This window comes from Bos mutus, chromosome 26, assembly GCF_027580195.1.
Source record: "Bos mutus isolate GX-2022 chromosome 26, NWIPB_WYAK_1.1, whole genome shotgun sequence".
In the NCBI taxonomy this organism is placed as follows: Eukaryota; Metazoa; Chordata; class Mammalia; order Artiodactyla; family Bovidae; genus Bos; species Bos mutus.
This window is the reverse complement of record NC_091642.1, coordinates 48,376,470-48,664,827: the sequence shown is the minus strand read 5'-3', so window position 1 is coordinate 48,664,827 and position 288,358 is coordinate 48,376,470. Positions and strand designations below refer to the sequence as shown.

Below are 288,358 nucleotides of genomic sequence, written 5' to 3'. Positions count from 1 at the left end.
AGGAATAGAAGGAACATACCTCAACATAATAAAAGCTATATATGACAAACCCACAGCAAACATTATCCTCAATGGTGAAAAATTGAAAGCATTTCCTCTAAAGTCAGGAACAAGACAAGGGTGCCCACTTTCACCATTACTATTCAACATAGTTTTGGAAGTTTTGGCCACAGCAATCAGAGCAGAAAAAGAAATAAAAGGAATCAAATTGGAAAAGAAGAAGTAAAACTCTCACTATTTGCAGATGACATGATCCTCTACATAGAAAACCCTAAAGACTCCACCAGAAAATTACTAGAACTAATCAATGATTATAGTAAAGTTGCAGGATATAAAATCAACACACAGAAATCCCTTGCATTCCTATACACTAATAATGAGAAAACAGAAAGAGAAATTAAGGAAACAATTCCATTCACCATTGCAACGAAAAGAATAAAATACTTAGGAATATATCTACCTAAAGAAACTAAAGACCTATATATAGAAAACTATAAAACACTGGTGAAAGAAATCAAAGAGGACACTAATAGATGGAGAAATATACCATGTTCATGGATTGGAAGAATCAATATAGTGAAAATGAGTATACTACCCAAAGCAATTTATAGATTCAATGCAATCCCTATCAAGCTACCAACAGTATTCTTCGCAGAGCTAGAACAAATAATTTCACAATTTGTATGGAAATACAAAAAACCTCGAATAGCCAAAGCGATCTTGAGAAAGAAAAATGGAACTGGAGGAATCAACCTACCTGACTTCAGGCTCTACTACAAAGCCACAGTTATCAAGACAGTATGGTACTGGCACAAAGACAGAAATATAGATCAATGGAACAAAATAGAAAGCCCAGAGATAAATCCACGCACATATGGACACCTTATCTTTGACAAAGGAGGCAAGAATATACAATGGATTAAAGACAATCTCTTTAACAAGTGGTGCTGGGAAATCTGGTCAACCACTTGTAAATCTTCTTAAAAGCCTCTTACCAGTTTTACAACTGAGGAATGTCTTATGCAAGGAGCTGGGAGTCATCCTTTTGAATTGTAATCATCAAGGGAGATAGAGCTCCTATTTCTAAGTCTCTCTGGATGGGTAGAAGCCTAACTGGAGGTTAACTTGCACCAAGTTGTGAAACTATCTGCTCTCTTGAAGACAGGAGAAAGTTTATTTTTTCTTTGTGTGCATGCTTGGTCACTCAGTTGTGTCCACCGTGTTGCAACTTCGTGGACTGTTGTCCACCAGGCTTCTCTGTCCATGGAATTTTCCAGGCAAGAATACTGTAGCTGGTTGACATTTCCTACTCCAGAAGATCTTCCTGACCCAGGGATTGAACTGAGGTCCCTTGTGGTCTCCTGCATTGGCAGGCAGACTCTTTACCACTGAGCCACCGGGGAAGCTCATTTTGTTTTTTCTTTAGACAGGCCAATTAACAAGTACAAATGACTTGTCATCCTCCCCAGCTTCGGCATTTAAAGGATCTTTTACCCTTTGTTTCAACAAATTTGAATTCAAAATGAGTTCTTGTCTCTCTCCTTTATTTGTAAGAAACTTGTATAGTCTTCTTTGCCTTTGACAACAGATATCTTTAAAAATATATTGAAATACTGCAACATACACTTTTTATAAATCAGAAAATTGGAAAATTTGAGTTTTATATCAGAGAGTGGCTTAGCAATAATTGCACAGCATTTCTTACCTTTAAGACGGATTACTCCATAGCAGATTAGAGACATACCAGAAATTAGGACCTCACCCAAAGAACCAGAAAGGCTTTTAAAGAGAATGTGTATCTCAATAGGCACATAAGGATCAGCCTTTCAGAATGAAAACAGAGCCAGCCACAGTGTCTCAACAAATTCTGGGGAACATAGATTGTGAACTTTTTGATTAAAATTTCACCAAACATCTACTGAGATTATTACAGGGTGCCAACTATTTGTCTGTTTCAAATTATTCTCATCCATGCCTACAGTAGTCATTATCTTTACAATTAGAGTGTACAAATGTTTAGACTGAAACATTCCATTGCTACAATACCAAGGTTGAATTGCAATATTGCCTTTCATTTACATAAGTCACAAAGTTATCAATAAGCTTCAGTATCTCTGATTTTTCTTTATGACTTGCTCTATGCATATCAATGAATTTAATGGCATATTTAGCTGAAAATGTAAATACTCTCTATTTCTGTAGCCTAAAATTACCTGATAGTTTTGCCATGTCCAATGATTGCTCTGAAAGTGATCATGGATTGTTCTTAAACTTGAGACAATAACAGATGTCCTGAGAACATAATCAGGTTATAGACTTCCTTCCCCACCAAACTACACATCCAATAAATATTAGGAGATTCAGATCTCTCCTACCACAGCAACTTTTACCACAGGAAAAGATTTGTTAATATACCCCCCTTGAATTGAAATCTATCACAGGACTGAACAAAATCAAATAAGTCTCAGAATTAAGACTCGGAGTCTGGCTCCTAATCCCTAAAATGTGCACTTTCTAATACCAACACCATCAACAATAAGTTTAAATATCAACTTTCTTACTTTAAATTTCTCACAGAGCCACAAAACTGACATAATTTAACTTATATTTGATGACTTCAAGCCTTGGAGTGAAACTATTTCTCAGAATTTTTTTCGTTTTGTTCAAATTCCTAACTCTCCATGGCCTCTCCTTAGAGAATGCTTCCTCCATTTTATTGATCATTTTGGTTTTTCTACTTTAACCACCATATTTTCATTTTCCTGAGTTAATGTGAGATCTGGGTTTGGTCCAATAATGCACAAGCCGAAGGATACAGTGAAAACTATTTTCAACAATCTGCATTATATATTTAGAAACATGTAATTTAAAAGGAAAAAATGAGAAGAATTGAACTGAGGGTAGCAGTGCTAAAAAAGACTTCATGATTTACTTAGATTGCAATATTTAAAAATGTGTCTCGATGTCTTTAAAATATGAGTTCTTTGGAAGTTATTTTTAAATGCAAAAGACTTGATGCTTTTGAACTGTGGTGTTGGAGAAAACTCTAGAGAGTCCCTTGGACTGCAAGGAGATCCAACCAGTCCATTCTGAAGGAGATCAGCCCTGGGATTTCTTGGGCAGGAATGATGCTAAAGCTAAAATTCCAGTACTTTGGCCACCTCATGTGAAGAGTTGACTCATTGGAAAAGACTCTGATGCTGGGAGGGATTGGGGGCAGGAGGAGAAGGGGACGACAGAGGATGAGATGGCTAGATGGCATCACTGACTCAATGGACGCGAGTCTGGGTGAACTCTGGGAGTTGGTGATGGACAGGGAGGCCTGGCGTGCTGCAATTCATAGGGTCACAAAGAGTTGGACACGACTGAGAGACTAAACTGAACTGAATTGATAGCAAATTTGGTTTCCTCTACTTTTCCAAGAGACAAATTCTACTCTGACTTTTTAAAAAATTGTTTCAAAGCATTAGCATTTCCCCTCCAACTTTAAATTTCAGTTCTTCAAATATTTTATTTGATTTGCTCAATAAAAGAATTTAAAAGAAATGAAAAATATATATTCTTCATCAATGTATATTTTCAGTTTTCCCTTTTGAAATACAGATCTTCACGATCCAGATAATCATGATGGTGTGATCACTGACCTAGAGCCAGAGATCCTGGAATGTGAAGTCAAGTGGGCCTTAGAAAGCATCACTACGAACAAAGCTAGTGGAGGTGATGGAATTCAAGTTGAGCTATTTCAAATCCTGAAAGATGATGCTGTGAAAGTGCTGCACTCAATATGCCAGCAAATTTGGAAAACTCAGCAGTGGCCACAGGACTGGAAAAGGTCAGTTTTCATTCCAATCCCAAAGAAAGGCAATTCCAAAGAATGCTCATACTACTGCACAATTGCACTCATCTCACACGCTAGTAAAGTAATGCTCAAAATTCTCCAAGCCAGGCTTCAGCAATACATGAACCATGAACTTCCTGGTTCAAGCTGGTTTTAGAAAAGGCAGAGGAACCAGAGATCAAATTGCCAACATCCGCTGGATCATGGAAAAATCAAGAGAGTTTCAGAAAAACATCTATTTCTGCTTTATTGACTCTGCCAAAGCCACTGACTGTGTGGATCACAATAAACTGTGGGAAATTCTGAAAAAGATGGGAATACCAGACCACCTGATCTGCCTCTTGAGAAATTTGTATGCAGATCAGGAAGCAACAGTTAGAAGTGGACATGGAACAACAGACTGGTTCCAAATAGGAAAAGGAGTTCGTCAAGGCTGTATATTGTCACCCTGTTTATTTAACTTATATGCAGAGTACATGAGAAACACTGGGCTGGAAGAAGCACCAGCTGGAATCAAGATTGCAGGGAGAAATATCAATAACCTCAGATATGCAGATGACACCACCTTTATGGCAGAAAGTGAAAAGGAACTAAAAAGCCTCTAGATGAAAGTGGAAGTGGAGAGTGAAAAAGTTGGCTTAAAGCTCAACATTCAGAAAATGAAGATCATGGCATCCAGTCCCATTACTTTATGGGAAATAGATGGGGAAACAGTGGAAACAGTGTCAGACTGTATTTTTTTTGGTCTCCAAAATCACTGAAGATGATGACTGCAGCCATGAAATTAAAAGACGCTTACTCCTTGGAAGGCAAGTTATAACCAACTTAGATAGCATATTAAAAAGCAGAGATATTACTTTGGCAACAAAGGTCCATTTAGTCAAGGTTATGGTATTTCCTGTGGTCATGTATGGATGTGAGAGTTGGACTGTGAAGAAGGCTGAGAGCAGAAGAATTGATGCTTTTGAACTGTGGTGTTGGAGAAGACTCTTGAGAGTCCCTTGGACTGCAAGGAGACTCAACCAGTCCATTCTGAAGGAGATCAGCCCTGGGATTTCTTTGGAAGGAACAATGCTGAAGCTGAAACTCCAGTACTTTGGCCACCTCATACGAAGAGTTGACTCACTGGAAAAGTCTCTGATGCTGGGAGGGATTGGGGGCAGGAGGAGAAGGTGACGGCAGAGGATGAGATGGCTGGATGACATCACTGACTCGATGGACCTGAGTCTGGGTGAACTCCGAGAGTTGGTGATGGACAGGGAGGCCTGGCGTGCTGCGATTCATGGGGTCGCCAAGAGTCAGACACAATTGAGTGACTGAACTGAACTGAACTGACTGAATATCCAGAGAAGAGTCATACATGAAATGGCTCTAAGACTCTGCACTTGACACTTAACACAATCAATTTTGAATTGCTGAAGCCGATAGGTAAGAACCATAGAATAAAAGTTTCAAGTATCTGAATTAGTTTTGTTTTGATTTTTACTCTTTGATCCAGGATTATAAGATATTATATTTGCATTGAATTTCAAATAACTTTCAATATTAATAGATATTATAAACAACTCAAATAGTACATTTGTATATTAGAAATGATAGTTCCTGATGAATTCAAGTTTTACCAAAGCAAGAAAATTTCATATGTATCAGTAAATTAAAACAGAAGCATTTGAAAAAAAAAATAGTTTGGGATCTTTGATTAAACATTTGAATTAGAACTCTAAATTGAGGAGGCTGAACTTATTTTTTGGAAAATCAATGACCATATAAGTAAACATTTTAAACACTAGATGTTATTCCAGTTACTACGGCTATGTGTCAAATCACTCCCAGTGTTAGTAATAGGAAACACTAATTATTTAATTTGCTAATGAACCTCTGATTTGGGTAGTACTTGGCATGGGCATCTTGCCTTTATTCTGCATAGTGGCTCAAAAGCAGAGGATAAAGTCATCTGAATATTCACTCACCGCATGTCTGACAGTTAATGTTGGGATGACACAAATAGTTAGAGACTGGAAAAGACTGGGGCTTTTGGACAGCCCAATCTTTATGTGGTCTCCCCGTGTGATATCTTCAGCACAGAAACTTCAGGGAACCAGACGTTTTATGTGTTGGCCCAGGGATCCAGTGGTGCTTGTTCTGTGAGAAAGAACCACACAGAACTATGATGACTGCTTAGAATTAGTCTTGGGAGTCAGGTAGCATTGGTTCTGCTGTACTGTATTGGTCAACACAGTTACAAAGTTTACCTGAGGGGAGAAAATTTAGATCTCTATCTCTCAATCTGAAGAAAGTTAGTGTCACGTTTCAAGAATATTTAACATGGGATATATACTGGTACGGGGCTTCCCAGGTAGCTCTAGTGGTAAGGAACCCACCTGCCAATGCAGGAGACTTAAAAAATGCAGGTGTGATCCCTGGATCGGGAAGATCCCCTAGAGGAGGGCATGGCAAGCAACTTCAGTATTCTTTCCTGGATAATCCTGTGGACAAAGCAGCTATGGCCCATTCGGTCGCAAAGAGTTGGACGTGACTGAAGCGACTTAGCATGCATGCATTCATGTACTGGAAGAGCAATATTTTGGAAAATACAATTTTTCTGTAAATGATTAAGCCTACTTCTTGAGATTCATTTAACTTATTTGACAACTAGGTTTAATATTATGATGTTCTGGTTTGAAGAATTCATGGGAATTCAGAAAAGTTACTGATCCCTTAGCACAGCATCTTGTGTTAAATATGTGAAGCACAGCACCTTATGTTATTCTCTCAATAACTTTATGAGACACTTTCTAAAGTTTTTCTCATTTTGTAGATTAGAAAACAAAGATTAAGTAAGGTAAATAATTTTCCATAGGTATATGATGGATTTACACTTCGAATTCATATTTGAGTTCCATTCATAGTCTTACCAGCTCTGTTACACTATCTTGATCCTTTCAGTTCAGTTTAGTTGCTCAGTCATGTCCAACTCTTTGTGACCCCGTGAACTGCAGCACGCCAGGCCTCCCTGTACATCACCGACTTCCGGAGTCCACCCAAACCCATGTCCATTGAGTCATCCAGCCATCTCATCCTCTGTTGTCCCCTTCTCCTGCCCTCAATCTTTCCCAGCATCAGGGTCTTTCAAATGAGTCAGCTCTTCACATCAGGTGGCCAAAGTTTTGGAGTTGCAGCTTCAAAATCAGTCCTACCAATGAATACCCAGGACTGGTCTCTTTCAGGATTGACTACTTTAATCTCTTTGCTGTCCCAGGGACTCTCAAAAGTCTTCTCCAACACCACATTTCAAAAGCATCAGTTCTTCAGTGCTCAGCTTTCTTTATAGTCCAACTCTGACATCCATACATGACCACTGGAAAAACCATAGCCTTGACTAGATGGACCTTTGTTGACAAAGTAATGTCGCTGCTTTTTAATATGCTATCTAGGTTGGTCATAACTTTACTTTCAAGTAGTAAGCTGCAATCACCATCTGCAGTGATTTCATGGCTGCAATCACCATCTGCAGTGATTTTGGAGCCCAAAAAAATAAAGTCAGCCACTGTTTCCCCATCTATTTACCATGAAGTGATGGGACTGGATGCCATGATCTTAGTTTTCTGAATGTTGAGCTTTAAGCCAACTTTTTCACTCTCCTCTTTCACTTTCATCAAGAGTCTCTTTAGTTCGTCACTTTCTGCCAAAAGGGTGGTGTCATCTGCATGTCTGAGGTTATTGATATTTTTCCCAGCAATCTTGATTCCAGCTTGTGCTTCCTCCAGCCCAGTGTTTCTTATGATGTACTCTGCATATAAGTTAAACAAGCAGGGTGACAATATACAGCCTTGACATACTCCTTTTCCAATTTGGAACCAGTCTGTTGTTCCATGTACAGTTGCCTCCTGACCTGCATACAGGTTTCTCACGAGGTAGGTCAGGTGGTCTGGTATTCCCATCTCTTTCAGAATTTTCCACAGTTTATTGTGATCCACACAGTCAAAGGCTTTGGCATAGTCAATAAAGAAGAAATAGATGTTTTACTGGAACTCTCTTGCTCTTTTAATGACCCAGTGGATGTTGGCAACTTGATCTCTGGTTCCTCTGCCTTTTCTAAAACCAGCTTGAACATCTGGAAGTTCACGGTTCATGTACTGCTGAAGCTTAGCTTGGAGAATTTTGAGCATTACTTTACTAGCATGTGAGATGAATGCAATTGTGCGGTAGTTTGAGCATTCTTTGGCATTGCCTTTCTTTGGGATTGGAATGAAAACTGACCTTTTCCAGTCCTGTGGCCACTGCTGAGTTTTCCAAATTTGCTGGCATATGGAGTGCAGCATTTTCACAGCATCATCATTTAAGATTTGAAATAGCTCAACTGGAATTCCATCACCTCCACTAGGTTTGTTCATAGTGATGCTTCCTAAGGCCCACTTGATTTCACATTCCAGGATGTCTGGCTCTAGGTGAGTGATCACACCATCGTGATTATCTGGGTCATGAAGATCTTTTTTTGTATAGCTCTTCTGTGTATTCTTGCCACCTCATCTTAATATCTTCTGCTTCTGTTAGGTCCATACCATTTCTGTCCTTTATCGAGCCCATCTTTCCATGAAATGTTCCCTTGGTATCTCTAATTTTCTTGAAGAGATCTCTAGTCTTTCCCATTCTTTTGTTTTCCTCTAATTTTTTCCACTAATCATGAGGAATGCTTTCTTATCTCTCCTTGCTACTCTTTGGAACTCTGCTTTCAAATGGGTATATCTTTCCTTTTATCCTTTGCTTTTCATTTACCTTCTTTTCACAGCTATTTGTAAGGCCTCCTCAGACAGCCATTTTGCTTTTCTGAATTTCTTTTCTTGGGGATGGTCTTGATTCCTATCTCCTGTACAATGTCACAAACCTCTATCCATAGTTCATCAGGCACTCTGTCTGTCAGATCTAGTCCCTTAAATCTATTCCTCACTTCCACTGTTTAGTCATAAGGGATTTGATTTGAGTCATACATGAATGGTCTAGTGGTTTTCTTAAATTTCTTCAATTTCAGTCTGAATTTGTCAATAAGGAGTTCATGATCTGAGCCACAGTCAGCTCCCAGTCTTATTTTTGCTGACTGTATACAGCTTCTCCATGTTTGACTGCAAAGAATATAATCAATCTGCCAAGAGAACGCACTGATCATAGCAAACACCCTCTTACAACAACACAAGAGAAGACTCTACACATGGACATCACCAGATGGTCAACAGCGAAATCAGATTGGTTATATTCATGATCCCTTATTATAAGGAAAAATTTAAGAACAGCTCCATGCATACTGACCTGAGACTAGTGTCTTAAGATTCATGAATCACCATCTACACCAACCTTTTTCTAATGAGTAAAGCAGACTCAAGAAACACTCACAGTTTACTTGCAAGGAATTTTTGGAAGGTAATATAATATTTTAAACACATCAGTGTTTCCAGAGTTTACTCTGGATAATGTGCTGGGCAGACTGCCAGATTCTCAATGATCAATTCTCTTGATGGAAATGCTTGCAAAATCGCTCTTATTACAGATTCATAGAATCTATGCCAATTTGTGCTAATGCATCCTCGTTACCTCCAGGTGGTGCCCTCAGCCTTCAAAAAGTCAGCTGACTCACCACCCGTGCCATTAAATAAAAATTCAATGGTAGGTATGCTTTTGACCACTTTCACCCTTTGATTTTTTTTTTTTTTTCTCACTACAGCTCTTACAATGCCTTTGTAGTTCTTATATGAAAATTTTACTTCAATAAAGTTTAACTATATACACATTCATTATAACACATAAGTTTTGAAACAGTTTTTTGCAATGATTAATCCATTAATGACAGAGGAAAGCTTTAAACTTGAGATGCTTGAACTAAAAATAAACTATTGTTTTCACTCCTTTTGTGTAAAATAAATATGTCTTGATTTCCCTGGGATAGTTCTGACCATTGCTGTCCTGTTGTCCTTATTACTAGTGGGTTCTTAAACTATCAAGTGTCTCTGTTTGAATGATAAAGTCATCTTACTTAGAGCCTCTGGCAAACCAAGTATAAACCCTCATGTCTCTCTGCTACATTCCCCATGATGTATTGATTTGAAATCTCTGATTTAGTGTAACATTTCTCTTTCTATAAAGGAAATTCAGATACTGTGTCAGTACATATACATGCACATTTTCCTTTTTTAAGGGCTTGTGAATATTTCCATGATCTCAGTATACAAAGAGGTAGAGAGACATTTTGAGCACCCCCTGCTGCTGCTACTGCTGCTAAGTCGCTTCAGTCGTGTCCGACTCTGTGTGATCCCAGAGACGGCAGCCCACCAGGCTCTGCCATCCCTGGGATTCTCCAGGCAAGAACACTGGAGTGGGTTGCCATTGTCTTCTCCAATGCATGAACGTGAAAAGTGAAAGGGAAGTCGTTCAGTCGTGTCTGACTCTTAGTGACCCCATGGACTGCAGCCCACCAGACTTCTCCATCCATGGGATTTTCCAGGCAAGAGTACTGGAGTTGGGGTGCCATTGCCTTATCCTAGACCCAGTCTAACCCCTAAAACCTCTTCATGCTGTCTTGATTTTAATCTTAAAGCACCAGGCCCATCTGTTTTAGGTAAAATTTGTATCATTTCAAGTCACAAAATCTTGACTAAACTTCACTTAAAGCAACAAAGTAATTAAACTAATCACATAATTGAGATCACCACCTTTGGATCCAGAGCCTCAACAAAGTCATTAGCATGTATTCTAGCATGCATTCTCTCCATTTCCCCCTGCAACTTCCTCTTTCTCTCTTAGTTGCCTGCTGTTTTCTGTATGGCCTTCATTTTTCTCAAGTAGTCTCATTTACCGTGATGACAAATAAGTCACAAGAAGCTCTAGGCTTACATTAAACTAGTGAACCTCTCTTTGCCAGTAGTACTAGCGAAAGGTGGAAGGCTGATTCTTATTGAGATAACTTGAGTCACATGCTTATTTACCAATTGCCATGGTCAGAAATAGAGGAAATTCTAGTTTGCCAGCCTCACAGTCAATTGTTCATCCTTGGATTTACAAAGTGATATTGCTAAGCCAAAGATAGATAGAGAGCTGGAGGCTAGTGCTTTCCTGAAGGAAATAAGGATGATTAAGGGGAAATGGGTGCTGGAAAATTAAACACCCAGCTGTGCACTATTTCGCTTTTCTGTTCAAGTTATAAATTATTTTCTACATGCATTAAGTGGGGGTGGAATTTTTGTAATTAGAAAAATGTTATTTTTCTACAAATGAAACAAATTATATCCAGTATAGTTATATTCAGGGCTTCCTCAGTGGCTCAGTGGTAAAGAATTCACCTGTAATGTAGGAGCCGCAGGAGATGCAGGTTTGATCCCTGGGTCAGAAAGATCCCCTGGAAGAGGAAATGGCAACCCACTCCAGTATTCTTGCCTGAAGAATCCCATGGACAGAGCAGCCTTGTGAGCAACAGTCCATGGGTCACAAAGAGTCGAACATGACTGACGCAACTTGGCATGCACACATGGATAGTTATAGTCTAGAAAAAAACTTGTGCTTCTTCAGAGTAATAGCTATACTTTACCTATCCCACATGAAAGGTGTTAAATATCTTTGGACACACTTGATTTTATTTTTTGGACTAATTATATCATCATCTCTGCCTCTAAGCACTGAAGCTATGGTTAAGAAACATTACTTTTATGCTTTGTTTTATAGGATATATCTAGATAGGCCTTATCTGTTTATATAGGGCACTAATAATGATGGCAAATTCAAGATTGCATGTTTACTAAAAGCTGGGCCTTTTCTCCTTTTCTGGCCCTGAACCTTGCTCTATCAGCTTCCTGAAAAGTGCATCACCAATTATAGGAAAATAGTGACTAGCTTGTTGAACAGTACATATCTATTCTTTGATTTTAATATGTTCTCTTTATAAAACAAGTGATTGAAAAGAAGATGCATTATCTTAGTTACAGGGTTGCATTTTACATAAGAAATAAATCATGGCACAAGGAATTCAGATTTTTTTTCCTGTTTCTCAAGTTAATAAAGAACAACAAATGAGCTTGATTTATGATTTGTTTATGATATAAAAACTTACTGAGTTCCTCCATTGCACCAGACCCATATTCTCTAGAGTTAATTGCAGAGGCCCTAGTCTTAGAGCACTTGCTAAGGCACACTGACAGGTAAAACTAATTTATGCAGAGCAGATGTTTTTAAGCAGGGATGAATATCAGCATTAAGGAACTTTATCCAATGCACATACCTGTGTGTGCTTTCCCAAGGTTGAGAAGTCCTGGAATAAGAATTGAGTAGTACAGACCATTAAGTTATTCTTATGTGATTTTTGGAAGACATGCCTGATTAAATCTGGATATTATATTCAAAAGTGTTCCAGACAGATTGAGTCCAAGATTCCTTGTGCCTTTTCCAATCTCATAATTTCAAGTAAATAGTGAAATATTCTGCTGAAACATACATTCCTTGAGTAATGTTGCAAACAGAAGTTAAAATATACCAGTAAACATTCCATTCCATTTCATACCCATTGTCAACAGGGTGGTAGAAATTGTCAGAGATTCTCCAGGATTTATAGAATATTGGCTTTGTGGGAATAAATACATACACTTGGGCAGATAGATAAGACTGGTAATTAATTCTTCTATTTTGTTACATTGAGAGTTAATTCATGGAGTTCATTTTTGTTGCAGTTTTAAATTTGAATCTATTTCCCAAGTTTTATTATTGTTATGACCTACTGGATGTTAGGCAAGAAGCTATTGTGAAAAGTCATTAAAATATCACTATTGTCCAAGGAAGTTACAAGCATCTGTAATTGGAATTAAGATCTCCTCCTTATCCTTTTTCTACTCATTATTTAAAAGGTGAAGAAGTCCAATTGAGACAAACTGGGGACTTATTAATTCATGTAACTCAGAACAACTGGGATTAAAGGAAACAAATAATACTCTGTTTCCACAACTCTATTCCTTAGCTCTATATGGAATGGGAGGAGGGGATAAAATGGCCACAGTAAACTTCAAGTTTTTATTATTACAATTTAGCAATCTCAGAGTAAAGAAACTCTTCTTTTTCCGATTTAGGATACATAAACACGAGAATGGGGATCTGATCAGGCTAGTTTGTGTCATAAGCTCAGTCACTGTGACCATTCACAATGGCCAATTCCTATAACACTATGATTAGAAGATCTATCAGAATGTCATGGAACGTAATGAGGAGAAGCAATTTTTCTAAAGAAATGTATGCGTGTGTGTGTGTGTGTGTGTTGGGGAAGAGTTGATACTGGAGTTGCTAAAATAGAAGAAAGGAGAAATAGATGTTGACTACAGGAAATCCACAGGTGCCTACTGCACATACTTTTAGTATTTATTGTCCAAAAAAAGAGAGATGTTTTTGCTCTAAACTTGGACCCAGAATTTAGGATTCCTCAGCAAAACACTTTTGTTCTCTGGGGTGGTATATTAAAGCCTACTAAATTCACAGGAAAATATTGGTTTAATGCTACTTTTAAGAAAATATCTTATGGACAATAAAATAAAATACAGAAATCTAATATTTCATTTCATTTAGTTGTATTAAGAAGCTCGCCAAGGGGTTTGTTTTTATTTCAGTTTTCCATTTCTTACCAACATAGCCCCAAATGATGTTAATGTTACTGTTGCTTGTTTTTGATCGGAAATATATGGTATAATGTCCTTATCATGCTGCCCAGTTGTTATAAGAATCAATTAACTGAATGGAAAACCCCTAGTTATGTGAAGCTTCCTTTTCCTTCTCTCTTTTTTCCCTTCAGGTTTCATTGAGATATAATTGACATGCAGCACTATATAAGTTTAAGGTGTACTATGATAATATGACTTACATACTTCATGAAATTTTAGTGAACATCCATCATCTCATATAGATAGGAAAAAAAAAAAAACAAAACTTTTTTTTTTTTCCTGTGATGAGAACTCAGGATCTACTCTTAACAGCTTTCATATATAACTTGTAGCAGTGTTAATTATATGAATCATATTATCGTTTACATCCCTAGTACTAATTTATCTTACAACTGAAAGTTTGTACATTTTGACCACCTTTATTTGACCACCTCATGCGAAGAGTTGACTCATTGGAAAAGACCCTGATGCTGGGAGGGATTGGGGGCGAGAGGAGAAGGGGACCACAGAGGATGAGATGGCTGGATGGACGTGAGTCTGAGTGAACTCCGGCAGTTGGTGATGGACAGGGAGGCCTGGCGTGCTGTGATTCATGGGGTCGCAAAGAGTCGGACACGACTGAGTGACTGATGTGATCTGATCTGATCCAATCCTCCACCCCAGCTCCTGCCCCCTTACCACCTCTCACCTTTGGTGATGACAAATCTGATCTTTTTTCTATGAGTTTGCTTATTTGTTTTTGAAGTGTATTATCAGAGTAATATGAAATTAACATGCATTGGATAAAAAGAACTGTACAAATACATCATATTTGAAAATAGGGACAGATTGCCCAGATTTAATTTCTCATTCTGCTTCTCATGAACTGTCTTCTTGGGGCAAATTATTTTGACTCTGTACTTCAGGTTTCTCATATGTAAAATAATAATAATTTTGTAAATATGTAAAATAATTATGTTTCAGAATTGTTGTGAGAATTAAATTATTAATGAATTGCATTAGTGCATTGAGGGCAGGAGGAGAAGGGAGCGACAGAAGATGAAATGGTTGGAAGGCGTCACCAACTCAATGGACATAAATTTGAGCAAAGTCCAGGAGATAGTGAAGGACAGGGAAGCCTGACATGCTGCAATCCATGAGGTCACAAGGAGTAGGACATGACTGAGCCTCTGAACAACAAGTGCTTAGAATACTGCCTGATGTGTAAAAAGTATTATATGTTTTGTTCTTATTGTAATGATCATCATTCTCATTATTGCTAGGCTGTTGTTAAAATTCTTATTTATGTTAAATACTTTCAGTGTGCATAGAACCCATTTATATAACTACAGAAGAAGTAGCTTCTCAATCTCAGAGAGATTTAGATGGACTATTTAACCCATTTTATTGCAAAATATGTAACCTAGAGTGGATATGATCAAGCATTGTATAAAAGGATACATATTTTATTTTAAATTTAAAATAATACAACTCAAAAGTACCTAAGTCTGATATTAGGAAAAATGACATTTGCTAACTGACATTATTATACTATCTTCAGCAGTAAGAACCTTAACATGGGAATAATTATACATTGAATTTTTAAGAGGCCTACAAAATGACACCTGGTTTAACCACCAATTGTATAATTAACCATCAGTGTATTGATACAAAACATGAGGTTTTTCTCCTGCATATTAAAGTGAGTTTGGAATGTGCTGAAACCACAACAGTAACAGAACTTGATTATTCACTGAAAGTTGATTGGATTTCCCACTTTTGAGACCTACTTGATATGACGATTTGAAGTCATGTAGTTACTAAAAACGTGAATCTAGTAGTAATGTGAAATGATGCAAATACAGTATTTTTTTTTTGAGAAGAAGAGTAATTATTTGAAAGATAACAATAAGTCTAAGGGAAATTATTTTAAATATAAGACCACTAAAATCACTTTGACTTGACATAATAATAAGATTATTTCTCTTAGAAAGTGAAAGCACTTATGTATTGATCCTTTAGAGGATCTACAGATCCTTCATTCTGTGGAATATTTTTAAGCTTTGCTTTTGTCATTGTAAAGTGTTGATTTTTTCTGCTATACTCAATGCAAGATTCTAATTACAAAAATGTAATTACAAAAATGTTTGAATTCTGGTTATCAAAATCATACTAAATAATAGCACAATTTTCATTGGCAGGAGAAAACTAGTGCACATTTCTGTAACTCAAGGACTGAAAAAATACATTATAATTATATATGTCTTCATGTGGGTTTTTATCCAAAATATACACTCATAGAAAAATTGAAAATGCTTTTGTGTGTCTTAATATCTAGCAGTGTTGTATGATATAAGTTTAGGAAGAACAAAGGGAAACATCCATCATATGTAACACGGAACAAAGAGAGCTGACAGGATTTAAAGTATAGTGAAGTAGGGAGAATCAAATTTTGCTGAAAGATGATTCCACAAAGAGCACTGCTTATCAGTTTTGCCATATTTGGACACTAGACTCCATGGTGTCATGATCCTGTCATCTATGTATGATAGTACTTGAAATAGTTCCTTAATGTGCATTTGAGAATATGTGAAAATAACTTATGGAGAGCATGGTGATAATATATTATTTAAAACATGACCTTTTTTATACTGACTCATCAAGGAGATGTAGTAAATTCTGGCATCAGTCTTCAGTTCACCCTCACCAACAATTTCATGATCAACTTTAACCTATATGACAGAAAATAGTACTGATCTGAACTGGGTTGGTTATCTTTCTCTCATGGACTGTATTTTCTCATTGCTGTATTCAATACCATCTTACCTTAGACATCAGATTTTTTTTTCAAGGTTGTAATTAGAGGCAGACTGTAGCTGTTGCGTTGCAGAATATAACTGGGTACATGCAGACATTGAGCATTTGTCATAATTCAGAGGACAAATACAAGAATTTTAATACAGAGCCTTTTAAAATTGATTTCCAAGGAATAATGATTTTCCTTTCAATAGATATTTCAAACTACTGTTCTCTGCTTCCATACTGATCTCAAGAATGTTTGCATGAAGCTTAATTCTTTGTCCATGAGCCATCTCTCTGTGCTGTTGGCATATGGTTTTGTCTGTCTTGATCTCAGCATCCTCCACACATTGGAGCCATGAAACTCCTGTTTAAAAACATTTTGGTGAAAAAAGTCCCTTTTGCTTGAAGACAACATTGATTGACAGGGTTTGGTCAGAAATACCATAATTTATCCATTCAAGTCCATACTGTAGACTGTGCATTTACTAAAGTCTATAAAAGTTTCATTTATGAAACATTTACTTCAACACTTGACTGCAAAGGTCGTTGTAGAGCATAAGTTAAGATAACCAAATAAGGAATTTAGAATTTTCATATCTTTATCCACATCAGGGAGTTTATTGGGGAATGTACAAGTTTGGTGACTTCAACTTTAACTCAACAAAATCGAACTAGAAACTAAGAAAGAAAATGGGCTTATTTAACCTAGAGAGAGCAGTAGGGGACCAGCAGATCATTTGAAATTCTATCAGCATAGTAAGACTGTGATTATATTTGCATGTGAAGTATAACTGAGGGCATCCATAGTTTTATGAATATTTTAAAGGGTTCTGTTACTAAGGAATGTTTAAGAACCATTCTGGTAATTCTGCGTGTCCAGTAAAATAGAGAAAGAATGTACACAGAAATAGTCATTCTGAAAATACATGTAGGTTGTATAATGAAACCAAAATACAGTTTATGTACATTATAAAGGAAATTCATATGCTTACATGTATACAAACAAATATCCAGCATCTGTTAAATATCGCACTGACTTTTAAAATTCCAATTAACAGACACTAAATTTTCACCAGGTCAGTAAAAAGTGTACTTTTAGTTACAATAGCTGAAAAAGAATCCTGTACTTTTTTGATTCCCTGAAATCCCTTTATATTCTGGTTATAATATCTCAAGGTTTAGGAAAGTCAATCATTCTAAGCCTCATTTTACATTTCTGTTAAAAGGAAAAAAAATAAATAATAAGTAGCTATATAATATAGTTAGAAGGATTATATGAATAAATGCATGTAAAGCTGTATTTAGAACTTGCTAAATTCACTATAAATATTAGCTGTTATTATTATAAATGAACAAATTACACCATTCTCTGGAAATCTTCAGAAAACAGAAAGATTATTTCTGTAATCTATAATACTTAAATCTATGGTGTAACTGCTGCATTATTTTTGACTGGGGAGAAGGCAATGGCACCCCACTCCAGTACTTTTGCCTAGAAAATCCCATGGATGGAGGAGCCTGGTAGGCTGCAGTCCATGGGGTCACTAAGAGTCGGGCAGGACTGAGCGACTTCACTTTCACTTTTCACTTTCATGCACTGGAGAAGGAAATGGCAACCCACTCCAGCGTTCTTGCCGGGAGAATCCCAGGGACGGGGAAGCCTGGTGGGCTGCCGTCTATAGGGTCGCACAGAGTCGGACAGGACTGAAGCGACTTAGCAGCAGCAGCTGTAGATCTTGATAATTTGTCATACTTCAGAACATAGCATTTCAGAACTTTTAGTCTAATATAGAATTTCAGTGCCTCAAAGGAAGTTCCTTGACAACACTAGGAAAGACCATGGGAAGAAGATGAAAAGACAAACTTCAGACTTGGGAAATATGTAAGACCAATATATCCACATAGGGTTAGTACCTAGAATATATAAAGAACTCTCAAGACTCATCAGTTTTAAAAAATTTCAATGAGCACATGAGTGAAAGGCATGAACATATCTTTTACTTAGAAGGATATACAGATAGCAAAGAAGCAAGTTAAAGGATTTTCAGCATCATTAGCTATCAAGAAAATGCAACCACAGGGATGTCACTGTACACTTACCAGAATAACAAAAATGAAAAAAATTGTGGGAACACCAAACTATAGTAAGAATGTAGAGAAATGGAATTACTTATACATTACTGGTGGGAATATAAAAATGGTACAGTCACCCAGGAAAAGAGTTAGGGGACTTATATGTGCAACTACAATATGAAGCATAAATTGCTCTCTTGGATATTTATTCCAGAGGAGTAAAAATGTATGTTTACATAAAACTTGCACACAAATGTCCACAGCAACTTTACTCAAAATAACCTTAAACATAGAAGCAACCCAGATGTTCTTCAAAGAATAAATGGTTAATTAATCTAAATACTTCTTGGCAACAACAACAACAAAAAAAACACTGATACATGCAACAACTTGAATGAAACTCCAGGGAATTATGCTGAACAGAAGAAAAGAGGCAAACCCAATAGGTTACTTCATGCATGATTCTATTTATATAACATTTCTGAAATGTCTCTATTATGGGCTGAATTGTTTTCCCTCAAATTCATATGTTGAAGCCCTAACCCCGATTACCTCAGAATGTGACTGTATTTGTAGATAAGTCCTTAAAGAAGTATTACGTTAACAGAAAGTCATTAGGGCAGGCCCTAATCAAATCTTAACTGGTGTCCTTCTAAGAAGAAATGAGGTCATACAGAGACACCAGGCACACACAGACTAAAAGACAAGATTATATGGAGGCAGAGTGAGCCAAGGAGAGAGGCCTCAGAAAAAGTCAAACCTGACAATTCCTTGATCTGGAAGTTCCAGCCTCCTTTGGCTTTACCACCTACTTGTGATTATGGGGATGTTCTATATTTTGACTGTGTGATAATAGATATACGAACCTGTGTTCACATGTGATAGAAGTTTATAGAGTTAAATACACAAACATATACACAAGAAAAACTGGGTAAATCTGAATTTTGGTATTATACTATAGTCTTACAAGAAATTACATTTGGAAGAAAAAGGCACAAAGGATCTTCCCTATGTTATTTAATAGTATATGAATTTAAAATTTAATAAAATATTTATGAAAATATTTTTTGGGGCCCTAGATCTTCTCTGTTAAAATTAACTAAGGCTACTTTATAATTTGTGTTAATTTTTATTGTCAGAATTTTCCCCATTTATTTTGACAGATAATTATTCAAAGGTAGACAAAGACAAAATGTCCGTATTTGAAAGAAGTAAAGATAATTCAAATCACCAAATTATCAATATATCAATAGTTTATTCTATTTCCAAATTATGGGAGAAAAAAAGCATTATTTTATCATTGTAGTTTGACTTTCAGCTAAAAAATTCTAGTACCCATATGAAATGGAACTTGCCTACGAACACTTGTTTATTCCTTTGTTTGTTTGAAATTATTGTGAATTATATTTTGAGATCAAGTTCTCCCTCACTGTAGGAATTTAATCTGAATCACCTTGCTGCTGCTAAGTCTCTTCAGTCGTGTCCGACTCTGTGCAACCCCAGAGATGGCAGCCCACCTGGCTCTGCCGTCCCTGGGATTCTCCAGGCAAGAACACTGGAGTAGGTTGCCATTTCCTTCTCCATTGAGTCACCTTAATTCTCAACGATTTCCTAAAGATGAAGGATGGGATATTTGAGAAGTTTATGTGTTTAAAGTGTCTGTGAGGTAGAAGTACTAGCTAGTCTTTGCTATCTAAACACACTGGATCCTTTGAGATATGCATTTTAACACTTTGTGCTCAGTCTTTTATCAAATTAACTGACAGGTAACTCATCCCCTTTTACCTTCTCCAAGACCTCTAAAGTATCAGCTTTCTCTTACTGGTATGACAGTAAATATCATACCACTGTCAAAGGTACAGATATATTTGGTTGCTTCTATTACTCTTATGTCCTTCTGGGTCTAAATTAAACTTTCAATTCAGTCAGTTCAGTTCAGTTGCTCAGTCATGTCTGACTCTTTGCAACCCCATGAATCGCAGCACGCCAGGCCTCCCTGTCCATCACCAACTCCCAGAGTTCACTCAGACTCACGTCTATCAAGTCAGTGATGCCATCCAGCCATCTCATCCTCTGTCATCCCATTCTCCTCCTGTCCCCAATCCCTCCCAGCATCAGAGTCTTTTCCAATGAGTCAACTCTTCACATGAGGTGGCCAAAGTACTGGAGTTTCAGCTTTAGCATCATTCCTTCCAAAGAACACCCAGGGCTGATCTCCTTCAGAATGGACTGGGTTGAATCTCCAGCTTTTAAAGACGGTACTAGTCACCGATAAAAATACAGTATTTTAATATATTTGCATTGAGGTGACAACCAATTTGAAATCTATCTGTAGAAATGCTTCACATAATGATATCTATATGAATTTTCTATTGCTTTGTGAAAAAAAAATCATATTGAAATTTAGTGGATTAAAACCACAGACATATATTATCATATCACCATGGGATCAGGAATCCAGGCTTAGCTCTTTCTCTGGTTTAGAGCTTCTCACAAGGCTGCAAGCAAGATAATGTCTAAGGCTGCAGATATCTTAAACCATCTCACATGACTGTTGGCAGTACTCAAGTCCTCACTTACTGTAGACCAGAGGCCAGTTCCTTTTCTTCTGGGTTCCTCCATAGGACCCCTCATAACATGGCAACTTTTTCCTCTAAAGTGAGTTCACCAAAAAGAAAAAAGCTGGAAAGATGAAAGCCATAGTCTCAGGAATGCTATATTTAACTTAATAGAAGAAAATGTCTAGGTCCAGCCCACACTTAAGGTGATAGAATAGCACAGGGCCTGACAGTCAATGCTTCAGATATCTGGAGGCCATGTCAGAGGTTGCCTACTACACTAAACTACTGCCCATAACCTGTGCAATTGCTTTCCCTCAAAAAAGGCAGAGAGTTGCTTTTCCAGGGAAGACATAGATCTCCTCTGCTTTGGAATGTCCTGCTGCCCTTTAACCTCATCATATAAAAACTGACCCAAGGATGGGGTCAAGTAAGAATATAGAGACATAATTTTGTGTTTTCCTCCCAAGTTTATGATTTCCTTTTTTCCAAAGAATTTTTATTTGACCTGGAAATGAGACAGCTTGCCTCTTCATCTACTTTATTTCCAAATCTATTGTTTATGTCCTGAATCCTTCAGAGATTGAGCTTTTGAAACTCAACAGCATAGTATTGACTTTGTTGATTTCTATATTTTGCTGTGTCCTCCTTTTATAAAGAAGGTAAGCATAGAACAATCTAGATCTTCCTTAAATAAAAGAAGTATCATGGAGTAATGTAAAGAGTTAGGGGGAAATTAGCATATCAAAATGCATTAACTTTGCATCTCATCATATAATTTTATAACATAATACTAATTGATTCCAAATAACCATTGTTAAAATTAAAAGACTCTAAATAATAACTTTCAAGAGAATAAACACGTTTATTAAAATATGATAAGACTTTTCATAGAAAATTCTAAACAAGTTCCATTTAATTATGACTTACTAGACCATTCCCCTTTGAAGTAGAAAGAAGACTGTGATGTTAGAGAAGACTCTTGAGAGTCCTTTGGACTGCAAGGAGATCCAACCAGTCCATTCTGAAGATCAGCCCTGGGATTTCTTTGGAAGGAATGATGCTAAAGCTGAAACTCCACTACTTTGGCCACCTCATGTGAAGAGTTGACTCATTGGAAAAGACTCTGATGCTGAGAGGGGTTGGGGGCAGGAGGAGAAGGGGATGACAGAGGATGAGATGGCTGGATGGCATCACTGACTCAATGGATGTGAATCTGAGTGAACTCCGGGAGTTGGTGATGGACAGGGAGGCCTGGTGTGCTGCTATTCATGGGGTCGCAAAGAGTTGGACATGACTGAGCGACTGAACTGAACTGAACTGAAGACCATTCCCCTTTGAAGTAAAAAGAAGACTTAGGTGATAAAATTGTTTACACAGTAGCACTATTTTCAATAATCAATGCATGGAAACAACCTAAATGTCCATCGACAGATGAGTAGATAAAGAAGATGTTGTATATATATAAACAATGGAATATTATTCAACCATTAAAAATAATGAAATAATGCCATTTGTGGCAACACAGATGGAGATTATCATCAGACTAAGTAAGTTATTAAAAAAAAAAAAAAGTACCATATGCTATCACTTCCATGTGCAATATAAAATACAACACAAATGAACATAAAACACACTCACAGATATAGAGAAAAGACTTATGGTTGCCAAGTGAGGGTGAGGGAGGGAATTGATGCAAGCTATTATATATATGATGGATAAAAAACAAGGTCCTACTGTATAGTATAGGGAACTATATTTGATACCCTGTGATGAACCATAACGGAAGAGGAAATGAAAAACAAGATATTTTTATTTTTGTTAATTGAGTCACTTTGCTGTAAGCAGAAATTAAACAACTTGTAAATCATTTATACTTCGATAAAATTTATAAAATTGTTTAGAAGGCTCTAGCTACACTTGATCTTAGCCAAAAGGCCAAGAAGCAACAGAAGGCTCTAGCTAATGCAATAGCAAGAATATATAAACTGGGGAAAGAGCAATCAAATATATTTTTAGTTGTAGATGATATGACTGTGAAGAACACATGAAAATTTGATAAGACAATAAAGATATTTGTATAGACATGTATGCTTAAAAAACATTTTTACATATGTATGTAGGATTTAAGAGTACCATACATCCCTAGAGACCATTCCAAGTTAGTTGATAGCTTGAATATATTTGCATATAAGTATACTCATATGGAATCAAGATTGCAATCAAAATTGTGGGTAGAAATATTAATAACCTCAGATATGCAGATGACACCACTCTTATGGCAGAAAGCGAAGAGGAACTAATGAGACTGTTGATGAAAGTGAAGGAGGAGAGTGAAAATGCTGGCTTAAAACTTAACATTCAAAAAACGAAGATCTTGGGATCATCCAGTCCCATCACTTCATGGCAAGTAGATGGGGAAATAATAGAAACAGTGACAGATTTTATTTTCCTGGGCTCCAAAATCACTGCAGATGGTGACTGAAGCCTTGGAATTAAGACACTTGCTCCTTGGAAGAAAAGCTATGACAAATCTAAAGTGAAGTCACTCAGTCGTGTTTGACTCTTTTTTTTTTTTTAATTATTTTTATTTTTTTTTAATTTATTTATTTTTTTCGTGTTCGACTCTTTGCAGCCCCATGGACTGTAGCTTACCAGGGTCCTCCATCCATGGAATTTTCCAGGTAAGAGTACTGGAATGGATTGCCATTTCCTTCTCCAGGGGATCTTTCTGACCCAGGGATTGAACCCAGGTCTCCTGTATTGCAGACAGATGCTTTATCATCTGAGCCATCAGCCATTTGGATATGACAAACCTAGATAGCATATTAAAAAGCAGAGACATTACTTGGCGGACAAAGGTCCATCCAGTCAAAGCTATGGTTTTTCCACTAGTCATGTATGGATGTGAGAGTTGGACCATAAAGAAAGCTGAGCACTGAAGAACTGATGCTTTTGAACTGTGGTGTTGGAGAAGACTCTTGAAAGTCCCTTGGGCTGAAAAGAGATCCAACCAGTCCATCCTAAAGGAAATCAGTCCTGGATATTCACTGGAAGGACTAATGCTGAAGCTGAAACTCCAATACTTTGACCACTTGATGCAAATAACTGACTCATTGGCAAAGACTCTGATGCTGGGAAAGATTGAAGACAGGAGGAAAAGGGGATGACAAAGGATGAGATTGTTGGATGGCATTACCGACTCAAAGGACATGAGTTTCAGCAAGCTCAGGGAGTAGGTGTTAGATTAGGACATGACTGAGCAACTGAACTGATTATTCATAATCCATTATATTGTAAAACCCTTTAGTGCATCAATAGAATTCAATTTAAAGTAAAACAGAAACCAACAAATGAAAATGACTTTGCCTTTTAAATACAAATAATTATGGTTAGATCCTTGTTGAATTCCTGTATCTATAGACTCTCTTATGTCTGTTTTTCTTCTATTTCATTTTTTTTTTCCTTCTCTTATTTTATTTCTGGTCTTATACTCAGTCTCTTCCTATACACAGGGATTCTCTAAGTATCTTGCCTTGTCTTTTTTTTTTTTTAATCTTTCTTAACATTGCTTCAATGAAGATCACTTTCAATCCCACTCAGTATCATACTCATGACTTCAGAGCTTCCTTTCCTATGAATAATATTCACATTTTCAATAAGACTTCTCCTGAGAATTCTAATCTCACCACACACTATGGCCCAGGGATGTCCTCAATGCTCAATATGATATACAATTCAAACTATATGTTTGCAATACACAGCACACATCATCATTCCTCTGGGGGGGGGGGATTAAACAACTCAGTTTATTGTCATGACTTCACTATCTCTGATAAGATCATTACCCATGTACCAATCCCATAGGTGTGTATGGTCAAAATCATTCTCAAATTTATATCTATTTCTTTGATATTGTTATAATCACTATTTATTTTGCCTTTCCATCACCATTTTCTTATTTCACGTCCTGTTTAACTCTCACATAAATTATTAAAGTTTTTTGTTGTTGTTGTTTATGTCTTTCTGTCACTACTCATGTGCCCCAATCCATTCTGAACTCCATTAACCATATTTGTCTTCCTTTTGCAGACATTTAATTCCATTAGACATACTAAAAACAAACAACAAAGTTCAATTAAATCCATCTTTCCTATACTTTAATAACTGAGCACCCTAACCTGGCAATTCATGCCTTTTTAAAAATCTTATATCTTCCAACTCTTACTTTTGCCACCTAAGTTCTAATAGGACTTAACTACTGGACTGTGCAGCAGAAGTACGCCGCTGCAATGGACCCAGCGCAGAAGTGTGGCCAAGAGGAGCTACCCCTCGCTCAAGGTCAGGGGTAGTGCCCAGAGGTGCTACCCCACGTCCGAGGTCAGAGGCAGCACACGAGAGGAGCTATCCCATGCCTGAGGTCAGGGGCAGAGGCCGGGAGGAGCTACCCCTCGGCCAATATCAGGGCTGTTACCGAGAAGAGCAATCCCACGTTTAAGGCCCCACATCCAAGGAGTGGTGGCTGTGCAGATGCAGGAGGGCCGAGAGGAACTACTCCAAGTTCAAGGTCAGGAGGGGAGGCTGTGAGGAGATATCCCTCTTCCAAGGTAAAGAGCAGAGGCTGTGCTTTGCTGGAGCAGCCGTGAAGTGATACCACACGTCCAAGGTAAGAGAAACCCAAGGAAGACTGTAGGTGTTTCGAGAGGCATCAGAGGACAGACACACTGAAACCATAATCACAGTAAACTAGTCAATCTAATCGCATGGACCAAAGCCTTGTCTAACAATGAAACTAAGCCATGCCGTGTGGGGCCACCCAATAGGGGAGGGTCATGGTGGAGAGGTCTGACAGAATGTGGTCCACTGGAGAAGGGAATAGCAAACCACTTTGGTATTCTTGCCTTGAGAACTCCATGAACAGTATGAAAAGACAAAATGATAGGATACTGAAAGAGTAACTCCCCAGGTCAGTAGATGCCCAATATCCTACTGGAGATCAGTGGAATAATAACTCCAGAAAGAATGAAGGGATGGAGCCAAAGCAAAAACAGTACCCAGCTGTGGATGTGACAGCTGATAACAGCAAGGTCCAATGCGGTAAAGAGCAATATTGCATAGGAATCTGGAATGTTAGGTCCATGAATCAAGGCAAATTGGAAGTAGACAAACAGGACATGGCAAGAGTGAACGTTGACATTCTAGGAATCAGTGAACTAAAATGGACTGGAATGGGTGAATTTAACTCAGATGACCATTATATCTACTACTGTGGGCAGGAATCCTTTAGAAGAAATGGAGTAGCCATCATGGTCAACAAAAGAGTCCGAAATGCAGTACTTGGATGCAGTCTCAAAAATGACAGAATGATCTCTGTTTGTTTCCAAGGCAAACCATTCAATATCACAGTAATGCAACTCTATGCCCCAATCAATAATGCTGAAGAAGCTGAAGTTGAACAGTTCTATGAAGACCTCCAAGACCCTTTAGAACTAACACCCAAAAAAGATGTCCTTTTCATTATAGGGGACTGGAATGCAAAAGTAGGAAGTCAAGAAACACCGGGGGGTAACAGTCAAATTTGCCCTGGGAATATGGAATGAAGCAGGGCAAAGGCTAATAGCTTTGCCAAGAGAATGCACTGGTCATAGAAAACACCCTCTTCCAACAACACAAGAGAGGACTCTACACATGGACATCACCAGATGGTCAACACCGAAATCAGACTGATTATATTCTTTGCAGCCAAAGATGGAGAAGCTCTATACAGTCAGCAAAAACAAGACTGGGACCTGACTGTGGCTCAGATCATGAACTACTTATTGCCAAATTCAGACTTAAATTGAAGAAAGTAGGGAAAACCACTAGACCATTCAGGTATGACCTAAATCAAATCCTTTATGATTATACAGTAGAAGTAAGAAATAGATTTAAGGGACTGGATCTGATAGAGTGCCTGCTGAACTATGGACCGAGGTTTGTGACATTGTACAGGAGACTGGGATCAAGACCATCCGCATGGAAGAGAAATGCAAAAAAAGCAAAATGGCTGTCTGGGGAGGCCTTACAAATAGCTGTGAAAAGAAGAAAAGTGAAAAGAAAAGGAGAAAAGGAAAGATATAAGCATCTCAATGCAGAGTTCCAAAGAATAGCAAGGAGAGATAAGAAAGCCTTCCTCGGTGATCAATGCAAAGAAATAGAGGAAAACAACAGTATGGGAAAAACTAGAGATCTAAAGATGGGCTTGATAAAGGACAGAAATGGTATGGACCTAACAGAAGCAGAAGATATTAAGAAGAGGTGGCAAAAATACACAGAAGAACCGTACAAAAAAAGATCTTCATGACCCAGATAATCACGATGGTGTGATCACTGGCCTAGAGCCAGACATCCTGAAATGTGAATTCAAGTGGGCCTTAGAAAGCATCACTATGAACAAAGCTAGTGGAAGTGACAGAATTGCAGTTAAACTCTTTCAAATCCTGGAAAATGGTGCTGTGAAAGTGCTACACTCAATATGCCAGCACATTTGGAAAACTCAGCAGTGGCCACAGGACTGGAAAAGGTCAGTTTTCATTCCAACACCAAAGAAAGGCAATGCCAAAGAATGCTCAGACTACCACATGATTGCACTCATCTCAGACGCTAGACAAGTAATGCTCAAAATTCTCCAAGTCAGGATTGAGCAATACGTGAACTGTGAACATCCAGATGTTCAAGCTTGTTTTAGAAAAGGCAGAGGAACCAGACAGGAAATTGCCAACATCTGCTGGATCATGGAAAACGCAAGAGAGTTTCAGAAAAAACATCTATTTCTGCTTTATTGACTATGCTAAAGCCTTTGGCTGTGTGGATCACAATAAACTGTGGAAAATTCTGAAAGAGATGGGCATACCAGACCACCTGACCTGCCTCTTGAGAAACCTATATGCAGGTCAGGAAGCAACAGTTAGAAGTGGACATGGAACAACAGACTGGTTCCAAATAGGAACAGGAGTACGTCAAGGCTGTATATTGTCATCCTGCTTATTTAACTTATATGCAGAGTCCATCTTGAGAAACGCTGGACTGGAAGAAGCACAAGCTGGAATCAAGATTGCAGGGAGAAATATCAATAACCTCAGATATGCAGATGACACCACCCTTATGACACAAAGTGAAGAGGAACTCAAAAGCCTCTTGATGAAAGTGAAATAGGAGAGTAAAAAAGTTGGCTTAAAGCTCAACATTCAGAAAACTAAGATCATGGCATCTGTTCCCATCACTTCATGCCAAATAGATGGGGAAACAGTGGAAATAGTGTCAGATTTTATTTTGGGGGACCTCCAAAATCACTGCAGATGGTGTTTGCAGCCATGAAATTAAAAGACACTTACTCCTTGGAAGGAAAGTTATGACCAACCTAGATAGCATATTCAAAAGCAGAGATATTACTTTGCCAACAAAGGTCCATCTAGTCAAGGCTATGGTTTTTCCAGTGGTCATGTATGGATGTGAGATTTGGACTGTGATGAAAGCTGAGTGCCGAAGAATTTATGCTTTTGAACTGTGGTGTTGGAGAAGACTCTTGAGACTTCCTTGGACTGCAAGGAGATCCAACCAGTCCATTCTGAAGGAGATCAGCCCTGGGTGTTCTTTGGAAAGACTGATGCTAAAATTGAAACTCCAATACTTTGGCCACCTCATGCGAAGTGTTGACTCACTGGAACAGACTCTGATACTGGGAGGGATTGGGGGCAGGAGAAGGGGACGACAGAGGATGATATGCCTGGATGGCATCTCCGACTCAATGGACATGAGTTTGTGTGAACTCCGAGAGTTGGTGATGGACAGGGAGGCCTGGCGTGCTGCAATTCATGGGATCGCAAAGAATCAGATATGACTGAGCGACTGAACTGAAGTGAACTGAACTGATCATCTCCCGTCTCTGAGAAATGACTTATAAGCCCTCTCCATTTGCAATCCCCTTCAACATCATCACATGCTATAATTTACCTATTCCTTACAATAAGCAGCATAAATACTCTCTTTTTAATGAAATTTCTTTAGCCAGAGTAAAATCATCTTTCTCTGAGCTCCGCTAGCATTTAACTGCACCATTTTATAGTATTTATCTGCTCTGTGTTATATCAGAGTTATATTGGAGACTTGTTAGACACTGAAGAAGACCCAATTGATCTGTGCTCAGACTCAAGCCCACAGAATTTGAGATAATAAATGGTTTTTGTTTTTGTTTTTGTTTTTTTCTTAGGTGTTAGGTTTAAGTAATTGTGTAAAAGATAAAATGAAGCAAAATTTTTGATGTCTGGAAGTGGGTGTTCTTGTCAAATACCTAAAAATGTGAGAGCAGCTTTGAAATCAGTCAGTAGAGGTCGACATAATTTTGAGGAGCATGTTATAGAAAGCCTAAATTACCTTAAACAACTGTTATTAAAAATATGGACTTGAAATACATTGCTGGCAAGGGCTCAAAAGAAAAGGAAAAAATTTTTTCACAAATTGGAGGAAGGGAAGTCCTTGTTACAGAGTGACAGAAAATGTGGTAAAATTGTCTCCTGTAGTCATATGAAATGAACTTAAATATTGAACTTGTTATATATAGCTAAGGAAATTTCTGAGCAAAAATATTTAAAATGTCACCGTGATTACTTATTGCTGCTTACAATAAACAGAGATTATTTGAAGGAAGAACTAGTAAATAAAATGAAACCAAGGCTTGACGGTTTAGAAAATCCTGTCTCTACCCAGGCAAAAACCATTAAAATTAAGAAATTGCTTCTAAAAATGTGGACAAGAGAAAAAGTGGGGTACCTATAAAACCTTTTACTTAAACCATAGAAAGATCTAAAGTTCACTATATACAGTCACCCTGAAGCCCTTTTAGAAGATTAACTTGTGCCTCACATATCCTCTCAAACCAGAAGGTCTTTGGGAATCTTAAGGGCATTGCCCCCTCAATCATTTGAAAAGGAGCCAAAGATAGAGAAGGGATTGTAATGAAAAAAAAAGAAAGAAAGAAAGAAAAGAAAAAACGTGGATGTGGTCTTTGCACAACAAAGTGAAAGTTAAAATATATTGCAGACCCCCAAAGATCTTAAGAAAACTGTCTGAGCAGAGGCACTACTACAAGGAATTGAAATTGACAGAGAAAACAAAAGGGCAGGACCCTGTTGGACTTTGAAAATACTACTGGCTCAAAGCAAGCTGATAAAACTATTCAGCTGCAAACACATACAAACTATGTATTACAGGTGTTGCATTGTGGACTTTGAGTGAGGTGGGAGCATCTATTCAGAATGTTTATTTTGCAAAGGCTTAAGAAAATGAAGTGTAATTTTTTTTTTTTTTTCCCACAGACACAATACACAAGGACCATGTAATCTGACACTGGACTGTGTCATTTATCTTCTTGTTTGCAAAGATTTTTTTTTTTTTTTTCCTGATATGTTCAAGAATGTTAGTATTTTCCAAGAGGGATGATTCCATGGTTTCCCTTGAATTAGCAGGAGAGAATACAAGTGAAGGAAACAACAACCAAGTAGACTGTTGTGACTGATCGTTATTATGAAAAGGTTTACTGAAAAGGTTGGTTATACATGTTTACTAATAGTATGCTTTTTTGCACAAATCTCCCGAGGGCAAGAGATCAGTGAGAGAGAGCCCAACAGCAATACAATTTACATATGTAGTTGGTAAGTCAGAGCCAGAAAGCTTTCTGAGACAAGAGTGGACCAATTATCACAGCTATTATTGAAACCTTGATGTCCAGGTTAGGATCCGTACCTCTGACCACAATCAGTAGTATTTTTGAAGTTTTGACACATTTTATTAGATTTCTATTGATTTGGATGATTCACTAAATAATTTATTATTTAATGAGTTCTATGAATTAATGCTTTTGAACTGTGGCATTGGAGAAGACTCTTGAGAGTCCCTTGCACTGCAAGGAGATCCTACCAGCCCATTCTAAAGGAGATCAGCCCTGGGATTTCTTTGGAAGGAATGATGCTAAAGCTGAAACTCCAGTACTTTGGCCACCTCATGCGAAGAGCTGACTCATTGGAAAAGACCCTGATGCTGGGAGAGATTGGGAGCAGGAGGAGAAGGGGACGACAGAGGATGAGATGGCTGGATGGCATCACCAACTCAATGGACATGAGTTTGGGTGGACTTCAGGAGTCGGTGATGGACAAGGAGGCCTGGCATGCTGCAATTCATGGGGTCAAAAAGAGTTGGACATGATTGAACGACTGAACTGAACTGAACTGAACTGATGTAACAGTATAATTAACCAACATAAATTAAACCATACTTATGCAAACATTGTCAATCACCTCATCACATTCAACTTTACATACTTAAAAATCCATAAGATTTTACACAATATAATGACTGCCTATATTGCTATTTTTGTGGTGTTTCAGCTTCACACTTTATCTTATTTAATTTTTTGCTTTCTCCAAATGATTGAATTCTGCCATCAGGATTTTTAAGCAGTCCAATTCCTCTGGCTAAAATATTCTGATTTTTCCTCCTTCCTGAAACACACACAAACCTTTTATGATATTTTAAAAAGAAATTTCTACTCAATATTTAAGAAAATTCTTTAACTCTCAATCTAAGTTTGGTCAATCTCTTAAAATTTGTTATAATGAATAGTACTGTTCCTTCACTGCACCCCATATTTCACCATTATTTACTTTAGCATTCTTTGTTATACATTCATCAATTCTATTAGACTATAATTTCCATGAATATAAGGATTGTGTCTGTTTTATAATGGTTATTGTGTGTAGAGTACAGTAAATATTCAATCAATATTTGAGGATGAATTAAACATCAAATTGCCAATAGATATTTTGTAAAAGTATATATATATATATATATGTATATATTTACATTTAATATAATACCTCCATTTGTACTCTTCTTTCCCCTTTTTTAGGGGAACTAATATATTTTTAATTTACTAGAAACTTAAAATTTCTGTTTATGTGATTATATTTTGCCCATTCCCAGTTAACCATTTCCTCTTTCCCAGCTCCCTTACATAGGAAGCCTCAATATCCTGGTCAAAGAGAGGAATAATGCAGCAAAAGAGGCATATTCCTTAAAGAGAAAGCACTAAGCCTTGCATTACGTTTCCTGGCAAAATATATGCAATACTATCAGCCTCTAGTGGAAGTGATAGAATTCCAGTTGAGCTATTCCAAATCCTGAAAGATGATGCTGTGAAAGTGCTGCACTCAATATGCCAGCAAATTTGGAAAACTCAGCAGTGGCCACAGGACTGGAAAAGGTCAGTTTTCATTCCAATCCCAAAGAAAGGCAATGCCAAAGAATGCTCAAACTACGGCACAATTGCACTCATCTCACATGCTAGTAAAGTAATGCTGAAAATTCTCCAAGCCAGGCTTCAGCAATATGGGAACCGTGAACTTCCTGATGTTCAAGCTGGTTTTAGAAAAGGCAGAGGAACCAGAGAGAAAATTGCCAACATCTGCTGGATCATGGAAAAAGCAACACAGTTCCAGAAAAACATCTATTTCTGCTTTATTGACTATGCTAAAGCCTTTGACTGTGTGGATCACAATAAACTGTGGAAAATTCTGAAAGATGGGAATACCAGACCACCTGATCTGCCTCTTGAGAAATCTGTATGCAGGTCAGAAAGCAACAGTTAGAAGTGGACATGGAACAACAGACTGATTCCAAATAGGAAAAGAAGTTCGTCAAGAATGTATATTGTCACCCTGCTTATTTAATTTATATGCAGAGTACATCGTGAGAAACGCTGGACTGGAAGAAGCACAAGCTGGAATCAAGATTGCTGGGAGAAATGTCAATAACCTCAGATATGCAGATGAGACCACCCTTATGGCAGAAAGTTAAGGGGAACTAAAAAGCCTCTTGATGAAGGTGAAAGTGGAGAGTGAAAAAGTTGGCTTAAAGCTCAACATTCAGAAAACAAAGATCATGTCATCCGGTCCCATCACTTCATGGGAAATAGATGGGGAAACAGTGGAAACAGTGTCAGACTTTATTTTTAAGGGCTCCAAAATCACTGCAGATGGTGACAGCAGCGATGAAATTAAAAGACGCTTACTCCTTGGAAGGAAAATTATGACCAACCTAGATAGCATATTCAAAAGCACAGACATTACTTTGCCAAAAAAGGTTCGTCTAGTCAAGGCTATGGTTTTTCCTGTGGTCATGTATGGATGTGAGAGTTGGACTGTGAAGAAGGCTGAGCGCCAAAGAATTGATGCTTTTGAACTGTGGTGTTGGAGAAGACTCTTGAGAGTCCCTAGGACTGCAAGGAGATCCAACCAATCCCTTCTAAAGGAGATCAGCCCTGGGATTTCTTTGGAAGGAATGATGCCAAAGCTGAAACTCTAGTACTTTGGCCACCTCATGCGAAGAGTTGATTCATTGGAAAAGACCCTGATGCTGGGAGGGATTGGGGGCAAGAGGAGAAGGGAACAACAGAGGATGAGATGGCTGATTGGCATCACTGACTCGATGGACATTGGTTGAGTGAACTCGGGGAGTTGGTGATGGACAGGGAGGCCTGGCGTGTTGCGATTTATGGGGTCGCGAAGAGTCGGATAAGACTGAGCAACTGATCTGATCTAATCTGGTCTGTTCTGATCAGCCTCTACTTTTCTGGTTCTGTTTTTGTTTTTTGAAGCTATATAAATATAAAAATATTTACGAGCCTAAAGAGGGAGAAGCCAATAAAGAAGGGTTCTGGATTCCTTCAACATGCTAATTAGTTAAATCAAAAATTCCCTCTCTTTTTCCCAAGTTTCCATGTTCTGATCTGTGAAATGAATAAAATACACAAAGGCCACATAACTAGACCAGGCCATGTCTAATGTAGTCTCTAAGTTCTAGCGTCTCCCATCCTAGTCTAGTAAAAAGAGAATATTGGAAATAAAAGCAAAAATAAACAAATGGGACCTAATTGAACTTAAAAGCTTCTGCACAACAAAGGAAACTATTAGCAAGGTGAAAAGACAGCCTTCAGAATGGGAGAAAATAATAGCAAATGAAGCAACTCACAAACAACTAATCTCAAAAATATACAAGCAACTCCTACAGCTCAATTCCAGAAAAATAAATGACCCAATCAGAAAATGGGCCAAAGAACTAAATAGACATTTCTCCAAAGAAGACATACAGATGGCTAACAAACACATGAAAAGATGCTCAACATCACTCATTATCAGAGAAATGCAAATCAAAACCACTATGAGGTACCATTTCACACCAGTCAGAATGGCTGTGATCCAAAAGTCTACAAATAATAAATGCTGGAGAGGGTGTGGAGAAAAGGGAACCCTCTTACACTGTTGGTGGGAATGCAACCTAGTACAGCCACTATGGAGAACAGTGTGGAGATTCCTTAAAAAACTGGAAATAGAACTGCCTTATGATCCAGCAATCCCACTGCTGGGCATACACACTGAGGAAACCACAATTGAAAGAGACACGTGTACCCCAATGTTCATTGCAGCACTGTTTATAATAGCCAGGACATGGAAGCAACCTAGATGTCCATCAGCAGATGAATGGATAAGAAAGCAGTGGTACATATACACAATGGAGTATTACTCAGCCATTAAAAAGAAAACATTTGAATCAGTTCTAATGAGGTGGATGAAACTGGAGCCTATTATACAGAGTGAAGTAAGCCAGAAGGGAAAACACCAATACAGTATAATAACGCATATATATGCAATTTAGAAAGATAGTAACAATAACCCTGTGTACGAGACAGCAAAAGAGACACTGATGTATAGAACAGTGTTATGGACTCTGTGGGAGAGGGAGAGGGTGGGAAGATTTGGCAGAATGGCATTGAAACATGTAAAATATCATGTATGAAACTAGGTGCCAGTCCAGGTTCGATGCACGATACTGGATGCTTGGGGCTAGTGCACTGGGACAACCCAGAGGGATGGTATGGGGAGGGAGAAGGGAGGAGGGTTCAGGATGGGGAACACATGTATACCTGTGGCGGATTCATTTTGATATTTGGCAAAACTAATACAATTATGTAAAGTTTAAAAATTAAATACAATTAAAAAAAAGACAATACATCAAATGGAGCTATTGCTTAAATCATAGAGCACAAGTCTTGTCTACTTTTGCTACTGCTAACTCACCTCAGTCGTGTCTGACTCTATGCGTCCCCATAGATGGCAGCCCAAGAGGCTCCCCCGTCCCTGGGATTCTCCAGGCAAGAACACTGCAGTGGGTTGCCATTTCCTTCTCCAATGCATGAAAGTGAAAAGTGAAAGTGAAGTAGCTCAGTCATATCCGACTCTTTGCGACCCCATGGACTGCAGCCTACCAGGCTCCTCCGTCCATGGCATTTTCCAGGCAAGAGTACTGGAGTGGGATGCCATTGCCTTCTCTGTGTCTACTTTTAGGACCAATTAAATTAAGGTCAAATTGATACTACAAAACAGAAATTCTCTTTGTTAAAAGAAATTTATATTAAAAGTCACTATGAACATCTTCTCTTCACAGAACTAGAGCAAATAAATCTAAAATTTTTGTAGATCCACATAAGACCCTGAAGATGTCCTGAGAAAGAAGAACAATGCTGAAGTGCCACACTCTCAAATTCAAACTACCACAAAACTACAGAATAAAATCCCTATGGTACTGGCACAAAAACAAATACATAGATCAGTGGAACAGAATAGAAAGTCCAGAAATAAATCCATGCTAAAATGGTCAACTAGGAGGCAAGACTATACGATGGGGAAGATAGCTTCTTCAGCAAAGGGTATTAGACAAACTGGACAGCTATATGTAAAAGAACGAAGCTAGAACATTTTCTCAAACTGTATACAAAAATAAACTTAAAATGGATTAAAGACTTAAATATGAGACCTGAAACCATAAAACTCCTAAAAGGAGTTCACTGTTTGACATCAGCTTTAGCAATATATTTTTGGATCTGTCCCCTCAGACAGAGGCAACAAAACAACTAATGGGACCTAACCAAAAAGCTTTCATACAAAGAAGGAAACTATCACAGAAACAAAAAGGCAACATAATGAATGAGAGAATATATTTGTAAACAATATGCCCATTAAGGGGTTAATACGTAAAATATACTAAGAGTTCATTCAATTCAGTATCAAAAAAATGAGATCAAAAAATATGTGATGGGGTTTTTCAGTGGTAAAGAATTTGTCTGTTAATGCAGGAGTGGCAGGAGATATGGGTTTGATCCCTAGGTCAGAAAGATCCCCTGAAGTAGGAAATGGCAACTGGCTCCAGTATTCTTGCCTGGAAAATTCCATGAATAGAGGAGCCTGGCAGGTTTCAGTCCATGGGATCACAAAGAGTCAGACGCGACTGAACACACACACACTCACAGTCATTTGGTGATATGAAAAAAATACTTTGAATCAGAAGACTATCTCAGAACAAAAATGGGCAAAATGCAATAAGATGTAAGAGTTAGTTCAAATCAAGAAACAACGAACCAAAACAAACAAACAAAACTTGAATAAACATTTTTCCAAAGAGGACATACATATGGCCAAGAAGCACATGTAAAGATGCTCAACATTGCTAATCATCAGGGAAACATGAAGCAAAACTACCATGAGATATCATCTACCATGTATCAGAGTGGCTTTCATCAAAAAGACAAGCAACAACAAGTGTTGTTAAGGATGTAGAGGAAAAAGGAACCCTTCTCATATAATGTTGGTTGGAAGTAAATTGGTGCAGACACTACGGAAAACAGAATTGGGGATTCCTCAAAAATTTTTAAATAGAACTACCACATGATAAAGAAATTCTTCTTAAAATTTTTATTTTATCTTTCCTTTAGGTTGTTGGTTCATTATGTTTATGCTGCTCTCTTCAATAGTGGTTACAAATTAAAAATATAAATTAAAAAAAATTAAATGACATTTAATTACTCATTCTTTCAATTAACTTTTTTCAAAGTATCTATTATCATGCATAAATAATACATCAAAAACAAGTGAATTTTCAATTATTTTACACTTTACTTTTAAAAAGACTTCAATCTCTGAAATAACAGGTCTCTCAAGCAAGAGAGAAAAAAAAAAAAATCAGTCTTTTCAGTTCTGAGTAAATTGATATGACACAAGTAGGCAGTAATTCTAGAAATTGTCTTTGTCTGAAGGTTGCTGCTGCTGCTGCTGCTAAGTCGCTTCAGTCGTGTCCGACTCTGTGCGACCCCATAGACGGCAGCCCACCAGGCTCCCCTACCCCTGGGATTCTTCAGGCAAGAACACTGGAGTGGGTTGCCATTTCCTTCTCCAATGCATGAAAGTGAAAAGTGAAAGTCAAGTCACTCAGTCATGTCTGACTCTTCACTACCCCAGGGACTGTAGCCTACCAGGCTCCTCCATCCATGGGATTCTCCAGGCAAGAGTACTGGAGTGGGTTGCCATTTGCTTCTCCGTCTGAAGGCTAGTGGCTGCTTAAAATGCTGTATTAGTCGATGACTTTATCCATCCTACAATAGGAATTAGATGTAGATGGCAGCAAGAAAGAAGCCAAATTTTAGGGGACTTATAAGACATCATGAGCACTGAGATCTTTGGATTTCACAGCAGAGTACTGGAAGGCCAGAAAAGGGTTGGAAGTCAGGATACCAGGTTTCCTGTTCTTATTGTATCACAAGCTGTGCATATGGGGTCTTATTTTATATCTTTTAAAAAATAAGATATTTTGAAGGGATAATATCTAAAGCACATGCCAAAATGCTGTTCAATGACTGGGGCATTCAGCAACTGTCTTTCTACTGAGACTTGACTTCTCATAATCTAGTTGAGTCCCAGACTCTCTATGAGAGAGAAACCCCTATGAGGTTATGTTAAATTGTTAGCTGCCAGCATCCTTTACTAAAACTTGGTCTGTGGTGGGGCCTTTGAATCATTTTTTTTAAATTTCTTCAGAGTCAAATATAGATAAAACCTCACTAAATTTGGCAGAGATCTGAAACACCTGGTCTAATCTTATGGCTCAAAGACCTTTTTGATTCCCATTTTAAATTTTAAAATTAATATGTAAATTATAGAAAACTTGAAAGACATAATAAGGGAAAAACTCTAAGTCATTCATAACATCAAATAATAATATAAATACTGTTACATTTTAATTAACTTTAAAATTTTGTTACTATATCATTACAATAAGAATATATTATACATTTATAGAGTTGTGAAATAGGTTTATACACTATGCCATTTTTTAAATTTTATTTTTAAACTTTACAATATTGTACTGGTTCTGCCATATATCAAAATGAATCCGCCATAGGCATAGATGTGTTCCCTATCCTGAACCCTCCTCCCTCCTCCCTCCTCCCTCCCCATACCAGCCCTCTGGGTCGTCCCAGTGCACCAGCCCCAAGCATCCAGTACCATGCATCAAACCTGGACTGGTGACTCATTTCATATATGATATTATACATATTTCAATGCCACTCTCTGAAATCTTCCCACCCACTCCCTCTCCCACAGAGTCCAAAAGACTGTTCTATACATCAGTGTCTCTTTTGCTGTCTAGTATACAGGGCATACTGTATTTGTTACCATCTTTCTAAATTCCATATACATGTGTTAGTATGCTGTATTGGTGTTTTTCTTTCTGGCTTACTTCACTCTGTATAATACGCTCCAGTTTCATCCACCTCATTAGAACTGATTCAAATGTTTTCTTTTTAATGGCTGAGTAACACTCCATTGTGTATATGTACCACTGCTTTCTTATCCATTCATCTGCTGATGGACATCTAGGTTGCTTCCATGTCCTGGCTATTATAAACAGTGCTGCAATGAACATTGGGGTACACGTGTCTCTTTCAATTGTGGTTTCCTCAGTGTGTATGCCCAGCAGTGGGATCGCTGGATCATAAGGCAGTTCTATTTCCAGTTTTTTAAGGAATCTCCACACTGTTCTCCATAGTGGCTGTACTAGGTTGCATTCCCACCAACAGTGTAAGAGGGTTCCCTTTTCTCCACACCCTCTCCAGCATTTATTATTTGTAGACTTTTGGATTGCAGCCATTCTGACTGGTGTGAAATGGTACCTCATAGTGGTTTTGATTTGCATTTCTCTGATAATGAGTGATGTTGAGCATCTTTTCATGTGTTTGTTAGCCATCTGTATGTCTTCTTTGGAGAAATGTCTATTTAGTTCTTTGGCCCATTTTCTGATTGGGTCATTTATTTTTCTGGAATTGAGCTGTAGGAGTTGCTTGTATATTTTTGAGATTAGTTGTTTGTGAGTTGCTTCATTTGCTATTATTTTCTCCCATTCTAAAGGCTGTCTTTTCACCTTGCTAATAGTTTCCTTTGTTGTGCAGAAGCTTTTAAGTTCAATTAGGTCCCATTTGTTTATTTTTGCTTTTATTTCCAATATTCTGGGAGGTGGGTCATAGAGGATCCTCCTGTGATGTATGTCAGAGAGTGTTTTGCCTATGTTCCCCTCTAGGAGTTTTATAGTTTCTGGTCTTACGTTTAGATCTTTAATCTATTTTGAGTTTATTTTTCTATATGGTGTTAGAAAGTGCTCTAGTTTCATTCTTTTACAAGTGGTTGACCAGTTATCCCAGCACCACTTGTTAAAGAGATTGTCTTTAATCCATTGTATATTCTTGCCTCCTTTGTCAAAGATAAGGTATCCATATGTGCGTGGATTTATCTCTGGGCTTTCTATTTTGTTCCAGTGATCTATATTTCTGTCTTTGTGCCAGTACCATACTGTCTTGATGACTGTGGCTTTGTAGTAGAGCCTGAAGTCAGGTAGGTTGATTCCTCCAGTTCCATTCTTCTTTCTCAAGATTGCTTTGGCTATTCGAGGTTTTTTGTATTTCCATACAAATTGTGAAATTATTTGTTCTAGCTCTGCGAAGAATACCGTTGGTAGCTTGATAGGGATTGCATTGAATCTATAAATTGCTTTGGGTAGTATACTCATTTTCACTATATTGATTCTTCCAATCCATGAACATGGTATATTTCTCCATCTATAGGTGTCCTCTTTGATTTCTTTCACCAGTGTTTTATAGTTTTCTGTATATAGGTCTTTAGTTTCTTTAGGTAGATATATTCCTAAGTATTTTATTCTTTTCTTTGCAATGGTGAATGGAATTGTTTCCTTAATTTCTCTTTCTGTTTTCTCATTATTAGTGTATAGGAATGCGAAGGATTTCTGTGTGTTGATTTTATATCCTGCAACTTTACTATAATCATTGATTAGTTCTGGTAATTTTCTGGTGGAGTCTTTAGGGTTTTCTATGTAGAGGATCATGTCATCTGCAAATAGTGAGAGTTTTACTTCTTCTTTTCCAATTTGGATTCCTTTTATTTCTTTTTCTGCTCTGATTGCTGTGGCCAAAACTTCCAAAACTATGTTGAATAGTAGTAGTGAAAGTGGGCACCCTTGTCTTGTTCCTGACTTTAGAGGAAATGCTTTCAAATTTTCACCATTGAGGATAATGTTTGCTGTGGGTTTGTCATATATAGCTTTTATTATGTTGAGGTATGTTCCTTCTATTCCTGCTTTCTGGAGAGTTTTTATCATAATTGGATGTTGAATTTTGTCAAAGGTTTTCTCTGCATCTATTGAGATAATCATATGGTTTTTATTTTTGAATTTGTTATTGTGGTGTATTACATTGATTGATTTGTGAATATTGAAGAATCCCTGCATCCCTGGGATAAAGCCCACTTGGTCATTGTGTATGACCTTTTTAAAGTGTTGTTGGATTCTGATTGCTAGAATTTTGTTAAGGATTTTTGCATCTATGTTCATCAGTGATATTGGCCTGTAGTTTTCTTTTTTTTGTGTGGGATCTTTGTCATGTTTTGGTATTAGGGTGATGGTGGCCTCATAGAATGAGTTTGGAAGTTTACCTTCCTCTGCAATTTTCTGGAAGATTTTGAGTAGGATAGGTGTTAGCTCTTCTCTAAATTTTTGGTAGAATTCATCTGTGAAGCCGTCTGAACCTGGGCTTTTGTTTGCTGGAAGATTTCTGATTACAGTTTCAATTTCCGTGCTTGTGATGCATCTGTTACGGTTTTCTATTTCTTCCTGGTTCAGTTTTGGAAAGTTGTACTTTTCTAAGAATTTGTCCATTTCTTCCACGTTGTCCATTTTATTGGCATATAATTGCTGATAGTAGTCTCTTTTGATTCTTTGTATTTCTGTGTTGTCTGTTGTGATCTCTCCATTTTCATTTCTAATTTTATTGATTTGATTTTTCTCCCTTTGTTTCTTGATGAGTCTGGCTAATGGTTTGTCAATCTTATTTATTCTTTCAAAGAACCAGCTTTTGGCTTTGTTTATTTTTGCTATATTCTCTTTTGTTTCTTTTGCATTTATTTCTGCCCTAATTTTTAAGATTTCTTTCCTTCTACTAACCCTGGGGTTCTTCATTTCTTCCTTTTCTAGTTGCTTTAGGTGTAGAGTTAGGTTATTTATTTGACTTTTTTCTTGTTTCTTGATGTATGCCTGTATTGCTATGAACTTTCCCCTGAGGACTGCTTTTACAGTGTCCCACAGGTTTTGGGTTGTTGTGTTTTCATTTTCATTCGTTTCTATGCAAATTTTGATTTCTTTTTTTATTTCTTCTGTGATTTGTTGGTTATTCAGCAGCGTGTTGTTCAGCCTCCATATGTTGGCATTTTTAATAGTTTTTCTCCTGTTATTGAGATCTAATCTTACTGCATTGTGGTCAGAAAAGATGCTTGGAATGTTTCAGTCTTTTTTGAATTTACCAAGGCTAGGTTTATGACCCAGAATGTGATCTATCCTGGAGAAGGTTTCATGTGCACTTGAGAAAAAGGTGAAATTCATTGTTTTGGGGTGAAATGTCCTATAGATATCGATTAGGTCTAACTGGTCTATTGTATTGTTTAAAGTTTGTGTTTCCTTGTTAATTTTCTGTTTAGTTGATCTATCCATAGGTGTGAGTGGGGTATTAAAGTCTCCCACTATTATTGTGCTATTTTTAATTTCTCCTTTCATACTTGTTAGCATTTCTTTTACATATTGCATTGCTCCCGTGTTGGGTGCATATGTATTTATAATTGTTATGTCTTCTTCTTGGATTGATCCTTTGATCATTATATAGTCACCGTCTTGGTCTCTTTTCACAGCCTTTGTTTTAAAGTCTATTTTGTCTAATGTGAGTATTGCTACTCCTGCTTTCTTTTGGTCCCTATTTGCATGGAAAACCTTTTTCCAGCCCTTCACTTTCAGTCTGTATGTGTCCCCTGTTTTGAGGTGGGTCTCTTGTAGATAGCGTATGCAGGGGTCTTGTTTTTGTATCCTTTCAGCCAGTCTTTGTCTTTTGGTTGGGGCATTCAACGCATTTACATTTAAGGTAATTATTGATAAGTATGATCCCGTTGCCATTTACTTTATTGTTTTGGGTTCAAATTTATACACCCTTTTTGTGTTTCCTGTCTAGAGAATATCCTTTAGTATTTGTTGGAGAGCTGATTTGGTGGTGCTGAATTCTCTCAGCTTTTGCTTTTCTGTAAAGCTTTTGATTTCTCCTTCATATTTGAATGAGATCCTTGCTGGGTACAATCATCTGGGCTGTAAGTTATTTTTTTTCATCGCTTTAAGTATGTCTTGCCATTCCCTCCTGGCTTGGAGAGTTTCTATTGAAAGATCAGCTGTTATCCTTATGGGAATTCCCTTGTGTGTTATTTGTTGTTTTTCCCTTGCTGCTTTTAATATTTGTTCTTTGTGTTTGATCTTTGTTAATTTGATTAATATGTGTCTTGGGGTGTTTCGCCTTGGGTTTATCCTGTTTGGGACTCTCTGCGTTTCTTGGACTTGAGTGATGATTTCCTTCCCCAATTTAGGGAAGTTTTCAACTATTATCTCCTCAAGTATTTTCTCATGGTCTTTCTTTTTGTCTTCTTCTTCTGGGACCCCTATGATTCGAATGTTGTAGCGTTTAATACTGTCCTGGAGGTCTCTGAGATTGTCCTCATTTCTTTTCATTTGTTTTTCTTTTTTACTCTCAGATTCATTTATTTCTACCATTCTATCTTCTAATTCACTAATCCTATCTTCTGCCTCTGTTACTCTACTATTTGTTGCCTCCAGAGTGTTTTTTATTTCATTAATTGCATTATTCATTATATATTGACTCTTTTTTATTTCTTCTAGGTCCTTGTTAAACCTTTCTTGCATCTTCTCAATCCTTGTCTCCAGGCTATTAATCTGTGATTCTATTTTGATTTCAAGATTTTGGATCAGTTTCACTATCATTATTTGGAATTCTTTATCAGGCAGATTCCCTATCTCTTCCTCTTTTGTTTGGTTTGGTAGGCATTTATCCTGTTCCTTTACTTGCTTGGTATTCCTCTGTCTCTTCATCTTGTTTAAATTGCTGAGTTTGGGGTGTCCTTTCTGTATTCTGGCAGTTTGTGGAGTTCTCTTTATTGTGGCATTTCCTCGGTGTGTCTGGGTTTGTACAGGTGTCTTGTCAAGGTTTCTTGGTTAGGGAAGCTTGTATCGGTGTTCTGGTGGGTGGAGCTGTATTTCTTCTCTCTGGAGTGCAATGAAGTGTCCAGTACTGAGTTATGAGATATCTATGGTTTTGGGGTGACTTTGGGCAGCCTGTATCTTGGAGCTCAGGGCTGTGTTCCTGTGTTGCTGGAGAATTTGCTTGGTGTGTCTTGCCCTGGAACTTGTTGGCCCTTGTGTGGTGCTTGGTTTCAGTGTAGGTATGGAGGCATTTGATGAGCTTCTGTCAATTAATGTTCCCTGAAGTCAGGAGTTCCCTGGAGTTAGGGTTTGGACTTAAGCCTCCTGCTTCCAGTTATCGGTCTTATTTTTACAGTAGTTTCAAAACTTCTCCTTCTATACAGCACCATTGATAAAACATCTAGGTTAAAGATGAAAAGTTTCTCCACAGTGAGGGCCACCCAGAGAGGTTCACAGCGTTACATGGAGAAGAGAAGAAGGAGGAGGCAGTTAGAGGTGACCCGAATGAGATGAGGTGGAATCAATAGAGGAGGGAGAAGGCTAGCCAGTAATCCCTTCCTTATGTGCACTCCACAATTGGACCGCTCATAGATGTTCACGGAATTATACAGAGAAGAAAAGAAGGAGGAAGGAGACAGAGGTGGCCAGGAGGATAAAAGGGGGAATGAAAAAGAGGGAGACAGATCCAGCCAGTAATCAGTTCCCTAAGTGTTCTCCACCATCTGGAACACACAGAAATTCACAGAGTTGCGTAGAGTAGAAAGGGGTTAGGGAGGAGACACAGGTGACCTGGTAGAGAAAAAGGAGAGTCCAAAGAGTGAGAGAGCAGTCAAGCCAGTAACCTCGCTCCCTAGTGAAAAATGGGTACTGAAGATTGGGTTCTTAAAGGTACAAAATTGGTAACAAATACATAAAAGCAAAAATTAAAAATCTAGAGTTTGGAATTTCAAAAATACAATGTTAAAGAAAAGAAGAAGGCAAAGAAAGAGAGAGGAAAAAAAAAGTCACAAAAATTATAAAGAAAATATAGGTACAAAATTGATAGCAAATACCAAAAAGCATAAATTAAAAATCTAGAGTAGAGTTTGGAATTTCAAAACTACAATGTTGAAGAAAAGAAAAAAAAAAAACAAGGTCACAAAATTATAAAAAATATATATATATATATGAAGTTTGCTTTTAAAAAAAAAAAAGGTCTTTTTTTTTGCAAAGTAATAGTAGGTTATAAAAGTGAAAATTAAAGGAATAATAGAGGACTTAAAATTTTTTAAAAAAATTAAAAAAAAAAAAAAAAGAATGATCATAAAAATAGTAAAAATATATCTAGGACTTTCCTGGTTTTGTTTTGGGTATTGTGGGGTCAGTTCATTTTCGGCTAGTTCCTTGGTCCGACTTATATTTCTCAAGATCTATAGGCCCCTTCCTATGTATTCAGTTCTAACCACAGGGTTTTAATCTATTGCCTGTAGCTTCCAAGGCGGTTTCCTCTGTTATAGCTTCTTCTGTTTGCTGGTCTCTTCAGTGTCTGGTTTCTGCCCTGACACAAAGGGGACTGTGGTGGACACTTTGGAACGCTGCAAACAAATAACACTGGCGTGTGCTCGCAGTGCCTCAGCCACACTGGGTCTGCCCCTGCTCACGGTGCGTGTAGCCTCCCTGCCCACACTGCTCAGGCTCTAGGCTGCCCCGCTGGGAACCATCTGTGGCCGGCCCTGTGCTGCTTGCACCTCCCAGGTCTAAGCTGCTCAGGTTCAGGCACTCAGGTAGTCCTCAGAGGCGCAGACTCAGTTGGGCCTGTGTTTTGTGCCCTTCCCAGGTCTGAGCAGCTCAGGTGATGAGGTGTTTGGCCAGCGTGATTGCTGCGACGTATCGCCTCCCTGCCACTCGGTTATCTAGGTGTACAACTGGCACACCTTCTCAGGTGGATGTTGACCATCCAGCCCCCAAGAAGTTTTAGTTAGCAAAGAAGCCTGCTTACAGTTTTGTAGATAACATCTCTCTGGGGCTGCGATCGCCCCCTTCTGGCTCTGGCTGCCTGTCACCAGAGGGGGACGGTCTGTAGCCGGCTATCTCTGTACAGTCCTTTGTTCCATGCACGGGCCTGGCAGTGTCTTAGGTTAGGGCTGGCTTTTCGCATGAAAGATATCCCACAGTCTGGTTTGCTAGCCCAAAGTATTTCGCTCAGATAATGCTCGGGTATTCAGGCCAGATCCTTATTCTAAATGATGTAGCCCGCGCCGCGCCTCCCTGCCCAGCCCCTGCTTGCTAATGGCGGATGCAGGCGTCTGTGCTGCTTCTCCGCTGGGGGAGTTACCGTAGGGCTCGTAATCTGTGGGTTTTAATTGTTTATTTATTTTTCCTCCCTGTTATGTTGCCCTCTGTGCTTCCAAGGCTCGGCACAGATTTGGCAATGAGAAGGTTTCCTGGTGTTTGGAAACTTCTCTCTTTTTAAGACTCCCTTCCCGGGACGGAGCTCCATCCCTCCCTCTTTTGTCTCTTTCTTTGTCTTATATATTTTTTCCTACTTCCTTTCAAAGACATAGGTTGCTTTTCTGGGTGCCTGATGTCCTCTGCCAGCATTCAGAAGTTGTTTTGTGGAATTTACTCGGCGTTTAAATGTTCTTTTGATGAATTTGTGGGGGAGAAAGTGTTCTCCCTGTCCGACTCCTCCGCCATCTTAGCTCCTCCACTATGCCATTATTTTAAGACATATTGAACATTTTCTCACACCATTAACAATTCTTTTTTAAAATTTATTTATTTATTTTCATTGGAGGCTAATTACTTTACAATACTGTAGTGGTTTTTTGCCATACATTGACATGAATCAGCTCTGAGTATACATGTTTCCCCCATCCTGAATCCCCTTCCCACTTCCCTCCCCACCCCCTCATTCAGGGTCATCCCAGTGCACTGGCCCTGAGTGCCCTGTTTCATGCATTGAACCTGGACTGGCAATCTATTTCACATATGATAATACACATGTTTCAGTGCTATTCTCTCAAACCATCCCACCTTCTCCTTCTCCCACAGAGTCCAAAAGTCTGTTCTTTATATCTGTGTCAATTTTTCTCCTGACATATAGGGTAATCATTACCATCTTTCTAAATTCCATATATATATATGTATTAATATACTGTATTGGTGTTTTTCTTTTTGACTTACTGCACTCTGTATAATAGGCACCAGTTTCACCCACCTCATTAGAACTGATTCAAATGCACTCTTTTTAAATAGCTGAGTAATATTCCATTGTATATATGTACCACACCTGTCTTATCCATTCAGCTGCAAAAGAACATCTACGTTGTTTCCATGTCCTACCTACTGTAAACAGTGCTGCAATGAACATTAGGGTACAAAAGTCTCTTTCAATTCTGTCTTCCTCAGTGTGTATACACAGCAGTGGGATTGCTGGTTCATATGGCAGTTCTGTGAGTATGGTTTCAGTGTGTCTGCCCTCTGATGCCCTCTTGCAATACCTATCGTCTTACTTCGGTTTCTCTTACCTTGGACGTGGGGTATGTCTTCACAGCTGCTCCAGCAAAGTGCAGCCACTGCTCCTTACCTTGGACGGTACGTATTGCAAGAGGGCATCAGAGGGCAGACACACTGAAACCAGAATCACAGAAAACTAGTCAATCTAATCACACTAGGATATCATAGCCTTGTCTAACTTAGTGAAACTAAGCCATGCCTGTGGGGCCACCCAAGACGGGCGGGTCATGGTGGAGAGGTCTGACAGAACGTGGTCCAGTGGAGAAGGGAATGGCAAACCACTTCAGTATTCTTGCCTTAAGAACCCCATGAACAGTATGAAAAGACAAAATGATAGGATACTGAAAGAGGAACTCCACGCAGGTCAGTAGGTGCCCAATATGCTACTGGAGATCAGTGGAGAAATAACTCCAGAAAGAATGAAGGGATGGAGCCAAAGCAAAAACAATACCCAGTTGTGGATGTGACTGGTGATAGAAGCAAGGTCTGATGCTGTAAAGAGCAATATTGCATAGGAACCTGGAATGTCAGGTCCGTGAATCAAGGCAAATTGGAAGTGATCAAACAGGAAATGGCAAGAGTGAATGTCAGCATTCTAGGAATCAGCGAACAAAATGGACTGGAATGGGTGAATTTAACTCAAATGACCATTATATCTACTATTGCAGGCAGGAATCCCTCAGAAGAAATGGAGTAGCCATCATGGTCAACAAAAGAATTCAAAATGCAGTACTTGGATGAAATCTCAAAAATGACAGAATGATCTCTGTTCGTTTCCAAGGCAAACCATTCAATATCACAGTAATCCAAGTCTATCCCCCAGCCAGTAATTCTGAGAAGCTGATGTTGAATGGTTTTATGAAGACCTACAAGACTTTTTAGAACTGACACCCAAAAAAGATGTCCTTTTCATTATAGGGGACTGGAATGCAAAAGTAGGAGGTCAAGAAACACCTGGAGTAACAGGCAAATTTGGCCTTGGAATACGGAATGAAGCAGGGCAAAGATTAATAGAGTTTTGCCAAGAAAATGCACTGGTCATAGCAAACACCCTCTTCCAACAACACAAGAGAAGACTCTACACATGGACATCAGCAGATGGTCAACACTGAAATCAGATTGATTATATTCTTTGCAGCCAAAGATGGAGAAGCTCTATACAGTCAACAAAAACAAGACCAGGAGCTGACTGTGGCTCAGATCATGAACTCCTTATTGCCAAATTCAGAATTCAATTGAAGAAAGTAGGGAAAACCACTAGACTATTCAGGTATGACCTAAATCAAATCCCTTATGATTATACAGTGGAAGTAAGAAATAGATTTAAGGGACTAGATCTGATAGATAGAGTGCCTGATGAACTATGGACTGAGGTCCATGACATTGTACAGGAGACCGGGATCAAGACCATCTACATGGAAGAGAAATGCAAAAAAGCAATATGGCTTTCTGGGGAGGCCTTACAAATAGCTGTGAAAAGAAGAGATGTGAAATGCAAAGGAGAAAAGGAAAGATATAAGCATCTGTATGCAGAGTTCCAAAGAATAGCAAGAAGAGATAAGAAAGCCTTCTTCAGCAATCAATGCAAAGAAATAGAGGAAAACAACAGAATGGGAAAGACCAGAGATCTCTTCAAGAAAACTAGAGATACCAAGGGAACATTTCATGCAAAGATGGGCTTGATAAAGGACAGAAATGGTATGGACCTAACAAAAGCAGAAGATATTAAGAAGAGGTGGCAAGAATACACAGAAGAACTGTACAAAAAAGATCTTCATGACCCAGATAATCACGATGGTGTGATCACTGACCTAGAGCCAGACATCCTGGAATGTGAAATCAAGTGGGCCTTAGAAAGCATCACTACAAACAAAGCTAGTGGAGGTGATGGAATTCCTCTTTCAAATCCTGAAAGATGATGCTGTGAAAGTGCTGCACTCAATATGCCAGCACATTTGGAAAACTCAGCAGTGGCCACAGGACTGGAAAAGGTCAGTTTTCATTCCAATCCCAAAGAAAGGCAACGCCAAAGAATGCTCAAAGTACCACACAATTGCACTCATCTTACACACTAGTCAAGTAACGCTCAAAATTCTCCAAGTCAGGCTTCAGCAATACATGAACTGTGAACTTCCAGTTGTTCAGGCTTGTTTTAGAAAAGGCAGAGAAACCAGATATAAAATTGCCAACATCCACTGGATCATTGGAAAAGCAAGAGAGTTCCAGAAAAACATTTCTTCTTTATTGACTATGCCAAAGCCTTTGACTGTGTTTATCACAATAAACTGTGGAAAACTGTTCAAGACATGGAGATACCAGACCACCTGACCTGCCTCTTGAGAAACCTATATGCAGCTCAGAAAGCAACAGTTAGAACTGGACATGGAAGAACAGACTGGTTCCAAATAGGAAAAGGAGTCCGTCAAGGCTGTATATTGTCACCCTGTTTATTTAACTTATATGCAGAGTACATCATGAGAAACGCTGGGTTCGAAGAAGCACAAGCTAGAATCAAGATTGCCAGGAGAAATATCAATAACCTCACATATGCAGATGACACCACCCTTATGGCAGAAAGTGAAGAGGATCTAAAAAGCCTCTTGATAAAGATGAAAGAGGAGAGTGAAAAAGTTGGCTTAAAGCTCAACATTCAGTAAGTGAAGATCATGGCATCTGGTTCTATCACTTCATGACAAATAGATGGGGAAACAGTGGAAACAGTGTCAGACTTTATTTTTCTGGGCTCCAAAATCACTGCAAATGGTGACTGCAGCCATGAAATTAAAAGACGCTTACTTCTTGGAAGAAAAGTTATGACCAACCTAGATTGCATATTGAAAAGAAGAGACATTACTTTGGCAACAAAGGTCCGTCTAGTCAAGGCTATGGTTTTTCCTGTGGTCATGTATGGATGTGAGAGTTGGACTGTGAAGAAGCCTGAGTGCTGAAGAATTGATGCTTTTGAACTGTGGTGTTGGAGAAGACTCTTGAGAGTCCCTTGGACTGCAAGGAGATCCAACCACTCCATTCTAAAGGAGATCAGCCCTGGGATATCTTTGGAAAGAATGATGCTAAAGCTGAAACTCCAGTACTTTGGCCACCTCATGCGAAGCTTTGTCTCATGGGAAAAAACTCTGATGTTGGGAGGAATTGGGGGCAGGAGGAAAAGGGGACAACAGAGGATGAGATGGCTGGATGGTATCACTGACTCGATGGACGTGAGTCTGAGTGAACTCCAGGAGTTTGTGATGGACAGGGAGGCCTGGTGTGCTGCTATTTTTGGGGTCGCAAATAGTCGGACACGACTGAATGACTGAACTGAACTGAACTAATGGCAGTTCTATTTCCAGTTTTTTAAGGAATCTCCACACTATTCTCCATAGTGACTATACTATTTGGCATTCCCACCAACAGCCTAAGAGTGTTTCCTTTTCTCTGCACCCTCTTCAGCATTTGTTGTTTATAGAATTTTTGATAGCAGCCATTCTGACTGGCATGAGATGGTACCTCATCATGGTTTTGATTTTCATTTCTCTGATAATGAGTGATGTCGAGCATCTTTTCATGTGTTTGTTATACATCTGTATGTCTTCTTTGGAGAAATGTCTCTTTAGTTCTTTGGCCCATTTTTTGATTGGGTCACTTATTTTTCTGGAATTGAGCTGCAGGAGCTGCTTGTACATTTTTGAGATTAATTCTTTGTCAGTTGCTTCATTTGCTATTATTTTCTCCCATTCTGAAGGCTGTCTTTTCACCTTGCTTATAGTTTCCTTCATTGTCCAAGATCTTTTAAATTTAATTAGGTCCCGTTTGGTTATTTTTGTTTCTATTACTTTGGGAGGTGGGTCATAGAGGATCCTCCTGTGATTTATGTCAGAGAGTGTTTTGCCTATGTTTTCCTCTAAGAGTTTTATAGTTTCTGGTCTTACGTTTAGATCTTTAATCCATTTTGAGCTTATTTTTGTGTATGGTGTTAAAAAGTGTTCTAGTTTCATTCTTTTACAAGCAGTTGACCAGCTTTCCCAGCACCACTTGTTGAAGAGATTGTGTTTTCTCCATTGTATATTCTTGCCTCCTTTGTCAAAGATAAGGTGTTCATAGGTATGTGCATTTATCTCGGGGCTTTCTATTTTTTTTCCATTGATCTGTACTTCTGTCTTTGTGCCAGTAGCATACAATCTTGATGACTTTAACTTTTTAAAATAGTCTGAATTCAGGCAGGTTGTTTCCTCTAGTTCCATTCTTCTTTCTCAAGATTTCTTTGGCTATTTGAGTTTTTTTGTATTTCCATACAAATTGTGAAATTATTTGTTCTAGTTCTGTCAAAAATACTGTTGGTAGCTTGATAGGGATTGCATTGAATCTATAGATTTCTTTGGTTAGTATACTCATTTTCACTATATTCATTCTTCTGATCCATGAACATAGTATATTTCTCCATCTATCTGTGACATCTTTGATTACTTTCATCGGTGTTTTATAGTTTTCTATATATAGGTCTTTTGTTTCTTTAGGTAGATATATTCCTAAGTATTTTATTCTTTTCATTGCAATGGTGAATGGAATTGTTTCCTAAATTTCTCTTTCTGTTTTGTCCTTGTTAGTGTATAGGAATGCAAGGGATTTCTGTGTGTTATTTTTATATCCTACAACTTTACTATATTCATTGATTAGCTCTAGTAATTTTCTGGTGGAGTCTTTAGGATTTTCTATGTAGAGGATCATGTCATCTGCAAACAGTGAGTTTCACATCTTCCTTTCCAACCTGTATTCCTTTTATTCCTTTTTCTTCTCTGATTGCTGTGGCTAAAACTTCCAAAGCTATGTTGAATAGTAGTGGTGAGAGTGGGCACCCTTGTCTTGTTCCTGACTTTAGGGGAAATGCTTTCCATTTTTCACCATTGAGGATAATGTTTGCTGTGGGTTTATAATTTATGGCTTTAATTATGTTTAGATATGTTCCTTCTATGTCTTCTTTCTGGAGAGTTTTTACCATAAATCGATGTTCAATTTTGTCAAAGGCTTTCTCTGCATCTATTGAGATAATCATATGGTTTTTATCTTTCAACTTGTTAATGTGCTGTATAACATTGATTGATTTACGAATATTGAAGAATCCTTGCATCCCTGGGATAAAGCCCACTTGGTCATGATGTATGGTCTTTTTAATATGTTATTGGATTCTGTTTGCTAGAATTTTGTTAAGGATTTTTGCATCTATTTTCATCAGTAATATTGGCCTGCAGTTCTCTTTTTTTGTGGCATCTTTTGGCATCTGGTTTTTGTATTATGGTGATGGTGGCCTCATAGAATGAGTTTGGAAGTTTACCTTCCTCTGCAATTTTCTGGAAGAGTTTGAGTAGGATAGATGTTAGCTCTTCTCTAAATATTTGGCAGAATTCACCTTTGAAGCCATCTGGTCCTGGGCTTTTGTTTATTGGAAGATTTTTTTTTTATTACAGTCTCGATTTCCATGCTTGTGATGGGTCTATTATAATTTTCTATTTCTTCCTGGTTCAGTTTTGGAAGGTTATACTTTTCTAAGAATTTGTCCATTTCTTCCAAGTTGTCCATTTTATTGGCATATAATTGCTGATAGTAGTCTCTTTTGATCCTTTGTATTTCTGTGTTGTCTGTTGTGATCTCTCCATTTTCATTTCTAATTTTGTTGATTTGATTCTTCTCCCTTTTTTTCTTGATGAGTTTGGCTAATGGTTTGGCTATTTTGTTTATCTTCTCAAAGAACCAGCTTTTAGTTTTGTCCATTTTTGGTATGGTCTCCTTTATTTCTTTTTCATTTATTTCTGCCCTAATTTTTATGATTTCTTTCCTTCTACTAACACTGGGTTTCTTTATTTCTTCTTTTTCTAGTTGCTTTAGGTGTAGAGTTAGGTTATTTATTTGATTTTTCTCCTGTTTCTTGAGGTAGGCTTGTATTGCTATGAACTGTCCCCTTAGCATTGCTTTTACTGAATCCCATAGGTTTTGGGTTCCTGTGTTTTCATTTTCATTCGTTTCTATGCATATTTTGATTTCTTTTTTTTTTTTTTATTTCTTCTGTGACTTATTGGTTATTAAGAAGTGTGTTGTTTAGCCTCCATGTTTGTATTTTTAACAGTTTTTTTTTTTTTTCCTGTAATTGACATTTAATCTTACAGCATTGTGACCAAAAAAAGATGCTTGAGATGATTTCAATTTTTTTGGAATTTCCCAAGATTAGATTTATGGCCCAGGATGTAATCTATCCTGGAGAAGGTTCCATGTGCACTTGAGAAAAAGGTGAAATTCATTGTTTTGTGGTGAAATCTCCTTTAGATATCAATTAGGTCTAATTGGTTTTGTATCATTTAAAGTTTGTGTTTCCTTGATAATTTTCTGTTTAATTTATCTGTCCATAGGTGTGAGTGGGGTATTAAAGTCTCCCACTATTATTGTGTTACTGTTAATTTCTCGTTACATACTTGTTAGCATTTGCTTTACATATTGTGGTGCTCCTATATTGGGTGTATATAGATTTATAATTGTTATATGTTCTTCTTGGATTGATCCTTTGATCATTATGTAGTGCCCTTCTTTGCCTCTTTGTATGGCCTTTATTTCAAAGTCTATTTTATCTTATATGAGTATTGCTACTCCTGCTTTATTTTAGTCTCCATTTACATGAAATAACTTTTTCTAGTCCTTCACTTTCAGTCTGTATGTGTCCCTTGCTTTGATGTGGGTCTCTTGTAGACAGCATATACAGGGGTCTTGTTTTTGTATCCATTCAGCCAGTCTTTGTCTTTTGGTTGGAGCATTCAACCCATTTACATTTAAGGAAATTATTGATAAATATGATCCCATTGCCATTTACTTTATTGTTGAGTTTATAAACCTTTTCTGTGTTTCCTGTGTAGAGAAGATCCTTTAGCATTTGTTGATGAGCCGGTTTGGTGGTGCTGAATTCTCTCAGGTTTTGCTTGTTTGTAAAGCTTTTGATTTCTCCTTCATATTTGAATGAGATCCTTGATGGTTATACTAATCTTGGTTGTAGGTTTTTCTCTTTCATTGGTTTAAGTATGTCCTGCCATCCCCTTCTGACCTGAAGAGTTTCTATTGAAAGATCAGCCGTTATCCTTATGGGAATCCTCTTGTGAGTTATTTGTTGCTTTTCCCTTTCTGCTTTTAATATTTGCTTCTTGTGTTAAATCTTCGTATGTTTGAATAATATGTGTCTTGGGGTGTTTTGCCTTGGGTTTATCCTGTTTGGGACTTTCTGGGTTTCTTGGACTTGGGTGGCTATTTCCTTCCCCATTTTAGGGAAATTTTCAACTATTATCTCCTCAAGTATTTTCTCATGGCCTTTCTTCCAGGACTCCTATGATTCAAATATTGGAGCATTTAACATTGTCCCACAGGTCTCTGAGGTTGTCCTAATTTCTTTTAATTATTTTTTTCTTTTTTCCTCTCTGCTTCATTTATTTCCACCATTCTATTTTCTACCTCATTTATCCTATCTTCTGCCTCAGTTATTCTACTGTTGGTTCCCTCCAGAGTGTTTTTGATCTCAGTTACTGCATTATTTATTATTGATTGACTCTTTTTTACTTCTAGGTCCTTGTGAAACATTTACATCTTCTCAGTCCTTGTCTCTAGTCTATTTATCTGTAACCCCGTTTTGTTTTCAAGATTTTGGATCATCTTTACTATCATTATTCTGAATTGTTTTTCAGATAGACTCCTTATCTCCTCCTCTTTTGTTTGGTTTGGTGGGCATTTATCATGTTCCTTTAGTGGCTGAATATTTCTCTGCCTTTTCATTTTTTTTAGATTTCTCTGTTTGGGTGTCCTTTCTGTATGCTGAAAGTTTGTGGTTCCTCTTTATAGTGGAGGTTGCTCCCTGTGGGTGGGGTTGGACGAGTGGCTTGTCAAGGTTTTCTGGCTAGGAAAGCTTTTGTCTGTGTTCCAGTAGGTGGAACTGGATCTCATCTCTGTGGAGTGCAATGAAGTGCCCAGTAGTGAGATTTGAAGTGTCTATGGGTTTGTTTTGACTTTGGGCAGCCTGTCTTTTAATGCTCAGGGCTATGTTCCTGCATTGCTGGAGAATCAGCATGGTATGTCTTGCTCTGGAACTTGTTGGCTCTTGGGTATAGATTGGTTTCAATGTAGGTATGCAGGCTTTTGCATGAGCTCTTGTCAATTAATGTTCCCTGGAGTCAGGAGTTTTCTGGTGTTCTCAAGTTTTGGATTTAAGCCTCCTAACTCTGGCTTTCAGTCTTATTCTTACAGTAGCTTCAAGACTTCTCCATCCATACAGCACAGATGATACAACATATAGGTTAATGGTAAAAAGATTCTCTACATTGAGGCATGCCCAGAGAGGTTCACAGAGCTACATGGAGAAGAGAAGAGGGGTGAGGGAAATAGAGGTGACCAGGAGGAGAAGAGGTGGAGTCAAAAGGGGAGAGGCCAATCTAGCCAGTAATTAGTTTCCTAAGTGTTGGACTGTGAAGAAGGCTGAGCGCTGAAGAATTGATGCTTTTGAACTCTGGTGCTGGAGAAGACTCTTACGAGTCCCTTGGACTGCAAGCAGATCCAACAAGTCCATCCTAAAGGAGACCCGTCCTAGCTGTTTATTGGAGGGAATGGTGCTGAGGCTGAAACTCCAATACTTTGGCCACCTCATGCGAAGAGTTGACTCATTGGAAAAGACCCTGATGCTGGGAGGGGTTGGGGGCAGGAGGAGAAGGGGACAACAGAGGACGAGATGGCTGGATGGCATCACCAACTCGATGGACATGAGTTTGAGTAAACTCCAGGGGTTGATGATGGACAGGGAAGCCTGATGTGCTACAAATCATGGGGTCGCAGAGTCGGGCATGGCTGAGCGACTGAACTGAACTGAACTGAAGTGTTCTCCACAGCCCAGAACACTCAGAGAAATTCACAGAGTTAAGTAGAGAAGAGAGGATGAGGGAGGAGATAGAGGTGACCTGGGAAAGAAAAGGGAGAGTCAAAAGGGGAGAGAGCAATCAAGCCAGTAATCACACCCTGAAGCAAAAATGGGTCCTGAAGATTAGATTCTTAAAGGTACAAAATTGATAACAAATACCAAAAAGCAAAGATTAAAAATCTAGAGTAGAGGTTAGCCTCTGAAAAATAAAATATTAAAAATACAAAACAAAATCAATCACAAAAATTATAAAAAATATGTATATGATATTTGCTTTAAAAATAGGGTCTTATTTTCAAGGTAATAGTAGGTTATGAAAATGAAAAAGGATTAATAAAGAACTTTAAAATTAAAAAAATGATAATAGTAAAATATTTCTAAGAATTTCTCTGAACCTGTTGAAGGCAGTGTGGGGCCAGTTCAGTTTCAGTTCTTCTGAGGGTCTATAGTCCCCTTCCAGTGTACTCAGTGCTAACTACATGTTTTAATCTGTTGCACCTGTCACTTCCAAAGCAGTTCCCTCTGTTTATTTTGGCTTCCCCTGTTTGCAAGTCTCTTCAGTGTCTAATTTCTGCCCTGACACAAGGGGGAGAAGGTGGTCACTTATTTAGGCTCACTTGTTCAGTTGTGCTGTGGGGAGGGAGGAACACTGCAAACAAATATTGCTGGCATGTGTGGGGAGTGCTTTGCAGTGTACGAACCGCACTGGGTTTGCCCCAGCTCACGGTGGGTGTGCTTTCCTGGTCTACACTGCTCAGGCTCCAGGTAGCTCTGCAGGGGAACTATCCAAAGTGGGCCCTGGGTTTTGTGCACTTTCCAGGTCTAAGCTGCTCAGGTTCAGGTTCTCAGGTACTCCACAAAGGCACAGACCTGGTTGGGTGTGTGTTTCGTGCCCTTCCCAGGTCTGAGGAGCTCAGGCGATCAGGTGCTTGGCGAGTGCACTGTCCCAGATGGGCTGTGCATCTTAATCACCTCCGTGGTCCCAGCCACACAGTGGGCCAAACCAGCGCCGTCTCAGGTGTGCCGTGTACTTCCTCTGGGGAGCTGATCTCTGGCTGCAACCCTCCTGGCAGACGTCAACCGTCCAGGATCCCAGGAAGACTTGGTTAGCAACTGGGAGCCTGCTCACAGTTTGGAGGAAGATGCCATCTATGGACCAAGATTGCACCTTGCCTTCCAGCTCTGGCTGTCGCCTCCCTGCCTCTCTGCCTCCAGTGGGGGGATGGGCCAGTCTGCAGCTGGCTAGCTCTCCTTTGGTATTCGCTCAATTCTTTGTTCTGTGAGTGGTCCAGGCTGCTTCTTGGGTTACAGCTTTTCGCAAGAAAGTTATCTCTCTCTCTCTCTTTATTTCTCTGTCCAGCTATCCCACAGTTTGGGTTGCTGTCTCACGTTAGCTCCCTCAGATTGTCCTCAGGGCATTCAGGCCTGGTCCTTACCCTAAACATGCAACCGGCGCCTCCCTGCTCAGCCCCGCTTGCTGGTGGCAGACTCGAGCATCTGGGCTACTTCTCCATTGGGAGTTGTGTTTAGGCACATATTCTGTTGGTGTTTTTTTGTTTGTTTTTTTTCCCCCTCCCGGTTATGTTGCCCTCTGAGATTACAAAACTCCCCACAGACCTGACGGTGACACGGTTTCCTGATATTTGGAAACTTCTCCTCCTTCATAATTCCCTCCCTGGGATGGGTCTCCATTCCTAACTCTTTTGTCCCTCTTTTTGTCTTTTATATTTTGTCCTACCTCCTTTCAAAGAGAATGGGCTGCTTTTCTGTGTGCCTAGTGTCCTCTGCCAGCATTCAGAAGTTGTTGTGTGGGAATTGCTCAGCATTCATCTTTTGATGAATTTGCTAGGGACAAAGTGGTCTTCCTGTCCTATTCCTCCACCATGTTACATGTGTCTTGGCATATTCTTTAAAAATAAAATGCAATGATTAAATTTCTTCCATAATATATGATTTATATAATGAGTACTATTTTTCATCTAGTTTAAAATTCTTATAATTATAAAAAGATTATGATAAATATTTTTGTTAACATTAGCCTATACTTTTACTATTTCCTTAGAGCAGAAGGTCAGTTACACTATATTGGAGAAGCTATGTGGAACATTGCCAAAGTCTACACTAAATTTGACATTGCTCAGAGAATGTGAAAGGTAAGAAACAAATGGGCAAGATTGTGTAGGAAGATATTTAAGTACAACTAATAGAATCTTGCATGCATACATGCTCAGTTGGTCAGTTATGTCAGATTTCAGCCCCAAGGACTGCAGCCTGCCAGGTTCCACTGTCCATGGGATTTCCAAGGCAAGAATACTGGATTGGTTTGCCATTTCCTTCTCCAAACAGAATCTAAGATTTCTCCATTACGGAGAACTACAGAGATATGGATCTTCAGCAACTCTGTATCTCATAAGAAAAAAAAAAAAGTTATGGATGTGTAAAGAGAAATTGCATATAACCTGTCTTGCTTGCTGTTTTTCCACTTCTGGTCTTTTGTCACATCTATACACATTTTCAAAAATTTGTTGAAAGGTATATCAAGGATGTTGTTCAGTCACTCAGTCATGTTCAACTCTTATCAACCTCATGGACGGCAGCACGCCAGGTTTCCCTTTCTTTCACCATCTCCTGGAGTTTCCTCAAACTCATGTCCATTGAGTGAATCCTGACACCCAACCATCTTATCCTCTGTTGCCTCCTTCTCCTCCTGCCTTCAAACTTTCCCAGCATCAGGGTCTTTTCCAGTGAGCTGGCTCTTCACATCAGGTGGCCAAAGTATTTGAGCTTCAGCTTTGGCATCAGTCCTTTCAATGAATATTCAGGGTTGATTTCCTTTAGGATAGACTGGTTGGATCTCCTTGCAGTCCAAGGGACTCTCAAGAGTCTTCTCCAACATCACAATTTGAAAGCATCAATTCTTCAGCACTTAGCCTGCTTTATGGTCCAACTCTCACATCCATGCATGACTATTGAAAAAACCATAGCTTTCACTATACAGACCTTTGTTGGCAAAGTGATATCTCTGATTTTTGATCCACTGTCTAGGTTTGTCATAGCTTTTCTTCCAAGGAGAAAATGTCCTTTAATTTCATGGCTGCAGTCACTGTCTGCCCAAGAAAATAAATTCTGTCACTGTTTCCATTTTTTCCTCCACTTATTTGCCATGGAGTGACAGGCCCAGATATAGGGTGGTGTCTTCTGCATATCTGAGGTTATTGATATTTCACTTGGCAATATTGATTCTAGCTTGTGATTTATCCAGCCCAGCATTTTGCATGATATACTCTGCACATAAGTTAAATGAACAAGGTGACAATATACAGCCTTGGCATAGTCCTTTCCCAATTTGGAAGCAGTGTGCTGTTCCATGTCTGGTTCTAACTATTGCTTCTTGAGCTGCATATAGGTTTATCAGGAGGTAGGGTAAGGTGGTCTAGTAATCCCATCTCTTTAAGAATTTTCCACAGTTTTTTTGATCCACACAGTCCAAGGCTTTAGCATAGTCAATAAAGCAGAAGTAGAATTTTTTTTTCTGGAATTATCTTGCTTTTTCTATGATCCAATGGAATTTTGGCAATTTGATCTCTGGTTCCACTATCTTTTCTAAATCTAGCTTGTACATCTGGAATTTCCTGGTTCATGTACTGTTGAAACCTAGCTTGAAGGATTTTGAGCATTACCTTGCTCGCATGTGAAATGAGGACAATTGTGCTGTAGTTGGAACATTCTTCGGCACTGCCCTTTGTTATTGGAATGAAAACTGACCTTTTCTAGTCCTGTGGCCACTGCTGAGTTTTCCAAATTTGGCAAATGCCACTTTGAAGTGTCTTTGATTATGTTTTCTGAGATGGATTACTTCAATAACTTCAGTAGTATTTTTGAGAAACCCAGTGTAAGACTGAAAATAATATATATTGTTTTGTATGTAGAAATGAACACAATTTTTATTATCTTATAGAAGACACTGAGTTAATGCTTCTCATGTAAGCTATGAAGATCAGCTGTTTACCTTGACCAGAAATAATGTGAAATAACTTTTTATGGCATATTTTTCTACTTCTTTTCAATATTGTTTTTATTTAATCTCTCAGTGGTTTATTCTGAAGGCCTTTTCTGTATCAAGTGGTTCTCCTAATAAGATTTACAATTAAATTGTGACTCTCCACAATGAGAGAAAGGTAGTCCTTCCTTTCCACCATGAGCCCTCATGTCCTAAAATAGACTAAAAATTAAATAATTCACTCTAGAAGAATCCATTTTAGTGATCAGTTTTTAATTAGAGAGTCTAGGCAATAAAGCTGTTTTGACTTGAAAATAGAACCAGCAGAGTGTGAAAGGAGTGAAAATCAAGTAGAAATAAGTATTACTAGCATATTTCTATTGTGAAAGATAGGCTGACAAACTGAGGATGATCTCACTCCATATCCTGTGAAGGGCTGGCTTCTGGTTCCAGCTGAGCCTGAGCCTTTGCCTACACTCCATGTGCTTGGCTCATATAAGCAGTGTAAGATGTACATCAGGATAGAATAGGCCACAAATTTGAAGGCTTTTTGAATTACAAATATGAGTTGGGCTCAAATGATGAAATGCTGAAATCACCAGTTTTTTGGTGATGAGAAAAAAATTTGAAACCAGAAAGACTTCATCAATCTTCAGCTAAGACTTGTCATGTAATACTGTACTCACCAAGGCAGTTTGTTGCTCCAAAATGTGTGGTTTTCTCATTTGTTCTTCCTCAATCTACTTAATAGAGGAAGGGTGTCAACCAACATGTATTGTAAAGAGAGTAGTCTGAGATTGCAACTAATTCCTTATACAACATACACAATTATACTTATACAATGTACACAAGCAAATACAATTTGCAATCAGGTTTTTTAATCATACACTTGAAAATTTACAAGAAACTTCTTCATTTCATGATTAAGAAAATTCCAGAGAACAAGATGGCAGAGGAGTAGGTGAATTTGGAGTACATCTGTCTCCACGGATACATCAGGAATACACCTTCAGACACAGAAGTGCATGAAGAACACCAGCTGAGAGCAGACAGGAGTACCTGACCAGAGGAAAAGAATATATAGGCCCACACAAAACTTGCTAGGATGAAAGGACTAGTTGGAAAAACAGGAGTGTTAATAGGACTAGACTGCCCTCAGCAGGTGGGGGAACTGAAGCAAAGGTCCAATCCCCACATCATGGCAATTGTCTGAGTCAGAGGAGAAACATTAAAGGCTGAGAGTGAAACAGCTGATCTGTGGCAGCCTAAATGGAATGAGTCCTTGCCACAGCCACACATACCCCAATAGGGACAAGGGTCCCCTGGAAGGTGCAGTGGCTGGGAGCTGGAGTTTGGGGAGTGTGGAGCAATCCCAGGGCAAGGGCTGCTGTTGACTGTGGAGAGAGAGATCCAGGAAAGGTGGGGGAGGAGATTGTGATGGGAAATGCCTGTGAAGGAACGTCCAGCAGCCATGGAAGCAAGGCAATATTGCTCAGTCACGTGTAGGGGGTGGTGCCATCACCATAGCCTCTCTCTCCCCACATGCCAGCATCAGCAGCTGAACAATAGAGAGGCTGGCCCATCAAAGGCCTGAGGCACCAACTACAGAGCAGGACCCCACTCAGGGTGCCCCTTTAAGTGCCTAATGTGCCAATCTACAGAGTAGGATCCTATCCAGGGGGTCCTATGTACCTGACGCATGGAGCAACAGAGAAGGACCCCAGGCAAGGGAACCCTCTAAGTTCCTGAATGGGTGAAGCTATAGGGAAAGACTGGCCTAAGAGGCCTTCTGATCGCCAGCTACAAGAGGCTCAACAAAAAGAGTGTGATAAAGCCATACCTCCTACAGCGGAGGCAGTCCATGTCCCAGCACACTTGACACCACTAGGTTCCCCTCAAGCCAAGTGGTTGCAGCACCTTCACTCTTAACTCTCACTGGGGCAGGGTTGCCACAAGCAAAAATAATCTTGTGTCTATGTGCACATGGTCGCTTCATTAGTGTCCAACTCTTTGCGACCCTGTAGACTGTGGCCTGCTAGGCTTCTCTGTCAGGGAAGGGGTTCTCCAGGCAAAAATACTGGAGTGTAGTGGCCAATACTGGTTGCCATACACTTCTAGAGCACTATATTTCCTGCTGCCCTGGCTGTCAACTCCCCTGAGTACCTGGTGCTTCCAGAAACCCTGCGACCCAAGCAGCTGCACTACCTCCACACATGACCCTCACAAGGGCAAACCCAAGTCCTCCAGGACAGCCTCAGGAACAAACCTCAGTGGACGACCACAGGGAGAGGTGGAAATAAAACCACAATTGAAACCCAGAGGCAGTGAGCCTATGGAACAAGTCCCCAAACCTTCCCACCAGCTGTACAAGCTGCAGATTAAATCCACATGATCAACCAGGTAGACTCTGTGTCTATGGAATATATAAAAGGTCACTGAGAGCTCCCACAAAAGAAAGCACACTAGTTCTGACAGCTGTGGACATTAGAGGCAAGAACACATAGAAGTAGGATCAGATTAGAATCTGAGCTGCTCTTAGAACAGGTCCAGAGATCAGCACAGTGTTGGAGGGCATCCTAGGGAGGTGAGGTAAACTGTGACTCCCAGCAAGGGGAACGACTCTAACAGCAATTACTCAAGAAAAACATTTATTATTCTTATGCTTTGACGTGCTCTGTAGACTCTTTTGGATTCCCCCCCCCCCTCGCCCCCCTCTGATGTAGTTGATCTTATTGGCACTATGAAATCTAACTAAGCATTTAAGTTTTATTTTCTTTTTCAAGCATATTTTTTATTGCTGTTATAAACCTCTGCATCTATGTTGGGCTTTTGCAGTTCTGTGGAGTTTTCCTTTACTTTTTTCTTTTCATTTTTTCTAACTTTAACCTAAACCAAATCCCTTACAATGATACAATGGAAGTGAGAAATAGATTTAAAGGACTAGATCTGATAAACAGAGTGCCTGATGAACTATGGACGGAGGTTTGTGACATTGTACAGGAGATAGGAATCAAGACCATCCCCAGAAAAGAAATGTATAAAAGCAAAATGGCTGCCTGAGGAGGCCTTACAAATAGCTGTGAAAATAAGGGAAGTGAAAAGCAAAGGAGAAAAGGAAAGATATACGCATTTGAAAGCAGAGTTCCAAAGAATAGCAAGGAAAGAGAAGAAAGCCTTCCTCAATAATCAATGGAAAGAAATAGAGGGAAAAATAGAATGGGAAAGACTAGAGATCTCTTCAAGAAAATTAGAGATACCAAGGGAATATTTCATGCAAACATGGGCTTAATGAGGGACAGAAATGGTAGGGACCTAACAGAAGCAGAAGATACTAAGAAGAGGTGGCAAGAATACACACAAGAACTACACAAAAAAATCTTCACAACCCAGATAATCATGATGGTGTGATCACTCACCTAGAGCCAGACATCTTGGAATGTGAAGTCAAATAGGCCTTAGGAAGCATCACTACAAACAAAGCTAGTGGAGGTGAAGGAATTCCAGTTGAGTTATATCAAATCTTAAATGATGATGCTGTGAAAGTGCTGCATTCAATATGCCAGCAAATTTGGAAAACTCAGCAGTGGCCACAGGACTGGAAAAGGTCAGTTTTCATCCCAATCCCAAAGAAAGGCAATGCCAAAGAATGCTCAAACTACCACACAATTGCACTCATCTCACACACTAGTCAAGTAATGCTCAAAATTCTCCAAGCCAGGCTTCAGCAATATGTGAACAGTGAACTTCCAGATGTTCAAGCTTGTTTTAGAAAAGGCAGAGGAACCAGAGATCAAGTTTCCAACATCTGCTGGATCATCAAGAGGGCAAGAGAGTGAAAAACATCTATTTCTGCTTTATTGACTATGCCAAGCCTTTGACGGTGTGGATCACAATAAACTGTGGAAAATTCTGAAAGAGATGGGCATACCAGACCACCTGATCTGCCTCTTGAGAAACCTATATGCAGGTCAGGAAGCAACAGTTAGAAGTGGACATGGAACAACAGACCGGTTCCAAATAGGAAAAGGAGTACGTCAAGTCTGTATATTGTCATCCTGCTTATTTAACTTATATGCAGAGTCCTTCATGAGAAACGCTGGGCTGGAAGAAGCACAAGCTGGAATCAACATTGCCGGGAGAAATATCAATAACCTCATATATGCAGATGACACCACCCTTATGGCAGAAATTGAAGAAGAACTAAAGAGCGTCTTGATGAGAGTGAAAGAGGAGAGTGAAACAGTTGGCTTTAAAACTCAACATTCAGAAAACTAAGATCATGGCATCTGTTCCCATCACTTCATGCCAAATAGATGGGGAAAGAGTGGAAACAGTGTCAGACTTTATTTTTGGGGGGCTCCAAAGTCACTGCAGATGGTGATTGCAGCCATGAAATTAAAAGATGCTTACTCCTTGAAAGGAAAATTATGACCAATCTAGATAGCACATTAAAAAGCAGAGACATTACTTTGCCAACAAGGGTCCATCTAGTCAAGGCTATGGTTTTTCCAGTGGTCATGTATGGATGTGAGAGTTGGACTGTGAAGAAAGCTGAACGCCGAAGAATTGATGCTTTTGAACTGTGGTGTTGGAGAAGTCTCTTGAGAGTCCCTTGGACTGTGAAGAGATCCAACCAGTTCATTCTAAGGGAGATCAGTCCTGGGTGTTCATTGGAAGGACTGATGCTAAAGCTGAAACTCCAATACTTTGGCCATCTCATGTGAAGAGTTGACTCATGGAAAATACCTTGATGCTGGTAGGGATTTGGGGCAGGAGGAGAAGGGGACAACAGAAGATGAAATGGCTGGATGGCACAACTGACTCAATGGACATGAGTTTGAGTAAACTCCGGGAGTTGGTGATGGACAGGGAGTCCTGGCGTGCTGTGATTCATGGGATCTCAAAGAGTTGGACATGACTGAGTGACTGAACTGAACTGAACTGAATGGAGAAACAGACACAGAGAATAGAGTTATGGACATGGGGAGAGAGGAGGATAGGGTGAGATGTATAGAAAGAGTAACATGGAAAGTTACATTACCATATGTAAAATAGATATAGCCAATGGGAATTTGCTGTATTGCTCAGGAAACTAAAAAAGGGACTCTATCAATCTAGAGGGGTGGGATGGGGTGGGAGACAGGGAGAGGTTCAAAAGGGAGGGGATATATGTATACCTATGGCTGATTTATGTTCAGGTTTTACAGAAAACAGTATTCTGTAAAGCAATTATCCTTCAATAAAAAAGTAATTAAAAATATATATTTTTAAAAAGTCCAGTAAATCCATGAGAAAGTAAAGATACTCCATCGTGTCTGACTCTTCATGATCCTATGGACCGTTGCCCTCCACGCTTCTCTGTCTATGGGATTTTCCAGGCAAGAATACTGGAGTGGGTTACCATTTTCTTCTCCAGTGGATCTTCCTGACCCAGGGTTCGAATTCAGGTCTCACACATGGTGGGCAGACTCTTTACCCTCTGAGCCACAAGAGTATCCCGTAAGCCCATGTAGCCTACCTAAATCCAGGCAACTTATCTGTGGCAGAACTGGCACTGGAATTCCTCTCCTTACCCCAGGTCCATTGTATTTCATCAAACGATACAGCCACCTGCTTAGAGTATTTGATGAAAAGTGTATGCCAGATGTTTAAGCAATGCACAAGTTCTAGAATAACCCTAATGCCATTCAGTGCCTGTTGACCTGTGTGAATTCAACCCAGTGATCCTGTGCTATTAAGTCAAAGAATATGATACCAAATGCTTTCCAAAAATACTAAGTAGTAGCAGTCCACACCTCACAAACTTATCACCAAGATATTTTATATTTCATTTTGAATATATATGCAAAAATGTTTTTATTATTTATTATATTTTAAGGATTTTTCAATATAAGATATTTCAACCTTGCTTTCTTTATGTATCTTTTATCACCAAACAAGGATGCAGGCCAGCTCCTCATGCCCCTTCTCATATATGTGATTTAGCTTCCTGCAATTGTTTGCTTTCACACTGAAGACTAAGGCAGTGTTTTGTTTTTATTTTTGTTTTTAATATTCTAATATGTCAAATCACTTGGAGCATCATTCTTATATTCCTGGATCTATATCTAGTTTTCATCAATAGTTCTTATTTAGCAGGAAACCATTATTTCCTTATTTTTCAAAGTATTGAAGAAACAAGCAGTTATGTCACATAAGTTTTAGAGCTTACACTCAGAGTGAGAGTTTAGCATTTTCTCACCATTATAATTAATTCAAGTTTTCAATCTAGTGCAAACTTCTTAGTGTACTCTGTGTTTATTAAATATAGTGCAAAGGATATTTTATGATATATAGCTTTAAGGGCTTTGCATTATGTCTTTATTAATGCAGCTAATCTTCAGATATATATATTTTGCAAGTACTCTGAATACACCAATCATATGATATTAAGTTAGAGAGTCTCTTATTACGAGGCCCAGAATCTCTTTCATAATCAATTAAGTGCTAGAAAAATACACTAACCAAATCCAGGCTTATAAAGTTACTTGAGAAACCTGTACGCAGGTCAGGAAGCAACAGTTAGAACTAGACATGGAACAACAGACTGGTTCCAAATAGGAAAAAGAGTACATCAAGGCTGTATACTGTCACCATGCTTATTTAACTATATGCAGAGTACATCATGAGAAATGCTGGGCTGGATGAAGCACAAGCTGGAATCAAGACTGCCAGGAGAAATATCAATAACCTCAGATATGCAGATGACACGACCCTTATGGCAGAAAGTGAAGAACTAAAGGGCCTCTTGATAAAAGTTATAAAGGAGAGGGAAAAGTTGGCTTAAAACTCAACATTCAGAAAACTAAGTTCATGGCATCTGGTCCCATCACTTCATGCCAAATAGGTGGGGAATCAGTGTCAGACTTTATTTTTCTGGGCTCCAAAATCACTGCAGATGGTGATTGCAGCCATGAAATTAAAAGCCAATTACTCCTTGGAAGGAAAGTTATGACCAACCTAGATATATATTCAAAATCAGAGACATTACTTTGTCAACAAAGGTACATCTAGTCAAGGCTATCGATTTTCCAGTGGTCATGTATGGATGTGAGAGTTGGACTATAAAGAAAGCTTAACGCTGACGAATTGATGCTTTTGAACTGTGGTGTTGGAGAAGATTCTTGAGAGTCCTTTGGACTGCAAGGAGATCCAACCAGTCCATCCTAAAGGAGATCAGTCCTGAGTGTTCATTGGTAGGAATGATGTTGAGGCTGAAATTCCAATACTTTGGCCACCTGATGCGTAGTGATGACTCATTTGAAAAGACCCTGATGCTGGGAAAGATTGTGAGCAGGAGGAGAAGGGGACGACAGAGGATGGCTGGATGGCATCACCAACTCAATGGAAATGGTTTTGGGTGGACTCCGGGAGTTGGGGTGGACAGGGAGGCCTGGCATGCTTCGGTTCATGGGCTCGCAAAGAGTTGGACACAACTGAGCGACTGAACTGAACTGAAAGTTACTTTTAATTTAGTAATACATTTTTTTATTTTTCTTGTTTTATAAAAAGAAAAATGCCTAAATATATTTCTTAGTAAAAAATATCTTTCACAGAATAAATTAAACATGGAGGATAATAAAGATTATTATCATGCTTTCTAACATAACAGTTATTATGTCAAGAAATAATCACAAAAATTTGAATAATTATATCCAAATAATGTGTATTAGTATAGCTAATCATACTAAATTACTTCTGAGTGATACTGAAGCATGCCCATTTTCTGACAATCTGTTTTTCTTCAAACTCTATCAGTGGTTTGAATCCCTCCCATATCACCTTGTCTTTCTCCATCCATTATTCAGCTACCTTTTACTCATACCTTGCTGCTGCTGCTGCTAAGTCACTTCAGTCGTGTCTGACTCTGTGTGACCCCATAGACGGCAGCCCACCAGGCTCCCCCATCCCTGGGATTCTCCAGGCAAGAACATTGGAGTGGGTTGCCATTACCTTCTCCAATGCATGAAAGTGAAAAGTGAAAGTGAAGTCGCTTAGTTGTGTCCAACTCTTAGCGACCCCATGGATTGCAGCCTACCAGGCTCCTCCATCCATGGGATTTTCCAGGCAAGAGTACTGGAGTGGGGTGCCATTGTCTTCTCCGACTCATACCTTTTGGCTTCTCAATAATTCATTTCTTCTAGGAGGCTATGATAATCCCTGATTAAATAACTAGAATAATTCTACCAAAAGAGGTGTCAGGTAATTATTATAAAACATCACTTAAAGTTTGGATAACACTAAATAAATGGAGGGTAAATATAATATTTAAGAATCAGAACTTTTAGTATCACAAAAAGATTTTTCTTTCCCCAAATTTGATCTGTTAATGAAATGCAATTCTAAAAGAAAAAAAAAAATCCTGTTTATTCCCTCTCTTTTTTTTTTTTAGAAAAATTGAAAAGCTAGTTCTTAGATTTATATAAAATTATGGAAACAACAGTCAAGATAATTTTAAAGAATATAGACAGTTGTAGCCCGGTTCAGTTCAGTAGCTCAGTCGTGTCCGACTCTTTTCGACCCCATGAATCGCAGCACTCCAGGGCTCCCTGTCCACCAACAACCCCTGGAGTTCACTCAGACTCACGTCCATCCAGTCAGTGATGCCATCCAGGCATCTCATCCTCTGTCGTCCCCTTCTCCTCCTGCCCCCAATCCCTCCCAGCATCAGAGTCTTTTCCAATGAGTCAACTCTTCGCATGAGGTGGCCAAGTACTGGAGTTTCCGCTTTAGCATCATTCCTTCCAAAGAAATCCCAGGGCTGATCTCCTTCAGAATGGACTGGTTGGATCTCCTTGCAGTCCAAGGGACTCTCAAGAGTCTTCTCCAGCACCACAGTTCAAAAGCATCAATTCTTCTGCTCTCAGCCTTCTTCACAGTCCAACTCTCACATCCATACATGACCACAGGAAATACCATAGCCTTGACTAGATGGACCTTTGTTGGCAAAGTAATGTCTCTGCTTTTGAAATATGCTATCTAGGTTGGTCATAACTTTCCTTCCAAGGAGTAAGCATCTTTTAATTTCATGGCTGCAATCACCAGCTGCAGTGATTTTGGAGCCCAAAAAAACAAAGTCTGACACTGTTTCCACTGTTTCCCCATCTATTTCCCATGAAGTGATGGGACCAGATGCCATGATCTTTATTTTCTGAATGTTGAGCTTTAAGCCAACTTTTTCACTCTCCACTTTCACTTTCATCAAGAGGCTCTTTAGTTCTTCTTCACTTTCTGCCATAAGGGTGGTGTCATCTGCATATCTGAGGATATTGATATTCCTCCCGGAAATCTTGATTCCCGCTTGTGCTTCTTCCAGTCCAGTGTTTCTCATGATGTACTCTGCATATAAGTTAAATAAGCAGGGTGACAATATACAGCCTTGACATACTCCTTTTCCTATTTGGAACCAGTCTTTTGTTCCATGTCCAGTTCTAACTGTTGCTTCCTGACCTGCATACAGATTTCTCAAGCACAAACTACCCAATATAAGGTTTTATTTTAAACATATGATAACAAATAACCTCAGATATACAGAAGACATCACCCTTATGGCAGAAAGCAAAGGGGAACTATAAAGCCTCTTGAGGAAGGTTTAAGAGGAGAGTGAAATAGCTGGCTTAAAATTCAACATTCAAAAAACTAAGATCATAGCATCCGGTCCCATCAGTTCTTGGCAAAGAGATGGGAAAATAATGCAAACAGTAACAGACTTTATTTTCTTGGGCTGCAAAATCACTGCAGATGGTGGCTGCAGCCATGACATAAAGATGCTTGCTCCTTGGAAAAAAAGCTATGACAACCTAGACAGCGTACTAAAAAGCAGAGACATTACTTTGCCAACAAAGATTTTCCCTGTAGTCATGTATGGATGTGAGAGCTAGACAATAAAGAAGGCTGAACACCAAAGAATTGATGCTTTTGAATTGTGGTGTTGGAGAAGAATCTAGAGTCCACTGGACATCAAGGAGATCAAATCAGTTGATCTAAAGGTAAACAACCCTGAATATTCATTGGAAGGACTGAAGCTGAATCTGTAATACTTGGGCCACCTGATGCAAAGAGCCAACTCACTGGAAAAGACCCAGATTCTGGGAAAGATTGAAATCAGGAGGATAAGGGGAAAACAGAGGACGAGATGGTTGGATGGCATCACTGACTCAATGGACAAGGATTTGAAAAGCTCTGGGTGATGGTGAAGGACAAAGCATCCTGGCATGCTGCAGTCCATGGGGTCACAAAAAGTTAGACATGACTGAGTGACTGGACAACAATAACAGAAACACAGACTAATGAAACAAAATAAGGAGTTCAGAAATAATTTCGTATATACATCAGCATTCATGTTCTTGTGATGATAGCCTCACAGAGCAGTCAGAAAAGGAAAGTCTAATTAATATGGATAAAATACTAATATTGGCTCCTTCTTCATATCATAAACCAAATTAATTCAATATGGGTTTTAAAGTTAATTTTTTTTAATTTAAAAGATGTTCATGACCTTGTGATATGCCAAGGTTCCGAAACAGCATATGAAATTTAATAACTATAAATAAAATCATTAAATAAAAAATAAATTAGGAACATTATTCGTCATAAGACAGGATTTAGAGAATGAAAAGGCAATACACAGAGTTAGAAAGGATATTTTTAATAGTGAATATAATTCACAAATAACTTGTATGAAGACTATGAGTAAGACTTGTATGAATCAGTAAAGAGAAGACAGGCATCCTATTAGACAATGGGCAGGAGACAAAAATTAGCACATCATAGGAAAAACTATCCAAATTACCAATAAATGTACAAAAGGGTGCTCAACTTCATTAATACCAGGGAAGCAGAAATTCAAGTCAAAATTCTATACCTGTACACATCCATCAGAATGGGTATTATTAGAGATATTAACAACACTAACTTTTGGGAAGGATGTATAGAAGTAGAACTATCATATGCAGCTTATGAACATGTAAAAAGTATATCAACTTAATAAAATTACTGTGCCTCCATAATAAAGCTAAAAACATGGCTCAGCATTTCTCCTACTAAGTACATATCCACAGAAATGCAGAGGTCAAAATTATTGGCATAAAATTGTTCACAATTTTTCATTATCATTATTTAATGTCTAAAGGATCTGCCCTGATGACCTCTCTTTGATTCCTGATAGTCTTCTCTCTCTCTCCCGTCCTCTGTCTCTCTCCCCCTTTCTCTTTCTCCCTCTGACTTCTCTCTCTGCTTTTGAATCTTTTGCAGGCAACCACTCTGCTCTACTGTAAGTTTCTCCAGAGTCCCTTATCTCTATCCTCTCTGGCTTGGCTCTTTATTATATAGATCCATGTAGTCTCTGCCTTTTTCAATATTTATTTTTCCCTCATTCCCAGGTACCAGAGAACGTAAAACTTTTGGGGTCTTAACCTTCAAGCAAGAAGACTCCTCCTTAGAAATCAGAGAATTACAAACATTCACAATCAAATATATTTTTATTTGTCTCATATTTAGATTAAAATTCCAAATGCTCCTAATAAAATTTCCTCATGGAAAGGATAACAGCTAAAAACACCACTAGCCATCAATACACTGTGACAGATTTTCAGACATATTTGGGAAGTACAAACTACAGGAAGAGGGGGAAAAAAGACAGATCATAAAAGTTTTAATGGAAAGAGTGTCATTTTTTTCGTGGGAGGTGGGCAGAGTGCAAGACTCCAATATAAGGAAAAATAAATGCCCTTGTATTTGATAATGGAGAAAAGGACCAGATAAGGAAAAGGGAAACATTTTACTCTCCAGTTTTGCTGTGTGCTGAATTATCTATTCCTTACCTTTAGATTTATAAAAAGAAAAGCTATAAATATCTTCAAGGAGACAGGGACGACAGAAGAAGAGATGGTTGGATGGCATCACCGACTCAATGGACATGAGTTTGAGTAAATTCTGGGAGTTGGGGATGGACAGGGAAGCCTGGCGTGCTCAAGTCCATGGAGTCACAGAGTCAGATATGACTGAGTGACTTAACTGAACTGAACTTTGTTAGCAGCCTGATCACTAAGAATGAAGAACAAGAAATTAAGTGACCAGTATATCAAGCATAACCATTAAGTCAACGAAGTAAAATTTTGGAGCATAGACTATATAAAAAGTCTATGTATGTAAGAGTTCTCACTGTATAATTTTCTCTTGTTATACTGAAAAGTATACTGGTTTTGCTAATGTAATATTATTTAAGAAAAGTGTTTTGATTTTCTTTCTCTTTTATTATATCCCTTATTTTCACATAACTTAGAAATATACAGGATTCCTAAATCAAGAAGCTCCTCATCACACAACAGTAATTGCTGTTCATCAATACTCAGTCTTAATGGTTTGCAACATCTATTCAGAGTGCTTTCAATATGTATCCATTCATTCATGACTCATTAAATCAGTTCAAGCATATGAATATAAAACCCACTGAAATGAAGCCATAGTAGAAACTCAGTATTTTTACTATGTAATAATTTTCTCCAGAAATGGGAACAGACAAATAGAAAATGGGCTTTATGTTACAAGCCTAGGAGGAGGTGTACATTGGTGAGGAGAGAAGAGAATTAAAATATGCACTCAAAGTAATGATCCCAGCATGCTAACATGACACCTGATATACCACAGGGAGGAAAAAAAAACAAAAACAAAACATTAAATTCCTTCATAATACTACAGTGCACATGATTAACAACTTTGTTTGTAAGTGTTCTTCAAGTTAAGTAATTCAACTCTAGAGTAATTTCAGAAGATCTCAATGGCAAGCTTTGGCAGAGTCCCAAGACTGCTTTATATTACACTGAATGGTAAAGGACTTCATAGAAAACTCTAATATTCTCAAGGTTTGAACTGAAGAATTTTTATATTTAGAACTTTAAAAACAAAAAGAATGTGTACATAGACATTCTAAGGTAAATAACCTCTTCTAAAACTTAAATATCAATTCTATTAGCATTGGATATTGCATCTATTAGCATAATAAACATTTGGATTCATTTTTACAATATGATATATGAGGTCACTTATTCATTATAAAAGCAGTTGGTGTATAGCTAGTAGCTATACAAGTTTTTTTTTTTTTTTTTTTATCTGAAGGAGTGAATATAAAAACTCATTAAGTTCATTTTATGCTGTCAGCTCACTGTCCATTCTATTTGTTTAAAATTTTGTAATCAACAGAGCTGCTTATTCATATTTCAGACAAATAGTAGGATAGAACTTCTAACTCTAGCAGTTGGGCATGGACATGTGCCTTGCTCACACTAATGACATGTAAGTTGAAGCGTCTTGTATTATGTCTATGTGATGACTGTTCCTTTACTTTTCACATGGTAATAGATGTAGTTCCAAATGTGGATACTTCATCAACCTGGGCCCCTGATTAAAAACAATGTCAAGCTGCGCCTCTGCCCCACAAGATGGCTATGAAATCTGAACAAGAAATAAATTAATATTTGCTGCTTTAAGCTCTGGGTTTTGTTGTTGTTGTTATAGCATAATTGATACTATTTTTTCTCTTTTAATCCTAGTTATTTGCATCTCAAAGATCCTCTTTTCTCTTCTAGGTTGTCCTATCCATAAGCTTTTCTGTATTCTGGATTCCTAGCTACCAAGCAGCATGAGGTGGAGAAAGAAAAGTAGGCTATTCCTGATGAAGAGGGACTGGGGTTATGTAAACAGTTGCTCACCTGGGGAGAGTTTGGAGCTACAGGGGAAACTGAACATGGAAACAAGGCATGAAGTAAATAGATGTCAAAGAGAGTCTGAATCAGCAAGAAAATAGAGGACAGAGAAGGGACTGAAAAAGTACTATGACTGTGGGAGAGATTCAGAACTCCAACTGGATGAAGAATAAGGAAGTAGATTCAGAGGAAATGAGGAGAAGCCTGCTGTAAATTTTACACAATAGTATTATTAGTAGCAAATATCAGCTAACATTTATTGAGCATTTACTATGTTCTAGGTATTTTGCTAAGTACTTTTCACATTTCACCTTATTTGGCCCTTATAATAACCTTAAAAAGGTAGATACTATTATTTCTGCTACTTTAAAAATGAGTAAGCCAAGATCTGAACATTTCAATAATTTTCTTAAAACCAGAGAGCTATTAGGAGAAGCTGGGATTCAAATATTTTCAGTCTCTCTTTAGTCAGTATTCCTACATAACTGCAGACTGCAAGAAGATCAGACCAGTCAATCCTAAAGGAAATCAGTCCTGAATATTCATTGGAAAGACTGATGCTAAAGCTAAAGCTCCAATACTTTAGCCACCTGATGCGAAGAACCGACTTACTGGAAAATACCCTGATGCTAGGAAAGATTGAAGGCAAGAGAAGGGGATGACAGAGGACAAGATAGTTGATAGCATCATTGACTTAATGTACATGAGTTTGAGCAAGCTCTGGGAGATGCTGAAGGGAAGGGAAGATTGGTGTGCTGCAGTCCATTGGGTCACAAAAAGTTGGACATGACTGAGCAATTGTGCAACAACAACAACAACTCTACTGGTACTTGAGTAAAATAAAGCATTCAAAGATGCAGAATTTTTCATTAGGAATTGTTGACTCATACCTACTCAACCCGAACATCCAACTCTTGATGTTGATAAAGTCAGAGAGAATCATATTATGGGGGCTTTTATAAGAAAAGGGAAAACACTGTTTAAAAGGCTGAACTTAATCTTTGAAGGAGAAGTATGCACATTTTACCTCTTTATTCATGAATAATAATTTTTTAGTTTAGAATTTCTGGTATTTGTTCCTACTTTTGTAGGAAAAATCAGGCTTATTATTATTATTATTCCTTAGCTAGTTTAGCAGAAGTAATAGTTTGAATGCTTGCCTAGTGGTTTCTGAAAGCCTGTTTCGCATCAGACATTTATTACAAAGCCTTAAACTTTAAACGGAGAAGGCAATGGCACCCCACTCCAGTACTCTTGCCTGGAAAATCCCATGGATGGAGGAGCCTGGTAGACTGCAGTCCATGGGGTCGCAAAGAGTCAGACATGACTGAGCGACCTCACTTTCACTTTTCACTTTCATGCATTGGAGAAGGAAATGGCAACCCACTCCAGTGTTCTTGCCTGGAGAATCCCAGGGATAGGGGAGCCTGGTGGACTGCCGTCTATGGGATTGCACAGAGTCAGACACGACTGAAGTGACTTAGCAGCAGCAAACTTTAAAAATTTATTTTTTTTAAACATTTATCATTTATTTATTATTATGATTTTACTTTACAATGTTGTATCAGTTTTGCTATACATCAACATGAATCCGCCACAGGTGTACACATATTCCCCATCCTGAACCCCCCTCCCACCTCCCTCCCCGTACCATCCCTCTGGGTCATCCCAGTGCACCACCCCAAGCATCCTGTGTCCTGCATCAAACCTGGACTGGTGATTCCTTTCTTATATGATATTATACATGTTTCAATGCCATTCTCCCAAATCATCCCACCCTCTCCCTCTCCCACAGAGCTCAAAAGACTGTTCTATACATCTGTGTCTCTTTTGCTCTCTCGCATACAGGGTTATCATTACCATCTTTCTAAATTCCATATATATGTGTTAGTATTCTGTATTAGTGTTTTTCTTTCTGGCTTACTTCACTCTGTATAATAGGTTCCAGTTTCATTCATCTCATTAGAACTGATTCAATGTATTCTTTTTAATGGCTGAGTAATACTCCATTGTATATATGTACCATAGCTTTCTTATCCATTCATCTGCTGATGGACATCTAGGTTGCTTCCATGTCTTGGCTATTATAAACTGTGCTGCAATGAACATTGGGGTACATGTGTCTCTTTCAATTCTGGTTTCCTCAGTGTGTATACCCAGCAGTGGGATTGCTGGGTCATAAGGCAGTTCTATTTCCAGTTTTTTAAGGAATCTCCACACTGTTCTCCAGTTCTAGTGGCTGTACTAGTTTGCATGCCCACCAACAGTGTTTTTAATATTGATTATTTTAAAAATTGATTTCTCCAGAACATACTACTTCTCAAATACCCTCCCAGCTCCCAGCAGCACACTGGATATCTAGTCATTAAATGCTTTCAGTATGTGGAATATCCATGCTTTGCAAAATGTTTTCTGCAACTACCTAAATTCCCTTTTTAGTTTATTTGTTGACTATGCAATTCAGCAGTAGAAAAATTTCTTACTTTGGTATAAAGGAAAGAATTGCTGAGTTGACATGAAAAGCTATTGATTCTATGTTACTCCTATATTTCCCTGATAATATGTGTTCTATCCTATGATTTAATGGCTGAAAGTTTTGCTTTGTAATTACGTCAGGCCAATTATATGTTTGGGACTTTTATATATGGCTTATAGCCAGGACAGCAAATAGGATTCTTTAACTGAGCTACTATTAGATATTTGAGGGTGACTCAAACTACCAGGTTCAAGAGAAAATGAGTGGAAAAAATGTATTATTATGTTTACTGTGGTTGTAGGCAGAGGAGGAAAGAAAACCTGAATATACTATTATTTCTCAGATTTTCCAAATATGAGAATATTAACTTAAAAAGATATTCCATTTGTCTTAATATTTGTTGTACATCTCACTTTTATATTAACAGAACTTCAAAGTTATATATTATATATGCTTATTTTGAAACATAGTTTGAAATTCAAGTTTCACAATAAAACAAGCAAAATTAAAAAAAAAAAATCTGTACACATCTAGGAAAAATTGAAATCAATGAAATGTTGGGTCATGTGTCTGCATCAGTCTCTGGTCATGCGCACTGCATGAATGTCAAAGACAGAGAGTGTCAAAGACAATTATCACCTTAGTGAAGGAGGCTGATTCCTGTCTCATTTGTCAACCGCAGCAGAGTATGACAAACAAAATCCCCTGGCTTCTCCAAGTTCAAAGAAAGAAAAAAAAAAAAAAGTCCACTTGATGGGCACAGAAAAATCATCACCAATAACAAGAGTGGCAACAGGGTGGGGATGTGGTAGCTATCCGCCTTCTCTAACTGTTGACTTACCTCCTGATCTCAAATAAATCATCTTAACTCTCTTTTAAGGAGTAATCTTTTCATTTTTTCCTAAACTTTCTCATTAGCACTGATGTTGTGAAATTACGTATATTATGTCTCATAGGTTTTTCAGTATGTGATAGGCAGTATGTTAGTGTTAGTTGCTCAATCGTGTCCAATTCTTTGTAGCCCCATGGACTCTAGCCCACCCAGCTTTTCTGTCAATGGAATTCTCCAGGCAAAAATACTGAAGTGGGTAGCCATTTCCTTCTCCAGGAGATCTTCCCAACCCAGGGATCAAACCTGGCTCTCCTGCATTGTCAACAGATTCTTTACCATCTGAACCATCTGAGCCACAAGGGAAAGGAAGTATAAGTCCATGCAAAGGCAATACAGTCTGTTGTAGGCTCTTAGATGGAAATAATTAAATTAACATTAAATATGTTCAAAAATACATTATATTTGTTATGCATGTCTTTTAATTATTGTTTTCTTTTGGAATAAAAGCAAATCAATGCTGACTAATTCTTTTATTTCATGAATGCTATTCTCAATGAACTCATAAATGAGTACCTGGATATTTCAAATGATAAGTGTACAATGATCTTAGCAAGAAGCAAACAACTGCTTAGTATTGGAAACATCACAAAGGAATATTTTATTGGGTCTGTGATTGAGAATAATTTTTAGCAAAGCAGGGTGACTATACACTTTTCTGGGAGATCATTTACTTTGAAAGTATTTCATTTAATGTATGCTTCATATACCTTTAGCCATCAGTATGATCAAAATGGGATTTGAATATTATTTATATGACTTAGAGCTGTCCCTTAACATTTCTGAGTTTCAGTTTTTAAATTAGTCACTATGTATTTTACAAGGTTACTGTGAGACTCAAAAGAATGCATGAATATAAAATAATGTGATGTATATAGCTTGGTGGTTGAAGCATTCATGTGTCCCTGCATTCAGGTAAGTCCAGATTTGATGTGGGGCTTCCTGATTTGCCAACTGTACACCATGAGCATGTCATGTACTTAAAGCTTTGAAACTTTAGTTTCTTTACTTGTAAAGTGAGGATAGTGATGGTACTTACCGTACAAGATACAGTAGGATGTTTTGAGATAATGCATGTAAAATACTTAGCACAGTGCTGCATTCATGGTCTCTCAATCAATGCTGGCTATTAATACTTCTGTTGTAGAAATCAAAAAATGAAAGGTGTTATACTATTTTTAATTCATCTTTTAATTCTTCCATCCTTTGGCAGCCTTGGGGATGATAGGCCTGATCCCAAGATGTCTTTCTTACAGTAATTTCTGCACACTGATCTTTCAGAGCTCTACTTCCTTTTTGTGAAGTTGTTTTGTTTTGTTTTCCAGGATTTTTGGTGACCTCCCTATACTCTCATCTCCCTATGCCTAACATATTATGTTTAAGCTGTTGGAGGCAGAGTTATATATTGTTTCAGTGGCCTTGGAACCATTCTGTGTTCAAATAATAACTACATCAAGAATTAGCAAAGGAAAAATAATGTTAATGTTAATAATCCTTTACACTCTGAATAAGATAGTAAGGCTCTTAACATCGTATTTGGTACATAGTAAGTATTTGGTAAAAGCTAGCTAATTTTATTCTTATTGATAATCAGCTTTATTTTTAGAAAATGTCTCCTTAAATGTTGGTTGCAGGTTGCCTGTCACTTACACCTACTCTTTGGTTTTCAAAATTTCCTATGGAATATCATTGAATTTTAAATGCTTTTTTAGGTTGGACAATTCTTCAAAAAGTGTTTCCTAATAAAAATTTTCAAGCTTCATCATATATTTTGCTCTATGAACAAAATACTATTTACATTAGTTAAAATAGTTTCGTCTCCAATGATCTATGATATTTTCAAAAGATACACATTTATCTTCCAGTCAAGAATAGAGATTCTGATCAGCAATAATCTGAAGAGAAATACTGATGGAAAACTGTAGGAGACTTTGTGAACTCTGCTTTGTTCTTGTTGTTATTTAGTCGCTAAGTCATATCTGACTCTCTGTGACTCCATGGACTCCATGGACGATAGCCCACCAGGCTCTTTTGTCCATGGGATTTCTCAGGCAAGAATACTGGAATGCGTTGTCTTTTCCTTCTCCAAGGGATCTTCCCAACACAGGGATCAAACCCATGTCTTCTGCATTGGCAAATGGATTCTCTGCTGCTGAGCCACCAGGGAAGCTGTGAATTCTGCTTAGAGGAGGAATATTGTTCCTATATGTGTTACTTCTGCATTTTAACATCTTTCAAAGACAGTTATATTTAGAACTCTTATAGGAAAAGTGGAGGAAATTTTTAAAAATAAGTTGCAAGCAGCTTACAATAACTGCATATATTCTGCAGATCAGGGGTCCTCAATCTCTGGGATCTAATGCTCAATAATCTGAGGTGAAGCTGATATAATAATAATAGAAATAAAATGTACAATAAATGTGATGTGCTTGAATAATCCTGAAACCATTACCCCTCCACTCCTGGTCCATGGAAAAATCATCTTCTATGAAACTGGTTCCTGGTGCTAATAAGATTGGGGACTGCTACCCTAGATCATGGGGTCCTCAGCTGGAAATAATTGATCTATTTTTGAATAATTTTTCAATTTCTGCAAATTTCTAAACTACAATTGTGACTATCATCTGCTGAAAATGACAATTAAAATGAAGAGGAAACAGAGGGACTTATGATTATTCATAAAAATTTACTTTCTGTGTGCTTAATCGCTAATTCATATAATTCCTTTCTCGGAGAAGGCAATGGCAATCCACTCTAGTATTCTTGCCTAGGAAATCCTGTGGACAGAGTCTGGAGCGTGGTGGGCTACAGTCCATGGGATCACAAAGAGTTGGACATGACTTAACAACTGAGCACATGTTCTCTTAGAGAACAGTTGCTGCTGCTAAGTCACTTCAGTCATGTCTGACTCTGTACGACCCCATAGACGGCAGCCCACCAGGCATTCTCCAAGCAAGAACACTGGAGTGGGTTGCCATTTCCTTCTTCAATGCATGAAAGTAAAAAGTGAAAGTGAAGTTGCTCAGTTGTGTCTGACTCTTAGTGACCCCATGGACTTCAGCCTACCAGGCTCCTCTATCCATGGGATTTTCCAGGCAAGATTACAGCAGGGATATTCTTATAATTCTCAGTCTCCTGGAGGTTCATTGTGTGTTTTCTTTGCATTTCATTTCAAAACACCAAGAGTAGAGTAAGGCAAGTGAAGTACCTAGGATGCTAAATTTAAAGAGAAATGGCCCTCTTCTGGGCTTATGGAGTTATAATTGATTTAGTGTGTATGGTCATTGGTGAAATCTATCTGCCCCCTATCGGTCTCTCCTCTGGGGACAGTTAATTTATCAGATATAAATCTGTATTTCCGTCAAGCTTTAGTTAAATTTATGTTACCAAATGTAAGAACAAGTTGCCCTGAAAATGCCATCTCCCCAACCCTCAACTTTGTATATCTATCAGGAAAAATATGTAGCAGCTAATGTACATTAACTAGTCAGTCTTCAAAATTATATGTGTATTTTAACTCATTTAAAATTCACAACAACCCTAGGAGTTAAGCACACTTATCATCTCCTTTTTGAGATGAGGTGCATGGGGTAAGTTATTTCCCAAAGTTATGTGGTTCATAAAAAGCAAAGTTAGGATGTAAATCTATGCAGGCTCATTCTGGCATCCATTCTCTATTGCCTCTTAAAATACACTTTTAGACAATATGTTGGGGTTTTATACTAGGCATTAATGTTGATCTCCGGAGAAGGCAATGGCACCCCACCCCAGTACTCTTGCCTGGAAAATCCCATGGATGGAGAAGCCTGGTAGGCTGAAGTCCATGGGGTCGCTAAGAGTCAGATAGACTGAGCGACTTCACTTTCACTTCCATGCATTGGAGAAGGAAATGGCAACCCACTCCAGTGTTCTTGCCTGGAGAATCCCAGGGACAGGGGAGCCTGGTGGGCTGCCGTCTATGGGGTTGCACAGAGTCGGACACGACTGAAGTGACTTAGCAAATGTTGATCTCAGTATTTTTAGCTGTGTGTTTATTTTATAAATTGAGTTTTGTGAATATTGCTGTTGCTTTTCTATTTCTTCTCCTCCCACTCTTTTCCTTTTGAGTGTTTATTTCACTCTTGCTTGGATCTCATCTGAAGACTTTTTTAATTGTGTTGAAGTTCAAATTTTCTCCTGGAATATTTTTTCTAAGTTTTTTATTACTTGAAACTTCAAAAGTGATCCAAAGCAAGCACTTCCTAGAAATCACTCATACATAAAAAGCCAGACAATAGAGTTTTTGCAAAGACTTGCACTATGAAAATTTTAGGTACATCTGGACCAGGGAAATATACCAAGCCATTTCCTTTTTGGACATTTTCCTTTGATTCCATTTATTTGGGAACTACAACAAAAATAGTCTTAGGGTTAGTTCAGAATCTTTCCAAATTTTATTAAAAGCAGGGGAAAAGTATTAGCAGCACATTATTATAACTTATAAAATGTGCTCCTATATATTATTCATTAATTTAGCCAACACTTATCTATATAAACAAGTAAGAGTTTGAATTTTGGCTCATCACTCAGTATATGTGTGATCTTGGACAAATTGCTTAATTATTTGTTTCTATAAAACAAAAATACAAATAGTACCTCTCTTCAAAAAGCTTACCTAGGTCATTTAATGAGGAAATGCATACAGTGCACACAGCAGGAGGCTCAGTATAAAGTAAGTTCCTAAAATTGGTCCTCTCACCTCTTACATCTTTCTGCTCTAATCCGCTCAGATTTTAGTGCCATATAAATAATATTATGTCACAGAGTCCATCCATAATTACAGGAGTATCTATTGCTACATAACTAATAGTTCCCAAACTTGCAGCTTTCACTGCAACAAAAATTTATAATTCACACATCTTCTAAAAGGCAGGAATCTGTGAGGATTCTTGCTCCATGGTTATATTCAGGGTCATTCATGTGGTTGCAGTCAAGCTGTTGAGTTGGGCTATATCTAAAGATTTGACTGTGACTGGAAGTTCTCATTCTAAGCTTACTCATGCAATTAACGGCAGGAAGCATCCACCCTTCATCATTTCTATAGAGCTACTCCTGACATGGCTTCCCCAAGAATGAATAAGAAAGGGAGACAAAGAAAGAGAGAAAGAATGAATAAGATGGAAGCCACAGTATGTTTTATAACAATCCGAAGTGGGGTACATCTATCTGACTTATTCATTTGGTCACTCAGACAATCTGGAAGGGTACTACAAAATATGGAAGGGTACTACAAAAGTGTGTTACCAGTAATTGTCGTCACTCTGGGCTATTCTCAGAGATTGGTTATTATAGCCAGTTTCCTATTAACAAAAATTTAAAGGCTCCCTTGATCTTCTGAGTTGTTGAAATTTTTTATTCTTGTTTTCCATCACTTAGACAAAGCTCTTGATATCACTTCACCTGTCTTCCTACATGTCTACCTGTATTACATGACTCTCTTCTATAGGGTGCATGTTTGTTCTTAAGCAAACCACCCATACCACACAGCTTAATGATTTTGCTTACTACATGTTTTTCTGCTAAATTTCACTATACCCTCTTTCCCAGAAATTTAAATTATTTCTACTGTTCAAAGTCCATTCTAAATCTCTCCATGAAAATTTTATTATTTTTACAGTGGATGGTTTCTTTCTTTTAGAATTCTGAATGCTCTCCCTGTAAACTTGTATAGCAAGCTTATAATGGCTAGTATTCTGATATTTATATTCTACTCTAATCCTCATAAATTTATGAAGTGATATCATGAGACCCACTCATCTGTTTGAATCCTCTTCAGTCCCTGGCACAGAGTATAGTAGATATAATGTACACATCAAATATTTGCTCTAGTTAAAGAATCACTTAGTGCATGCTGGTGTCTAAAGAGTAATAAAAGAAGGGCAGTGGCATGATTCAGAGAAGGCAATGGCACCGCACTCCAGTACTCTTGTCTGGAAAATCCTATGGATGGAGGAGCCTGGTGGGCTGCAGTCCATGGGGTCACACAGAGTCAGACACGACTGAAGCAACTTAGCAGCAGCAGCAGCAGCATGATTTTCAGTGTGATTGAATTTTTCTAACTGTTGTCAATTCCCTTTATTTTTGCCAACAGATGGACAGGTAGCAGACTCATTAGGTTAATTTTGAAGATGTGGATTTGGTTATAATTTTAAATGGACATCAGCACTTTTTATTGTGAATAATTATGTTAAAATGTCATTTAATGGAATGCACTTATGCCGAGAAATGTTCATTGAATGCAGTGAAGAGAAGATAATGGCATTAATTCTCTTCTTTTTATTCTACTAGCATATTTTCTAAGTGTAGCTGTTGATAGGAAACCTAATATATTGAAAAAGGTTCCCTGTTTTGGATTGTCTTTTAGAAGGAGACTCAAGCTCAAGTAAAATATTATTTAAAGTTTAGGTCCATAGTCTTGTTAGTTTTCTTTTCTGTTTGTTTTTACAAAAAAAGGAAAACATAAAAGCAAAAGCAGGTACAAGATTTGAGAACTGCTGAATTTTAATGAACCCATAATATTGTAAGCGTGCCAGAGTAAGGCGCATTCTCATTTTCCACTTTCTGATTTTAGTGAATTTATAATTGAGTAAGCATATAATAGGGGCTTCTACGTGGCTCAGAGGTAAAGAATCTACCTGCAATGCAAGAGCCGCAGGAGATACAGGTTTGATACTTGGGTGGGGAAGATCCCCTGGAGGAGGGCATGGCAACCCACTCCAGTATTACCTGAGGAATCCCATGGACAGAAGAGCCTGGGGTGGGGGGGGGGGGCTATAATTCATTGGTTCTCAAAAAGTTGTACATGACTGAAGTGACTTAGCATGAGTACAAGCATAAAATAGACTATGAAATGTCATTTTATACTTATCTCTGAGGAAAACAATAGTAATACACAGCATTAGGCAAATACCTCATTTCACTTACAGTCTTAAGCTTAGAGAATTTGGTGTCTAGTTTCAGGGAAATTTTAATAAAGCTATTATTAATTGAGAGATGCACTCATCTCACATGCTAGTAAAGTAATGCTCAAAATTTTCCAAGCCAGGCTTCAGCAGTATGTGAACCGTGAACTTCCCGATGTTCAAGCTGGTTTTAGAAAAGGCAGAGGAACCAGAGATCAAATTGCCAATATCCGCTGGCTCATGGAAAAAGCAAGAGAGTTCCAGAAAAACATCTATTTCTGCTTTATTGACTATGCCAAAGCCTTTGACTGTGTGGATCACAATAAACTGGAAAATTCTGAAAGAGATGGGAATACCAGACCACCTGACCTGCCTCTTGAGAAATCTGTATGCAGGTCAGGAAACAACAGTTAGAACTGAACATGGAACAACAGACTGGTTCCAAATAGGAAAAGGAGTACGTCAAGACTATATATTGTCACCCTGCTTATTTAACTTATATGCAGAGTACATCACAAGAAACGCTGGGGTGGAAGAAACACAAGCTGGAATCAAGATTGCTGGGAGAAATATCAATAACCTCAGATATGCAGATGACACCACCCTTATGGCAGAAAGTAAAGAGGAACTCAAAAGCCTCTTGATGAAAGTGAAAGTGGAGAGTGAAAAAGTTGGCTTAAAGCTCAACATTCAGAAAACGAAGATCATGGCATCTGGTCCCATCACTTCATGGGAAATATATAGGGAAACAGTGTCAGACTTTATTTTTAAGGGCTCCAAAATCACTACAGATGGTGACTGCAGCTATGAAATTAAAAGACGCCTACTCCTTGGAAGGAAAGTTATGTCCAACCTAGATAGCATATTCAAAAGCAAAGACATTACTTTGGCAACAAAGGTCCGTCTAGTCAAGGCTATGGTTTTTCCTGTGGTCATGTATGGATGTGAGAGTTGGACTGTGAAGAAGGCTGAGCGCCGAAGATTGATGCTTTTGAACTGTGTTGTTGGAGAAGACTCTTGAGAGTCCCTTGGACTGCAAGGAGACCCATCCAGTCCATTCTGAAGGAGATCAGCCCTGGGTGTTCTTTGGAAGGAATGATGCTAAAGCTGAAACTCCAGTACTTTGGCCACCTCATGCGAAGAGTTGACTCATTGGAAAAGACTCTGATGCTGGGAGGGATTGGGGGCAGGAGGAGAAGGGGATGACAGAGGATGAGATGGCTGGATGGCATCACTGACTTGATGGACATGAGTCTGAGTGAACTCCGGGTGTTGGTGATGGGCAGGGAGGCCTGGCGTGCTGCGATTCATGCGGTCACAAAGAGTTGGACACGACTGAGTGACTGAACTGACTGAACTGATAGCTTAGATATTACAAAATATAATGTAGGATATGTTTGTTACTAATGTATCACTAAATCACTAAAATGAAAAGGATAAAATAATTTTCATATCTAGTGGATCTTATTTATTTCTATAGATGTTTAGAAGATAGTGTGCATTTTGCATTATAGCATGAATTCCAAAATCTAGGATCTTCTTTCTCTACCCAATGCAAAGACTTGGCAATTTTTCCAAGAATGTTTTATATATGACTGTTTTACTCCTCTGATTTCTGAGTCATACTGAAATGGATGCTTCAAGTGATCCTTTAGTGGCATTCATCCTCAGTGAATGCTAAAGTCTGTCTTTATCCATTCTCTAGTAATAGGAGCTTCTTCTCTAATCTAGACATTCTGCATATATTGTCTCATTTAATTGTGTTACCATAATACCTGCAAGGACAAGTATAATTACATACACATATAAGATAACAAAATTGAGTATTATATCAGGTTATCAAAATTAAAAACAATACCCCCATGTGGACAAAGGAACCAACATGATAGATACTAATGAAGAAGTGAAGAAAAGCAGCTCTTTCCTTAACAATATTTAACATAAATTGGTTGGGGACGTTTTTTGTTTTTGTTTTTTCATTAAAATTGAAACCTTTCTTGGAAATTAAAAAAAAAAATCATTAGACAATAGTATTCGGGGATTATAAATGGTTGGATATTATTAATCTACTATTGTAAACAACAAACATTAAAACACCTTTTTATTGTCATATTATAGACAATGAAACAGTAATTTAGAGCAATCAAGCATTCCAGCCCAGGGCATGTAATTAACATTTGGCAGACAAAATTAAGTTCAATGTTCATGTGACCTTCAGCTTTGTTCTCTTTTTTAACTAAAATCTACTTCATTCTTCTCATTATGATAATATATTTTCCTTAACACAATGCTTTCAACTTTTAAAATATAGTCCCAGCAGCCTTATAACTAAAACTTTAATTTCAACTATAACTTTAGTAATATTCAAATATACAAGTAGGAAAATAAAAATTACTTATAGATTTTCTCTTATTTAAATAAACATGTACTTTCAGATGTATAAACATTTTTATTTATATAAAATTGAATTTATTTTAATGAATACAATTTTAATCCTACCTTTTCCCTCATTAATTTTATTGTCATTTATTGTCATTGATCATTTTCCTGTGACATGCTTTGATTTTAGCCAATATTTAAAAAAAAAAAATTATCTGAAGAGGTTAGAGAGAACTAGCATACCTACCTTAGAATAAGGAACTAAAGCATATTGTTTGATAAATAACTAAACTCACACAGCTTACTATTGGCAGAACCTCAGCTGGAACCCAGCTCTCTTGAATGCTAATGTTAATTTCTTTCCAGTAGGCTACTCAGCTTTAATGTAACTCTTTATCAGCTATATTTAGCTTAAACTGCCACCTCTGAATTTAGTACTGTTTGATTTAAAGATATTCTATTAAAAATGCCACTAGAGAAGGAAATCGAGATGGCAGAATAGGAAGACCCCAATAAAACAATCAATTCAAAAATAAGAATATTCTATACACGCAAATATATATGAACCAACATAGAAACACTAAAACACATATAGCAAATTTTAAAAGATGTAAAGAGAGAAATAGCTAGTACTACAATTATTGTAAAGCAATTTAAGACCCCATTTTATCAATGGACAAATCATCCAGACAGAAATCCAATAAGAAAATATTGACCAGATGGAATAAATTTGATCAGATGGAATAAATATCTCCAGAATCAGTTCAGTTCAGTCACTCAGTCATGTCCGACTCTTTGCAACCCCGTGAATCGCAGCATGCCAGGCTTTCCTGTCCATCACCAATTCCTGGAGTTCACCCAAACTCACGTGCATTGAGTCGGTCATGCCATCCAGCCATTTCATCCTCTGTTGTCCCCTTCTCCTCCTGCCCCAAATCCCCCCAGCATCTGTGTCTTTTCCAATGAGTCAACTCTTCACATGAGGTAGCCAAAGTATTGGAGTTTCAGCCTCAGCATCAGTCCTTCCAATGAACACCCAGGACTGGTCTCTTTTAGGATGGACTGGTTGGATTTCCTTGCAGTCCAAGGGACTCTCAAGAGTCTTCTCCAACACCACAATTCAAAAGCATCAATTCTCCAGTGCTCAGCTTTCTTCACAGTCCAACTCTCACATCCATACATGACCACTGGAAAAACCATAACCTTGACTAGACAGACCTTTGTTGGCAAAGTAATATCTCGGCTTTTGAGTATGCCATCTAGGTTGGTTATAACTTTCCTTCCAAGGAGTAGGCGTCTTTTAATTTCATGGCTGTAATCACCATCTGCAGTCATTTTGGAGCCCCCCCCCCCAAATAAAGTCTGACACTGTTTCCACTGTTTCCCTATTTCCCATGAAGTGATGAGACTGGATGCCATGATCTTCATTTTCTGAATGTTGAGCTTTAAGCCAACATTTTCACTCTCCTCTTTCACTTTCATCAAGAGGGTTTTTAGTTCTTCTTCACTTTCTGCCATAAGGGTGGTGTCATCTGCATATCTGAGGTTATTGATATTTCTCCCAGCAATCTTGATTCCAGCTTGTGCTTCCTCCAGCCCAGGGTTTCTCATGATGTACTCTGCATATAAATTAAATAAGCAGAGTGACAATATACAGCCTAGATGTACTCCTTTTCCTATTTGGAACCAGTCTATTGTTCCATATCCAGTTCTAACTGTTGCTTCCTGACCTGCATACAGATTTCTCAAGAGGCAGGTCAGGTGGTCTGGTATTCCCATCTCTTTCAGTATTTTCCACAGTTTTTTGTGATCCACACAGTCAAAGGCTTTGGCATAGTCAATAAAGCAGAAATAAATGTTTTTCTGGAACTCTCTTGCCTTTTCAATGATCCAGCAGATGTTGGCAATTTGATCTCTGGTTCCTCTGCCTTTTCTAAAACTAGCTTGAACATCTGGAAGTTCATGGTTTATGTATTGCTGAAGCCTGGCTTGTAGAATTTTGAGCATTACTTTACTAGCATGTGAGATATCTTCTGAATATTGCATCCCAAAACAGCAGAATACATAATTTTTAAGGTCAATATGGAATATTCTCTTGGACAAATCATATGCTAGTCCATGAAACAAATTTAAGACTGAAATTTAAATAAAATGGAGAAGACTGAAGTCATATCAAGCATCTTTTTCAACCACAACAATATGAGACTAGAAATTAACAAGAATCTTAAAAAAAAAATACTATAAACACGTGGAGTCTAAGCAATATGATACTAAGCAACTAGTGGGTCAATGAAAATGTCAGAGGAAATTTTAAAAATTGCTTTCAGATATACAACAATGAAAATATAACATTCCAAAATCTATGAGATCCAACAAAAACAATTCTAAGGAAGTTTATAGCAACAAAAGTCAACCTCAGGAAATAAGAAAAATCTCAAATAGACCTTAAACAAAACAAAAGCAAAAATAAACAAATGGGACTACATCAAACTAAAAAGGTTTTGCACAGTGAAGGAAACAATCAGCAAAACAAAAAGGTTACCTACTGAATGGGAGAAGATATTTACAAATGATATATCAGATGTTGGGTAAATATTCCAAATATATCAATACAATGAACTCATACAATTTAATAAAAAAACAATTAAAATATGGGACATTTTTCCAAATGAGATATACAGATGGCCAGCAGGCACATGAAATGATGCTCAGCATCACTAATCATCAGGTAAATCAATCCAAAACCAAAATGATATATCACATCACACCAATCAGAATGGATATTAACAAAACAACAACAAATAACAAGTGTTGCTGGGGGTGTGGAGAAATAGGAAACTCTCATACACTGTTGTGAATATAAATTGATGTAGGCACTACGAAAACCATATGGAGAGATCTCACAAAAATAAAAATACTACAATAGGATCCAGCTATTTCACTCCTGTATATTTTTATCCAAAGAAAACAAAAACACTCGTTTAAAAAGGTACATGCACACTTTTGTTCATTGCAGCATTAGTTACAATAGCCAAGCTATGGAAGCAAACTAAGTGCCCACTAATAGATGAATGGGTGAAGAAAATGAGGTACACACATATAAATAATATTTAACTTTACAAAAGAATGAAATCTTGCCGTTTGAAACAGCATTATTGACCTAGAGGGTATTATGCTAAGTGAAGTCATACAGAGAAAGACAAATACTATATGATTTCATTTACTTGAGGAACCTAAAAACAAAATAAATAAACAAACATAACAAAGCAGAAAAAGAGTTCTAGATACAGAAAACAAACAGGTGATTTCAGATGGAAGGGAATAAGACAGAAAAGGAAAGTTTTTAAAAAATAAAAATTAAAAAGAATACAGAAAATAAGAGCATATTAGCGAGACACACTCAGAGTATACATAAAAATTACAATTATATTTCAAAACATATCACAGATATTTTAAAAATAATAAAAGCATAAGCATGTCACATAATACCTTCAGAGAAATACAGGAAAGAAGTAAATCGAAGTTATAATGAAATGAAGGAAAATAATTTTTTTTAAGTTTGGAAGAAATTGATAAGACCTAAAGATTAGAAAATGACATCCAACAATACTGATAATAGCAGTCTCTGAAGAAGAAAAACAACTCCATAAAACAGAACAAATTAGAACTAAAGCAAAAACTATTGGGGGTTTTCTTTAAAAAATTCTACATATAGAATGATCACATCATGTAGTTGACAATAGTAACAAAAAAATCAATACTAACTATAATTCAAACTATTGGAATGTAAAATAAAAATTTTAGATCATTAGCTGAAATAAGTAGTTATTTATAAGGAAAACAATCAAATTATCATTAGTATATTTCAGAAGCAATAGTATAAATCAGATTAAAATCAACTGAATCTTTAATGCACTCAAGAGAAGGAAATGTAATAAAGCCAGTCTAAGGTCAAGTGGTAAAAATGTTGGAAAGAGAGGTCACAGAGTTTTTCTGTTGCACAAACATAGGCACACACATGTATGTGCACAATGGACACATAAAAACACATGAACATAAACACATACACATACATCACACTAAAAAGAGTGAAAAGGGTGTTTTACTGCTAAAATGAAACTGCTAATTGGGCACAGGATAACTTGGTCCTTCAAAAACACCCAAATTCAGGACTTCCCAGATGATCCAGTGGCTAAGACTCCACACTCCCAGTGCAGGGGGCCTGGGTCAGATACCTGGTCAGTGAACCAGATCCCACATGCTAAAACTAAGACCCAGTGCAGTCAAATAAATAAATAACAATAAACATTTTTTTTTAAACCCAAATGCCAATTTTATCCCTTCTGTGTATTAAGCATGTATCAATTCTCAAAACAGAATTTATCATAAAGGAAGAAACTACTGACAAAATTAGAACAATTTAGCCTTTAAAAAGGATGATGATTTCAATGTTTTGAAACTCATTAAATAGGATTAAATGCATAAATTCATATTAAAACTAATTTTAAAGATTATTAATGATTAATTATTTATCTTGAAAATTGGTAAATAAATGAGAGACAAGCATTTATTTTCCCTTTTCTATATGAACTCCTTACCACTGGGTAATCAAATAGTAGATCAGAATTGTCTCTTTACATTTGCTAGTAAGTGAGAAAGAGTTAGAATACCACCCTCTAGAAAAACCCAAATGAAAAATGAAACTAGGCATCACATTTCAATAGTAGCTAGCATCAAAAAAAGGGCAATCAGACATAAGATGCCCCCTAATAAAACACAATAATCTACCAAAAGAAACCAAATGTGAGTCTAGTCAAATTTATGGGTCCAGCTTCCAATCTGTAGAGAACACAGGCTGTTTATCTATGAAATTTTGTAGGTCAAATGCTCTGAATTCTTCAACAGATAAAATTTAAGGGCAAAAAGTGGTTGAATTTAAAAGGTATAAACTAAAAGAGATTTAAAAGATATGATAATAAACTATGAAAAAAAAAAAAAACCCACGGGGTAGTGGTGGTTTAAAAAGTCGTGTAATCACTATTTATGGAAAGAGGGAAGAGTTGGGATGTATCTACTTGGGGTTTCTGTGCTAATGATACAGTTCAGCCATTATCAGATCAGATCAGTCGTTCAGTCATATCCGACTCTTTGCGACCCCATGAATTGCAGCACGCCAGGCTTCCCTGTCCATCACCAAATTCCGGAGTTCACTCAAACTCACGTCCATCGAGTTAGTGATGCCATCCAGGCATCTCATCCTCTGTTGTCCCCTTTTCCTCCTGCCCCCAATCCCTCCCAGCATCAGAGGCTTTTCCAATGAGTCAATTCTTCGCATGAGGTGGCCAAAGTACTGGAGTTTCAGCTTTAGCATCATTCCTTCCAAAGAACACCCAGGGCTAATCTCCTTCAGAATGGACTGGATGAGTCTCCTTGCAGTCCAAGGGACTCTCAAGAGTCTTCTCCAACACCACAGTTTAAAAGCATCAATCTTCGGCGCTCAGCCTTCTTCACAGTCCAACTCTCACATCCATACATGACCACAGGAAAAACCATAGCCTTGACTAGACGAACCTTTGTTGGCAAAGTAATGTCTCTGCTTTTGAATATGCTATCTAGGTTGGTCATAACTTTCCTTCCAAGGAGTAAGCATCTTTTAATTTCATAGCTGCAGTCACCATCTGCAGTAATTTTGGAGCCCACAAAAATAAAGTCTGACACTGTTTCCACTGTTTCCCCATCCATTTCCCATGAAGTGGTGGGACCAGATGCCATGATCTTCGTTTTCTGAATGTTGAGCTTTAAGCCAAATTTTTCACTCTCCACTTTCACTTTCATCAAGAGGCTTTTGAGTTCCTCTTCACTTTCTGCCATAAGGGTGGTGTCATCTGCATATCTGAGGTTGTTGATATTTCTCCCGGCAATCTTGATTCCAGTTTGTGTGTCTTCCAGTCCAGCATTTCTCATGATGTACTCTGCATATAAGTTAAATAAACAGGGTGACAATATACAGCCTTGACAAACACCTTTTCCTATTTGGAACCAGTCTGTTGTTCCATGTCCAGTTCTAACTGTTGCTTCCTGACCTCCATACAAATTTCTCAAGAGGCAGATTAGGTGGTCTGGTATTCCCATCTCTTTCAAAATTTTCCACAGTTTATTGTGATCCACACAGTCAAAGGCTTTGGCATAGTCAATAAAGCAGAAATAGATGTTTTTCTGGAACTCTCTTGATTTTTCCATGATCCAGCGGATGTTGGCAATTTGATCTCTGGTTCCTCTGCCTTTTCTAAAACCAGCTTGAACATCAGGAAGTTCATATATTGCTGAAGCCTGGCTTGGAGAATTTTGAGCATTACTTGACTAGCGTGTGAGATGAATGCAATTGTGCCATAGTTTGAGCATTCTTTGATATTGCCTTTCTTTGGGATTGGAATGAAAACTGACCTTTTCCAGTCCTGTGGCCACTGCTGAGTTTTCCAAATTTGCTGGCATATTGAGTGCAGCACTTTCACAGCATCATCTTTCAGGATTTGGCATAGCTCAACTGGAATTCCATCACCTCCACTAGCTTTGTTCGTAGTGATGCTTTCTAAGGCCCACTTGACTTCACATTCCAGAATGTCTGGCTCTAGGTCAGTGATCACACCATCGTGATTATCTGGGTCATGAAGATCTTTTTTGTACAGTTCTTCTGTGTATTCTTGCCATCTCTTCTTAATATCTTCTACTTCTGTTAGGCCCATACCATTTCTGTCCTTTATCGGGCTCATCTTTGCATGAAATGTTCCTTTGGTATCTCTGATTTTCTTGAAGAGATCCCTAGACTTTCCCATTCTGTTGTTTTCTTCTATTTCTTTGCATTGATCGCTGAAGAAGGCTTTCTTGTCTCTTCTTGCTATTCATTGGAACTCTGCATTCAGATGTTTATATCTTTCCTTTTCTCCTTTTCTTTTTGCTTCTCTTCTTTTCACAGCTATTTTTAAAGCCTCCCCAGACAGCCATTTTGCTTTTTTGCATTTCTTTTCTCTGGGAATGATCTTGATCCCTGTCTCCTGTACAATGTCACGAACCTCTTTCCATAGTTCATCAGGCACTCTATCTATCAGATCTAGGCCCTTAAATCTATTTCTCACTTCCACTGTATAATCATAAGGGATTTGATTTAGGTCATACCTGAATGGTCTAGTGGTTTTCCCTACACTCTTTGATTTAAGTCTGAATTTGGCAATAAGGAGTTCATGGCCTGAGCCACAGTCAGCTCCTGGTCTTTTTTTTGCTGACTGTATAGAGCTTCTCCATCTTTGACTGCAAAGAATATAATCAATCTGATTTCGGTGTTGACCATCAGGTGATGTCCATGTGTAGAGTCTTCTCTTATGTTGTTGGAAGAGGGTGTTTGTTATGACCAGTGCATTTTCTTGGCAAAACTCTATTAGTCTTTGCCCTGCTTCATTCCGTATTCCAAGGCCAAATTTGCCTGTTACTCAAGGTGTTTCTTGACTTCCTACTTTTGCATTCCAGCATTATACTTTTGCGTAATGAAAAGGACATCTTTTTTGGGTGTTAGTTCTAAAAGGTCTTGTAGTCTTCATAGAACCGTTCAACTTCAGCTTCTTCAGCGTTACTGGTTGGGGCATAGACTTGGATTACTCTGATATTGAATGGTTTGCCTTGGAAACGAACAGAGATCATTCTGTCGTTTTTGAGATTGCATCCAAGTACTGCATTTTGGACTCTTTTGTTGACCATGATGGCCACTCCATTTCTTCTGAGGGATTCCTTCCTGCAGTAGTAGATATAATGGTCATCTGTTTTAAATTCACCCTTTCCAGTCCATTTCAGTTCGCTGATTCCTAGAATGTCGACATTCACTCTTGCCATCTCTTGTTTGACCACTTCCAATTTGCCCTGATTCATGGACCTGACATTCCAGGTTCCTATGCAATATTGCTCTTTACAGCATCGGACCTTGCTTCTATCACCAGTCACATCCACAGCGGGGTATTCTTTGTGCTTTGGCTCCATCCCTTCATTCTTTCTGGAGTTATTTCTCCACTGATCTCCAGTAGCCTATTGGGCACCTACTGACCTGGGGAGTTGTTCTTTCAGTATCCTATCATTTTGCCTTTTCATACTGTTCATGGGGTTCTCAAGACAAGAATAATGAAGGGATTTGCTATTCTTTTCTCCAGTGGACCACATTCTGTCAGATCTCTCCATCATGACCCGCCCATCTTCGGTTGTCCCAGGGGCATGGATGGCTTTGTTTCATTGAGTTAGACAAGGCTGTGGTCCTAGTGTGATTAGATTGACTAGTTTTCTTTGAGTATGGTTTCAGTGTGTCTGCCCTCTGATGCCCTCTTGCAACACCTACCGTCTTACTTGTGTTTCTCTTACCTTGGGCGTGGGGTATCTCTTCACAGCTGCTCCAGGAAAGCACAGCCAGTGCTCCTTACCTTGGTTGAGGGGTGTCTCCTCACTGCCGCCCTTCCTGACCTTCAGTGTGGAATAGCTCCTCTAGGCCTTCCTGTGCCCGCGCAGCCATGGATCCTTGGCCGTGGGGTTGGTCTTCCCGGCCACCACCCCTGGCCTCGGTTGTGCCCTTGCTCTTCCCCACCTCTGCCCTTGGCCTCAGGCTTGGGGCATGGTGTATCTCCTCCCGGCCGTTACCCCTGGCCTCAGGCTTAGGGGCGTGGGGTAGCTCCTCCTGGCTGCCTCCCCTGACCTCGGACGCTGGGTATCTCCTCTCAGCCGCCCCGGCTTGACCTCAGACGTGGGATAGCTCCTTTGGGTGGTTCCTGCGCCATCGCAGTCTGGTACTCTAGCCGTTGCCGCTGACCTCGGACGTGGGGTAACTCCTCTTGGCTGCCGCCCTTCGGACATGGAGTCCTATTATAATTATATATAATATATAATATTAAATTTATAATATTATAATATATTATAGTATATATTATAATTTTATATATTATATATAATTATAACTATATAATGTATAATTATAAAAGTATACTACATAATATATAATGTATAATATATAGTTCTATATTATACATAATAAAATATATATAATTATATAATAATAGTATATACTAATATAATATAATATATATAATGTAATATTTTATAGATAATGTATATAATATCTAATCTAACACATAAAAATAGTATCATAGTAATATAATTATATATAATATATTATATATAATTTTATAATAAGTATATATTATAATATAATAATATATAATATAATGCATAATATATAATATATAATATAAAACATAATACATTTTATTATATATATTATATAATACATAATATATATAATATATATAATGCATATAATATATAATTATATATATAACATATATAATACATATAATATGTAATTATATATATAATATATAATACATATAATATATAATATAAAGTATATTATATATAATAATAAAATATATGTGATTTTATAATAATTATATATTATTATATAATAATATATTATAAAATACATAATATAGTACATGATATATAATATATAATACATAATATAATACATAATATATACTATTTATGTAATATATACAATATATAATATTATATATTATATATAAATATACAATATATAAATTTATAAATATATATATAAATATTTTTATATATAAATTATAGTCTTTCAAAGACATTATAAGAATATAATTTTTGTTTTTATTTAAAAAAGTTTTTAACCCAAATCAAAGACATAGAAAATTAAAAATTAAATGTATAGCTTAACAAGTATTGACATCTTTGAGCCCTCTTATTACCACAGAGATTTGACAGAATGTGGTCCACTGTAGAAGGGAATAGCAAATCACTTCATTATTCTTGTCTTGAGAACCCCATGAACAGTATGAAAAGGCAAAATGATAGGATACTGAAAGAGCAACTCCCCAGGTCAGTAGGTGCCCAATAGGCTACTGGAGATCAGTGGAGAAATAACTCCAGAAAGAATGAAGGGATGGAGCCAAAGCACAAAGAATACCCCGCTGTGGATGTGACTGGTGATAGAAGCAAGGTCTGATGCTGTAAAGAGCAATATTGCATAGGAACCTGAAATGTCAGGTCCATGAATCAAGGCAAATTGGAAGTGGTCAAACAAGAGATGGCAAGAGTGAATGTCGACATTCTAGGAATCAGCGAACTGAAATGGACTGGAAAGGGTGAATTTAACTCAGATGACCATTATATCTACTACTGCAGGCAGGAATCCCTCAGAAGAAATGGAGTGGCCATCATGGTCAACAAAAGAGTCCAAAATGCAGTACTTGGATGCAATCTCAAAAACGACAGAATGATCTCTGTTCGTTTCCAAGGCAAACCATTCAATATCAGAGTAATCCAAGTCTATGCCCCAACCAGTAACGCTGAAGAAGCTGAAGTTGAACGGTTCTATGAAGACTACAAGACCTTTTAGAACTAACACCCAAAAAAGATGTCCTTTTCATTATGCAAAAGTATAATGCTGGAATGCAAAAGTAGGAAGTCAAGAAACACCTTGAGTAACAATCAAATTTGGCCTTGGAATACGGAATGAAGCAGGGCAAAGACTAATAGAGTTTTGCCAAAAAAATGCACTGGTCATAACAAACACCCTCTTCCAACAACATAAGAGAAGACTCTACACATGGACATCACCTGATGGTCAACACCGAAATCAGATTGATTATATTCTTTGCAGTCAAAGATGGAGAAGCTCTATACAGTCAGCAAAAAAAAAGACCAGGAGCTGACTGTGGCTCAGGCCATGAACTCCTTATTGCCAAATTCAGACTTAAATCAAAGAGTGTAGGGAAAACCACTAGACCATTCAGGTATGACCTAAATCAAATCCCTTATGATTATACAGTGGAAGTGAGAAATAGATTTAAGGGCCTAGATCTGATAGATAGAGTGCCTGATGAACTATGGAAAGAGGTTCGTGACATTGTACAGGAGACAGGGATCAAGATCATTCCCAGAGAAAAGAAATGCAAAAAAGCAAAATGGCTGTCTGGGGAGGCTTTAAAAATAGCTGTGAAAAGAAGAGAAGCAAAAAGAAAAGGAGAAAAGGAAAGATATAAACATCTGAATGCAGAGTTCCAATGAATAGCAAGAAGAGACAAGAAAGCCTTCTTCAGCGATCAATGCAAAGAAATAGAAGAAAACAACAGAATGGGAAAGTCTAGGGATCTCTTCAAGAAAATCAGAGATACCAAAGGAACATTTCATGCAAAGATGAGCCCGATAAAGGACAGAAATGGTATGGGCCTAACAGAAGTAGAAGATATTAAGAAGAGATGGCAAGAATACACAGAAGAACTGTACAAAAAAGATCTTCATGACCCAGATAATCACGATGGTGTGATCACTGACCTAGAGCCAGACATTCTGGAATGTGAAGTCAAGTGGGCCTTAGAAAGCATCACTACGAACAAAGCTAGTGGAGGTGATGGAATTCCAGTTGAGCTATGCCAAATCCTGAAAGATGATGCTGTGAAAGTGCTGCATTCAATATGCCAGCAAATTTGGAAAACTCAGCAGTGGCCACAGGACTGGAAAAGGTCAGTTTTCATTCCAACACCAAAGAAAGACAATGCCAAAGAATGCTCAAACTACGGCACAATTGCACTCATGTCACATGCTAGTCAAGTAATGCTCAAAATTCTCCAAGCCAGGCTTCAGCAGTATGTGAACTTCCTGATGTTCAAGCTGGTTTTAGAAAAGGCAGAGGAACCAGAGATCAAATTGCCAACATCCGCTGGATCATGGAAAAATCAAGAGAGTTCCAGAAAAACATCTATTTCTGCTTTATTGACTATGCCAAAGCCTTTGACTGTGTGGATCACAATAAACTGTGGAAAATTTTGAAAGAGATGGGAATACCAGACCACCTAATCTGCCTCTTGAGAAATTTGTGTGGAGGTCAGGAAGCAACAGTTAGAACTGGACATGGAACAACAGACTGGTTCCAAATAGGAAAAGGTGTTTGTCAAGGCTGTATATTGTCACCCTGTTTATTTAACTTATATGCAGAGTACATCATGAGAAATGCTGGACTGGAAGACACATAAACTGGAATCAAGATTGCCGGGAGAAATATCAACAACCTCAGATATGCAGATGACACCACCCTTATGGCAGAAAGTGAAGAGGAACTCAAAAGCCTCTTGATGAAAGTGAAAGTGGAGAGAGAAAAAGTTGACTTAAAGCTCAACATTCAGAAAACAAAGATCATGGCATCCGGTCCCTCCACTTCATGGGAAATAGATGGGGAAACAGTGGAAACAGTGTCAGACTTTATTTTTCTCGGCTCCAAAATTACTGCAGATGGTGACTGCAGCCATGAAATTAAAAGATGCTTACTCCTTGGAAGGAAAGTTATGACCAACCTAGATAGCATATTCAAAAGCAGAGACATTACTTTGCCAACAAAGGTTCGTCTAGTCAAGGCTATGGTTTTTCCTGTGGTCATGTATGGATGTGAGAGTTGGACTGTGAAGAAGGCTGAGCGCCGAAGAATTGATGCTTTTGAACTGTGGTTTGGAGAAGACTCTTGAGAGTCCCTTGGACTGCAAGGAGACCCAACCAGTCCATTCTGAAGGAGATCAGCCCTGGGATTTCTTTGGAAGGAATGATGCTAAAGCTGAAACTCCAGTACTTTGGCCACCTCATGTGAAGAGTTGACTCATTGGAAAAGACTCTGATGCTGGGAGGGGTTGGGGGCAGGAGGAGAAGCGGACGACAGAGGATAAGATGGCTGGATGGCATCATTGACTTGATGGATGTGAATCTCATTGAATTCCGGGATTTGGTGCTGGACAGGGAGGCCTGGTGTGCTACAATTCATGGCGTCATAAAAAGTCAGACAGGACTGAGCGACTGATCTGATATAAATAATATATTATAATATTATATAATATATTGAATACATATTATATATGTAAAATATATAAAATATATGTATAATATATTACATATATAAATATATATATATATATGTTTATATATGAAATTAAAAGACGGTTACTCCTTGGAAGGAAAATTATTAGCAACATAGATAGCATGTTCAAAAGCACTGACATTACTTTGCCAACAAAGGTTCGTCTAGTCTAGGATATGGTTTTTCCTGTGGTCATGTATGGATGTGAGAGTTGGACTGTGAAGAAGGCTGAGCACCGAAGAATTGATGCTTCTGAACTGTGATGTTGGAGAAGACTCCTGAGAGTCTCTTGATCTGCAAGGAGATCCAACTAGTCCATTCTGAAGGAGATCAGCCCTGGGATTTCGTGGAAGGAACGATGCTAAAGCTGAAACCTCAGTACTTTTGCCACCTCATGCGAAGAGTTGATTCATTGGGAAAGATTCTGATGCTGGGAGGGATTGGGGGCAAGAGGACAAGGGGACGACAGAGGATGAGAAGGCTGGATGACATCACGGACTCAATAGACGTGAGTCTCAGTGAACTCCAGGAGGTGGTGATGGACAGGGAGGCCTGGTGTGCTGCTATTCATGGGGTCACAAAGAGTCGGACATGACTGACTGATCTGATCTGATATATTATATATTTTATTATATATTTTATAGTATAATATATATAATATACATTATGTACATTATAGTGTATATTATATATATTATATTATATATGTTATATATTACATACATATGATATTATATTTATATAATATGAAATATATATTATATGTTATATATAGTATATAAAATTATATATTATATATAATTATTTAACAATTATGTGTTATGCATATATAATATAATATAATATATATGTAAATTATTTATTAGTATACATATATTATACATATTATACATATTACATTAACATTTATATACTATATAGTATATATTAATTATATAATTTTATATATTATATTATATATTAACATGTATAATGGAATTATAATATATTATATATATTATATAATACATAAAAAGTATTATATATAGTTATATATTATAACTATAAAATATATATAATATATTATGTATTATACTTATATATTATACAATAATATACAATATTATATAATTATATAATATATAATATAGTTATATATTATATATAATATATGTATTAATATATTCTAATATGATTATTATAATAATTAATTAAATATATATTTATAAAATACTATATTAATATATTAATAATATTCATATATTATATATAGTAATAGTATAGTATAATATATAATATAATACACATAAAATATGTATTATATAATGTATATATATTATATATATAATATAATATATGTAACACAATATATATACTATATATATAATATAATATATATATATGATATCATATCATATATAATATATAAATATGATATGTTATATGTACTATATATTATATATTAATATATATATATTAACTGATATAATTTTATTATCAATATATTAATATTAATATATTATATATTTTATATATTATATATATAATGTATCATATATTTTAATTAATATATTAATAATAGATATTAATATATTTTATATACCTAATATAATAGTTAATATTGTTAATATATTAATATTAGTGTATATAGATTATGTACATATAATATTTTATATATAATATATTAGCCTGTATTAATATTTGGTATTACATGAATATGTTAATTTTCATATATTATATTATTGTATATATTATAATATATTAACATATAATAGTTATAATATATCAATATATTAATATTAATGTATAATATAATATATATATTAATATGTAATATATTAGTATAATGAATAATATAATATATAAATATATATTTATTCATAATATGTATATTCATATATAATTGATATATAAATTATGTATATATTATATATACATAATATAAATTATACATATGTATATAACTGTATATATATATTTATAAAAGTATATACGTTATGTGTATAATATATATAAATTATATATTATATTTATTAGTATAATTTTTATATTTATAATTATATATTATATGTATATTATATTATATATAAGTATATATTTATATTAACTAAAGTATTAATTTATGTATATATTTATGTATATATTTATAGCTTTTCTCTGTCATGTTTACAACTGCCTGATTGACATTTTGTAACAGAATAATTGAACTCATGATATAGTTTTAATAACAGTAACCACTATCTTTTATCGGTTATTCTATGTACGTGGTAGAGGTATTCCCCAACTCCCCAACACCCCACTATCAAACCTGCTATATTCCTTCAGACAAGAAGTCTTGTCAATCCTATTTCCTGAAATACTTTCCAGCCACCCCAAAAGCCCCAATTTCCATCCTGTTATTTGTAAAGTTAAAATGACTGTAGCTTTTAGCTTTGAATACAACTGTTTCCACCTCATCTCATTCCACCCATGCCACCCATGCCTTCCATCTAAACTGCCAAGTGTCTCAGGCTAAAAGTTAAACCACAAGTATAAACTGCTATATTTCTCTTATTTAGACTCAAGTCCCCCTCACTTTCTGTCTGCTTTAAGTCTGCAGCTCCTTCAAATAGTTGCTTCCTTTACATTTTCCCAAGATTACATTGTTATCTGCATGATGACAACTATTTCAATAGAGAAGTTACTCTTAGGAAAAGCCAAGAGCTTTTTTTGGTAACTGACTAATTTCTGTTTCTAACCATGAGTTTTGATGTCATTTAAATTCCAGGTGACCTGCACTCTTGTTATTCTGAAGAATAAACGATGTCCTGCCTTTGTTAATATTTCTGTAGAAAAAGAAGATGTTAATGATTCTAATAAAGAGGATGACACATAGGTTCATCCAGAATGTTTGCTTGCTAAGTCATTTCAAATAGACCAATAAATAAATACTTTGATTCACTGGGGAAATTACTGCTAGAAATAATTAAAAGCATTGAACCAGAAGAAGAATTTGTATTACCACTTCTGATACTAAAAATAAGAAGACTTTAAAACATCATGAATCATCCCATTGTAGAGCACGTAATTTATATATTATAGGTGACAATAAGCTGCTTTTGTGCTCACTGTTTCACTTTGTGTTTGCTAAAATTTATCACCTTTTTGATACAATAAATAATTCATTGCTTATGTCCTACTTTGATCAAAAAATACAAAATGGAGTGATATTTTTTACTTTGAACTAACACGTTATTTTAGTATTTCTTCTATAATGTTCAATAAATTGTATTTTTCTCTACATTTAGATGTCACCTAATCCTTAACATAGCAGTCCATTCATATCATGAAAGGTCTAAAAATAAGCTTTTGGTTAGAGTCAGATATATCAGACACTCAAAGGAAAATATGTAGTACAAAATATTAATAAAATAAACAGAATGATTAGAATTTAACTTTCAGCAGGATTTGACAATACATTGTTAGCTCTTCACCCAACTTCATTACATTTTCCTTTTTCTAAGGACACAGAGAGACTATATTTCTTTTATGGCTAAAGTTTAGATTTTATCTGTGTTTTCCAACAAGATATGGATAAAAATCATCTGTCTTCTTTCAAACTTAGCCCTTCATAAAACCCTCGTGATTTTTAAGTTCTTTCTTTACATTTCTCACCAAAATTTAGAGATATATGTCCCTAATGATGGAGTTACTATAAGGTGAAAGAAGCCTTTCAGGTTAGTTATGGATTTGACTATATGGAGAAATTTCCTACCACCCTCCCCCTCAACAAAACAAAAATAACTAGCAGCCATGAAGTAAATACCTGTCATGAACAACACATAGACCTCCTTATATGAAGTCACAAAAACTGATAGTTAATTTGTTTTCACACCTGAGCCAAATATATTCTCATTAATAAAGAAGAAATAACTTGGCAATATGCCAAATCTGGGGGGGGGAACATGCCCTCTGAGGATTAACTTAATGAATTTGTTTGCTTTTAATTATGATTATCTTTTTCTTTTGAAATCCTATATTTAAAAGGTCACAGTTGAGGGACTTAGCACACATTAACTTGGCAGACTGGATTTCCAATTTTGATCTATTTTTATGAATCTGCATTTCCTGGAAGAAACAGAATATCAAAATTTTTTCTGCTTTTAAGTCCTTGTGTGACTAGTTGAGTTCAGTCAAACCCAATACTTCTGGATTTCTTGTCTCTACATACTTAAACTTTTTAATATAAGTTGTTGTATTGAATAACAAACATATCTGCATAAAGTTATCCCAAATTCATTGTGTAAAAGAAAAAATACATTTATTCTTGTCTTCTGTTGGTTAGAAATTTAAAAAGGGCCAAAAGGAAGCACATTTCTTCTACCCCAAGGTTATTCTTCTGAGAAGGATCAAAACTGGAGGTGACTCAATGTCTTGAGGCTAAAGTCATGTAAAGACTATTTTATTTTTATATCTGGCATCACAACTATGAGGACTCAAAGACTAGGACTGCTAACCACAGAAGCTACTATAGTTGGTCTTTCCAAGTGGATTGACTGTCTTACAATATGATGTCCTCGGTTTAGACAAAAGTCTTACATGCTGCTCATAGCTTCAAGCACCAGTGTTTTAGCAAACAAGGTGAAAAATAGATCAATTTATGGATTAGACATGCATTGCCACTCTTGCCACATTTTATTGGTTGCAAGCGAATCACAGCCCACCTAGAATTAAGGAAAAGGGATATTGGGCCCCATCTTGGAAAGGGAGCACTTATGACCACTTATTTAAAAATTGTCATAGTTGGGGAGCCCATGGGCTTCTTAAAGCATAGGAATCTCCTGAAACCATTTGCAAAATGGTCTATGTATGTGTATTTTCATTTTCCAGTGGGTCTAAAATTTTTATCTTAGAAGTTGACATCAGAATAACTATAGTGACGTATTACTTTTTGTGACTGCCTGTGCATTTATGGTATTAACAACATTGGGGGATTTTTCTAACATCCATTTAGTACATAAAACATTTAAAGTAGTTCCCTGAATAGACCTGCAATGGCATGGTGATACAAATGGCTGCAAATTAAAATGCAAATAATTGTAACGGGAAGGGGAAATTCTTCAGAGACTGTACTCATCAGAAACCTAGCCAAAGATACTTATATCCAAGTATGATACATAGGTTAACTTATTTTTTCATGCTGTAGCTAATGCTTTAATGCCATTGACATAACCCAGAGACTATTTTTCTTTGCAAGTCAGGAGCCCATACTTGAACAAAATGTTTTCACCAGACTAAAATAATGGTACCCTTTACATTTCAACAGATGTCACTAACATTTTTGGAGATTAGGTAGTGTTGCTCTTTCTAAATGATTGTTTTTAAGCTACAACAGTACTGGTAGATATCTTATATTTACTGAACCATGGTTGATTTGCTTTTTAAAAAATACTTTTTGACTAAGACACAGAGCAAATTGGCAATAGATACTGAAAAGTTTCCTATAGTTATCATGTTCATAATCTAGTATATTTTATTTCCTCTTGACAGGAAACATGGTTGTACAGAGATAAATAGGATATTGTATATTTAATAAAATGGATTAGTTGTATATTTAATAAAATGGATTTGTTAAGTCATTTACCTGCTACTCACCTCTCAAAGTCTTTTCAAACACACTGACAATTTTGAAGTGCCTGCACTTGGGCTTGATATCAAAATTAGAAAATAAATTTCTAATTAAGTGGTATCATTAGTAATTGTGTGCCCACATCACACTTACAACCTTAGACATGTACATATGTTCGCTTCTGTTTATATTGACTTCCCTGGTGGCTCAGATGGTAAAGCATCTGCCCACATGCCAGAGACCCATGTTTGATCCTTGGGTTGAGAATTGCTTTGGAGAAGGGAATGACAACCCACTCCAGTGTTCTTGCCTGGAGAATTCCATGGACATAGGAGCCTGGCACGATACACTCCATGGGATTGCAAAGAGTCCGACAGGACTGATCGACTAACACTTTCACTTTCATTAGGCTCAGGAGAGGGCTCGTAGAGAATAGTGGTATTGAGCTTACAAAGACAGGTAGTACTAACATCACACAGATAAATATGAGATGGGGAAGATTGCTGCAAGTTGAGTGCAAGGATGAATGAAGGCAAGGAAGCAGTTAAGACAGGCTTGCTTGGGGTATAGAGAACTACAAGCAAGTAGTTGACAACATAAAGATAAGTTGAGATCATAAGAGTTAGGTTCTTGAATGTGGAACCACCGTCTATTTTGGCTTAAGGAATTACATTATTGAAAATGTGTATTAAGAATACTAGCCTTGTAAGAGTTTGCATTAAAGTGAAATGTGGGTGAAACATGAAGCCCAGTAATGACATTGAAAACTATGAAAGCTGATTCCTTTCCAGAGATCTTAGTCAGATACTATGTCTCCAAACCCTGCAAATAGAAAAGTAGATTTGAATTATTTGAGAAAATATGAACAAATAGTGACTTTCATTCTACAGAGGAAAAAACACATCTAATACGTTCTTTGGTAATATATTTTAAAGATTTTTTTATCCTTATTTTATACGCAAAAGTGAGAGTTAGTCATGTCCAACTATGTGTGACCTCATCGACTATAGTCCATGGAATTCTCAAGGCCAGAATACTGGAGTGGGTAGCCATTCCTTTCTCCAGGGGATTTTCCCAAACCAGGGATCAAATCCAAGTTTCCCACATTGCAGGTGTATTCTTTATCAGCTGAGCCACAAGGGAAGCCCTTTTTATATGTATGTATGTATATATTTATTGCATTTTGTTTGCTATGCAAATTGCCAAAGGGAAGAGTTAGAATTCATCTTTCTACATAATCATCTTATGAGCAGTTTACAAAGAAGAGCTGTTGGCTTACAGTGAATACTCACAAAATTCAGAAGGGAAAAGGAAATAAAATATTCACTTCAGTTGAGTTGCTCAGTCATGTCCAAATCTTTGCAAGCCCATAGACTGCAGCACACAAGGCATCCCTATCCATTACCAACTCCTGGAGCTCATTCAAACTCATGTTCATTGAGTTGGTGATGCCACCCAACCATCTCATCCTCTGTCATCCCCTTATCCTACTGTATTCAATATTTCCCAGCATCAAGGTCTTTTCCAGTGCATCAGTTCTTTGCATCTGGTGGCCAAAGTATTAGAGTTTCAGCTTTACCATCAGTCCTTCCAATGAATATTCAGGGTTGATTTCCTTTGGGATTGACTGGTTTGATCTCCTTGCAGTCCAAGGGACTCTCAAGAGTCTTCTCGAACATCACTGTTCAAAAGCATCAAATATTTGGCACTCAGTTCAAGGAAATGGCAACCCACTTCTTGCCTGGAAAATCCCATGGACTGTGGGACCTAATAGGCTACAGTCCATGGGGTCAAAAAGAGTTGGACACAACTGAGAGTGACTTCACTTTCCTCTATAGGCCAACTCTCACATTCACACATGACTAATGGAAAAAAATATAGCTTTGACTAGAAGGACCTTTGTTGGCAGAGTAATGTCTCTGCTTTTTAATATACTGTATAGGCTGGTCATAGCTTCTCTTTCAAAGAGAAAGTGTCTTTTAATTTCATGGCTGCAGTCACCATCCACAGTGATTTTGGAGCCCCCAAAAATAAAGTCAGTCACTTTTTCCATTGTTTCCCCATCTATTTGCCATGAAGTGATGGGACCGAATGCCATGATCTTCGTTTCTGAATGTTGAGTTTTAAGCCAACTTTTTCACTCTCCTCTTTCAATTTCATCAAGAGGCTCTTTAGTTCTTCTTCACTTCTGCCTAAGGGTGATATCATCTGCATAGCTGAGGTTATTGAGATTTCTCCGGGAAATCTTGATTCCAGCTTGTGCTTCATCCGGACTGACATTTCCCATGATGTATTCTCAGTTCAGCTCAGTTCAGTTGCTCAGTAGTGTCCGACTCTTTGAAACCCCATGAATCACAACACACCAGGCCTCCCTGTCCACCACCAACTCCCGAAGTTCACTCAGACTCACGCCCATCGAGTCAGTGATGCCATTCAGCCATCTCATCCTCAGTCGTCCCCTTCTCCTCTTGCCCACAATCCCTCCCAGCATCAGAGTCTTTTCCAATGAGTCAACTCTTCGCATGAGGTAGCCAAAGTACTAGAGTTTCACATTTAGCATCATTCCTTCCAAAGAAATCCCAGGGCTGATCTCCTTCAGAATGGACTGGTTGGATCTCTTTGCAGTCCAAGGGATTCTCAAGAGTTTTCTCCAACACCACAGTTCAAAAGTATCAATTCTTTGGTGCTCAGCTTTCTTCACAGTATAACTCTCACATCCATACATGACCACTAGAAAAACTATAGCCTTGACTAGATGGACCTTTGTTGGCAAAGTAATGTCTCTGCTTTTCAATATGCTATCTAGGTTGGTCATAATTTTTCTTCCAAGGAACAAGTGTCTTTTAATTTCATGGCTGCAGTCACCATCTGCAGTGATTTTGGAGCCCCCAAAAATAAAGTCTGACACCGTTTCCACTGTTTCCCCATCTATTTCCCATGAAGTGATGGGACCAGATGCCATGATCTTCATTTTCTGAATGTTGAGCTTTAAACCAACTTTTTCACTCTCCTCTTTCACTTCCATCAAGAGGCTTTTTAGTTCCTCTTCACTTTCTGCCATACGGGTGGTGTCATCTGCATATCTGAGGTTATTGATATTTCTCCCGGCAATCTTGATTCCAGCTTGTGCTTCTTCCAGCCCAGCGTTTCTCATGATGTACTCTGCATATAAGTTAAATAAGCAGGGTGACAATATATATCTGCATATAAGTTAAATAAGCAGGGTAATAACATACTGCCTTGACATACTCCTTTCTCAATTTGGAACCAGTCTGTTGTTCCATCTCCTGTTCTAACTGTTGCTTCTTGTCCTGCACACAAATTTCTCAGGAGGCAGGTAAGGTGGTCTGGTATTCCTATCTCCATAAGAATTTTCCAAAGTTTGTTGTGATCCACACAGTCAAAGACCTTGGTGTAGTCAATAAAGCAGAAGTCAGTGTTTTTCTGGAACTCTCTTGCTTTTCCTAAGATCCAACAGATGTTGGCAATTTCATCTCTTCTTCCTCTGCTTTTTCTAAATCCAGCTTGAACATCTGGAACTTCATGGTTCACGTAGTATTGAAGCCTGGATTGGAGAATTTTGAGCATTACTTTGCTAGCATGAGAGATGAATGCAATCATGTGATAGTTTGAACATTCTTTGACTTTCCCTTTCTTTGGGATTGGAATGAAAACTAACCTTTTCCAGTCCTGTGGCCATTGCTGAGTTTTCCTAATTTGCTGGCTTATTGAATACAGTACTTTCACAGCATCATTTTTAGGATTTGAAATACCTCAACTGAAATTCCAGCCATGAAATTAAAAGACACTTGCTCCTTAGAAGAAAATCTATGACCAGCCTAGACAGCATATTAAAAAGTAGACATTACTTGACCTAGTCAAAGCTATGGCTTTTCTGGTAGTCATGTATGGATGTGAGTTGGACTATAAAGAAAATGAGCGCCAAAGAATTGATGGTCTGGTGACCTTTTGAACAGCAGTGTTCGAGAAGACTCTTGAGAGTTCCTTGGATGCAAGGATATCAAATCAGTCAATCCCAAAGGAAATCAACCCTAAATATTCATTGGAAGGACTGATGCTGAAGCTGAAACTCCAATACTTTGGCCACCCATGCGAAGAACTGACTCAGTGGAAAAGACCTTAATGCTGGGAAAGATTGAAGACAGGAGGAGAAGGGGACGACAGAAAATGAGATAGTTCAATGGCATCACTGACTCGATGGACATGAGTTTCAGTAAGCTTTAGGAGTTAGTGATGCACAGGAAGGCATGGCATGCTGCAGTCCATGGGGTCACAAAGAGTCAGACACAACTGAGCAAATGAACTGAACTAACTGAATGCTTTTTGGAAGACTCAGTTCAGGCTTTACAGAGGAGGTGACATTTTAGCTAATTATGAAGTGACAATCTGGACAATTACAGAAGGACTTCTAGGTAAAGAGAAAGGAAATGCAGAGATGCAACATTCAAAATTTCTATGCACATATCATAATTTATAAATGCCTAGGGAACAATAGAGTTAGAGAGGAGACTTACAGGAAGTGTAGCTTTGATAGTAGTCAGGAGACCATCCAATTATACAGAAAACAAATTTGCTTTCCCATAGCAACATGTTTTGTTTTTATTTTTGTTTTTGTTTTTTTTCCAGATGGCCTCAAGAGAACCTGCATTAAATTGAGAAAAAAAAATGGTAACCAATAAAAGAAAATGACCTTACAATGTCTAAACTATGTCTGAGGGAGATCTTTGACTTGAATTTTTGAACATGGAAATGATTAAAGCAAAATGACCACTATCTCAACTTAGATTTGAAGAACTTGTATTTATAAATAAAAACAAATCTTGGACACCTCCCCCCACCCCACAATTCTGTGATTTCTCAGTTTCTAAATCAACTCACAAGGCCTCAAATTATGCTAGCAGACAAACCATATACAGAAATTTTACAGCCTACAATAAAGGTCTCCTCAAATTGTATCACATGTGACTATGAAAAACAGAAAAATGGTAATTGCCTGCACAAAAGCTAAAGCCAGATCCACACAGCACTATTGCCAAATTTAACAAATAAAAATGCAGATCACCCAATTTGAAATTCAAATTCAACTGAGCATCCTGTATTTTATCTGGCACCACAGAGATCAATGGAGAAAAGGAGTTTATCTCAGACAGAAAGTTAGCAGCTGCCAGATATATAAATCAAGGTCTATTGCCAAAGCAAAAAATATAATTATTTCTTGCCAAGGAATATTTAATCATTTCTATATACAAATACTCCTATATCATTGCCTTCTTTCCTTTTAGGAATGTGAGTTTTTCTCAGTATTCATGTTATGATTTAATCATTATTTACTAAGCATGAGAATGAAGGATGCAACAAGTCTTCTTATTTCTATATGGTTAATTCATGAAGGGCCATATCCTGATCTAATGAAGCAAATGACACATTTTCCCCAAACCCTAGGCTTTGTATGTATGTATGTTAGTTGCTCAGTCGTGTCCGACTCTTTGCGACCCCATGGACTGTAGCCCACTGGGCTTCTCTGTCCATGCAATTCTCCAGGCAAGAATACTTGAGTGGATTGCCATTCCCTTCTCCAGAGGAACTTCCCAACCCAGGGATCGAACCCTGGTCTCCTGCATTGCAGGCAGATTTTTTACCATTTGAGCCACAGTCTATTTCTATATAGTTAATTCATGAAGGGCCACATACTGACCTAATGAAGCAAATGACACATTGTCCACAAATCCTAGGCTTTGAGTGGTATATAATCATTGATGGAATTTATGATTGTCCATTAGGGATAGTGTGAGTGGTCTGTAGTGAAAGAAAGTGCTTGTGTGCAGTTGATGATCAATGAGGAGCCTCCTTTTTACATATATTTACTCAAAATAAAAATCTTAGTGGGCCTGCAGGCTCTTAGGAAAGGACTTTCTCAGCCTCTTTACAGATAGATGACCCTGAAACTAAGTTGTAACCAGTGGAATATGTTCAGAAGTTATGTGTGTCATATTTAATTTATGTCCCCTAAAGAAAAGAACCATGTTCGTCTTTCCATTTATAGTCTCCTTGTGACTGAAAGGCAGATTTGAAGGTAGAAGTTGAAACAGTCTTATTGGAACACAAAATAAAAGTCAAATATTGATAATGCAAGAGCAAGGAGATAGGAGTCCAAGTCTCTGATGACAATAGAGCTGTCTTCCTCTAAATTTTACATATGAAAAGATAAGTACCTATCTTTTTGAAGCAATTTCTGTTTGGGTATTCTCTAATATAGAAACTAAGACAATAATCTAATATAAGGAAAATATATAATGTATATATACATACATATTTAGGGCTTGAAATGTTAATAAAAAATGTGAGGAATTTGGGATAAACTATCAGATCAGATCAGATCAGATAAACCTTAAGATCATGTATATATTGAATTTGAGATTTCTATAGGAGGTTTGGATAGTGAGATTTTTGTCAATTTGCATATGATCTTAAAGTAATAAAAAAGAGAAGAAGGTAAACATCAGCCCAATAGCATCAGCTTGTACAAACTTAAAATGTAGTATAGCGAACTTGGCTTAAAGGAATAAAAGGAAAAAAAAAAGAACAAAACGTTACAAATATGAAAATATTAATATTCTGATAATAATTGCTGTATATATCAGTAAAAAGAATCTCAACAGGAGAGCCCAGTAGATACATAGTGTAAGGAATATACTATTTTCAAGAGAAGGAAGACAAATATGGGATGGCAAGAATAATAATAGTACTGTAACAATATAAAAATAACAATAAAAATTACTAAAATAACAATCATATTCTGAGATCAAAATATATACCTAAACTTTATTATGCACATTATTTATCAGCATTATGTTATAATCCTAACAACCCTATGAAGTAGATGTGATTATTTTCCACATATATAATACTGAAATTCAAGATCAGAGTGACACATCCAAGATTGGAGTCAATAATATATGATCAAGTCAAACTTCAACCCCACTGTCAGACTCTGCCTGACTTCTGTAGACTCCAGAGCTGATGCTACTTTGCCAATGTTTCCTCACCAAACTCTAAGAAAAAGTGGCTCATTAACAACTGGAAAAATTTGAATTAATGCAATTTATTAGACTTTAACATAAATACTACCAGTAATACATAATGCTGATAAAGGAGTTACAGGACAGCTACCCTAATTATTCATGGCAATTTAAAATTAGTGTCATCAATTTGAGAGAAATTTGCCATAATAAATCTTAAATTATTTTACTGTCAAGTATTTTGAAGAATTATTTAAATGAAATTAAATACAATCTTTAAATATGTTGAGTCAGTGAAATTTATGCATTAAATAAATTAATCACAACGGGCAACTAAAGAGCAGCTGTTTAGTAATTTCTCATGCAGGTAAAACAAGCTCACACCAAATAACAATGACAATAAGTGAAAAGAGAATTCTTATTAACATCAAAAGCTCAGACTGCCAACAATGAATGCTCAGACTGAATGTCAAGAAAGATTGGAGAATAACCTATTATAATTCAGGGAAAGTTAATTGAAAATTTTGTATGTATTTTATTTCCTGTTCATATGTAAAATCAGTGAAAGACATTCTTAGCTGTCAAAGGGCTGAAATTATCTAACACCAATTTTGCACTGATTTTATTTTTTTAAAGTCCCTAAATGGGTACTCCAATTATAAAATATTATGAATGTTTTTCTGTTGAAAAAATGCACAGAAACTTTTTGACAGTCACTTTAAAAGTTTAAAATTAAACTAATAGCAAAAGATAATCCAAATAGCTGGCTTACAAAAACAGTCAGCTCTTTCTAATTTGAAAATTTTTGAAGTAACCAACAGAAGATCTATATATAAATATTGAAGGATGACAGAATATCAGGAAAAAAATATGAGACAAAGAACACATGACAAAATATTGTTTCAGTGAAAATATTTTTTCTCAAATTTCCATTGTTCACACAGCACTTAATGATAGATTCCACTCTTTTAAGTGTATACTAATCTACCCTATCTTCAAATTAAATATTTAATGACTCAAAGAAGAAACAAAAGGTAAAATAGTAGTTGACAGGAAAAGAGGGGACAACAGAAAAATCACGAAACTGAAGAACTATGGGGGGCATTGGTTCTAGGACCCCCTTGGATACCAAAATTTCATATGCTCAAGCCCCTTATATAAAATGGCATAGTATTTGCATGTAACTTACCTAGATCTCCCTATATGTTTTAAATCACCCCTAGATTACCTGCAATACCTACTACAATGTAACTGCTATGTGCCATGCATGCTAAATTGCTTTAGTCATGTCCGACTCTATGCAACCTTATGAACAGTAGCCTATCAGGCTTCTCTATTCATGGGATTCTCCAGGCAAGAATACTGGAGTCGCATGCATTGTCCTACTCCAGGGGATTTCCCAACCCAGGGATTGAACCCAGGTTTCTTGAATTGGCAGGTGTGTTCTTTACCACTAGAGTCACCTGGGAAGCCCCAAATGCTATGCAAATAGCCGTAAATACAATATAAATGTTATAAAAAATAGTTGCCAATGTGTGGCAAACTCGAGTTTTCCTTTCTGGAAATTCTGGAAAGTTTTTTCAGTTGTGGAATCTGCAGATACAGAGGGCCACCTGTACATAGAATGATCACAGAGAAAGACTGCACCTAGTTTGGTGAGAATATAGGAGAATACATAATTTAGATAAAAATGAGCAAAAGGAAATAAAATTTAACAAACATTAAAATTATGATAGAGAAAAATGATACAAATGAGACAAATAAAATTCAATATATAAATGGTAGAGCCCTTCAAAAGCTAAAATATGAAAGAAAACAAATAAAATAAAGATGTAAGCCAAAAAATATACCTCTGAATTAAGAAGAAAAAACACTTAAATGTACACATATAAAAAACAAGTTATTTGCACAGGGTCTCAGTTTTATACAAGGCAACATTAAACACCAGAAAACCATCAAAACAATACTTATGAAATAATAAAGGACAGAATCTAAGGCCAACAAGTTGATACACAGCCAAACTCTTTTTTCAAATAATAAGTCAATAATTTCTAATTACTAATATCATATGCCCTTAAATAATCTTCTGGAAGAGATATACCCAACTGAAAGATTACTAGAAATAGCATAGTTAAAGGAATAAAAGCAAGTCATGAATACATCTGATGCTAGAACTCAGACCAAAACAAATGTGAGAACCATGTAAAAAAAAATAAACTCTTACCATAGAAAAGATATTGACCGTACTTTGCCAACAAACATCCATCTAGTCAAGGTTATGGTTTTTCCAGTGGTCATGTATGGATGTGAGAGTTGGACTATAAAGAAAGCTGAGCACAGAAGAATTGACACTTTTGAACTGTGGTGTTGGAGAAGACTCTTGAGGGTCCCTTGGACTGCAAGGAAATCCAACCAGTGCATCCTAAAGGAGATCAGTCCTTCATTGGAAGGACTTATGTTGAAGCTGAAACCAGTACTTTGGCCACCTGATGCAAAGAGCTGAGTCACTGGAAAAGACCCTGATGCTGGGAAAGATTGAGGGCAGGAGGAGAAGGGGACGACAGAAGATGAGATGGTTGGATGGCATCACTGACTCAATGGACATAGGTTTGAGTGGACTCCCGGAGTTGGTGATGGACAGGGACACCTGGCGTGCTGCGGTTCATGGGGTCGCAGAGAGTCAGACACGACTGAGCGACTGAACAGAACTGAATTTTTAAACAACAAAGGGAAATTAGAAGACTGTGTGGCAAGGCTGATTTTCTCATCTTTAATGGCCAAAAATCAAAAGATGTCATTCATATTTGATAAGTAAGTAGTAAAGTAGTAAATATAGAGAATTACTCTTTGAAATGTAGAGTATTAAGATGATAAAAGTTTCAAAATTATACTTATAAAGTTCTCAGGGTCTCACAAGTTGAAAAACAAGTATTGGCTGGGGCTACAATTTTATCTTGATGAAATTGAAAGAGGAGAGTGAAAAAGCTGGCTTAAAACTCAGCATTCAGAAACTAAGATCATGGCATTTGGTCCCATCACCTCATGGAAAATAGATGGGGAAACAATAGAAAAAGTGACAGCCTTTATTTTCATGGGCTCCAAAATCACTGCAGATGGTGACTGCAGCCATGAAATTAAAAGACGCTTGCTCCTTGCAAGAAAAGCTATGACCAACCTAGACAGCATATTATAAAGCAGAGACATTACTTTGCCAACAAAAGTCTGTCAGCAGTCCATGGGGGTCACAAAGAGTTGGACATGACTGAGTGATTAACCAAAGATATCCTCTGTTTTAGTTAATTCAAAGTCAAATTGATCAGTCATCTTAATTACATCTACAAACTTTATAAACATTCCCTATAATATAAAATGATCATAAAAAAGACATTCAGTCATATTCACATATTCTTCCCACCCTCAAGGGGAGGGTAATATATAGGAAACTAAGTCATATCTAGGTCATTTTCAAATTCCACTCATCACAGAAGTATTCTAATTGAAAAAAATCAAATTTATTTTCTATATTTCTATGTTCATCCATAAAACATTTTTCACAACTCTCCAATAACACTGAAAAAGTATCTTTTTACTATACACTCTTTTACACATGAATGAATAATGTATGTGCTTTATCACTCAGTCATGCCCAACTCTGTGTGACCCCATGGACTGGAGCCCACCAGGCTCCTCTGTCCATGGGATTCTCCAGGCAAGAATACTGGAGTGAGTCACCATGCCCTCCATCTTCCCGACCCAGGGATCAAACCCAGGTCTCCCACATTGCAGGTGCATTCTTTACTGTCTGAGCTACCAGCGAAGCCCAGGAATACTAGAGTGGGTAGCCTATCCTAAAATTAAAGAAAAGTTGTTAAATAAATTTGAAATAGTGATTTCAACCACTGTTTTAGTGCTCCCAGAGAGAAACAGCTTATTATTTGTATTTGTTTTGAGCAAATCATGTAATTTTGTTTTTGAACTTGGTTAACATCATTGGTATTCATGACTTAAATTGTCTCAAGTTAATTCTGAATTTCCTATCTACTCACAAGCCCTAGTTTATGGGAATGATAAACAACAATAGACACAGATTTAATAGAAAACATATGATTCATATAGAGAATGTAAAGATACTTGATGAAGTGAGAGTTGGACCCATATTAAATTGATTTTATACATTAAAGTTGGACTACACATCTGGAATGATTGTTTAGTGCAATTATTAATAAACAACCATTAATTTTGTTACCTATGCACATATTTTCCTGAAGTGTTTGGTAATTTAATTCATCCTGTATGTCTATCTTTTCTTTTCTCCAATTATCCCTATAGGTACAGACACAATATGCACTCTTCAATTCTACTTAATAGTTCTCTACTGATTCATAACTAAAGAAAGATTTGTATCTTTGTTACAAACAGTTTTACAAGGTCCCTTGGCAATATATTTGTATATAAAAAGGGATTTCATTAGAGAGAGAATGTTTAAATAAATGGCATTCTTCGTATCTATCCACATGGTTCAATATCTAATTATTATTTGTTTGTTTATTGCTTTTTTCATAATGGTTAGTATCAAAGACTTTAATGCTTAGAGGGACTTTAACACGGCTTGCCATATGCTATTCTCTAGGGGAAATTTTTCTACAAAGCACTCCTTACCAAACATTATTTAATTTAATTCTGTCAATAATGGATAAACATAATTCTCAGTGCAGGATTTCTATCATTGAACTGCTGCTGCTGCTGCTGCTGCTGCTGCTGCTGCTAAGTCGCTTCAGTCGTGTCCGACTCTGTGAGACCCATAGACGGCAGCCCACCAGGCTCCTCCGTCCCTGGGACTCTCCAGGCAAGAATACTGGAGTGGGTTGCCATTTCCTTCTTCAATGCATGGAAGTGAAAGGTGGAAGTGAAGTCGCTCAGTCGTGTCTGACTCTTAGCAACCCCATGGACTACAACCTACCAGGCTCCTCCATCCATGGGATATTCCAGGCAAGAGTACTGGAGTGGGGTGCCATTGCCTTCTCTGATCATTGAACTACTACCCTTATTAAAAAATCATTTCTCATCTTTTTTTTTTTTTTTAACTTTACAATATTGTATTAGTTTTGCCAAATATCGAAATGAATCCGCCACAGGTATACCCGCGTTCCCCATCCTGAACCCTCCTCCCTCCTCCCTCCCCTACCCTCCCTCTGGGTCGTCGCAGTGTACCAGGCCCAAGCATCCAGTACCATGTATCGAACCTGGACTGGCGACTCGTTTCATACATGATAATATACATGTTTCAATGCTATTCTCCCAAATCTCCCCACCCTCTCCCTCTCCCACAGAGTCCATAAGACTGATCTATACATTGGTGTCTCTTTTGAAGTCTCGTACACAGGGTTATTGTTACCATCTTTCTAAATTCCATATATATGAGTTAGTATACTGTATTGGTGTTTTTCTTTCTGGCTTACTTCACTCTGTATAATAGGTTCCAGTTTCATCCACCTCATTAGAACTGATTCAAATGTATTCTTTTTAATGGCTGAGTAATACTCCATTGTGTATATGTACAACAGCTTTCTTATCCATTCATCTGCTGATGGGCATCTAGGTTGCTTCCATGTCCTGGCTATTATAAACAGTGCTGCAATGAACATTGGGGTACACGTGTCTCTTTCCCTTCTGGTTTCCTCAGTGTGTATGCCCAGCAGTGGGATTGCTGGATCATAAGGCAGTTCTATTTCCAGGTTTTTAAGGAATCTCCACACTGTTCTCCATAGTGGCTGTACTAGTTTGCATTCCCACCAACAGTGTAAGAGAGTTCCCTTTTCTCCACACCCTCTCCAGCATTTATTGCTTGTAGACTTTTGGATCGCAGCCATTCTGACTGGCGTGAAATGGTACCTCATAGTGGTTTTGATTTGCATTTCTCTGATAATGAGTGATGTTGAGCATCTTTTCATGTGTTTGTTAGCCATCTGTATGTCTTCTTTGGAGAAATGTCTATCTAGTTCTTTGGCCCATTTTTGATTGGGTCATTTATTTTTCTGGAGTTGAGCTGTAGGAGTTGCTTGTATATTTTTGAGATTAGTTGTTTGTCAGTTGCTTCATTTGCTATTATTTTCTCCCATTCTGAAGGCTGCCTTTTCACCTTGCTAATAGTTTCCTTTGATGTGCAGAAGCTTTTAAGTTTAATTAGGTCCCATTTGTTTATTTTTGCTTTTATTTCCAATATTCTTGGAGGTGGGTCATAGAGGATCCTACTGTGATGTATGTCAGAGAGTGTTTTGCCTATGTTCTCCTCTAGGAGTTTTATAGTTTCTGGTCTTACGTTTAGATCTTTAATCCATTTTGAGTTTATTTTTCTATATGGTGTTAGAAAGTGTTCTAGTTTCATTTTTTACAAGTGGTTGACCAGTTTTCCCAGCACCACTTGTTAAAGAGATTGTCTTTAATCCATTGTATATTCTTGCCTCCTTTGTCAAAGATAAGGTGTCCATAGGTGCGTGGATTTATCTCTGGGCTTTCTATTTTGTTCCATTGATCAATATTTCTGTCTTTGTGCCAGTACCATACTGTCTTGATAACTGTGGCTTTGTAATAGAGCCTGAAGTCAGGTAGGTTGATTCCTCCAGTTCCATTCTTCTTTCTCAAGATAGCTTTGGCTATTCGAGGTTTTTTGTATTTCCATACAAATTGTGAAATTATTTGTTCTAGCTCTGTGAAGAATACCGTTGGTAGCTTGATAGGGATTGCATTGAATCTATAAATTGCTTTGGGTAGTATACTCATTTTCACTATATTTATTCTTCCAATCCATGAACATGGTATATTTCTCCATCTATTAGTGTCCTCTTTGATTTCTTTCACCAGTGTTTTATAGTTTTCTATATATAGGTCTTTAGTTTCTTTATGTAGATATATTCCTAAGTATTTTATTCTTTCTGTTGCAATGGTGAATGTAATTGTTTCCTTAATTTCTCTTTCAGTTTTCTCATTATTAGTGTATAGGAATGCAAGGGATTTTTGTGTGTTGATTTTATATCCTGCAACTTTACTATAATCATTTCTCATCTTAATTGAAACTTGAACTTTGTATCTGGCTTGACATTCTGGAAGAAGTAAAATGCATATGCTACATTCAATCCACATGTTCAAAAACCATTTTCACCCCTAAGCTCATTTTCTCAGGATTTAATCTTTTTAGTTTTTTCAAATAGTTGCCTCATTCCCTGTGAGTAGGTCCCACTGGCTTTGTCCCAGCAAGGGGCAGGAAAAACAATGAAGCTTCTAGGCTGCCAAATTGATAGCATCAAAGCAAACTCAAAAAGCCATTAAGAGAATGTTCATCCCTATTTCCAAGCAAAGGTTATTTTTATGTGGTGATTCCAATCAGTAGGATATGGGCTCATTGAGTATGTGATTTATTGACAGTGTTCTTAAATGAGAAACATTCTTGAAATGTGCCTAGAAGTTAACTCATAGGCAAGTCCTTCACAGTTCCTTATAGAACTTTCCCTTTTGATCCCTTCTTTCTTTAGTGCACAAGAGGCTCTTAATCATCTCCTAACCTTTTATTTGAGCTGTTTTGAATTGGAACATATTGGCTCACTCATCTGTTGGTAATAGGCAGCCTTGCTCTCTGCATTTTGACAGCTTTTCTCAATACTGTTTGGACTGTGACAAATATTACTTAATATATATGTCACAATATTTTATTATTTTATTTTTTTAATTTTAAATTTATTTATTTTAATTGGAGGCTAATTACTTTACAATATTGTATTGGTTTTGCCATACATCAACATGAATCCACCACAGGTGTACACATGCTCCCCATCCTGGAGAACATAGGCAAAACACTCTCTGACATAAATCACAGTAGGATCCTCTATGACCCACCTCCCAGAATATTGGAAATAAAAGCAAAAATAAACAAATGGGACTTAATTAAAATTAAAAGCTTCTGCACAATGAAGGAAACTATAAGCAATGTGCAAAGACAGCCTTCAGAATGGGAGACAATAATAGCAAATGAAGCAACTGACAAACAACTAACCTCAAAAATATACAAGCAACTCCTACAGTTCAATTCCAGAAAAATAAATGATGCAATCAAAAAATGGGCCAAAGAACTAAATAGACATAATATTTTGTATTAACTAAACATACTGTATTAATATACATAAGCATTTTCCGTACAATATATTTCACTTTATACAATTTGTACATTTAAAATGCTGTGGTGTTGGAGAAAACTCTTGAGAGTCCCTTGGACTGCAAGGAGATCCAGTCCATCCTAATGGAAATCAGTCCTGAATATTCATCGGAAGGACTGATGTTGAAGCTGAAACTCCAATACTTTGGCCACCTGATGGGAAGAACTGATTCATTGGAAAAGACCCTGATGCTGGGAAAGACTGAGGGCAGGAGGAGAAGGGGACGACAGAGGATGAGATGGTTGGATGGCATCACCAACTCAATGGACATGGGTTTGGGTGGACTCCGGGAGTTGGTGATGGACAGGGAGGCCTGGCGTGCTGCAGTTCATCGGGTCGCAGAGAGTCGGACATGACTGAGTGACTGAACTGAACTGAAGAAAAGAAATCATTGAGGAGCTGAGGAAGGCAGATAATGCCATCATATTTATTTCTCAGTAAAACAGCCAGTGAGAATGCAGAAGCTGAGCTGGAAGAGGAAGGCCAAAGAAGGCATGGAAATGAAGAGGCATTTTTGCCTGTTTGGAGAAACATTCTAACAGGCATGGAATTCAAATTGTAAAATAGAAGAGGCCTTGGTATTTGGGCAACAGAGATCTATAGATTATCACAATTGGATTTATAAGTCAAGTCCAGTTGATTCACATTGCTGTACAGCAGAAACTAACACAATGTTGTAAAGCAACTATACTCCAATAAAAATTAATTTAAAAAATGCAACTGAATTGCAAAATAAATAAATATTTATACTATAAATAGATAAAATACTTGTTTTATTTATTAAAATAAATTTCATCTAAACCAGTATTACCAGTTTAATATTAGTTTTGGATTCAAATACTGGTTTCACTGCCATAAGTATGATGGCCATTGAGAAATTAATTCTATAAAATATTGATTAAGAACATGCACCATCTGTGTTAATATGAAGACTAAAGGTTGCCTGAGTAAAAATGTCTGAAATAGCACCTTGATTGAAGCTAAGTATTCAATATATAGCAGTAATCTGCATGTTTTTGTTTGTCATGATATATCCTCCTCTTTTTCCTTTTTCTCCTCTTCCTCTCTTCTTCATCATCTTCTTTTGTTTCTACTTAATATTTTCAGTGTCCAATTTTAAATTATTTTAGTTTTCTTAAACATGAATATAGTTCTTTGATATTTGCTCATTTTGTGCTTGAATTCATTTTGTATTTAAATTAGTGATGTCATATTGAAGTGGTAATTATATTGAACAAAATGTGTATTTTCCATTTTTGAGTGACTCATAGATCTGATATGCATATCTGTTGTGTTTTCATCAAAGTCAGTCATAAAGGTGTTGACTATTCTAGCACTATTGACAGAATGCTATACCTCTCATAGCTAACACCCTTCCTAATGCTACTTAAATGACACTAAATGTCTGTTACATATTGTCCCCAAATATCCTGTTATCATTTTAGCATTACTTATTATTCTGCATTGTACTTGTTGTCTAGTTGACTATTTTCCCCATTTATGGAGTATGACTCTTGAAGTCAAGGAACACTTCTTGTTCACAATTCTATCTCCTTTGTCTAGCTGGCACAAAGTAGGATATCAACATAGTCACTTATTATTCTTATTTTCCTCTTTTCAAATTGATGTTGATCCACTGGAAAACATTTTTCAATTCAGTTCAGTCGCTCAGTCGTGTCCGACTTTGCGATCCCATGAACCACAGCATGCCAGGCTTCCCTGTCCATCACCAACTCCCGGAGTTTACCCAAACTCATGTCCATTGAGTCGGTGATGCCATCTCACCATCTCATCCTCTGTCGTTCACTTCTCTTCCTGCCTTCAATTTTTCCCAACATCAGGGTCTTTTCTAATGAGTCAGCTCTTCACATCAGGTGGCCAAAATACTGGAGTTTCAGCTTCAACATCAATCCCTCTAATGAACATCCAGGACTGATTTCCCTTAGGATGGACTAGTTGGATCTCCTTGCATTCCAAGGGACTCTCAAGAATCTTCTCCAACACCACAGTTCAAAAGCATCAATTCTTCTGCGCTCAGCCGTCTTTATAGTCCAACTTTTAACCACAAAATAATTTCCAATTTGATACCAAAATTATCAGAAGTTAGCACACTTCATTATCTGTTTTGCTTTATGATCAACAAATATCAAAGTGTAAAAAAGGTATTTTACCCATTTGTGTCATTGCTAGACTTCTGGGAATAACCCCACAGCAACTAATACTGATGCTCCTGGCTCCTGCTTGTCTGGTTTTTTTAAGGCAGCTAGGTTACAGCACCTGTTTATTTGACTAGAATAGCATTTGAAATAAAGAGAACTAATAGTTTACAAATAATATAGGAAACAGAAAGGGCTTCCCAGGTGGTGCTAGTGGTAAAGAACTGCATGCCAATGAAGGAGATATGAGACACGGGTTTGATCCCTGGGTCAGGAAGATCCCCTAGAGGAGGGCACTGGAACCCACTCTGGTATTCTTGCCTGGAAAATCCCATGGACAGAGAAGCCTGGTGGGCTACAGCTCACGAGGTTGCAAAGAGTCGCACACAACTGAAGTAACAGCATGCACATGCAGGAAGCAGAAACAAATTTTGGAAAGCATCTTATTTGTGATTTCAAAACAGGCTGAAGAGAAGGGATGATAAGGAACTGAATAAGGAAATAAAAGAATATAAACCATTAACATAATTGAATCAGCCAGTTTCATTAGGAAGAAAATAAGATAATGATCATACAGAAAATAAATCCAAAAGAGTAGAGGATAATTTTAAAAAGCTCTATAATGTTTACTAATAACTTAAGTCACTCAGTCGTATCCAACTCTTTGCAACCCCGTGGACTGTAGCCCACCAGGCTCCACAGTCCATGGGATTTTCCAGGCAAGAGTACTGGAGTGTGTTGCCATTTCCTTCTCCAGGGGATCTTCCCGACCCAGGGAAGCCACCAGGGAAGCTTACCATAATGTTTAATAGGAAATTATAAAGATATACAAGTGAGGAGACTGAAAACCCACGGATACAGACAAAAAAAAAAAAAACAGACTTCATCTCCAGATAAATTCTTCTATATATGAAAATGGAATAAGAGAAATAATCAAAAATGCAAGAAAATAAATTATTCTGACTAGAAGAAAATAAATTCCAAATCAGAGTTCAATCCAAAATTAATTCTACATCATGGAATAACAAATGAATGCTGGAATAGCTTAAAATAAAAAAAAAAAAAGTATAATACTTTTCAGCTTTCTACATGGGAAATACTTTTCTAAGTGTCAATATAAAAGTAGCATAAGAATGTTTTCAAAAACCAGTAGGTAAAGCCAGATATTATGTGAGAGTATTAACATTAGTGGTGACCATTCAATAAATTAATTATAATCAATTGGTGAGCTCAATATAGTCTTTAATCCTCTCATTAATGCCAATTAATTTCAGATACAATTGAGCAACTTTCACTAGAAATACAAACAGAACCATAATTTGGGCTTCCCTTGTGGTACAGCTGGTAGAAGAATCTACCTGCAATGCGATAGACCTGGATTCAATTCCTAGGTTGGGGAGATCCCCTGGAGGAGGGAAAGGTTACCCACTCCAATATTCTGGCTGGAGGATTCCATGGACTATAGTCCATAGGGTCGCAAAGAGCTGGACACGACTGAGTGACTTTCAGGAGAATGCCAATTAAAAATCCTACTGCCTTTTCTTATTTTAAGAACTCTTTAATGTCTGACTGTTCTGAGTGCTTCATATATTTTCTCTAAATTCTACTTAAAATATGAACTTCTGTTCATTAATTTCTCTCTTCTCTCATGCTGTTATAGGAAAAGCAGAATAAACCATATGACATCATCAACATTGTGTTCAAAATAGCTCAGTGAGCAAATTTATGAGGTACTTTTCTACATCACAAGTGACAGTGTCCTCCACTAGTTAATTGGAGTTCTCATTTCTCCTAAATTCAGTAATTTCCCACTTTTCTCAAACCTTTACCAATAGCCTCCATAAGGTCCAATATTCTTCCAGCAATACCTGGTCAAACAATCAACACTACATATTTTAGTTTTTTTGGCAACAAGCTGTCTGCAGACACCAAGATCTGTTCTATTTATTAGTGCCAAAAAATCACCCCAAAGTTCAGTATCATAAATCAATGTTTCTTATTATGTTCAAGGCTTTTGTGGTTCAGGAATTTAGACAGAGCAAAGGGGATGTCTCATCTTTGCTTCATGATATCTGGAGACTTACCTGAAAGGACTCAACCAGTACAGAGCAAGTTGACCAGCTTAAGGCTAGAATTATATGCAAGCTTCTTCACTTATACATAAGGCATCTGTGCTGAAATGAGACACATGTTGGACTCAATTGGTACTTGGCTTAAGCACTTATACAAGTAATCTCTCATCTGTGTGTCCTGGAATTCTATACAGTATGGTTATATCAGGGCAGTGCAACTTCCTTTTGAAGGTTAAAAGCTCTGATAACAAGTGTTCAGTAAACAAGGTGGAAACTCTCTGGCATTTTGTTATCTGTCCTTGGAAAATACGGCATCACTTTTGCCATACTCTATCATGGCAGTCACAAACCAGGCCAGATTGAAGAGCAGGGATATAAATCCCTACCACTGAGAGACAAGGATGTAAAAGAATTTGTAGGCATATTTTAAAACTACCAGATTTGTAAAATTAAATTTTCTGATTATTTATGCAGTAAAATACTTTTCATATGAGCCCTACCATTTGTATTTCTTCTTTTGTAAAATGTCTATTTGTGTCTCACATATTTTTGATCATCTGCCATTTTGTTACTGATTTATTTATTTTAAAATTTAGTCTAACTCCCTACTATCCATTTAGCTCTTACAGTATATGCATATTTTAATTTATTTCTTCAGACTACTTTGATCATTTTTTTTAATTTTTATTTAATTTTTAAACTTTACATAATTGTATTAGTTTTGCCAAATATCAAAATGAATCCACCACAGGTATACATGTGTTCCCCATCCTGAACCCTCCTCCCTCCTCCCTCCCCATACCATCCCTCTGGGTTGTCCCAGTGCACTAGCCCCAAGCATCCAGTATCGTGCATCGAACCTGGACTGGCATCTCATTTCATACATGATATTTTACATGTTTCAATGCCATTCTCTCAAATCTTCCCACCCTCTCCCTCTCCCACAGAGTCCATAAGACTGTTCTATACATCACTGTCTCTTTTGCTGTCTCGTACACAGGGTTATTGTTACCATCTTTCTAAATTCCGTATATATGCATTAGTATACTGTATTGGTGTTTTTCTTTAGAAGTTTGTGCCACGTAAATTTAGTCAATCATTCAAGGCAAGAGTCCTTGCTTTGTTCTTTGTAAGAATTTAGGGTATTCTTTTTTTATATTTAATAGTTTGCAGTTCCATGAATGTTTTGTCATGGAAATTTGATGAGCACATTTATTCTGAACACTCATGCACTTTAGTTTTTATCATTCTCATGTATTTTTGTTTCCTTCTATTTGTTCTGATTTTTAAACAAAACATTTCTTAAGATTATATTGGATATTTCACTGATATTTCTATCTCATGATTTTCAAAAGCTTGTCAAGATCATTTTTCAAAAAATCTAATATTTTTTCACCATTTATTTTTAATTCTGAAGGATTTATTCAATGTTTTCCATTATTTTTTTCATAATACCCAGTTCTTACTTTACAAATTGAACATATAGTTCAACTGAACATACAATTCTACATTTTTTCTTCTTCTTCTTTTCATGGGGTTAAAAAAGGTATCTGACAACTCTCAGTTCAGCATGGCACTTTTCACTGAGTGAGCTTTGCTACTGATGAAGAATACCAAATGCCAAAATTAGAAGCCTTCATACTTCTTACCATTCCCTAAAGGCATGTAGAAATTCTAGAGACTGACTATGTATAAATTCTTTCATATCTATGGTACATCATTAAATTAATCCCAATATTTGCAGTCCCAAGTTTCATTCTTAGGCTATTTAGTATCTGGCTAGTCTGAGCATCAAGACACGGAGTTTTTGCCAAAGCAACTTGCTCTTCCTTGATTATATTCATTCCTCACATACTCTAGGCTAAGCTTTTCTCTGATATACTATACTGTTACCATCATTGTTTATGCATATGGGAATTTTATTGAAATCTTTCTCTATTTGTGCTTGCTCTAATAGATGCTTGTGTTCTACTTGTTCCCTTCTTAATTGAAGATTTATGCAATCTTATGTCTTTATTCTCACTTTAATGGAATCTTGGTAGACAGGAATATATATATATTATTCAGTCTTCACTCTATGCTAGGAACTTAAAAGAATTTTTTGATTGAGGACCCAAGATCCCCTGGGAAAAACTGGAAAAAGGACAATCTCTAGTTTCTGCTTTATGCTGTCCATAAAATATGGACGATAGATGTTAGAAAGTACATGAGTTACATGTTGAATTAGGAATGGTATGTATAAAATTCTGAGAACAGTGCAGAGTGCTATAGCTTCTTTTCTACTAAAATAATTTCATCCTTAGTAATCATATCACATCTCTATCGAGGCAGTTTTGTTATAAAAGTATTGACCTAATCCTAATCACCATTTATAGCTGACATACAATGCAACTTAACAGAAAAGAATTAAGTTTGTACTGGATGTGGTGGTGGTTTAGTTACTCAGTTATGTCGGACTCTTTGCAACCTCATGCACTGTAGCCCAACAGGCTTCTCTGTCCATGGGATTCTCCAGGCAAGAATACTGGAGTGGGCTGCCATTTCCTCCTCCAGGGGATCTTCCCTACCCAGGAATCGAACTCGGGTCTCCTGCACTGTAGGCAAATTCTTTACCATCTGAGCTATAAGGAAAGGCCTTGTACTGAATACATCTTACCTAAATATTTGTGAATTCATTCTGTTAATGGAATCCACACGTGCAACAGAAACTGGACAATAAACACCTCTGAATGCTGTTAGAGCCTATATGCCCATGATTAACTAATGGCTAAAATGAAGATCTAAATCCATTGTATCATATCTTTACCACCAGAAATAAATGATAGATGTAAAGCACTGTATTTTGTCAACTTGTCACTGAGATAATAGAAGAGGGCACTGAGCCTGAATAAGTGTGATGGGGAGGAATTAATTGATTTGGGCTAGTAAGGAGATGTGGTTGTAAGAAAAATTTACACACTTAATTAGTATGCAGGATGGTGTGGAATGCAAGAAAAGACTGAGATAAAATTAATGGCTTAAAAAATTCTGAGAACAGAAAAAGCCATTAACCATTATGCTCAAAAACAAAATAAACACGTGCAGCAACCTTTCTTATCTTGGTGTGAGGAAGCAAATGATGTGCTAAGAATAGCAAAATATAAGAAACCATTTTCTCAACTGATATAGATGAAATATTTTGATTTACTAAATACTCTTAGAACTTACCATAAATAAAATAAATATATTTTCTTCAGATTAGCTCTTGGGACCAAATCAATACAATTTCACATCACTGAATATTTAAACTACATGGCTTTTCTGACATTTGATTTTAATCCTGAATGTATTATTGATTCCTACAATGTGATGTGGCAATAACACAGTTTACAATATACCCTGAAATTTCTACACATTCCAGTAACAGCAAGAATATTTATAGACACATAAATAAATTTCAAGAAATCAGAGGATCAACATAAAATAGTTTTTTTTTTTTTTTAAGTGAAAATTACTAAGTTCTGTCTGACTCTTTGCAACCCCATGGACTATACAGTCCACGGAATTCTCTAGGCCAGAATACTGGAATATGTAGCCTTTCTCTTCTCCAGGAAATCTTCCTAACCCAGGGATCAAACCCAGGTCTCCTGATTGTGGGCAAATTCTTTATCAGCCCAACATAAAATAAATGAATACATATAAAATGTTGATTTCAGAGAAAGAAAGGATTGCTTTTGCTGAGGGAAACTATTAATCAGGACATTTTAGTTTCAGACCATAAAAAAAAAACAAACAAAAAAATCAAATGTTTATAAGTTAAAATGGAAAGCATTGATTCTTATAACTGAAGCACATCAGACTATATTGTGATGTGGATAAGACCACATATTCTCAAATTATGTTATATATTAGCTCTGTTACTTTGGCTAAGACAACTAACTAATCTTTATTTCCTATTGTCTAATATAAAAATTGTATATTAATTTTAATTTATTCATAGAGTCCTTTTGAGTATTATATGCATTATCTGTATTATGAGTCTTATGAAGCACCTAAAATAGTGCCCAGAAAATTATATTTGCTATATGAATGTCATATGCATTATTATTAAAAATAATACATAAGTATTATGATCAGTATTATAATATTATACTGAGTATTATAATATTATTATAATATACTATACTATATAGTATTATATATTATATAATATACTATAATAATGCAGTATTATAATATTATACTTATTATGATCAAAAATTTAGATTTAGAGCTACTTTCAGGCTCAACTATTATTCTAGGTTGTAAGAAATTTCTCCATGTAATTTTGTTCTACTTTCCTTTATTGACTATGCCAAAGCTTTTGACTGTGTGGATCACAATAAACTGTGGGAAATTCTGAAAGAGATGAGAATACCAGACCTGACCTGCCTCTTGAGAAACCTGTATGTAGGTCAGGAAGCAAAAGTTAGAACTGGACATGGAAAAACAGACTGGTTCCAAATAGGAAAAGGAGTATGTCAAGGCTGTATATTGTCACCCTGCTTATTTAACTTATATGCAGAGTACATCATGAGAAACGCTGGGCTGGAGGAAGCACAAGCTGGAATCAAAACTGCTGGGAAAAATATCAATAACCTCAGATATGTAGATGACACCACGCTTATGGCAGAAAGTGAAAAACTAAAGAGCCTCTTGATGAAAGTGAAAGTGGAGAGTGAAAAAGTTGGATTAAAGCTCAACATTCAGAAAACAAAGATCATGGCATCTGGTCCCATCACTTCATGGGAAATAGATGGGGAAACAGTGGAAACAATGTCAGCCTTTATTTTTCTGGGCTCCAAAATCACTGCAGATGGTGACTGCAGCCATGAAATTAAAAGATGCTTACTCCTTGGAAGGAAAGTTATGACCAACCTAGATAGCATATTGAAAAGCAGAGACATTACTTCGCCAACAAAGGTCTGTTTAGCCAAGGCTATGGTTTTTCCAATGGTCATGTATGAATGTGAGAGTTGGACTATAAAGAAAGCTGAGTGCCAAAGAATTGATGCTTTTTAAGTGTGGTGTTGGAGAAGACTCTTGAGAGTCCCTTGGACTGCAAGGAGATCCAACCAGTCCATCCTAAAGGAGATCAGAAAAAAAAATAATAATAATAAAGGAGATCAGTCCTGGGTGTTCACTGGAAGGACTGATGTTGAAGCTGAAACTCCAATACTTTGGCCACCAGATGCGAAGAGCTGACTCATTTGAAAAGACACTGATCCTGGGAATGATTGAGGGCAGGAGGAGAAGAGGACGATAGTGGATGAGATGGTTGGATGGCATCACCAACTCAATGGACAAGGGCTTGGGTAGACTCCAGGAGTTGGTGATAGACAGGGAAGCCTGGCATGCTGCAGTTCATAGGGTCGCAAAGAATTGGACACGGCTGAGCAACTGAATTGAATTGAACTGAATTGAACTGAACTTCCTTCATATCATGTACATTTCTTTCAGGTTTTCTCTTTCTTGTTTTCAGGCATTTCCCATAAATGACCCCAGTGTTACCCCAAGGCAAGATGGACACCAGCACCTATGAGCTTACATCCTAGTAATGTAGCTACTTCTTCAGAAAAAAAAAAAAATGTTTAATCCAAAAATTTCAACAAAATGTCTGGCTAAATTTCTCATTAGATTAACTTGGATTATGAGCACAATACAAAAAACCACGGTTAATGGACTAGTGTCCTCTTTTGGACAGGTCTGAGATACACTCTGAATACTACAAGTGGTATTTGAGTTACCTGTCTTAGAGCATAGAACTAGAAGAGGAAGAGGTAGATCCCCAAAGGACGATTGGAGTGCCCCTACAGACCACCTACAGAAGAAAACAAAAAACATGCTGAGTATTCTAAATATAATCACAGATATCCATGCTACAATAAATCACTGCTGATAAAAAAAATTAGGTGAGATAATTGATTTACTAATAATCATAGAATTTAGCTTTGTTTCTCTGCAACAAATTCACTGTGATGCTGTGATTTGGATCATCAATCTACATTACATTATATGGGCTTCCCTCGTGGCTCAGCTGGTAAAGAATCCACCTGCAATGCAGGAGACCTGGGTTCATTCCCTGGATTGGGATGATACCCTGGAGAAGGTAAAAGCTACCCATTCCAGTGTTCTTGCCTGGAGAATTCTATTGACTGTATAGTCCATGGGATCGCAAAGAGTCGGGCAGGACTGAGCAGCTTTCACTTTCACTTCGGGTGGTATTCAAATTGGGTTCCACTATTGGGAGATCCTAGAGAAACACTGGAAGGAAAGTAAAGACGAGAAGGAACTTCCTTCTTCCTGCTTGCTTGTTCTTGCCAATGTTGCTATAGATGCAGTTGTTTGGAGAATTAATGGATTTCAGCTTAACTGCATTTTTCAGCATCCCCCAAAGCACCCTTCTAACATTTCCTCAGAAGTGGCAGCTGGAACACATCCTTTCCTCAGGGATGTGAGTTCAGCAAGGTTAGTCCTCTGGCTTTACAAATTTTGATAGCCCCAACTTCTCTTTGTCTACTTAAGCCTCTGGGGTAGGATATTTGGGGCAGGGGCAGAACAGAAGGGACAGCTATATGTTATTTTGTTTGCCACACTATTGTTACTTTTATTGTTTATCCCCTAGTTAGCCACTTTCCTGTCCTAATAAGTAGTCTGGTATTAGTAGTATTGTGAAATTAAATGTTTTATGTAATATAGTCATGACCAATAACAGACTTTTCCTACAGATTTGGTAATATATATCTTATCTCAGTGGATTATATTTCACTTCCAATTGTGTTGCCTAAATAAGTCTGTTACTTCTATAAAATCCAATATTGACTTTGTCTCATCATTTTTCCTGATTTTCAAGGTGAATTCTTTGTCATTTACACTTCAAACTGTGAAGTCATATAGGTCTATATAAGACTTCAGTGCCACAATATATTCCCTGAGTGAATCTCTGCATTTTATTAATCTACAGATATGTTTCTTCAGATATAACTCAGAGTTAATAATATTGACCTCCCAGGGTTGTTTAAAGGGTTAAAAGTAATACATTATGAATACCTAGCATAGAGAATTACCCTGGGTGTGCATTTAATAATGTCAGTTTGTTCTTTCATTCAATGGGAAAACTGTGTAGATAAACTGAAAAGTTGGATAACAAAACAAAAATATAAAAAAGAAGAGAAAATACCATCAAAAATCATTATAACATCACAGACATTAAAATGATATAAAGAGTCCAGATGAATTGAGATTTTCTTGAAAATAAAGATTGTGACTTTTTTTTTTTTTTTTTTTTATGTTGTGGTTAATGTAAGAAGCATCAGTAAGGAGAGTTCCATTGCTAGAGAAGAGGATACTGAAACTGAGCAGTACCCTTTGGGGCTTTCCTGGGAACATACCCCAATTCTCCTCCATGTCCCGTGTCTCTTGTTGGTAGAAAAGTTTTGCCTCCTGAGTTTCAAGGAACAAATTTAATCAGAGAAGTGAGAAAATGCAAAAAAAGAAAAACAGTCAAGCAAGACAAAACAATAATAGCTTAGCCATAAAACAAGGGCAAGGATTTTTAGTTCCCCCTCAAGGTCTATAGATAATATAATGAGCCATATCGTTGAGTTTCTTTGCAGATAATACATTCCCCACCAGGTAGAAGTTAACTGCATGCTGACCACCAGCACATAGACCCTAGGATTAAGTGAAGCCAGCAAACTGATAACTGAGATTCCAGAAACATCACCCTGTCACCTCACCATCAGTCAGAGACTTGTGCACAAGTTGATCACACACCCTGCAACTCTTTCCCTAAAACTAACTTAAAAAACCCTTCCCTGAAAGTGATCAAGGAACCTGTTCTTTTGAGTGTGGATTGTTGTTCTCCCACATTGGCACCCTCCAATGCTGTCCTTTCCTCCTCCATAATTGGATGTCAATATATTGACTTTGCTTTGAGTCAGATGAAGGAACCAAAGTTGGGTTAGGAAACATTATTAGTGATGTTTATGTTTGAATCAGTTTGAACCACTTATAAGAACAAGCAGTGCTCATATCATCTCAACCCAAATCTATATTCAACAATGTCATGCTTCTGAAACTGTACATGTTAGAAGTATTCAAGACCTCAGAAATTAGCAAGGTAAAAATGTGACACTTTTTCTTAGAGAACCAGCTGTTGAATATTAATATTTGCTAAAACACTCCTAGAAAATTGCCTTTAAAATGCTCAGTAAATGTAATATTAATTATTAGAGATAGTAACAACTGTTTTCTAGAAAGGATTATTCAAATAGTAGTGCTAACTGAAGAAACAATAATCACTAGGTATCAGTTTAAGTACTTTAAGTCAGACTGATATCAGAATCCTCTAATAATACAGTAAATATCGACTAGTTCAGTTTACTACTTCACTTCAGTTGCTCAGTTATATCCAAATCTTTGCAACCCCATGGACTGCACCACACCAGGCCTCCCTGCTCACCACCAACTCCCAAAGTTTACTCAAACTCATGTCCATTGAGTTGGTGATGCCATCCAACCATTTCACCCTGTCATTCCCTTTTCCTCCTGCCTTAAATCTTTCCCAGCATCAGGAAAGATGCTTGGCATGTATGTTTTATTCTTTTGGATAGAAGAAGCAATACGGACCAGATAATAGAAAAATTTCACAAATTATTACATGATTGGCAGATACACTCATAAATTACTACACTCATAAATTACTAAATGAATAACAAAGTTTTTACCTGAAAAACTCACTTTTGTCCATATTCTGGTAATATTTTATCTATGACTTGATTTGTTCATCTGCCAAACAAATATGAGAATGACACAGAATATGTTGACTAGTTAATAGATTGCATAATAAAATAAAAAACTTAAATAAATGTTAGTGAATTGCAATTACCAATCATGTTTAAGTCAATGAAATGGAATAGGAGAGATATTTAAATATCTTATACTCACACATAATGTACAATTCAAGTATGAGCATGATGTATTTCAAAAGCCAGATATCACTATAACAAGTACCATGTAGCTGCTGCTGCTGCTATGTCACTTCAGTCATGTCCAACTCTGCACGACTCCATACACAGCAGCCCGTCAGGCTCCCCCATCCCTGGGATTCTCCAGACAAGAACACTGGAGTGGGTTGCCATTTCCTTCTCCAATGCATGAAAGTGAAAAGGGAAAGTGAAGTCGCTCAGTCGTGTCCGACTCTTAGCGACCGCATGGACTGCAGCCTACCAGGCTCCTCTGTCCATGGGATTTTCCAGGCAAGAGTACTGGAGTGGGGAGCACATAGCTAGCTAGGCCTTAAATCAAGAGTCAGCAAAATACAGCCTAGACAGCAAATCCAACCCACAGCCACTTTGTAAGTAAAGTTTTATTGATATATGGATATATCCTTTCATTTTTGTATTGTCTACAGGTGCTTTCTCACAGCAATAGCAGAATTAAATAGCTGCAAATGAGACAATCTGACCCAAAAAAACCTAAAATATTTTAGCCCTGACCCTTTATAGTAAATATTTATTAGCCCTGCCTGTGTTAGGTGCATGGATCAAGTTAAATTGCACAGTATGAACATTATGAAACAGTATGAAAAGGCAAAAAGATAGGACATTGAAAGATGAACTCCCCAGGTCGATAGGTGCCCAATACAGTACTGGAGATCAGTGGAGAAATAACTCTAGAAAGACTGAAGAGATGGAGCCAAAGCAAAAACAACACAGAATCGTGGATGTGACTGGTGATGGAAGTAAAGTCCAATGCTATAAAGTGCAATATGCATAGGAACCTGGAATGTTAGGTCGATTTAATTCAGTTCAGTTCAGTCGCTCAGTCGTGTCCAACTCTTTGCGATCCCATGAATCGCAGCATGCCAGGCCTCCCTGTCCATCACCAACTCCCGGAGTTCACTCAAACTTACATCCATCGAGTTGATGATGCCATCCAGCCATCTCATCCTCTGTCGTCCCCTTTTCCTCCTGCCCCTAATCCCTCCCAGCAATGGTTAGGTCCATTAATTAATGCAAGTTGGAAGTGCTCAGACAGGAAATGGCAAAAGTGAATATTAACATTTTAGGAATCAGAGAGCTAAAATGGACTGGAATGGGTGAATTTAACTCAGATGACCATTGTATCTTCTACAATGGGCAAGAATCCCTTAGAAGAAATGGAGTAGCCCTCATAGTCAACAAAAGAATAATTGCAGTACTTGCATGCAATCTCAAAAAGACTGATTGATTTCTGTTCATTTCCAAGGCAAACCATTCAGTACCACAGTACTCCAAGTCTATGCCCCAACCAATAACGCTGAAGAAGCTGATGTTGAATGGCTCTATGGAGACCTACAAGACCTTCTAGAACTAAAAAGATGTCCTTTTCATTATACAGGACTGGAATGTAAAAGTAGGAATTCAAGAAACACCTGGAGTAACCGGCAAATTGGGCCTTGGAGTACAGAATGAAGCAGGGCAAATGCTAATAGAGTTTTGCTAAGGGAACCCACTGGTCATAGCAAACACCCTCTTCCAACAACACAAGAGAAGACTCTACACATGGACATCACCAGATGGTCAACACCGAAATCAGATTGATTATATTCTTTGCAGCCAAAGATGGAGAAGCTCTATACAGTCAGCAAAAACAAGACCGGGAGCTGACCGTGGCTCAGATCATGAACTCCTTATTGCCAAATTCCGACTTAAATCGAAGAGTGTAGGGAAAACTACTAGATCATTCAGGTACGACCTAAATCAAATCCCTTAGGACTGTACAGTTCAGTCCAGTTCAGTTGCTCAGGCATGTCCAACTGTTTGTGACTGCATGGACTTCAGGACACCAGGCTTCCCTGTCTGTCACCAACTCTTGGAGTCAACTTAAACTCATGTCCACTAGGTCAGTGATGCCATACAATCATCTCATCCTCTGTCATCCCCTTCTCCTTCTGCCTTCAATCTTTTCAAGCACCAGGGTCTTTTCCAATGAGTCAGTTCTTCGCATCAAGTGGCCACAGTATTGGACTTTCGGATTCAGCATCAGTCCTCCCAGTGAATATTCAGGACTGATTTCCTTGGGGTTGGACTGGTTGAATCTCAGTGCAGTCTAAGGGACTCTCAAGAGTCTTCTCAAACACCACAGTTCAAAATCATCAGTTCTTTGGCACTCAGCTTTCTTTATACTCCAACTCTCACATCCATACAGGACTACTGTAAAAACCATAGCTTTGACTAGATGGACCTTTGTTAGCAAAGTAATGTCTCTGCTTTTTAATATACTGTCTAGGTTGGACACAGAGCAACCTTTTCTTCCATAGAGCAAGCATCTTTTAATGTTATAGCCGCAGTCACCGTCTGCAGTGATTTTGCAGCCCCCAAAAATAAAGTTTGTCACTGTTTCCCCATCCATTTGCCATGAAGTGATGGGACCAGATGCCATGCAATTAGTTTTCTGAAACTTGGGTTTTAACCCAACCTTCTCATTCTCCTCTTTCACTTTCATCAAGAGGCTCTTTAGTTCTTCACTTTCTGCCATAAGAATGGTGTCATCTGCCTATCTGAGGTTATTGATGTTTTCCCGGTAATCTTGATCCCAGCTTGTGCTACATCCAGCCCAGCTTTTCTCATGATGAACTCTGCATATAAGTTAAATAGGCAGGGTGACAATATACAAACATTACATACTTATTTCCCTATTTGGAACCAGTCTGCTGTTCCATATCCAGTTCTAACTGTTGCCTCCTGACCTGCATACAGATTTCTCAGGATGCAGTTAGGTCATCTGATAATAATTTTCCACAGTTTGTGGTGATCCAAACAGTCAAAGACTTTGGCATAGTCAATAAAGCAGAAATAGATGTTTTCCTGGAACTCTCTTGCTTTTTCCATGATCCAGCAGGAGTTGGCAATTTGATCTCTGGTACCTCCGCCTTTTCTAAATCCAGCTTGAATATCTGGAAGTTCGCAGTTCATGTACTGTTTAAGCCTGGCTTGGAGAATTTTGAGCATTACTTTACTCGTGTGTGAGATGAGTGCAATTGTGTGGTAGTTTGAGCATTCTTTGGCATTGCCTTTCTTTGGGATTGTAATGAAAACTGACCTTTTCCAGTCCTGTGGCCACTGCTGAGTTTTCCATATGTGCTGGCATATTGAGTGCAGCACTTTCACAGCATCATCTTTCAGGATTTGAAATAGCTCGACTGGAATTCCATCACCTCCACTAGCTTTGTTTGTAGTGATGCTTCCTAAGGCCTACTTGACTTCACATTCCAGGATGTCTGGCTCTAGGTGAGTGATCACACCGTCGTGGTTATCTGTGTCATAAAGATTTTTGTATAGGATTTTCCAGGCAAAAGTACTGGAGTGGAGTGCCATTGCCTTCTCCATATTCTTGCCACCTCTTCTTAATATCTTCTGTTAGGTCCATACTGTTTCTGTCCTTTATTGTGCCCATTTTTGCATGGAATGTTCCCTTGATATCTCTGATTTTCTTGAAGAAATCTCTAGTCTTTCCCAGTCTATTGTTTTCTTCTATTTCTTTGCATTGATCACTGAGGAACGCTTTCTGATCTTTCCTTGCTATTCTTTGGAACTCTGCATTCAAATTGGTATATCTTTTTTTTTTCTCCTTTTCCTTTCACTTCTCTTCTTTTCTCAGCTATTTGTAAGGCCTCCTCAAACAACCATGTTGCCTTTTTGCACTTCTTGTTCTTGTGTATGGTCTTGACCCTTGCCTCCTGTATGATGTCATGAATCTCCATCCATAATTCTTCAGATATTTTGTCTATCATATTTAATTCCTTTGAATCTATTTTTTGCTTCCACAGTATAATCATAAGGGGTTAGATCTGATGTGAGAATTGGACTATAAAGAAAGCTGAGCACCAAAGAATTGATGCTTTTGAACTGTGGTGTTGGAGAAGACTCTTGAGAGTCTCTTGGACTGCAAGGAGATCCAACCAATCCATTCTAAAGGAGATCAGCCCCGAATATTCTTTGGAAGGATTGATGCTGAAGCTGAAACTTCAATACTTTGGCCACTTGATGTGAAGAATTGACTCATTGGAGAAGACCCTGATGCTGGGAAAGATTGAAGGAGAGAGGAGAATGGGATGACTGAGTATGAGATGGTTGGATGACATCACTGACTCGATGGACATGAGTTTGAGAAAGCTCCAGAAGTTGGTGATGGACAGGGAAGCCTGGCATGCTGCATTCCATGGTTTCACAAAGAGTTGGACAGGACTGAATGCCTGATAAATGACTGAACTGAGCTGAAACCAAGTTAGCAGAGTGATTTTGTTGTGAGGAAAATGGTGATTTTCTCTTATAAATTTAGTATCTGGATAGGTAGTAAGAGCCCCACTTTTCTCTAGTGAAATCACACTAGAAGCATAGCTTTCATGCATATTTTAGCAGGAAGATACCAGAAGGTGTGCAAATACAAGATAACAGAATGATAAAGAGATTCAAAATAATTTTTCCAAGTGTAGCTAACAAAGCTTGAGGTATTTTTTTTTTTTTTTTCCTAAACAGTAGTGGGGGGAATTGTTAAGTAGGATAATTTTGGCAAATAAATTGCATCAAATTTGGTGGAGTCTATCACCAAATGATAGATTGGTAAATAAATGATTTGTTTCAATCTTATATAACTTAAAGTGTAAAGCCAGAGATTATGAATTTTTATAGTAAGGTATGTTTTGACTTGAATCAGCAAGAATGTTCAAATACTTAGAACTATCTGAAAATGGAAAAGGTTGGTTCTGCAAAAAGTAAGTTTCTTCCCAGAGAAAATCCATGCAGATAGACTACCTGGCAGGTTATAATCAGGAGATTTACAAACATGATAATGATAACATAGCCATATCTGCAGTTGAGTTTTTAGAGGTTCAGATTAAAATAAATATTAATATGTACCATACTGCAAAAACCTTCTAGAAATTGAAAAGAAACTTGGCCTTGGGCTATGCATAGATAAAATTATTCCTAGTTAAATTTTAAACTCCTAGTTAAAATTTTGGAGCTATTATTATTTTTTTAATGACCAAAATAATGATATTCCCTTTTTTGAGAATGTAATTTTAAAGTAGCCTTTTTCCCCTCATTACTTAAAATTTTATTTCAGATTTTTTCAACTTTTAATTTCAACTTGTCATCTCAAATGTGGCTCATCAGATGGATAATCTGCTCATTTGGTACACACAGTAAATGTAAATAAGGAACTTTTAATGAATAGTATGTGTGATGGACAGGGAAGCCTGGCATGCTGCAGTCTATGGGGTTGCAAAGATTTGGACATGACTGAGTGACTGAACTCAACTGAACTGAACTGAGGGAAATGACCACTATATTGACATATGTGTATAAAATAACCTTAATAACTATAAAACATAGCCTTAACAACTGGATATATAACTTGATTTTTTTTGTTTGTCTTTGCTGTGACAGTGCAAATAGCACTCATGCCATTGCTCAGCTTTGTCATGGGCACAAACATAATTAATTTTAAAAAAATCACTTATACAGATGTTATTGATAAGGCCCATGTAAAAACTGAGTGAAAATAGAACACAAAAGCTAAAACACTCTGTAATAAATTTAAATACAATGGAAAATGATAAACTTTACTTTTAAAGTCAGTTTGAGAGAAGGAAAAATATTACATTAAATAAAGTAATATTTACATCTAGAAACAAAACAATTCAGCATTTGGTACAATCACCATCCTAACATAAGTATATTAAATACCATAAGTGGCAACAATTGACTGTGCTGCAGCTTGTTTCTTTTTTTTTTTCCTAAAAATAAAAGAATGCATTGAATTTAAAGCTGAGTTTCTAGGAGTTTTTGAGTATCACTAGGAATAGTATTCGGAGAAGGCAATGGCAACCCACTCCAGTACTCTTGCCTGGAAAATCCCATGGATGGAGGAGCCTGGTGCGCTGCAGTCTGTGGGGTCGCACAGAGTCGGACACAAGTGAAGAGACTTAGCAGCAGCAGCAGTAGGAATAGTATTATGCAAAGGATAACAAGAAGGCTTATTTGAAATGATTTGTTGATCAGAAGGGTTTCCTAGTGGCTTCTCCCAATGCAAGAGACATAGGAGACACAGAGTTCAATCTGTGCATCAGGAAGATACCTTGAAGTAGGAAATGGCAAGCCACTCCACTATATTCTTCCATGGAAAATTCTATGGACAGAGGAGCCTGGTGGGCTATAGTCCATGGCATCACAAAGTGGCAGACACAACTGAATGACTAAGCATGCACACACACAGTTGGTTAATCAGAAAGCCCATTGAGGGAACTCCCCCAAGGTGTGTGTGAGAAATGGTCCATTTGTTTTCCTTTTATTAGTTCAGAAGAGGAAATAGTTTTCTTGCCTATATCTCCAAGGAAGGCACTAAGCCCCACAAAGTAAACACAGGAGAACATAAGAAAAACTTCATGAATCTGTCATTATGTAAAAACACACTGTTTTTGAAAATTTGTAATTCATGGGCTAGATGTTTCTTGATAGGTATATTTTTTCAGTTCAGAGATTTAAAAAAAACTGCCATGAACTTTTTTTTTTTTCATTTTTACTTAAGTCTTTTGGTTTTGTAAAAATGAGCAGTCTCTATTTCTTTCCTGAAAATTTGTCTCCAGTGCTGACATGAGCACAAAGACCTTATATGCTGTCTTAGGAAATATTTTGTGTCTTAAGAATAAAAATTTTCATTAGAGTTAGTCAATGTATCACAGATATTATCCTTCCTGGCAAGAGGAACACAGAAGTACAGATACTTTTGGGCTATTGTTCTCAATGGAAAAATAAAGGTTTTCAAAATGTTAGTCACTGCCATAGTGGATGTTTAAGTCATTTTTACAGTCTGTTTTGATGGATTCTGAGAATCTGTATTATATTATTTATTCCTATGGCTTTTTGTTAAAATCATATTCATAATTTTAACTATCATTCATTGAATACTATGTACCAACGTTATGAACCAGAAAGTAATCTATATTTAACCCTCATAATAATCCTGCAAAGTAGAAATTATTATCCCATATTGTAGATGAAAAACAGACTTAGAAAGGATATAAATTGCCTGTATCACAAAATTAGTAAGTGGTGCAGTCAGAATGCAAACAAGATCTCCCTGGTTGCAAACAAGATCTCCCTGGTTACAAAGTCAGTGATTTTTCTTCTATAACATGCCAAGGTTATAAACCTTTTTGGTTTGGGATAAAATGCACTATGTGCAAGCATGTTAAGTCAGTTCAGTCCAACTCTTTTGGACCTTATGACTGTAGCCTGTCAGGTTCCTCTGTCCTAGGTATTCTCAGGCAAGAATACTGGAATGGGTTGCCATGACTTACTCCAGGGCATCTTTTCAACCCAGGGATTGAACCCTCATCTTTTATGTCTCCTTCATTGGCAAGTGGGTTGTTTACCACTAGTGCCACCTGGGAAGCCCAAAATGCACTAAATTTCACATTAATAAGTATACCTATAAAGTGGACATGACTATTAGTGTGATAATAATTATAAGTGAGTCTGCCTTGAAGACTGTGAAAGCAAGACAGAGCAGTGACCCATGAGAGACAGAATTGCATGTACAAAAGGGACATGTGCCATCTACCTGGGCTCAGCAGGCAGCTTTCAAATGGTTTCTGTGTAACAATCCCTGTGTTACACACATTTGTATTTCTTAAGGTTTTCCTTGATAACTTTTGATCAGCTTCTGATGATGAAGAGTTTATGAAACCTAAGCCTAGAAACAATGTCAGCTTAAAGCAAAATTGTGAGTTTCCAGTTAACAAAATTAGCTAATATTTTAACTAAATGCCATAGAATTAAACTAAATGCCAATCACTGCATTTCACATATATTAATTAATATAAAATACAAAATAATACATATAAAATTCTATGTCATAGATATGATCATTATTCCTATTTTTTAATCAAAACCAAGGCACAAAAAGTTAAATATCTTACCGAAGGTGACATTACTTGTAGGGGAGTCAGAATTCATACCTCAGCTTTCTTGATCTAGAGTCAATATTTAACCACTATTTTTATTTATTTATTTATTTATTTATTTATTTTTGTGCATGCTACACAGCTCATGAGATCTCAGATCCCTGACCAAGAATTGAACCCAGCCCCCAGCAGTGAAAATGTCCAATCCTAACCACTGGACAACCAGGGAGTTCCCTAAACCAGCATTTTAGACTGCTATATATTTATGGCATGTTCAATGCTCTTCCAGTCCTTCTGTTGCTTAGTGATGTCACCATGCACCTTACTTTTCAAGACTCCTCCTCTTAGATACTTTTCCATATTCCAGAACTAATCCTGTTTCCTCTTCTCTTCCTATCACAGAAAAGGTGACGTCGGCACAGAAGCTGAGATAAATGAATCCACACTAATACAACTACATGCTCAACTTGTAAAATATTCTGGACTTACAAAGATAAGTGGAGGGGTTTAATTTCTTCTTTTAAAGAAGCAATGCTGAATTTTAACTTTGTTGTTGCCCTGCCACTATATCATGCTCAGCTCTTTGCAACCCCATGAACTGCAGCATTCCAGGCTTCCCTGTCCTTCACTACATCCCAGTGTTTGCTCAGATTCATATGCATTGGGTTGGTGATGCTATCTAACCATTTCATCCTCTGCTGCACCTTTTGACTTCAATCTTTCACAGCATCAGGGTATTTTCCAATGAGTGAGCTCTTCACAGCAGGTGGCAAAGTATTGGAACTTCAGCTTCAGCATCTGTCCTTCCAATGAATATTTAGGGTTGGTTTCTTTTAGGATTGACTGCTTTAATCTCCTTGCTATCCCAGGGATTCTCAAGAGTCTTCTCCAGCATCACAGTTTGAAAGCATCAATTCTTTGGCACTCTGCCTCCTTCGTGATCCAATTCTCACATCTGTACATGACTACTGGAAAAACCATATATTTGATTACACAGACTTATGTCAACAAAGTGATGTCTCTACTTTTTAATATGCTAAGTTTGTCATACCTTTTCTTCCAAGGAAAGAGCATATTTTAATTTTATGGATTTTGGAGTCCAAGAAAATAAAGTCTGTCACTGTTTCCATTTTTGCCCCATCTATTTGCCATGAAGTGATGAGATGGGATGCCATGATCTTAGTCTTTTTAATGTTGAGTGTTAAGCCAGCTTTTTCACTCTCCTCTTTCACATTTATCAAGAGGCTCTTTTGTTCCCTCTTTGCTTTCTGCCATTAGGATGGTATCATCTGTATATCTGAGGTTGCTGATATTTTCTGGAAATCTTGATTGTGGGTTGTGATTAATCTAGCCTGGCATTTCTCATGATGTACTCTGCATATAAGTTAAATAAGGAGGGTGGCTGTATACAGCCGTGATATACTCCTTTCCCAATTTTGAACCAGTCCTTTGTACCATGTCGGGTTCTAACTGGTGCTTCTTGACCTGCATACAGATTTCTTAGGAGGCAGGTAAGGTAATGATATTTCCATTTCTTTAAGAATTTTCCAGTTTGTTGTGATCCACACAGGCAAAGGCATTAGCATAGTCACTGAAGCAGATTTTTTTTTTTTTTGAAATTCCTTGCTTTTTCTGTGATCCAACAGATGTTTTCAATTTGATCTCTGGTTTCTCTGTCTTCTTAAAATCCAGCTTGCATATCTGCGAGTTCTCCATTCATGTACTGTTGAAGCCTAGCTTGAAGAATTTTGAGCATTGCCTTGCTAACAACATGAAATGAGTACAATTGTACAGTAGTTTGAACATTCTTTAGCATTGGCCTTCTTTGGAAATGGAATGAAAACTGAACTCCAGTCGTATGGCCATTGCTGAGTTTTCAAAATTTTGTGGCATATTGAATGCAGGACTTTAAAAGTATCATATTTTAGGATTTGAAATAGCTCAGCTGGAATTCCATCACCTCCACTAGCTTTTTTTGTTGTAGTGTTTCCTAAGGCCCACTCGACTTCACACTCCAGTATGTCTGGCTCTAGGTGAGTGACAACACCATCATGGTTATCCAGGTCATTAAGACCTTTTTTTGTACAGTTCTGTGTATTCTTGCCACCTCTTTTTAATCTCTTCTTCTTATGTGAGGTTATTACCATTTCTTCCTTTATTGTGCTTGCATTAAATGCTCCCTTGGTATGTCTACTTTCTTGAAGAGACCTCTAGTCTTTTCTATTCTATTGTTTTTCTCTGTTGAGGTCCTTTAATGGACCGGAACCTGGTAGTCCGGAGTTGATGATAAGAAAGTAAAGGAGAGAAAGAGGCTGATATTCCTTGGTTTATGCAGAAAACCAATAAAGTCCCTGACACAGGGCTTGCTCTGTTCACGGAGGCCTCAGGCACCCTCTTAATGGGGTGAAGGCGCAGAACGCTTTCTCGAGAGGGTCTTAGAAGCCCGGGCAGGAAAGTGAACTCAGAGGGCCTCTGCACTCCAAAGAAATAGCCTGAGAGAGAGAGAGAGAGAGAGAGAAAGAAAGAAAGACACGAGGACCAAAGCTCTGATGGAGCAAAGGTGCTTTATTCAACATTGTGTAGGTATTTATACTGTCTTACAAGATAGCTATTTTCAACAGAGATAAAAATAAAAACTTACAAGTTATCAAGGAAACATGAGGTCATCCATATGAAAGAGAGAGGGTTGTAAATAATCACTTTTACCATACGGTTCATAAAAAGGAAGAGGGTACTTATCACCCTATAGAAAAACTAATGAAGGAAATGCCTGGATTCTTCAGCCCCCTGAAAAGGCTTGCCTCTCCTTTTAATTCCTGAATATTCAGGAATTAATAAGGAACAGAGAATTCCTGACAGATCCAAAACAGCACACAGGAAGCCTCCTGTTAAATGCTTCCTGACATTTTCTATTTCTTTTCATTGTTAACTTAAAAAGGCTTTCTTATCTCTCCCTGCTAGTCTATGGATCTCTGCATTTACTTGGGTATATCCTTCCCTTTCTCCTTTGCCTTTCACTTATCTTTTTTCTCAGCTATTTGTAAGACCTCCTCGTTCAATCATTTTGCCTTCTTGTATTTCTTGTTCTTTGGGATGGTTTTGGCCACTGCTTCCTGTACAATGTTACAAACCTCTGACCCTAGTTTTTCAGGCACTCTGTTTACTAGATCTAATCCCTTGAATCTATTTGTCACATTCACTGTATAATCATAAAGGATTTGATTTAGGTCATATCTGAATGTTCTACTGATTTTCTCTACTTTCTTCAATTAAAGTCTGAATTTTGCAATAACAGCCTAATGATCCAAGCCACATTCAGCTCCAGGTCTTGTTTTTGTTGACTGTATAGAGCTTCTCCATCTTCAGTTGCAAATAATACAATTAATCTGATTTCAGAGTTGACCATCTGGTGATGTCCTTATGTAGAGTCGTCTTTTGTGTTGCTGAAAGAGTGTGTTCGCTATGAGCAGTGTGTTCCCTATGAGCCGTGTGTTCTGTTGCAAAACTCTGTTAGACTTTGCCCTGCTTCATTTTGTATTCCAAGGCCAAACTTTCCTTTTACGCCAGGTACTCTTTACTTATTACTTTTGCATTCTAATCCCCTAAGAAGAAAAAGGACATCTTTTCTTGGTGTTAGTTTTAGAAACTCTTATAGGTCTTCATAGTATCATTCAACTACAGTACACCTTAAATACTATTTAAGTGCACATTTCCTTATATTCAGGTAATTTGTAAGGAATCTATATAAACACGCTCAGAGTACCTGTTTAAGATGTGCTGTAGGTCTTCATTGAACCATTCAACTTCAGCTTCTTCAGCGTCAGTGGCTGGGGCATAAACTTGGATTACTGTGATACTGAATGGTTTGCCCTGAAAACAAACTGAGATCATTCTGTCATTTTTGAGGCTGTCCCCAAGTACTGCATTTTGGGCTCTTTGTTAAGTATAATGGGTACTTCATTTCTTCTAAGGGATTCTTGCCCACAGTAGTAGATATAATGGTCATCTGAATTAAATTCACCCATTACAGTCCATTTTAGTTCACTGATTCTTAAAACGTCCATGTTCACTCTTGCTATCTCCTGTTTGACCACATTCAATTTACTTTGATTCATGGAGCTAACATTCTAGGTCCTATGTAGTATTGTTCTTTATAGCATGGGTTTTTGTTCACCACCAGACACATCCACAATTGGACATCATTTCCACTTTGGTTCAACTGCTTCATTCTTCATGGAGCTATTAGTAATTGCCCTTTGCTCTTCCCTAGAAGGATATTGGACACATTCTGACCTGGGGGGCTCACCTCCCGGTGTCATAACTTTTGGCCTTTTCATACTGTTCATAGGATTCTTGAGGCAAGAATACTGGAGAGGGTTGCCAGTACATCCTCCAGTGAACTATATTTTGTCAGAATTCTTCACTATGACCACTCTATCTTGAGTGGCCCTGCAGCGCATGGCTCATAGCTTCATTGAGTTATGCAAGCCACCTTGGCACAACAAGGCTATGATCCATGACACAGATCACAAGCTATGCTTCAAGCTAGGCTTTAGCAGTACGTGAACCAAGAACTTCCAGGGGTACAAATGTGTTTAGAAAAGGCAGCAGAACAAGAGATCAAATTGCCAACATTTATTGAATCTTGGAGAAAGCAAAGGAATTCAGAAAAAAAAAAACATTTACTTATTCTTCATTGACTACATTAAAGCCTTTGACTGTGTGTATTACAACAAACTGTGGAAAATTCTTAAAGAGATGGGAGTAGCAGACCACACTGCCTGTCTCCTTAGAAATCTGTATCAGGTCAAGAAGCAACAGTTAGAACTAGACATGGAGCAACTGACTGGTTCAAAATTGGGAAAGGAGTATGTCAAGGCTGTATCTTGTCACCCTGCTTATTCAACTTATGTGCAGAGTACATTATGCAAAATGTTGGGCTGGATGCATCACAAGCTGGAATCAAGATTACAGGAGAAATAAAAACCTCAGATATGCAGATGATACCACTCTAATGGCAGAAAATAAAGAGAAACTAAAGAGCCTCTTGATAAATGTGAAAGAGGAGAGTCAAAAAGCTGGCTTGAAACTCAACATTTAAAAAACTAAGACCATGGCATCATGTCCCATCACTTCATGGCAAGCAGATGGGGAAAAAAGTGAAAGCAGTGACAGGTTTTATTTTCTTTGGCTCCAAAATCACTCCAGATGATGACTGCAGCCACGAAATTCAGACGCTTGCTCCTTGGAAGGAAAGCTGTGACAAATATGTACAGTGTATTAAAAAGCAGCATCATTTTGCAACAGAGATCCATATAGCCACAGCTATGTTTTTTCCAGTAGTCATATATATATGTGAGAGTTAGACCATAAAGAAGGCTGAGGGCTGAAGACTTGATGCTTTCAAACTGTGGTTCTGGAGAGGACTGTTAAGAATCCCTTGGACAGCAAGGAGATCAAATCAGTCAATCCTAAAGGAAATCAGTCCTGAATATTCATTGGAAGGATTGATCCTGAAGTTGAAACTCCAGTACTTTGGCCACCTGATGCAAAATGCTGACACATTGGAAAAGACCCTGTTGCTGGAAAGACTGAAGTCAGGAGAAGGGGGCAGCAGAACATGAGATCGTTAGATAGCATCACCAACTCAATGAACATTAATTTGAGCAACCTCCAGGAGATAGTGGGGGACAGAGGGGCCTGGCATGCCCATGGGATCACAAAGAGTTGGACAAGACTTAATGACTGAACAACAAGAATAAATTTAACAGATATTTCCAAGGCTAAAAAACAAAATGCTGTTAATATTTTATGGAAATAGTCATAGATCGTTTTTTCAGAAGGACTTCTTTTCCTTGGAGATTATTGCTGCATGAGAGATTCTGCTTTTATGAAGCAAATGTGTAGATTTTTTACTAGTTCTGTGTTATAATATGTGTTCTGCAAAAGAAAAACTTGTTTCTGAACTAAAATAAAATAACAAAATCCTAATTAAACCTTCAAAATTGGCATTTGAGTCAGAGACAACTTTTTATTGTCTCCTAAATGTTTTGTTTTTTGCTGTTATTTAAGAATTCATCCTTTGACCAGGGGACTTAAGACCTTCCAACAACAAATGCAAAATCAAATGAGTTGAGTCCACATGGAGGGTAAGACCTCAGTGAGATATTGAAGTTTTGACCAAATCTTCAAAGATCTTGCAATCTGTGGATTTCCAATTTGGCTTTCCACAGATAGACCCTAATTTACTTACTCTTTACATCATTCATTCATTTTTAATACTTTATTCTTTGGGTGATTAAGTGATTGGTTCTCAGGTCTATTGCCATTTACATATATTTAGTATTGACCCTTGAGCTTTAGGATGATACTTTCTACTTCTTTGCTCAATTACCAAGGTAGCTGTAGAGATTTGTTTTTCTCCTAAAGATAATTACTAAAATCTGGAGATCTTGAGTCAGTTTCTTTACTACTTTAGTAGCACATTCAGATATACTAGCCAAGGCCTGTTGGATTAAACTGTTAGATTTATTGTCTAGATAATATTCCTTTAGAATCAGACAATTCAAAAAGATTGAAATTTTAAAATTATTTCAAAAGATAAATAGTTATAGGTTGGAAATAAACTACAAAAACTAGGAAACTTCAGTAACTGGATCTCCTAGAACACATTTACATCAGATGGTAAAATATCTAATCTTGTTTTTATAAACGAATTTCAAAGATACAGAGCTGCTTTGTAAAGTTTTACTATAACAACCAGCAGCAACCAACCTTTATGGTGGACACAAAATTATCTACTACCATTTACACTTCCTTAAATTAAGCCCATTTCTACTTAAAAATAATCCATCTGTGGTAAAACACAGTTTAATATATGAAAACACATTAATCTAGAAACCACAAGAGATATTTCCTTTGGGAAACTTCATAATACTTTCCTGTGAATTATACTCTTTATGGTTTTCAGTTTATAATATTACCAAATTGTAATAATGTCCTTTTTCAATCCCAAAGCATAAGACTCTAGTTGTTGCTGGAACCCATGCATTGTCTAACTTTGTGTTTGCAGTCTTCCACAGTGACTTTGGAAGCATACATATAAGATCAATGCTGTCAGGTATCTAGAATCAAAACCCAACCTCTCTGCTCACTGGCCACCTAAATACAGATCGATACACTACTCAAATCCTCTGAGGATAGCTGATTCAACTGTAAAATGGATATAGAATTACCACATCAACTATGTGAAATGATTAGCTGATATAACATATGCTGAGAATACTTTCTGACTCATAATAAATTATTTTTGAAGCAATATTTATAAGTATGCAATTTTAAACCAATAATACGAATCCACGTCCTCAGTTCAGTTCAGTTTAGTCGCTTAGTTGTATCCGACTCTTTGGGACCCCATGAATCACAGCACGCCAGGCCTCCCTGTCCATCACCAACTCCTGGAGTTCACTCAAACTCACGTCCATTGAGTCGGTGATGCCATTCAGCCATCTCATCCTCTGTCGTCCCCTTCTCCTCCTGCCCCCAATCCCTCCCAGCATCAGGGCCTTTTAAAATGAGTCAGCTCTTCGCATCAGGTGGCCAAAGTACTGGAGTTTCAGCTTCAACATCAGTCCTTCCAAATAAAACCCAGGACTGATCTCCTTTAGAATGGACTGCTTGGATCTCCTTGCAGTCCAAGGGGACTCTCAAGAGTCTTCTCCAAAAGCACAGTTCAAAAGCATCAATTCTTTGGCACTCAGCTTTCTTCACAGTCCAACTCTCACATCCATACCTGACTACTGGAAAAACCATAGCCTTGACTAGAAGACCTTTGTTGACAAAATGATGTCTCTAATTTTGAATATGCTATCTAGGTTGGTCATAACTTTCCTCCCAAGGAGTAAACATCTTTTAATTTCATAGCTGCAACCATCTACAGTGGTTTTGGAGCCCAAAACAATAAAGTCTGACACTGTTTCCACTGTTTCCCCATCTATTTCCCATGAAGTGGTGGGACCGGATGCTATGATCTTCGTTTTCTGAATGTTGAGTTTTAAGCCAACTTTTTCACTCTCCTCTTTTACTTTCATCAAGAGGCTTTTTAGTTCCTCTTCACTTTCTGCCATAAGGATGGTGTCATCTGCATATCTGAGGTTATTGATATTTCTCCCAGCAATCTTGATTCCAGCTTGTGCTTCATCCAGCCCAGCGTTTCTCATGATGTACTCTGCATATGAGTTAAATAAGCAGGGTGACAATATACAGCCTGGACGTGCTCCTTTTCCTATTTGGAACCAGTCTGTTGTTCCATGTCCACTTTTAACTGTTGCTTCCTGACCTGCATATAGCTTTCTCAAGAAGCAGGTCAGGTGGTCTGGTATTCCCATCTCTTTCAGTATTTTCCACAGTTTATTGTGATCCACACAGTCCAACGTTTTGACATAGTCAATAAAGAAGAAATAGATGTTTTTCTGGAACTCTTTTGTTTTTTTGATGATCCAGTGGATGTTGGCAATTTGATCTCTGGTTCCTCTTCCTTTTCTAAATCCAGCATGAACATCAGGAAGTTCACAGTTCTTGTATTGCTGAAGCCTGGCTTGAAGAATTTGAGTATTACTTGACTAGCATGTGAGATGAGTGCAATTGTGTGGTAGTTTGAGTATTCTTTGGCATTTCCTTTCTTTGGAATTGGGATGAAAACTGATCTTTTCCAGTCCTGTGGCCACTGGTGAGTTTTCCAAATTTGCTGGCATATTGAGTGCAGCACTTTCACAGCATCATCTTTCAGGATTTGAAATAGCTCCACTGGAATTCCATCACCTCCACTAGCTTTGTTCGTAGTGATGCTTTCTAAGGCCCACTTGACTTCACATTCCAGGATGTCTGTCTCTAGGTCAGTGGTCACACCATCGTGATTATCTTGGTTGAAGATTTTTTATGTACAGTTCTTCTGTGTATTCTTGCCACCTCTTCTTAATATCTTCTGCTTCTGTTAGGTCCATACCATTTCTGTCTTTTATTGAGCCCATCTTTGCATGAAATGTTCCCTTGGTATCTCGAATTTTCTTAAAGAGATCTCTAATCTTTCCCATTCTTTTGTTTTCCTGTATTTCTTTGCATTGATTGATGAGGAAGGCTTTCTCATCTCATCTTGCTATTCTTTGAACTCTGCATTGAGATGCTTATATTTTTCCTTTTCTCCTTTGCTTTTCTCTTCTCTTCTTTTCACAGCTATTTGTAAGGCCTCCCCAGACAGCCATTTTGCTTTTCTGCATTTCTTTTCCATGGGAATGGTCTTGATCCCTGTCTCCTGTACAATGTCACGAACCTCAGTCCATAGTTCATCAGGCACTCTATCTATCAGATCTAGCCCCTTAAATCTATTTCTCATTTCCACTGTATAATCATAAGGGATTTGATTTAGGTCATACCTGAATGGTCTAGTGGTTTTCCCTACACTCTGATTTAAGTCTGAATTTGACAATAAGGAGTTCATGATCTGAGCCACAGTCTGCTCCTGGTCTTGTTTTTGCTGACTGTATAGGGCTTCTCCATCTTTGGCTGCAAAGAATATAATCAATCTGATTGTGGTGTTGACCATCTGGTGTTGTCCATGTGTAGCGTCTTCTCTTAAGTTGTTGGAAAAGGATGTTTGCTATGACCAGTGTGTTCTCTTGGCAAAACTCTATTAGCCTTTGCCCTGCTTCATTCCGTATTCCAAGGCTAAATTTGCCTGTTACTCCAGGTGTTTCTTGACTTCCTACTTTTGTATTCCAGTCCCCCATAATGAAAAGGACATCTTTTTTGGGTGTTCATTCTAAAAGGTCTTGTAGGTCTTCATAGAACCATTCATCTTCAGCTTCTTCAGCATTACTGTTTGGCGTATAGACTTGGATTACTGTGATATTGAATGGTTTGCCTTGGAAACGAACAGAGATGATTCTGTCATTTTTGAGATTGCATCCATGTCCTAAGATAATTTAAATGCCAGAATTATTGTCTCATGAAGTCACTTTGTATCAAAATCAACTGAAAAATTAGTCCTATAATAATTCCTTGTATTACTAAGTCACAGCATAAAGAAAGGATCTATTTTTGAATTAACATGTATATTTATTTATACAATTAATAATAAGATCTTTCATTCAGATTTATATATGAATCTCAGGTGTACTGCTTAGCAGCTGTGTGTTCTTGTATAGGTGGCTTAATCTCCCTGTAACTCAGTTTCCTCATCTGTGTTTCAGTTTTATTAGCATCAAATATAAATGTACATATCTCAGAGTAATAAGGTTAATTTTATGGGATATAATACACAAAAAATGCTTAGCATACTTTCTGACAGTCAGCACACATAGCAGTACTCAGAAAATTTTAGTTCTCTTTACATGATTAATATATAAATCCCTAAACTGACTGTAGTCTCTAAAAATGCTTGTCTTTGTACTTCTCATTGCATTTTGTACTATATCATGAATATATTGGGCATTTGTACATATTTCTTAACTACTTTTCCCCTCCCCACTCCAATGAACAGAGTATCATGTTGGAAAACAGCTGAATGCTTGTTTTTGTTTTACTGAATTTATATAGTGCTAAGTTGATATTTCCTCACTTTCCAAATGCTAGCACTCATCTGCTGCCTTTATGTTCTTTGGGATTCTATCCAAGACCCTGTCCTCCACACATGCCCTGCAACGATCTCCCAAACCTAGTCCTAGTCACAGCCTGTACCTTTGGAAAAAACTTTCTGAAATATACCTCTAATTCACTCTACAAATATTTCCCTTCTACTGAAACTCTGACCTCAGCTAACTTAATGGAACAATATAGGATCTGAAGTTAGTTCATATTAAAGTAATGACAAGATTGCTTTGTCATTACTTTAATATGAACTAACTTCAGATCCTATATTGTTCCATTAAGTGATTGCTTTGAATTCTTTGTGGTGGATCTTTTTAAAGTATAAAGCTTTTCTCTATAACAAATAAAATTATATTGTGGAATTTAAAACAGTATGACTAATTAACTATTGATCCTTTTCTAAAAGTAATAATATATAAATTGTTTGGGTGTACAAGAAAGGCATGGAGAAGGGCAGGGCCACCTGCTCCAGTATTCTTGCCTGAAGAATCCCGTTGGTAGGGGTGCCTGTCGACAGAGCTATGGGCCATAAGGTCACAAAGAATTGAACATGACTGAAACAACTTACCACTGCACAGTACATAAGAAAGGCAACTGTCATATCTTTTTTTTTTTTTTTTCTTAATATATATTCCCTTTGAACTTCTGGAATTTAGTATTTTTAATAATAACAGCTGGGAGATTTAAGGCTATAATAACATATTCCTATTTCTAATTTCATTTTCTATTCATAACTCAAAGTAACTTGGTAACATATACTGTGAGTTTTCTCCATGTGTCAGACAGTTTAAAAATATGTTTGGAACAAATCAAAGATATATTTTACTAATAAGTAACTGAGTTGACTTGTGGGCAATAGATCTAATTTTTTTCTTCTTTCATTCAGTGATATTTTTGAATATTCACAGAATATATCAAATTAGAAAATGAAACCACTATTTTTTTTATAGCTTGTTGTTATTGCTTTGTTTCTTCAATTTGCCTCTTAGTTTTTAAGGTAAGTTTAATATATAGATGGTACAATGTTTGCAAGTCAACTTCTAGAAACAAATTGATTGAGGTTAAAAGCCAGAGTCAAGATTCTTGGCTTCCTTTGCATCACTTTTGTCCCTTGTAAAACTGAAATTAAATGGTGAAAAAAACATGGTGCACTTTTTTTAGGGTTGTCATGCTGGCATATAGTTTATAACACAGCTTGAAACTTGGCTGTGCCAAATAATATTAGCTATCATCAATAGGATCATTATTGTCCCCCAAACCTAAGTCATTTGCTGGCAATCAGATTATTCATCATTTCCTTCCAGGTAAAAATAAACATTTAAAACTTGAGAACAAATTTTAAACATTTAGTTTTCAGACCTAATATAAAAAGTCTAAGGGACAGAGGTGGTAACTGAATACAGATAGGCATAGAAAACATGAATATTCTAAATGTGTGAGAACTTGGAACATAATGGGATATAATATTAGTGCTTTAGATTGTGGAATAAAGGTGAAAATTATACTTATTATGCAATAAAATAAAACCACTTAGGTATTCTTACTTTGAGAATCCCATGAACAGTGTGGACGGACTAAAAGATATCATAATGGAAGATGAGCCCCCCAAGTCAGAATGTGTCCAATATGCTTCTGGGGAGGACTGAAGAAATAGCTCCAGAGAGAATGAAGAGGTTGAGCCAAAGTGAAAATGATGCCCAGTATGGATGTGTCTGGTGCTAAACAAAGTCCCATGCTATAAAGAACGATACTACATAGGAACCTGGAATGTTAGGTCCATGAATCAAAGTAAATTGAATGTGATCAAACAGGAAATAGCAAGAGTGAACATGGACTTTTTAAGAATCAGTGAACTAAAATGGACTGTAATGGGTGAATTTAATTCAGATGATCATTATATCTACTACTGTGGGCAGGAATCCCTTAGAAGAAATGAAGTACCCATTATACTTAACAAAGAGCCCAAAATGCAGTACATGGGGACAGCCTCAAAAATGACAGAATGATCTCAGTTTGTTTCCAAGGCAAACCATTCAGTATCACAGTAATCCAAGTTTATGCCCCAACCACTGATGCTGAAGAAGCTGAAGTTGAATGGTTCAATGAAGACCTACAGCACATCTTAAACAGGTACTCTGAACGTGTTTATATAGACTCCTTACAGGTTATCTGAATATAAGGAAATGTGCATTTAATAATGTTTAAGTTGTACTGTAGCATTGTACTACTGCTTTCAGAAACACATGGTTCAACTAAATGCTGTGGCAGTAATTCATGTTCAAAGGAAAATTGGTGCATAGGTTCTGACAAGTTTGAGGGAGGAAAGGAAATAAAATTTTTATTTTGTACTGTAAGTCACTTCTTCTAAATTGTATTTCTTAAAAATCAGCTCCCAAGGTACCATAGTTTTGGCAGGCCTCTACATGAGCCTTAGTTGTCTGTTCTTTTAACTTTATTAATGATTTTATTCCTTCCTCCTTTCCATTGTGTCTGATATCACCACATTTTGAATCTCCCTGCCTCTTCTTTTAATCTCTCCTTTTAATACCCTGATGCAGCCACAGACTGTGTTTATATATGTTTTATTCAAGTTCGCAAGGCAGTAAGAGTTCCAGTTGAGTTCATGTAGTATCTGATATAACAAGGTTAAAATTAAAGAAAGAGCTCAACTATATTCCTTTTAGTTAAGGACAACAGAGATGGATTTTACTATTTCCTTGTAAAATACTGCACATAATAATATCAATTATTAGGATCCAATCCCAAAAGATACCCCCCCGCAAAAAAAAAATCCTAAAGAAAGGTAATGCCAAAGAATGCTCAAACTACCACACAATTGCACTCATCTCACACGCTAGTAAAGTAATGCTCAAAATTCTCCAAGCCAGGCTTCAGCAATACATGAACCATGAACTTTCAGATGCTCAAGCTGGTTTTAGAAAAGGCAGAGGAATCAGATATCAAATTGCCAACATCCATTGGATCATCGAAAAAGCAAGACAGTTCCAGAAAAACATCTATTTCTGCTTTATTAACTATGCCAAAGCCTTGACTGTGTGGATCACAATAAACTGTGGAAAATTCTGAAAGAGATGGGAATACCAGACCACCTGACCTGCCTCTTGAGAAATCTGTATGCAGATCAGGGGGCATAAGTTAGAACTGGACATGGAACAACAGACTGGTTCCAAATAGGAAAAGGAGTATATCAAGGTTGTATATTATCACCTTGCTTATTTAACTCATATGCAGAGTACATCATGAGAAACGCTGGGCTGGATGAAGCACAAGCTGGAATCAAGATTGCTGGGAGAAATATCAATAACCTCAGATATGCAGATGACACCTCCCTTATGGCAAAAAGTTAAGAGGAACTAAAAAGTCTCTTGATGAAAGTGAAAGTGGAGAGTGAAAAAGTTGGCTTAAAGCTCAATATTCAGAAAACTAAGATCTTGGCATCCGGTCCCATCACTTCATGACAAATAGATGGGGAAAGAGTGGAAACAGTGGCTGACTTTATTTTTCTGGGCTCCAAAATCACTGTAGATGGTGATTGCAGTCATGACATTTAGTTCAGTTCAGTTCAGTCGCTCAGTCGTGTCCGACTCTTTGATCCCATGAATCACAGCACGCCAGGCTTCCCTGTCCATCACCAACTCCCGGAGTTCACTCAGACTCACGTCCATCGAGTCAGTGATGCCATCCAGCCATCTCATCCTCTGTCGTCCCCTTGTTCTCCTGTCCCTAATTCCTCCCAACGTCAGAGACTTTTGCAATAAGTCATTTCTTCGCATGAGGTGGCCAAAGTACTGGAGTTTCAGCTTTAGCATCCTTCCTTCCAAAGAAATCCCAGGGCTGATCTCCTTCAGAATGGACTGGTTGGAACTCCTTGCAGTCCAAGGGACTCTCAAGAGTCTTCTCCAACACCACAGTTCAAAAGCATCAATTCTTTGGTGCTCAGCTTTCTTCACAGTCCAACTCTCACATCCATACATGACCACTAGAAAAACCATAGCCTTGACTAGATGGACCTTTGTTGGCAAAGTAATGTCTCTGCTTTTGAATATGCTATCTAGGTTGGTCATAACTTTTCTTGTCTTTTAATTTCATGGCTGCAGTCACCATCTGCCGTGATTTTGGAGCCCAAAAGAGTAAAGTCTGACACTGTTTCCACTGTTTCCCCATCTATTTCACATGAAGTGATGGGACCAGATGCCATGATCTTCGTTTTCTGAATGTTGAGTTTTAAGCCCACCTTTTCAATCACCTCTTCCACCTTCATCAAGAGGAGTTTTCGTTCCTCTTCACTTTCTGCCATAAAGGTGGTGTCATCTGCATATCTGAGGTTATTGATATTTCTCCCGGCAATCTTGATTCCAGCTTGTGCTTCTTCCAGCCCAGCATTTCTCATGATGTACTCTGCATATAAGTTAAATAACCAGGGTGACAATATACAGCCTGGACGTACTCCTTTGCCTATTTGGAACCAGTCTGTTGTTTGGAACCAGTCTGTTTTCCGTGTCCAGTTCTAACTATTGCTTCCTGACCTGCGTACAAATTTCTCAAGAGGCAGGTCAAGTGATCTGGTATTCCCATCTCTTTCAGAATTTTCCACAGTTTATTGTGATCCACACAGTCAAAGGCTTAGGCATAGTCAATAAAGCAGAAATAGATGTTTTTCTGGAACTCTCTTGCTTTTTCAATGATCCATCAGATGTTGGAAATTTGGTCTCTGGTTCCTCTGCCTTTTCTAAAACCAGCTTGAACATCTGGAAGTTCACGTATTGCTAAAGCCTGGCTTGGAGAATTTTGAGCATTATTTTACTCGCGTGTGAGATGAGTGCAATTGTGCAGTAGTTTAAGCATTCTTTGGCATTGCCTTTCTTTGGGATTGGTATATAAACTGACCTTTTCCAGTCCTGTGGCCACTGCTGAGTTTTCTAAATTTGCTGGCATATTGAGTGCAGCACTTTCACAGCATCATCTTTCACGATTTGAAATAGCTTAACTGGAATTCCATCACCTCCACTAGCTTTGTTCGTAGTGATGCTTTGACACTTTAACTCTTTTGAAGGAAAGCTGTGACCAACCTCTACAGCGTATTCAAAAGCAGAGATATTACTTTGCCAACAAAGGTCCATCTAGTCAAGGCTATGGTTTTTCCAGTGGTCGTGTATGGATGTGACAGTTGGACTATAAAGAATGCTGAGTGGTGATGAATTCATGCTTTTGAACTGTGGTATTGGAGAAGACTCTTTAGAGTCCCTTGGACTGCAAGGAGATACAATGAGTCCATCCTACAGGAGATCAGTCCTGGGTGTTCATTGGAAGGACTGATGCTGAAGCTGAAATTCCAATACTTTGGCCACCTGATGCATAGAACTGACTCATTTGAAAAGACCCTGATGCTGGGAAAGATTGGGGGCAGGAGGAGAAGGGGACGACAGAGGATGAGATGGTTGGATGGCATTACTGACTCAATGGACATGGGTTTGGGTGCACTCCAGGAGTTGGTGATGGACAGGGAGGCCTGGCGTGCTGCAGTTCATGCGGTTGCAAAGAGTTGGACGTGGCTGCATGACTGAACTGAACTGAACTAAATAATAGCTAATAGTGAACCATGTCAGATTCGTGATCTCTGAAGAAGATTTAGTTTAGGGACCAGGAACAAGGTTTGATAACTCAAGAGATTTTGTGTAGCAGAGTTTTGTTAAAGTGAAAAAGGGACAGAGAAAGCTTCTGACATAGACATCCGAAGGGGAATGGAGAGTGCCCCCCTCACTAGTCTTTAGCAAGGGAGCTATATACTTTTTAAATTAGTTATTACAATAAATCAAAAGAATGTCTCAACATTGTAAAAATTTTACCAGACCCACTCCTGCAATTTATATTTTAAGATAACAGGATTAAACCTGATCAATTAACAGACTCATTCCAGTAATATAAATTCTAAAATGTCAGGATTCAGTAGAGTTCAGTTCAGTCATTCAGTGGAATCCAACTCTTTGCGACCCCATGGACTGCAGCACGCCAGGCCTCCCTGTCCATCACCAACTCCCAGAGTTTACTCAAACTAGGGTCTATTGAGTTGGTGATGTCATCTAACCATTTCATCTTCTGTCGTCCCCTTCTTCTTCCACTTTCAATCTTTCTCTGCATCAGGGTCTTTTCCAATGAGTCAGTTCATTGTATCCGGTGGCCAAAGTATTGGAATTTCAGCTTCAGGATCAGTCCTTCCAATTAATACTCAGGACTGATTTCCTTTATGATGGAATGGTTGGATCTCCTTGCAGTTCAAGGACTCTCAAGAGTCTTCTCCAACACCACAGTTCAAAAACATCAGTTCTTTGGTGCTCAGCTTTCTTTATAGTCCAACTCTCACATCCATATAGGACTACTGGAAAAACCATAGCTTTGACTATATGAAACTTTGTTGGCAATGTAAGCCCTCTGCTTTGAATATGCTATCTAGGTTGGTCATAACTTTTCTTCCAAGGAGCAAGTGTCTTTTAATTTCATGGCTGCAGTCACCATCTACAGTGACTTTGGAACCTCTCAAAATAAAGTCCGTCACTGTTTCCTCTGTTTCCCCATTAATTTGCCATGAAGTGATAGGACCAGATGCCATGATCTTGGTGTTCTCAATGTGGAGCTTTAAGCCAAATTTTTCACTCTCCTCTTTCACTTTCGTCAAGAGGCCCTGTAGTTCTTCTTCACCTTCTGCCAAAAGGGTGGCGTTATCTACATATCTGAGATTATTGATATTTTTCCCGGCAATCTTGATCCAGCTTGTGCTTCCTCCAGTCCAGCGTTTCTTTTGATGTACTCTGCATGTAAGTTAAAGAAGCAGAGTGATAATATACAAACGTGATATCCTCTTTCCCTATTTGGAACCGGTCTGTTGTTCCATGTCCACTTCTAACTGTTGCTTCCTGACCTGCTTACAGATTTCTCAAGAGGCAGGTCAGGTCGTCTGGCATTCCCATCACTTAAAGAATTTTCCACAGTTTCTTGTGTTCCACACAGTTAAAGGCTTTGCATATTCGATAAAGCAGAAATAGATGTTTTTCTGGAATCCTCTTGATTTTGTGATGATCCAATGGATGTTAGCAATTTGATCTCCTCTGCCTTTTCTAAAACCAGCTTGAACATCTGGAAGTTCATGGTTCATGCACTGTTGAAGCCTGGCTTGGAGAATTTTGAGCATTATTTTACTAGCATGTGAGATGAGTGCATTTGTGCAGTAGTTTGAGCATTCTTTGGCATTGCCTTTCTTTGGGATTGGAATGAAAACTGATCTTTTGCAGTCTTGCAGCCACTGCTGAGTTTTCCAAATTTACTGGCATATTGAGTGCAGCACTTAAACAGCATCATGTTTTAAGATTTGAAATAGCTCCACTGGAATTCCATCACCTCCACTAGCTTTGTTCATCGTGATGCTTTCTAAGGCCCACTTGACTTCACATTCCAGCATGTCTGGCTCCAGGTGAGTGAATCTACCATCCTGGTTACCTGACCCACTCCCATAACATACATTCAATGATATTAGAATTAGAAGATTTTCAAGAAGGAGAAACTGTCCTTATGCAGGATACATTGTTGTTATATAATCCTTAGCACAGAATTTGGAGAAGGCAATGGCACCCCACTCCAGTACTCTTGCCTGGAACATCACATGGACAGAGGAGCTGGTGGGCTGCAATCCATGGGGTCGTTAAGAGTCGGACATGACTGAGCAACTGAACTGAACTGAACCCTTCCCAACATAAAGGAGCTTTTAAATTTAAATGCCCATAGCCTGGTGTTAATCATGTAGATCCACCCCGTAAGTGTGGGGTTTTTCCTTTTAATTTTTTTTTTTTTAATTGAGACTTAGCTCACCACTCCGAGTGAGTTTGAATGACCCTAAGATAAAACTTAAATCTATGGCCAGCATCAGAGCAGGTATTATTAATTGGCCAGGTGAGAGGATCCCATCTAGTAATATCATGAAGATAGAACAGGAGTGAACACTCTTCTAAAATAAATTTCCTAGGGGGTATCCAATCAGAGCCCTAGAGAACAGAAATCCACCAAGGTTACCCAAAAGTACTAGACACAGGTAATCGGCCACAACTAAACAATTGGATTGAGTTTTAAACTAGCATAGAATTGTGTCTATGATAGAAAACATTTGATTGATAGGCATGCTATGCTATGCTAAGTCACTTCAGTCGTGTCCATCTCTGTGCGACACCATAGACGGCAGCCCACCAGGCTCCCCAGTCCCTGGGATTCTCCAGGCAAGAACACTGGAGTGGGTTGCCATTTCCTTCTCCAGCCCGTGAAAGTGAAGTCGCTCAGTCGTGTCCGACTCCTAGCGACCCCATGGACTGCAGCCTACCCGGCTCCTCAGCCCATGGGATTGTCCAGGCAAGAGTACTGGAGTGGGGTGTCATTGCCTTCTCCGATTGATAGGCATAGGTCTATGGAATCAAGAACATAAATGATTATACAAATCAAATCAGCATCTTCGGCAAGATGTCTACTTCTTCTTCTTCTTCTTCTTCTTCTTCTTCTTTTTTTGTTTAATTTTATTTATTTTTTAAATTTACAATATTGTATTGGTTTTGCCATATATTTGTCATCTTCTTCTCATCCTGGTGTAGTTTCCTGTGTTTGAGCATTGTTTTAAGATGAGTTTTAGGTCAGTAGGCCTCTCTGTAGACCAGTCCAGCTTAGGGGCCTTTGGAAGTGTGAGTTAATCCAAGAGTCAATTTACCTTCAATTTCACTAGGCATGAGCTAATTAAGAGTACCTGATAGAAAGGTCCTTCCACCCAGCTTGGAGACAGTTCATTAAATTATATCTTCTTCCAGTCTTGGTTGTGTGTGAGGCATCTGATCCTCAACCAAAGATAGATTACTGAGATAAGTTTCAGAAACAACCCTACAGTGTCCTTTAATGATTAAATTAAATTTTACCATAATATACCCTAACAGCACAGAGAACCCGCTGTTCTCCATGTACTGAGTACTGGCAACCCGCTCCAGTACTCTTGACTGGAAAATCCCATGGATGGAGGAGCCTGGTAGGCTGAAGTCCATGGGGTCGCTAAGAGTCAGACGTGACTGAGGGACTTCACTTTCACTTTTCACTTTCATGCATTAGAGAAGGAAACGTCAACCCACTCCAGTATTCTTGCCTGGAGAATACCAGGGATGGGGGAGCCTGGTGGGCTGCCATCTATGGGCTCACACAGAGTCAGACACGATGGAAGCAACTTAGCAGCAGCAGCAGCAATCCTAACAGCAAAGAACTATTCAGGAAATGAGTGTTAGTAGATACTGACCTCCATTAACAAACAGGGATTTAACATTCATTGAAACATCTCTTTCTCCTTAAAATCACCGTCATTTTTACCAAATATAATCAAATTAAGATCTGCTTGTAATATAGGTCTGTTCTCAATAAACTTGGCCTAATGATTTATATAACCATAATTGATCATAGACATTTTAGCTTTGCTGAGACTTTTATCGAGTCTTCAGACTTGACTTCAGACTGAACTTTTAAAATAAAAACTTTCAGGGCTAGGAAAGTCATGCCAAAGGCTTATCACAGATTTTGCTAACATATCTAAAAAAAAATTCCTCCCTTCTCATTTCATTTCAGTTCACACACTCAGTCATGTCAAACTCTTTGTGACGCCATGAACTGCAGCACAACAGGCCTCCCTGTATATCACCAACTCTCAGAGTTTGCTCAAACTCATGTCCACTGAGTCAGTGATGCCATCCAACAATCTCATCCTCTGTCATCCCCTTCTCCTTCTGCCTTTAATGTTTCCCAGCATCAGAGTCTTTTCAAGTGAGTCAGTTCTTTGCATCAGGTGGCCAAAGTATTGGAGTTTCAGCTTCAGCATCAGTCCTTCCAATGAATATTCAGGACTGATTTCCTTTAGGATGGACTAGTTGGATCTCTTTGCAGTCAAAGGGACTCTCAAGAGTCTTCTCCAGCACCACAGTTCAAAAGTATCAATTCTTCAGTGCTCAGCTTATAGTCCAACTCTCACATACATACATGACTACTGAAAAAACAATAGTTTGACTAGACAGACCTTTGTTGGCCAAATAATGTTTCTGCTTTTTAATATGCTGTCTAGATTGATCGTAACTTTTCTTCCAAGGAGTAAGCATCTTTTAATTTCATGGCTGCAGTCAGCATCTGCTGTTATTTTCGTGCCCCCCAAAATAAAGTATGTCACTGTTTCCACTGTTTCTCCATCTATTTGGCATGAAGTGATGGGACCAGATGTCCATCAAGAAGCTTCCATAAGCCTCTTATCCTTCTCCACCAGAGGGCAGAAAGAATGAAAACTAGAATAACAGAAAACTAACCAATCTGATCACATGGACCACAGCCTTGTTTAACTCAGTGAAAATATGAGACGTGTTGTGTAGGGCCACCCAAGACGGATAGATTGTGGTGGAGAGTTCTAACAAAATGTGGTCCACTGGAGAAGGGAATGGCAAACCACTTCAGCATTCTTGCCTTGAGAACCCCGTGAACAGTATGAAAAGGCAAAAAGATAGGACACAGAAAGATGAACTCCCCAGGTCAGTAGGTGCCCAATATGCTACTGGAGATCAGTGGAGATATAACTCCAGAAAGACTGAAGAGATGGAGCCAAAGCAAAAATAAAACCCAGTTATGGATATGACTGGTGATGGAAGTAAAGTCTGATGCTATAAAGAGCAATACTGCGTAGGAACCTGGAATGTTAGGTCCATCAATCATGGCAAATTGGAAGTGGTCAAACAGAAGATGGCAAGAGTGGATGGAGATCGACATTTTAGGAATCAGAATTAAAATGGACTGGAATGGATGAATTTAACTCAGATAACCCTTATATCTATTACTGTAGGCAAGAATCCCTTAGAAGAAATGGAGTAGCCATCATAGTCAACAAAAGAGTCTGTGCAGTACTTTCATGGAATCTCAAAAAACGACAGAATGGTCTCTGTTAGTTTCCAAGGCAAACCATTCAATATCACAGTAATCCAAGTCTATGTCCTGACCAGTAACGCAGAAGAAGCTGAAGTTGAACGGTTCTATGGAGACCTACAAGACCTTCTAGAACTAACACCCAAAAAGATGTCCTTTTCATTATAGGAGACTGGAATGCAAAAGTAGGAAGTCAAGAAACACCAGGAGTAACAGGCAAATTGGGCCTTGGAGTACAGAATGAAGCAGGGCAAATGCTCATACAGTTTTGCTAAGGGAACCCACTGGTCATAGCAAACACCCTCTTCCAACAACACAAGACTCTATACATGGACATCACCAGATGGTCAATACCAATTTCTCATTGATTATATTCTTTGTAGCCAAAAATGGAGAAGCTCTGTACAGTCAGCAAAAACAAGACAGGGAGCTTACTGTGGCTCAGATCATGAACTCCTTATTGCCAAATTCAGACTTAAATTGAAGAAAGTATGGAAAACCACTAGACCATTCTGGTATGACCTAAATCAAATCCCTTATGATTATACAGTGGAAGTAAAAAATAGATTCAAAGGATTAGATCTGATAGACAGAGTGCCTGAAGAAATATGGACAAAAGTTGTGACATTGTACAGGAGATAGGGATCAAGACCATCACCAAGAAAAAGAAATGCAAAAAAGCAACATGGCTGTCTGAGGAGGCCTTATTAATAGCTGTGAAAAGAAGAGAAGCAAAAAGCAAAGGAGAAAAGGAAAGATATAAACATATGAATGCAGAGTTCCAAGGAATAGCAAGGAGAGATAAGAAAGCCTTCCTCAATGATCAGTGCAAAGAAACAGAGGCAAATAATAGAATGGGAAAGACTAGAGATCTCTTCAAGAAAATTAGAGATACTAAAGAGATGGGAATACCAGGCCACCTTACCTGTCTCCTGAGAAATCCATATGCAGATCAAGAAGCAACAGTTAGAACTGAACATGGAACAAGACTGGTTCCAAATTGGGAAAGGAGTACATCAAGGCTGTATATTGTCATCCTGCTTACTTAACATATGAAGAGTACATCATGCAAAATGCCGGGCTGGATGAAGCACAAGCTGGAATCAAGATTGCCTGGAGAAATATCAAAAACCTCAGATATGCAGATGACACCACCCTTTTGACAGAAAGCGAAGAACTAAAGAGCCTCTTGATGAAAGTGAAAGAGGAGAGTGAAAAAGTTGGCTTAAAACTCAACATTCAGAAAACTAAGATCATGGCATCTGGTCCCATCACTTCCTCGCAAATAGATGGGGAAACAATAGAAACAGTGAGAGACTATTTTCTTGGGCTCCAAAATCACTGCAGATGGTGACTGCAACCATGAAATTAAAAGACACTTGTTCCTTGGAAGAAAAGCTATGACTAACCTAGACAGCATATTAAAAAGCAGAGACATTACTTTGCCAACAAAGGTCCATCTAGTCAAAGCTATGGTTTTTCCAGTAGTCATGTATGGATGTGAGAGTTGGACTATAAAGAAAGCTGAGCACCAAAGAACCGATGCTTTTGAACTATGGTGTTGGAGAAGACTCTTGAGAGTCCCTTGGACTGCAAGGAGATCCAACCAGTCCATCCTAAAGGAAATCAGTCCTGGATATTCACTGAAAGGTCTGATGCTGAAGCTGAAACTCCAATACTTTGGCCACCTGATATGACGAACTGACTCCTTTGAAAAGACCCTGATGCTGGGAAAGATTGAAGGCAGGAGGAGAAGGGGGCAAGAGAGGATGAGATGGTTGGATGGCACCACCGAATTGATGGACATGAGTTTGAGTAAGCTCTGGGAGTTGGCGATAGTCAGGGAAGCCTGGCGTGCTGCAGTCCTTGGGGTTGCAAGGAGTTGGACACTACTGAGCAACTGAACTGAACTGTTGTCATTTCAGTGTTTATCCCATTAGCCTTTTTGGTCTATGTACTATGTTTCATTTTTGACGCTTTTGAACTGTGGTGTTGGAGAACACTCTTGAGAGTCCCTTGAACTGCAAGGAGATCCAACCAGTCCATTTGAAGGAGATCAGCCCAGGGATTTCTTTGGAAGGAATGATGCTAAAGCTGAAACTCCCATACTTTGCCCACCTCATGCGAAGAGTTGACTCATTGGAAAAAACTCTGATGCTGGGAGGGATTGGGGGCAAGAGGAGAAGGGGACAACAGAGGATGAGATGGCAGGATGGCATCACTGACTCGATGGATGTGAGTCTGAGTGAACTCCAGGAGTTTGTGATGGACAGGGAGGCCTGGTGTGCTGTGATTCATGGGGTCACAAAGAGTCAGACACGACTGAGCGACTGATCTGATCTGATCTGAAGGGAATATTTCATGCAAACATGGGCTCAATAAAGGACAGAAATGGTATGGACCTAACAAAAGCAGAAGATATTAAGAAGAGGTCGCAAGAATGAACAGAAGAACTGTACAAAAAAATCTTCACGACCAAGATAATCACAATGGTGTGATCACTCACCTAGAGCCAGACATCCTGGAATGGGAAGTCAAGTGGGCCTTAGGATGCATTGCTATGAACAAAGCTAGTGGAGGTGATGGAATTCCAGTGGAGCTATTTCAAATCCTAAAAGATGACACTTTGAAAGTGCTGCACTCAATATGCCAGCAAATTTGGAAAACTTAGCAGTGGCCATAGGACTGGAAGAGGTCAGTTTTCATTCCAATCCCAAAAAAAGGCAATGCCAAAGAATGCTCAAACTACTGCATAAATGCACTCATCTCACACACTAGTAAAGTAATGCTCAAAATTCTTAAAGTCAGGCTTCAATAGTACATGATCTCTGAACTTCCAGATGTTCAAGCTGGATTTAGAAAAGGCAGAGGAACCAGAGATCAAATTGTCAACAGCCATTAGATCATCAAAAAAGCAAGAGAGTTCCAGGAAAACATCTTACCCAAACATATCAATTTTAGGAACTCCATACAGTTTCTAGGATATCTATATTAGTAACATTTACCATACAATATAACCCGAGACTTATATAAGTTATATTCTCACTTGAGAATATTCCCCATGTAATTCTGTAAACAAAATGAATGTAATTAGTGTAATATCTCTCTTTGGGATCTTTCAGGGGCTCTCTGAAGCATCTCAAAGTTAGCTAGAAATCTTCTTCATTAGAATGATTTAGAAAGCTTTGTCAACAAAATCAAAAATGTTTAGAATACTCAGTCAGATAGGATCATAGGTCATTGTGAAACCATAGCTATTCAGTTAGCCAAAGTAGCAATAAATGATTTCAGAACAGCTCATTTAAGAAAAACTTAATACTCATTTTCACTATATTGATTCTTCCAATCCATGAACATGGTATATTTCTCCATCTATTAGTGTCCTCTTTGATTTCTTTCACCAGTGTTTTATAGTTTTCTATATATAGGTCTTTAGTTGCTTTAGGTAGATATATTCCTAAGTATTTTATTCTTTCCGTTGCAATGGTGAATGGAATTGTTTCCTTAATTTCTCTTTCTGTTTTCTCATTATTAGTGTATAGGAATGCAAGGGATTTCTGTGTGTTGATTTTATATCCTGCAACTTTACTGTAGTCATTGATTATTTCTAGTAATTTTCTGGTGGACTCTTTAGGGTTTTCTATGTAGAGGATCATGTCATCTGCAAATAGTGAGAGTTTTACTTCTTCTTTTTCAATTTGGATTCCTTTTATTTCTTTTTCTGCTCTGATTGCTGTGGCCAAAACTTCCAAAACTATGTTGAATAGTAATGGTGAAAGTGGGCACCCTTGTCTTGTTCCTGACTTTAGAGGAAATGCTTTCAATTTTTCACCATTGAGGATAATGTCTGCAGTGGGTTTGTCATATATAGCTTTTATTATGTTGAGGTATGTTCCTTCTATTCCTGCTTTCTGGAGAGTTTTTATCATAAATGGATGTTGAATTTTGTCAAAGGCTTTCTCTGCATCTATTGAGATAATCATATGGTTTTTATTTTTCAATTTGTTAATGTGGTGTATTACATTGATTGATTTATGGATATTGAAGAATCCTTGCATCCCTGGGATAAAGCCCACTTGATCATGGTGTATGATCTTTTTAATGTGTTGTTGGATTCTGATTGCTAGAATTTTGTTAAGGATTTTTGCATCTATGTTCATCAGTGATATTGGCCTGTAGTTTTCTTTTTGTGGGATCTTTGTCAGGTTTTGGTATTAGGGTGATGGTGGCCTCATAGAATGAGTTTGGAAGTTTACCTTCCTCTGCAATTTTCTGGAAGAGTTTGAGCAGGATAGGTGTTAGCTCTTCTCTAAATTTTTGGTAGAATTCAGCTGTGAAGCCGTCTGGACCGGGGCTTTTGTTTGCTGGAAGATTTTTGATTACAGTTTCAATTTCCATGCTTGTGATGGGTCTGTTAAGATTTTCTATTTCTTCCTGGTCCAGTTTTGGAAAGTTGTACTTTTCTAAGAATTTGTCCATTTCTTCCACGTTGTCCATTTTATTGGCATATACTACCCAAAGCAATTTATAGATTCAATGCAATCCCTATCAAGCTACCAACAGTATTCTTCACAGAGCTAGAACAAATAATTTCACAATTTGTATGGAAATACAAAAAACCTCGAATAGCCAAAGCGATCTTGAGAAAGAAGAATGGAACTGGAGGAATCAACCTACCTGACTTCAGGCTCTACTACAAAGCCACAGTTATCAAGACAGTATGGTACTGGCACAAAGACAGAAATATTGATCAATGGAATAAAATAGAAAGCCCAGAGATAAATCCACGCACATATGGACACCTTATCTTCGACAAAGGAGGCAAGAATATACAATGGATTAAAGACAATCTCTTTAACAAGTGGTGCTGGGAAATCTGGTCAACCACTTGTAAAAGAATGAAACTGGACCACTTTCTAACACCATACACAAAAATAAACTCAAAATGGATTAAAGATCTAAACGTAAGACCAGAAACTATAAAACTCCTAGAGGAGAACATAGGCAAAACACTCTCCGACATACATCACAGCAGGATCCTCTATGACCCACCTCCCAGAATATTGGAAATAAAAGCAAAATAAACAAATGGGACCTAATTAACCTTAAAAGCTTCTGCACATCAAAGGAAACTATTAGCAAGGTGAAAAGACAGCCTTCAGAATGGGAGAAAATAATAGCAAATGAAGCAAACCGACAAACAACTAATCTCAAAAAATATACAAGCAACTCCTACAGCTCAACTCCAGAAAAATAAACGACCCAATCAAAAAATGGGCCAAAGAACTAAATAGACATTTCTCCAAAAAAGACATACAGATGGCTAACAAACACATGAAAAGATGCTCAACATCACTCATTATCAGAGAAATGCAAATCAAAACCACTATGAGGTACCATTTCACACCAGTCAGAATGGCTGCGATCCAAAAGTCTACAAATAATAAATGCTGGAGAGGGTGTGGAGGAAAGGGAACCCTCTTACACTGTTGGTGGGAATGCAAACTAGTACAGCCACTATGGAGAACAGTGTGGAGATTCCTTAAAAAACTGGAAATAGAACTGCCTTATGATCCAGCAATCCCACTGCTGGGTATACACACTGAGGAAACCAGAAGGGAAAGAGACACTTGTACCCCAATGTTCATCGCAGCACTGTTTATAATAGCCAAGACATGGAAGCAACCTAGATGTCCATCAGCAGATGAATGGATAAGAAAGCTGTGGTACATATACACAATGGAGTATTACTCAGCCATTAAAAAGAATACATTTGAATCAGTTCTAATGAGGTGGATGAAACTGGAGCCTATTATACAGAGTGAAGTAAGCCAGAAGGAAAAACATAAATACAGTATACTAGTGCATATATATGGAATTTAGAAAGATGGTAACAATAACCCAGTGTACGAGACAGCAAAAGAGACACTGAAGTATAGAACAGTCTTATGGACTCTGTGGGAGAGGGAGAGGGTGGGAAGATTTGGGAGAATGGCAATGAAACATGTAAAATATCATGTAGGAAACGAGTTGCCAGTCCAGGTTCGATGCATGATGCTGGATGCTTGGGGCTGGTGCACTGGGACGGCCCAGAGGGATGGTATGGGGAGGGAGGAGGGAGGAGGGTTCGGGATGGGGAACACATGTATATCTGTGGCAGATTCATTTTGATATTTGGCAAAACTAATACAATTATGTAAAGTTTAAAAATAAAATAAAATTGGAAGAATAAAAAAAAAAAGAGAGAAACTTAAATCTATTATCAAAGGCATTCAATATTTGAAGAACAGGTGTTCTCTTAGAGAGAAAATCTAAATTCAAGTTTTTGCACCAGCTTACTTTACTTAAAAGGTAAACTTTATTAACTCTATTTTAAACTTGAAAGAAAGTGAAAGTGAAGTCGCTCAGTCGTGTCCAACTCTTTGAGACCCATGGGCTGTAGCCCACCAAGCTCCTCTGTCCATGGGATTCTCCAGACAAGAATACTGGAGTGGGTTGCCATTTCCTTCTCCAGGTGATCTTCCCGACCCAGGGATCGAACCCAGGTGTCCCACATTGCAGGTAGACACTTTAACCTCTGCACCACCTTAGTCCTAATCAAATACAAAACTCTTTCCTCATGGTTCACTTTTCACAAATCTTGTCACTTTCTGTACCCATTACTGTGTTTTCCATCCTAAAAAGCCACCTGTAATTCAGGCTTACTTCCTTTTCCCTTCACAAAATGCAATTCCATTCCTCACACCTTCTTCACTGAAAACACACTTCCTACTTCCCTTAAGCAACCAATAAATGACTTTTATATTAGAACTTTATTACTCCTTGGAAGGAAAGTTATGACCAACCTAGATAGCATATTCAAAAGCAGAGACATTACTTTGCCAACAAAGGTTCGTCTAGTCAAGGCTATGGTTTTTCCTGTGGTCATGTATGGATGTGAGAGTTGGACTGTGAAGAAGGCTGAGTGCTGAAGAATTGATGCTTTTGAACTGCGGTGTTGGAGAAGACTCTTGAGAGTTCCTTGGACTGCAAGGAGATCCAACCAGTCCATTCTGAAGGAGATCAGCCCTGGGATTTCTTTGGAAGGAATGATGCTAAAGCTGAAACTCCACTACTTTGGCCACCTCATGCGAAGAGTTGACTCATTGGAAAAGACTGATGCTGGGAGGGATTGGGGGCAATCAGAGAAGGGGACGACAGAGGATGAGATGGCTAGATGGCATCACTGACTCGATGGATGTGAGTCTGAGTGAACTCTGGGAGTTGGTGATGGACAGGGAGGCCTGGCGTGCTGCGATTCATGGGGTTGCAAAGAGTCAGACACAACTGAAGGACTGATCTGATCTGATCTGATCTGCAAGTATGATCTTCATACTTACTGTACATGAATCTGGCTAGAGTGTTAGTCAGAGGCTGGCTTTCTGACACCCCTTTGTTTCTGTTTTTGAGAGATTCTGTTTCCCATTTTTAAGCGGAATTCGTCAGGGATAAAAATCACTAATGAACTTGTGTAGTGGGCCCATGCGCTGCTTGTGAGCTTAAGTCTTCCAGGAGTCACCCCAGATCCATTTCAGCTCCTCTTACGTGTCTTGGGTTCTGCCTCTGGCAATCTAAGACCACCGTGGCTGCTCAGGTCGCTGAATGGCCAGTTCTTATGTGTGACCCCCAAACATGCAAGTATTTTAATTAATGAGTGGGTTTCCCTATGGGACCATTGCACAGTATAAGGAACTAGGCCTCCACCACTCCCATAAATTTCTCAGTCACCAGAGAAAATCAAAACCAGCCAAGAGGTGTCTTCTCCCTTTTCTCCAGAGCAAAGCTCTCATTGATTTTCCTCACTTTTATCCTGACAAATTCTATAATGGTGATCAAATTGAGGAAAACTGTCAGATCAGCCTCTTACTTAACTACTCGGCCAAGACCACTCAGTCCCCTACAACGGAGCAACCTCAGCATTTTTCAGCTGAGCCCAGGGTTTTCCTTGATTTTTTTCCCAATTGAGCCCTCCTACCCAGTACCTTTCCACTGGGTGGGCAATTCTTCTGGCATCTTTCAGCCAGCCCCTCACCCTGTATCTTTTGACTGGGTGGGAATTTCTCTGTATCTTTCAACCGAGCCCTACTCATTGTCTAGATCATGAGTGGGTATGCCCCGAATATTTAACCTGACCGCCCCCCACCCCGCCCCCCACACACACACACACCAGTATCCTTTCTACTGGGAGGGGGCAGGTAACCTGCTCCACCACCAAATAAAACTCAGAATCTCAACCAATATGGGAGATTTGAAAACCAGGAGAGACTTACCCAAATTTGTCCACACTCCCCGAGAAGGAAGATGGGTGCAAGGGGCTACTGCTGGTACCAAAGCTCCAGTTCCTCATGGAGTCCAGTCGAAGGAAGGAAGTCTACTCTGGGTCCCTTTGTGGTCACCATAATTGTCAACTAAAAAAAGATGTACAACTTGAGAGTTGTGAGTTAAGTTTTATTTGAGGCAAAATGAGGACTGCAGCCTGGGAGGCAGCATCTCAGATAGCTCTGAGAGACTGCTCTAAAGTGGCAGTGGGGAAAGTCAAAATATAAGGTTTTGGTGAAGGAGGAGTTCAGTGCCATAAAACATTCATTTTACAAAAGGTTTTTGTTAGTCATGAGGATCTGATATCACCATGAAGGGATTTAGTGCTTCTCTAGATATTAGGAAATGTAAGGATTGAGATAACAAAATCTGTTCCTAAAAACATCCAACTATCTAAAGACCTGTCCCATCAGATTCCCTGGAGCACAAAGTACCTCACTACACCCTGAACTCCCTCAGGGGTTGTTGAAGGTCAATAGCTATAGCAGCATGAGGTTCAATCTCTGTAGAGGCAGATGGTAAATGCCTTTGTTGTTCAGTCATTGGCAATGCTCTTGGTAAGTGCAATTTGTAGTTGACACTTCAAAAGCACTAAGAGCAAAAAAGACATTGAGAACTTCTCTACAATGCACAGAATATGTACATATTATCTGGATAATGTACATAATAATGTACATCTTATCTGGATGACTACAATAATTTTAATTGTGGTTAGGCTGAAGTCCATGGGGTTTCAAAGAGTTGGACATCACTGAGTGACTGATGGGAGGCAGTCACTGAGTTTCTGATGTTCATCATCACTGAGTTTCCTGATGTTCAAGCTGGTTTTAGAAAAGGCAGAGGAACCAGAGATCAAATTGCCAACACCCGCTGGATCATGGAAAAAGCAAAAGAGCTCCAGAAAAACATCTATTTCTGCTTTATTGACTATGCCAAAGTCTTTGACTGTGTGGATCACAATAAACTGTGGAAAATTCTGAAAGAGATGGGAATACTAGAACACCTGATCTGCCTCTTGAGAAATTTGTATGCAGGTCAGGAAGCAACAGTTAGAACTGAACATGGAACAACAGACTGGTTCCAAAGAGGAAAAGGAGTATGTCAAGGCTGTATATTGTCACCCTGTTTATTTAACTTATATGCAGACTACATCATGAGAAACGCTGGACTGGAAGAAACACAAGCTGGAATCAAGATTGCCGGGAGAAATATCAATAACCTCAGATATGCAGAAGACACCACTCTTATGGCAGAAAGTGAAGAGGAACTCAAAAGCCTCTTGATAAAGGTGAAAAAGGAGGGTGAAAAAGTTGGCTTAAAGCTCAACATTCAGAAAACGAAGATCATGGCATCCGGTCCCATCACTTCATGGGAAATAGATGGGGAAACAGTGGAAACAGTGTCAAACTTTATTTTTCTGGGCTCCAAAATCACTGCAGATGGTGACTGCAGCCATGAAATTAAAAGACGCTTACTCCTTGGAAGGAAAGTTATGACCAACTTAGATAGTGTATTCAAAATCAGAGACATTACTTTGCCAACAAAGGTTCATCTAGTCAAGGCTATGGTTTTTCCTGTGGTCATTTATGGATGTGAGAGTTGGACTGTGAAGAAGGCTGAGCGCCGAAGAATTGATGCTTTTGAACTGCGGTGTTGGAGAACTCTTGAGAGTCCCTTGGACTGCAAGGAGATCCAACCAGTCCATTCTGAAGGAGATCAGCCCTGGGATTTCTTTGGAAGGAATGATGCTAAAGCTGAAACTCCAGTACTTTGGCCACCTCATGGGAAGAGTTGACTCATTGGAAAAGACTCTGATACTGGGAGGGATTGGGGGCAGGAGGAGAAGGGGACGACAGAGAATGAGATGGCTGGATGGCATCACTGACTCGATGGACGTGAGTCTGAGTGAACTCCAGGAGTCGGTGATGGACAGGGAGACCTGGCGTGCTGTGATTCATGGGATCGCAAAGAGTCGGACATGACTGAACGACTGATCTGATCTGATGGAGAGAATAAGAAATTATTTTTAAAAACCCAATCAGAAATAATTTTCAAATCCAAAACACCATGCATCCCCAAATACTAACCCTTCAGTTCCCTTTAATCTCATCTTAAAAGCAGCATACCATCACTTCTGGCATGTGTTATTGATCACACAGATCAACTTGATACATGGTGGGAGGGGATTATACAAGTGCATGGATAATGATCACTGGGAGCCATTTTAGGAGCCAGCTACCTCTGTCTGCTCTCTAGACTACAATTGTTCACTAATTGTACCACAAATTCCTAAAAACTCATCCCATTATAGCATCAGCTTTAAGTTCAAAATCTTGTGATTTAAATTAGGGGTAGCTACATATGTGCTTTAAGCTGCATTCCTTAAACACAGCTACTTGAGTATAGTTTCCTCAATCTGAAAACTGGTGAAAGTAGATAAATGAGTTATATGCCTCTCCCATACCCATAACAAATGATAAAATAGCATAGAATAATCTTCATAGGCACTCCCATTCAATAAGGGACAATGAGAGGCTAGTAGAAGTCATTATCTCATGAGAGTTCTGAAACCCAGTCTGGGAAATATTTCCTTGGATTAGGAATTTCCCTGATCAGGATTTAATCATATATGTCCTCAGAGATGACACTCCACAGTTCTTAGTTCCACTCTCTGGACAATTTTTCTATTCTTTAAGTCATCCCTCTTTCTTTATAAAGGTTGTCACATGTTTGAGTCTGAGTTGTCTACTAAGCCTACTCCCTGTTTAAAGAATTTGGAGATCCATCTTGAACTCTCTCTGTCTCTTTCAGTCCAAATTGTCAGTATTTGTACATATGTGATTTTCTTTAAAACTTTATGAATTATTGTCTCAACTCTATTAAAGAAACATGAACCCTTTAACTGCTTCAAAATAAGCTCTACTTTACCTTGTGCATCTGTTGAGAAGGGACAGTATCCAGCATAGGCTCTATTGTTTAGTTGACTGGATCAATTGTAGAATAACTATATATTTTAGAAGAACTTTTATCTAACTGAATAGCACTTCAAAGCATCACCTTTGAACTTTCTGAAATCTAATCAAATAATTTTATGGTTACATCTTTGGCTTCACCTTTGGGCCATAATTTCCTGGCAGTGCCTTGGACTTGACCAGTAGTCAAAAGCCATTTCTGAATTTTAGCATAATTTACCATCTATAGAGACAGAGGAGCTTTCCCAGTGGCTCAGATGGTAAAGAAACTGCCCGTAATGTAGGAGACCCAGTTTTGATCCCTGGGTTGGGAAGATCCTCTGGAGAAGGGCATAGCTACCCACTCCAGTATTCTTGCCTGGAGAATTCCATGAACAGAGGAGCCTGGAGAACCTCAGTCCATGGTGTCAAAAAGAGTCAGACACGACTGAGTGATTAACATGTTCACTTCATTTAAGGGCTTCTCTGGTTCAGATGGAAACAAATATGCCTGCAATGCAAGAGATTCAGAATGTTCAAAGCCATGGAGTCCATTATTCTTTCATGGAGTCCATTATTTTTTCATTTATTTTATTTTTATGTGTGTGTGAGCTGGCACAACTGATAAACCTTTCGAGTCTACTGAATATCTTAGCCAAAACTTTTTCAAAGCTAATTCTTGAACACAGCTTTGTTAATATCATCTGCTCTCTGATGTGGAAAAAAAAAAAAAACGAAGTATTTACTCTCATAGTATTCACATTTTATTGGATCTAGACAGATAATAAGCAAAGAAATACATGTCTTGAAAATTTTAGCAAGTACAAAAAAAGTATTGAATCAGAGAAATAAGATAGTAATAGGTAGTATTCATTATTTCAGCTGGGATAGTCAGGGAATGGATATTATGACTTAGAGTAATTAGGAAAGGCCTATTTTTGAAGAGGTATCTTTGAACTAAATGATAAAGAGAAGGCAGTCTTGTAATGGTTTATAATGTTTCAAATAAATAAAAGTATGTCCAAAAACACTGAGGTAGGAAGGAGATTGGCATATTTTTAAAAAGAAAAAGGTTCATATATAGTTTTCCTGTATAGATGTGGCTTTGATGCAGGGTTTAAAAAAAATAATAATAAGTCTTTCACCCAAGAGGACAAATTCAACTGATAATTTAATAAAATTTGCAATTTTAAGTTAATAGAAACTTTGATTTCCCTAGTATTCATCTCTGCTATAAAATCATTTTAGTTTGTCTTAATATATTTTCCTTTGTTTCACTGAATCTCAAAGCATATGAGTTTGTTTATATATTGCCGCAACTGGTATCACGAAGATTGCAGTCAACTGTCATTATATCATATTCTTTCCTATTTTGTCATTTTCCAAAATTTTATCTTCTAACAGCATAGAATCTGTATAGATTTGACAAGGCAAAGACTGAAAACCAGAAAGTAGAATTGTCATAATGATAATTTCTAGAATGGCTGTTTTAACTTTTCTTTTGTGATAATTTGTAAACATATGTGCACTAGAAGTATCTTCCCCAGAGAAAAGACTGACCTTCTATGTTCAAACTTAAAAAGATATATATATATATATATATATATATATACATCTTTCATCATCTTAGATTTTATTACCCTCTTGCCTCCACTAGACAACCTAATGATCATACTCACAAAAAAAGACTCAAACCAAAAATAATACTGTTTGCTATTTGAAGGAGAGCACAGAGAACCACATAGTTGTGATGGGAAGATTCTCACAGGTGTCTAAAAGGAAATAATAGTATGCATTTACATTTTTCTCATTCTTTCTTTCCAAATATTTGCTTCTGCTTGATCAGTGTTAGCTTTCTCTTATTTCTGCACCCAGACACATGCAAATACCTACACACGTGAATATTAAAAAATCTCCTTAAATATGTGGGTTATTAAGGGTAAGCAGATGGTCCTTCATGGCTTTTATAATGTTTAAATTCTATTTTGATTCATTCACATAACTATAAACTTCTCTATTAAAGCTAGATACTCCCCCCACCAAAGAAAAGCCATTAGCTATACTTACTAAGTCCATAAAAATTAACACGCTAACATTGAAAACATAGTTGCTAAATTATTTATGGAGCTCTCCTTAGCATAAATATTTTTAAGTTTGCCTATATATTTTCAGGTGAATTGGGCAGCAGATGAATCAATCCAATTAGAAAATATAAAAACCATTTACCAAGTCCCAGATCACTTATCAATAATATAGCAAGATGAGTGCAAAACAAGCTATTAATGTAGATTTGGACTTACTGGGAGTTGAAGCAGAAGACAAGCTTGTAGATATTGAAATTTAGAAAGAAGCAAAAGTTTAGACATACTTGAATATAACCAAAGTTGAAGTTTATATAGTTACCACTTTCTGGAATAAAAACTTAAAATTCCAGATCAAGAAAAAAAAGTAGCAGAAAATATTTGGCTTTTAAAAATGTTTTGATAATCTAGGGGGAGGATGTCATTCATGGTACACTACAAAAGTAAAATCAGACATTCAGGGAAGGATGGGAAACTTTGACTAGCTCAAAGTTCTTTTTGGGTACTGTTTACAAAGCTTGTAACTGGAGTCAGCATATAGAAACCTGAAAGTGTGAACCATAAAGTGAAAGCTATTTTTGCTGGTTAGAAGCCTGGAACACTTTTTTTTTTTTTTTTTTAGTAGTAATATGACTAGAGAAAATTTTAGGAGAGAACAGGGTTAAATAATGGGTCTATGAACATCATTTTAGCAAAGAGCATCTGTGTCCAAAAGAGGAAAAATCCATATTATTTTCTATTTTGAGTTGACCAATGAAACAATCTCTAAAGTACAATTTAGTTACCCTTCGTTCTATCTTTTGAAATTAAATAACACAAGATGCTGTCCAATTTGTTATTTTCAAAGTATCCTTGATTTGGGAGCAATATTCAAAAAAGGCCAATTTTAGTTTCTATATTTGGGAGTACTTAAAGCCAGAGTATCAAATTTTAGGGCTAAAAAAATCATAGCTACTGGTGTAAAGTTATTAAGTTGTTTCTTAAATCACTATATATAATTAGAGTGGCAATATAAGTTATTGCCTAAACTGGGATTCTTTAAAAGTGAAAGAGTGAGTAATACATACTGAGCCAGAGTCAGGACATCTGGCATCCAGACAACACAGGTAAATAAAAACTGCCCACAGTATATCACACATAAGGGTACCCTATACAGAATCAATTGCTTCCTCTTTGTGTATTTATTCTTCTGTCCTAATGCTTATGGCATGTCATTTTAAATGGCATCTCAATCTGAAATCTATTTGTAACTCAGTAGCTTCTCTTATTGTCTGTGTTTTTCCCTTCAGGTAAGTATATTAGTTCAGTTGCTCAGTCGTGTCTGACTCTTTGCGACCCCATGAACCACAGTACACCAGGCTTCCCTGTCCATCACCAACTCCCGGAGTCCACACAAACCCATATCCATTGAGTCGGTGATGCCATCCAACCATTTCATCCTCTGTCATCCCCTTCTCCTCCTGCCCTTAATCTTTCCCAGCATCAGGATCTTTTCAAATGATTCAGCTCTTCGCATTAGGTGGCCAAAATATTGGAGTTTCAGCTTCAACATCATTCCTACCAATGAACACCCAGGACTGATCTCCTTTAGGATGGACTGGTTGGATCTCTTTGCAGTGCAAGGGACTCTCAAACGTCTTCTCCAATACCACAGTTCAAAAGCATCAATTCTTTGGTGCTAAGCTCTCTTTATACTCCAACTCTCACATCCATACAGGACTATTAGAAGAAACAGCTTTTTCTAGACAGACCTTTGTTGGCAAAGCAATGTCTCAGTTTTTTAATATGCTGTCTAGGTTGGTCATAACTTTCCTTCCAATTAATTTCCTTTCCTTTAATTTCATGACTACAATCACCATCTGCAGTGATTTTGGAGCCCAGAAAAATAAATTCAGCCACTGTTTCCAGGTAAGCATATAACAGAACCATAATAACCATTCACAAGCACTTTCAACTTTCTCTCTTTGATTAGAAAACAGATGTATTTTCTATCAGACTAAGCTTGTTTGTTTTCACTTACTGGAAAAGAAAAGACACTGAGAAATACTTGGTTGCTTATTTCTTTCATTTGCAAAGGGCTAGAAATAGAACCGGAGAAGGAAATGGCAACCCACTCCAGTGTCAACCCATTCTAGTGTTCTTGCCTGGAGAATCCCAGGGACAGAGGAGCATAGTGGGCTGCCGTCTATGGTGTTGGACAGGGTTGGGCACGACTGAAGTGACTTAGCAGCAACAGCAGAAGAAACAGAACATTACTGGAGTCTCTATAAGAAGATAAAAGCAAATATTTCTATTTCTACATATCTGAAATTTTGTCACCATTCTCCTAGAAGCAATTCTCAAGAATGTCTTTTTGCCCTTAAAAGTCAATAATATAAAAATTTAGTCTCAGCTTCGCCAGAGAGAGAAATAATTCATTCAAAAATTTACGTTGATCTCTCATTCAAATATACTCCCAATGATAAAATTTATTTCTCTTTCTTCTACAAATGTATTATTCAGTAAAAAGAAATTCCTTGACATGTTAATGGTGACTTCCTGCAGTCTGCTTGAATATGATTGCTAAAATAATAATTTGTTAATAACAGATATACTTATTTGTGTATTTCCTTTTGATGAGTATTCCACTATGTCCCACTCCAGTACTCTTGCCTGGAAAATCCCATGGACGGAGGAGCCTGGTAGGCTGCAGTCCATGAGGTTGCTAAAAGTCGGACACGACTGAATGACTTCACTTTCACTTTTCACTTTCCTGCATTGGAGAAGGAAATGGCAACCCATTCCAGTGTTCTTGCCTGGAGAAACCCAGGGACGGGGGAGCCTGGTGGGTTGCCGTCTATGGGGTCGCACAGAGTTAGACACAACTGACGTGACTTAGCAGCCACTATGTTTGCTGTAGTTTTAAGAAGGAAAGTTTAAAAGTTTTAACAATGAAAAAAAGAACTAAATAGCCTCTTAATGTAACTGATAGAGGAAAGTGAAAGACCTGGCTTAAAACAACATTCAAAAAATGAAGATCATGGCATCTGGTCCCATCACTTCATGGCAAGTAGATGGAGAAACAATGGAAACAGTGACAGACTTTAGTTGTTTGGGCTCCAAAATCACTGCAGATGGTAACTGCAGCCATGAAATTAAAAGACGCTTGCTCTTTGGAAGAAAAATTATGACCAACCTAGACAGCATATTAAAAAGCAGAGATATTACTTTGCCAACAAAAGTCCATCTAGTCAAGCTATGGCTTTTCCAGTAGCCATGTATGGATGTGAGAGTTGGACCATAAAGCTGAGCACCAAAGAACTGATGTATTTGAACTGTGGTGTTGGAGAATACTCTTGAGAGTCCCTTGTAAGTGAATATTACAATATTCTAACCCCTCTCCAAATTTAAGCAATGAAATATTTAGAAAAGCTAGAGGCCAGTTAAACACATACATTTAATTTGTAGCTGTAAATAAATATACATAAAAGAATTATATGAAATATGAATTTAAGTCAGAGTAATTATTTCCCAAAATATCTATCTCATTTTGAATTAGCAGTTTGTTCATTAGAAGAGATATGAATATAATAAAAACTCTTCAAAGAAATCTGCATAGAAACTCTTTATAGAAATGAAATCACATAGATGTATAGAACACGGGGAGAGACACAATGGACAGTGAGAGAGGATTTGGACATCGTTCCCTCTAGAAAAAGGAAGAAATATCAGTTTTTACCCAAGTTAAAAAAAAAAAAAATCTCAGGGAGATATAGATTTAACACAAACTACTATTTTTTTGTACAGGTGTGTTATGGAAAGGAAATATGAAGGGTCTGAGTACTTTGTACATGGATGAGGAAATATAATTTCCATCTGGCATAGTCCCCAGAGACTATGCCAAATGTCTTTTGATTCAGAAAAACATTATTTAGAGGAATTACAAATCTAAACATTCTTTTCCCTCTCCCCATTAATTCACTGTGTCACTCAGAATCAGGGTGATACTTGCTACTATTGAGTCCAATCTATCTGATCATCATACCTAAGGATCTTCCTCACACCCTTCTCTGCAATTTTTAACCAAATACCTTTTTCATATTACAGGTTAAAATTATTTCCTAAAATATATACCTGACCATGGCACTTCCTACTTAAAATCATTTAGTGGATCCTGATCATCTATGATTTTGAACTCATTATGATGAACTGCTGCATCTAAAAAACCTCCTAGGTCAAAATTCCTGCCATTCCCCCTAATGTTCGGTTCCTTTTATATCCAATTTGTTAGTATTGGGTATATTCTAAGCAATAAGCATACACTAGAAATCCACTTACATGTCATTTTGTTTATTCATTCATTCACTGAATATTTCTTAGTTACATTCAGTGTGTACAGAGAAATGGTGGGACAGGGTAAAGAAAAATGAATAAGGTAGTCACAATCTTTGTCCTTAAGAAACTAGGTAATCAACCAGGTACTTTTCCCCACACTGGATTGATGCTTCTCTTCCGGGTTCCCACAACATTCTAAGTATGTCTCTACCTTGCTGCTGCTGCTGCTAAGTTACTTCAGTCATGTCCGACTCTGTGCGACCCCGTAGAGGGCAGCCCACCAAGCTCCGCCGTCCCTGGGATTCTCCAGGCAAGAACACTGGAGTGGGTCGCCATTTTCTTCTCCAATGCATGAAAGTGAAAAGGGAAAGTGAAGTTGCTCAGTCGTGTCTGACTCTTTGTGACTCAATGGAGCCTACCAGGCTCCTCCGTCCATGGGATTTTCCAGGCAAGGGCACTGGAGTGGGTTGCCATTGCCTTCTCCATTTCTCTACCTTAAGTCACATCAAAATACAGAGAAATAACCTATTTAATTTTGTATAATCCCAACAGACCATGAGTTCCTTGATGGAAGCATAAATGTTATTTGTATCTTCATCCCCAGCATATGACTTGGTTTTATAAAGTTTGTTAAATTTAGAAGTGCTTATATCATGGTTTGAAGGTATATACTATATTATGTATATGTATTACATGTAATATATAGTATAATTTCAGCCTGCATTAAAAGTGTAGATTATAAAACAACAGATCATAGTTAGGATTTCACATTAAAAACTAAAATTAAATATAAAATTTGAAAAATCTTAGAGAAGAATGAAAGCATAAATTATACTGGAGAAGAGAAAACTATACTAAGGATCTATACAAACACACAGACAGAGTAAGATCAGAGAGAAATAACATGACACATAGATAACATTAAGGAACAGATATAAAATAATTGGAATACAAACTACACTAAGAATTTAATTATCACATGCACCAACTTGAAGTATAGAATTGAAGTGTTATAAGATGGAAGAATGCTGATGAGAAAAAGTGTATCATCAGTCAGTGAGAGAAAAATAATGATAATTTAATATAGAAAATTAAGGCTAAGAAATGGCTACATGAAAATATGGAGACTTGAATTTGCTTGAGGATACAGAAGACAAGGAGGATATTGAAAATAAAAATGGATTTTTGAATTAAATTAATAAATTATGGACAAAAGCTAATAAAAAAGATCTGTGATGACGAAACAGAATGGCTGGTGACTACACACCATTTGGGTTCTGAAGGGATTGAAAGTTATTAAGAGTAAAGCTAGAGGGGAGCAGCATAAAGATCAGCATAAACAAGGAGTGGATGTTATGCAGGCAGAAGTGTTAGAGCATCTTGTGGATCAAAACTATTCAGGTAGTATGCAGAAGCAGGGATGTGTAGCATTAAGATGTCAGATACAAGGAGAAAGCCCTGAAACCAGTGAGAGACAGAAGACAGAAGGCATTTACACAGGAGGCAGTCAGTCCAAGGTCAAGGAAAGGCGCTGGGAAATGGCAGCTAAGTCAGGTGACTTGCAGAACTGAGGCAGGCTTCTAGGAGGATTCAATAGGGAGCATTTGGCTGCAGGGAGAATGAAAAATTGTATCATCTGCTCACCCTTAGTTGATGGTTGGCTTTTGAATTTTATAATTGCTACTGAGTATAAAAAAAAAAAAGAGCCTCTACGGGAATGGAAACAGTTATTACTTTCAAGGCAGAACGCATCTGAGTAAGTAAGAAAGGGATTAAAAGAGTAACCAACAATGTAGTTTGAAGAAACTCCCCATAAAATAACCACAGGCCTCCCAAATGACAAGGTGGAACTTCTACTTGTGTCAAATGACTATACAGGGTTGGAACTAGTTTGAAGATGTAACTTTTCACTACCACCAGTAATTACGCAGAAGAGAGAATGGATAATAAATATTACTCAAAAAGTAATATATTGTCACCAACAGTACAAAATTATGCAAAGTTTTAAAAAACAAAACCTTTCACTCATATATGAGGATATCAATTAATAAAACAACTGTTGAATATTACAAATTGGCTTTTGTCTATCTTCCTATTGTCATCAATTTGAAAATCTATAAGGAAAAGGCTAAGAAAAATACTGCATCTCAGCATGTAACCTCTAGTAGAGAGTTAGAGGGTACAGATAAAAGTATGAAAACAACAACTAGTAACATTTTAATGTGCAGATTAAATGATGCTGAATGAAATAACAATGACAAGAAAATAGCCCTGAGCTCATGTGACAATATATACAATAAAACTTTAAGAAAAAGTGACAACTGTGATAATGAATGTACTTCCCAAGAAGAATTAAACATATTTTCAAGTGACTAGACTTCAAAAAAAAAATCACTTCCTTAATATACTTACCTATTATTCTTAAAATATCTATGGGAACAACTATAATTGTTATGTATAGGCATTTAGAAAATATATGGTGTCATTTTTGTATGCAATTTGGGATCATTCTTCAATGAAAAACAATTTCTGACAATCAGCTTTTAGGCCTTTGTTCAGGGGAAGCCACATTATCACATTAAAATCCAAAGGTCAGACATCTGTAAAGTATTGTGTTCAAAGCCAAGAAGCTGAGGAAGAAAAATTCTCTCTGCTTCAACTCAATATAAATTGCAGATTAAACAGTGTTTTAGATTGACATTGGGCATCCAATTTGAAATGTATTGTATTACATTTAGCATCTAAAATATTATACTCAGCATTGCATATGGTTTTAATTTTCAACTGCTCACCCTTATACTTGGTATTGTACTTTCCAAATGGGCTTTTTGATCTTCAGATGATAGGATTTTATACCTAGAAAAAACAAGCAAAAGTTTTGCAAAATTCATTGGAGCCAGTGGTTACTTATTTGCTTATTCATTTATATTTTAAAATATAGCTCATTTTGTGAGTAAACAATAATAAATGTTATTTTAACTAATTTATTTTTAGCAGATGGTAACTTACAAAGAAAAACACCTTTAGCATTCTTTGAGAACACTATTATTCGATGAAAACTATTTGAAAATGGAAACTTGAAAACCATTTCTCAGCAGAAGGGGCATATCAGAAAAGTTTCAGAGACCAATTTGAAGAGCCTTCCCTTGGATACAACTGAGACAATTAGACCATAATTAGCATGATAACTGCAATAACTGAAATTCATCAAATGTATTTATATCTAGGTGTACATAATGACATCAAAACATAGCCAAAACCAACAAATTAAAGAAACAAATCAAAATGAAATGAAAGGTTCATTGGTCAGTATTAGAGAATGATAGTTAACCAACTTATTTTGTTTAAAACTGAGTAATAAAGGCAATGGAGAAGGAAATGGCAGCCCACTCCAGTGTTCTTGCCTGGAGAATCCCAGGGACAGCCTGGTGGGCTGCTGTCTATGGGGTCGCACAGAGTCAGACACAACTGAAGTGACTTAGCATATAGCATATAGCATAGCAATAAAGGAAAAGAATTAAGAGTTTACCTTTCCTTAGTATAAAAACTATTCCTCACTGCAAACAAATAGTTGATAGAAAAGTTATTTTTATAAATTTATGCCAATTACTTTTTATTTATTTACTTAAATTTTATTTTTAAACTTTACAATATTGTATTGGTTTTGCCAAATATCAAAATGAATCCACCACAGGTATACATGTGTTCCCTATCCTGAACCCTCCTCCCTCCTCCCTCCCTATACCATCCCTCTGGGTTGTTCCAGTGCACCAGCCCCAAGCATCCAGTATCCTGCATCGAACCTGGACTGGCGACTCATTCCATATATGATATTATATGTATTTCAATGCCATTCTCCCAAATCATCCCACCCTCTCCCTCTCCCACAGAGTCCAAAAGACTGTTCTATACATCACTTTTTAATTAAGAAATGATCGAAATTGAACATCATTATTATCCAACTTCTAGACTCCTAGAAACGTTCATCAATGACTGTCAATGCCATATAGATACAATCAGACACCATATACCTCCTGATAGACACATCTGCCACCTAAGAAATATTCTTGCCAAAAAAGGTGGACTTGTTTACTTGAATTTTCTTCCTCAGAAATACAGGAGACAATGTAAAGCATTTTCAATGACTATGATTCCTGTTTGCTGTGTCTTCCACTATGATTTATCAGAAGAACTTGGATTCATGGCATGTGGGATGAATTTCTCCCTGTCATTTATTAAAAATAGAAAATTTTGAGCAGGTTGCAACTTCAATGAAGCACAATTTCCTCTAAGAAAGTAAATGAACACTTAGCCATTCCTTGTATTATGAAATGACAGGAAAATTAGAGGAGAAAAATATGAGTAGAGAGTGATCACACTTCCTCTGTGATTAATGCAAAAAAATAGAGGAAAATAATATAATGGAAAAGACTAGAGATCTCTCCAAGAAAATTAGAGATTCCAAGGGAACATTTCATGCAAAGATGGGCTCAATAAAGGACAGAAATGGTATGAACCTAACAGAAATAGAAGATATTAAGAGGTGGCAAGAATATACAGAACAACTATACAAAAAAGACCTTCATGATCCAGATAACCACAATGAGTCATCACTCACCTAGAGCCAGACATCCTGGAATGTGAAGTTAAGTGGGCCTTAGGAAGCATCACTACAAACAAAGCTAGTGGAAGTGATGGAATTCCGGTTGAACTATTTCAAATCCTAAAAGGTGATGCTGTGAAAGTGCTGCACTCAATATGCCAGCAAATTTGGAAAATTCAAAAGTGGGCACAGGACTGAAAAGGTCAGTTTTCATTCCAATTCCAAAGAAAGGCAATGCCAAAGAAGGCTCAAACTACTGCACAAATGCACTCACCTCACACTCTAGCAAAGTAATGCTAAAAATTCACCAAGCCAGATATCAATAATACATCAACCATGAACTTCCATATGTTCAAGCTGGACTTCAAAAAGGCAGAGGAACCAGAGATCAAATTGCCAACATCTGCTGGATCACTGAAAAAGCAAGAGAGTTCCAGAAAATCATCTGCTTCTGCTTTATTGACTATGCCAAGGCCTTTGACTGTGTGGATCACAACAAACTGGAAAATTCTTAAAAAGAAGGGAATACCAGATCACCTGACCTGCCTCTTGAGAAATCTGTATGCAGATCAGGAAGCAATAGTTAGAATTGGACAGGGAACAATAGACTGGTTCCAAATAGGGAAAGGAGTCCATCAAGGTTGTATATTGTCACCCTGCTTATTTAATTTATATGCAGAGTATATCATGAGAAATGCTGGGCTGGATGAAGCAGAAGCTGGAATCAAGATTGCCAGGAGAAATATCAATAACCTCAGATATGCAGATGACACCACACTTATGGCAGAAAGCAAAGAACTAAAGAGCCTCTTGATGAAAGAGGAGAGTGAAAAAGTTGGCTTAAAACTCAACATTCAGAAAACTAAGATCATGGCATCTGATCCCATAACTTCAAGGCAAATAGATGGGGAAACAATGGAAACAGTGACAGACTTTATTTTTCTGGGCTCCAAAATCACTGCAGATGGTGACTGCAGGTATAAAATTAAAAGACACTTGCTCCTTGGAAGAACAGTTATGACCAACCTAGACAGCATATTAAAAAGCAGAGATATTTTGTCCAGAGACATCTTTGTCCAGAGACGGACAAAGGTCTGTCTTTGGTTTTTCCAGTAGTCATGTATGAATGTGAGAGTTGGACTATAAAGAAAGCTGAGCACTGAAGAATTGATGCTTTTGAACTGTGGTGTTGGAGAAGATGCTTGAAAGTCCCTTGGACAGCGAGGAATTCCAACCAGTCCATCCTAAAGGAAATCAGTCCTGAATATTCACTAGAAGAACTGATGCTGAAGCTTAAACTCCAATACTCTGGCACCTGATGTGAAGAACTGACTCACTGGAAAAGACCCTGATGCTGGGAAAGATTGAAGGCAGGAGGAGAAGGGGACGACAGAAGATGAAATGGTTGGATGGCATCACTGACTCTATGGACATGAGTTTGAGTAAGCTCTGGAAGTTGGTGAGACAGGGAAGACTGGTGTGCTGTGGTCCAGGGAGTCTCTAAGAGTTGGACACGAGTGAATGACTGAACTGAACTAAATTGAGAGAGTGAAATTCTGTTAACTAAATTAGAGAAAATCACAGATCAAAAATTGGAAGGAAAGTGATGTTTAGTTATTAAAACTGCACTGCTTAGAGTTTAGCTTTAATAACCTACTAGATGCAACCAAATATTTCCATTGGGTTTAGAAGTTTAAAGATACTTTCTCATTCATTTCCCCAGCTGATCATCACAAAGTCCATTAATTAAAAAAAAAAAAAAGCCATTTTTCCTTCTACAAAAATAGATGAGGAAACTAAAACTCAAATGTTAAGTAATTAGTCCAATACTCACAAAACTACAGTTCACATTATTTCATTTAATTCATTTAATTTGTGCAAATTTATTTAGTATTTTTCATATTCCAGGAAGTATACTAGATATTATATATAAGATAGTGAGCAAAAAAAGTAATCTACTTTCATAGGATTTTATCTCACATTCTAGAGGGAGACATGGACAGGACAAATGTAAACAGAAAAATACACAAAAATTGTTACTTGCAAATATAAATTCTTTTCAAATAAAAAAATAAGTGCTATATGAATTAGCGAAGGAAATGCAACCCACTCCAGTATTTTTGCCTGAAGAATACCAGTAGACAGAAGAGCCTGGTCGGCTACAATCCATGGAGTCACTGGGAGTCAGACACAACAGAAACAACTTAGCACTCACTCATGCTATATGAATAGCTTATGAAAACTTTTATAAAGGTCTTATTTCAAGACTGAAGAGGTAAAGAAGAGCCAGAAGAAGAAGAGTGCTCGAGGCAGGAAGAACATCATGTTTCAAAGCCTCTCACTTCCTAACCATGTCTGCCACATTTGGTGGGGTATTGCTCCAGTACCTTGTTTCAGATGTGTTATCCTCCTATCCATTAAACTATTGATGTCTCTGTTTCTGGGAAAACAAAAAGACTCTCATCTCCTATTTACTAGTCTAACCCAGCGCTATTAGTGGCACTGTATGTGTGTGTTTACAGGGGACAAGGTAAGTTGGGGAGTCATCCCTCTCTCTATCATAGGTCTCACTTTCTTGGACCATAACCTTTTAGTTAAGTTTACTGTGAAGTTTTGCATGAGACTATAACATGGGAAAGATTGAAAAGGAGAAAGGTGAAAATGGTCATGTCTAATACTTTTGGATACATGGTCAGGAAATCTAAGCTCCAGGAAACTTCCACTTGCACATGGATTTGCTGGACCAAATTGCCTAGACTGAAGGGACAGAGGCCACATCAATAACACTTTCCACATAAGGTGGCTCAATTCCATTTTGCAAAATGTGGCACTCAATAAGTTCTTTTAATTATGGCAACAAACCTCTGTGAGGTTTCCTGATATTTGGCATTACTGAAACGAATTAGATGTTTCATAAAACTCACTGGAAACCTGTATAAGTTCTTTGAGATTTCTTTCTCTATATAACAGTTTCTTCCACCCCTGTCACAGGATAGATATTAAGGCATTTTGTATGACAGTGGGAGAAATGGAAAAATGAGAGCAGCTGCTCAAAAAATGCTGCCTCCTTCTCATGGCACTTGAACAATATTTCCACAAGTGTTATATTTCAAAGGAATTTATATCTAAAGGAAATTTATTAAAATGTTTATGTGTTTCCAGTAAGCTTCATCTTCATAAGCCTCCATAAGCCTCAACTGAAGCTAAATGTAGCTTGTCAGAATTATAAGCACAACAGTACTTTATATATTACTGAGACTGAGTTTGAGATTTGAAACTCCAGTGTGGCAAACCTAGGGGAAATGACTTAAGGCAATCATAGATGGGACAAGTATCTCTTATTTATTGCATATAATCAGTTTTGCATACAGACCCTCAAATCTAATGACTGAAAACAAATTTGGCTAATTCCAGAATCTAGCCTCACAATGATTATGTTGAACATTCCTAGAATAGAAAAATGTTAAATAGTAAAGTGTTATAGTCATGAACAAGCAGTTTGTAACACAAACCTAGAAGTTGGAAGGATCTGTGCTTTTGCCTCTGCCTAGAAATTATTGCCTCTTGTCTAAGTATTCTCATGAGATGCCTTGTCTATGTAACAAATATTTATTCATCTTTCAAGAATCAGTTTTAGCATCACCCATATTTTGACACTAAAATATTTCTGCAATTATTTGAACAAAGGACTGGTGATGGTTAATTATGTGTTAAGTTGGAAAATGTTTTGGGATGAGAAATATTTAAATCAGCTATATTTGAGTAATCAGATGACCCTCCATAATTTGGGTGGGCCTTATCTAGTCAGCAGAATGACTGAATAGAACAAAAAGACTGGCCTGCTAGATTGTTTGTGAATTGATCCTGAACTTGACTATTCTGGGTCTTTACATGCTGGCCTTCAGACTAGAACTACACCATCAACTCTCCTGAATCTGGAGCTTCTCAGCCCACCCTGCAGATTTTGTACTTCCTTGCCTCGATAATTTTGTAGCATGGAGACACACTAACAAAAAAAAAAATACTAATCATGCCCTTTGTAAACATGCGGGAAGTAAATGGGATGGACTGGGGAATCATCTCTCCTTCACTCTTACATTATTATCAGTAGCATTAGTATAGTACTGTATTGGAACTAACACTTTTATTATTATATTAAGGCAATTTTTATAATATTTTTAATATTTTTCTTCATATTTCTGTAACATTTTCAAATGACTATGTTTATGTTAATTTAAATTTGCAATTAAATAAAACTTGTAAAATGCTAACTCTAACATTTATTCCTATGGAAATTACTTCCCATATATGACAGGATATGATAGGCTATATATACACATATGCACATACACACACTACTTGGATACATTTATAACCCACAAAATAGGGGCCAACTATTCAATATGGTTTTATTAACATTCTTATTATGAACCTGACACTTTACAAGGTCCTACTGGTTAGGATTATGTTTGGTTGTGAGTAGCAAAGATTTGAAAAGTAGTGTTTTAGCCAAAATAGATATTCATTCTTTTATAAAAGAAAGGAACTAAGAATTTAGTTTAGAGTGAATATTGTCTGGTAGCTCAAATAGTAAAGAATCTGTCCGCAATGCAAGAGACATGGGTGTGATCCCTGGGTTGGGAAGTTCCTCTTGAGAAAGAAATGGCAACTTACTCTAGTATCTTTGACAGGAGAATTCCATAGACAGAGGAACCTGGCAGGCTCCAGTCTATGGAGTTGCAAGAGCCTGACACGACTGACACTTTCACTTTGTCAGGATAGCAGGCTTTTTTTCTCTTGTTCCCTGGAAAAGTCTCCACATGATCAAAGATGGCTATTAGAGTTTTAGCCATCACATCAACATTCTAAGCAATAGGTAAAAGGGATGGTTCCTCTTCCCTTTTAAGGAAACTTTATGGAACTCTAAAAAATTTCTCTTTATACCTCAACAGCCAACCACTGCAAGAGATGCTATGAAATACATCCTTTTATTGTGGTGGCAGTGTCTCTAATATTTGTTAAGTTAAAAGCAGAGATAAAATACTTAGAAGAATTGAGTAGTTTCTGCCATACCATTGAGAGAATTCAAAGAAGTAAATTCCGTACTGTTATAGAGCAGTTCAAACCTGGTCAAGAACTCAAAACTATAATATATGAATCCACTTTAAAAGTTAAAGCATAAATCTTATAATATGGACCATGAAGGATGGATGACTTCAAGAAATAAAGAGCAAGCAGCCTGATATAAAACAGAAACTGCACAATTTAGGCCCTGAATAAATATTTGTTGAATAACTGAATTAGCAATCGAAGAGATAATTCTCAATATCCTGTTGAAAGTAAGTACAGTTCAATGTGATACAAATCTGCGAAAAAACAGAGATTGGCAATTCATCTTGATACACTGAATCACCTTTAGTATGAGAATCCTGGCTCTCAGAACTGTGAGAGGCCTCAAAAGAATATCTAGTATAACCTTTACCTTTAGTCTAATAAAGAATTACAATTCTCATTTTAGAGGTAAAACCCAAATATATTAAATGACTCAGATATGAGAATACAGTTAATAAATCATCACTTGAGATCTAGAATACTTGCTTGTTTTTTCCATTTTATTGCTTATTCAGTGAGCTGTATTTTCTACTTTTTTATTCTGATGTGTTAATCCTATTTGGGAATTTTGGGGAATAATCATGTACTAAAAAGACACTTAGGAAAGTTGTATTAATCATCATTTTTGAAGTGTGTGTTCTATTCTTTCTAAAAGATAATAATGGTAAGTTATTAATGAGTAAGAAATTTCCTAATGAACAAGATCCTTCCTTTTCCTATATACAACATTATTTCTATTTGACAAAGCTTATAGCATCTCCAGAGATAAGTCCAGCAACCCAACAAGTAGGAAAATAAATACACTTCATTAATCTTTATTACATATCTGTGAGGGAGGTTACTATTGGCATAAATTGCTTGTAGGGTAAAAAACAGAAAAAAAAAAGATAAAGGTGAAATAATGACTAAAAAGCTTTTTGTTTTTTTGTCTCTGTTCTTTGTCTCAGGACTAGTAGGAGACAATGGAATGGAGACCAAAAGAAAAGATAAACAAAATAACATGCACAGTGTTCGTATTTTTGGAAATGTTCTAAGTTTACTTATGGTATCTCCAGCATAGTTAACTCATTATCCATGTTCTTTTGTGTTGATGGTTTTATTTTTTACAGATGACTAGTAATTACAGTGTTAGTTGAAGGACAAATCATTAGACTTCCCTGAGCTTTTCATTGATATAATGGGAATAATTTATTTTGAGGACAAATAACAAAATTTCTTTAGCACAAAGGTGAAAATTAGAAGCACTATAAATTTTACTTGGCATTGTTTTTCTGGTAGACAAACTTTTCAGCCCTGTTCAAGTTTTATAGCAACTCCACTAAAGTTTCAGGATGTGTTTCTCATTGCACTCACTAGGTACCACTGTGAAATTTTAAAGAGGAAACACTAGCAGAAGATAAATGAACAGTAATAACATTATCAGTTGTTAAGAGTCTAAAGTTATTTAAAGGTCATAGAGCCTGTTTCCTTCCTTTCATACTTTAAGGCGTTTCAATCTGTGGAGGTGCAGTTCATTCAAAATCATGAAGCTGAGTTAAAGTGGATCCAGGCCTAGATACTAGTCTCTTAATTAAGCATCCAGTTCTCCTTCTGGTTAAGGAAAAGATGTATATAATTTTAAAAATCACAAAGGTTATAAAAAATATCAGTAGAGGTATTACACTCTTGCTTTTCATTCCTTGCTACAAAGTGTTATTTGCCCCAAAGCAAAAGACCTTCTTCTCCTCTGTTATTTGAATTCTAACACATATTACCTGTGTTTTTTTTTTTTTTTCTTTACTTTGCTTATATTTTCATTGTGTTTCCATTAACCTCAGAACCTACAATTATGACATGTTAGAATGTAACCCACTCTCAAGAAAAAGAGATACAAGACAGCTATGGCAGGGATATAACTTCATTAGTGACAAGTAAAAAATTACATACTGAAGTTCAGCTTGAAAATTGTTCAAGTGAGAGAAATGCACACAAACACTCTTTGTCCTATTTCTTCATTAATTTGGGGATAATTACATTCATTTTTGCACACTTGCATTTATTTTCATGAGAAACAGAATACTGTTTCATATGTATTAAATGTACCATTACATATTTTTAAAATTTAAATTAAAATATGTTCTGATATCTGCTTTTTCCACTTAAATAAATCCCTTACATGTAAAAACATACATCCAATTGTCCTTTCTTCTTCATTATTGAGGAACTGAATGTGTATGTATTTACTAAAAAGAAGTAGTGATTAAGTAGAGGAAAGTTTTAAATTCAAGTTAAATCCACAGTCTTAAAACACTATTCTTTGTCTATATTACTGTTTACTTTTAATGTCCTTCCATGATCTATTTCTCTGTACAGGCAGTAAGGTAAAAGCATTCCAATTATGCATACACAGTGAGGAAACCAGAATTGAAAGAGACACATGTACCCCAATGTTCATCACAGCACTGTTTATAATAGCCAGGACATGGAAGCAACCTAGATGCCCATCAGCAGATGAATGGATAAGAAAGCTGTGGTACATATACACAATGGAGTATTACTCAGCCATTAAAAAGAATGCATTTGAGTCCGTTCTAATGAGGTGGATGAAATGGGAGCCTATTATACAGAGTAAAGTAAGCCAGAAAGAAAAACACCAATACAGTATACTAACGCACATATATGGAATTTAGAAAGATGGTAACAATAGCCCTGTATACGAGACAGCAAAAGAGACACTGATGTATAGAACAGTCTTTTGGTCTCTGTGGGAGAGGGAGAGGGTGGGATGATTTGGGAGAATGGCATTGAAACATGTATAATACCATATATGAAATGAGTCGCCAGTCCAGGTTCGATGCAGGATACTGGATGCTTGGGGCTGGTGCACTGGGACGACCCAGAGGGATGGTATGGGGAGGGTGGTGGGAGGAGGGTTCAGGATGGGGAACACATGTATACCTGTGGTGGATTCATTTTGATATATGGCAAAACCAATACAATATTTTAAAGTTAAAAATAAAATTAAATTAAATTAAAAAAAGAAAATGCAATTTTATTCCCAAATAACAAATAAAGCATGATACTTAAAAGGCTATAGGAAGATTAAAACTGACCTACTACTACTACTACTAAGTCGCTTCAGTCGTGTCCGACTCTGTGCGACCCCACAGACGGCAGCCCACCAGGCTCCCCCATCCCTGGGATTCTCCAGGCAAGAACACTGGAGAGGGCTGCCATTTCCTTCTCCAATAAACTGACCTAATCAATTATTAAATAGTTAAAGAACTGTGGCCTTCAGAGCCATGGTTAGATAACTGTAGATGGTTAAAAGCCATGGAAACACATTCCATTTCAAATTGATAAAGTAATGTGTTGTTCAACTTGGGTTGCCATAATAAAGTACCACAGACTTGGGTGGCTTAAATAAAAGAAATTTATTCTCATAGTTCTGGAACCTGGAAATCTAAGATTAAGGTACCAGCAAGACCATTCTTTTGTGAGGCCTCTTTTCTGGGCTTGCAGAAAGTCACCTTCCTTCTGTATCCTCACATGTCCTTTTCTCCGTATGTGACACTCAAAGAAAGGGTAAGAACAACAGTCCTATTAGATCAGGGCCTAACTTTATGATCTCATTTAAGCTTAATTGCCATATCTCCAAATAGTCACATTGACAGGTTAGGTCTTAACATATAAAATCTAGAGGAGACACAATGGAGTCCATAACAGAATAGACTTAAGAAACCATTATAAAGTATAATAATGGATCCCATTAATCAGTAGCAGTGATTACAGTTTGCATTTGGAGCCAGTAATCTTGGCTATCCAGATGTCATGGTATTGTCATTGTTCAGAATTGCCATGACATCCTAGGTATATGAAGAGTATAATGTGAAGCAATCTGAACTGTTCTTATTGTACAATTGATATACAAATAATAACATTGGTATCTAAAATTAAGGATTAAGGGACTTCCCTGGTGGCCCAGTGGTTAAGAATCCACCTTCTAAAGAAGGGGATGTGATATTGATCCCTGGTCACAGAATATCACATATGCAACAAGTGGACCCATGTACCCATCCTAGATCCCACGCACTGCAAGAGAAGCCACTGCAATGAGAAGCCTGTGTACCACAGCTAGAGAAAGACTGGGCACAGCAGTGAAGATTAAGTGTAGCCATTAATTAATAAATACATAAATACGAAAAAAATTAAGAACTCACTATATGCCAGGCACTCCACTGATTTATTTTTCTTTATTATCTTATTTAATCTTCCTAACAAGTCTATGAATTCTAAGAAGTAGAATTATTTTCAGTAATTTACATAAGAAAACTTAATGCTTAGAGAAATTAGGTCATTTGTCAAAAGTAGTACCTCTGCCTCCCTAAGGCCTAACTCTTCCTGTTACAGTTTGCCCAGACCCTAACACTTTGCTAAAGCCCTCAACCCCTATTTAACTGATGAAGACCCAAAATGTAAAGGTCAGTTTCTATAAGATTAGCTACTTATTTGTTGCTAAAGCCATCATAAGTTAAATCTAAGCTTTACAGTTTAAATTATCTTGCCCAGATTCAACCATTAAAAATCAAATACATATGGTGTGACATATTTCTCCATAAGCATTAATAGTGCCCTCCCCGCTTACTAAAATTCAAAATCCAAGTCACAGACCCTGGACAAAAGGACTCCTCAATTCTATATGTGTTCTTCCCCAAATGTGAATATTTATCCCCTAAAACTATGAAAGTCGCTCAGTCGTATCCAAATCTTTGCAACCCCAACAGGCCAGAATAGTGGAATGGGTAGCTATTTCCTTCTCCAGGGGATCTTTCCAACCCAGGGATCGAACCCATGTCTCCCGCATTGCAGGTGGATTCTTTACCAGCTGAGCCACCAGGACATCTCCCCTATTTTGTAGGGGTAGGGCCTTGGAATCATAAACCAAACAGCATGGAGGTCATTCCATGAGCAAGTTCATTCTTATTGTGAAGTGAGAGTGAGGGGCAGGGCCAAACCTTCTCTGTTCTTCCCTCCAAATTCACCAATCAGATATTACTCCTTTCTCCTCTAGAATGAAATATGTGAGAAACATAAAGAAAAACAGTAGTATTCACATGAAAGGGAGCATTAGGGCATTTACTCTTCAAAATTCTGCCTCAGTAGTAAATATAATTTACAGAGACTTATTCATATAAATGCCAAAATTTTATTAAACCAGAATTATGAAGAAATTGCATTAGAGAAATGGGAAAGGGATATGTCCTGTGTGTGTGTGTGTTTTCAGATCAAGTCATACAAGAGAGCTGCATCCTCATCTGCCGTAAATAGATAAAGGATGACATAGAAAAGAGAAAACTTAATTTTAAGCATATTTTATATATCTGAAGAGCTTCCTTTGTGGCTCAGATGGTAAAGAATATGCCTGCAATGCAAGAGGCCCAGGTTCAATCCTTGGGTTGGGAAGATTTCCTGGAGAAGGAAATGGAAACCCATTTCAGTATTCTTGCCTGCAGAATTCCACAGACAGAGGAGTCTGGTGGGCTACAGTCCATGGAATAACAGAGTCAGATATGACTAAGCAACTAACACTACTACCCTCATAAAGCTCTTTGAAAACCACTAGTTCCATGATTGTTTTATATGTATGAAAGGAAGTATCAGAAAAAATACCTGAAGAGTTCAAAGTACTTTTTTCAAAGGAACTAAGTCAAGGTGGGGGGCAAAAAGTACTTACTAGGAAAATGTTTTTTAAGTTTTGTAGTATTATTTGACCCAAGTATATATGTATATATATCTTTGGTTTGATATAAAATTAAATACCATGGAATAATAGCAACGGAAATATCAAAATTTTGCCTGTTATTCTAATGATTGATTTAGCCAAGAAAAGGAAAGAATGAAGGAAACAAAAAGTAATTTAAAAATGACTGGTTCTGGTAGCAGATAGAAACTTATGTTCAAAATGAAGACAATGACATTGCATCTCTTTTTTATAAGGAAAAAACAGGAAATTTTGCAGCATAAATATTTTCAAAATGCATTTTTAGAGACCTAGGCCAGCTCTTAAGTCCTCCAGAGCTGCACTGTCCAATATGGTAACCATTGGCTACACGTGGTTATTTAAAATTAGGTGTAAATAAGATTTTAAGTTCTATCCCTCACATTAGCCACAGTTCATATGCTAAAAAGCCACATCTGGCTTATGGCAATCTTTTGGATAGCAGAAATAAATATTTTCATTACTGCATACATTTCTATTGGAAAGCACTGCTCTAGGTCTTGCTGTTTACATGCTGAATTTGTACTAAGTCTTTCATGTGGTGCCTCAGATGGTAAAGAATCTTTTTACAATGCAGGGGACCTGGGTTCAACCCCTGGGTCGCAAAGATCCCCTGGAGAAGCGAATGGCTATCCACTCCAGTATTCTTGCCTGGGGAATTCTATGGACAGAGAAGCCTAGCAAGCTACAGCCCATAGGGTCACAAAAAGTCAGACGTGACTAAGCAAGTAACCTTCCATACTCTGAAACCCATTGTCTTGAGGAGAAATGAACAAACCTGCCAAGATATCAATGCCTTTAGAAAACCAAATATTTTCATATCATTTAGAAACAAGTTTGATATTCTAGCCCTGAACTGGAACTACTTCATTCATATTCTACAGATATTTATTAATATCTGAATAATCATGTGCCAGGCAGTTTGCTGGATATTGAGAAAACAGTGTTACTCAAGAACCTCAATATCCATCAGCAAAATGATGGTACAGGAAGCCCCAGAACCTGGTGCACCACAGAAGCATCAACTTAACAACATACAGCCCCAGAAACTTCTATGAGAAATTCAGAAATCAGTTAGGAAGATGTAGCACTAAGGCAAGTTCAAATCCAAGAAGAGTCACAATGAAACAGATAAGAAAAGCTATTTAATTCCAGCCATGCTACTCAAAGCTAGCACAGTTTGTAATTGGGAAGAAAAGCCCAGCTGTGGCTTCTCCTTTGGGAAGGAAAGAGAATGGTAGAATGTGTATTTAAAGTTCCAGATTTTAGAGGGACTGCTTTCTGTTTAACCTGACTCAAGGCACTGACAGGTAACTGGCATACCTTGGATGCCAGAGACTGCAGAGATTAAAAAAGAATTCAGCAGACTGTGGCAGCACTAGAGAGTTGTAAAACTGTAGACAGAAATAGTCTCAGTTCACCATGATCAGGAGTAAGCATCCAGTTTGTGTCTTCTCCCTAGTGAGAGAAAGAAAAGAGTAGAGCATGGGTCCAACGTTCTCACTTTTGCAGGTATGTGCAGTCTGAGACTGGTTTCTGTTTCATCTGACATGAAGTGCTGACAGAATAGTTACACCTTGACACCTGGGGGATACAGAGAGACTGGTGGCTTCAGGCAAAACCAGAGAAAAACAATAAACCTTTCAAACTGGAAAATGATATACACAAGTCCAGAGAAGGTGCATCCTTAGAAAAAGCTGGAAAGACCCAAAAATCTGTAGCTGGATTGATTGGTGAAAGTCTTTCCCTGTATGAAGCCAGTAGATAAGATTGGAAGAGTTGTCTTTTTGTGTTCAAATGTGTGGATTCCAACACAGCATTATAAGGCATATGAAGAAACAGGAAAATATGACCCAATCAGAGGAATAAAAAACATCTCCAGAAACTGACCTTAAAGAAAGTAGCACAGTATTGTTAACTATATTCACCATTGTTGTAAAGCACATCTCTAAAACTTATTTATCTTCCTAAAATAAATCTTTATACCATTGATCATCTCCCAGTTTCCCCCTCTTCCCACTCCCTGGCAAACAACATTCTGCTTTTTGTTTCTAAGTGATTGGTTACTTCATTGGTTTCATATAAGATATCTAAAGTTAGATTTCATATTATATGCTTTTTACCACAATAAAAAAGAGATGTAAAAAAAGATGATCAGCATCTATCCAGGCTTTGAACAATTAAATAAGACTATGCATTACTGTCTAAAACAATGTCATAAGAGCTATTATAGAACAGTATAGGGTGATAAGGGAGAAGAGAAGAGAGGCACTTAGCTAATGTCTAAGGCTAACAGGATCATCAAGAAAGGCCTTCCAGAAGAACTGGTATCAAAACTACGGATGAGAAACCAGTGACACTTTCTACACAAACATGCAAGTTTAGAAAATGACCTAGTATTTATTTCAGTCAAAAGGAAGAGCACGTAAGAAAGGTTAAGAGCAACAGAAAGCATGTTTTAATTTGCAGTGGGGAGGTAAGGGGTTGGGGAGAATGGTGAAGTGATAAGGAGAGAATAAAGAGAAAAAACAATAATAAGTTATAATCAGGGACCATATCATATAGGGACTAGTAAAATATTTAAAGAGTATGGTCTCCCAAGTGTTCATCCAATAGACTGTACTTTTCATATTTGTTTTATTCACACTTTGAACAATACTCTCCACATTATATACAGTGTGTTGAATGTATTAAATATTCATTCAGTATGCACCAAAAGATTTAATAATGTAAATATATGCTTGGATTTGCATTTTATGACGTTCTACTTACATTTCAGAAAAGGGATTATAAAAGGCTACTGTAATATTAATTATGAACAGTCTCTGTACTTGCATCTGAAAAGAACAATCATAATTCCATATATATTATGAAACATACTATATACCCATTAAGGCTAATTTATTTATATATAATTAGAGTTAAATGCCTGCATGTGTGTGTATAAATTTGTTTATGATGTGAGAATAATAATATTTTAATGATGCATTTATATATTTCTCCTTGGTTTATAGTTTTATTCTCACTTCCAAAATTTGTATAAGACCATTAGTGACTTGGGGCCAAGAGAGTGAACATACGCACTCTCAGCACATTCCTAGTTACTTCTTGCATTAAAAGTTTAGGTGCTAATTGTATATCAACAAGGCACAGTTATCAGTTAAATCAAATATCCACTAGATTGAGAACAGAAGTTCCAACAAAGGCACAGACTGCATTAACAGTTGGATGGGCATTATGCATGATATGTTTGTCCTTCATATTCAAAGATAATAGCCAGTGGATGTTTTTCTCTCAATATGTGAACGTATTTGGAAAACCACAAGTATGTGACCACCTGCTCACAGGTGAAAGCACTATTGAGACCTTCAGTTTTGGCAGCTCAACTCCTTTGACTCATGTCCTACAAATGCCATTGATTGGGAAAATATACAGAATCACCTATTGTTTTACATCAATTCAGTCAACTTGCTGCTGTTCCCCACTATTGCACAGCTGTATCAAAGGGTTTGCATGCTGCCTCAGGGGTTACAACTATAAGCTCTATAGCAGACAACTTTCAGGCTGTAATCAATTATGACTTTCAGAAAAAAAAATGTTTGAGAGTCACAGCATACATAACTGAAAGGGATGATAAATTTTAAGGAAAGCCTTTAATTTTATAAATAAGAAAACATAATTTTATAGAATTTAAATTGATAGTCAATAACGCTACGTTTTCTAGTTACACAGTTGAGGCTAGTGTTTTTTTCTAATATACAGTGCTGTTATTAAAGTAGTCCATTGACAACAGCATTCTTCCTTTCCTTTTTTCTTCCTTTATTATTTTTTCTTTCTTTTCTTTTTCCTTCCCTTTCTCCTTTATCCCTCTCTCCTTCCTTCCTTCATTTTATTTAGGCAACCATTCACTTGGGCTTCCCAGGTGGCACTAGTGGTAAAGAACCTGCCTGCCAATGCAGGAGACACAGGAGATGCTGGTTCAACCCCTGGGTTGGGAAGACAGATCCCCTGGAGAAGGGCATGGCAATCCACTCCAGTATTCTTGCCTGGAGAATCCCATGGACTGAGGAGCCTGCTGGGCTACAGTCCACAGGGTCATAGAGAGTCAGACACAACAAGCATCTTATGACTCACTTGCTAATTCACTTAATTATATATATATATATATATATATATTTTTTTTTTTTTTTTTTGCCAAACAACTAGTGTTTTTCAAGATCAATGCTAATTGCTAAGCATACAAAACTGTAAGTTAAAACCACAGCTAAAAATATTAGCTAAGACTTCAGGAATATGAGAAAGTATAGACTCACTTTTCCCTGTTTCTTCCAAGTATAATTATATAACTTTAAAAGTACTTTATAGACAACAGTAAGATAAATCTGAAAGCTAGAAAGAAGAATGTGTACCAGCTAGAGGGTACAGGAGTTGAGAAATAACAACATGGTGAGTTACCTGTTTTTTTTTTTTCCTCTCCCATACACCTTGGACTGGCAATGGAGAGACCTGCCACAAGAAATGATTAGGCATAAAGGGGAAAAAAAAAAAAAAAAAGAAAGAAAGATAGAAAGAAAAAGAAGTAAGAAAGACAAATCTGTTCTTTCTCACCAAAGGACTGGGAAAGTAGAAACCCAAAAGAGACCTAGTAGGGAACCTCAAGCAGATTTCCACAGAGCCTCTGTTGATTATCCAACTTACCAACAGCAGTGGCAACAGCAAAGTCTTAGCCATCCCAGCTTCTGTTCCATACCTTATGGCAGGTGAGTGATGTTATCTCCCAGCATGGAAGAAACAAACTCTTAATGTTCTTATTCCCCTGTCCAGAAGCAGGGCCCAGAGACTGGTCCCATCAGCTCATTTCTACTGCAATAGTAAAGCTCTGTGACTCCCTGGCTTCCATCCAATGGTATAAGGGAACTAGGGCCAGTGGTTTTTTGCCTCACACATAATATTGCTCAGTACCCCACAGATGGCACCAATAGGGCTTACACAGGAGTCCTAGCAGCACCAGAAATCAAACAAGACAAAATATCACTGCAAGGGATCACAAACTAAATATTCAAGGGAATTACAACTCAGAGAAGTAGACTATAACTTATATACTACATAACTTAAATAGAACAACTAACTGCCTGCTAAAATAGAATACTTGGATAGGAAGAGGAATCCACTAATAAAATAAATGTTCAGGATACAATAAAAAAAAAATCATTATACCAAGAATTTGGAAAATCAGAATTTAATGAGAAAAGATAACCAATATGGAGATTAAGCTGATATTGAAATTATCTGACAAGCATTTTAAAAGCAACTGCCTTAAAAATTACAAATTGTCTCAAAACATATGAAAACAGAAAATCTCAGCACAGAAATAGAAATTATATAAAATAACTGAAAAGATTATAGAATCAAAAACTATTATTAAAAAAATTTAACTGAAATTAAAAAAAAACTCAACTGTACACAACAGAGTGTAAATGGAAATGATAAAATCAACTGAAGATAAAGACAGATCAACAGAAATTTCTGTAGAAAAATTTAAGAAGAGCAAAAATTTATTTTATCACAGTACAGAAGAGAAAGAGTGTGGTACTGGGAAAGTATTTGAAGAAACAATGGCTGAAAACTTGCCAAAGTTGGCAAAAGACACAAATCTACATATGTAAACATGCGAAAACCTCAAATAACTCCAAAGAAATCCACACCAAGATATAACAAAATTAAAATTTTAAGTATGAAATAAAAAGAAAAAAAAATTTAAAATAGCCAGAGGAAAAGAATACATTACCTGTAAAAGAATAACAATTCATATTACAGTGGATTTCCTATCTGAAACCACGCAGGCCAGAAGGAAGCACAACTGCGTGCTTTTTGTTGTTTTTTTTTTAAGGTGCTGAAAGAAAAGAGCTGTCAATTCTAAAAGGAACCAGAAATTCTATATCCATTGGTGAAACTATCCATCAGGAATAAAGAAGACATAAACATATTCTCAGTCAAAAGAATGCTAAAATAATTTGTGCTAGCAAATCTACACTTAAACAATTACTAACAAAAGCTCTCTAAACCTTCAAAAAAAGAAGGTGATAACAGAAGACAGTGATCTTTAGAAAGGAAAGAAAAACAATAGACAATAATAAATATAATGGGCTATTCTTCATCACATGAACTTCTTTTAGCAAATAGTTTGATTACAATACAAGTTATAACTGTGAAAGTGTTAGTTGCTCAGTTGTGTCTAACTCTTTGTGACCCCATGGGCTATAGCCCGCCAGGCTCCTCTGTCCATGGAATTCTCCAGGTAAGAATACTGGAGTGGGCAGCCATTCCCTTCTCCAGGGGATCTTCACACCCCAGAGATCAAACTTGGATTTCCTGCTTTGCAGACAGATTCTTTACCCTCTGAGCCACCAGGGAGGCCCAATAACTATCTGACATGATAAATGTATATAGACAAGTATATTATTAAGATGGAGAAGGTAAAGGGACCTAAGGAGAAGCAAAAGTTTTATTTTTCACTCATAAAATTTTTTTCAAGCTGTTGTATTATTTTAATTATATAACCAAATGTATCTTATAAGATTAATCATCATAATTCTATTAATGATTTGTATACAGAGTATGGTTGAGACATGAGTTGGATCTATTCTGTTAATCTCTGTCTTTTAATTTGTGTATTTAGACATTTTAAAATATAAAGTAATTATATGTATGTTGGGGTTTAATTTTGTCATTATTGTTTCTGTTTCTGTGTCTTTTGATGTAACTTCATTTGATATAAAATGTTAATACAGGCAATCAATATCTTTGTACATGTTAATTAAAATATTTTTATTTGGATATTTAAGACTGTCATACTAAGTGACAAAAATACTAGTAAATCATTACTTTTAAAATGGCATTGTACATTGTGACACCAAAATAATGAAAGCCTATATTATAGTCATACAATTAAAAACAAAATTTTACTTGCTTGGACACTAAAGTAACTATGTAAATTACTGGTTTTGAACCTGTGTATCTATGTGATATAAAGGGACATGCTTACTAGGATTGAGTGTTATTTTTTAATGCATTTCATTTAGTTGGAAATATAAATTTACCTAAGGATTTATGACTTTTCCACTAATATTCAACAAAAGAGTCCAAAATTGCAGTACCTGGCTATAATCTCAAAAACAACAGAATAATCTTCGTTCATTTCCAAGGCAAACCATTCAATATCACCATAATCCAAGTCTGTGCCCCAACCACTAATGCCAAAGAGGTTGAACGGTTCTGTGAAGACCTACAAGACTTTCTAGAACTAACATCAAAAACAGACGTCTTTTTCATCATAGAGGACTGAAATGCAAAAGTAGGTAGTCAAGAGAAACCTGGAGTAACAGGCAAGTTTGGCCTTGGGGTACAAAATGAAGCAAGGAAAAGGCTAACAGAGTGTTGCCAAGAGAACGCACTGATCATAGCAAATACTCTCTTCCAACAACACAAGAGACAACTCTATACATGGACATCACAAAATGGTCAATACTGAAATCAGATTGATTACATTCTTTGCAGCCAAAGATGGAGAAGCTCTATAGTCAGGAAAAATAAGACCGGGAGTTGACTGCAGCTTATGTCATGAACTCCTTAGTGCTAAATTCAGACTTATATTGATGCTAAGTCACTTCAGTCATGTCCGACTCTGTGCGACCCCATAGACGGCAGCCCAACAGGCTCCCCCGTCCCTGGGATTCTCCAGGCAAGAATACTGGAGTGGGTTACCATTTCCTTCTCCAATGCATGAAAGTGAAAAGTGAAAGTGAAGTCGCTCAGTCGTGTCCAACCCTCAGCGACCCCATGGACTGCAGCCCTCCAGGCTCCTCCACCCATGGGATTTTCCAGGCAAGAGTACTGGAGTGGGTGTCATTGCCTTCTCCGAGACTTATATTGAAGAAAGTAGCAAAAACCATTTGACCATTCAGGTATGATCTAAATCAAATCCCTTGAAATTATACAGTGGAAGTGAAAAATAAATTTAAGGGATTAGATCTCATAGAATGCCTGAAGAACTATGGACAGAGGTTTGCAACATTGTACAGGAGGCTGTGATCTAAACCATCCCCAAGAAAAAGAAATGCAAAAAGGCAAAATAAGGAGGTTTTCAAATAGCTGAGAAAAGAAGAGGAGCAAAAGAAGAGATACCAAGGGAACATTTCATGCAAAGATGGGCTCAATAAATGACAGAAACTGTATGGAAATAACAGAAGCAGAAGATATTAAGAGGTAGCAAGAAAACACAGAAGAATTATAGAAAAAGATCTTTATGACCCAGGTAACCACGATGGGTGTAATCACTCACCTAGAGCCAGACATCCTGGAGTGTGAAGTCAAGTGGGCCTCATAATCATATTTAAACAGAATTAAAAATTTCAAAGGGATGAATAATTTCTTTAGCAATATTGTAGAATAGATGTATAAGGATAAAATGGCAGGGGGCGGGGAGTAAAATCCCTAGATTATGTCTTTGTTCCTCTTGCTTTTCCAAGCCACCCACTTTGGTTTCCTTGGTGGCTCAGACCTTAAAGAATCTGCCTGCAATACAGGAGGATCTGAGTTGGATTCCTGGGTTGGGAAGATCCACCAGAGAAGGGAATGGCTACCCACTCCAGGAGAATTCCATGGATAGAGGAGCCTGGCAGGGACTACAATTCAAGGGATCGCGAAGAGTTGGGCATGACTGAGCCACTAACATTTTCCAGTTCCACTGTGTGCACCTATGAAATACTAGCTATCCCTGGATGAATCTCCTTGGCTGTGGAGTGATTAAAAAAAAATATATATATATATATTTTAGGACTTATCTTAATCTATGAAGAGAAACAGATAACGCTTTTTGAACTGAAAGGGAAAGATATATATAGATAAAATGAAATTATCTCCCTTCAAAATTAGAGGAAAGCAATGGGAATTATCAAAACATGATTATAAGTGCAACAGATACATAAAAATGAGTTTGAGAATTAAAAATAATCCCTTTAGCTTTCAGGCTTCCATCATGTTGTTTTGTTTCATTACTGTCAGAAAACAAAGAGTAAGAAGCTGGAGGGTTAGACAGTGATTAGAAAAGATTCAATATGCTTTCATGGGCATTTACTCCTAGGGAGATATCTTTCCCAGGAGGGTGTTGCAATTTACTTCTGATGATCTGTATCCAAATTGCATGTTTGCTAAGCATCATTAGAAGAATGAGGTTGAAATAGGGAATTGAACAGGGTGTAAGAAAGAATCTATCCATCTGTAACTAGCAAACCAAGGCAAGAATTATCTTATGATCTGAAATTCAGATGCCCAACATGGAGATTCTTCCTAAGAGAAGTAGTGTGTTTATCTGAAAATTCCAGCAAAGCACAGTTGTAGCTAACACTAAACTGTCAGTGACTCAGAATTATAGTTCATGGAAAAGAAGTAATAGCTTTATGAGCTCATGTTAAGTCTTTGGAAGGGTATCTCTGAGTTGTTTTAGTGAAACTTCAAATTTGAGTTTACATATAAAGACCAAGTTGATGTTGAAAAACAAACAATAGGAAATAGTGAAAGGTAAAAATTGTAAATTATGTTAAACACTCATGGAATTGGAGGAGATAGTTTATTGGAAAATAAGCATTTACTGAGTAGTTATATGACAGACTATTTCTAAATAATTTCTGCAGTTATGCATGCTTTGGCTTTATTTAAATATGACTCCTAAAATTGTAATTATGTCCACTATGTCTTGGACATAGATTAAGATGATTCCTCAAAATTCTTTTACTCGTTTTTTCACACACACACACACACAAAAATAACCCTGCTCATAATTATCCCTATTTAATAAAAGAGAAGATAGAATTCAATATTTCATTTAAATTACCCAAGGTCACAAATGTAGTTGGTAGTTGGACTGAAATTGAACTTGAATCTCTTTATTACAAAGACCATATTCTTTGCCTTTTGTCATGTATTGTGCTATAAGAAACCTGATTTTCAGCATCTTCAGGGGACAAATAATTTTCTCTGATGAAATATGACTCTCAACTAAGTTCAGGATTTGATCATCTAAAATGCATGACCTAGTCCACCCACCTTTCCTGCAAAACATTTACAGAAAATACAGTTGAAAATGTACAATTTTGAAAATGCTGGTCATTGAAATGCTATAATTGAAGAGAGTCTGGTAGGAAGTTAGTCATAAGCAAGGAAGGATGAAGGCAATGCCAAAGAATGCTCAAACTACCACACAATTGCACTCATCTCATACGCTAGTAAAGTAATGCTCAAAATTCTCCAAGCCAGGCTTCAACAATACGTGAACTGTGAACTTCCAGATGTTCAAGCTGGTTTTAGAAAAGGCAGAGGAACCAGAGATCAAATTGTTGACATCTGCTAGATCATCAAAAAAGCAATTGAGTTCCAGAAAAAACATCTATTTCTGCTTTTTTGACTATGCCAAAGCCTTTGACTGTGTGGATCACAATAAACTGGGAAAAATTCTGAAGGAGATGGGAATACCAGACCACCTGACCTGCCTCTTGAGAAACCTATATGCAGGTCAGGAAGCAAGAGTTAGAACTGGACATGGAACAACAGACTGGTTCCCAATAGGGAAAGGAGTATGTCAAGGCTGTATACTGTCACTCTGCTTATTTAACTTCTATGCACAGTACATCAAGAGAAATGCTGGGCTGGAGGAAGCACAAGCTGGAATCAAGATTGTCAAGAGAAATATCAATAACCTCAGATATGCAAATGACACCACCCTTATGGCAGAAAGTGAAAAAGAACTAAAGAGCCTCTTGATGAAAGTTAAAGAGGAGAGTGAAAAAGTTGGCTTAAAGTTCAACATTCAGAAAACTAAGATCATGGAATCCGGTCCCATCACTTCATGGCAAATAGATGGGGAAACAGTGGCTGACTTTATTTCTCTGGGCTCCAAAATCACTACAGATGGTGATTGCAGCCATGAAATTAAAAGATGATTTAACTCCTTGGAAGGAAAGTTAAGACCAACCTAGACAGCATATTAAAAATCAGAGACATTACTTTGTCAACAAAGGTCCGTCTAGTCAAGGCTATGGTTTTTCCAGTAGTCATGTATGAATGTGAGAGTTGGGCTATAAAGAAAGCTGAGCACCAAAGAATTAATGCTTTTGAACTGTGGTGTTGGAGAAGACTCTTGAGAGTCCCTTGGACTGCAAGGAGATCCAACCATCCTAAAGGAGATCAGTTCTGGGTGTTCACTGAAAGGACTGTTGATGAAGCTGAAACTCCAATATACTTTGGCCAACTGATGCGAAGAGCTGAGTCATTTCAAAAGACCCTGATGCTGGGAAAGATTGAGGGCAGGAGGAGAAGGGGATGACAGAGGATGAGATGGTTGAATGGCATCACCGACTCAATGGACATGAGTCTGGGTAAACTCCGGGCGTTGGTGATGGACAGGGAGGTCTGGCATGCTGTGGTTCATGGGGTTGCAAAGAGTCAGACAAACTGACCAACTGAACTGAACTGAACTGAAGGAAGGATGGCTTGGCTGAAAGATATGCAAGCTGTTTCTAAAACCCATCCCAGACACACCCAGGAGAGCTGAGAGATAAGTTAAAAAAATAATCACAAGTACTTTTCCAACTCCTGCAGGTGCAACCTAGGCACACAGTGGATACAAAGTAACCACAGGGGCTTCTCCAAGTAACCTTAGGCATCTAAGAGCCCATTTAGGGTGCATACATATTCTACACCTGATTATAAGAGACTGAATTATGGGAATACATAAACAACACAAGCTACTTTTATGTATCTTGCAATTGTCAATCTGCCTTTTGCATTCCCTGTCATTGACTGGTGGTAGGTAGAAGCCCTATTTTGCACAGGGCTTTAACCAAAGTCTCCTTTAACCAAAGGAGACTGGAAGTATAAAAAGGGGAAAACCAAGAGAAAAAAGACTGTTCCTTTAGGGTTAGCCTGCTCCCAAACCTTGGGAGTGTGTGTCTAATAAAGGATCTGTCTGCTTGAGCTGCACTGAGCTGTAATTTGTGTTTCAAAGTTCTTAGTCTGTGTTTCTAAATTTTTATTGCAATAAGGCAAGAAATAAGGCAGAAAACTAAACCAAACTGACAAATCTAAAGAACTATTTGTACTGAAATATGCCCTCTCTCAACTGAAATTTTTAATAAATAAGGTTTTTTAAGTTTCAGAAATCATAAGCAAAGCATATAATTTGGAGGATAAAGCATTGCTACCACATGTAAGTAGAACAGGATAAAAACAAAGTAATAAAGCAATTTAGAATCAATTTTAAAAACATTCACTGAGAATCAGGTAGAGAATAAATATAATTACCAGGTGGCACTAGTGGTAAAGAACTCACCGACAATGCAGGAGATCTAAGAGACATGGATTTGACCCCTGGGTCAGGAAGATCCCTTGTAAGAGAGAGCATGGCAATCTACTCCTCTGTTCTTGCCTGGAGAATCATATGAACAGAGAAGCAGGGGGTGGGGAGGGACGGCTACAGTTTATAGGTTTGCAGACTCACACAAGTGAAGTGACTTGGCACACAGGTAGAGAATAAGATGCTGATGACTTAAGGAAAACAAACCTTCAACAAAGGCTGAATTTTATTGATGAAAATCTCTCAGGTCTAACTCCAATTAGTTCACTAGCTAACTTTAGTGTCAGATATATTTCAGATTTAGGTCTGCAACTTACTACAACAGTTGTGTGGCCATGGTAAATTTACTTCAATTAAGTTTCTTTTCTATTAATCTAGAGTAATAAAAGTTCAGAGTTTCTGTGTGGCGATTAAATGAGGTTTTTTTTAAATCCAGCTTAGTGCCTTGGGTTAATAAATGTGAATTTCACCCATTCATAACAAAATTCCCACAGATGCCAGGTTTAAGGAGGACTTAATCCATTTTTCTTTTCCAAATTTCAAAATTTACACATCAGTTTAGAAGTTGTGATTGCTTTTAAAACACAAAGATGATTAGCTCCTGCAGTATTAAGAATGAGTAGCTTTCTTACACTTTTATGAAGGAAAAATTACCTAATTGTGAAGGAGCAAATTATCTAGTTTTGTCAAGGAAATATTATTGTGTCCTGGTAATGAAGTATTTAAACTTCTTGACTGTTTTCTTTTAAACAAGGTGAAGTTATGGTGTTAAATACTTTAATTTGAATGTTAAATTCTTTAAAAAGTCTAACTAGTCCACTTCTGTGTTTGTGTTTAATTACCTAGAGAGAGAAGTGTTTACCTAAAGTTCAGTCTCACCAGTCCAGAGAAATACTGGAGACATTGTTGATTCATGCTCTTATGCAATAACTATATTAAGTATTCTCTGAAAATTATTGGCAGCCAACCTTTGAAATAACACACAGTTGTAAAAATAAAAATAAATTAAGAAAAAAAAAAAATCAAAATGACCATTCGTAACTTCCAACCTAACACAATGTAAATCTTAGGAAATCCCAGCAGGCCTTTTGTTAGATTTTGATCAGCGATTCCTAAAATGTATATGGAAATGAAAAAGATCTAGAATAGTCAAGAGGAACTAAGATCCCACAAGATGCACAATGTGGCAAAAAAAGAAAAAAAAAAAAAAAAAACAGACCAACAGAATAGTCAAGTCATATTTGTAAAAGAAGAAATATTTGAAAGACATACACTTCTCAACTTCTAAAGGTATTATAAAAGGGTGCAATAATCAAAACAATGCAGTTCTGCTATAAGAATAATATTGATCAATGAAATAGAATTGAGACTCCATGAAACACAAATACATTTTTAGCAAATTAATTTTCTGTGCCAAGAAGTGCCAAGACAATTAAATGAGGAAAGACTAATTTTTTGACAAGTACTGCAGTAACAACTGAATTTCCATGTACAGAAAGATGAATTTAGATTCATATCTCACATTTGAGTTTAATGTCAGTGCTATTTTCAGAACCATTTCACATGCACTACACACAAAAACAAAACTTTAAGGCGAATGAGGAAATTTTTTATTACTAGGAACATATGCTTTAACATTTTTTTCCACTTGTTAAGTGACCAAATAGATGTTTCTATCTTAATAATGAAAATATAATGCCCCTATCAATTATATGCTTAAGGGGATTTGCTTTACATCCTTGCTTGTTGTGCTATTACTTTCTGCAATTGGGGAGATGAGTTGAGCAACATAAAATTTTTATATATAATTTATGGAGGGCATTAGAGTTTGATAAACAGCAAATACCTCTTTAAATTCATAAACAGCTTATACACTTGCAACTTCTTTACTGCAAATGTGACTTTTTTAAGCCTTGGAAAATTTTTTATCCTGTTTGGTAAAATTAATGTCAATGTAAACTTTTGTACATAAATTACAAAATTGAAATTAATGTAAATGAAAAATTTTGGTACATAATTTACAGGATACATTTATCTATTGATGGGATTGTTCTAAAATTTCCATTATCCAGTATGGCAGTCATTAGGCATACATTGCTATTGAAAACTTAAATGTGGCTAATGTGACTTAGAAAATTATTGAACTGTAAGTTAAATTTAAATAGGTACACATGGCTGTGGCTACTGTATTAGACAACACAGAAAGAGAAGAAAACTTAAAACCATATGTTTCTTATTGACCTACAGTAATTTTCATTTGGAGAAGGAAATGGCAAATTAGGTCAGATCTCTGTACTTCCCTGGCAGCTCAGATGGTAAAGACTCAGCCTGCAATGTAGGAGAGCTGGGTTTGATCCCTGGGTTGGGAAGATCCCCTGTAGAAGGAAATGGCAACCCACTCCAGTATTCTTGACTGGAAAATCCCATGGACAGAGGAGCCTGGCAGGCTACATACAGTCCATGGGGTCGCAAAGAGTTGGATACCCTGGAGCGACCAACAGTTTAACACTTTCTAAAAATCAGAGCCAAGTGGAGGGTTAAACAGAGCTGCAAATTTAGGTTTTGTTTGCTTGTTTGGGGCCACACCATGCTATTTACAGGATTTTAGTTCCAGATCAGAGGTAGAATCTGGGCTCTTGGCAGTACAAGCATAGAGTTCTAAACACAGGAAACCCAGGGAGTGCCCCAGAGCTGGGAAATTTGCATTATGCAGAGTCCAAAGTCAACTTGCACTCAAATTCAATTTGCAGTATGTCATTTTGATTTGCTATTTATCTTTTAATGATTTCGTCTTCAGTTTACAGTACAATATTTAAATATAGATATGAAGTGAGGTCATTTCAAATATTTGAAAAGGATTTTATTCAACAGGCAGTATTTTCATGGGAATTTGTGATCACAGTTTAGGTAGGTAGTTAGGCATGAGTAACTGGGGCGGCCAAGCCAAAAAAGATTCAAGTAGGTCTGTAAACCCCACCCCAGAGAGGCCCCACTGCAGCCCAGGAGAGCTCACAGATACACTATTAATACAAAATAACAACACTTTTCCAAGGCCCTAGGCACATATTGGCTCTGGCACATGGGTCTGGATGCACAGGTGTGTCCTCAAGTGACCTTAGGCAAGTGGGAGCCTGTTAGAGGTTCATAAATATTCTATGCATACATAGATTATATGTATATTACATATATAATCTTCTTAGACTGAATTATGGGAAAGACATGCTCAATAAAGCCTGCTGTTACATAACTTGTACCTGTCAATCAAAACTGTCATCTGCCTAGATGAATATGCAAAAACTCTGTCTTGAAAAACTCTGTACCACATCATTCCTGCACCAGTGCCTCTCTTGGCTTGTTCCACCTCTCCCTTGAAGTGTTCTTTCTGTTCTTTCTTCAATAAACTTATTTTTGTCATGGCTAAGACCTCAGATTTGCCTTTATGTCCTTACCAAAGCATAAGGTTGTTAGAAATTATACCACAGCTCAGTGTCTAATCTATTAATTCCATTTAATTTCATCGGTCACATGGCAGTTTTCACTTCTACAAGTTTAAGTCTTACTATATGTTTCGTGTTTTTGATTAACTTTTTAAGAACTCTGAGACCCATTTAAAGTGTAGTTTTTATATATCAAATTATGCAAACTTCCCTATAATCTAACTTTAGAACATTTTTATTTACTCACTAAAAGAAACCCCACATTCATCCCTCTTCCCCTGCCAGCCCCTAGATAACCACTAATCTGTTTCTTTATATATGGTTATTCTAGACATTTCACATAAACAAAATCATACAATATGTGCCCTTTTTTCTCACTTGGTGCTTGGCTTTCAGGTACTTTCTAGCTTGTTTCAGGTGAATGCATGCATGCTAAGTCGCTCTGGTCGTTTCTGACTCTTTGGGACCCTATGGATTGTAGTCCACCAGGCTCTTCTGTTCATGGGATTCTTCAAGCAAGAATACTGGAGTAGGTTGCCATTCCCTTCTTCAGGGAATGTTCCTCACCCAGGGATCGAACCCCCATCTCTTAGGTGTCCTGCATTGGCAAGCAGGTTCTTTACCTCTAGAGTCACCTGGGAAGCCCAAACACGTGCTCTTTTTTGACTAGCACTTGGTAAGTTTAACATTTTGAGGAACTTCTAAACTGTTTTCCAAAAGCAGATACATCATTTTACATTTCTACTAGCAACATGAGCAGTCCACTTTTTTCACATCCTTCCCTCTTGCCATCTTTTTGAACATAACTTTTAATACTCTTGATTCTAAGAGCTAGTTCTATTCTGATCAGTGATTTCCTCCTAAATATGGGTTTTCTTCTCCTGATTTTTTGCAAGCTTGGTAGTTTTTGATGCCAGACATTGTCAACTGTACCTTATTGGCTGCTGGACATTTTTGTATTCCTATAAATATTATTGAACTTTGGTCTACTATAGACTTAAATGATTTGTTAACCATTTGATCCATGGGGACGTGCTTTTAAGATTTGTTAGGTGGCCCTAGACAAGTGAAGGCTTCCCCAGTGGCTCAGTAGTAAAGAATCATCCTGCCAATGCAGGAGACAAAAGAGAGGCCAGTTCGATCCCTGTGTAGGTAAGATCCCCTAGAGGAAACAGCAATCCATTCCAGTATTCTTACCTGAGAAATCGCGTGTACAGAGGAGCTTGGATGGCTACAGTCCATAGGATCCCAAAGAGCGGGAAACAACTGTGAACACATGCACTAGAGGAGTGAGGTGTCTAGGGCGAATGCTCTACTTACTATTAAGGCAAAACCTGTCTGTGTACTCTAATAACCAATGCCCCATGGATTAGGAAGTTTTCCAGCGAGATCGGTGAAACGAATTACTATTTCTGTGCCTAAGTGAATCCTTAAATCCCCTTCCGGGTAGTTTCCTCAGCCAAAAGATGCTCAAAATTCAGTAGAATCCTGGAGAAAATTCTACAGAACTCCAAGTTCTCTGAACAACTCTCGCCTTTATGTTATACTATGAAAAGAACATTACCTGTCCTGCTGCTGCTGTTGCTAAGTGGCTTCAGTTGTGTCCGACTCTGTGCGACCCCATACACGGCAGCCAACTAGGCTCCCCTGTCCCTGGGATTCTCCAGGCAAGAACATTGGAGTGGGTTGCCATTTCCTTCTCCAATGCATGAAAGTGAAAAGTGAAAGTGAAGTCGCTCAGTCGTGTCCAACTCTTCGCGACCTGGTCTCCCCCAAACTTGCAGCTCCTTCCTGTCAAAGCAGGCAATTCGCTGGGCTCTGCTTAAGTGTTCTCTCCCTGCACTGCAGTCTGGAAAACCTTGTAAACACAGTAAGCTTTTTGAACTGATAGCATTTGTTTCCTCAGTCTTCAGGGTCACTGTTACTCGTTACTGACTCCAACTGTCTTGGAAACAGACCCAGCGTTCTCCTTCAACAGCAGTAGAATTTTTTTTTTTTTTTTTTTTTTTTCAATAAAGGAACTGTTGAAAGGTACCCCTAAAAGCCATACAGAGAAATGTTTTCCTCTGCCGCTTAGTCTGAGGAGAACTGGGCCGCGCGCCACGGAACGAACTCAAGCCACACCTCCCCCACCTCAGCTCAGCCTACGGGTTACTGCGCAGGCGTAGAACTGCGCGCCTGCAGCGCTCAGCAACAACTGCGCCTGCGCCAAACAACAGGGCCCGCCAATGCGTCAATCTGAGCCTGCCAATGAAAGCGCTTAAAGGTCCTTGAATCCCGCCCACTGACAGGACATCCAATCGCCTGTTCCGGCGCGCAGCCTGCGGTGGATCCAAAGTAGTTCCAGAGTAGAGCTGGAGCGCAGCCTGGAGCAAAATGGGGGCTGCAGAGTCTGAAGTGGAGACTGCAGCCCGAGAGTAAGTGTCTCCCGCCCGGGGGGTGGAGCGGGGGCAGCTGGGGGCGGGCTGGGACGGTCCTTGCGCACCCCCGAGTAAAATCAGTTAATGCCCCTCAACCCATTATAGCTGTTGGGATTCGGCTCTCCCGTGAAGTGATAGTGACCCCAGACTCCCTGTCTTAGGTTGGCTCTCTCCAGGAGTAAGGCATATGAGAGACTGTTCCCCACCACGAACGCACACTCCCCAGAGATGTGTACTTAAAGGGGACGGTTACATCCCTGTCAAGCCCCCACATCCCTTCGCAGGTCGACCATCCTAACAGGGGACTTTCCACCCCGGGAGATACCCTGTGAAATCCGTTTAATTTCTGCCACTCTTGTCCCAACATACACTGTTGCTATGAGTTATTTTATCCTGGTTACCGCTTCCTAATGGACTGCTCCAGCCCCAAACAAGGAAGAACTCTGGAGAGCCTAAACCCAGGGATCCAGCTCTCTGTCCTTAGCTCCTGCTCCAGTATTCTGAGACGTTGCTCCAAGGCTGTGTTTCTGCGCGGGGCGCTGTCCCATCCCCTGTATATTTCTTTGATTTCAGAAACTCAAATGTCTTCTTTCTTGCTTTGCGCTGACTTTCTCTAGCTTCAATGAGTGGTTCTGCTATCTAGCTGCGGTGCCCGGCTTCTCATTGCAGTGGTTTCTCCTTGCAGAGCACTGGCTCTAGAGCGAGGGCTTCAGGAGCTGTGGTGCCCGGGCTTAGTTGCTCCGTGGCATGCAGAATCTAACTGGACCAGGGATGGACTCTGTAACATCTGGGTTGGCAGGCGGATTCTTATCACTGAACCACTAGGGAAGTCCCTTCAAAAGGTTTCTATTCGGTGAAACAGACCTTATTTAAAATCACAGCTCTTTCCCCACGCTTATTATTCCCCTTGCTTTGCTTATTTTTCCTCACTTATTATTTCACTTATTACTTCCATGTGTCTTCCATGCACACACATTCCTGGTCTCAGGTGGCCCTTCAAGCCTGTGTGTAGCTGCTAGTCAGGACAAGACTCAGCATTGATACACATAATCACATATGTGCAATGTGCACACAAATTCACTAGAACTAGCACCTTAGGAGTCTGCAGTTTTTCCTGTTTTCTTGCCCCTTCAGGGTCCTGGCCAAGGTAGCAGACATCCTGGAGCCTGTTGGTTTTCAGGAGGAAGCTGAACTGCCTGCCCAGATCCTGGCTGAGTTTGTGATGGTATGTGCAAGATGGGAGCTAGCCTTTCACCAGCCAGGGGCTGCTCCTGAATCCTCTTGTTGAGATACTGGGCAGCATTAATGGTGAGCAGACTGGAAGGTAACCTTGTTGGCCTGTAGTACAAGGAGGTAAGAATGTTCCCTGCCGATACCCTCCTTCTGAATAGGACTCTCGGAAGAAAGACAAGCTCCTTTGCAGCCAGCTTCAAGTAGTAGACTTCCTGCAGAATTTCTTGGTTCAGGAAGGCACTGCCCAGGACCAGAACCCCTTGGCTTCTGAAGACACAAGCCGTAAGTGGGCTCAGGGTTTGGATAGGGGCTTCCCTGAGTGAAGAAGAAAGGGAGACATCAGTCATGTCAGCTGTTTGGCTGATGTGATGACTGAAGCCCCAGTGCTGCAGGCAAGTGGGTCTACCTCATTTATATACTAATTTTTGATGGCTCTCCACAGGGCAGAAGGCACTTGAAGCCAAAGAGCAATGGAAAGAGCTGAAGGCCACATATCAAGAGCATGTGGAGGTTATCACAAATTCCCTGACCGAGGCGCTGCCCAAGGTGGAGGAGGCCCAAATAAAGCAGGCACAGCTCCAGGAGGCCCTTAAACAGCTCCAGGCCAAGGTGAACCAGTGATGAGAGGAGGGAAGGTCAAGCAGAGAGGAGAAGGAAAAGGGTGAATGTGCTAGGTTGGACCCACTGGTTATCTTTTAAATTTCAACTATATGACTGAGTGTACCACATCTTCTTTATCCATTCATCAGTATTATTCAGCTATTAAAATAATCTAATGCCATTTGCAGTAACATGGATAGACTTAGAGATGATCATACTTAAGTCAGTCAGACAAAGGAAAATATATGATGACATTTATATGTGGAATCTAAAAAAAAGATACAAATGAACTTACTGTAAAACAGAAATACACTCACAGACTTAGAGCAAGAACTTATGGTTACCAGAGAGGAAGGAGGCTGGGGACAGATTGGGAATTTGACATGGACACACTGCTATATTTAAAATAGATAACCAACAAGGACATGCTATAAGAGAAAATTAATTTAAAAAAATGAAATGCAACAATAAAAACACACTCCTCCTCTCATTCACTTCCTTCACTTACCTGCAGAAGCAAATGGCCATGGAAAAACTCAGAATAGCCCAGAAGCAGTGGCAGCTGGAACAGGTAGGTCCATTTCCCTAGGAAAATATCTCTTCCCACCACCATGCTATTGCATGGGCCAAGTCCTCTGCCTAGAAAATTTTCATCTCATTTCCTCCTGTGTGGCATTATATTATGGGACCCACATGGACTTTGATCCTAGCATCACCACTTACCACTGCATGATTTTGAACTGTCACCTTACTTTCTCTGCTTCTGTATCTTCATCTGTGAAATGAAGAAAATAATAGCATCTACCCTGTAGAGTTGTTAGGATGATTGAGTAATTGGTACAGCAAGTGTTTAAAGTAGTGCCTGGCACATAGCAAACTAAATAAGTCTTATCATTCTTTGTGCCACTTTCCTCCAGAATGCCTCACCTTGGAACAACTCACTTTGATCCTTTTTTTCTAAGCTCCTGGTCCTGCCTAAAATGAGTGGAGTCCCTCTATTCATCTATGTATCTGAAACCCCAGCTAGGTCTAATCTGGAGGGTTGGGAAAATGGCTCCAAGACCTCAGGATCTGAGGAACCATATCTGCATTCTCACTCTTGGTAGGAGAAGCATTTGCAGAATCTGGCGGAGGCTTCATCAGAAGTGAGGGAGCGTCAGACAGGAGCTCAACAGGAACTTCAACGACTATATCAGGAACTTGGAACCCTGAAGCAGCAGGCAGGGCAGGAGAAGGACAAGCTGCAGAGGTGAGGCTGGGAGCATGGGCTGCAGACCTAGGGTTGTCCAGCAGAAGTTCCCTCTCTTCATAACCACATCCTCCTTCTAGGCACCAGACCTTCCTCCAGCTGCTATACACCCTGCAGGGTAAGCAGCTATTCAATGAGGCAGAGGCAGAGATACCACAGGAGTTGGATCTTCCTAAGGATAAGTTCCAACAGGTGACCCAGCCCCAGGAACAGAACACTCAGGACACCATGGGAAGAGAGGTCGGTGTGTCCTCCAACGTGAGTGAGAGATGGAATAGTTGGGCAGGGAGATAGAGAAAAAAACGGAAAGATAGACCTTACTCACTGCCCATACCTTTTTTCCCAAGGCTGACAACCCACAGCCTGTTGGAGATGCAGGCTTACCATGGCTTCCTGGCAGACAGCAACATAAGGAAGAATCCTAGAGCAGGTCAGACTCCAACTCAGGCCGTGGTTTCCCCGGACTGCAGTATGGCAGGAGGGAGGGTCTCTGGTCTATCTATCTCTGTTTCCTAGCTCCACTGTTCATGGAAAGAATGGGATGTGGGAAGGAACAAGGAGTTTATTTTATGGTTGAAGTTTAGTACTTTATCCCCATGCCCAGCCTACCCTAGACTAGTCTGGCTCTTCCTCTTCTCCAGCCCTCTCACCTTACCCTCACGGCAGGATGGACTTAAATTCTTTGAGTGCAGTTTGATTTTTGACTACACACCTGGTCAGGGCAGGCCCTGGATTCTGTTTATTAAAAACCCTGGAGCTCTCTGAGCTGCCTGTTGGTCGGCTTATCTTCACATGTTGGTTGGAAGAGCCACACTCAAAGGCCAACAACATGATAGATACTTGGACAGGTGTGAGTGGAGAGAATATAGATCGGGAAAGGGCCCTGGCCTGGGGCATCAGAGGTTGCTTACCCAAATGGATACGCCACAAATATGCTGAGCTTAATTCAGGGAGAAGGTGAATGCTTTATGCAGGTGATTAGATTTGGAAAGCTAACTTTAATTACTGATCATAATGTTTACTGAGTCTCTGATTTGTGCCAGGCCCTGATTTGCTATGAACTGAAGTTGCAGAAGTGGACTTAACTGACCAGTCACTGGCCACTTGGAGCATAATGATAATGAACAAGTCAATAGGATGATTTCAGTGTGTGTGACAACAGGGTTGCAAACTGAAACTAATAAAGAGCAATAGTGAAAAAGTATAGAGACCCGCCCCCCCAACCTCTGTATTGGTCTATGATATGTGAGTTGGTATTTCTATTTGTGCTGGTATGTTTGTGTTTCTATATTTTTGTTTGTTGCTTTCATTCTCCATTCCTCTATGTGTCTCACTGAATGTATGAACAGTGGGATCACTACTGTGTTTGAGGAAGTGATTACATCCCTGATCTGTAGCCTATTCTAGGATGTCCTAATGTTATATTCCTGATACATTTTTTGTGTTCTACTGTTTTTTTTCCTTGACTCATCCTTTCGGATTGTCATTCATCTTCAAATATTCGGATGCTGAAAGACTGGTTTTTGTGATTCTCTGTTGTATGTTTTGTTCTGGTTCATTGATTTGTAGTAGTATCTTGATCATTTTCTGGCTTCTGTTTTTAGGTCAAGAATATGTTTTTTTTTGGTAAACTTTTTATCAGGTAATAAACTTCTGTATTTGGACCTTTATTTGTTTTCTCAAATAAACATTTAAAGTTATCATTTTCTTCTGGCTTCCTATTAGTATTTTCACAATCATTCAATTCATAGAATTTTCTATTAAAATTATTTCTTTGATTCATGAGTTTCTTAGAAAAATAATTTTCAAATTTTTTACTCTATGTGAGAGGATAATCTTTCTAGGTTTATTCTAATTTAGTCAGAAAATGTCAAATCTATAATAAAAACTTTGAAATTTAGTGACGGAAGCAGTTGTAGCCTTGAATGTGATTTCTTTAATGTTTCATGTTGATTTTTTTTCTTTTTTTTTTTTCATGTTGATTTTTTAAAAGAATGTCTTTTAGAACTGTCGTTTCAATATATTGCAGAACCAATACAATATTGTAAAGTTTAAAAATAAAATTTAAAAAATTAAAAAGTAAAAAAAAAGAACTGTCATGTATGATGTTTTTTGTATGTTTATTAGATTATGCTTCTTAGGTTTTTCAATTTGTATCATCTATATACTTAATTTTTTATTTTCCAAATATCATCTTCTGAGAGAGATGTATTCAGATTTCCAAATGATAGTGGATTTGCTTATTTCTTTTATAAACATCTGGATAATTTCAACAAAGCTAATCCCTATCATTCTATCTTTATAATTTTAAATTCATAAAATTAAATTTGCTTCAAATATTCTACCCTATTTTGAAAAGAAAACTATCTTCCCATTTTAGAATCTTTCTGTCCTTAATAAGCCCCATCCTGTCTTATAAAATTATGCAACTTGTATTACAATTTTTATGTTTCCTCTTTGGGCCAAATACGTGTAAGTTTTGAAATATAAACAATGTGAAATTAAGTCAACTAGTTTCATTATTGTTGTTAGCGCGGTATTTAAATGAACTTTTTGGTACTTTTTGGAAAGACTGAGAAATTTAGTGAGTTTTGATACACTTTGCTTTTGAAAGCCCGAATAACCTAGGCATTAAGTCTGAAAGCTAGAGTCTCAGGAATCAATATCTTGAGGGCTTTTTAAATTGTCTTTTTGTGGGGATGAGGGTGTAAATTCTTCTATTTATGTTGTTGAATTTGAGTAACTGTTAACATAGTTATAAAAAACTTGTTAATCTTCATGGAGCTCTCCAATGTACAAAAATTAGATTTCAGATGCCGTATTCAAATGAATATCTAAAATTTAAATTGTCAAGTGAACTTTAGCAAACACACCTATGCAAGGTATGCATAATTCATTTCATCATGCATTTTATACTGATTATACCTACATGATAATTATTTAAATGAGTTGATTACTTTGTACCTAAAATTGTGTTCTGAGATAGAAAAAATAAGAAAATATAGAAATGTACTTTCAGAAGATAACAGAACTTTTAGAAATAAAAGATTATCACAAATAAACATAAAAGAAGCACTATATATATATATGACCTAGTGTACAAATTTTGAATGTATTGTAAAAAGTCATAGGAAAAACACACAAGAGTTGGAATACTCAAAACAGGGTTTATTTTATGAAAGAATGAAAGTTTGTTTAAAATATCTTGTAGAATCTCCATGTTATAAAGTTATATTGTAAAAACTTTGAGTCTAATCTTAATAACCAATCATAAACAGCAATCTTATTAATAAAAATACCAGTTTTAATAATAGATATATTAAATTTTAATCCTGTTTATAAAACTAAGTAGATAAGAAGTTATGCTTTACGTGAGTATTTCAGGGAAAATACTTCTCTTTAGGGGCAGGGGCCTATCCACAGTCTCCATGTATATAAGGCTTGGATTAACCTGGCCAGATATTCTAGAAATAAAAAAGGAGTTTGAACTAATTTATTTACTGAAGTTCAGCATTATCTGTGGTTGTTTGATTTGGTTACTCCAATGATAATACAGTCTCGGGCAAGATACGCTGGTTTCTTGGTTGAACACTACTCTTGATGATGACTGAAATGCCTAACTGTTTCAATGTGTCATTTTCAACATAAGAAAGATGGGGGAAAGGAAAGAAATGGTAAATTTGGTTGAGGATTTTAGGCATGAGATATATAACATTGGTGTGTGGGAGTGTGTGTGTACTTACATAAACATATAAAGCTGGCAGAGTTAATGTAGATTAGCTGGAGGAAGTGAGTGACTGGATGATGGATATTTCACCTCTGTTTTCAGATCCTGTCATTAATCATTTGTTCTATGTAATTTCTCTCTACAGGAACATATATTCTTTGTATCCACAAATAAACATATATCAGTACCTTCACATTTTAAAAGTACTTAGTAAATGTTCATTTGACCATCTTCAGGGAAGATTTTCCAAAGAGCTGCCTTTGAGTTCAATTTCAAATAAATTATCCAGAGGTAGATTTCGTCATTTGTTTAATGTCAGCTATGTGCTGAATGTAAGTTCTGAGAATTAAAAAAAAGAAAAATGATAAATAATCTGAGTTTAAAGACAGGAAGGAAAAAACTAATTCTTACCAAAAAAAAATTATGTCTGTCATTGTTAAGGACTAAGAATTAAAATATTTTGACAGCACCCAGAATTGAAATATTTTGACAACACTAAGCAGAAAGTGAAGTCGCTCAGTTGTATCCGACTCTTCGCAACACAGTGAACTGTAGCCTGCCAGGCTCCTCTGTCCATGGTATTTTCCAGGCAAGAATACTGGAGTGGGTAGCCATTCCCTTCTCCAGGGGATCTTCCTGACCCAAGGATTGAACCCAGGTCTCCTGCATTGCAGGCAGACTCTATCGTCTGAGCCACCAGAAAAGGCCTAACTAAGCAGAAGGAACATCATAAATAAAGTACAGAAAGTGAGAAACTGTCAATTTCAAGAATACATATGGCCTAGCCAGTGCTTGGAACATAGAATATAAGGGGAGAAATGGGAATAGTGAGTTAACTGAACCATTTACCTTTACCCTGCTGGCTATAGGAAGTCAATACCTTCACCTGGAAGCCACAGAAACCTGTTGAAATTTTCTTATATAGATAAAAATTTCTCATGTATTTTAATCTATTGCAATAGAACTCTCTCAGAAAGTAACACCGTTGGTGAGAACATTTATGAATTTAAAGCAGAATATACATTTAGAAAACAGTACAAATTTTTCCATCCTCTTGAGGTAAAGATGTCTGCTAAGTTGCTTCAGTAACTTCTGACTCTGCGACTGCATGAACTGTAGCCCACCAGGCTCCTCTGTCCATGGGATTCTCCAGGCAAGAATACTGGAGTGAGTTGCCATTTCCTCCTCCAGGGAATCTTCCCAACCCAGGGATTGAACCCGTGTCTCTTATGTCTCCTGCATTGGTAGGCAGGTTTTTTATGACTACTGCCGCCTCAGTGCAGTTCAGTCACTCAGTCGTGTCCGACTCTGCAACCACATGAATTGCAGCAAGCAGGCCTCCGTGTCCATCACCAACTCCTGGAGTTCAGCCAGAATCATGTCCATTGAGTCAGTGATGCCATCCAGCCATCTCATCCTCTGTCTTCCCCTTCTCCTGCCCCCCCAGTCCCTCACAGCATCAGAGTCTTTTCCAATGAGTCAAATCTTCACATGAGGTGGCCAAAATATTGGCGTTTCAGCTTTAGCATCATTCCTTCCAAAGAACACCCAGTACTGATCTCCTTTAGGATGACTGGTTGGATCTCCTTGCAGTCCAAGGAACTGTCAAGAGTCTTCTTCAACACCACAGTTCAAAAGCAACAAGTCTTTGGCAATCAGCTTTCTTCACAGTCCAACTCACATCCATACATAACCAACGGAAAAACCATAGCATTGACTAGACGGACCTTTGTTGGCAAAGTAAAGTTTTGAATCTGCTTTTCAATATGCTATCTAGGTTGGTCATAACTTTCCTTCCAAGGAGTAAGTATCTTTTAATTTCATGGCTGCAATCACCATCTGCAGTGATTTTGGAGCCCAAAAAAATAAAGTTTGACAATGTTTCCACTGTTTTCCCCATCTAATTCCCATGAAGTGATGGGACCAGATGCCATGGTCTTCGTTTTCTGAATGTTGAGCTTTAAGCCAACTTTTTCACTCTCCTCTTTCACTTTCATCAAGAGGCTTTTTAGTTCCTCTTCACTTTGTGCTATAAGGGTGGTGTCATTTGCATATTTTAGGTTATTGATGCTTCTCCCAGCAATCTTGATTCCAGCTTGTGCTTCTTCCAGCCCAGCGTTTCTCATGATGTACTCTGCATATACATTAAATAAGCAAGATGACAATATACAGCCTTATACTCCTTTTCCTATTTGGAACGTGTCTGTTCCATGTCCACTTCTAACTGTTGCTTCCTGACCAGCATATAGGTTACTCAAGAGGCAGGTCAGGTGGTCTGGTACTCCCATCTCTTTCAGAATTCTCCACCTTTCATTGTGGTCCACACAAAGGCTTTGGCATAGTCAATAAAGCAGAAATAGATGTTTCTCTGGAACTCTTGCTTTTTCGATGATCCAGCAGATGTTGGCAATTTGAGCTCTGCCTTTTCTAAAACCAGTTTGAACATCTGGAAGTTCATGGTTCTCGTATTGCTGAAGCCTGGCTTGCAGAATTTTGAGCATTACTTTACTAGTGTGTGAGTGTGTGAGATAAGTACAATTGTGTGGTAGTTTGAGCATTCTTTGGCATTGCCTTTCTTGGGCATTGGAATAAAAACTGGCCTTTTCCAGTCCTGTGGCCACTGCTGAGCTTTCCAAATGTGCTAGCATATTGAGTGCAGCACTTTCACAGCATCATCTTCCAGGATTTGAAATATCTCAACTGGAATTCCATCACCTCCACTAGCTTTGTTCCTAATGATGCTTTCTAAGGCCCACCTGACGTCACATTCCAGGATGTCTGGCTCTAGGTGAGTGATCACACCATCGTGATTATCTTAGTCGTGAAGATATTTTTTTGTACAGTTCTTCTGTGTAATCTTGCCACCTCTTCTTACTATCTTCTGCTCCTGTTAGGTCCAAACCATTTCTGTCGTTTATCGAGCCCTTTGCAGGGATCAAATTGCCAACATCCACTGGATCATGGGAAAATCAAGAGAGTTCCAGAAAAACATCTATTTCTGCATTATTGACTATGCCAAAGCCTTTGACTGTGTGGATCACAATGAACTGGGGAAAATTCAGAAAGAGATGGGGATATCAGACCACCTGACCTGTTTTTTGAGAAATTTGTATGCAGGTCAGGAAGCAACAGTTAGAACTGGACATGGAACAACAGACTGGTTCCAAATAGAAAAAGGAGTACGTCAAGGCTATATATTGTCACCCTGCTTATTTAACTTCTATGCAGAGTACATCATGAGAAACGCTGGACTGGAAGAAACACAAGCTGGAATCAAGATTGCTGGGAGAAATATCAATAACTTCAGATATGCAGATGACACCACCCTTATGGCAGAAAGTGAAGAAGAACTCAAAAGCCTCTTGATGAAAGTGAAAGTGGAGAGTGAAAAAGATGGCTTAAAGCTCAACATTCAGAAAACTAACATCATGGCATCTGGTTTCATCACTTCATGGGAAATAGATAGGGAAACAGTGGAAACAGTGTCAGACTTTATTTTTTTGGGCTCCAAAATCACTGCAGATGGTGAGTGCAGCCATGAAATAAAAGACACTTAGTCCTTGGAAGGAAAGTTATGACCAACTTATAGCATATTGAAAAGTAGATTCAAAACATTACTTTGCCAAAAAAGGTCCGTCTAGTCAAGGCTATGGTTTTTCCAGTGGTTATGTATGGATGTGAGAGTTGGACTGTGAAGAAGGCTGAATGCCGAAGAATTGATGCGTTTGAACTGTGGTGTTGGAGAATACTCTTGAGAGTCCCTTGGACTGCAAGGAGATCCAATCAGTCCATTCTAAAGGAGATCACTCCTGGGTGTTCATTGGAAGGAATGATGCTAAAGCTGAAACTCCAGTACTTTGGCCACCTCATGTGAAAAGTTAACTCACTGGAAAAGACTCTGATGCTGGGAGGGATTGGAGGCAGGAGGAGAAGGGGACGACAGATGATGAGATGGCTGGATGGCATCAGTGACTCGATGGACATAATTTTGGGTGAACTCCGGGAGTTGGTGATGGACAAGGAGGCCTGGCATGCTGCGATTCATGGGGTTGCAAATAGTTGGACACGACTGAGCGACTGAACAGAACTGAACTTGCATGAAATGTTCCTTTGGTATCTCTAATTTTCTTGACGAGATCTCTAGTCTTTCCCATTCTGTTGTTTTCCTCTATTTCTTTGCATTGATGGCTGAGGAAGGCTTTCTTCTCTCTCCTTGCTATTCTTTGGAACTCTGCATTCAGATGTTTGTATCTTTCCTTTTCCCCTTTGCATTTTGCTTCTCTTCTTTTCACAGCTATTTGTAAGGCCTCCTCAGACAGCCATTTTGCTTTTTTGCATTTCTTTTCCATAAAGATGGTCTTGATCCCTGTCGCCTGTACAATGTCACAAACCTCCATCCACAGTTCATCAGGCACTCTTGTCTATCAGATCTAGTCCCTTAAATCTATTTCTCACTTGCACTGTATAATCTTAAGGGATTTGATTTAGGTCATACCTGAATAGTCTAGTGGTTTTCCCTAGTTTCTTCACTTTAAGTCTGAATTGAGCAATAATGAGTTCATGATCTGAGCCACAGTCAGCTCCCGGTCTTGTTTTTGCTGCCTGTATGGAGCTTCTCCATCTTTGGCTGCAAAGAATATAATCAATCTGATTTTGGTGTTGACCATGATGACTTCCATGTGTAGAGTCTTCTCTTGTGTTGTTGAAAGAAGATTTTGCTATGACCACTGTGTTCTCTTTGCAAAACTCTATTAGACTTTGCCCTGCTTCATTCTGTATTCCAAGGCCAAATTTGCCTGTTACCCCTGGGGTTTCTTGAATTCCTACTTTTGCATTCCAGTCCCCTATAATGAAAAGGACATCTTTTTTGGGTGTTTGTTCTAAAAGGTCTTGTAGGTCTTCATAGAACAATTCAACTTCAGCTTCTTCAGTGTTACTGATTGGGGCTTAGACTTGGATTACTGTGATATTGAATGGTTTGCCTTGGAAATGAACAGAGATCATTCTGTCATTTTTGAGATTGCATCCAAGTACTGCATTTTGGACTCTTTTGCTGACCATGATGGCTACTCTATTTCTTCTAAGGGATTCCTGCCCAGAGTAGTAGATACAATGGTCATCTGAGTTAAATTCACCCGTTCCAGTCCATTTTAGTTAGCTGATTCCTAGAATGTTGACGTTCACTCTTGCCATCTCCTGTTTGACCACTTCAAGTTTGCTTTGAGTCATGGACCTAACATTCCAGATTCCTATTCAGTATTGCTCTTTACAGCATTGGACCTTGCTTCTATCAGCTGTCACATCCACAGCTGGGTATTGTTTTTTTCTTTGGCTCCATCCCTTCATTCTTTCTGGAGTTATTTCTCCACTGATCTCCAATAGCATAATGGGCACCTACCAACCCAGGAAGTTCCTCTTTCAGTATCCTATCATTTTGCCTTTTCATGGGGTTCTCAAGGCAAGAATACTAAAGTGGTTTGCCATTCCCTTCTCCAGTGGACCACATTCTGTCAGACCTCTCCACCACGACCCGCCCGTCTTGGGTGAGCCCTCACAGCATGGCTTAGTTTCATTGACTTAGACAAGGCTGTGGTCCGTGTGATTAAATTGACTAGTTTTCTGTGATTATGGTTTGTGTGTCTGCCCTCTGATGCCTCTCAAAACACCTACTGTCTTACCTCAGTTTCCCTTAACTTGGACATGGGATATCTCTTCACAGCTGCTCCAGCAAAGCACAGCCGCTGCTCCTTACCTTGGATGAGGGGTATCTCCTCACAGCTGCCCCTCCTGACCTTGAATGTGGAGTAGCTCCTCTCGGCCCTCCTGCCCCTGCGCAGCCACCACTCCTTGGACTTGGGGTTGCTCCTCCCGGCCGCTGCCCCTGACCTCAGGCATGGGGTAGCTTTTCCCAGCTGCTGCCCCTGACCTCGGGTGTGTGGTAGCTCCTCCAGGCCACCGGCCCTGACCTCGGGCATGGGGTAGCTCCAGTCGGCTGCCGCCCTTGACCTCGGGCGACGGGTAGCTCCTCTCTGCTATGCTTCTGTGTGGTCCGTTGCAGCCAGCGCGCTTTGCTGTGCAGTCTGGAGGCCCTAAACATGTCTTACCATTGCTAATTATTGGGACTTGCTGTAATGACAGCAACTAAAGCACTGAAATACACTTAACCAATTAGATGATTAAAGCAACATTGGAGTGGCAGCAGAATGGAACCTCTATTTTAGAATGTTGCTACTTAAATACAATAACAATGATCGTAATTATTAGTTATTGCATATTATACCCACTAAAATAATCACTACAGGAGTTCAGTGATACTGGCATTCCTGGATGATGACAGCAATCCAAACAAGTACATGCCAACTAGAAACTAATAAACCACCTATCCCAGAGCTCAGTGCTTTTTGGTATATTAGTCACTGAAGGTTGACTATTTCAGAGCATCAGAAAACATTTTCAGCAATGAAACATCACTTCCTGTGCCTGAGTCTTATTCTACTTGCCAAGATTTTAGGTATAACAATTGAAAATAGGTGGTGAAAAAAACCTACTATAAAATATTTGTATTAAAGAACAATGACCTACTTTGCATCAATTAAAAAATGAATACGGTTTTTAAACAGTACCATATGACTGCTTAGTAATGTTAGTTTCAACAATTATGTTGAACAATATTTAGATGTTCCTGGAATGTAAGGAAAAGAGAAGCTTTCCATTAGGTGCCTATATCACTCTTGGCTCTCAAAACAGACTGTTAACCCTTTAGAAAAGAGTAAGACAAATCTTATTTGGTTGAAAAAAAGTTTGGTATCATTAGAGATTTTATTTATTTCCACCCTATCTCTAGACTTACATCAGAAATTTTCAGGAACTAATTCAGTAACTAACTCCTAGTGTATGGTGGTGCTGGTGATCTCAGGAAGTAGAAGTAGTTATTGAAAAAAATGTTATTCTTACAACAGTGGAAAGGAAGGGCCAGCGCATTCTCAGTTAATTCTAAATAATTGTATATATTTTGTGTAGGAGAGAAACTAAAACTGGAATTTCATGTCCCTCAAGGCAAAACTTTGTTTCATATCTAAGATGATTTTTTTTTTTTGGGGGGGGAGGTATTAACACAATGTTATTGGTATGTCATGGTAGATTATAATTTAGCAATCACATTATCCAGCTCAAGCAGGTGGCGCAGACTGGCAGATGGTGATGGGGATTAATTTATAAGGCTCACAGTTTCTTGAAAATGTCTTGCCTGTTCTTTTTATAAAATTTTGTTTATGTGTTTGTATGCATGTACCTAATCATATTGATATAATGTGTGCTATTTTATATTTTGACCCAAGTGGTTGATTATATATAGATTCAAGATTGTACTAACTCATAATTTTTTCTGTTCCATGTCCAGTCAACAAACATTTTTGAGTACCTATGTGCCAGGTACTGTTCTGTTTCTATTATTAAAATATATTTCCATAAAACATTGCATAAATTTAAGATGTAAGACATGTTAATTGGGTAGGTTTACAGAGAAGGCAATGGCACCCCACTCCAGTACTCTTGCCTGGAAAATCCCATGGATGGAGGAGCCTGGTAGGCTGCAGTCCATTAGGTCGCTGAGAGTCAGGCACGACTGAGCGACTTCACTTTGACTTTTCACTTTCATGCATTGGAGAAGGAAATGGCAACCCACTCCAGTGTTCTTACCTGGAGAATCCCAGGGATGGGGGAGCCCGGTGGGCTGCCGTCTATGGAGTCACACAGAGTCAGACACGACTGAAGCGACTTAGCAGCAGCAGCAGCATACAGTGTAATGTGATTGTCATTTTAGTGATTTGTACTTCTATCATGTTACATAATCATTTATTTTTAGTGATTAGAATAAGTTCTATTCTCTTAGCAAATGTGATGATTGTAATATTAATAAAATATTGTTGTCTATATTCTTATATTACTTAGCTCTCTAGGGCTTGTTTACTACTTGTTAAAAGTCTCTACACTTTAAACCAGGTATAAGCTACTTCTCTACCCGCCACATCACCTGGAAACCACCATTCTTCTCTTTTTACCAGTTCAGCTTTTTAGATTCCACATGTAAGTGATATTGTGTAATATTTGGTTTTCTCAGTCTGAATTATATTGCTTTGACATAATGCCCTCAGGGTTCACTCATGTTGTTGCAAATGACAGGGTGTCCCTCTTTTTCACTGTTGAATAATTCTCCATTGTGTGTGTGTGTGTGTGTATCACATCTTCTTTATCCATTCACCCACTGGTGGGCACTAAGATTGTTTCCATATTTTGGCTATTTTGAATGATACTGCAAAAGATGTGGGAGTGCATATATTGATTTAATGTCCTTTAATATTAAACAAATAAATTTAATATTCATTTCCTGGGGGTATATGCCCAGAATTGATATTGCTGAATCACATGGTAGATCTATTTTTAATTTTGTGAGGGACCTCCATGTTGTTTCATGTATTGGCTGAACCAATTTATATTCCACCAACAGTGTATAAGTATCCTTTTCTCCACATCCTCATCAACTCTTGTCTTTTGTGATTACAGCCATTCTAATAATTGTGAGTTGATATCTCAATATGATTTTAATTTGCATATTCCTGATGATTGGTGATATTGAGCATCTTTCATGTACCTATTGGCCATATTTGGAGAAATGTCTATTTAACTTCTCTAAGCATTTTTAAACACATTGAGTTTTTCTTTTTTTTAAATTGAATTTTTAAAATTTATTTCTGATATTAACTCATTATCAGATATGTGGTTTGCTGAAATTTTCTCCCATCCTGTAGGTTGCCTTTTTTATTTTGTTATTATTATTTTTTCCCCAAATATGGAAGCTTTTAAGTTTGATATAGTCCCATTTGTTGATTTTTGCTTTTGTTGTTTGTGTATCTGGTGCCACATGTATACATATATATGCTCAGTCACTCAGTCATGTCCAACTCTGCGACCCCATGGGCTGTGGTCCACCAGGCCCCTCTGTGGGATTTTCCAGGCAAGAATACTTGAGTGGATTGCCATCTCCTTCTCCAGGGGATCTTCCCAAACCAGGGATTGAACCTGTGGCTCCTGCATTGCAGGCAGATTCTTTTGGTGCAATAGCCAAAAAATCATTGCCAAGCTCAGTATTAAGCTTCTTCCATACATTTTCACTGCAGATGGTGGTTGCAGCCATAAAATTAAAAGATGCTTACTCCTTGGAAGGAAAGTTATGAGGAACCTAGATAGCATATTCAAAAGCAGAGACATTGCTTTGCCAACAAGGTCCGTCTAGTCAAGACTATGGTTTTTAGTAGTCATGTATGGATGTGAGAGTTGGACTGTGAAGAAAGCTGAGCGCCGAAGAATTGATGCTTTTGAACTGAGGCGTTGGAGAAGACTTTTGAGAGTCCCTTGGACTGCAAGGAGATCCAACCAGTCCATTCTAAAGCAGATTGGTCCTGGGTGTTCTTTGGAAGGACTGGTGCTAAAGCTGAAACTCCAGTACTTTGGCCACCTCGTGCAAAGAGTTGACTCATTGGAAAAGACTCTGATGCTGGGAGGGATTGGGAACAGGAGGAGAAGGGGATGACAGAGGATGAGATGGCTGGATGGCATCACTGACTCGATGGACGTGAGTTTGGGTGAACTCCGGGAGTTGGTGATGGACAGGGAGGCCTGGCGTGCTGCAGTTCATGGGGTCGCAAAGAGTAGGACACAACTGAGCAACTAAACTGAACAGAACTGATGCCTGAATTGGTTAATGAATTATAGCAGTTATAGTTATTTTAAATATTCGTTTCCTTTAAACTTATAATGTAGTTAACTGGTTAAAACAACGTTCTGATTTAAAGTTATTCTGTTTTTTCCCCGACTGATACCAGTGTGTTACATACTTTCACATGTTTTCCTGTTCCTGATTAACTTCTTTTCATTCCAGCTTGAAGAACATCTTTTCAGCATGTCTTGCAAGTTAGGTTTAATGGTGCTAACTTCCTTCAGCTTCTGTTTGTCTTTGAAAGCTGTTGTTTCTCCCTCATCTCTGAAAAATAACTTTGTCAGATAAAACATTCTTGGCTGACAGTTTTTATCTTTCAACAACAATGTATTTCACTTCACTCTCTTCTGGCCCACCTAGAGTTTCTACTGAGAAATCTGTTGATAGCTTACTGGGAGTTTTCTAGTATGTTGCCTTGGTCACTTTGTTTTTTACCCTGCCTGCCTTTAAGATTCTTTCTTTGTCATTTATTTTTGACAGTTTCATTATGTGTCTAGGAGAAGAAGGTCTTTTTGCATTGAAATAATAAGATGACTCTGTTATGTTCCTGGATTTGTATGTCCAGTTCTTTCCCCAACTTGGGGAAGCTTGAGAATTTCAATCTCTTTGGTAGACAACTGCTTACATTCATTATTTTTACTCTAATTTCATAGAATTGCCTTTTAGGTTCTCTTGTAGCTCGTTGAATTTCTTCATAACAGCTATTTAGAATTCTTTATTAGTTTGCAGTAGTTTGTGCCTTTGAATTTAGTTGCTGGAGAATTACCATTTTCTGTTGGTTTTACCGTCTTTGATATTTCACAGTGTTTAGAGGTATGCATTTTTCCTTTAGCATTTGAAGTAGCAGACATCTTCGTAAATAAGACTTTCTATTGTCTTTGAATCTTATGGTTCAACAAGCTGGCTATTAGAAACCATTTTTTATCCCAGAAGGTGGCACTAGAACATGTTTGTGGTTTCTTTTATAGCCACTGGATCGTAAGGGTGCACCAGGTAGTGGGGACAAGGAGTCCACAGCAGAGATGAGGTGTGGACTTAGTATCTGGGGTTTTGGGGATTCCAGAGGGCCAGTGGGGGAAGTGGGGAATGTCCAGAGGTTCATGGGAGTTCTCCTTTGAAATCTAGAAGCAGACAGCAAGAAATATGACACTTTGATATTCTTGTCATCTCCCTTTCCTTTTCTCCCCCACTTCCCCAGTCACAGAGGTCCTTCCTCAGAAATTCAGGTACCACTGGAGAGAAATATGTCCCTCCAGCCTGAGCCTGCACAGCTGATATTGAAACTACTCTCCCAGTAATGAATGGAATGATTTTTGTCTTTGTGTTACCATCTCTATATCTTTGGAAACTTAGTTCCCAACAACTAAGGTATAATTTAAAGAAACTGTCTTTATGAAAAGACTTTTCAATTAAATGATATTTTCTGTTAGACATGTTATAGTATTTAATTTCATTTTGGGAACTTAAATTATACAGCTATTTGATGTTGTGTTTTGTGTGTGTGTGTGTGTGTGTGTGTTTTTTTCTTCCTAGCAACGTATGTTGAGCTTAAAATAGTTTTTTTTTTTTTAATATATGTACATTACATATATTCTAAAATGTAAAGTTAGGCATCATTTTATGTTTATAAATTTAGTTTGTGTTGTTTTTTAAAGAGTCATTTATTCAGTCATGAAGACACCTGGAAGCTACAGGAAACCCATCTCATTTTGTTGTAGTACTGATTACTATCAACAGTTTGGTATTTTTTACCTAAGTATCCTGTTTATTTGTAAAGAAGGTAAATGACAGCCTGGTTAAGTTTAGAATTTTGTATTAGGAGCAGAGTTTTCACTTTGTGCTGTCTTAAAATTCACAAGATGCTTGCTTCCAGGATGCGTGTCACTTTGACAAAAAAATTTTGTGATGAACAGTGTACTTGTTTTGCTCAATTTGGATTGAAGTTTGTCTAATATTTCCCATATTAGTAATTATGTGAATTATGCATAATCTAAAATATAGAAAAATAGAACATCTAAAATCTAGTTATCATTGTTTTAGTTGAGGTGTGTGTGTTTGGCAGAAATCTAAATAAATAATTTCCATCCTTGTAACAAATCCTCCAGAGATTTCCATAAAGTTTTGTACTTTAGCTCTTAGTCCCTTGATTATAATTTCTCTAATCCCTTGAGATCTTTTTTAAAAATTAATTAATTAATTTTAATTGGAGGCTAATTACTTTACAATATTGTAGTGGTTTTCGCCATACATTGACATGAATCAGCCATGGATGTACATGTGTCCCCCATCCTGAAACCCCCTCCCACCTCCCTCCCCATCCCGTCCCTCAGGGTCATCCCAGTGCACCAGCCCTGAGTGCCCTGTCTCATACATCGAACCTAGACTGGCAATCTTTTCCACATATGGTAATATATATGTTTCAATGCTATCTCTCCAATCATTCCACCCTCGCCTTCTCCCACAGAGTCCAAAAGTCTGTTCTTTACATCTGTGCCTTGAGACATTTTATATTAATATACAATGTCCCTTTTGCATGACTATCTCTGATGTTACTCTTGTGCTGTTGAATAAGAAACACCAAACTCCTTTTGTTGCTCCTATTTTGTTGATCAGTGGTTGCTTGCTTCTTTGTAGACGGTTTTTGCTGAACAGCCCATACCTAAGAATACAAAGAGAATATAGGTTACTAGGAATACAGATTACTTATATAACTTGTGCTATCCTAAATATGTCTAATATGAGAATAGGCTTGTGAAGGCAACCAGAGTCTGTTTGAACGTTACTTTGCCCTTCATGAAATGATCTTTCAAAAATCCACTTGAATTACCTGGATTGAAAGACTGAAGACCTCAGAGAAGTGAGTTCAGTACTTAGGGTGTAATCATAACACAATTCAAGTATCCTTTCATCACAAACATCTTTGAATATCTGGCAAAAGTTTTATAACTTGAGTTTAAATGAAAATTTGCTGCCATAATATGGTGTGCTAGTATATTGGCTTTGATCTCTATAGATGTAAATTATTCTATATAAACATTTAATACTAATGGTCACTCTCAGCACCCACTGATATAACAGACATCAGTAGTCAATTCTGGCTCTTGTGTAATGTCCATAAAGTGACGGATCATTTTCCCCCTCCACTCCCATATTACCCCATTCAGTTCCTACTGATTGTTAGACATCTGGCATATATGATAAATATTTTTGCTCTGCCTATTAAAATCTGTGAAAATCAACATGCCATAAATACACTGGGCTTTCCTGGTGGCTCAGATGGTAAAGAATCCGCCTGCAACAATGGGAGACTTGGGTTCAATCCCTGGGTTGAGAAGGGAACAGCGACCCACTCCAGTATTCTGATCTGAAGAATTCCATGGCAGAGCCTAGCAGGCTACAGTCCACGGGGTTGCAAATAGTCGGACACGACTGAGCGACTTTCACTCACTCATCAGTATACCTTTGTAAGTACACTCATCAGTATACCTTTGTAAGAGGTATATTTTGCCAAGAAATTTTAGAGTGAATTATATTCTAGGTAAATAAGCTGAGGGGAAAAAAAATATATATATATATATATATATATATATATATATATACACACACAAAATAATTTCTTCAGGAACAGAAAAGTGGTAATGTGGCTTAAGGGAAAATGTATCTGGATTTGTGGATGGGACAGAACTGTGGTTAGACTGCAGAGACAGCTGAACAAGTTACAGTAAGTAATGTCTAAGAAGTTTAAATGTGAGAAACAAAAGCAAATAGCTATTGAAACATTAAATTTTTATCTGTTCACCTTAGTATTGATTTTGTCATCTACCTGATTGTCTTTTCAGTGAAAAAAAGCAGATTTTTGTCAGCTTACAATTTTGACAGATTAGCAGTCCATTCTTGGATATTGAACACCTCCATGCTGTCAGGCATTAACTAATTCATCATTATGATACCACTTATAGACCAAACAACTCAGGATCAGGTGCTTTGCCCAAAGACAAAATACCAGCAGTAGCTTTGTTATTCAAATTCTCAGCCCTTATGCTCAAAATTGGCTTTCCTCATGGGTCAGATGATAAGGAATCTTCCTGCAATGCCGGAGACCTGTGTTTAATCCCTGGGTCAGGAAGATCCCTGGAGAAGGAAATGACAGCCCACTCCAGGACTCTTGCCTGAAAAATTCCATGGACAGAGAAGCCTGGTATGCTACAGTCCATGGGATCACAAAGAGTCAGACACAACTAAGCGACTAACACTCACTTTCATACTTAACATATCTTTCCATGTGTTATAGTTGCCACACACACACACATTACTTTTTTAAAGTTACTATAAGAATCCAAATATGTAAGAAAACTACTAAGCCTATAGTTCTTAAAATTTATGTGCAGTAGAAGAATATGGAGGTTTTTGTTTTGTTTTGTTTTGTTTTAATGTTGACTTAAGCCATCTCTGGAAGATTTTAATTCCCAATTTCTGGTTTAACTTGTGCATGTTTAACAAGTACCTCAGATTATGATGCGGTGAATTTAAGAACTATTTTGTGAGAAACACCATGCAGTTTTTCATTAAGGCTAGCTTACATTCTGTTATGGCTATTAGTGCTTAAAATTGTGAAGGAACAAACATACCCACTTTAAAAAGGATTTGAGATCCAGAAAAGAATATAGACTACCTGTACACTAGGAAGAATTGAATATTTTTAATAATGATGGGAACATTAGGTTCTGTCAGAAGTCTGAAGTCAAATATGAGGTATAACCTGAAACAGAAAGACATGCTAAAAGGAGACTAAGAAGACAGTGTGGGCAAACTTCTGCTTTAGTGGGTTTTGACAGAATAATTATTGAACTGATATGTACAGACACATACACACATACCTGATAAATAGCTAACCGTGGCTCATGACCCCATCCTACATACCACCATACCTCCCATTCTTTTTCTTCATATGCTGGCTGAAAGGAGAGAACAATGAGAATTGGGACGAAGACAGAGACAAACTGGAGGGAACTTGGATCCTCGTCACTTGGAAGAAAGCAAACTGACAAAGGACAACTGTTGGGTCACTGAGGTTCAAAAAAAACAACAAAACAACTTTACTATATGAAACCTCTGAAACACTAAAGTACTTATATCAGAGAGTTTAAGCCTGGATCTAAATCTGGTTTCTTTAGGCAGATATTTCAGTAAGATTTCTCTTAACTTTTGGTAACGATAGTCAAATATTTACTTGCCTACAAGCTGCTTTTTAAAGATCTTAATCTCAATTACATAATAATATATATTTAATATAGTATGTACAATATTATATATATAATATATATATTATATATTTTTGAAAGATCTTTTTGAAATATCTTCATCTCAATTAAATAATGATAATTAATAATAATAAATTATAATAATATATAATATAATATATAGCAATATAGTAAATACCAATATATATTATTAATATATATTATATATTAATATATATAATTATACAGATATATAAAAAATATAAATATATAAATATTATAAAGTGTAAATATATAAAATGTATTTATGAAGTATACATATACAATTACATAATATATATAGTTATATATTAATATATATAATATTTATGGTATATTATATATACAATATTTTATATATATATTATATATAACATACATTATATGTAATATATAATATAATATATATGTAATATATAATATTATAATATATACTTATAATATGTATAATATATAATGTAAAATATATACATTACTATATATACTAATGTATATAGAAATTATAAATATAATATATATTATATATAATACATATATTATATGATACATATTATAAAATTATAATATATACATATATATATAATCTTATATATCATATATAATATATATTATCTATGTATTATATATATAATATATTATTATATAATTAATTATATATATTATATAGTATATAATATATATATTATTACATATTAAATAGTAATATATTATATACTAATGTACATATAATATACATATTGTATATTATTATTAATTATGTATTATTTATAATTAATTATATACCATTATATATAATACATATAATATATATATACAATTTATATATAATATATATGTAATTTATATATATTAGTATATATACTAATGTATACTATGTAATATTATATAATATAAAATATATAATATTAATATATACTATATAAAAATACAATATATATAATATATAATAAAATAATATATAGAATTATATACATAATACATAATTATTTATAATTTTATGTATTTTAAATAACATATATATCATACTATATATATTTAATATTATATTATGTATACTTAATATTTTATTATATATAATATATATAATATATTTATGACTATAATATATAAAATAATATAATATGTATAATATATATAATATATATAGTATATAATTTGTATATAATATATATAAAATATTTATTTTATACATAGTATAATAATATATATAATTAATATATATTAGTTAATATATATAATATTGTATATTATAATTTATATTATATACATATATAATATATATTATAATAATATTATAATTTATTATAATATTATATAAATATTATATAGTATAATATACTGTATAATATATAACATACTATATATTACTGTATATATTATATAATATATAGTAATTATTACATGATTATATATTATATAATATATAATTAAAATATTTATATTACATGTATTATAATGATGTTATATATTATTTTATATTATTATATATGATATGTATCATATATATGATATAATAGATAATTATATAATACATATATTATATATTTTTAGTATATTGTATTACATTATACTATATTATTGTATATATTATATAATACATATATAACGGAGTGCCTGATGAACTGTGGACTGAGGTTCGTACAGGAGACAAGTATCAAGACCACCCCCATGGAAAAGAAATGCAAAAAAGCAAAATGGCTGTCTGAGGAAGCCTTACAAATAGCTGTGAAAAGAAGAGAAGTGAAAAGCAAAGGTGAAAAGGAAAGATATAAGCATCTGAATGCAACATTCCAAAGAATAGCAAGAAGAGATAAGAAAGCCTTCTTCAGCTATCAATGCAAAGAAATAGAGGAAAACAACAGAATGGGAAAGACTAGAGAGCTCTTCAAGAAAATTAAAGACACCAAGGAAACATTTCATGAAAGACGGGCTCGATAAAGGACAGAAATGTTATGGACCTAACAGAAGCAGAAGATAGTAAGAAGAGGTGGCAAGAATACACAGAAGAACTATACAAAAGAACTTCATGACCAAGATAATCATGATGGTGTGATCACTCACCTAGAGCCAGACACCCTGGAACATGAAGTCAAGTGGGCCTTAGAAACCATCACTACGAACAAAGCTAGTGTAGGTGATTGATTTCCAGTGGAGCTATTTCAAATCCTGAAAGATGATGCTTTGAAAATGCCGCACTCAATATGCCAGCACATTTGGAAAGCTCAGCAGTGGCCACAGGACTGGAAAAGTTCAGTTTTCATTCCAATCCCAAAGAAAGGCAATGCCAAAGAATGTTCAAACTGCCGCACAATTGCACTCATCTCACATGCTAGTAAAATAATGCTCAAAATTCTCCAAGCCAGGCTTCAGCAATACGTGAACCGTGAACTTCCTGATGTTCAAGCTGGTTTTAGAAAAGGCAGAGGAACCAGAGATCAAATTGCCAACACCCGCTGGATCATGGAAAAAGCAAGAGAGTTCCAGAAAAACATCTATTTCTGCTTTATTGACTATGCCAAAGCCTTTGACTGTGTGGATCACAATAAACTGTGGAAAATTTTGAAAGAGATGGGAATACCAGACCACTGGACCTGCCTCTTGAGAAACCTATATGCAGGTCAGAAAGCAACAGTTAGAACTGGACATGGAACAGGCTGGTTCCAGATAGGAAAGGAGTATGTCAAGGCTGTATATTGTCACCCTGCTTATTTAACTTCTATGCAGAGTACATCATGAGAAATGCTGAGCTGGAAGAAGCACAAGCTGGAATCAAGAATGCCAGGAGAAATATCAATAACCTCAGATATGCAGATGATACCACTCTTATGGCAGAAAGTGAAGAGGAACTAAAAAGCCTCTTGATGAAAGTGTTAGTGGAGAGTGAAAAAGTTGGCTTAAAGCTCAACATTCAGAAAACGAAGATCATGGGATCTGGCCCCATCACTTCATGGGAAATAGATGGGGAAACAGTGGAAACAGTGTCAGACTTCATTTTTTGGGCTCCAAAATCACTGCAGATGGTGATTGCAGCCATGAAATTAAAAGACATTTACTCCTTGGAAGGAAACTTATGACCAATCTAGGTAGCATATTGAAAAGCAGAGACATTACTTTGCCAACAAAGGTCCATCTAGTCAAGGCTATGGTTTTTCCAGTAGTAATGTATGGATGTGAGAGTTGGACTGTGAAGAAAGCTGAGCACTGGAGAATTGATGCTTTTGAACCGTGGTGTTGGAGAAGACTCTTGAGAGTCCCTTGGACTGCAAGGAGATCCAACCAGTCTGTTCTAAAGGAGATCAGTCCTGGGTGTTCTTTGGAAGGAATGATGCTAAAGCCTAAACTCCAGTATTTTGTCCACCTCATGTGAAGAATTGACTCATTGGAAAAGACTCTGATGCTGGGAGGGATTGGGGGCAGGAGGCAAAAGGGACGACAGAGGATGAGATGGCTGGATGGCATCACGGACTCGATGGACATGAGTTTGATTGAACTCTGGGAGATGGTGATGGACAGGGAGGCCTTGCGTGCTGCAATTCATGGGGTCTCAAAGAGTCAGACGCGACTGAACAACTGAGTTCAACTGAACTGATAAACATCAGGCTCAGCTACAGCATATAAAGCAGAGAAAATGCTAAGTGTTACTTCTGAGATTAAAATTCTATATCCTGATAGCTCCTTTGGGAAATTCCTTCTGTTTACTCAGTTGCCCCATATTATCTACTGTGAGTCTATTAATTATGTGCATTCATACTAATATTTGTACTCCTCCTTTTTACTTGTCACATAACTTGCAATATGTTATCTCCTACTTACTTGTCAGTTTCTTCACTCTAGCTTGAAGAGTCTATGAGAAGGTGAGTTAATCATTATTATAAATGGTTCTCAAAATTTGCTTTTAAGAAGCACTTGCAGTATTATTCAGTTCAATTCAGTTCAGTTGCTCAGTCATGTCCGATTCTTTGTGACTCCATGGGCTGCAGCACGCCAGGCCTCCCTGTCCATCACCAACTCCTGGAGTTTACCCAAACTCATTTCCATTGAGTCGGTGATGCCATCCAACCATCTCATCCTCTGTCGTCCCCTTCTCCCACCTTCAATCTTTCCCAGCATCAGGGTCTTTTCCAGTGAGTCAACTCTTCGCATCAGGTGGCCAAAGTCTTGGAGTTTCAGCTTCATCATCAGTCCTTCCAGTGAACACTCAGGACTGATCTCCTTTGGGATGGACTGGTTGGATCTCCTTGCAGTCCTAGGGACTCTCAAAGAGTCTTCTCCAACACCAGAGTTCAAAAGCATCAATACCTCGGCACTCAGCTTTCTTCACAGTCCAACTCTCACATCCATACAGGGAAAACCTGGAAAAACCATAGCCTTGACTAGACAGACTTTGATTGGCAAAGTAGTGTCTCTGCTTTTTAATATGCTGTCTAGGTTGGTCATAGCTTTTGCAAGAAGCAAGCGTCATTTAATTTCATGGCTGCAATCACCATTTGCAGTGTTTTTGGAGCCCCCCAAAATAGAGACTCTCACTGTTTTTCCATCTATTTGCCATGAAGTGATGGCACCAGATGCCATGATCTTAATTTTCTGAATGTTGAGCTTTAAGCCAACTTTTTCTCTCTCCTCTCACTTTCATCAGAAGGCTCTTTAGTTCTTCTTCACTTTCTGCCATAAGGGTGTCATCTGCATATCTGAGGTTATTGATATTGAGACTCTTGAAAGTCTCTCAAGGAGACCCTTGAGAGTCCCTTAGACTGCATGCAGTATCATAATTTAGTCTTATTATTTTGGATCCAAGTACACTTAAAGATGTCATGCTTCAATGGCAAGTTTTTTGTTTGTTTGTTTGTTTGTTTGTTTAGAAGGCTTTAATCATTTCCTTTAATCTGCTTTCTAATTTTCAGAAGTCACATCTTATTTTTTTGCATTTTAGTATTTTCTTTATAATTACTTTCCCTAACCCCTTTCTCTGCCTCCATACCTTCCCCACCCTACCATCAGATATGCACACATGAGGATAAGAACTGTTTAAGATGATGAGTTTTGGGGATGGTGGATTTTCCTAACTGTTTTCCCTGAATTCATTGGTGATGGTTTAGTTGCTAAGTTGTGTCCAACTCTTGTGACCCCTTGGACTGTTAGCCCACGAACTTCCTCTGTCCATGGGATTTTCCAGGCAGGAATACTGGAGTGGGTTGTCATTTCCTTCTCCAGGGGATCTTCCCAAACCAGGGATCGAACCTGGGACTCCTGCATTGCAAGCAGATTCTTTACCAACTGAACTTGAATAATGTTTATGTATAAACATCATCTAATATTATCTTCTTAAGAACTTGATAGAGTAGTAAGTTTCAAACGATTGTCATCTTTATGTTAAAAGCATAGTAGTGAAAATGTTGATTTTCAACATTATGCTGTTTTCATTTAACTTTTGAATATCTCAGGATAACTGAGTTGTCATAGCAATACCTGTTAGATGTGCAAAAGCAAGAAGAACTTTAAATATTTTGATTTTGTCTGTTCTTAATTTGTACTTTCTTATTTCCATTAGTTATTTTCATTAAAAATTTAATGGGATAGATATTTACCAGCAGTTAGAAGTTGTTTCATAGACAGTAAAACTATTACAACCTTATAATTTTTATCTTAAATGTATGAACTATATTTGAAATACTTTGACCTTAAAAGCATTGTATTTATCACAACAATCTTTGGCATATCTCAGAGCAAAAAGCTGATATTTACTCCTCTGTGTTTCTTCTACACCCGGAGCATACATTCTACTCAGTGCTCACCATATTTTATGTAAGTACTATTAACTTGTCTAATTTTGTACACCACTTTGTACAAAAAGTACATATTATTTATATTATGTACATATATTATTGATATATAAGTGAAAAGTACATATATTATTTATATTATGACTATAAATTACAGTGTATATTGCATGATAAGTATACAAAAGTTGTTTCCTAGCTTGTTTTCCTTTTAACTATTGAACCTTATATCCCCGTGGCTTGGACTGAATTCATCAGATGATTTGTCAACATACACTCAAACTTGCAAATAGGGCAAATAGTATTTGTTTGTACCTGTCTGGCTTATTTCACTTAGCATATTGCCTCCAGGCCCATCCATGTTGCTGCAAATGGCAAAATTTCATTCTTTTCTATAACTGAGAGTAATCCGTAGTATACACATACCACATCTCTTCATCCACTCACCTGTTGATGGACACTTAAGTCACTTCTGTATCTTGCAATTGTAAATAATGCTACTATGAACATTGGGGAGCATACATCTTCTAGAATTAGTGTGTTGTTTTTTGGAGTGTATACCTAGGAGTGAAATTGCTGGCTCATATGGTAATTCTACTTTTAGTTTTTTGAAAAATTTCAATGTTTTCCAGTGGCATCACTAATGTACATTTCAACCGTATACAAGGATTCTCTTTGCACCACATCCCCACCAACATTTGTTACTATGTTCCTTTTGATGATAACCATTCTGACAGGTATGTGGTGATATTTCATTGTGATTTTGATTTGCATTTCCCTGATGGTTAGTGATATTGAGCATATTTTAATTTGCTTCTTGGCAATTTGCATTTCCTCTTTGGAAAAATGTTTATTCAGTTCTCCTGCCCATTTTTTATTGTTTTTTTTTGTTTTGTTTTGTTTGTTTGTTTTGATGTTGAGTTATATGAGCTAGGTATGTATGTTGGCTATTAACTCATTAGTCATATCATCTGCAGATGCTTCCTCCCATTCAGTAAGTTGTCTTTTTGTTTTTCTAATGGCTTCCTTTGCTGTGCAAAAACTGTTCATTTATGGTCAATTAATCTACAACAAAGGAGGCAAGAATATAAATGGCAAAAAGTCTCTTCCATAAGTGGTACTGGGAAAACTAGACAGCTACATGTAAAAGAATGAAGTTAAAATGTTCTCTAACATCATATACAAAAATAAACTCAAATGTATTAAAGAAATTAATATAAATGTCAAACCAGACCATAAAACTCCTAGAGGAAAACATAGGCAGAACACTCTTTGATGTAAATCATAGCAATATTTTTTTGGATATGTCTCCTAAACCAAAAGAAATAAAAGGAAAAATAAACAAGTGTTTCAAATCTGCTGAGGATAAGATACTTCCCTGTGTAATGGAATGAACACCAAAGGCATTTTGTACATTTTCTTTTATGAATTAGGCAAACCATGCCTATTCAAAGCCATTTGTACTTTTTTTGTATATAACTTGAAAAATAATATTTAAATGTTAAACATTGAGCATGCTGTTGGGTCATATTCTGTCAGTATGTGAGTTTGTTAACCACTACATTTTTCTTTTCTCAAAATCTAAAGTTTGCATATTTTTTCCTACAATCAAGGACTCCTAATGGTGCAAAGGAAATTTCAAATATGCAGGCTTTAAGAACTATCCTATAAGTCACTGGCACTTGTACGTAATAGTTCATGCAATAAGAACTTACTTTTATTGTTTTCCACCAATTGATCTCTCTCATTTTTGATGCCATTGTGTATGTATAATTACACCACGTAAAAGCAGTGATTAATATACAAATCCCTTATCTTTTAATGATAAAGTCTATATTTTACACTGAAAGCAACATGTGTTAGTGCAGGGAATGGTGACCTGGCTTTCGAGATACATGATTTCATGTTCCAAGCTTGATAATAACCAACACTATTATTTTGAGGACTCAAATGGCTTATCTGTAAAATGATAATGTTGGAATAAATGTTTTTAAAGGTCCTTATATGTCTAACTCATTATGTTTCTATAGTGCACACTATAATTTAAAATTTGAATTGGAGTCAGTCAGTTTAGTCAGTTCAGTCATTCAGTCATGTCCGACTTTTTGTGACCCCATGAATCACAGCACACAAGGCCTCCCTGTCCATCACCAACTCCCGGAGTTCGCTCAAACACATGTCCATCGAATCCGTGATGCCATCCAGCCATCTCATCCTCTGTCGTTCCCTTCTCCTCCTGCCCCAACTCCCTCCCAGCATCAGGGTCTTTTCTAATGAGTCAACTCTTCGCATGAGGTGGCCAAAGTATTGGAGTTTCAGCTTCAACATCAGTCCTTCCAATGAACACCCAGGACTAATCTCCTTTAGGATGGACTGGTCCTTGCAGTCCAAAGGACTCTCAAGAGTCTTCTCCAACACCACAGTTCAAAAGCATCAATTCTTTGGTGCTCAGCTTTCTTCACAGTCCAACTCTCACATCCATACATGACCACTGGAAAAACCATAGCCTTGACTAGATGGACCTTTGTTGGCAAAGTAATATCTTGGCTTTTCAATATGCTATCTAGGTTGGTCATAACTTTCTTTTTCACTGTAATATAAATAAGAAGAATATTTTCATATATACCTACCTCAGGAACATATCTACCTGAACTAGATCACCAGGAATCTCCTGCAAAAATAAGAAAGAGGACACTGAGATATATTATTAGAACCTAAGACAACAGAATCACATTCTTAGATAAAACAGGGTTGTTTCAGATTGTCTGTGAACTGTACCTTGGAGGTAAAGTGTCCATCAAAAAAAAAAAAAAAGAAAAAAAATCGCAAAGCATACAAAAGATGGGAAAGTGTAGTCCATTCAAAGGGGGAAAACAACAACAACCACAAAGATTGTGCCTGAAAATGATCAGATGGTGGCCTACTAAATGACTTTAAAACAACTGTCTTAAAGATAATTAAAGAACTAGAGAAAGTTGTGGAAAATATATTTAAGTGATACATTGAAAGTGAAAATCACTTAGTCGTATCCAACTCTTTGGACCATTCAGTCCATGGAATTCTCTAGGCCAGAATACTGGACTGGGCAGCCTTTCCCTTCTCCAGGGGATCTTCCCAACCCAGGGATCAAACCCAGGTCTCCTACATTGCAGGCAGATTCTTTACCAACTGAGCCACAAGGAAAGCCCAAGAATACTGGAGTGGGTAGCCTATCCCTTCTCCAGTGGATCTTGCCCTACCCAGGAATCAAACCAGGGTCTCCTGCATTACAGATAAATTCTTTCTCAACTAAGCTATCAGGGAAGCCCAAGAAGTGTTATGTTAACAAGATGGACAATTCAATAAAGATATAAAAATTAAAAAAAAAAATCTAGAATGGGAAAAAATGCAAAAACTGAAATGAAAAATATGTTAGAGGCATTCAAAGACAGATCTGAGAAAGCAGAAGAAAGAATAAGTGAAATTGAAGATGACTGAATTAAGGTGTACAGAGCCTGGGACTTGTAGGATATTGTGGGATCCTCAGAAGAAGAAAGAAAGAAATGTGCACAAAGATTATTTGAAGAAATAAGGACTAAAAGCTTCTAAACTTTATCAAAAGACACAAATATTATTAATAACAGATATCTAATAAGCTCAGTGAGTCCAAGTATGATGAATTCAGGCAGACCCACATTGAGACATACTAAAATCAAGCTGTTGGAAAACAAAATATTTGAACAAAGCAAGGGAGAAGTAACTCATAACATATCATCTTATAAGAAATTTCTCATCAAAATTTTGAAGGCCATAAAGCAGTGGGCTTACATATTTAAGTGCTAAGTTAAATGCTATTTAAGTTTCATATTTAAAATGCTAAAGAAAAACTGTCAAGGTCCTATATCTGGAAAAATATATTTTAAAATGAGGGGAAAATCATTGTATTTTCAAATAAAAACTGAGATGGTCATTGCCATGAGATCACTGCTACAAGAAATTTGAAAAGAGACCTATGTGTAAAATAAAAGGACAGTAGATAGTAACCAAAAGTTACATGAATAAATAAAGATCCCAATAAAAGTAAATTCATGGGCAGTTATAAAGCTAGTATTATTATAACAATGGTTTATAACTCCACTTTTTGTTCTCTGGATGACTTAAGAGGCTAATGTCCTAAAAAAAAAAAAAAAGACATTTATCAGTCTAAAAGCTAGTATTATAACTTTGTTTTGTAATAACATTTCCTCATACACAATTTAAGATACACATTCAGCATCAGTCCATCCAATGAATATTCAGGCTTGATCTCCTTTAGGATTGACTGGTTTGAGCTCCTTGTTTCTCCAACACCAGTTTGAAAACATTAATTCTTCAGTGTTCAGCCTTCTTTATTGTCCAACTCTCACATCCATACATAACTACTGGAAAAACTATAGCTTAGACTATACAGACCTTTGTGGGCAAAGTGATGTCTTGCTTTTTGATAAACTGTCTGTCATAGCTTTTCTTCAAAGCAGCAAGTGTCTTTTTAATTTCATGCAGTCACCATCCACAGTGATTTTGGAACCCAAGAAAATAGAGTCTGTCACTGTTCCATTGTTTCCCCATCTATTGACATGAAATGACTGGACTGGATGCCATGATCTTAATTCTTTGAATGTTGAATTTTAAGACAGCTTTTTCACTCTCCTCTTTCACTTTCATCAAGAGGCTCTTCATCAAAAAAACAAAAGTTTCTCTTTGCTTTCTGCCATTAGGGTGGTGTCATCTGCATATCTGAGATTATTCTGATACTTCTCCCAGCAAGCTTGATTCCAGCCCTACATTTCACATGATTTACTCTGCATGTAAGTTAAATAAATTTTCCACAGTTTTTTGTGATCCACACAGTTAAAGGTTTTAGTATAGGCAATAAAGCAGAAATCAATGTTTTCCTGGAATTCCCTTGCTTTTTCTATGACCGAACAGATGTTGGCAAGTTGATCTCTGGTTCCTCTGCCTTGTCTAAACCCAACTTGTACATCTGGAAATTCTTCATTCATGTACTGTTGAAGCCTAACTTGAAGGATTTTGAGCATTTCCTTTCTAACATGTGAAATGAGTACAATTATGTGGTAGTTTGAACATTCTTTGGCACTGCCCTTCTTTGAGATTGGAATGAAAACTGACCTTTTCCAGACCTGTGGCCACTGCCAAGTTTTCCAAGTTTGCTGACATGTTGAGTGCAGCACTTTATCAGGATTTAAAATAGCTCAACTGGAATTCCATCACCTCCACTAGCTTTGTAATGCTTCCTATAGCCCTCTTGAGTTCACACTCTAGAATGTCAGGCTCTAGGTGAGTAGTCACACCATCATGATTGTACGCTTAACTCATCACCAACTCAATGGACATGTGTTTGATCAAAGTCCAGGAGACAATGAAAGACAGGGAAGCCTGGCGTGCTGCAGTCCATGGGGCCACTTAGTGACATAACAGCAACAACAATTTGTTTGGGAGGTGGTCCTAGGAAACTTTGTATTTGTGTGTGAAATAAGAGAGGGAAAGGACGCAAGTCAATATGTAGTATTTAATGAGCATTAAATGTGTCATAGGTAACCACCTACTGTGATTTCTGGCTGATGGTATAAAACATGATTCAGAGTTGTCCTAAATGGCAGGAAAACTGAGATAAATACATAGTATTTTTCAGTTGCCATACTTTGAGGTTATTTCCAGAGGTAGGAACTTCTTAGTATTAATTAATACTTATCCTCATCCCTGTGCATGAGTAGAATATGTTCTTACAGCCAGAGAAAGCTATTAGAGTTAGGCACAGGAAAAATTAATGCTAAGATTTTTATGAATAGAATGCCAGCTGTTTCTCCTACATTCTACCACTTGTACTCCTCACATCTATCTGTGCCTCACATTATATTCCTCACATGTTATAATTGCTTTTGTAAAATCATGGCCAGTCAAAATTTTACATACATATTCATAAGAGAGTTTCTAAGATAAGATATAGTGAACCCTGAAAATTTTCTCTGATTACTTAAGAAAATAAACTCTTTATTTTGAAACAATAATTGTAAAATCATATGCAGTTTTAACAAATAATGTAGACATTCCATATTTCACCCAGTTTCTCCCAACTGCAATTAGTTTAGAATTTATAATTAATAATCATTTTTCTTTTATACTAAATTCCAGACTTTCCTCAACCTGCTCAGTTAATGCATCTCATGACTTCAGCTGTTTGCTCAACAAAATAATTTAGATATTTAACCCTGAAGTATGTGAACATCTGGTTATTATGCTCTTTTCAGTCCATCGTTCCTACTATTGTCCACTTAAAGTCATCACTCAATGTGGGATCACAAAGAGGTACCTCAATGAATATCCTGAGCTCATATATGCACTTCTTTGCCCTTGCTACATTGCAATCCCATTTCCTGATCCTGAAAATTAGTTACTTCCAGCAGTATATCCACCTACATGTCTACTGGCAAGAGAAAAGGTTTAAGTGATTGTCAGGCTTTATATTTAGCAATATTTATCTTCTAGGAGGAAAAATGCCTCTCCAGCATCCCTCCAAAACAGAACCTCAATTCCATAGATTCTAATTCTGTAGGGAATAGAAGTATAAATTATCCATTGGATCACTAAGAATGACAATGAAATAGGTTACTTCTTCCTCCACGCTTTGCTCCCTTAACTTATATACTTGAACATCAGCGATATAAAACCACTGAGGCATAGAACTGCAACATCATAGGTGTCTTTTCCAAACTATCAACTTAGCTTCATTTTAAAGAAGCCTTGCCAGTATTCTACTGGGGAAGAAATTTCTAGGTAACAAAGTATACAGGCTAGAATGAGTAGATCCTATTGTTATGGACATCTGGCGTTGTCAAAGCATCCACCCAAGTCCCCTACCATATCTCAAAATCTCAATACTCTTCTATTAGAACCCAAATTTAGCATAGGTGACTTATTAGAGTAGAAGTTCAATTTCATTATAACTTCTCATTAAAAAATGAATCTTAATCTTTATTTTCTACACACTCTATGCTTTGGCTGTAGAAGAGAAAGTGAAGTTATTAAATTCTACCAAGGAGATCTTCTGTCTTATACAATATGCACTGAGTTAAAAGGCTAGCCTAATTTTTCACAGAACTAGAACAAAAAATTTCACAATTTGTATGGAAACACAAAAACTATAAATAGCCAAAGCAATCTTGAGAAAGAAAAACAGAGCTGGAGGAATCAACTTCCCTGACTTCAAATTATACTACAAAGCTAGTAATCAAGGCAGTATGATACTGACACAAAAACAGAAATATGGACAAATGGAACAAGATAGAAAGCCCAGGGATAAACCCATGCACCTTTGAGCACCTTATCTTTAACAAAGGAGGCAAGAATATACAATGGAGAAAAGATAGCCTCTTCAATAAGTGATGGATGCTGGGAAAACTGGACAGCTACATATAAAAGAATGAAATTAGAACACTTCCTAACACCATACACAAAAATAAACTCAAAATGGATTAAATACTTAAATGTAAGGCCAGAAACAATAAAGCTCTTAGAGGAAAACATAGGCAGTAAGCTCCTTGACATAAATCACAGCAAGATTCTCTCTGACCCACCTCCTAGATTAATGGAAATAAAACAAAAAATAAATAATAAATAAAATTTAAAAGCTTTTGCACAGCAAAGAAAACTATAAACAAGCTGAAAAGCAACCCTCAAAATGGGAGAAAATAATTGCAAACAAAGGAACTGACAAAGAGCTGATCTCCAAAATGTATAAGCAACTCATATAGGTCAATATCAAAAAAATATATAACCCAATCAAAAAATGTGCAGAAGACCTAAGCAGATATTTTTCCAAAGAAGACAGACAGATGGCCAATAAACACAAGAAAAGTTGCTCAACATTGCTTATATTTAGAGAAATAGAAATCAAAACTACAATGAGGTATCACCTCACACCAGTTAGAATGGTCATCATCAAAAAATTTACAAACAATAAGTGCTGAAGAGAATGTGGAGAAAAGGGAAGCCTCTTGCACTGTTGGTAGGAATGCAAATTGATACAGCCATTATGGAAAACAGTATAGAGACCCTTAAATAATGGACTAAATTTACCATATTACCCAGAGTTCCAACTACTGGGCATATAACCTGAAAAAACCACAATTCTAAAAGACAAGTCTACCCTAATGTTCATTGCATCAGTATTTACAATAGCCAGAACATGGCAGAAATGTACATGTCCATCGACAGATGAAAGGCTAAAGAAGTTGTGGTACATTTATACAATGGAATATTAGTCATAAAAAGGAACAAATCTGAGTCAGTTCTAGTGAAGTGGATGAACGTATACCCTCTTATACAGAGTGAAGTAAGTCAGGGAAAAAATCAAGTATATATTAATGCACATATGTGGAATCTAGAAAAATAGTACTGATAAACCTAGTTGAGAAAGGACTTGTGGACATAACAGGGGAAGATGAGGGTGGGATGAATTGAGAAAGTAGCACTGATGTATATAGACTATCATGTGTAAGACAGATAGTGGGAAGTTGCTAAATAATGCAGGGGGCCTAGGCTGGTGCTCTGTGCTGACTTAACTGAATGGGATTTGGGAAGGGGAGGGAGGCTCAGGAAGGAAAGGATGTACATATAATTATGACTGATTCTCATTATTGTATGGCAGAAACCAACATAAAATTTCAAAGAAATTTTCCACCAATAAATAAATATATCCCAGGGTGGGGAGGGGAGAAGGTAAGTCTGAAGCTATTACTTGCTTTTAATTAATTAAATTCAATTTCTAGCGATTGGGGCTTCCCTAATGGTTCAGCAGTAAAGAATCCACCTGCCATTGCAGGAACTGCAGGAGACACAGTTTTGATCCTTGGGTCAGGAAGATCTCCTGGAGGAGGAAATGGCAACCCATTCCAGTATTCTTGCCTGAAAAATCCCATGGAGAGGGGAATCTGGTGGGCTACAGTCTGTGGGGTCACAAAGAGTCAGACACGACTGAGTAACTGAATATACAAGAAATCTCTGGCAATTACTTTTGACTTGAAATCTTATAAGCGCTAAAGATATTAGAAAAGCTGATGTAGTCCCTTCTATCATACTTCACCCAGTTCATGAGAGATGAGTCTTAGAACTTTTTTGCTGCAATATACGATGGACTAACACCATGCTGCTTACCATTAGCAGTGGTCACCCTTAGTATTTTGTTGAAAGATACCACAAACCCATTCTAAAAAAAAAAAAATCTGATTTCAAAAACCACGGGTGGCACCAACTGTCTTTGCACCAACTATCATTGAGTTAGTGGCACCAACTCACTTAAAAAGGCTCTGATACATAAATTTGATGCATGTAATTTGTTTGGAGATGATCCCAAGAAACATTGTGAGGAATTAGGTAGTTTGGATATGGAAAGGAAGGAATCAAGTACAAGTATGCTAGTGAACATGCTACTTCCATAGGTAACTGATTCTCAAACTTCTCTTGGAGTTCTGGGAGATGGTGTATATAGTTTTCTCATCTGAATAATGAGAAAGCTGCATCATTGGTTGAAAACTGCTTTCTTAAATGTCGTCATCTTGCAATTTGGGACTGCCTCACATTCTTTGCCAAGATAACACTGGGCAAAGAGTCATCACTCTTCATAGACAGTATGATAGATTCTTTTGGTAAGAAATGATTAACATGTATAGAAAAGGTATGAGTACATATGGGTATCATATTATTAGTATCACATCACTCTGAACAAATTAATGAAAACTCTTCTGGACAGAAAGTTATTTATTTAATATAACAAAGAAATTGGAGTTATGCTTTATTTTATGCTCTGTATGCATTCAACTATATTAACCATCACAGTACTTTTGAGGTAGGCTAAAATTTCTAACATCACAAATGAAAACAATAATCCTAGGATAACTGAGAGCAAGTAACTAAATATAGATTTTTCTGAATTCAATGGCCAAATTCAGGTGGTGACCAGGTCAGACTATTTTTATTATATGATATTAAATTATATGATTAATTATCAGTGTATTTTTAAGTATATAATTGAGCACCATGAATAACTATGGAAAATAATAGTTTTCTATTCAGCTTAATAAATAGGAAATCTGAATTTCAGATATTTAGTCTCAGCTGGTGACTGGTAATACAAGAAAATGGATCCTGGTAGAAAAGATTCAGTCTCTACAACTGAGAACTTTGTCCATTTATCCACTGAAGTCACAGATTTACCAAGGTGAAAAAAGACCTCAGAAAATATAAAATCAAGTGGCTGTGAAAGGATGTATTTATTTATAGCAAGCTTTCTGAGAGAGAATGAACAACATACCAATTATTTTAGTCAAGCTGTGTGTGCTTTCTAATTTTAGGAGTAAATGTTCTCCAGAGATTTTGTCTTTATAATCAACATTGTTTTCAATCCTCCTCATTGTCATCATCACCATACTCTCAGAAGAATGTTTCAGTTCAGTTCAGTTCAGTTCAGTCGCTTAGTCTTGTCCGACTCTTTGCGACCCCATGAATCGCAGCAGGCCAGGCCTCCGTGTCCATCACCAACTCCCGGAGTTCACTCAAACTCACGTCCATAGAGTCAGTGATGCCATCCAGCCATCTCATCCTCTGTCATCCCCTTCTCCTCCTGCCCCCAGTCCCTCCCAGAATCAGAGTCTTTTCCAATGAGTCAACTCTTTGCATGAGGTGGCCAAAGTACTGGAGTTTCAGCTTTAGCATCATTCCTTCCAAAGAATACCCAGGACTGATCTCCTTCAGAATGGACTGGTTGGGTCTCCTTGCAGTCCGAGGGACTCTCAAGAGTCTTCTCCAACACCACAATTCAAAAGCATCAATTGTTTGGTGTTCAGCTTACTTCAGAGTCCAACTCTCACATCCATACATGACTACTGGAAAAATCATAGCCTTGACTAGACGGACATTTGTTGGCAAAGTAATGTCTCTGCTTTTGAATATGCTATCTAGGTTGGTCATAACTTTCCTTCCAAGGAGTAAATGTCTTTTAATTTCATGGCTGCAGTCACCATCTGCAGTGGTTTTGGAGCCCCAAAAAATGAAGTCTGACAGTTTCCACTGTTTCCCCATCTACTTCCCATGAAGTGATGGGACCAGATGCCATGGTCTTCATTTTCTGAATGTTGAGCTTTAAGCCAACTTTTTCACTGTCCTCTTTCACTTTCATCAAGAGGCTTTTTAGTTCCTCTTCACTTTCTGCCATAAGGGTGGTGTTATCTGCATATCCGAGGTTATTGATATTTCTCCCAGCAATCTTGATTCCAGCTTGTGCTTCTTTCCAGCCCAGATGTACTCTGCATATGAGTTAAATAAGCAGGGTGACAAGTGATGACAAAACATAGTAAAGAAAGACATCTGCATCTATGCAATTGAATCTGAAATTTAGCAATGAGCCTTTGCACTCTACTTAAATTTTTAGTGCCTTTATTGCACATTTTCAAACTTGTGTTTCTATTGACTCCAGGAGAAATATATGTATTTATAATTTGGACCAATAATTCATTTTACTAACTCTCTTTTATTTTGATACTTAATAAATATTAATAATTTAATAAATGTTCAATTAAATATTTAAATATTAGCAATAAAGGTATTCACTCTTAAAGTAAATTCAGTGCTCAGGAACTGTGATGCTGTGTTCTTAACACTTGGGATATAGTGATGAAAGCAAAGAAATTTTTTGACCCCAATGTACTATAATTTTAGTGGAGGAGACTAAACAGATAGCTAGGAACTATGAATTGGAATGTCATATCATGCCATAAAGGGAAAAATAAAGGAAAAATTAAAGGTTTATAATTAAAGACTTTTATAGTACATAGATGGTAAATATGGATAAGGTGATATTTGAGCAAAAACAAGAAAAAATGGCACATAAATTTAGTATGACTGAGGAATTAGTGTCCTGAAAGGAGAAAGTAATAAAGCAAAGATATTTCGTGTCTTTGTGCAATAGTTTAAAGACTGTGATGATTAGAGTGTAGAGAGGTGGAGAGAAATATAGAATAGCTGAAGACAAGCTCAGGACTAGCTCATAGAGAGCTTTGTAGTCCATGAGCAGTTCTTAATTTCATTTTTAATGAGTTAAGAAGTTGGTAAGAATTTTGAACAAAGGAATGATATGATCTGATTCATACTTTAAAAGAGAAGATAGAGAATAAAATGTAGGAAGACAAGGGATAATGGTGTTTGGATTGGTTAGTACCATTGAAGGTAGTGATAAATTGTCAGATTAGTCATATTTTGAGATTATAACTGACAGGATGTGTTTGTCCTTGATTCCTGACATGTACATAGCTATGTTAATGTTTTATAGTAAACCGAGGACTTCCTGTGGTCCCACTTATTTTGTTAGAATTTATCTAGCCAAACTCTTGGCATCCCTTCAACATTTCTCATTTCACTGGGTGGCTTATCCAAAGTAATAAATATGACAAGATAAAACAGTTAACAGAAAGAAACGGATCAGAGTCTATCTCAAAACTGAGAACCTTGCGACTGAAGAGAGAAAGATGAAGTTGCTCTGGCCTAGAACAACTTCAGATTGTGACTGTTAAGCCTATCTCTCATCACTTAACTAGCAATTCCCTTGTCTTGGTTAATGGCAATGAAATTTGCTGGGTATCAAGTGTAGCCTTGATTGACCTTGATATTCAAGGCTTGATAAGGAAGTCAAGATGAAATGCAACCAAACAGGCTCTGTTAGGGAGAGCCAGATGAACTTCAGATGTAAATCAGCTTCCAACTGTCCTCACCAGCATTGTGGCAGCTGCCTCAAGGTATATCTGCTCTTGATACTGAGCTGTTCCAGTTTTCAAGATCAGAGAGTCCTGGAACTTGAATGCTAGTAATATTGTAGAGGCTATTTTATCTGATACAGAAGAAAATTAAGATGTAAACATCAAAGATAATCCTGTATCACCACCAGCTGAATAAATGTAGAGCTGGAACTAGTTTATACCTTCAGTGCCATAGGTGGACTTTCCTTTAAGAACACATCTGACTTTGTAAATATTTAGTAAAACAGGGTTTTAAATAAAGAGAAAATGGAACTGGATTCCATCTATAATACCAGGACAGTAATCATTCATGTGAGTTTGTTATTCTTAGCTTTGACAAGAACAATTTCATCCATCTATTTTGAGAATTTTAGAGAAAAATAGTTTAAGTGATGATGGAATATAGGCCAAGCTGATGACAGAAGGCTTTTGAATTTCCTCTAATGGACCCACTGAATATATAACTGCAACAGAGCAATATCACTCTAGTATCTGGAGAAATCCAGATACTAGATGAATGACAAAGGAGCATCTAAATATATAAAGTAAATATCAATGAATCTGAAGTGAAAAATAAATAGTAATAAATACTAGTAGGCGATTTCAATATGCCACATTAAAAAATGGATAGATCATTAAGACATTAAATCAATGAGAAACTATACTTTAACTACATATTAGATCAAACATATACATAACATTCTAACAGCAGCAGAATACACATTCTTTCTGAGGCACACATGGAACATTCTTCAGGCTAGATCATATATTAGGTCCAAAAAACAAGTGTTAATAACTTAAGAAAATTAAAATTATATTAAATATCTTTTTTCTGGCCAAAATGGTTTGAACCTCTAAATCAACTACAGGAGAAAAACTTTAAAAAATCCACTAATACGTGATGCTTAAACAGTATGCTAGTCAACAACCAATAAGTCATTGAAGAAATCAAAAGGGAAATAAAAAAATATATTTTTAGACAAAGGAAAATGGAAACACAAATTACCATAACTTATGAAATACAGCAAGAAGAAAAATTCCAAGAAAGAACTTTATAGCAATACATGTCTATATTAAGAAAAAAATTAAGATCTCAAATAGCATAACATTACATCTCAAGGAACTACAAAAGAAGGATAAATTAAGTCCGATATTTGTAAAAGGAAGTATAAAACAAAGATCAGTACAGAACTAAATGAAATAGAGACTAGAAAGATAATAGAAAATATCAATGAAACTAAGAAATTGTTTTTTTGGAATATAAAATTAACAAATCTTTACTTGAACTAAGAAAAAAGAGACAACACTTAAGTAAAATCAGAAATAAAAGAGAAAATGTTACAACTGATACCTCAGAAATACTAAGGAGCATAAAAGACTACTGTGAACAATTATAAGCCAATTAGTTAGGTAATCTGAAATAAACAGACAAATACAGAGAAACATATACAGAGAAACCTAGTAAGAATGAATTGTGACTGTAGGGCTTCCATGGTGGCTTAGATGGTAAAGGAACTGCCTGCAGTGTAGGAGAACCAGGTCAGATCCCTGAATTGGGAAGAATACTTGGAGAAAAGAATGGCAACTCACTCCATTATTCTTGGAGTGAGGAGCCTGGAGGGCTGCAGTCCATAAGGTCACAAAGAGTCGGACAAAACTGAAGCGACTTAGCACACAAACACAAAATATGGAAACAACATAATCATCTGTTGAAAGATAAATGGATAAAGAATATGTATACACATATATGCACACAATGTAATATTATTCAGCCTTATAAAAGAAGGAAAGTCTTCCATTTACAACAACATAGATGGAACTGGAGGATATTATGCTAAGTCAACTAAGCCAGACAAAGACAAACAGTGCATGCTATCACTATGTAAAACTGTGAAAAAGCTGAACTGATAGAAACAGATTTGAATGGGTCTTGCCATGGCTGAGTGGATGATGGCAGATAGTAGAGAGGGAAATAGGAAAAGTTTGGTAAAAGTGTACAGACTTTCACTTATAAAATAAAGTCTGATGACCTAAGTATAATATAATGACTCTAGTTGATAATATTGTATAATTGAAATTTACTAATAGAACTTGGTTGTTCTCTCCTTCCTGCACCCCAGGTTGTTCTCTCCCTACCTGCCCCCAAGGTAAATATGTGAGGTAATGAACATGTTAATTAACTCAATGGTGGGAATCTTTTCACAATGTTTGCATTAACTAAATCATCACACAGAACCCTTTAAATATATTACAATTTTATTTGTCAATTATACCTCAGTAATGGAAAAAAGAGGAACAAAAAAGTCACAGTGTTCAAAACTTCCACTCTCCTAGAAACTATATAAAATCCCCAGAAAATTCATATTAAATTTTAAAAAATCATTCTAATTTTTTTTTTAATAATTGAAATGTGAAGTGAGTTTGTATACAGCAGGGATCATTGGGTACAAAATTTTTGCTAGCCTAATTTTTTGCCTCAACTGTGATAAATGAAAAAAATAACTATATCAGTATAATTTTCCCAAACTCTCCATGAGAACACTTTACTTCCAGGCCAGGATTTCTATCTACCAATACCAATTACCTAGAAGATATTTTTTCAAGTATGTTATGTAGAAAAACATGAAAGAGTTTCTTTATCTTTTGAATATTCATGTTCACTCTGGTTTATCAGAACTATTGTGTGCCTTCATGATGTAACATGCCACATGCAAGTCAAATGGGGCTTTCAGTTATGAGTTTTTTAATTTGTTTCTTTAAGTCATATTTGTAACCACCAATAATGGTATCTTATTTTGCTTTTGTGTGTTTGTCCATGATTTGTATTTCAAATTGTAGTGTTAGGTAAATCAGTTGCAAAAAATCACATTCTTACAAAAGAGATGAGTAGCCAGCATTCATCAAAGAAACCTGAGAGTGGAGATGACAGAAAGGAAAGCTGGAGTACATCAGCAATCAAGGACATGATGACATTCTATAAATAAGTACTCAAAAGTGTGTGTTTCCTGTGTGATCTCCCAGCATATTCCTTCTTATTTTATTACGTCTTCTTTACCTTTAAGTAATGATCTATTAAAGTAATATCCAAAGGCAACCACTCATGCTTTTCTTAATCAGCAACATTAAGAATTACAAATGGACTGCAAGGAGATTCAACTAGTCCATCCTGAAGCAAATCAGTCCTGAATATTCATGTAAGGACTGATGTTGAAGCTGAAACTCCAATATTTTGGCCACCTGATGTAAAGAGCTAACTCATGTGAAAAGACCCTGATGCTGGGAAATATTGAAAGTGGGAGAAGAAGGGAATGACAGAGGATGAGACGGTTGGATGACATCACCGACTCAATGGACATGAGTTTGAGTAAATTTGGGGAGTTGATGATGCACAGGGAGGCCTGGTGTGCTGCAGTCAATGGGGTTGCAAAGAGTCGGGCACAACTGAGCGACTGAACTGAACTGAATGAAGTATAACTGACCAGTAAAAAACCGTGCATAATTAAAAAGAAATTACAAATGAAGGTCATAACTAATATTCATTAATTTATGCTAATAGCTATTTCTTAGACACCTACTTTAATGAATCAAACTTTGAACTAAATATATTACATTCTTTTTGCTGTTAATAGGTTCAAAATGTGTCTATATCTTAAAGAGAGGGAAACTGAGGCTCAGAGAAAATAAGTAGCATCTTTAAAATAACTTTTTTTTTTTTTGATGAAGCAGGGATTCAAATTCAAGACTCTGACTCCAGTACCTAGTTTGTTTTTCTCTACATGATGTGGGCTCAAATTAAGTCTAAATACAAAAGAAGTAATTCCTTAAAAAGATGAGTGCTGATGCTGCTAAGTCACTTCAGTCGGGTCCGATTCTGTGCAACCCTATAGACGGCAGCCCACCACACTCCCCCATCCCTGGGATTCTCCCGGCAAGAACACTGGAGTGGGTTGCCATTTCCTTCTCCAATGCATGAAAATGAAAAGTGAAAATGAAGTCGCTCAGTCGTGTCCGACCCTCAGCGACCCCATGGACTACAGGCTTCCAGGCTCCTCCATCCATGGGAGTTTCCAGGCAAGAGTACTGGAGTGTGGTGCCATTGCCTTCTCCGTAAAAAGATGAGTATTCAGTAGTAATAATTTAATAGAACTGCTAATAGTAAAGCTATTATTTTCTAAGCACCTTCTGGAAACTTATTTTTGTGAGGAAAAGTATATCTAATACCACTTTTTAATTTTAGGAGCTCATTAAACTAAACTTCCTAAGTGGTAATTCTACTTTCAGAATTCCTTACCTCTTTTCTTTCAGTATTCTTCTGCTTACATGCTAGTGCAGAGATTAAAACAAACTAGTAAAATATGGTGGCAAAGTGCTATTATTAAAAACACGTGAAAGAGGGTGATGAGGGAGTGCTAGCTGTGGAGGGGTGTTTTCAAAGGATGATGTGTTGATCTGAAAATTTTTAAATAAATAGGCTACAAAAGTTTGTTATCCTGAGGAACTGAAAAGATAGAGTTATCTCATACTGACATAGAGCAAAATGGTGTGAAGTGGAGATTTGGGCTACATACCTAGGAATTCAAAAGCAAAAAGAAGTGATTATTTAACAAATCAAAAATAAAGGCTATATCCATTAAATGACTGTGTAATTACTCAAATGGAAATCATCTGTTAAAATACATAACGTTTATCAGAACCTTGAGGTCTCATTGTAGAATCACCAAATAAGAAAAAAATTATTTGGACTGTAATTTTAATATGTTCATTTAATTCTAAAGGAGATCAGCCCTGGGTGTTCTTTGGAAGGAATGATGCTAAAGCTGAAACTCCAGTACTTTGGCCACCTCATGCGAAGAGTTGACTCATTGGAAAAGACTCTGATGCTGGGAGGGATTGGGGGCAGGAGGAAAAGGGGACGACAGAGGATGAGATGGCTGGATGGCATCACCAACTCGATGGGTGTGAGCTTGAGTGAACTCCGGGAGTTGGTGATGGACAGGGAGGCCTGGCCTGCTGCAATTCATGGGGTCGCAAAGACTCAGACACGACTGAGCGACTGAACTGAACTGAATTTACAAACTTTGACTAATGTTGCTTGCAGGAATTTTTTTTTTTTTTTTAATTCACAGCTTCAATATTTGTCTTTGTTATGTCAATTTCTTCTGTTACTTGGAAAGAAAAAATGCAACCTCTGTGCTTCTGCTCAATTTGCTGTGAAGTTAAAACCACTCTAAAAAATGCTGCCTGTCTAAATTCATTTACCTGAATTTTATATTCATTACATTTTGTATTTAAAAAAACTGGGAGTCATATATTTGACAAAGTAAAATTTTGTCCCTATTACATAATAATCACTAGTTCAGTTCAGTTGCTCAGTCGTGTCTGACTCTTTGCGACCCCAAGGACTACAGTGTGCCAGGCTTCCCTGTCCATCACCAACTCCCAGAGCTTGCTCAAACTCATGTCCATTGACTCGGTGATGCCCTCCAACCATCTCATCCTCTGTCATCCCCTGCTCTTACTGCCTAAAACTTTCCCAGCATCAGTGTCTTTTCCAATGAGTCAGTTCTTCACAGCAGGTGGCCAAAATATTGGAGCTTCAGCTTCAGCATCAGTCCTTCCAATGAGTATTCAGGATTGATTTCCTTTAGGAGGAACTGGTTTGATCTCCTTGCAGTCCAAGGGACTCTCAAGAGTCTTTTCCAACACCACAGTTCAAAAGCATCAATTCTTCGGTGCTCAGATTCCCTTATGGTCCAACTCTCACATCCATACATGACTACTGGAAATACCATAGGTTTGACTGGATGGACATTTGTCAGCAAACTTAATATCTCTACTTTTTAATATGCTGTCTAGGTTGGTCATAACTTTTCTTCCAAGGAGTAAGCATCTTTTAATTTCATGGCTGCAGTCACCATCTGCAGTGATTTTGGAGCCCAAAAAATAGTCTGTCACTGTTTCCACTGTTTCCCCATCTATTTGCCATGAAGTCATGAGACTGGATGCCATGATCTTCATTTTTTGAATGTTGAGTTTTAGCCAGCTTTTTCACTCTCCTCTTTCACTTTCATCAGAAGCTTTTTAGTTCTTCACTTTCTGCTATAGGATGGTGTCATCTGCATATCTGAGCTTACTGATATTTCTCCTGGAAATCTTGATTCCAGCTTGTGCTTCATCCAGCCCAGCATTTCTCATGATGTACTCTGTACATAAGTTAAATAAGCAGGGTGAAAATATACAGCCTTGACATACTCCTTTCCCAATTTGGAACCAGTCCATTGTTTCATGTTAGGTTCTATCTGTTGCTTCTTGACCTGTCTGTATACAAAGATTCTTTCATGTAACCTCACAGGACAAAAAATTCTTACTACCTGCTTTAAATTTTCAAAATTGCTTTTAGTACTTTTCTTAGAATATTCCACAATTATTTCTATGTAGATTATATTTTTTTCTAAAATCACCATAACAATCCCATTGAAAGATTTTTGGCATGAAAAATATGTATTTTTGTACTTGATTAAAAAATATGGATATATATAAAATCTAAACTGAGATAACTGAAAAGTGAAATATCATGGTATAATTTTAGTTTTCAACTTCATAACATAAACTGTTCTTGCTATTTACATTGGCTACCTCCTAATTAATTATTGTTACTTGTGTGAATATTTTATAACTTAACTGAAATATATTTAGCTACACATATTAGCGGAGAAGGAAATGGCACCCCACTCCAGTACTCTTGCCTGGAAAATCCCATGGGCAGAGGAGCCTGGTAGGCTACAGTCCATGGGGTCGCTAAGAGTCGGACACAACTGAGTGACTTCACTTTCACTTTTCACTTTCATGCATTGGAGAAGGAAATGGCAACTCACTCCAGTGTTCTTGCCTGGAGAATCCCAGGGATGGGGGAGCCTGGTGGGCTGCCGTCTATTGGGTTGCACAGAGTCGGGCACGACAGAAGCGACTTAGCGGTAGCAGTAGCACACATATTAGTGTACAGTTGGATTAGTTTTCACATATGTATGCACTCATGAAATCATCATCCCAATCAAGATAAATGTATTAATCATCATGAAACAATTGTAATCCCTCTCTCCCCCTATTAAGTATTAGTCGCTCAGTCGTGTCCAACTTTTTGCAACCCCATGGACTGTAGCCCGCCAGGCTCCTCTGTCCATGGGATTCTCTAGGCAAAAATGGGTTGCCATTTCCTCCTCCAGGGGACCTTCCCAACTGTACATAAAGCAGACTTCATTAATGCGCATTAGAGGATACCCTAGGTTAACTGTCATAGAAAACTGTCTCTTGAGCCTTTACATTCTATACCAATTCTACACCTCTGGTTGGCCAACTGTTTGTTTCTTTATTTAGGTTTTAAGGTGAATGACCTGGGGCTATTTGTTTCCATCAACCTGACTGCAAATCTAAAGGCGCAGTTGAAATGTCTATTTTTCTTGCCATCCTCAGAAGAGAGTGCTGCAGATCTACTCTATGATTCTCATTGTTTTCAGGTTACAATACAAATAGCTTATTATTTTTTGCAACCTATGTCTTATAATAAAGCAGTGCTGAAAAATTAAATAGAAGAATCTTCAGTTGCCATATAGGCTACGAAAATGATTTGCTGGTGGTGATTTTTAAGCTTGATTCTAAATAGATTTATGAAGAATGGCACTTGGAAGACATGGTTCAAATTTTGCTATTTAAGGTATCTTGAAATTATAGGCTCACTCTCCCTAAAATTTCAAAAAGCATAGAGCTGAGGCTCTTAGGGTATAGCAGTGATAACAGCTTTCATAGTCATTTCTAAAAAGCAACACTTCATAGTTTTCTGTCTCCAGTGGTTCTCTAATATACTTGTAGAAGGAAGGCAACAGAAAACCAAGAATAAAAATAGCTGAGCTCTCCACAATTGGGCTTCCTGCTTACTTTCCCTGTTCAAAAAAAGAGGAGACACCATCTTGCAATAGAGGCTTAACAGGCAACTGGGCTTCTCCAGTGACAGTAGGCATTTGATGCCCCATATCTCTTGGTTCTTCTTGTTGCCAATGGTCGGCCTGGCGATGGTGGTGAAATGGGAGCAATTAATCTGTAGATGAGGGAGGGCTTCCTTTAACAGTTGAAGGGTACCGTCTGGTACAATTCCAAAGACTTGTAGTGTTTTTAATGTGGGAATTTCTCCAAGTTCAAGTAAAGTTTCAGGTATTATGTCATAGCACCGACTGAGTGACAGGTGTTGGAGGTAGTCGAGTTGGTAAAATTCTGGAAAGCAGTCATTTTTTAGCATGACACAATCACTTAAGTCTAGGTGGATAAGGTTGGGACATCTTCCAACTAAGGTAGAGACATCTGATCTCTGCAGATTCTTTCGGTACCCGCTGAGCTTCAGCTGGGTGATAGTCTCTGACACATGTGCAACAGCCACCTGTACAGGCTTTTCAGTGAAATCATAGCACCAAGAGAAATTCAGTTCATCCAATCTCAAACAGTTGCTCAGCAAAATCTTCAGGGCAGATTCAGAGAATCCAGAACACCCAGAAAGGTTTAGTCGCAGTAAATTTGTGTTCTGAGCAAGATTATCAACAACGGGATCTGAAAGTCGGAGGCCTTCCAAGCTCAGATTCTGCAGCTTGGAGCAGTGGGACAGAAGGCCGTGCAGGGTAGACGCATGATCACAGAGTTCGACAGGTCCAGGTGCTGTAGTCGGAAAAGGCTGAAATATTCAACTGACGGTTGGTCCATAAATGATCGTGGACAGCGGAAGGCAACCACCCCTTGGGACAAAAGCTGACCAACCACATCTGGGTAGAGGTTTCTGCCCGCGAGGTCTACAGTCTGCCAGAGAGACTCGTCAAACGCTAGATGATACCATCTCTTAAAAACACTGGAGACTTTCAGGAGTTCAGGGAGGCACAGACAGGAAAAGATTCCTAAGAGCAGCTCCTCTGGAAGGGAGTCCCAAGAAACACCTGGAAAGTTCTCTCTGTTTAGCTTAGGTCTGCGGACAATCACAAAGTCCTTGTCATTCCCTTTGCTTTTCAGCCGTTTTCGTGGGGGGCTTTATGGTTGGCCCAGGTTTGAAAGCAGTTCCTGGGGGATGTTCTCACTGTCCACCTCCTCCTTCTCCAGGGCAGAGACCCCCATGCCTGAAAGCAGTTCAGAAGTCTTGCTAGAATACCATCCCCACGTGAAACTGGTGGTAACGTTGCTACTCTGGTCCGGTATCTCCTGGAGGTGTTTCCTGTGCATGGCGTCTGCAGGTTCGGGAGTTTTAAATGCATGCATTAATTGCAGAGGTGCCTGCCTCCCGGATTCCCGCTTTGGCGTGTGTACTTTCTGTCAACATAGGTTTGTTTGTATTTTCTGTTATGTATTTGAATTACATAATATATACTTTTTTTCTTTTTGGTTTGACTTCTTTGACTCAACTTAATCTCAATATTTGAGATATACCATATTGTTGTACTTATTCTTTTCTATTCCACTTAATTGTATTTTAATTTTGATTTGTTATATAGACATACCTTAATTCTTTTATTAAGTCATTTGTTAACTGACACTTGCACTGTTTCTGGTTTTTAGCTGTTATGAATATGTTGTGATCTTTTTTTGTAAAATCTTTGTATGTACATGTGTCTTCATTTTTTTAATATAAATTTATTTATTTTAATTAGAAGCTAATTACAATATTGTATTGGTTTTGGCATACATCAACATGAATCCACGATGGGTGTACACCTGTCCCCCATCCTGAACCTCCTCCCACCTCCCTCCCCCTACCTTCCTTCTGGGTCATCCCAGTGCACCAGCCCCGAGCATCCTGTATCATGCATCAAATCTGGACTGGTGATTTGTTTCACATATGATATTATATGTATTTCAATGACATTCTCCCAAATCATCCCACCCTCGCCCTCTCCCACAGAGTCCAAAAGACTGTTCTATACATCTGTGTCTCTTTCCCTGTCTCGCATACTGGGTTATCGTTACCATCTTTCTAAATTCCATATATACGCATTAGTATACTGTATTGGTGTTTTTCTTTCTGGCTTACTTCACTCTGTATAATAGGCTCCAGTTTCATCCACCTCATTAGAACTGATTCAATTGCATTGATTCAAATGCATTCAAATGCATTCAACTGATTCAAATGCATTCTTTTTAATGGCTGAGTAATACTCCATTGTGTATATGTACCAGAAATTTCTTATGCATTCATCTGCTGATGGACATCTAGGTTGCTTCCATGTCCTGGCTATTATAAACAGTGCTGCGATGAACATTGGGGTACACGTTTCTCTTTCAATTCTGGTTTCCTCAGTGTGTATGCCCAACAGTGGGATTGCTGGGTCATAAGGCAGTTCTATTTTCTATTTTAAGGAATGTCCACACTGTTCTCCATAGTGGCTGTACTAGTTCACATTCCCACCAACAGTCTAAGAGGGTTCCCTTTTCTCCACACCCTCTCCAGCATTTATTGCTTGTAGATTTTTGGATAGCAGCCATTCTGACTGGTGTGAAATGGTACCTCATTGTGGTTTTGATTTGCATTTCTCTGATAATGAGTGATGTTGACCATCTTTTCATGTGTTTGTTAGCCATCTGTATGTCTTCTTTGGAGAAATATCTGTTTTGTTCTTTGGCCCATTTTTTTGATTGGGCCATTTATTTTACTGGAATTGAGCTGCAGGAGTTGCTTATATATTTTTGAGATTAATTATTTGTCAGTTGCTTTGTTTGCTATTATTTTCTCCCATTCTGAAGTCTGTCTTTTCATCTTGCTTATAGTTTCCTTTGTTGTGCAGAAGCTTTTAAGTTTAATTAGGTCCCATTTGTTTATTTTTGTTTTTATTTCCAATATTCTGGGAGGTGGGTCATAGAGGATCATGCTGTGCTTTATGTCAGAGAGTATTTTGCCTATGTTCTCCTCTAGGAGTTTTATAGTTTCTGCTCTTACGTTTAGATCTTTAATCCATTTTGAGTTTATTTCTGTATATGGTGTTAGAAAGTGTTCTGCTGCTGAGTCATTTCAGTCATGTCCGACCCTGTGCGACCCCATAGACAGCAGCCCACCAGGATGCCCTGTCCCTGGGATTCTTTAGGCAAGAACACTGGAGGGGGTTGCCATTTCCTTCTCCAATGCATGAAAGTGAAAAGTGAAAGTGAAGTTGCTCAGTTGTGTCTGACTCTTCGCGACCCCATGGACTGAAGCCTACCAGGCTCCTCCATCCATGGGATTTTCCAGGCAAGAGTACTGGAGTGGGTTGCCATTGCCTTCTCCAAGGGAGGGACACTGCAAACAAAAAACACTGGCGTGTGCTCACAGTGTCTCGGCCACACTGGGTTTGCCCCCACTCACGGCATCTGTGCTTTCCCTGTCTACACTGCTTAGGCTCTAGGTTGCTCTGCCAGGAACTGGCTGAGGCCAGCCCTGGGTTTTATGCACTTCCCAGGTCTAAGCCGCTCAGGTTCAGGTACTTGGGTAGTCCTCAGAGGTGCAGACTCCGTTGGGCCTACATTTTGTGCCCTTCCAAGGTCTGAGCAGCTCAGATGACCAGGTGTTTGGTGAGCACGGTCGCTGTGACTTATCTCCTCCCCTGTCCCTGCTGCTTGGTTTTCTGGGTGTACAACTGGCACACCTTCTCAGGTGAATGTCAACAGTCTAGAATCCCAAGAAGTCTTGGTTAGCAATGAAGCCTGCTTGCAGTTTTGTAGATAATGCCTCTCTGGGGCTGTGATTGCCCACTTCTGGCTCTGGCTGCCCTTGCCTGCCTGTCTCAGGAGGGGGATGGCCGGTCTGCAGCTGGCTAGCTCTGCTCAGTCCTTTGTTCTGTGAGCGGGCCTGGTGGTATCTTAGGTTAGGGCTTTTTGCGTGGTAGCTATCCCACAGTCTGGTTTGCTATCCCAAGTTAGTTCCCTCAGATTGCCCTTGGGGCATTCAGGCTGGTCCTTACTCTAAGCAATGCAGCCCGCACCTCCCTGCCCAGCCCCCGTTTGCTAGTGGCGGATGCAGGCGTCTGTGCTGCTTCTCAGCTGGGGAGTTACCATTGGGCACGTAATCTGTGGGTTTTAACTATTTATTTATTTTCCCTTCCGGTTATGTTGCCCTCTGTGGTTCCAAGGCTCGCCACAGACTCAGCAGTGAATTTTTCCTGGTGTTTGGAAACCTCTCTTTTTTAAGACTCCCTTCCCAGGATGGAGCTCTGTCTCTACCTCTTCTGTCTCTCTTTTTATCTTTGGTATTTTTTCCTACCTCCTTTTGAAGACAATAGGCTGCTTTTCTGGGTGCCTATTGTCCTCTGCCAGCATTCAGAAGTAAAGTGGAATTTACTCAGCGTTCAAATGTTCTTTTCATGAATTTGTGGGGGAAAAAGTGGTCTCCCTGTCCTATTTCTCTGCCATCTTAGGACCACCCTCATGTCTTCATTTCTTAAGGGTAATTCTTGGAAGTGTGCAGGTTGGATCATATGGAAGTGTCTGGAACTTTTGAAGAAATCAACACATTGTTTTTCAGTGTTTCTGTTGCTTTACAATCCCACAGTAATGTAAAAGAACTGTAATTATTCCTTGTCCTTAATGCTTGGTATGATCAGTCTTATTAATTTTAGGCATTTTATAGGAGTGTTATAGTATGTCTTGGTGATTTTAATTAATGATTAATTTGCAAATAATAATGTTGAGCATTTTTTCATGTGCATATTTTCCATCCATATATTTTATTTGGTAAAGTAACAGCTCAAATAATTTGCCCTTAAAATAATTTACTGTTTGTTTTCCTCATTTTGTGAGTCTTTGTATATGTGAATACAAGCATTTATTAAATATAATATCTTCAGATAATTTATTCCAATCTGCAATTAATATTGTTATTACTATTATATTATCTTAGCTGTCTTTTGAAGAGCAGATATTCTTGATTTTGATATATCCTAATTGATCAATAGTTTATTTTTATGACCTGAACATTTGATATAAATAAGAAAAATTTGCCTAATCCAAAGTCAAAAATATTTTATCTAGTTTAGGTGGTGGAAAAGAGAACTATCTTATCCTTGTATGACTTTGTTGATATTCCCTCTGCTCTTTTTGAGTGCCTTTTCTCTACAGTCCAGCAGTCTCTTCACATATATTGTACTAATTGAAAGACACGAGAAGGACTCTTGTTCACATCTCTACAGCTAGTATCTCTCTATACAGTTCCCTCCTGTCTTGTATTCTGCCCTACATACTCTCCCTCCCCTTGGCCTCCCTAGATTTCTAGCCCCATCTCCTCATTTCAAGTGGACTTCCAGGATGGGTGTTGTATGTCTCGAGACACAGCCTGGAAACTACCTTGAGACTGTAAGTTAAGGCAATCATAAGGATCACTTCATTATTTATCCCATCTCGTGGATCTTTGCCCTATATTGTCTGCTGAACAATGTCTTAATAAAAACTGTTTCATGTGCATGTCTAGTTTTTCATTTATTTTAAGTGAAAGAGTAATTCCTATCCCCATAACTATACCTTGACCAAAAGTGAAGGATCCAATAGTATCAATCTGATGTTTATTTAACTTGCTCTTTTATCATCTGTTGTCTTTTATGTAGTCTTTTGGCTTTTCCATTCTTAATCCTGTAATATTTCTTCATTGACATTATTAATATTAATTTGAGAATAGTTAATGGTTGTTGATATTGCTAAATCTCCATAAAACAACTAAATAGTTTACTTCACCACTTTTTGGAGGCTTTGGGTGGAGAATATTCTCCATGGGTTTCTTGTATTTCTGCATGTTTTGTGGGGAAAGAAATTAACTGAGATTTTATTGACTGTCTTTTCAATGATATTTGCACAGAGAACATCTTTGGAAAGGAGAGATGATGTCCCTTAGAGCAAACAGCATGTTTACCTTTAGTCTTGGAAGATAGAGATAAAATCTAGAGCAAAGGGTAGTCATGTTTACTGCCCACTATAAAACATTCAGATTTTCTAACTTCAGTGTTCCTCTCTTGTAGTGATATCCCTTGCCAATGCACCTGTCAACTGCTTCTTTCCACGTAGCCCTCTGGGAATTAGGGCCTATGGGGCCAGTAAAAGAAAATGTTAGTACTCTGACTATTGTTGTTTCTGGGAGAAACAGAGTTCTTTGTCTCTGATGAAGGAGTCTTAAGTCTTCTGCCAACATTCATGACACCATGGTAGGTGAAATTCTTCTTTGAAAATAGATAAAATCTCAGACTTTTTTACAGTTTTGAGAAACTTTTGTAATAATTTACAAGTCTAAGTTGAATGGAATTATTAATTGAAGTTAGTTTCTGGTTGTTTTGTCATTATTAATGTGTGACAACTATGTAGAACAGGCATTTTAGACCACACTGGTGTATTATGACAATTATTCTAACATCTCTTGAAAATGAGCAAATGGAATAAATAAAATATTTGGTCACACTCTCCTGAATTGATAGTCCAATTTAACATCAAAGCATAGAAAGAAATGTGCATACCTGCTAAGTAAGTCCTGAGGAAGTTTTTACTGCTTGTCTTAACATTATCTCTAGAATAAACTGAAACATAGGGGCAGGAAGAAACAGCCTCTTGGACAGAGAAAAGTGACTGATCCTTTTCTTGTTCAGTTCCTTCCATTAGCCCCCTTTTTCTGAGGAAATGGAAAGTGTGAACCTGGCTCCCGGGTAAATCACATCTATTCTTGAGTGGTTTATAACAGATCAAGCAAGGTGAAATCAACATCAACATGAAAGATGGACAAAGGTAATTTACCTAAGGAAGTATTTTATCCTTGGGGCCATTATTTTCAACTATTGTGTGCTTCTGCATTGTCATCTATAAAAGTAAAAATACATCTGTGAAAGACAAAATATAATACAGTTGGTCCTTAAATAACATGAATTAGAGCTTCGGGGGTCCACTTCTGCATAGAGTTTTTTTCATTGGTAAATATTAGAGTACTACATGATCTGTGGTTGGTTGAATCTTTGGAAATGAAATGAAAGGTATATTATTTTCATATGGCTGTAGTATAGTAACAAAATACCAGAAACTTGGTGGCTTTGAACAACAGGAATTTATTGTCTCATAATTCTGGAGGCTAAATTATGAAATCAAGGTATTGGTAAGACGACACTCCCTCTGAAAACTGTAAGAAAAATTTCTCCTTTCATCTTTAAGCTTCTGACAGCCCCAGATGTTACTTGATAGGTGGCTTCCTAATTCCAACCTCTGCCTCTATCTTCAAGTGGTATTTCCCTATGTCCCTTCATCATCATTCTTCTGTGTGTCTGTGCCTATATCCATATTTTTTAATAATGACACCATTGTATTGGATTAGGGTTCACCCGAATGATTAATTTTATTACCTCTATTTTAAAGGTCATATTTCCAAATGAAGTCATATTCTGAGGTACTGGAAGGTAGGGGTGGTTAGGACTTTAGATATCTTTTTTTTTTTTTAACTCGATACAATTCAATCCATTACAAAAGTAATTATGCTACATATGCAATAAACAGTATGGATGTCTTATTGAAAGTATGTATCTAAGAAAAAGAAACATGGTCCTGAAAACTTAACATTACCTAAAATTAGAATATTGTAGGATGGTCTTGACAATGCACAGAGGATATGTTGGTTTTTAAAGTGATACCACCCTGTAACAACAGTTTAGAGTTTAATTCATCTGGATACATCCTCTTGAAATTATATGACTGATGATTACAAGAGAGGGGCAAAGATGAAGAGAAATAACAGTTTATGTATTCATTAAAATTTTCTTAATATATAATATCATATTATGCTAAAATTAACTTAACCTGATTGACATAAAATAGAACTTCACAGGGCAACTGGATCATGTTGAGTGCATTTATGCAAACTGGGCTTTTTGTAGGTGATACCCATTCAATTTAAAGATTTTGAAGTCCTTGTAATTTGAAATTTAATCCCACTAAATAGTGGGACTTTATATAATTAATATGATCTTGAAGAATTACTAATATATATGGATAATTGCTTGAAGAGATCTCTAGTCTTTCCCATGCTATTGTTTTCCTCTATTTCTTTGCATTGATCACTGAGGAAGTCTTTGTTATCTCTCCTTGCTATTCTTTGGAACTCTGCATTTAAATGGGTATATATTTGCTTTTCTCCTTTGCCTTTCTCTTCTCTTCTTTTCACAGCTATTTGTAAGGCCTCCTCAGACCACCATTTTGCCTTTTTGCATTTCTTTTTCTTGGGGATGGTCTGATCCCTGCCTCCTGTACAATGCCACAAACATCCATCCATAATTTGTGACAATAACCTCATCGTTCATATCAATAACCTCACATATGCAGATGACACCACCATTATGGCAGCAAGTGAAGAAAACTAAAGAGCCACTTGATGAAAGTGAAAAAGGAGAATGAAAACGTTGGCTTAAAGCTCAACATTCAGGAAACTAAGACCATGGCATCTTGTCCCATCACTTCATGACAAATAGATGGGGAAACAATGGAAACAGTGGCAGACTAGTTTTTGGGCTCCAAAATCACTTCAGATGGTGACTGCAGCCATGAAACTAAAAGATGCTTGCTCCTTGGAAGGAAAGTTATGACCAATCTAGACAGCATATTAAAAAACAGAGACATTACTTTGCCAACAAAGGTCTGTCTAGTAAAACCTATGGTTTTTCCAGTAGTCCTGTATGGATGTGAGAGTGGGACTATAAAGAAAGCTGAGCACCAAATAATTGATGCTTTTGAACTGTGGTGTTAGAGAAGACTCTTGAGAGTCCCTTGGACTGCAAGGAGATCAAAGCAGTCCATTGTAAAGGAAATCAGTCCTGAATATTCACTGTAAGGACTGATGTTGAAGCTGAAGCTCCAATAGTTTGGCCACCTGATGTGAAAAGCTGACTCATTAGAAAAGACCCTGATACTGGGAAAGATTGAAGGCAGGAGGAGAAGGGGATGACAGAGGATGAGAAGACTGAATGGCCTCACCAACTCAATGGACATGAGTTTGAGTAAATCCCGGGAGTTGGTGATGGACAGGAAGGCCTGGTGTGCTGCATCCCATGGGGTTGCAAAGAGTTGGGCACGACTAAGCAACTGAACTGAACTGATGAATAACTGCTTAGGTGTGTAAATCACATTAATATGGTACAGTAGTGCTCAGTTATGAAAAGAAGACCTAAAGATATACATTAAACTGTTACTTGTCACTTTAAATACATTTCAATTTAAACTTTGTTAATTTTTTTCTTTTCTACTTGCAATCATAGACTGATAACTAGTGTGCCAAAATTATAGCCATAAAAATATGACTTCAGGAAGGAAGGGAAGAATTCTTGCCTGGCATTTCATTCTAAATTCTTCTTTGTCAGTACAGCATGAATCGGGGAAAATACCTGGCACCAGATTATCAATGCTCTTGATCAAGGATTCTGGCACACAGCCACTTAAAAAGGATGAGAATATATGTCTTTGCTTCAAATCTAGGCCTCCATGGAGTAAATACTAAAGTAATTCAGATGTTTTACCCTAAGCCAGATCAAAGAACCACATATAGAGGTAAGTTTTGCTCCTTTTCCACATTTTCTTGGAATAAGAAACTTCTCTCAAACTCCAGGCATTGAAGTCAGTCATCTACAAAGATAGAAAATTTAAGAATACATGAAGACAAATATATTAGAATTTCATGGGTGGAATATTCTGAATTTATATATATATATATATATATATATAATTTAAACTTAAAAAAGGGAAGTTTGTATTGGAAACTCTAAGGTATGACTTATGGTTGAATCATTTTTAATGAATTCAGATCTACCCAGGATGGCACAATCATGCTGGAACACCAGACCATGTCTCTTGTACCATTAGAATTACAGTGCAATCCATGCTTAATTGTTTATTCAGGCAATATATAGTATAAGATGTTCTAGGAGTTTTACAAATATGTATGAGTAAGAAGGATGAAGAAGCAAAACCAAGTGGAATAAGGGTCTAAAAAATATTACTAAAGTGTGGAATTTGCCTCTGTGATGGTAACTAAATCATCTGAGGAAACAAGGGATGTGTACAGCCTGAACTTGGTTTAGGAATATTACAATATTCATTAATATATAATAATAATTACACCTATATCCCAAGACCAATGAAAAAGTATATATTATGGGCTGGAGAAGGTGTGCCATCTAAAAATAAAATCATAGGCACACACATGTGCATGCACATATACAGAGACACACAAACATATATATAAGCATATGCATTAATGAAATACAGAATAAACATTCTGAAACAATTTTACAGCTAAAACAGAACTAATTCTTCTTCTTTATAAAAGTATGTGATATATGTCTGTAAAAGCTATAAGAAACCTGGTGTCCAGATGCATGTTTCCTACTGTTAGATGTAAAACCTCCCCTTGACAGATGGTGACTGCAAATGAGTTTAGGAAGCAGATGATAGCAATAAGTTAACTCAGTATGAAAATCCTCATAACAGCCAGCTACTCTAAGAGTTCCTCTCAGAATTCATCACCCACTGGGCTTCCAAAAATGACAAAAGAAAAAGCTTCTTTCAAGAAGTTTCATTTTTCACTGAATTCAAGCTAAATGCCATGTAAACACTCAGTACTTCTCATAGGGATCTCATTATAGTTGCCAGATGACTCTGTTAGAATTTAGGTCTGAAAGAAAACCTCCAGTCTTCCTCAAATTCTCTAGGCTATTCTTTGATAGTAGGATTTACTTATACCATACATAGTATACTAAGATTTGATTTTCCATAACCTGTTTCATTTTTAAGTGAGTAAAGAATTGAGTTGTGTGTGTGTGTGTTTTAATTTATACTGCAAATGGCCCAGTTTGGGCACTGTGGGGCTGGCTGCCAGAAGTACACTGAACATTCCTTCTTCTCATTGCAGACTTAGAATGAAGTATGATATGGGAAGTTGATCACAGACCTATATTTTAGGCTGGAAGCTTAATGTCTAGCAGACTGCCCTTATCTATTAATTTCACTCCCATTTTTCTGACACCATTCCTGTCTATAACTGAGAGTGTTTTATCATCTATAAAATAAGATTATTGGACCTGATGGCACCTAATTCAAATAGTAATGAGTCACCTCAAATTAAGTGTTCCATTCAACAAATTCAAACAAGTGACAAGCACTGAGTCAAATTAACTGTGGTCACCTTAAGGACATGGACAACTTCATGTACTTTCCATAAAGAACCCTGAAGTGAGGTGAAAGTAAGTTGCTCAGTCATTTCTGACCCTTTGTGACCCCCATGGACTATACAGTCCATAGGGATTTTTCAGGCCAGAATATTGGAGTGGGTAGCCTTTCCCTTCTCCAGAGGATCTTCCCAACCCAGGGATCAAACCCAGGTCTCCCACATTGCAGATGGATTCTTTACCAGATGAACTACCAGGGAAGCCCTAAAGCACCCCAGCACTGGGTAAATGCTTTCCGTATCCTCTCAGGAGGTTTATTCACACTTGTGAACCTGTTAATATAGTGTTGGGCCACAGTAGATGAACAGGGAAACAAAATCTGTACCCTTCACTTTCTTTGCTATGTCATATCTTCAACAAATACATTGAACACTCTCAGATACCCAAGCTCTCAACACAAGAAAATGTGAACATACATAAAAAGATTTAGAAATGTAACCATGATTATTTGAAGATAATGTTAAACAAAAGAGAATATATCTATCTACATATTTGAAAACCTGTCTAGTTACCCAGAAAAGTACTTTGTATAATAAAAGATGCTTAATAAAGTTTTTTTGGTTTGCTTTATTCATTTAATTAGTTGATAATGACAATTATGTAATAAAGCAAGTTAATGAAGCAACACATTTCCGAGAAGACTTTCGTAATTTACATGTGGGAAACTATTTTAATGTTTCAAAATTAAGCTTCATCTGAATGTGTCAAGTAATCATATTTGATCTTAGCTTTTGTAAACTCGGTGTCCCTTGGTCTTATATCATCCTGTGTATAATACAGCCAATAGGACAAGAAGATTTGAAAATGCAATAAGAATTATGTTAACTGTAAAATAGTTACCAATTTCCTAAAAGTTTGATGTACAGGGTTATCATAGTTCCAGTCTACTAACAGAAACAATGCACAGAAATGGAACAAATACCAAAAACACCTTTAGGGATAACAGAATACAGTGATATAGAAACTATTTTCTAACAGCATGTAATCTGGTACTTTAAGTTAAAAACACTTGGAATGGTCTAGTACAATCATAAACATGCAAAGAATCCTAAATGAATTAAAAATATAGCATAGTAAGGTGAATCTAAAACGGGGTGTTTTAGATTTACCTGACTAGGTCTGACTCTAGTTGTGCCCTGTGCAAAGATTTCTTGCTGAGCTCTGAATGTACTAACAATTGAAAACAAAAAACTCAAGTATGAGTTATAGAAAATTCTAAGTAGTAAGAATTGTTCTTTATATTTATTACCCCTATGGCTGCAAAAAAATTAAAAAACTCAAAAGAATGTCTTGAGAATTGTTTTTAATGAGTAAATTAGATTCAGCTTCATTTCTGAGTAAAGCATATTTTTTTCAATACCAATATTTTGATGATTATCAAGCCATAAAGTTTAATGCTGCAAACATTTATTATTGAACACCTTATCTGAACAAGACAATATGCTATGTGATTTGGGGAATAAAAATAGATAAAATAATTTCCCCTACTACTTATAACTTACTAGTGTGGCTAAATAAACACATAACTATTTTATATATTTGCATGATAGCAATATTTTGAAATATTTTTACTTTTAAATATAATTAGAAGGTTGGATGTTGATAAATCTCATTTTTTTTGTTCATGAGAGAAAACATTACATGATCTACTTAAACAGATTTAATTAGGTCCAAAGAAATCTAAAGAAATCTTCACTGACACCCTGTTGCTTTCAAAGTTAATTCTAGATTTCCCACCTTTTTCCAAAAGCGTTTTATATCATGACCCAAACTTTCTACCATTATCTCCCTAGACTGCCTATGTAAAAGCCCAATAAAACAGAATTTAGATTTCTCTTCCCTGATATCATTTTAGTTGGAATTGTGTGAGACATTTTACAGAAGAATCCTTTCTCCTCAATCAAGGAAATTACTGAATTAGCAACTTGATCTCACTCAAAATTGCAAAGCTGAAGGTGTATTTAGAAAGTCATGTTTTTAAATACAATTATTGTTTGCAAAGCTAGCCACCCTGTTATGAAGAACCTACCAAAGTAAATAATGAGAGTGCAAAATATCCTGAGAGTAATTAAAGATGACAAAGGCCACATATTGTGAAAGAACAAATTTTGCGAAGATACTTGTTTTCCAAAAATTGAATAAATTAAACTTCACAAAGGACATCATGATTTTTATGGTAGAAATATACAAACTGATCCTATATTCCCAGTGGAAATTCTAAAGACCTAGATGAGCAAAACGAACATAAAGAAAGGCAAGATCAGAGACTGGCAACACCTGACTTTAAGATTTTTTTATAAAATTACAATAATCAATACATTGTGCAAGTAATATAAAATAATATAAAGATAGACAAACAGATGAATGGAACAGAACAAAGAGTTCAGAAACAGAATCACATATATATGGACAACTGATATTAGACAAAGGAAACTCAGATTAGAAAGAATTAATCTCAAAAAATTATGTTGGAAAAATTTGGTGTGGAAAATAGTCATGGAAAAATTGATAAACCACAATAAATTATCACTAATGCATCTCACATTTTAAATAAAAGTGACTCAAACTATATTACACTCATGAATGTAAAATTTAAAGCAATATATTTTAAAAAGAAGGCCAAGAAGTCTTTTCTGACCTTGAAAAAGACAAACATTTCTTAGAATCAATAATTAAGATGTGATTCATAGAAGAAATTGATACATTGTACGTAATCAAAATTATAAACTCCTTTATAGAAGATGTTATTAAGCAATGTAACTATAAGCCACAGACTATACAAGCCTAGAAAAATAGTTTGAAAATCATATATCTGATATAGAACTTACATCTATATTATCAAAATTAAGCAATAAACAATAAAAATAAGCATAATAGTTAATATTTCACTGAGTATATATGGCATATATGAATGGCAACTCAGCATATAAAAGATGCTTAATGTATTTCTTACTAAGAAAACATGAACTAAAATCATAGTAAAATGCATTTACATATCTATTAGAATCACTAAAATTAAGAAATGTATCACACCCAGTTTTAATGAGCAAGAAGATGAACTGGAAGACTAATGCAATGCTGATGGGAATATATAATGTTTTAATAATTTTGGAAAGCAGTTTGGCAGCACCTTAAAATGTAAACATTTAATTCCTGAATATTTACCTGAGAAAAATGAAAGTATAACTACATATAAACACTCAATTTAAAGGAAGCATAGAATTCATGTACAACGAACTGTTTCCATAACAAGTAAGAAATATTAATAACGGACTTGGAGAGGGGAAGTGACTTTAATGAAAATATGAAACTCTGCTTCTCTATATTAACATAAAAAGTAATAGTTCCCCTTTAACAGTTTTAATTGTTTCAGTTGCAATTCTAAAGCATTTTTCTTCTTGAATTGTAAAAATATATACTTTTCACCCCACTCATATTATTTGGTAAATGTACCTCTGTCAAACTCCTATTCATACACAGCTTTTAAAGAAAAATGAGAATGAAAAACAACTACATATGACAAGGACTTTGATACTGATTCTTTTGGACAGTTGTTTCTCTTGAAAAGGAAACATATTGACAATCCATTTGAGAAGTAACTTTTTAATAAGGTAGTGATTATCAGTGTAGTTCTCTTCTGGGTCTGTTAATATAATTTTTCAAAGAGATGTTTCTTCTGGTCCCTCCCCTCAGAAATGTGTTGTGTGAGTCACTCAGTTGTGTGCAACTCTTTGGGACCTCAGCGTCTGTAGGCCACCAGGCTCCTCTGTCCATGGAATTCTCTAGGTGAGAATATTGGAGTGGGTAGCCATTCCCTTCTCCAGGGGATCTCCCCAACCCAAGGATTGAACTCAAATCTCCTGTACTACAGGCATATTCTTTACTGTCTGTGCCACCAGGGAAGCCCAAATAGACTGTGGGATTTTTCACCCTTCCCTGTTACAAATACTAGTAGGGAATTTGGTAATATAAAAGCCTCTCCTGAGAATTCCTTTTCCCTTTAAACCAGGGTTTTTCAAACTTTTTCTGAATGTACCAGAAAGTAAATATTTTGAACTCCAAAGACTATATGTGCTCCTACACAACAACTCAGACTTGCCATGATAGTGCCAGTGCAGCCAGAAAACATGCAAAGAAATGAGTATGGTGGTGTTCCAATGAAGCTCTATTTCTAAAACAGAAATAAGGTGGGATTCTGCCTGGGTGCTATAGTTTTCTGATCCTTGCTCTAAATTATGAAGAACTAAAGAAAAATTAATCTTCAAAGTTGTAAACTCATAGAATATCTGCTTACTGACTATAAGGATGACACATCATTGGCCATATTAACATGACCTACATCGTCTTGAGTTCTACAATAAGGGATTTAAATATGTTGTTCCATATATTCATAAAAATAACTTTATGAACTCAATCTACTACTCATTTCCATTTTCATTAACAGTAACACAATAATAGTGCAAGACTTTAATACCCCACTCACACCTATGGATAGATCAACTAAACAGAAAATTAGCAAGGAAACACAAACTTAAAATGATACAATGGACCAGTTAGACCTAACTGATATTTTTAGGACGGTGCCCAATATGCTACTGGAGATCAGTGGAGAAATAATTCCAGAAAGAATGAAGGGATGGAGCCAAAGCAAAAGCAATACCCAGCTGTGGGTGTGACTGGTGATAGAAGCAAGGTCCGATGCTGTAAAGAGCAATATTGCATTGGAACCTGGAATGTCAGGTCCATGAATCAAGGCAAATTGGAAGTGGTCAAACAAGAGATGGCAAGAGTGAATGTCGACATTCTAGGGATCAGCAAACTCAAATGGACTGGAATGGGTGAATTTAACTCAGATGACCATTATATCTACTACTGAGGACAAGAATTCCTCAGAAGAAATGGTCAACAAAAGAGTCTGAAATGCAGTACTTGGATGCAATCTCAAAAATGACAAAATGATCTCTGTTCGTTTCCAAGGCAAACCATTCAATATCACAGTAATCCAAGTCTATGCCCCAACACGTAATGCTGAAGAAGCTGAAGTTGAATGGTTCTATGAAGACCTACAAGACCTTTTAGAACTAACACCCCAAAAAGATGTCCTTTTCATTATAGGGGACTGGAATGCAAAAGTAGGAAGTCAAGAAACACCTGGAGTAACAGGCAAATTTGGCCTTGGAATATGGAATGAAGCAGGGCAAAGACTAATAGAGTTTTGCCAAGAAAATGCACTGGTCATAACAAACACCCTCTTCTAACAACACAAGAGAACTGACTTTACACATGGACATCACCAGATGGTCAACACCAAAATCAGATTGATTATATTCTTTGCAGCCAAAGATGGAGAAGCTCTATACAGTCAGCAAAAACAAGACCAGGGGCTGACTGTGGCTCAGACCATGAACTCCTTATTGCCAAATTCAGACTTCAATTGAAGAAAATAGGGAAAACCACTAGACCATTCATGTATGACCTAAATCAAATCCCTTATGATTTTACACTGGAAGTGAGAAATAGATTTAAGGGCCTAGATCTGATAGATAGAGTGCCTGATGAACTATGGAATGAAGTTTGTGGCATTGTACAGGAGACAGGGATCAAGACCATCCCCATGGAAAAGAAATGCAAAAAAGCAAAATGGCTGTCTGGGGAGGCCTTACAAATAGCTGTGAAAAAGAAAAAGCCTTCCTCAACGATCAATGCAAAGAAATAGAGGAAAACAACAGAATGGTATGGACCTACAGAAGCAGAAAATATTAAGAAGAGGTGGCAAGAATACACAGAAGAACTGTACAAAAATCTTAATGACCCAGATAATCACGATGGTGTGATCACTGACCTAGAGCCAGACATCCTGGAAAGTGAAGTCAAGTGGGCCTTAGAAAGCATCACTACGAACAAAGCTAGTGGAAGTGATGGGATTCCAGTTGTGCATAGTTTGAGCATTCTTTGGCATTGCCTTTCTTTGGGATTGGAATGAAACTGACCTTTTCCAGTCCTGTGGCCACTGCTGAGTTTTCCAAATTTGCTGGCATATTGAGTGCAGCACTTTCACAGCATCATCTTTCAGGATTTGAAATAGCTCAACTGGAATTCCATCAGCTCCACTAGCTTTGTTCGTAGTAATGTTTTCTAAGGCCCACTTGACTTCACATTCCAGGATGTCTGGCTCTAGGTAAGTGATCATACCATCGTGATTATCTTGTTCGTGGAGATCTTTTTTGTACAGTTCTTCTGTGTATTCTTGCCACCTCTTCTTAGTAGCTTCTGTTAGGTCCATACCATTACTGTCCTTTATCGAGCCCATCTTTGCATGAAATGTTCCCTTGGTATCTTTAATTTTTTGAAGAGATCTCTAGTCTTTCCCATTCTGTTGTTTTCCTCTATTTCTTTGCATTGATCGCTGAGGAAGCCTTTCTTATCTCTTCTTGCTATTCTTTGGAACTCTGCATTCAGATGTTTATATCTTTTCTTTTCTCCTTTGCTTTTCGCTTCTCTTTTTTTCACAGCTATTTGTAAGTATGCTCTTACAGTGTACTAAGAGAGACATATACCTTTGTGGTACTTTTAATGAAAAAGGTAAATATGAAGTGCTACAAAAAGACCCCTGGAGGAGGGCATGGCTCTCCAGTATTGTTGCCTGGAGAATCTCATTGACAGAGAAGCCTGATGGGCTATAGTCCATAGAGTCCAAAAGTTGGACACGACTGAAGTAACTTAGCCCGCATGCATAAAAAGACATTTTAAAAAGTCAATTAATTCAAAAGGAGGGATGAAAATGAAGGCATCACAGGATTACATTTCAGTTAACCCTTGAAATATGAAGGGACAAGTGGGGCAGTGATATTTCAGAACAATAGTACAAAGGCATGAAAGCTCTAGTTAGAGAATCATGAGTAAACATGAGGGACCAAAACATGGGATTAATTAAGGGCATCATATGGAGAGATGGTCCTGCCAAAGATGATAAAGGCCATGTTGCAGTTATGCCAATTTCTATACTGAGACTTTTCTTTGAAGTGTCAAAGGCTACTTGATGAGATCTAACTTGAGAAAGATAGTATGTGGGAAGAACTGATTTCAATTGGAGGAGCATGTTTTCAGAGTTGTTGAATAATGCAACAATAAAATAAGTAGGGCTAGAATCAGAATAATTGCAGGGGGATTGAAAACAGAATTGACAGAACTTAGAGCTATTTTTCTGGTGGTTCAGACAGTGAAGAATCTGCCTTCAAGGTGAGAGATGCAGATTCGATCCCTGGGTAGGGAAGACCTGTTCGAGAAGCAAATGGCTACCTACTTCAGTATTCTTGCCTGGAGAATTCCATGAACAGAGGAGCCTGGTGGGCTACAGTCCATGGGGTTGCAAAGTCAGACATGACTGAGTGACTAACACTTTCACTTTTCCTAGGTAATGTCTATAGAACACAATTTTAATTATATGTGTTGGTGGATAGTATTTAACAGTAATAACGTAAATTCAGTAGGGTTGAAGCCAAATCTCATAAAATGGTTATTATCAACCTGACTTTTGACAAATATTGAAGTCTATCTTTTTTGGGTATTTCCAGTGTATTTTAACACATTCTAAGAATTCCTTCAAGTTAAAAGAAAAACTGGTTAAGTGCTTTTATCCAGAATTTCCAAATTTGTTTGGTCATGGAGCCCTTTTTTTCATATAATATCTACCTAAGTAAAAATATTCCAAATAAAAAGTGGATGTTGTTAAAACATAAAATTTCTATATTACTACAAACACTATGCAATGCACAGCTCTAGATTGAATGTATTCTGGGCTGCAGATGAGACTACAGATACAATTCTGTCCTATTAGTTTAGAATTAAAACCAAATGTGGTTACATAAAACAATAACAGGGCTTCCCTAGTGGCTCAGTGGTAAAAGTATCCTCCTGTCAATGCAGGAGACACAGGGTCCTTTACTGGGTTGGTAATATTCCTTGGAGCAGAAAATGGTAACCCACTCCAGTCTTCTTGCCTGAGAAATCCCATGGATGGAAGAGCCTTGTGGGCTATAGTCCATGGGATTGCAAAGAATTGGACACAACTTAGTGACTATACAACAATAAAACAGTAACATTTTAAGTACATATTTATCACTGGAGAACTTATTTAAACTTTATAAAATAACAAAATCAGTGAAAAATTATAACTTTTGAGTATAATTGTTAGCTTAAAAGCTAAATTAAGTGCTTTATCACATCTATGAAGAGACATAAAATTGTGTAATTAACATCCCTTAGGACTAGTGTATTGTTAATAATAATGTTGCATCTTCTAGTGCACTAAGATTTAATGTTGTGAAACAAACTCACTTACCTATAATACATATGTTAACAGGCTTTATCAATTCTTGACTATAAAAAGATTCTCCGTCAAGCAAAATTTCTGAAATTCAAAGACTCATTTAAATATGTCTACTCCATTATTGATTTCATAAAATTAGAGATTGCATTACATTGTCAGTATAATACTTAACTAACAGGCTTACTTCTAAATTGTTAAAGCAGTAACATTTGAGAAACAGTAAGAATATGAGAAATAGCAATACCATTGTATTATAAAAATGCAAAGTTTGTTTATATTCTCAAAAACCTACCACTCAGGTTTTTCTCTTGGCTGGTTATTTTCCCCTTTCTCTTCTACTTCACTGCCTTAGGTAATAAGTTTTTATACAAAAGCAAGCATGATAATTGATCAAATTCTTATAGTGCTGCGAAAGGAGCAATCATAGTTCACTAAAGTACAAAGTAAGACCATTTTTTAAAATATTGTTTACCACTGATTATCCTTCACCAGGCAAATCTTTCCTGATTGCCTGAGGAGGTTCCTATTGTGGTCACATCATATTTATTATCTTTTTTTGATGTTGCTTGAAAATTCTGTAGATTTTAATTATTATGAAGGCAGTATAATTCCTTGCCCTATGTTCTGTGACTCAGAAGGTAAAGAATCTGCCTGAAATGCAGGTAACATGGAAACACAGAATATGTGGGTTCAATCCCTGGGTCAGGAAGATCTTCTGGAAAAGGAAATGGCTACCTGCTCCAGTATTCTTGCCTGGAGAATTCCATGGACAGAGGAGCCTGAAGGGCTATGGGATCACAAAGAGTTAGATACACTAAGCAACTAACACACACACATGGAATATAGAAAGATAGTGTCAACAATGCTATGTGCAGGACAGTAAAGGAGATACAGACATAAATAACAGATTTTTGGACACAGTGGAGAAGGAGAGGGTGAGATGATTTGAGAGAATAACATTGAAATATATATATTACCATATGTAAAATAGGTAACAAGTGGGAGTTTGATGTATGACACAGGGAACCCAAAGCCAGTGCTCTGTGATAACCTAGAGGGATGGGGTGATGAAAGAGGTGGGAGGGGGATTTAAGAGGGAGGTGACACATGTATACCTATGGTTGATTCATGTTGATGTATAGCAAAAAACATCACGATATTGTAAAGTAATTATTCTCAATTAAGAATATATATATATATATATATGTATACACACACACACACACACACACACATATATATATATATATATATATATATATATATATATATGATGAAAACTAGAATCTTGCCTAATGGATATCTGACTCTAGCTAGAAATTATTTTTAAAGCAATTCCATTGTTTTTTCTCCTGCCTCCCTCCTTTCATTTTTCCTTTGTTTGTTTTTTTTTTTTTAAACACATAAGCAACTATTTTTCTGAGCACATAATAAAATAGGAATCTTCATATTTTTTTTTTTTTGAAAGCAAATGGTAATGTGAACCCAGAGTTTCACAATTTCATAGATTTAATGTAACAATATCAGTTCTGTAAATGCACCTGTTTGTTAAAGCTGCCTAAACAACTAAGCCAGACTAATGTGGCTTAGTATTTAGTCTCTAAATTGTATCTGACTCTTTTGCAACCCCATGGACTGTAGCCTGCATGGCTCCTCTATCCATGGGATTTCGTAGACAAGAATATTGGAGTGGGTTGCCCTTCCCTTCTCCAGGGGATCTTCCTGATCCAGAGATCGAACCCATGTTTCCTGCATTGCATCCGTATTCTTTTACCACTGAGCCACCAGAGAAGCCCCAATGTGGCTTAAACAATGGTAATTTGTTTTTTCACAGTTTAAGAGGCTGGATGGCAGTGATTTTCATTTCCTCTGAGCCTTTTCTCCTTGAATTGCAGATATCTCCTTTTTTGTGTGTCCTCACATGGCTTTTCTTCTGTGTGCATCCATCTTCGGTGGTTGTTTTTTATGTGTTCCAATTTCTTCTTATAAAGACATCAGTAACAGTGGTTTTGGTTTCATCCAAAGGGCCTCACTTTATCTTTATCACCTTGAAAGCCTTCTCTCCAAATACCCTGACATCCTGAGGTACTGGCTGTTAGGGTTTTGACATGGAATTTTGAGGGAGTGTAATGCAACGGATTGGAGAAGGCGGTGGTAACCCACTTCAGTACTCTTGCCTGGGAAATCCCATGGATGGAGGAGCCTGGTAGGCTTCCCTCTATGAGGTCACAGAGTCAGATACGACTGAAGCAACTTAGCAACAGCAATGCAACTGATTTTAGAACGCTAAAGTTCTACATAAATAAAATTGGGTAAAATTTATGTAAATAAAATTTCTTGCAACATTATTACTTTTTTAATTTGATTTTTTTTATAGCCCTTGAAAGTTCACAGCAAATTAGAGAAGAAGGTACAGAGAGCTCTCATTAGCCTGCTGCTCCACACATAATGCTTTCTCTTCCATTCTTAACATACCCCTCCAGATTTGTACATGTGAGAATCAATGAACCTACACTGACATATCCTAATAATCCAAAATTCACAATTTGTATTATGATTTTCCCTTGGTGTTTTATACTGTATTGGTTTGGAAAAATGTATACCATTCATCCATCATTGTGGTATTGAAAGGTTGTTGTTGAATCACACGAAGACACCGGGATTCTTGGCCCCCGGAGGAGAAGAATTCAATCCGGGGCCAGAGATGAGGCTTGATCGCTCAGAGCTTTTGTGTAATAAAGTTTTATTAAAGTATAAAGGACATAGGGAAAGCTTCTGACATAGGCATCAGAAGGGGGCAGAAAGAGTACCTGCTTGCTAGTGTCAGCAATGAAGTTATACACTCTCCAATGAATGCAAAGAATGTCTGGAGGTTGTAAAGACCTCACCAGACCTACTCCCATAATTTACATTTTAAGGTAACAGAATTAGCCAGGTTTAATCCAGAGACTGTCCTCAGGCAGGATACATTATTTTTATATAATCCTAAGGAATGTGGAGAAAGAAAAAAAGTTTGTCCTTTCTTCCTCCTTGAGAATTCCAGACCCCTCTCTCCTTGGGGACCCCTAGACTCCTTATCAACCTGCCTAGGAAATGACTCAGTATCTTGCAGTGCATTTTTACTGCCTGAACCTCTGTGTTCTGTCTGTTTTGTCTCTCTCAGCCTCTACCAACCACTGATCTTTTTACTGCCTTCATAGTCTTGCCTTTCTAGAATGTCATGTATTTGGAATGATAAAATATGTAGCCTTTCCAGATTGGCTTTTTTCACGTAGTAATAGTCCGTCTAGTCAAGGCTATGGTTTTTCCAGTGGTCATGTATGGATGTGAGAGTTGGACTGTGAAGACAGCTGAGCCCCAAAGAATCGATGCTTTTGAACTGTGGTGTTGGAGAAGACTCTTGAGAGTCCCTTGGACTGCAAGGAGATCCAACCAGTCCATTTGGAAGATCAGCCCTGGGATTTCTTTGGAAGGACTGATTCTAAAGCTGAGACTCCAATACTTTGGCCACCTCATGTGAAGAGTTGACTCATTGGAAAAGACTCTGATGCTGGGAGGGAGTGTGGGCAGGAGAAGGGGACGACAGAGGATGAGATGGCTGGATGGCATCACTGACTCAATGGACATGTGTTTGAGTGAACTCCAGGAGTTGGTGATGGACAGGGAAGCCTGGCATGCTGCGATTCATGGGGTTGCAAAGAGTCGGACATGACTGAGTGACTGAACTGAACTGAATATGCATTTAAAGTTCTTGTATGTCTTTTCATGGCTTAAGAGCTTATTTCTTTTTAGCTCTGAAAAGATTTCCACTCCCTAAATGTATCACAGTTTATTCATGCCTACTAAAGGACATATTTGCTGCTTCCAAGTTTTTGTTTTAATTAATTTATTTTTTATGGAAAGATAATTGCTTTACAATTATGTTGCTGTTTTCAAACCTCAACATGGATCAGCCATAGGGATACATATATCCCCTCCCTTTTGAACCTCCCTACCATCTCCCTCCCCATCCCACCCCTCTAGGTTGATGCAGAGCCCCTGTTTGAGTTTCCTGAGCCATACAGAAAATTCCCATTGGCTATCTGTTTTACATATGGTAATATAAGTTTCCATGTTACTCTTTCCATGCATCTCACCCTCTCCTCCCCTATCCGCATGTCTATAGGTCTATTCTCTATGTCTGTTTCTCCATTGTTGCCCTGTAAATGAATTCTTCAGTACCATTTTTCTAGACTCCATATATATGTGTTAGAATATGGTATTTATCTTTCTCTTTCTGACTCACTTCACTCTGTATAATAGGTTCTAGGTTCTAGGTTCATCCACCTCATTAGAACTGACTCAAATACATTCCTTTTTATGGCTGAGTAATATTCCATGGTGTATATATACCACAACTTCTCTATCCATTCATCTATCAATGGACATCTAGGTTTCTTCCATGTTCTAACTATTGTAAATAGTGCTGTGATGAACAATGGGATATGTGTGTCTCTTTCAATTTTGGCTTCCTTAGGGTGTATGCCTAGGAGTGGGATTGCTGGGTTATATGGTGGTTTTATTCCTAGTTTTTAAGGAATCTCCATACTGTCTTCCGTAGTGGCTGTATCAATTTACATTTCCACCAACAGTGCAAGAGTGTCCCCCTTTCTGCACACCCTTTCCAGCATTTATTGTTTGCAGACTTTTTGATGAGGGCCATTCTGATTGGTGTGAGGTGATATCTCATTGTAATTTTGATTTGCATTTCTCTAATAATGAGCGATGTTGAGCATCTTTCCATGTGTTTCTTAGCCATCTGTGTGTCTCTTTGGAGAAATGTCTGTTTAGGTTTTTTCCCCACTTTTTTTGTAAATTAATTATTTAATTGGAGGCTAATCACTTTACAATATTGTAGTGGTTTTTGCCATACATTCACATGAGTTAGCCATGGGTGTACATGTTGTCCCCATCCTGAACCCCCTTCCCACCTCCCTCCCCATTCCATCCCTCAGGACTTTTTGATTGGATTGTTTGTTTTTCTTATATTGAGTTATATGAGCTGCTTGTATATTTTGGAAATTAATCCTCTGTCAGTTGTATCATTTGCTGCCATTTTTTCCCATTCTGAGAGTTTCCTTTTCACCTTGCTTATAGTTTCCTTTGCTGTGCAAAAGCTTTTAAGTTTAATCAAGTCTCACTTGTTTACTTTTATTTTTATTTCTGTTATTCTAGGAGGTGGGTCATAGAGGATCTTGCTTTGATGTATGTCATCAAATATTCTGCCTATGTTTTCCTCTAAGAGTTTTATAGTTTCTGGTCTTACATTTAGATCTTTAATCTATTTTGAGTTTACCTTTGTGTGTGGTGTTAGGAAGTGTTCTAATTTCATTCTTTTACATGTAGCTGTCCAATTTTCCAGCACCATTTATTGAAGAGGCTGTCTTTGCCCCATTGTATATTCTTGCCTCCTTTGTCATAAATAAGGTACTTATAGGTGCATGGGTTTATTTCTGGGCTTTATATCTTGTTCCATTGATCTATTTTTCTGTTTTTGTGCCAATACCATGCTGTCTTGATGACTGTAACTTTGTAGTATAACCTGAAGTCAGAAAGCTTGATTCCTTAAGCTCCATTCTTCTTTCTCAAGACTGCTTTGGCTATTTGGAGTCTTTTGTGTTTCCACATGAATTGTGAATTTTGCTGTTCTAGTTCTGTGAAAAATGCCATTGGTAATTTGATAGGGATCACATTGAATCTGTAGACTGCATTTGGTATTATAGTCATTTTTACAATATTGATTGTTCCTACCCAGAAATGTGGAATATCTCTCCATCTGTTTATGTCATCTTTGATTTCTTTCATTGGTGTCTTATAATTTTCTGTGTACAGCTCTTTTGTCTCCTTAGGTAAGTTTATTCCTAGATATTTAATTCTTTTTGTTGCAATGGTGAATGGGATTGATTCCTTAATTGCTCTTTCTGATATTTTCA

General features: G+C 37.4%; 2 protein-coding genes, 1 long non-coding RNA gene and 1 pseudogene across 6 annotated transcripts; 1 reads left to right on the top strand and 3 right to left on the bottom strand.

Moving 5' to 3' along the window:
* Positions 1–22,745: 22,745 nt before the first annotated feature.
* On the bottom strand, positions 22,746–22,880 carry LOC138985877 (U2 spliceosomal RNA; annotated as a pseudogene).
* Positions 22,881–90,151: 67,271 nt separating this feature from the next.
* On the bottom strand, positions 90,152–214,040 carry LOC138985783 (uncharacterized). Of its 3 annotated transcripts, XR_011462734.1 has the most exons (5): positions 213,512–214,040; positions 197,425–197,559; positions 183,421–183,484; positions 109,383–109,510; positions 90,152–95,191 (listed from the first exon to the last, which is right to left on the bottom strand). It is a non-coding gene; the product is annotated as an uncharacterized lncRNA (long non-coding RNA). The 3 variants fall into 3 exon arrangements; XR_011462736.1 differs by lacking the exon at positions 197,425–197,559; XR_011462735.1 differs by lacking the exons at positions 90,152–95,191; positions 109,383–109,510 and adding an exon at positions 171,240–171,371.
* Positions 214,041–214,208: 168 nt separating this feature from the next.
* ZWINT (ZW10 interacting kinetochore protein) lies at positions 214,209–219,156 on the top strand. Of its 2 annotated transcripts, none has more exons than XM_005906822.3 (9): positions 214,209–214,364; positions 215,502–215,592; positions 215,759–215,882; positions 216,043–216,209; positions 216,715–216,771; positions 217,307–217,449; positions 217,530–217,689; positions 217,797–217,879; positions 218,493–219,156. In XM_005906822.3, exons 1-8 carry the CDS (start codon positions 214,324–214,326, stop codon positions 217,872–217,874), a joined length of 861 nt encoding a protein of 286 aa, XP_005906884.2. In that variant the 5' UTR covers positions 214,209–214,323; the 3' UTR covers positions 217,875–217,879; positions 218,493–219,156. The 2 variants fall into 2 exon arrangements, with proteins under 2 accessions (XP_005906884.2, XP_070220105.1); XM_070364004.1 differs by having other exon boundaries at positions 217,530–217,707.
* Positions 219,157–221,457: 2,301 nt separating this feature from the next.
* On the bottom strand, positions 221,458–264,083 carry LOC102277531 (S-phase kinase-associated protein 2-like). The gene is given in 5 exon segments (XM_014481836.2): positions 221,458–221,515; positions 227,103–227,302; positions 254,808–254,923; positions 262,764–263,504; positions 263,507–264,083. Coding segments are annotated over 5 exon segments (1,692 nt in total).
* Between the last annotated feature and the right edge of the window lie 24,275 nt (positions 264,084–288,358).

What these genes read in the sequence shown, in the direction of transcription:
- ZWINT (XM_070364004.1), top strand. Translation starts at nt 214,324, where the DNA reads ATGGGGGCTGCAGAGTCTGAAGTGGAGACTGCAGCCCGAGA. An exon ending in GAGAAGGACAAGCTGCAGAG is followed by an intron (nt 217,450 to 217,529) that starts GTGAGGCTGGGA and finishes TCCTCCTTCTAG; the next exon opens with GCACCAGACCTTCCTCCAGC. An exon ending in AGGTCGGTGTGTCCTCCAAC is followed by an intron (nt 217,708 to 217,796) that starts GTGAGTGAGAGA and finishes TTTTTTCCCAAG; the next exon opens with GCTGACAACCCACAGCCTGT.